Genomic DNA, 242144 nt, shown 5'->3' on the forward strand with positions numbered 1-242144 from the left:
GTTCAATGGTCAGTTTATATTGCCTGTAGGTGCGCATGTGATTGTGAATGATTGTCTGTGGTAGCCCTGCGATGGACCCTCTTTAAGGTTTGTATTCCTTTACAAAAGTGAAAAACATACTCTACAAAAGACACATGACTGAAGTAGCTAAACTTGATCAGATTTCATTAAACATGGCCACATGGAGTCACATATGCAATGATCAGGCCAAGGCTTGCCTGTGTAGCTCAAATTGCTAAAGAAGTTAATGCTGGTTCTGATAGAAAGGCGTCAGAACACACAGTACATCACTGTTTGCTGGATATGGGGCCACAGACCAGCCAGGGTGTCCACGCTGACCCCTCTCACTGCCAAAAGCAGCAACAATGGACACCTGAGCATCAGAACTGAACCAAAGAGCAATGGAAGGAGAAGCCTGATCTGCTGAATCATGTTTTCTTGATGCCTGAGGTGTGTGTGTTGTTTACCTGGGGAGCACATGGTACCAGGATGCACTATGAGAAGGCAAGTCAGCAGAGGCAATGAGATGCTTTGGTCAATGTTCTCCTGAGAAACCTTAGTCCTACCATCCATGTGGATGTTACTTTGACACGTACCACCTAGCTAAGCATTGTTGCACACCATGTACACCCTTTCAACAGTATACTCTGATGGCTGTGGCCTTTTTCAGGATAATGCTCCCTGTCATGGAGGAAACATGGTTCAGGAATGGACAACAATGAGTTTAAGGTGTTGACCTAGTCTCCAAATCCACCAAATCTCAAGCATCTGTGAGATATGCTGGACAAACAATTCCAATCTATGGAACCCCTACCTCACAACTTCACACCTCACAACAGAACATAAAGGATCTGCTACTGACATCTCGGTGTCAGATACCACAGCACACCTTCAGGGGTCTAGAGGAGTCCATACCTCAATGGGTCAGGATTGTTGCATCAGCAAAAGGGGGACCTACACAGTATTAGGAAAGAGATCATAATGTTATGCCTGATCGGTGTACACACAGGTTTTTGGCAAAATTCTCCACCAGGAAATCCAGATTCAGGTATGCTCCCTCGGTTGTTCAATGTGACAACAAAATTCTGATGACTTAGACTGAGGTCATTAACTGAGAAGGACTTTAACCGAGAGGTTTGTGGGTCGAACCCAGAGCCCATTCTCTGTTGTGAAGGTGACCCTGTTAAAAGTACGGGAACTTGGATGTAACATGATTTAGCTCACAGATATATATCACATCTTACTTCACTGTCTGACTAAAAAGTAAAAAAAGAAAAAAAAAAGAAAAAAAGTCATCTGTAATCTGAGAACGAATCGAACTAGGATATGCAGGCGTAATCAAACAAATTAAGAAATTGTGGGAAGTGGGGTATGTGTGCATACATGATATTACAATCCTTGAACAGCATGATCCCATAAGTCTGTTCAAGTATATATATCCTACAAAAAATGGCCAATATTTCACATTCAAATATTTCTTTGTAACCGTATAAGAAACACAGGCTTTTTTTGGTTGGTGGTTCCATGGTGTAATGGTTAGCACTATGGACTGAATCCAGTGATCTGAGTGAACCTCACATCAACATGTGTAATCAAATGCACATGTGAAGAAAATGTTTCTGATTATTGAGCCTGCTTAGCCATCTTGGTAGTATGAAGGCCCATCCACACAGGTTTTATCACAGAGTTCAGGTTCCTGGGAACAACTGACAGAGACTGAGCACAAAGACACGAACAAGCAGGACTCTGTTATTTTAAAATATGATCACATTTAGCAATGCACGCAGTCTGATATGAAATGTGCTTTGCAGTATAATAACACTTTATTCTCTCAGGGGCAAGATGATGTGTCCTCTGCTTTTTCAGTTCATGGTCTCTCAGCAAAGAAAAAGTGAAGAAACCAGGGTCTCTGTGGCTGTTCAGTTAACACATTTGACTGTTACCTGAAAGATAGGTTATGCAGTATTAGTGTGTCCAAGTGGAAGTTAGGTTCCTCTTACTTTGACAACCAAAGTGCTGATTAGTGAAATTAGATAAAAAGAAAAAAATTCATCCTCAGTAGCCTACTTCAGTGCACCTAAGTTAAGTGTTCGTTTTTTTTGTTTTGTTGTTTTTTTTACTTGACATTTTTAATCAGCCAATATGTTTCTAAGATCATTTTATTTAATAAAATTTGTCATTTTCTGTTTGTGTAGGGTAATTTCCACTGACGGTTAAACTCCAATTGCTGTATTCAGAGTCCAGAGTGCAATCTGGCAAACTACTTCGAGGAGAGGATGAGAGTATCAGCTGGACTACACTGAAAAAGAACCAGAGAGTGTGCTGAGAAGCATGACTCCACACACCAAGGAGGACAATTGTCTTTCTTTGTGGAAGACTGTTAAAGCCCTTGACTCTTTCTCACAGACATTGTGCTATGTATTTGAAGATAGTGTTTTTATCACCAGTCTGACACACAGATAATTGTTTTTGGTGTTTAGGTTTGTGTTTATTGGTGGTGGCGTGTGCATCAAGACCGTCAAAGTCCTTGTCTCCATCGCACAGAGAATAGACAAAATGATAATCAGGACCAGCAAAACATCACAATAAAGAATGAAAGGGAAGTGAGAAGACACAAAGGCAACTTTGAAACAACATTGATCAAACAACTGAAAAAGTAAGAAGAAGTAGAAGTTGAAATGAGATGAGAAGTAAACATCTGGATGTGAAATAATACTCTGATGCATTTCTCTACAAAGGAATCAAGCTGAAGAAGAAGAAAAAGGCAAAAGAGAAGAGCTGGAGGCAACCAACTGCTTCCTTAACCAACCTCCACCTCCTAACACAGCCCCTCATCCATTTATACTTTACCATTACATATTTTAAAATCAGGATTCTGCTAGAACCTAAAAACAAGAGAAGTGGGTGGAACCAGAAAAAATGCTTATATGCTTTTGGCATATAAGTGTGTAAGCATGTTAACCAACCTGCCAGAGGAACTGATGTTCTAAAGGAAAGATAAAATACTAATTGTTTTTCATCCGTATCAAAAGGTCCTTTTTCCATTTGTGGCTAGTCTAACATCCAGACATTGACATAACATTTTTGCAAGAAAAGGATTCTAGACTCTCACATACCGGAAAATCTCAACAGAGCAATTGTGTCTTATCTAAAAATATTTCCAGGTGGTTCCAGGCAGGATCTAGAGCGCAGCAGAGCAGGTTTGGCTTATATGTGGTTCAGCCCGGAACAAAGATCAGTCAGCAGATCACAGATGGATGCTCAGTATTCACCACAGAGCTGCTAGCTATTCTTTGGGCATAATGGTGGAGAGGATGTAAGACTAGTCCTTATTTGTTTTTGACTCAGCAGCTGCTCTGCTTGAAAGGAGGTTGACTTGATATAATTAAAACGATTTTGTTTGTTTTGTTTAAATTAGGGACAGTGGTTATAGACATAAAGCTGAAAGGATCAGGATCAGAATCATCTTTATTGGTCAAGTATGTGTGCACATACGAGGAATATGACTCAATGATACAAGACAAGCACTTAATTAAGTGTAATTATGGTCAACGACTGTGGAACAGCTAACTGAAGAGCTTCAGGGCTGCAGAGACTGTTGATACTTTTAAAAAGAGGCTCAAGACTCATCTTTGTAGTCATTCTTTTACATGATGAAATATAGCTTGATTTGAATCTTGGTGTCATGTCTTTGTTATTTAAATCATCTTGGTTCATAATGATAACCACTATTTATTGTGGACACAGTTTTAAAGTTTATGTATGATCTTAAGACCATTTCATTTCAATTTTATTTATATAGCGTCGATACAAATTGTACAACTGGCAGAACCCAGCTCATATGGAGGGACCCATCTGTCTAAGGCAGAGAGAAAAGAAGAGCAAGAGAAACAAGATAAACAAACTTCTGTCATAGATGCATAAATCGAGCTGAAGGAAACACGTAGAATCTAGTAATACAAGATATAGCTGATGATCTTATGTGACAGTTTGACAGTAGCAGAGGATTCATGGGCAGGCTGGAGACCATGTCTAAGACCTGTGATGTTTGTACACACCCACAACCTGCGGAGGGCAGTGATGCGCCCAGTAGCGTCAAAATTGCCAAGAATCCCGGAAGAAGAAGAAGACAAGGAGGAAGGAGAAGCAGGAAGTGGTGCTGGGGAGGCGGTCCCTGTCTTCTCTCTAATACTTCTAATACTCTATGCTGAGTCCATGTAAACATTAAAATGTCACAGTCTCCAGACGCCCGCAGCCTAGTGTCTGCCTCTTCCCAGTTGAACCTGATGGAGGTGGACTCGGTAAGATACTCTGTACATATTCTACTGTCATGGCGAAGAAAGGCGTGAAAGAAAATTGAATTCTGTGCTTACACAGCAGTCTGTTGTTTTTCGGGAACACCATCAAATGCAGACTATCAGTAGCCTTCTTCACTGATACCCTCCGTGGACGTAGGAAGAACACATTTAAATTATCATTAACCTGATTAGTGTAAGGTATAAGGTGACCAGATTTCTGAATTGAAATCCGGGGACATTTCCAGCTCGGACATTAGAAAGGATTACATTTTATTGAGATGAAATGTAACAGGGACAATTACGATTTCATTTATTTTTGACTTATATTTATGTTTAAACAGATTTAAACTGTTTGTAATGTCAATAGCAGCGCGATCTGGTACCGTAATAACAGTTGTTTTCGTCTACGCGCAACAGTTTTTTCTCATTCATAAAACGCTACAATTGGGAACATTTTCGGGGACACCTTTAGCCGCGGGTCGGGTCATCCAAAACGGAGATTGTACCCAGAAATCCGGGACGTCTGGTCTCTGTAATCTAGTGGCCGTTTCAAATGGTGTTCAGCAGCGGGTGCCGTACAATAAAATTTACCATAAAATGTCCTTGAAATATTACTTCGGAGTAATGCTATTGAACAGTTAAAAGTCATACAGCGGCGAGAAAGTGTAAAGGGCAGCAAGTAAGGAAGTAGTGAAGACTAGCAGGAGAAGGATACACAAGCGAAGCCAAACACAATACATTTCTATGTATTATTTTAGAATTTACACTCTTACACTACACACTTTTACACTAATATTTGCAGCAGGCATTCAGGCATACTAAACGTGGGACGAGTCCTCCATCTCACCACTGGGTGGCGCTATGGTCTGAATCACGTAACAAGTTCTTCTAAATCCTAGAATTAAAGAATGAATAATCATCAAAAGCGGAAGCATATGCCTATAAGTATTTCGTGTGCTGTGCCTTGACAAACTTCAGGATCTTACACTCTCTCCATTCTCCTTTTTTAACATCAGCTAATATAAGAGATTGGCGAAATACTAGTGTTTGTGATAACGTGAAAAATATTAATGAACAAAGCAACTTTAAAAATTTATAAATGTTATGTTTATTTGTTTGTTTTTGTAGCATCCTAATGTGCATACTGTTAGAAACAGTTGCCAGTCTTTCACAAATGATGACATAGGACATAGTCTATAACTAAAGGTGCTTTCACACCCATATTTCGTTCCATTCACATATCAGTTAAGATCCAATATGTTGGAATATTGCATTTAACTATCGTTTAGCTGAGGGAACACATGGAATCAAATGGACGCAAGGAACACCCCCTTGCCACTGTCATGGTGTGAGCTTGGTCTGTAACAATATGCGGTACAATGTGTGGTGCTACGTGTAAAGTAACATCCACATAAATGCCAGGGCCCAGAGTTCCCAGAGGAATGAGATAATCAATACTTATTCACAGGCTTGTTGTTTTAGGGTTATAGCTAATCGGTGCATGTAAAGATGGACAAAATTAGGTCCTTCTAAGAATATGGAAGTTCTCTAAAACATAAACACAGACTTCGGTGAGGAAATCAATGTTTCCCTGAGTGATTTTGACCACTTGGAAGTGTATCCATCCATACCTTAGCCTTTAGTTTTGAAATTGGTGAATAGATTGATTTGGCATGGTTATCTCTTATTTTGTATATTCTGTTGCCTGTTGCTTTTTATATGCCAGCAATTTTGTTTTAACTTCATGCCTAATGGCCAGTGCTGTTTAGATTACTGCCTTCATCACACTATTTTGTCTTGCCATGTATTCCCCACCCCCTTTTTTATTCCTTTCTCCCGCCCTTCCACAGACACCTGTCGTAGAAAATGTCTACACATTCAAACTGTAATAGGATCTTAATTGATTTAAGTAGGTCTCTCTACTTGGGCAGGATTTTAAAAAATCTATTTTCCATCATGATTTTGATCTTGGTTTGAAAGACATATTTATTCATAAAATGTTCAGATCAATTTTTTTTTTCAGATCAATTTTCTGTATCTTGTTGTTATGAATCTAGCTTTTTTGTGGCCCATGATTCTTGTAGTAGTATGCAACCAAGATCATGTCAGAAAAGAACAGTTGAGTTATTCAGAGTCACTTAATGTGAAGACAGGTTTGTGTTGTTTTACACGAACGTGATGAGAATTCTATTCTGAGTCCAGCCACAAACCCAGTAATAAAAAGTAACACCCAGTTTCTGAGTTTTTTAAAAAAATTATTCTGAGTTATTATATTTTAATTAATGAGTTAAGTTGTCTTTGTTAGGTTGTTTTTTTACATCCCCCTGCTTCCAAAGCTGCCTTACAGCAGCAATGTAGCAAACTGTAGTCTGTTGAAAGCAAGACGTAGGAAGGGATCAGTTAATCAGATCAGTTGATCAGTTAATATAATTAATAATAATAATTAATAATAAATCAATACAATTCTGGGCCTTTCTCACTTAGAAAATAGAAACACTATACAAGCGAAGTGTGGCTTTTGATGTTAATTTGTGGTAAACCACATGAAAGATCAGCTGCAAGGTAGACTGAGATTAGATATGCACACAACAAAGAAAGCACAGAGAAACAAATGATGGATCATGACCTTCTGCTTCTTTCTTTCTTTATTTATTTCTTTACTTTTTGCTTCTGTTCCCAGATCGACGATAAGGAATTTGACATTCCCCAAGTGGATACACCTCCCACACTGGAGAGCATCCTTAATGAGGTTAAATACATGCAACACATGAGTATTGTGACAAGTTTTAATGTTCTTTTATTCAACTCTTCTGACATCCTGTCGGTGTATCTCTGTCTCCAGTTTACAGAAATCCTATTTTAGTTGATAAAACACAAACCATTTTGTTGTTATCCATACTGTGTACACTATTCAAAAGCATAGCAATACGTATGCTTTTCCCATGACAATGACAATGAGTCCGAATAGTGGGCCTTATGTATGAATCATGTGGACTCAGAGATTTGATTGGAAGCTGTCCATATGTACGATTTAATAACTTGTGGAATATCAATCAGTGATGTGCACATTCCTTTTCTTCTTAGATCACTTAAACCAGTCATTTTTGTATTTGTGTAGCTTGTATTTTGTGCTGATATATTAATTTAGTTTGCTCCCCAAAGAATTTTCATGTAATCTTTTAAATTGATGATACTTATTAGATACAGTATTCATTATAGTCATAGCATGGTACAGTGTTGTGGTGGTAGCACTGAGGTCTCACAGCAAGAAGGTCTGGGTTTGAATCCACCAGCCGATTCAGGCCTTTCTGGGTGGAGTTTGCATGTTCTGTCTGTGTCTGTGTGGGTTCTCTCTGGGTATACCGGCTTCCTCCCACCATCCAAAGACATTCTCAAGTTAACTGGTGATTCCAAAATGTCCGTCGGTGTGAGTGTGAATGATTATTTGTCTCTGTGGTAGTCCTGCGATAGACTGGAGACCTGTCCAGGGTGTACCCCGCCTCTCACCCAATGACAACTGGGATAGACCCCAGCAACCCCCCTAGAGGATAAACGGCTACAGAAAATGAATGAATTAATTTAATACTGTTCACAGAATCACAAATCGAGCCTGGATGTAAGACTAAATTTAACAGGATTTATTTCAATTTCAAGGCAACTTGCTTGAAGCATACACAGTGGACAGTGACTGAACCACGTGGTCATGACAAATAAATGAGAGCAAGATAACAAGACTAGACCTGACTAACAAAGTTGTCCAAGTTCAACGCAACAAACTAAATGGCAAAAGAAGAAGTTACCTAAGGAGGTGTAGAGGGACACCCAGTCTCATCTATAGTCCACACCTTCCACCACATCTAATAAGACAAGATAGGGATCACATATCGAAGCGACAGTCATGTCAAGCCAAATCAAAGTTTATTTCGAAAGTACTTTTAAAAACAACCTTGGTTGACCAAAGGACAAGAGGTACAAAAAGTCAAGCAATGAAATGGCAGAGAAAGCAGCGAGTAGATCCTGTGGCTGGGTCCCTCCTCTTGTAGACCTGGATCGTAATAGGACCGATCTGGGGCCAAACCATCCTATCAGCAGGCACCACCAGCCTTCCCAGGTGGAAACCTCCTACGCTGCCCCCTCCTGTCATGTAGTACTGTCATTCCACCTTTCTTCTACTGTTTCAGCCTAGACTCAACATTATGACAGCCCAGAAGGGTGGTGTACCACTTGACTGTTATTGTAAAATGAATATGTTTTCACTAGTATATCTAGAAGTGAATGTATTTTACCAAAAAATGGAACATAACAGCCAGGAGTAAAGCATTAGTGCTTTGAGGTATACATGTGAGTACATTTCCTCACAAACATTAAGTGGTCTGTTTGATATAAATATAATGATGGACACCCAATGTGATACAAGAGCCAATAATACAAGCTAGACACTGACACGTCTTTATTGTGTTGATTTGTGCGTTGCAGTTGGAGGATGAGGAGGAGCCATTTGTGTTGGAGGACACTTCCGTGCTAAACACAGACAACATAGACACTCACTCCTGTGACACCTCCTCTCTAGCCAGCTCTGATAGTGGAGACCCTGCATATCTCAAAAGGTTCTTGTTTTTGTATGTACACGTTGACAAAATAGTTTCATTTGTCTTTGTTTGGCTGAGTTTGACGTGTGTCTGTGTGTGGACACGTTGCAGAAAGAAGAGGACAGTGGATCTGAATGCAACGGTTCATGGATCCGTCCTTCGACACAGCCTGCTGAAGGGTATCTCTGCACAGATCGTCTCTGCTGCTGTAAGACTATTACCATTCGCACTGTACATGCCTTTCTTTTCTGCTCAGAGAGATAATGCATTCCCCTGCCCTCTGCCCCAATCTTAACCATCACAACTCAATGCTTAACGCATCCTAATCCTCTTAAAATTCATCCATGCACCAATCAGCCATAAGAGGTGAAGTGAATAATGCTGCCTTTGTGTCCCACCAATGAGTTCAAGGTGTTGACATGGTCTCCATATTACCCAGATCTCAATCCACTTGAGCTTATGTGGGAACAAGTCAGATCCATGGAAGCCTGACTTTTGAACTTGCAGACCTTAAAAGGATCTGCTGTTTATAGCTTGTTGCACACGTTCTTCTTGTTCTCCAGGTGAGCAAGAACAAGAAAAGAGTTAGTAAAAAGAGGTAATTTATAGATGCACTTTCCTTATTATTTTCAGATGTCGACCAGTCATTTTGATGATCATGTCTGCCAGACAGACTAGGACTTAGACTTTAATGATCCATGAGGGAAATTACTTTGTCACAGTAGCTTTGTTGCATATAGAAGTAAACACTCATAAAAACCACAAGAAGGATACAATAAGATAAAGTAAAACAAAAATAAGTATAAACTAGCAAAATAAAATAGTGTAATCATAAAATTTACAGAATTAGCATTCAGAACAAAAGTAGTTGGCAAAACAGTGTCCAAGGAGATGTGGTTGTGTCACAGAGTGGCTGCTAACATTTCTGCTTTTCCACAAAAAACAAACCCACTTCCAATTTCTTCCCAATCTCAGAATAGTTGCTGGACACCACACGAGAAAAAAGTCCCGCCCTGTTGGTGTGTTGAGTCAAATGACGTCATTTTGTTCTCCCAGCCCTAGCTGCGAAAACAAATTTCTCGCTTCTGGCAGAGTATGTGACATCCACAGCACACCTTAATTGTCTTGCTTGCTTGTCTTTTGGCTTTTATATTGCACATTTCTACCCATTGGTACTCAAAGCACTTTTAGAGTCAGAGATGCATCCACCCATTCACTCACACAAGCACACACACATTCACACACCACTGCCATGCACTGGGAGCAACTGAGGGTTCAGTGTCTTGCTCAAGGACACTTCGTCATGTGGCATCCTTCGCTTGATGGACAACTTGCCCTACCTACTGAGCCACAGTCGTACACCTAGTACTAGGTATACTCGTGGATTCCTTTAATCAACCTTCTCAGTCTATTTTGGCAGGAGACCTCTACTGTATTAGACATAATGTTATGGCTGTATGTGTAAACACAGACATACACCACCATGTTGTTATTTCTTAAGACATATATTTGACCTTATTCATTTTGGAGGCTAACGGTAACTGTAATTACTGCTGGCCTAACACAAGCCATAACCAAATTGCAAGTGCAGGTTTCCTTAAGTTTTCTGTGTAAACCATAGACTGTAAAATTGGGCAGTGCATCTCCACTTCCTCTCATTGGTCAAACTGATGCTAGTATTCCACTAGTATACCATTTTTTGAGTTTGGGGCAAGGCTCTGAGCAGTCTTATCGTAGTCTCATTCCCATACTTCCTCTAGACTCACTGGTGTTTGATTCGACTTAGTTTAATAGTTCCTACTCTTACGATCCATGGGACCACTTCACAAAACGAAACGAAACACTTGAACAACTAATGACAGAAGCCATCATTGATAAAAATGTATTTGACTTTTACTTTAGTTTTTATTTCATCCCAAGTCACATCCGTGGAGGTGGAGCTTATGACCTATATTGCAGCCAGCCACCAGGGGGAGCTCTACCTGCTTTGGCTTCACTTTTGAGGAGCTGCTATAGCTTCCATTTTTCTACAGTCTATGGTTTAAACAGATTTGTCTCAATAATATGTCTAATTAAAAAAATGCAGAAATGCACCTAAAGGTAGGAGTAGTATATACTCATAAAAACACATTTGTCTTCTCACAGGACAAAGTGGATGCTGGACTGCCAACTGCTATAGTGAGTATTCATCTATTCATCTAACATTTCAATGTTAGAAAGTGCTGGTAATAGTTTAAAGGATTTGTTAACATGGTCTTTTAATTGCTAACTCTTTATGCTTCCTTGATTCATTTTATTGCTTTCACATTTTAAACTGTACTAGTACCTTTACAGAACATATGGGGAATACATTTATAAATAAATTAAATCAAATGCATTTAAGGCAAAGATCCTGCTTTTGCCACTTATAGTGGCTAGTATCAAGACAGAAGATAAATGGGAGAGAAAAATGTCAACATTTGGTAGCAGCTATACAGGTATAATCTGTAACTGTTAAAGGCTTGTAACCTGACATTTTGCATTCATTTAAACGGTTATGACTATTGAAATGGACTACAAACAATACTATAAGCCAGTTAGGAGGTAGAAATGCAACAGAAAGCAACTGGCACGCTGTTTCAGGAAAAGCCACAGCATAAGTAAAAATAGGAGAATGTGAAGATGTATACACTTTAGGAAGTTATCAATAATATATTTTATTGGCAGCAGAAAGTGTCTTGTCTTTTTTCTTGTGTGTTCTACCTTATCCTGACTTATTTTAATGATTTCTAAGCTATATTTATTTGCATTTAGACTGTGTCAGGTGTAATTGCTGTGGGAACGTCTCATGGCCTGGCTCTGATCTTTGGTGAGTTTAAACTTGATCACCTTCACTATGTGCTTGCAGTAATGCGATGAATCTTTTAAACCTTTTACAGTGCAAACAACACAGTTCAGACAGAGCTTTTATTCATTGTAACCATACATATATCCTATCATCGTAAACATTATGACTCTGTGGAACATGGTAACTTTTTGTCCCTCTTGTAAAGGTGTTGCACAAAAATACATGTGGGCAGCCAACACAAGATCATTGTGCATTATAATGATATTAACTATAATGCCGTTTTGGTTAGAGAAGGAATATAATTATTTTATCAGGATTAACTCGCATAGTCACATTCATCTATCACTATAATCCATTAATAACAATGCCAACAACATAAACTAAGCACATGAAGGATGACTTTATCCTCAGAGATGTTTGACTGTATCCTTTTAAAATTGGGTTTGATGCATAATGCAGTCTCCAGCAGTTCATTTGATTCATCAAATAGAAGCAGTGGAATGGAAAGTAGCAACAGAGCATTATTCGTCCAAACAGGTGCTTCTGAAGAAGAGTGGAGCACCTGTACCCAAGAGACAAATGTCAAGCCAAATCCAAATTGCTTCAGGGTGTAAAAATCACGCCAACCATGAGGTGTGGTATAATGCTCTACACTCTAACATCAATCTCATAGGTTCATAGAGAGAAGCTTGGAGAGATTCATGTGAAGTTGGTTGTGTCGTAAGACTCCATTACTATGTCGAACAATAGTGGGCTTAAAGGGCAGCCTTGCCTGTGAAATGATGGAAATGAAAACTCGATACACTTGGTCCTTACCAAGGCCTGTGGCAATGCAATTTTGTTAATATGTTAATTTGTTATTAATTTACTAAAGCTACGCTTCTCTGAAGATAAAAAAAACAGATGGGAAGATGTTTTCCAGCTGTCGGACCAGTAGTTTTGGCTGTAATTTAAGGTCTACATCTGATGAGCTTGTGTGGTGATATGCCCTGCATAGTAAGGAGTTCTGGCTCTTTAAAGAGAAAGGTAATGCCTGGGAGACTGTCTGAGGTAGTGAGGCAGAATTAAACAGTTAATTAAATCTGTTCACGGTGGGTAGTGGTGGATATTATCAAAAGGTTTTATAGAATATATGATGAACAAATTAAAGGCATCGAAATATACTCTATATAAATGAACACATTTCCCAGAAGCTCACCCAAAACATGTCCAACACCAGTTAGAGAAAGTTGGACACACTTGTCTGTGAAGAGCAAGCGGCCATCTTCCATATTCCCAAACTTTTTCATATATGTTTTTATAAATATTTTTGAAATATATCATTTATTTCCTTGTGTCTACTTTTTATGAGGCCCCTGTACTGAGGACAACCTTTGCTAGAAGCTTTTTGTTTTTGTGTTTTCATTCCTCCATACCGTTCTCATGAACAAAATGTCTGACGTTCACCCAGACTCAAGGATGAATAGATCAGATCAGAGCCATCGTCTAAGATCTAATTCTAATTTGTTAATCCAAGTTTGTGATTAAAATTTATTAATAATAGACTGAGGGGTTTCAAATATGCTTAATATTTCATAAGCCTATTATATATGTTAGGCTTCAAGCAAATGATGAACTTAAATCTTCATTAGCTATACAGTTGAGTTTTGTGCAAATAAAACATTATTATGATGGACACATACAAATCTTTATTTCAAACTAGGCATCAAATGTTGAAAATCACCAAAGACTGCCCATATAATAAGTGTGTCACCAATACTAATTGATCTGACCATCTTCAGCTAATGGCAAATTTAATGAGTTGATTTAGCATCACAGATTTGTTTTTCAGTTGGCCTAATAACTATTACATAATAGTGTAACCTTTCTCGGTTTGATTTAATACATGCCAGTATCACTGACATCCACCCTTAGGACTGCTTCACCTGAGTCTGACATGGAGGCACTGACAATAACATAGTCACCCTCATAAGAAATGCAGGAGCCATCAGCCTTTCCTCTTACAAAGTTAATTTCATTTCCATTATACATAATATCATAAAGATTATAGTCGCAGTTGTTTCCTCTGTCAAAGATCCCCACTGCAAACCAGTTGGAGTAAAGGTTTCGGTCGTAGGGCACAGAGAACATGACAGCCATGATGTGGCTGTAGTCATTCAAATCTGGATTAAAAAGGTCATAGGTGAAGACGCCAACAGAGCCAGTGGCCGCTCCGGTGGTCTTGTTGAAAAAGGCACTGGCAGTTGTACAGGGACCCACCATGGGTGGTAAAGGCACTTCACAGCAGCCACTCTCAGTGAATACCCTGGAGAATGCAGAGACACAGTGTATCAGATGGGTATCACAGTAGCATTGTTTCCATGAATTCTACATCAGGGATGTGTCCTTCTACAAGCACGTGTATTGAGATGAGATTTAAGTCTATTGACACATCCCAGGAATGGACACAACAAACTAAATGTCAAGCATAGTTACAGATGGCATTCTGTAAAATAAGTGGAATGCAGGTGGAAATAATACCTGTAAATTTGTAAATGAGTGACTTAAAGTTGAAAAAAAGATTCTCTTGACTGTAATAGAGCAGGCTGGTTGTTCCATTGTTTATGGTGGCATAATGTGACTAAAGTCTATATACACTGCCTGGCCAAAATAAAAGCCACCACCTGGATATAACTGAGCAAATAAGTACGAGCCTCCTATTGGATAATTACTGTATGGGTGATTATCTTTTAGCTGGCAACAAGTTATTTAACCCCAACCGATGCAATGAGTAGCTTCTCTTTTCTTCATTAACCATGTGGAAAGTCACATCCTGTGGTGTTGGAGAAGATGTTAGTCTGTTTGAGAAAGTTCAAATCATTGGCTGCATCAAGCAGATGAAACATCTAAGGAGATTGAAGCTGAAACTACTAAAATTGGGTTAAGAACTGTCTCTCAGGAAGGAATGTGGTCGGACAAAAAAACGTCGATCACTTAAACATTTGGTGAAATCAAATGGAAGAGAAACAACAGTAGAGCTCAGGGCTATGTTTAATAGTGAAACTGAACAGCTGTGTAGCCTTAAGAAAACACGAATCAGTGAGGCTAACTGGAAAAAAAAGGTTTCAGTTTGCTACCACAGGAGCTAGCAAGAGACTGGACTCTGGAGCAATGGAAGAAGGTCATGTGATCTGGAGTCCAGATTTACCCTGTTCCAGAGAGATGGGGCATCAGGGTAAGAAGAGAGGCAGATGAAGTGATGCATCCATCATGCCTAGTGCATAATGCCTACTCTACAAACCTTAATTATGAACTAGCGATGAAGCTTGTTTGGATGTCTATCTCGATGATGGAGAATGTTGTTTAGGTCTTTGTTGTTATTTATTATATAAAGTACAGGAAGTACTTCAGTTAATTCAGTTAGCGCATTGATTGATAGCACCTGCAAGTTACCTTTATGTTGTTATTTCTATCTACTTTGTGCTTATCCAGGAAAAGCGATCCTCAGTCTAAGAATAGTGGGTGATTAATGTTATACAGATTCTAAAGTCCTTTGTGGAAAAAATTGACACTTGGCCAGAAGATGCTTTGTTTAATTGTGTTTGGTTAAGTTACACTTTAACACGTTACCTTGGGTTGGCCAAAGTGTAACAACCGGAGGTGTTGTTAATCTCAACAGAGCAGTTGCGATGAGGCATTGTGGTGAGGTGTGGAGTGAAGTCTGCAGAAGAAACGCAGAAGATTTTGTAATGCAACAGCATTAGATCAGTCATTTCAGGGCAGTATGTCAGGTTTAGTGAGCTATGCTTTGTGTCATCTGTGGCCTTGTAAATTTAATCCTTACAACCTATGTGTCATTATAAAGACAAATAGACGTCTATTTGGCTGTGGTGCCCTGAGCAAGCACCTAACCCCCAATATGCTCCCCAGGCGCACCCACCAGAGGGGCTGCAGCCCACTGCTCCAACTGTACACATTACTGTGTGTGAACAAATGGACGGGTCAAACAGCAGGACAGAATTTCCCCTCGGGGATCAATATAGTATATCAAAATCAAAAAATAAATAAATAAAAATATGACAAATACAGTTGTTAAAGCATCATATGCTAATAAAGCCTATAAAAATAAACCCTAAATAAAAAATAAAGCCTATATAAAAATAATGCTTGGTGTACAGATATTAAGATTTGTTGTTGTTGTTTTTTTTGTTTAAATTTAGTTTAGAATCTCTCAGATTGGTTTTGGTTTTATTGCTTTAACATATTTAGTTACATTTTTAGTGTTCACTGGCTATAATTTACTCATTCGCTTATGTGTCTGCGTAGTTTCTCTGTGTGACCAAAAGATAAGGAACTCAAGGTCACATGAAGCGCAGTGCCCCATATTACTGCCATAATGAGACTGATCCGTAGTACAAAACAGTCCACTCTGCAGCTTGGAGTTTTGACAGTTACATTATTCCTAGAGTTGGCCGTCTGACAAAAGAGAGCTAACAAGAACGGTGTTGGGAAAAGAAATGACCTTCCCAACATTGAGCAAGAAAGTACGAATATCATAATCAGTAGGCATATCAAAATAAATAAATCAAATAAAAGCATAGATGGCTAAAAGCAAAGGATCTTTTTCTACCTATGATACAACGTTAAGAGTTTCACTTCACAATGTACCGTGATCCTGTATGCTAGAACAATAGAAATGCTTTGTGGTTATCTCTCTTCATATGTAAGAATGTCATTTTAATTATATATTATACTGGGTATTTGGAATGGTTTGTCTTGTTATTAACATCAGTGCCTTTGTCTTTTTTAAATTTTGTCTTTATGAATAACCGTAAAAAGTAATCCAATAAATTCAATAAATATTTTCTTGAACACAGCTGTCCAGAATATAAACAACCTCTAAATAAAAAGTATAAAGGACCGAAGAATCAGACTTAACACACTGAACATTTCAGGAACAAGACTCGACAAAAAAATCTAAGGTTGGATAAATGTCATAAATCAGAACACTAACAGCATTAACCCCTCACATTAGTAAAATTAGTTTCAAGCTTTAATTTGTCAAATTTCATGTCAGCATATTGCTACTTACCTTTTGACGATCTGTACAATCAAAAAGGCAAAAGTAGTTGTTTGAGTTGCCAGATTGTGGCTCCAGGTTTCATACAGAATGTGGCGGGGAAGTGACAAACACTACCTTTTATTGACTCAGGTAATCAGGACCTCTGAGTAACAGTTGGCTCGCTCCTTATCTCCAGTATCAGCTACCTGCACCTCGCTGTTCCTGGGTGTGACTGCACCCTTATCCCTGTGACACGACACGATTGAATCAGACTAATTACATCAACATATGCTTTTGTTACAGCCTTTCTTTGGAAATGACTTCCAAGTATTTGTATAGGGCAGGACATCACGAGGACACATTATTTTTGTTTGTCTGAAACGCAGACCACAGATTTGGGACCAAAATTATTAGGGTAAGGTACACAAACAAATGCATTCTAATTTAAATAAACACTTAAATGTTACTATTATTTAACAGTCCAATGACTACAACGGGGTTGCTAAAATAACAGTTTAATAGTACTACAAACCACAGTCCTCAAAATGAAAACACAGTTGAAACAACAACTGTTATTTTGAATAAATGCTGAATGTCAAATGTATTGTACATACAAAGAAGTTTCCATTCTCTGGAGAGAATCGGGTAATAAAAGGGGTCAAAGGGTATTATAAGCCCACCTTATCCTGTTCTGTCGTTTACATTCACAGTAATACCTTCAGTCCTTCAGGGTATTGTGTACCTCACAGATGAACTAACTGATCTTTTTGCTTCCGCTACCAGCTTACTATACATACACAGTTGTGATTTTAAAGCAAGATTTTAATGACTGTACCTTTACATGGAAACCTCATTATTCTTCCAATTGTAACATGCTTGTTGTGGAACATATTCATTGCCTGATTGTACAAGTATCATCACTGTGCCATTGGCTCTAGTTTTCCAACTCTCATGGGTACACGTAAGATTGAAGATTAATTGTATTCATTTGTATTTAATTGTGGAGGCTATGTAAACTTTTCTTGTTTGGCATTAGGTGAAAGTGTAAGCTAACTAAAAGAGAGCGTTGATTTATTTTGTGATCCTAATTTTATGGGCGAAATGCTGATATATGGTAAGAGCTATTGCCCCTATAGATACAAGATAAATTGGTTTATACAAATGATTTTAAAACTGTGATGTTATTTGGGTTTTGACTAATCAGGATTTCAATTTCGCCGTGGCTGACCTATGTCTCTTTACATTGCTGAAATAATGATGCCGAGGCAGGAAAAGGTATGACCATCCTTGTCAGATCAAAATGAATGTTATTCATTTTATGTACCATAACTGGCAATAAGATGTCACCATTCATGTACATTCTGGTTTGGATGACCTACTTTGATGCATGCTTTGAGTTATTTTTTTCATTCCATTACCATCTGCTTATCCAAGGTCGGGTGCCGATAGCAACAGACTAAGCCAGGGATTTCAGATACTTTTTTCCCGGCAAAGCATTCTTCCTGGGGACTTCTAGGCTAATCAAGATATATTTCCCTGGTGATACACCTGGGGTCTCCTTCCAGCTGACTCTCATTACAGCTGCTTCACACTAACTGACCCGTTGTGTTCTTAAAGTCACTACCTGAGGTCACGAGTAACACATCATCTGCAAAGTTCAGAGGTTCTGAGGTCCTCATACTGGACACACTTATCACATCAACTGTGCATTGAGATCCTGTTCATCAAACCGAAAATGCGAACCCCCACCTTGATCTGCCACTCAACAAGTACTGTCCCTGACATCCATGTGACATCGAACAGGTTGGTTAGGCAGAATAGTGTAACAATATCCAGAGCCTTCAGCATCTCAAGACAAATCTTGACCACCTCTTGATGGTGCCTTGCTTCTTAGCCATCTCAGCACCCTCTGGCAGGGATATAGACAAGACTTTGCCCAAGTCCTCAGACACAATAACATGAACCACAAATCACGCCTCTGTCCACAGCATGCCAACATCCCAAGTTTGGATCAGCAGTTCCTCTCCATGTTTTTCCTTCCTGAGTTTCTATATAGTTTTCCGAAACCTGCTTGAGGCCAACTGAATGTACTTCTCCATGGCCTCCCCATCCTTTTTCCACGCCCAAGTTTTGGTCTCTGACTACTGAAGCTGCAGCCCGTGTGGTAACACGTTACGTGCCTGCTGCTTTCAGAAACCCCTGGAACAACCAAGCCCCAGGGGTTTTGTTCTGGGATCACACTCAAACCACTTAAGCATGTTTAGGTGACGATCCTTCGAGGGAATGCTTTGTGTTTTGATTTGGTTATTTGCAGTTGTATTGCTTTACCAGCTCGTTTAGTGTCAGTGTTTATTTACTGTATATTGATGTGCTGTTGGTTTCCACCGTCGGGACCAGTGTGTAGGATTTAGCAACATTTAGTGATGAGTTTGACGGCTGACACCAACGAATATCCCTCACTCCTCCCTCTAAGCATGTTGGAGAACCTACAATTGCTTCCATTTTAACATAAAAACATAATTGAAGGCTGTCTAGAGTCTAGAGCTAGAGTTCCAACTCTGTTCTGGAATACTGTAAACTGGAAACTTAATATGGCGGATTCAATTGAAGACAAGCCAACACAAATAAATTTTCATTTACACATCATTATAAACAAATTAAATGATAAAAATGAGTATTATACTTTTGTTTAAGATCTCCATAAATTCTACACACTGGTCCTTTGAAGCTGAGGACTTGGATTATACACAACTTTTTAAAATTGTACTGCTGTTTCTGGAGTTAATAAAATCCTCATCTCTCTTTAGATACCAGTCAAGCCCTGCGACTATGTTTGGGTAACAAGACATCAGAATTTGGAGCTGTCTCCGCCCTTAGCATCAACCATGATTGCTCACGACTTCTCTGCGGTTTTGCTAAGGGACAGGTGAATATTGTTTTATGTATGTTTTTTATTGCGATGTGTTTCATACAAATGAAAATGTTGTTTTGTAGCAACTCATCACCTATGCAGTGAATAAAGTCTACACACCCCAATATGAAAATAATGTATTGATTTTCAATAAATGAACTTATTTTTGTGGACAAATGAGTTCTAGTTATTCTACTAGTAAAATGTATTATTAATAAATTGTTTATGTTGATTATATAGTTTAGCTTACACATTAATATACAGTAAATGATGTGTTTACCTCTTGCACTTGAGATCCTTAACAATCTTTTTAACTGTATCTGTTTGTATGCATTGTTAGATTACAATGTGGGATCTCGCCCACGGGAAGCTTCTAAGGACTATCACTGATGCCCACCCTCCAGGAACTGCAATACTGCATGTGAAGGTACATAGACACCATGATGGGGGGGTGAAGAATGAGTCCCTTGTCCATATGTTTGTGTAATTATTCCTACACCTGTGCCTGTGATTAATCCAACACAGCACACACACACACACACACACACACACACACACACACACACACACACACACACACACACACACACATGACGCAGATTAATTTAGACTAAGATTAATTAATCCCACTAGACACACAGACATACGCATACGTGGGACTCCTGGTTAACAATTACATGATTTTCTACGTGTTGAGGTCATTGTCCATGTCTCTTACCAGCCGTACACAAATGCATCTGCTCAACCACCTGCTTTCTCTAGAGCAGCATTATCATATTTCTTAACTGCTGCACTTAACCTGCATAAAACAAATTGAGTGTGTCTCACACACTCACAAATAGGCTTATTGTAATGTGAGCCGGATCCTTGATAATTTGATGATGTTTGTCCTTTGTCCTTTCCCCCTCTGTAGTTCACAGATGACCCCACTCTTGCAGTGTGCAATGATAGTGGAGGATCAGTTTTTGAACTGGCTTTCAGGTAAATTATTCTCATTTAATTAAGATAAGTAAGTAAGATTGTTGTTTTTCTTTTAACTTGTGGTGCTGGGTTAAGGTTGACAAGACATTTTGTTGGACTCTTTCTGTTTGGGTGTTTGATTCATCAATGATACTCAGCTATACTCTCCATTTGTTACTCATACTTAGTTGCTCTCAACCTAGAGGAGGGCCATGACAAATGTCAATCTTGTCTTGGCATCAAATACTTAAGAAAGGCCCAGATGATTTTAAGCCCTATGACAGTTTTGCAAAGAGGTTTTGAGTTCCCATTCATATTCAATTCATATACACTTTTCTCTGTACTACAGATTGCAGATTACTCCAGATTATTGATGAAAGTGATTTTATGTAGAGCATTTCTTTGTTTCTGAAGACCTCATTCTCAACCCTGTTTCATTGTTGGAGAGCCAAAATGTTAACATATGTTATTCCTTAAGTTGTGGGATAAACTGACTGCAGCAACAGCGGCCGTTCTTCTTTCATCAAACCCTTTGCTGAACCAGATCAACAGGTTAGACCTCAACCCCCAGAGTCACCAAAGTCGAATAGTCTCAAACCAGCGAGTGCCTTTAATCTCTAGAGTCATGGACAATTAAGGCTAATATGTGTCACAGTGTTTTCATTGGTTCACTCACCCTCCCACTGGAAGATAATCGCACTGAGGCTCTGACACCCAGCAAGAGGCTCCAACTCTGGAGATGTGTGCAGTACACTTAGTCATGAGACATTTTCCTCTCTCAAATAGAAAATATGTCTGTATACAGCCAGACAACACTGCAACAATTTTTTGCTTGAACTTTTGTGCCACACCAAACCCAAAAGGTCCCTGAAGCAAGCCTGGAGTGTACTGCAAGGAACCTACTCAGAGTGGACTGGGACACCATAGTGGGCTGTTGTGTCACATCACTCTGTTACTTTACTAAGTTGGTGGCTAGTCAGCTATGCTATTTTTCTGTCTACATCAAAGTGCTCATGTTGGAGTTTGAGCTGGAACTAATAAATGTTGCAAAACAGTTACTTTTACTGAAATTATTACCACACACAAATGAGAGACATCTGAGTAGGTGATATATAGAGGACTGAAGGAGGGAGAATTTTCTGTGCTTGTCCAAACAACAATAAATGTGAGCGAGGTATTAAATGTTGGAACATACAACACAAAGTGCTTAGTCAGTGATGGGGCGATGGGGCAGGACACGCTGGCCCAGCCCCGGTCAGACTGTATTAAGTATGTCATTACTTCTGTTCCACCACTTGATACCCTCTCATATTCATTCAAGGATACATGGATAGATGTCTCCCTCCAAGTCAGGGTCTTTTTCTTTTTTTATGTCCTTGAGGCCCAGGCTTGTTACTCACATGTTGTCATCAGGAGATATGCTGGAGACCATACTTAATGCTCCACAACCAGTTAGGATGCTGCATGAAAACTGTTTCCTGTCAGTTAGGAAAGTGTACTCTGTTCATGCATTGCACAAATATGTGCAAGTTTTCTTTCTATTCCTGTATGGGTCCTCCTGGTGCTCTGAGTTTCTCCCACAGTCCAAACAAATTGACTGTAGGTGTACATGTGAGTGTGATAGACTGGTGACATGCCACTGCGGGTGTGCCCTGCCTCTCCCCCAATAACAGCTGGGGTAGGTTGCAGCCTCCTGCAACCATCTAGAGGACGAGCGGTTACAGATAATATATGAATGGATTTAACATGTAAAAGTCCCTTGTAACAATGCCCTTACAAGCATAATTGTGACCCCTCACACGGATTTGCACCTTCTTTGTTTTTCTCTCTCTTCTGTGACCTGCTCATATTGTTTATTTTTATTTCATCTTCCTTCTTTTTTCTCCAGGAGGGTCATGGGTATGCGGTCCTGTGACTCTCGATGTCTCTTCAGTGGTTCTAAAGGGGAGGTCTGTTGTATTGAACCTTTGCGTGCTCCTCCAGACTTCAAAGACCATCCCGTAACACACTACTGTCTGCTGGCCATGGCCTCTCTCACTAAGGTATTCACAGTGCGTCCTCCACCCTCAGTTTGCCTGCACGCTGTGTATGATTTTTATGAAGTTTTTGCCTTTTGGTTTCCTTTCAACAGATTCTGGTCATTGGACTAAAGCCAACCCTGAAAGTCTGGATGACTTTTCCTTACAGCAAGGTCTGAATCTCTGTTTTTGTCTATGCTGTTGTCAGTGAATACATGATGGCCTGTATTTACATCTGTTAATTCAGATGTGTGCATCTGATTCTGTGCTGAGGTTGTAAGTTAGTTACTTAGTATTTTTTTGTACTTTAGTTGTCCCCACTGATGGGTAAAACACTCTATACTAGTTACACACCTCTTAAGGCTATGGAAAACACAGCATAACATTTATGTACCACAATATTACATTACTGAAACCACAGAGTAAGAGAGATGACTACTAATAACTACATGTCAGTGATTAAATCAACAGTGTGTGTAATAAGGAGTGGTCTTATCTGCATTTCATGTAGGGCAGGTGTGCAGGAAGTATTCAGATCCCCGTTTCTATGACACTGAATAAGAATATATTAAACGTCCTGCATTTAAAGCATTACTGAAGAAGAGGAATTACTCCTTTATTGTTGGGGAAATTCGTTCTGTGTGTTTGACCCATCCATTCATTAAGGCTCATCAACTGAAATAAGGACATGCATTTATAATCAGGAAAATGTACATAAAAATTAAAGCACCCAATGCAAAAAAAAAAGTCCCATGTTAAACTATTGTATAATCAAAGTCATTATTAATTAAATTTGAAAAAAATGATTTTAGTTTTCCTGACCTTAAAAATTTTCTTTACAAAGCTGCAACTAATTATTTTCCTTTGTCAATTAAGTATTTTTTCCATTCATTCATTGATTGACACCTTCACAGTGCTTGTTTTGTCTAGTGTTTTGTAAAGTTGGAGCAATGAATTGTTTTGGTGTTACATTTGGCCAATAAGACTCGTTTGTGCCCATAACAACAAAAGTGCTATACAGCTGCAGAGACTAAGCTGTTCCTTTCATATTATGTATTCTCTCTCATTAGTCTGATCCGTCCAGTGTTCCTCAGCTTGCCTGGCAGTTTGTTCCTGTTCAGAAGACAGTCAATCCAGTCCTGGCTTTTTGCAAAGGAGATACAGTCCACTTCCTTCTGGTATCTGCCCAACCTCTGCTTAACTTCAAAATGGGATAACTACTGTTTCAAATAATAATTGTTGTTGATCTAATATTTAAATATTAAGATACTCAAAGTAAATGATGCGTGTTTTAATGTGAAGCCTTCTCAGTGTGTGCTTGCTGGATCATGTTTTCTTACTGAATGATAATGCGGGAACATTACTCTTTGCTCAGGTAAAGAAGGAGGACACAGGAACCATTCATGTCATCAAGCAGCGACAACTCCACCTCAGCTGTGACATTATTAGCCTCAGTGTAAGTACCTAATTTAAGGAAGTGGGACGGTTGTAGCAGTTTATTAATTTATCCCTCGATATCTGACACACCCCATGACTCATGAGTACTGCCCCATTGTATATGTATATATCTGTGATTATCTGGAGGTTCTTTGGTTAATTATTATCGAGTAATTTACACCGATCAGTCGCAGCATTAAAACAGGTGAAGTAAATAACATTATCCATATTGTGACGATACAATGTTCTGCATTAAAACTTTTGGACCTGGCATTCACATGGATGTTATTTAGACATGTAGCACCACCTAGACCAGACCAGACACCCCCACCCCATAGCAATGACACTCCTTGATGGCAGCAGACATCCCCAGCAGGATACATAGGTCCCAAAGGCCCTCGCTAACAACATTCTGTCGCCACCACAGGACACCCTCCTGCTCAGGCATGTCACCATAATGTTAAGCCTGATTGATGATATATACACTTTATGTAATTGTAGCACAAGTGGAACATGAATAAATAAAGCACAGAAGGGGTTGGATACATTCTCTTATAAATTCTATATAAATATACGTGTATTATAAATACTCAAAGTCTCTGTCCAGCCCGACCCACTGGGTGTCCTTAGGTCCTTAGATCATTAAATTATTTTTACAGCTGTCCACTTTGCTGTGTTATCTACACATGTACTGCTTAAAAAGTACAATACCATTTGCTTACTCTGACAATAGTTGAAAAAACAAAACAAAACAAAACAAAACAAACAAGTAGCTATTTATAGACCAGCTTGCAGTAAAGAGAGTCAGTGATTAAATGTGCACCTGGATAGAGTAGTGGTTTAACCAGCTCCCTCTCTAATTTTCCAGTTAATAATGGGTCAGGTTTTATGGCTGAAGCTAAGGCCATATGTTTCTACTTAATTATGCATGCTAAAAGCTGGATGGACAGTGCTACCCAAGGTACAACATTTGTTTGCTGGATTATGCATAGATGAAGATGGATATCTTTTTCGTGATGGGAAATGCATGACCTGTTCTCCTGTTGCCTCCATGTCTCCGCAGTGGATTAACAGCCATACACTGGTCCTTGTAGACAGCCATGAAAAGCTGCAGGTCGTGGACAGACCCTCTCAGGAGGTTTTGGAGACTCTGGACTTGGAGCAGGTGCAACTGGTCTATAACAGCCGGCATTTCAAATCGCTGGCCACTGGAGGAAATGTCTCCCAGGCGTTGGTGAGAGATTAGTTGGGGACAGGATCAGAGGTTAAACTTCATGCCGTTTCAGTCAAGAACGAGGTCAAGTGTAAGATACAGTAAAAGTGTATGGTGATGTTGAGTTATTGGTCACTGTGTACTGGTCGACATTCAGAACTAATGTGAAAAGCTCATAGCAGAGAAGCAGCTGTTTCTATAGTTTTGTTGTCACATACATCCACAAGTAGAATGAAGGGATTTCAGTGAATTTCAGTAGAACAGGCACAAGTTTATCTTTACACATTCTCATTACTATGAATCCACATTTGCTCTACTACTCTTCCAAACATTTAAACTGGCTGAATTCTCTGTCTCAAGTGTTACTTGGTTATCTGATTAAGTAAAGCTGCACATTTTCCACATTCCTCTTAATTCCTCATAATCATCACGAAATGTGCTGCTTTGCAGCTATTTGAAAATAGAGAATTCTTCCCAGTTAGATTAGAATGGCTTGAAACATAACTAAATAAAATCCTCCATCTGCAACAAAATGAATTCTAAAGCTCAGCTGAAGGTAATGTCAGGCTTTGTTCGAGTGAATTTACAAACAATAATGTGCTGTCGATTTTGACTGGTGTGTTTCTAACAGTGTGTCTATTTTCCAGGCTTTAGTGGGAGAAAAGGCTTGTTACCAATCGGTCTCAAGCTATGCAGGGCAGATTGTCTATTTGGGTACCAAGGTACTGTATTGTATACATTAATTCTTATGTTGTCCATGTCTGCAAGTACATTTTGTGGAGTGATCTCACCCCAACAAATTGTCTTAAAATGAACTGTTGAAAGTTCAGAAGATTCAGAAGAAGGCAAAAGCAGGTTGACACCAAAAACTGTTCCACTTCTACTGTATGTGGTATGTTCAAGAGATTTAATATGATCTGAGTGTAAACATGTTGCCTTTAGCAGCATGTTTACATATGTGAAAGTCCTTTATTCCTTAGGATTTCAAGAAAGAAAATACAGCAAAACCAAAACATTATGGAATATATGTCTGGTTCCCATTTGCAGTTGTCAAAAGCCTGGCATCTAACTCAACTTTCTATAGAGTACAGTAGGACTGACTGAAAATAACTGAGCCCATCTGCTCAGTTATCAGTTTTCAATCAATACAGAACGTCTTTATGATGCTGCATGCAGGTCATTTCATTAATAATTTATATAGCATCTTGTTTTGTTTTTGGTATTTTAATTATACTGACCCTTAAGCCCTGTGAATTAACTTTACAATCTGGATTTCTTTGTCACACATTTAATAGTATATTATTTTGTCTTGCAGTCAGCTCACATCATGACTCTAAGGAACTGGAGAGAGGTTAGTTTGATATTGCTGCACTTCTTCTGTAATGTCATTTGACATAAAGCACTACACAAAGAGTAGTTTACAACAGTCATGGCATTAGTGGGCCTTCAGACAGACAAAGATCTAAAACACATGATCATATGATGTACAGTGTTGAAAAAGATAGTTAATAATATCAGTCTTGTGGAGCTTGTGGAGTCAGATCTGAATCCTACTGCTAGAGGAGTGGTCCAAACTCTCTCTCTATATACAACTTTTTAACTCACTAGTCCATAACCATAGCACCACAGTAGCTACACATAAATGGACTGTGTTTTCAGCATCACCATTTATTCCTAATTTTGACTGTTTTTATATACTATATTATGTGTCTTAATTTCTGCTGTGAAATACAATAAGTGGATGCTTCAAGCTTGATCCCTGTTAGTTATTGTAAACCTGTGTGTGTGTCCAGCGCATAGACTGTTTACTGAAGCAGGAGCATTTCATTGAGGCTCTCTCTTTGGCCTGGTCCTTCCATGAGGGAACAGCTAAAGCTGTGGTTGGTGAGTATACTACACATCACACATCCAGCAACCTGTAAATCAGCCTTCCCATCCCAGTTACAACATACACCTTTCTAGTATGTTTAGTGTACATGGGAAGGTGCAATATGATTTGCACAGTCCACTTAAATGTTTTTACTACAATCCCCCAGGCTGCATCCTGCTGGGGATGGCTGCTGCCATCAAGGAGTGTCATTCCAATGGGTTGGGGGGTATATGGTCTGGTCTAGGTGGTGCTACATGTCTAAATAACATCCACACGAACCAAGGTCCAAAAGTTTCCCAGCAGAACACTGAATTGTCACAAGATGCTCAGTGTTATTTACTCAGTGGTTTTAATGTTTTGGGTGATCAGTGTAGTCTCTAAAGGAAAGTATTGCCAGTACATGCTTTTTTAAAGCAACTGCGCAACTTATTTACTCCACGCATATTTAGACAGCTTTTAATTACACTAAAACTTTTTCAGATTGTATTGTGAAAAAATATTAATACTCCCACTTGACAGAATGCTGTTGGGCAAAGTATTGGAAAAGACTGCATGTTTAAGAATTCATCTTCTGATTTGCATGTACTCAGAGGGGCCATTTTGCGTTTAATGTTTAACTTGGCTGTTGTAGAGTTTCACAGTTGCTATGAAAGTACATTATTTATTGTTTATGGTTGATTAAATATAGTTTAATGTACAAATCAGCTGGACAGACAGTATAACGTTAACATGTGGTGTTTGTTAAAGGCTTGTTTGGTGATCCACTGAAAAGGAAGGCAGTGGTCAGTGACAAGGTACAAGATCAAATCCTTGCTTTCCATATTAAATCTATCTACCCTGGACAAAGGGCTTTAACAGTGTGGTGCTTGATTTTGAACTTACTGTGAAACTCTGTGTGGACAGATGGTGGAGATACTTTTCCACTTCGGAGAGCACGCATTGAAGAAGTGTCCAGAACACGGCAAGATCCAAGTGATGGAACAGCATTTCCAGGTAAATTACCATGTCCACAACATGTCAGGTTACATGCTTTAGTCTGGCACATAGCAGCAGACACTTTAATGACAGGTTAATGGATTTGAAAATAGGTTTTGAACCGTATCTATCTGGTTATATTAAGACATAATTTTGACCTTAAAATAACACAAGTAAAAAGAAAGATAAAAATGTTAAATAAAAGTACTATATAATAAAATAAAATAGAAAATTGTGTAAGCAAAATATGTACATAATTATCTTTATGAACAAATTTACAAATATAATAGGAAAAACCGTGTCCAATGTGATCCACTGCAACAGCCCAAACAACCCCGTCCACCAGGGAGTGTGTCTTACACTGAAACACTGTGGTCCACGAAGTGTGCATGCAGCCAGATCTCCACAAAACACCAAACACTGCTCGCAGCACACTCCCTCTGGGTCCCAGCGCGCACAGTTTGTCCATCATCTGCCAAAGACCTCTTGTTTGTCATGAGCATAGATGGTACCGCCGGCCTGAACCTCCTTCTCCGGTGTTTAACTTACGCTCCAGCACGGCATCTCTGAAGTTCAATGGGAAACTCAGGCCTCGCTCTGGACAGCACAGGGGGCACAGACATCACTAGCAGTTGCTTTCTTGGATCCACCAACAGACTGTCAATCTACTGAACGACAGCCAAACATGAAAAGTCCAGAAAAAAGCACCACAAAAAAACAAAAATGGCCAAAACCCATGGCAATTTGTTTTCAGCACAGAAAAACAAAAAATAACTACTAACACACAATGAATAACCTAAAAATGTTAACATCTCAGATTCTGCACAATATTCTGCTGTTCTCTCAGTTGTGTAATTTACACATCAGTTGCAAATAGTGTGATTTGAGTCCTTCTGGTGTAGTGTGTAGTCTCAGACAATACTCGGTAGCTTTGCCAGTCGATTTACGCTGATGTGTGTCTGGAAACATTCTCAGTTATCCAGGTATAGTATATTCCCATACCTAGATCGTATTGGTATATTCTAACTAAGTTCAATCAAACTGGACTTGTTTGAGTTTTCTTCAAGATGTTTCACTGCTATATAAGTGACGTAGTTGGTTGGAGCTTTGTTTTAGATAAACTCACTGGCATCACTGCTGGGAACATTTTTAAGAGCAGTTTAAGAAGTGGGCAGTGCCAAATTTCGCTAAGGTTTCAGTACAAAGGCTCAGGGTTAATCAGAGCCAGGTACCATCACCATGGCAGCCTTGATTGGAGCTGACCTCTGGTCACTGTGCTATGTACACACACTTCAATCATGCTGCTTCTGATAACACACAAAACAGGCAGCTTTGAAGTGACTCCACACACACAGTGTGCTTTCAAAAGAAAACGTTTCCATTAGCTCCATAGAAGCTTGGGCCAGGAACTCTGAAATATGCTGGCTTTTCAAAATGTATCACATTTAATGGAAAGAGCAGCCTTTTATTGTCAAATACTTTTAAGGATAAAAGTTGTAATTAAAATCTGTAAGTTCTAAACAACAAATCACTTATCCTTCTCTAATCTCTTACCTTTTGTGCCTTCTTATTTTGCTGAATTTCAGTCCTTACTTTACACCATTTAACATATTAGATGTTATTAAACATAAAGTGTGTCTCCTGATATGCCTCTCTCCTTTCAAATTCTTAAGGTGATAGAGTTTAGTCACTCAAGTTTTATATCTTAGCTTCCAGGATTTAGTTCATGGATACCAACTTTTATCTCTGTCCTTCATTTGAGCAGTGTGATTCATTTGGATTTCCAGCAAATTCTGTTTAGATTGGAGCTTTTTGTCCATGTCTTAGTACTGACATCAGCCTCCAAATCAGACAAGGGTACACTTTAAATTGTAGAATTGAGACATTGCAGTAGAACGATTATATAGGTGTATTGCACAGTTCTGCCTGGGTTCCCGTATGCCCTGGAGATCCTGGAATCTTTTAGTGACAGCTAGTGTTCTATTCATTGTCCTGATGATCACTGAGCCGCGCCCATGAGGGACAGTGCACACTATGTATATGTGTATGTATATGTACTATGTGTATCTTGTATTCCAGGTTTGACATGTTTCTAAAATATTGTGAAATAAGAATTGATTTGGTTCCTGGATTATGTTTTTTGAAGTGTCATTTAAGCATTTGTAATAGACCAGATTTAGGTGAGCGTGACCCCTGCCATCAGTTGACTTGAGCATTTGAATTGAATATCCCTCACACTCCACTCTCTCTATCTTTCTCTGATTTGTTCAGGATGTGGTTCCAGTCCTGGTAGATTACTGCCTGCTGCTTCAGAGGGCGTAAGTAAACGTGTAACTAAGCATTCAAGTGATATGAAGAAAATGTTATGGAAACTTATCACGTTTCAATTGCATCCATATCTCCTGAAACTTATCACATTAAATAGTCAAAGGGAGTTTTTGAGAACACAATGGTGACGTCACTAAAACTACTAGGAAATGGATAATATGTGAAAATATTCACATATCTACACTGCTACATTTTCAGTTCAGCAGCATCATCCATGTCCAAACAATTTGCTGCATTTCCATTCCCCCTAGAAATATGCAAAACCTAAATATCGCAATAAGACTCTGGTAATGGAAACATCTACATTTTGAAAAAAATCTCTCAAATATCACTAAAACTCTTTTACATTCTTGTGAGGTGGTTTTTCAGGCATATCGATGTAACAGTTTATTGCAAAAAGTGCAATGGAAGCAGTTTTTCAACAATTCCCGGTCACTGGCGCCACTGGAGATGACACAGGGGGTCATGTGACCAGTTCATCTGAAGTCCAATTTCTGTGAAAGTGGAATCTTGTGTGACGAGAATTTAAGACAATTATGGGATATCGACAAGACTTTATGAGAGTCGCAGCTCATTCACAAAACACCTTTCAGTGGAAACACGTACAATTGTACTTAATTGAACTTTCACAAATATCACTTTTATTTTGCAAAAGACTGTAGTGGAAAACTCAGCTTTTGAGACTACTTTATCTGGTCTTGTTTTGTCATCATCTACATCAATACAGAGAACTGGTCTGCACATGGGTCACAGAAAAGAAAGAGAAAAAATGTAGGCGTGTTTGAAATCTAAATCTCTTCATTAAATGAATTCAATAACATTTAAGAAACACTATTGTTTAAAACCCATCAGAGAGACAGACATTAACATTTCCTGAGAACTCTTAAAGGTTATAGACAATTGATTGTAAGTAAGAATGTTGCTCAGCAACCGCATAAATATGAAAAAGAACCAAACCAGAACAAAAATTCAAGGAGCCTTGTCTGAGAGTTGACCCCACTGCCAAGCAAAGCCATGGAAGTTTCTCAGTAAGAGGTGATTCTTCTTCAGAGGAGGAACTGAATATGCTGACACAATCAAGTTGACACATGGGGTTTGATAGTTGATTTCCTTCCAAGAAAAGCAGTAACTCAAACATCATTATTTTTGAAGTACCACTTTGATTGACCACTTTTGACCCTTAACTTTCCATACATCCCCCGGCCCATCCAACAGCTTTGGTTGAGGTTGAAATAGCTCAGTAGGTATTTCATGACTGATTGCGGTGATCTGCTGAGGTAACACCATTGGTTTATGAATGTTGGTTTTCAGTGAAATATCCACATGATGAACATAAAATGAATTTTGTATGTCTTGTGTGCATGCATGTACAGAGACCTGCTGTTTGACCAGATTTATGCCCGACTGTGTGAAAACACGGTTGCTAAGGGTGTCTTCCTGGAGTCTCTGGAGTCGTACATTATTGCTGACCGTCTTGGTCACCTCTCCGCTCCCATTATGAAGGACCTTCTGGCCCATTACCATGGCAGCGGTATGATGCACAGCTTGGAGAGATGCATTGTCCATCTAGATGTCACAAGCTTGGATATACAGCAGGTTTGTATATGTGTATAGAAAAAATCCATATGTAATTTACATGTAATCTGTTTAGATTTGCAAATTTAAAAAAGCAAACTGGAAAAGTACCTCCTGTTTGTATTTGTATGATGTGTGTGTCTGTGTGTATACAGGTGGTCCAATTGTGTTGGGAGAACCAGCTCTTTGATGCAATGATCTACGTTTTCAACAGTGGCATGAATGATTTCATTACTCCAATGGAGGTACATTCTCCACTTAAATGTTATTTCATCAGCATGTCAGACATGACAGACATATGTGCAAATTGCTAACCATCGACCTTTGTGGGCTACCTTATGAGTTATTTCACTGATGAAATGGTATTGAAGATCAGTAATACAGTATATGACAGCATAGTGGAATAATGGCAGGTTCGGTGGTGGTGGTGGTAAACCAATAATGTGACAATGACTGAAGGAAAAAATCTGTTCCGACAGCCCTGCATCGTCTGCTCTCTGGCAGACAATGCAGGAACATGCACGACCACAGTTGCGACGTTAACGTCCTTGGTGATGTGATTGGACAACTGAGTTGTTTTGCTGTTGTGTGAAGAGAAAATAGAGAACTGGAGTCTGAACACAACCTTGTGGGGCCCCGGTGTATATATACATGTACATACATATGCCTATGTACACGTATATATATGTACACTCACATATATCCATGTACACATGTGCATACACCTATATGCAAATAACCCTATACTTACATATATACACTCGTCTGCTGCAACGTTAAAACCGCCTGTCTAAAACCACCTGTATTATTATTTGCCTCCCAGAAAGTTTGGGTACATTGGGAAATGGTCACATGCCTTCTGAGTGTGTCCTGTTGTGTGTGGGGCCAGGACACTGGTAAGGGAGTTTTTTGGACATGAGGGTTGAGGCGAGGGCCCTCAGTGGACCAGGATTGTTCCAGAACATTCCACAGATACTTGATTATTTTGGTCTTTTGAGAGTGTGGAAGCCATTTCAACAGCTTTGTCGATTTTTCATTCATTCTTTCATTCATTCATTCATTCATTCATTTTTCTGGGTTGTTCTGAAGCATTTTTTTGTTGTTCCACTGATTGAAAGCAAAAGTGTCTCTGGCATCAGCCTCTGCTCTTATTAGAGTTAACAATCTGGCCCAGGATATAGATGGAGTAGCTTGTTAGCTCCATAGAAACATTGGGTGTTACTGGGTCCATCCCAACCACAATTATGATCACACAGCAGGTCAGGCTTTCATATCACATGAAGATGTTGGCTAGCCCTTGTAGCCACACTTCCATTTCTAAGCTAGAAGAAAAGATGAGCTCGGTGTCAGATTTTTGATTGTGAGAATACTTTATTCACTTAGAATTCATGTTCTTTTTTTACAATCTAAGAACAAATTAGTCTTAATGTTTAAATGTATATTCCTAGTCAACAAATAAATTCTTTATGAGGAACTGTACAAAGGATCCTGAGCCATAATTCACATTTTTGTGTGTGCGTTCTTTGTGTTTATATTTCAGAAACTCTTTGCAGTAATTGGCCCAACACTGAAGGGTGGGAGGAGCCTATCAGGTAAGGTTGGATACCAGAGCCCCATGAAGTGAATGAAATACCTACTTTAAGCATCTTAATAGCATGTTTCAAAATAACTATATCTTATCCTCTTCTGCTTGGCCAGATGAGGATGTGGTCATGGGAAACAAACTTCTGGTGTACATAAGGTAAGAAATCAGCTGACTTTTTAGTGTATTGGACCATACAGCTGTCGTACATTATAAAGTTTGGTTTCCACCTATAGATACATGCTACTACATTTTTATTCCTTAAAGATGAAACAAATATGTAATGGCATTTGTGTTTACAGCTGCTGTCTCGCAGGGAGAGCATATCCACGTGGAGACATCCCTGAAGATCTTGTGGTGCAAGTCAAGCACCAGGTATGTAGATAACAAACCCTGTGGAAGAGGATGTCTATATGCCCACTTATGCTATTGCACTATATATAAAGAAGTATATATCATTTTTACTGCACAAAACAGTTTGACTTTGTAATAAATGGTTAAAGGTGCAAAAGAATGGAGTAATGTGGTGAAACCAAATGCAGTGGAGCATATTCATATTCATGTGACTCACGATGTCTCAACGACAAATGGTGTAACCCCAGCAATGTCTCCTAGCAATTATCTGCTGTTCATTTGTTGTCTGTGTTCAGTTGATGTGCAACAACGTGTTGATCAAGATAGAGACACTCTGGTGTCATCTGAAGAAATGTAGCTGGTGAAGGTAAACACATACTAGTAAGCTAATGTTGCGTGTATTTTTGTGTGTCAGGTGTTTGAGTTCCTGATCCGTCTCCATTCAGCTGAATCATCAGAGGAGGAGGAAGTTTTCCCTTATATTCATACACTGCTGCACTTTGACACTCGGGAATTTCTCAATGTCCTTGCCATGGTGAGATGTCTTCACATTGTTTCTTCATATCATGTTATTGTTACGTAAAGAATCCTTAATACGGATCTAGGGAGAAAGCTTTAAAAACACCGATGCTAGTTGTATAACACACATCCTGACCATACCACCAAAAGCCAATCATATGCCATCTGGGAAGCATCAAGCCATTCATACTGTCTCACTATATATAAGAACACAGTGGAGTTCCACAGTTTCAGCTGTGTAGTGGCAGAAACACTTACATATGGGCTTCAAACACTGTATATTTTCTTATTGCAACAATTGAATGAATAAGCAAGTAGTTTGGATGAGCTAGAGACCTTGGTCACAGTACTCCTTCCTCCCTCAAATAGCCTCAAGTCTGCACTTTCCATCTACGTGGAACTTGAACACATTTGGTTAATTTTGTTCCAAAAACATATGGACATCTTTAAACCCAATTATATGCAGCTTTTATGACCCAGTGACTACTGAAATGACAGCTCAGTCATTTAGACAGGGGGCTCGGCTTTCATGTTGTTCTTTTTTCATTTTGGTTCTTTCTAGACATTTGAAGACTTTAAGAATGACAAGCAGGCCCTAGAGTACCAGCAGAGGATAGTGGACATCTTACTTCAGGTAAAATCATTTGATGCTGTTTCATCATAATTATTGTAATGTTTCATTTGTCTCTGTCATCTATTTGTTTGGGACGGTACATATGAATTTACAAACAAATCATATAAATTCATAATGAAAAAAACAAAGCCAAAACTGCAAATTGTAATGACAGCATTGAGTATGATGAGAGGCTTGTTGAGCTCAGCCTTCTCTCAAAATAAATGACTTCAAAACTAAACATTTTTCTTCTTTACTGATCTCAATCACGATGATTCAGGTATCTTGCGTAGTTTTAGTGTTCTAGATTTTTAATTCACACAAAATCCCAGTACTTTTAAAACCCAGCGCACTTCTGATAGCATTCTGTTAATATCATAAAGCTAATATCATAGATGACTATTGTATTTCTTATTTTGTCTCCATCTGTTTCATTGCTTTGAACATTAGTATGTGTTTATTTTTTATTTAGGTGATGGTGGACAACCCAGACTTTACTCCTTCCCAGGTGGGCGGGCTCTTCACCTTTTTAGCTCGCCAGTTGGCCAAGCCGGACAACACACTGTTTGTTAACAGAAAGCTCTTTGATCAGGTACCCTGTACCCCAAACGTTTTATTAAAGGTATTATCCTGATGTATTCACTCATGACACCTAGAATCACCACTTTAGGAAAGACAGGACAGTGTATAAGTGTATAGGCACACAAACGTTTTTTTTGCAAACCCACTTAAAAGTCTCACTAAACGAAGAGATGTAATATAATAACGAGTCCAGCAGGGGGTTTTCTGACCTTTAATTTTCCTCAACAAAAAGTAGCTACAAAAACAAGCATAACAACTAAAACTGATTGTTGAAAAAAAAAATGAAAAAAGAAAGTGAGATCAACCTACAATAGACCGTGTGATCTAGTTTTCTCCCAAAATTACGATTGATGGATTACAGATTGATAAATTGGCAGAATGTTAAGAGGGAGGGGAATGGAGACAGGGAGGAGAGAAATGACTTAAAATCATCAAACACACGTATAACTTTTCCTCAAGTTTTATTAAAGCAAGCTTCAAGCAAATAGATACAGAAGAGATTTGATCTTTTAACCCTTTTACTATGCAAATAATTTATTTCTGTCTTCCCCATTGTTAAATTGGTCTTAATTGTTACTGTCTCTTCAGGTTCTGGAGTTCCTGTGTTGCCCAGATGATGACTCCCGGCACACTGAAAGACAACAGGTGGCAGTATAGATTGAAAAGGAGGGATCTTAACCATCTCATAGTAGTGTAGTCATCTGGAATATCACTGGACTAATAATTTTTCATGTATTTGTTATTTTCTATAGCAGCTAACTCTCGTTATTTTTCCCCCTGAAATAAAAGTAACAAGATATTTTCTGCAGCCAGTGAGTTGATCTAATTAAAAATAATTAAAAAATAATAGTCGCAGCAGAATATGGGTGGAATCCCTTGCTCCCTTCTGTTCTCAGCTACTTTAGTTAATCCACGGAAGCAGCTGCTTTGTAGCTCTGTTATATGCCAGTGTTAGACTTCACTTTCATTTGTACAATATGATGACTTTCAGCAATTTCAAAATTTTCTATCAAATGTTTCATGTTTATGATCTGATCTGGTTTGGTCTAAGTATTTAACAAGGAAATGCATTTTTGCATGCATTTATTTTAAGTTTATGTGCTGAAGCAGAACCTAAAAGAAAAAAAAAAAGATTAATTATATCATGTCTGCGGCCTTTATTGTTCCTTGTTTGTAGGTTCTCCTGGAGCTGTTGCAGGCCGGAGCAGCAGTCCAGTTTAATGAGGAAAGACTGTTGACTTTGGCAGAGAAGGCCAAGTTGTGAGTAGCAAACATAATACTACTGGAACCAGAGGCATTTTAATTTAACTGTACTAAGTTACTTGTGTTAGACAGAACTTAAAAGTATCTAGTTTGTGCTCAGTCACTGTGTGCTGCTCCTTAGTTTCTCATGCCATTGTGGATTATGAAACTTTTGTTAGCACAACTACCTGTTGTAGTAGTAAATGATAGAAGCCTTCAGCTGCATTATATTGGCTCAGAGACATAATCATCCTTGTCTTTCCCTACAGCTACCAGATCTGTGAATTTCTTTATGAGAAGAAACATCTGTATGACAGAATCATTGACTGCTACCTTAAAGACCCCCTCAGAAAGGTATCATGCATTCTAGGTTTATTGGAGCAAGTGGTTGATATCTTATCATTTTCATATGAGCATTTGCAAGAAAGATGAATTATGTCTTGTTTATTTAAATCATGTACGTGTGTTTTTGTTCATTCAGTGGGAGATCTTCAGCTACATTCATAATCTGCTCTCCATGCCTGGCTACAGCCCTGACGAGAAACAAACAGTCAAGAACAAAGCACTGCAGCTTATTCAGGTCAGTACATATGCAGACACTCTTATTTTGCTTATCATGGCCAGGTCACGATTGTGGGAGCTGATTCTTCTCCTGAGCTTTGTCCTGAGTCAGATATACAGTACAGTTGAGTGTTTTTAAGATCCGGATCTGATGGTCACCATTGTCTGGACACTGAGCCACCCTTAGAATGTCTGAATAATCTAGCATTCATTTGTCTTCTCTGTGGTATCCAATAGGTCTGCTATAGTATTTAGGGCAGAACTCTGGGGTGGCTATTCTGAAACGTAGATTTTCTCCCTGTCCTCCTGCACTCTCTTGTGTTGCTTTTAAATACAGCCTGTTCCAATATAATTAATAGCTCATGAACATGAAACATATCCTTCTGGATATGTTTCCTACTTTATTACATCTGTGGAAAAAGGAGCCCTTACCTTTGCCCACACAGTGAAATGCTGGAGCACAGGGGTCATGTTAATTTCTATGCTGAGTAGGACATTGAACACCGCTGCCTCAGGTATTTCTCTTCATCGTGCTGTAGTATTTTCTTGTAATTTAGCACCCAGTCACTACAACACCGTTAAATCAAATCACTGTTCTCTGAGTCTGGAGTAATTTATTTGTAAACTGGATTCGCCTCATTCATGCTAGTTGGTTTGTATATCCCACCACAGGCAGCGGTTTAGTGCGTACTATGTTGCTGACACTTTCTGGGAACAGTTCTTACCCACAACCCCAAGTGGGAACTGAACATTCATTCATTCATTTCATCCTCTTATCTGAGGTTGGGTTGTGGTGGCAACAGGCTAAGTAAGGAACTCCAGACATTCCTCTCCCCAGCAACACATTCCAGCTCTTCGTGGGAGATACTGAGGCGTTCCCAGGCCAGATGGGTTATATAATCCAGTGAGTTCTGGGTCAAACCCAGGTTTCCTCCCAGCTGGCTGTGTCTGGTAAACCTCCAAAAGGAGGCACCCAGGAGGCATCCTCACCAAATGCCTGAACTAAATCAGCCGGCCCTTTTTGATCTCAGAGCCCAGCCAACCTTTGGAGGAACCTCATTTCAGCTCCTTGTAACTGCGTTGCATCAGCTCTCTAATTATAAAGGCACAAAAATGTATGTCCTTTGATTAGGACAAAGGTTGCACATCATTTGCTCTAGTGAGAGGATGACTGGCTTTCCCAGACTAATTCACAATTGTTTCTTTAGATGGTCATAGGTGTTAACAAAGTACAATAAATGTGGATTTGGTCCTAATGTATTACCTTTATTTTACTCTACTATGTTTGTTTGTGTGAATATAGTACGCATACTGTAAACACCCCTTTTCATGATACGGATACTGATATAATTCAGCCTCCGATAGCGGGTGATTTTCATCATGTACATCAGCACCCCACTATCTCCTGTAGATTTACAACAGCTCCACATTGTCCAGGGTGCCACTACATGTAGCTTAGCTCTCTCTGTCTCTGCCTCTCCCTGGCATTTTGTGAGACTCACTTGTTGTGCTCTCAAAGATGTAACACCATACACTAACCCCAGAGGGTCCTCCATTGCAGGCCTGATGCCTCGACTGCACCACACACTACAGCCAGTTTAAATGGTTCATGTAGTTAAGCATCAGGGAAAACTTGACATTGAGTTATACATGTTAGGATTCATTCACTGTAGTATTTCAGAGTGTGATATGTAATTATTTGCTCATACCAACCACCAAGTACTTTCACAAGCGAATGAGGGGAGTACTCCACAATGACATTTTTGAACTTTTTGGCATAATGAGGAAGAATGGAGCAGAGCTGGTTTGTCATGTTCAGCAGGTCAAAGTTGACGATTTTTTTTGATCATTTCTTTTATTCCTTCTTTGTGTATATTTGGATAACGATTTTTTTTTTTAATAATGCAAGGGAACAGTTGGAAGAAACATTCACTGGTCAGTGCCTTGATTGTGTTTGGATTAACATCTACCCTCCAACATGTTTACAGGAGCTTGTGACCCTTGACCCCAGCAAATCAGCCGACCTTGTGGTGTTTCATTTTACAGAAGAGGTGCAGCAAATCATTTCTGAGCTTCAGGTAAGGTTGACATAAACATGATGATGTTGTTGCTAAAACAATTGAACCGATCAGGAAAAAGTAAAGAAATGTGTTACTGCAAAAAAAAATATAATTTACACCTGGTGAAAAGGACAAGGTTTTAAGTGTATTATATTATAACCTGAGCAGTAGCCACTTAAGGCTTCTTCTTTGGTTAATTTATGTTTCTCTGTAAGGCTGCCTTACATACACAAACTCATTGGTGTGGCCCTGCTAATCTCTTGTGGGAAAGTTTGCACTCTTTTGAGTTCTTTAATTAATCACATAAATTTAAATGGAATTTTCTATGTCAGAGGCATTCTTACCGGACCATGACAGAGAGTATACTAATAGACATTATACGTTATAAAAAACTAAATTTAATGACAGTATGACCAAAATATGAAAAGGACAATGAACTAGAATACACAAGAATCCAATCTCTCTCTGTCTCTGTCTAGGATGACCAGCTACGTTTCAAATTCCTCAGCTGTCTCTTGGAGCCCCGGTACTGTCTGCGTCCTACTACCTCCCCCCTGTATTTCCTGGACATTGCTGTTGCCTCTTTCTTATTTCTCCTGTCCTACTCTGTTATTCAGGGAAGGCTTTCAAATGGAGTTCATCCTGCCTTTAGAACGTGACCTCCATGAGCTTTTTCTGGACTTACTGTGCCGCTTTGACCGCAGCCAGCTCCTGAGCTTCCTCCAAACCTCCCACCACTACAGACTGGAGGAGGCCATACAAGTAATATCTGTTATACTCTATACTATTACATGGGTTGGATATGTACTGCTTTTTCCTTATATTGGGAATGTCATCAACATCATCTACTATTGATCTTTTGGGTGGACTGAGTTTATTAATTATTTTTAAAAAAAATTGGCAAAAAAGGCAAATTAGGATACATCATCCACTCAGGAACAGGATGCTACTGCCTTGCAATCTCAGCTGATGTTACGTATCCTATCCTGGCATAGGTGTATTTGGAAGTATTTGATCTGGGATTGTCATCTAGCACAATTTGGGGCAAACTTCCTTTGTGTCAACCTATATCCAAGTAAACAGGCTTTCTCTGTTATTATTTACTATCTTTACCATTGTTGGAATGGAATATGGTGAAAAGCAACGTGAACTCGTGCTGATGATATCTATTTAATGATCAGTAACTGTCTCATTTTGTTACCACCATTGGAGAAAATATTGAAACTTATTCTTCTCTGTCAGGGTTTCAAAATAAATCCTTACTCAATAAAGTCCATTACATTGAGAGGATTATGCAGTCATCATTAGGTCTTCCTTAACTTCTTCTATCATCACCTGTTCACGACTCCATTGTTGAAAAGGCTTGCCGAGAGTTTCTTCTTTGTCAAGTCAGATCTCATGTGAGACTGTTTAACGTTTCTTGTTTTGTTTTTATCTAGATAATGAAGCAGTACCACTGTAACGAGGCCACAGCGTATCTGCTTGAGAAGAAGGGTGACGTGCAAGGGGCGTTTGCTGTCTTGTTGGAGGTAGTTAAAAAACACCAAGAGAGTTACAAGTGAATAGATTTATTGATGAACTAATTATTCATCATTTATCTTTTATCTTTTTTTTTTTATTACACAAGGGTTCAAGGGGTCAACATTAGAAGTGTCATATATATATACTTAAATCATTCATTTGTGAAGTAGAACTAGGAAATCTTAAAAAAAAAATAGATGCTTGAAATACATATATGCAGTAAGTAAATATTGTTCCTACCACAAATGTTTTATATCACTGTCACTGTCCCAATTTTTATGCCCTTTGAAGACACTGAGGGAAAAGCTGAGTCTCTTCACTGCTGAGAGTGACCGAGGAGCTGAAGGACAAGCTGGGACACAAGATGATGATGAGATAGACAACGAATCAACACTGATGAGAGTGAAGGAATCACTCAATGACATCATTGCCTTCTGCCAACGAAGCTGTCAGAACCTTGATAGGCAACAGAGAGAGGTAAGTTCAACGTGGTTGTGTGTGTGTGCGTGTGTGTGTGTGTGTGTGTGCGTGCGTGCGTGTGTGTGTGTGTGTGTGTGTGTGCGTGCGTGCGTGTGTGTGTTTAGTGGAGGGAGAGTTTCATCACAACTCTCTTATTGCTTCCTTGTGTCACAGGTTTTATGGTTTCCACTTTTGGACACCATGATGGCCTCTCAGAAACAAGTGATAGGTCTTAATGCCAAACATACGTCTGAAGGTAAACACGCACAGTTGTTTGAATCATTGCACATGACATAATTTGTTGTTTTTGCTTAATCCTCCATCTTTTTTATGTTGATCTCTGCTGGACTCCTTCACAAACTGTGGTTGTTTACATTTCTGGAGCAAAAGCCTCTCTGCCCACTTATTTTGAAAGTGCTCGTTCTATTCAAATCAGTAGCTTTTAGCTCTTGCGCAGTCTCTCTCCCATCCGATTGAGAGCCTCATTGTCGTTTGTGCTGTGATTCTCAATGACAGGCATCCAGTTGCAAATTCTTAATGCTAAAGTGCCGGAACCTGCAGCTCAAACTGTATTTCAAAGATTGGTTGGGGGTCTATACACCCCCATTAAATTAGCAGGTCTTTATGATGTAAACGAGGATGAATGTCATTGCTTTTTCACCTTTAACGTGAAGAACATGCAACCGATTACATTTTAAATCTGTACCAATTCCCTAAGGATCAGGAGGTACACATTTATAACTGGGTATGTGGCTTTGTTCCGAATCAAGACTGCCCTTTCACAGATGTGCAAATAAATGTGTGAACATTTTTATTCAGGTTGACATATTTAATAAAAAATTTAAGGAAAAGCAATTTCTTAAAAGAAAGTCTGTCAATCACATAAGTGTTGAAATGCTCACAGTTTTTTTTCTGACAAGTCTGGCGACATTCTAAATTCTACATATTAATTAATGATGTTTGTGAATGTTGTAGTGCTAAAGGAGCAGACAATGAAGGTTCTCAACTGTATGAGCAGCTTCATTTCTCTACCTGCCATCATTCAACAAATATTGCAGGTATGTATGTTTGGTTTTCTCCACTCTTATAGAAACAAGGATGTACATTTCAGACAGAAGGACTACTAACTGTCTGAATTAATAAATATTATTTCAGCTTATTCTTTACATGGTATGTTGTCTCACAACATGTGGTCCTATTTGCACTCTTGGTTCTGTCAGGACCCAGTCTATGGGAAAGGAAAGCTGGCAGAGGTTCAGTGCCTCATCCTGGGTATGCTGGACACTTTCAACTATGAACAGGTAAAGCCCTGTGAGTCTGTGTGTACATATTTTACTCATGTGCACATGTTTTCATGTTTATAAAGAACTATCTCTGGAGACAAAAGTCAGAGTCACTGATGTTGAAATTGCCAAAGCAATTACTATCATTACTTTTTTTTTTTTAATTTATTATTATCCCAAAAACCCATAAAAGGACGGGTCCACCAATTTAGGAGGCCTCCATGAAATCAGGCAGACCTTATTATAACAGTGTGAATGGTGAGATACACCAATCAGGCATAACATTTTGACCACAGACCGGTGAAGTGAGTAACATTGATTGTCTCTTCATCATGGCACCTGAGTTTGACAATCCAAATTGTGATGGCTATGGCTACAACTGGGTCAGAGTATCTCCAAAACTACAGCTCTTGTGGGGCGTTCCCAGTCTACAGTGGTCAGTATCTATCCATCTGCTAAGTGCTCCAGGGAAAGAACAGTGGTGAAATGGCAACAGGGTCATGGTCAGCCAAGGCTCATTGATGGACATGGGATACTGTGTGGTCTGATCCATCAGACAAGCTACTGTAGCTCACATTGCTGAAGAAGTTAATGCTGGTTCTGATAGAAAGGCGTCAGAACATACAGTGCATCACTGTTTGCTGGATATGGGGCCACAGACCAGCCAGGGTGTCCACGCTGACCCCTCTCACTGCCAAAAGCAGCAACAATGGACACCTGAGCATCAGAACTGGACCAAAGAGCAATGGAAGGAGAAGCCTGATCTGCTGAATCATGTTTTCTTGATGCCCGAGGTGTGTGTGTTGTTAACCTGGGGAACACATGGTACCAGGATGCACTAGGAGAAGAAGACAAGTCAGCAGAGGCAGTGAAATGCTTTGGTCAATGTTCTCCTTAGAAACCTTGGTCCTACCATCCATGTGGATGTTACTTTGATACGTACCATCTAGCTAAGCATTGTTGCACACCATGTATACGGTTTCATGGAAACAGTATTCTCTGATGGCTGTGGCCTCTTTCAGGATAATGCTCCCTGTCATGAAGGAAACATGGTTCAGGAATGGTTTGAGGAGCACAACAATGAGCTTAAGGTGTTGACCTGGTCTCCAAATTCACCACATCTCAATCCAGTCAAGCATCTGTGAGATGTGCTGGACAAACAAGTCTGATCTATGGAGGCCCCATCTCACAACTTACAGGGCTGAATCTGCTCCACACCTTCGGGTGTCTAGAGGAGTCCATGCCTCAGTGGGTCAGGGCTTTTTTAGCAGCAAAAGGGGACCGACACAATATTAGGAAGGAGGTCATAATGTTAAGCCTGATCGGTGTACCAAACTACAATTTTATTTTTATTTTTTTATTACCTTGTATATTAGTTACTTAATTGCTTTGTATGCATTACTCTAATACAGAAACAAGTAATGATCAATAGATTCCTTTTTTGGGTAACTTAAATGCCAGTAAGAACAAAAACAGATCTATGTATTTATCAGTGAAAAACACAGTGTTCATCTGTCTTCTTTTGCAATATGTTTGTAAGTGACTGTTAAAAATCAATCTCTTTTAGACTTTACTTGAAACAACTACAAGTCTGTTGAACCATGACCTCCACTGGTCCCTGGCTCACCTGCGTGCTGCTGTCACAAGGGGACTCCACCCACGACAAGACTGCTGTAACATCTGCCTCCAGCACTACAAGGGGAAACAGGATTCAGCTGAAGAGATCATTGTGTTTAGGTAACAAACACTGGAGATGTACTACTGACTTCTGAGCCACATTAAAATTAAGAAACAATCTAATCTAATAATGTTAGAAAAGCTGATGCATTGTTAATTCAGTTCCTCATGTTGGACAAATAATTTTGTGTAATATTTTTCAAAGGATTTTGTTTTAGTTCAGACGTTTTAGTTAGTTTAGTTTTTTTCAGTTTGTTTTTCCATATAAATCATTTAGAATTTGCTTAGTATCTAGGATCTGGTGTAATACTTCAATATCAGTACCCTCCATATGTTTACCCTCAAAATATTTTAGTTTTTAAATAAAATGTTATATAAAGTTTACGATAAACTGGTATAGTTCACAATATCAGATTTAAAATAATGTTTTTCAAAACCAAATCAAAAAAACAAACCACAACAGGATCAGGTATTGAATTCATTTGTCTTTGGGTTTGAACCAACTGTTAGGTTAAATGTTTGAGCTCTGCACTGGTTTCATTATTTTTAATCTTTAAGGCTGTTTTGTGTTAAGTCTGTCAATGCAACCTGTTTTCATTCCCAGGCTGTTAACATCACTGTTTTATCAAACCCTTCTCACAGTTCTCATAGATATACCTCTTAGGACTGTGTTTATACTTCCGTTCAATATTTTATATTTTAGCCAGTAGCATTGATTTTAGTTTCCACTACCTGCTTCACTTTGAACAATGGCGACTGAAACATTTGCCAATATTTTGCCATGGACGAGTCAACAAATGTTTGTATCTCTGAACCTCCTCAGTTAACCTTTCTTCAGTGTTTTCCATTTTTATCTATCCAAAACAATTAATTTGAAAATTGCAGAGATGGAGAAGGAGCCGGAAACTTGCTAAGTCAAAACCATCAATAAGTCTGACTAATTCATATGTTAATATGTTTATTATATCTTTATTATATCTATCTAAAAATGTCAAAACAGCATGTATAGTTTTCACTGATCTGTGACCAGTACATTCTTTAACTCACCACTTGTTGCTATGCAGCTACATTTAGCTTAAGCATGACAGTAGTGTCCTGCCAGGAGATTAGTTTTCTTAAATGAACCTTAAATGTCTCAAGGTGAATTTAGACTTTTGCTCCTGTATGTCAGTATTTGCTCCTATCTATTATTCACCGATTTACTCAGTGTCTTTGCCCTTCGTGTATTCTTTCTCAGATACATGTATGTAAAAGATATTTGTGTTATTACGTACCTAGTAAGTGTTCCAGTGATGATGTGTGTGTCTTGCAGCTGTGGCCACCTTTACCATTTACAGTGCCTGCAGCAAAAGGACTGTGGGCTGGGCTCTGCTACAGAGGCTAATCAGCGATGGAGGTGCTACAAGTGTTCTTCTAGCCATGGAGGAAGGGGGAGGCCTTTCTCAGAAGCGAAAAGAGGTCGTGTCATGTCACTGGCACAGGTATGGTATGAACACTCACAAAAAAGCTACATCACTGGGACATCTTGGGACTATTTGTGTTGTTATTGATGATGTATAAATCACATTGAATTGAATTATTCTTAAAATAGTGAAGTAAAGCCAGCAACATTTCCATTTGTTATGCATGACAGCAGTTATAAGCCGAACATTTGTCTCCATTCTGACACAACCATCCCCTCCTCTCTGTGCTTCAGACTCATGTTACATCGGCACATCATGACATGGGAGCAGTGGCTCACAGGAAGAAGGTAAGGTTTTAGTGTTATTATTGCAGATGGGATGCTCTCTGTTTAGAGACTATTTGTTTGTTTGCAGAAAGAAAACTGATAATTGATAATAATTCATTGCATCACATATAAAGTCTGTGGGTATGCTAATATATCTATGCTATATCAAATCAAAGCTTAAACTTCATGGTTGGACTACATCATGTGTGGTTCTTTGTTGTGACCCAGGTGTTTGTTGAAACAACGTTGGACCTTCAGCAGGAACAGTCCTGGGATCAGATACGGTGTTTATACCGAGGACCATCAAGGGTATTATACTAAATATATCACCTTTCAATCTAAAAAAAGGTTTCAGTCTCGTCTAATCCTCTGTAGAATTTAAGACATAGTGTGTGTGTTAATAATACTTTGTACAATATGTTTTGACCTATTGGCCTTGCCTATTGGGAGATACTTACCAGTTGTCTTGCAAGCACAATTTGACCTTTCAGACTCACTCAAGTTCTTCCACTTGTCCATTTTCCCTTATTCTAACATTGATGCTTTGAGCACAAATCGTTCCCTTGCTGTCATATATATCACACTGACACATAACTAGTGATCAGTGTTATTGTTTTCATCTGTTAGTGGTCATAATGTGAGTTTATGTGCAGTGTTGATTAAGGTGTTTGTGCCCCTCAGAATTTACTACATTTCTGCATAAAAATGACTCAAAACTAGTTTTCAGTATCTGGTGTGACCCCGTTGTGCATCAGTAACAGTAGCTGAACGTCTTCAGTAACTTCTGATCAGTGTCTACAGCAGCTTGGAGAAATTTTAGTCCATTCCCCAGAACACAACCAGTTCAGTTCTGAGATGTTGGTGGGTTTCCTCAGATGAGCTGCTTGTTTCAGATCCTCCCACAACATTTCTATTGGATTAAGGTCCAAACTTAACTGTTCTTTTGTAGAACGACTTGTGTTCTTTGGTTCGTTGTTGTACTGCATGACCCAGTCAGATGTCCTGACATTTTCTTTTAGAATTTGGTGGTATCATTCAGAATTCATTGGTCCATCAACAAGTCCAAACAAAGACATTACTGTCAAATCTGAAGATGTTTTGAGTTGTTTTTATTCATAAATGTAGAAACGTTGGAGGAGAGAAATCTGTTGAAGCAGGACTGTGTATATTTTATGATAATATAATATTATCTAATGAATGATAGACTTTCAACAGTTAGCAGTGGGTTGTCAGCCGTACACATACTGTTTGTATGTTGCACACCATACATCATTACTAGACAGCCTATAAAAACAGGTTTCTTACTTTCTGTTCCTCTACATAATTCTCGTTAGTTATTTCAGTGTTTGTGACCTTCTTTAATTGTTCTGTTTTCATCTCTCTCTCTGTTTCAGTTGTCCATGCTTTCAGAACTGTCCCACTCCCGTTCCAGTGAGAAGACAGGGTTTCTAATATCCGTCCAACCAGAAAAAGAAAGTTTCCAGCTCAAACTATCTCCTCCACCCCTATTGGAAGAATAGCACAGTAACTGGCCGAGGATATTATTTCCCATCACTTGTTCAGACTAAGGTCATGTGCGATAAAGACACAAGATGTTTTCTTCCCCTAATTAACCATCTTCAAGCATTGTGTGAAATGTTGATGTACCCTGTGATGTTTATGTACAGCAAATGTTAAATATAGATACTACATACAGTAATTCTACTTTTAGTGCATCAGTTGATCATGGACTACAGCTGGCTGAACCATCATAACAAAGCTACGAGCGAACTGCAACAAATGTTAGAACATGTCCTTTGTAGAGGGAACTCACACTGGATGTTTGTTTATACACATGAACTGTCTCTCTGTTGTCTTTTAAATAATTAGATTTTTTTTTTTATCCCTCACTGCCTTACTGTCATTTTTAAAAGTCTATCTTTTTGGATTGGGGCATCAAGGTAAGAAGAGAGGCAGATGAAGTGATGCCCCCATCATGCCTAGTGTCTACTGTACCAGCCTGTGGGAGCAGTGGTATGATCTGGCGTTGCTGCAGTTGCTCAGGTCTAGATTCAGCAACATTATGTCCAAAGAATGAGGTCAGCTGACTACCTGAATGTACTGAATGACCAGGTTATTCCATCATTTTTTTCATTTCTTGATGGAGTGGGTATATTCCAGGATGACAATGCCAGAACTCACTGGGCTCAATAATGAAGTGGTTCAGGGATCATCAGAGATCATTTGGACACATGGATTGTCCACCACAGAGTGTGGACCTGAACCCCATTGAGAATCTTTGAGATGAGCAGTAGAAGACTTTGTGCAGTGGTCAGACTCTCCAATCATCAATATCATCATCTTGTGACATTGCAGAATCAAAGCTAAATATTAGAGAGCGAGACCTGTTTTTTTCTTTTGGTAGTGTATAATGATCAATTCATGAGTGACTAGCTGAAGTCATTGATGGATTTATCTGTAGTCACTGCAGGACTCTGTTAACAAACTGATTGGGTTGGGTCGACAGCATTAAGCATCTGGGCAGCTGCCATATCCAGATTATATCCACAGGCTTGTTTTTGCTGGTGTTTGCTATAATAAACAAAATGAAAACAGTTTGTGAGGATAACTTTAAGGATACACTCATTGAATAGAGCATGCATGTGTAGTGTCCAGTAAAGACTGAATGCAACTATTGAGAAAAATCTGTTCGAAGATAACAGATACTCGTTTGTGGGATTCTAAGGTGCTTGTAGCATCTTCCTAAAATGAAAAGCATTGAAGCATTGAATGGAGGATGTTCATACTCAGGCTCATGACTACAGCTGCTGGAAGGGAGAGGGATCGCGTCCCTTAGTAAACTTTCCCCTCAGCAGGGGGCGCCAGCACACCACCAGGCACTGATGACATTTCTCAGAGGACATCTACTGCATCCGGCCTCTTTTTCTCCTCCACTCTCATTTTCTTGGTTGTGTTGCACTGCTCAAACCTCTCTGTGTCTTTTCCTTTTTTCGTTCTCTAGTGTGTGTGAGAAGATGCATCATGGGGGACAGATAATGATGTGAGACTTTGCGTGTATATAATTTTGGAGAGAAAACACTACTTAAATGTGATTGAAGAGTCCTGTGAACAAATTAAAACTTTTCTTCCGTAAAACATCTGCCAACAGTTAAAGCTGTGTATCAACCTCTCCTTTAATCTCCATTTGATTCAAGTCCAAAACAAATGTTATTAATTTGAACCCATACTAACTGTTTAACTGCTACGCCCTCATGGTTATTGACCACACGAAATTTATTCCTAAAATTAAATGTTTGACAGAAGCTTGGTTAGATTTCCCCTGATTTTATTTCATAGGTGACCTAATAGAACAGAATAATTAAACACCATAAATCATGTTTTTCAAAAGATTCCCACTCATTATTTTAATTCTTTTTAAAGCACACTGTCACAATTTCTGTAAAGACCTTTGTAAATAAATCCCCTTATTTGTTACAAAGCCTGGTCTGTATGTTTCCTTTGATACATAGACTGCTGAAGTACCCCCAGTGTCACTACATCTACAAAAAAATAAAATGTTTTCAGATCCAATTCTTGCGTGGCCTGACTGATCCTCAGCAACACATCTCTGGGAGCTATCACAGTACTTTCATGGGTTGCCTGTGGTGTTGTTGACTGGTTCATCAGGTTAGGATATGACAGGCATACACAACACCAGTTATCACCATTTTATTACTGTATCACAAACAAAACGTTAAAAAAAGAGAGTGAGAATGTGATGGCAACTACTCAGTGAGTAAACCAGGATGTTCTTTGGTAACAGGGTTTGCAGTCAATCTGTAGAAAATGAAATTTGGCATTAAAAAAACATACAGCCAAATCGTAGAGGGGGAAATCTAAGAAGATGAGGAGGTTCTAGTAACAAGACAGCAAAGAGGAGCAAAGGTATGGTGGGGGTGGGGGTTGGATACTGACAAGAACAGAAATAGAATGACATGAGGTGTCCATGTTACAAATAATGCTTGACAGCATATCTGCCTCTTGTTTGTCATTTTATGGAGATTTTACTGAAAAAGTCTGTAAATCTGTCAGCATGACTGTTCCATGGTCAGTCCTTAGAAGTCTTTGTCCCAGCCAGACAGCTCGTCAGGAGGCTCCTCTGTTTCCGGTGGGAATATGTCAAAGTGACTGTGATCCAATGGCCCGTTCAGCTGCAGAAATAACAAGAAGAACATTAGTCATGGCTCATATTTAAAATCAAATGTTTGGGTACGCCTAGATAAACCACATATTGCATTTATTTATACACGATAAATAAATGATATAAATATTATAGCTTATATACTGACAATAGCGACAGTAATTGTCAAGATACTTCAGCACTAAGTCATCAGTAGCAAGAAATGCTCCCATGTTAACAAGAACACACCTTGAGCCCATCTGCTTGAGGTCGGCCATGAATGAATGCCAGGTCCACAAGTTTCCAACGTGTATCTGTTAAGGTAATTGGTGGGTTGTAGTGTGGTAGTACGTCTGTGTCTTAAAGCCATGGCTAAGCTTCTCAAACAACAGTTAAAAACTTTCGTAGTTTCTTTTCACTATGATGTGGACAGGGGCCCAGGAGATGCAGTTTGGACTGGAGGATTGTGGTCATGTCAGCAGTCACTTGCAGCCACAGTTGGATTGTTCTTGCCAGTCTATTTATTCAAGGGCCAACCTGGATGTGTACAGTTCTCTGGTTGTCCCAAAAACTATTTTTTCTATTGGACTTTCATTCAAAGTGACCCAAATTACTATATAAATATAATTTGACTGTACACATCTAAAGACTGACAGTTTGTCAGCTTGGTCAAAGTTGTTGATCAGCATGGCAATATTTTTTTTTACAAAGGCTCACAAAGCACATAACCACAATCCAATAAGCTTGTAAATTCCATTAAACAGAGATGTTTTGTGGGGCAGTCTTTGTGTTTAGAAACAATAATTCTCTCACCTGTCTCTTAAGAGGAGACAGCAGCTTTCGACATCTCAAACCCTCCCAGTTGAAGCCCTGGAACCACCTATAGACCAAAGAAAAGTTCACAGTTACAATATATGAGTCCAGTTTACTGTTCAACCTCCAAAGACATCACTGTTGCGTGAAGAGTTTCAGAACAACTACAGGAACACCAAATGAGCCCTACTTCCCCTACAACCTCTGAGCAAATACTAATGTAACATCAGCATGTTGCTCTCTGGTTGCTCAACCTATCAACAACAGCCAATCATCAATGGCTACCAGGATTTGGAGTATTGGTGCTATTTGATGCTGAACAGCATACACCAATCAGCCACAGTATTCAAACCACTGAGGAGAAATCAATAACACTGACCATCTTATGACATACATGCAATACAATGGGTGATGCAGTCTGACACAGACACATACACAGAAACGATTTAGGAACAACTCAAAAAACATGAAGAACAGCGCAAGGTGTTGACCTGGCCTCCACCATGAACACCACCACCACCTACACATTGACAGTAGATAATAATGTATAAATATAAAAAACAACAAAACATATTCAGTCCTATCTAGCATGTTAACAGCATGCTTAGCTGTCCTCCTCAGTCAATACGTGCTACAATGAGATGTGGATTATAAACTTACTTGTGTTTCTTGATGTCAATGATGCCATTCTTTTTGTTTCCCAGTCTCTCCACTGGGTTTATCCTAAGAGGAAAACACCACCATGACTCACATGATTCATTTTGTCTATATGGCAAAAATGACAATGAATTTGACAAATGTGAATGTGACCGTTCTCTCTAGATCTTGTTCTTGATCTTGTACTACATGGTACTACGTTGCCTGCTACACACTACCACCTAAAGAATGATACACTGATGATCTGTGTGTATGACTGTATGCATGATCTCATATGATGTGCAGTATATGACTGTACCCACATCTGATATGCTGGGATGTGATTCACCATACTTGCAGAGTTTCCTGATGATGTCGTCTGGACGCTTGCCTATTTTCTTGGGAAAATCCACCTTCTCAATGCCATGGAGGACCATGGTGTAAATCTTTATAGGGTCTGAGCCAGCAAAAGGTGGGCTGTAAGGAGAATAAATGGGTTCTGCTGGGTAGCATTAGACAAGGATTTTTCTTGGGTATCCTCTTTGGGCCATTTACGCCTGCCTCCACAATTTAGACTAAACTTGACTAACTCTGTTCTGTTCACCTCGCTATCAGAAAGAAAGTGGAAAGTATAATTATATACTTTCTTTCTGATAGCGAGGTGAACAGAACAGCTTTAAAGACAGTTTTATACTTCTAGGTCCTAAAATGCTGCAATGCAGAGACTGCTGACTATGTGGGTGCACATCTGGAGAAAAAAGCATTATAAAGACAAAGTAAACAGCATAATCTGGATTGGTTTACCTTTATTACATCTGGAAATAAGAGCCTATGCTCGGTCTACATTTTGAACCATGGACTTTGCAGTTTTAAGGGGCTGGTTTCTTCTATTAATCAGTGGAGTTAACAGTTTAATAGTAAAAAACTGAATTATTAAAATCTTTGTCTTTCACTTACTGTACATGGATACATACATAATTCAACCATGCCCCTGTTGACCAACTGATGTGCTCAGCTCATATGCTTACTTTCTCTGGGTTCTGTAATCTGCCTCCACTGAACTCCCATGATGGTGTTTTCACTTCTCACAGTAGACTTACTTGCCAGTAAGAAGTTCAAATATGAGTATTCCCAAGGACCAACAATCAGCTCCAAAATCATGGCCTTTGTTCATGATGACCTCCGGGGCCACGTACTCTGGAGTCCCACAAAAGGTCCAGGTCTTTTTGCCTCGGCCAATCTTTTTAGCAAAGCCAAAGTCTGCCTAGGAAAATACACACGATGTACACATGGAATGCACGGTACTCTTTAAAAAGATGTCAAACAAGGATTTTGAAGATTAGTGTCTCACCAGTTTGACATAACCTTCTGCATCCAGTAGAAGATTTTCAGGTTTCAGGTCTCTGTAGACAATGCCTATACTGTGGAGATAATCAAAGGCCTCCAAGACACATCCGGTACAGAACCTGGCAGTGGATTCATCAAAATAACTCCTGGTAGGTTACAAAATGATCCCTCAATTAATGTTAATTAAGACAGTGTATCCTCTAAATGAACATAGTGCAGACAGATGGAAAGAGTCAGGAAAGTAATTTTCTTTTTGATATTCAATCTGGGCTTATTAGATGCGTTGCTCCCTGTCCCTGGAAAAAAAATAATAATTTAGCAAGTGCCTCATGGCTTTCTGTCACATTTGAGGTATATAATCTTCTGATGATGTAAATCGTGAGAGGTGACCAATCTACGTCTCCTTAATACATGAAACAAACTGAACTGAGCTATTTCTATCATGTCATGGTTTCCCTTTAACTGAAAGGTCTTTTAACAGGTGCCACGGGGCCCTCTGTCCCTAAACGCTGGCCTGACCCTAAGACTTTGTGTGTGTTGCAGCACACTACATGCGGGCCCGCGGATGTTCTTCTTCTCTGCCGCCATCCAAGCTTTGAGCTTGGCTCACAAAAGTGGACCTGTCCAGCCTGCCTTATAGGGTCTAGGGTCTATGCATACTTAGGGTCTATGCAGTCCCTATAAAAACTGTGGAATCCCTTGAAAGGAAGATCAGTGGCTTCCTTTGGAAGTGACTGAGCCTCACCAGGGATGTCCTATATGGGGCCACAAACACCCTGCAGCTACCCTTCAGTGGGTTCACCAAAGAATTCAAGGTAGCACGCATGAGAGAAGTGCTACAGTTTAGATATTCCAGGGATTGCAAGGTGTCATCACCTGGGATATAAGTGGGGACAAGAAGGAAATGGAAGGTAGAGAAGGCAGTGGAGGACATTCTATGTCCATAGTCCATAGAAGTTAGTTGTAGGGACTTGGCAGGATGCTCACTTTGCAAAGTACTTCATCATTTGGGCATTACAGGGGCAACCAAGAAGAGGGTCATCCACACCATCACTGAAGCTGCAGAGAAAGCCACGTGGTGGCTGTGGATCAAGAGGTGTGATCTGTGGGTTGTTACTGAGACGCAAGCCCTGATCAAACCCAGCAGGGGGAGGGTGTCTGTTGCAAGAACTAAAACACCTGTGACCCCAGCAAACAACACTGATGATGTGTGCCAGTGCATCCAGATGTGTCTTAGAGACAACTATATTATATGCTGTGTCAGTGTACTGCAGCAACTAGAAACTCATGGGATTATTTGTCATAATTCAAAACTGTATAAGGGTTTTGAAGCTGAAATTAGAGTTTATACTGTCAGTATGCCAGTCATGCAACATGGGCAATCGGGATTGATCAATGTCTTAAGCGTCAATTGGTCTGCCTCCATATAAAAAAGTATTTTTTATAGTCATCTCCAAAAGAACAATGCAAAAATAGAGTGAATGTTCATGTGTCAAAATTTTAAATTTACACACTTATGAGCAGCAGTTGTCAAATCACCATTTACCAGTTTCAAACATGAAAAACAACACATGATGATCAATCCCATAGAAAATGGAAACCTCAGAGGCCAGTGGAACATTGCTCTTAGTCTGTAGCTCTTTAAGTATCACTTTCTCGATGCTTTCTTTTTTTGCTTTAAAAGGAATTTAGCAAAATAACCTACACTCACATGTCCCGCAGTACAGTCCACAGCTCTCCACCAAGACAAACCTCCAGCAGCAGGTAGACAAACTTATTGTCCCGAAATGTTCGGAATAACCTGAAATACATGCACAGCCAACTCAGCCAGTACTCCGCATACCGAAGTAGTAAGAAAAAACATATATATTGTAACACAGTATCTAGAATATACATAAAACTGTAAAAATGTGGTATTAGTGAAGCACAGGGGGCATTGAAGATCACATTTTGGGTGAACTTTTCTTTTTGAATGACAGTCAACAGATTGCGTACACAGGGCCCTTGTTCTTTAAAGTCAAAGTCAAGATAAATCTTAGTGTAGTGGCAGGACCTGGATCAGCAGCATTCTGAACAGGGTCCTTAGCAACTCCATTCAGAAACCAACATACTTACCAGCCTAGTTTTATTTTTAACTCAAGGAATGCCTTGAGAGATGCATTGGCTTACGTTCCTCTGCTGAACATCTAAAAGATGTTGTTTTTTTTTTTTTTTATGATATTTTAAATCCAACCAAATATCTCTTCGCATTCTTGAGGTATGATATGGTGTGAGGCTCACACCTGATGATAAACGCTGAGTTTGTTTGCTGGAGGATGTTTTTCTCTGAATAGATGTGCTCCTGTTGTCTGGTGTCCACAATGTGCTTCTTCTTAATGCATTTCAAGGCAAACGTGGCATCCCCATCCTTCAACTTTACCTGAGAAACAGCAGAAAGAAGTGTTGAATATATAACAGGTCAACACTGGCAACCAGCAGTGGTACTTTCCATGAGAAGTGTTTGAGAAGTGATGTCTGATATGATACAGCTGACCCTCTGCTCACTTAGCAACCAGACAATGTGCGTTTCTTTGCACAAGCCTGTGTTTGCTTAAGGCCAGTTCTGCCCAGCCTTCTCCAAGTCACCTACTGGTGTTTTTAGTGAAATAACTGGGGGATAACTGGACAACCTACTCTACTTACTGAGCCACAGCTGCTTAGTAGGTAGGGAGCTACTATAATCACTTGTCAGTAGCAGCTAATTGTACACGGTGTATAGCAAGCTACTATAATAGCGTGTACGTTGCTGTATTTTCAGAACCCACCCTACAGCACATTGTATTTTAATGGCTGGGACCTGAGGGTTGAGTGGGATCACGGAAGGCCAGTCGTGACAGCAGACGAGACTGATTGTTTACATAGATCTAAAATCTCAGGGGTTCAGAGGAGGGTCAAGAGAAACAATTCCTAGACCTAAATGGTACTTTGTTGGAGTAATAACTGACCACAGACTGTATAAAAATGGAAGATGGAACAGTTCCACAAAAGTGAAACCAAAGCAAGTAGAGCCCCCCCCCGGTATCTGGCTGTAGTATAGGTCATAAATTCCACCTCCTCCACGATAGTAGATGGGACTTGGGCCAAACTAAAACACTAAAATACTGTAGAATTAGGGCTATCGTGCATTGATTCATCTTATTAAAAATATTAACTCAATTAACCCATCTGCAGTGCAAAATGACTCTTGAGCATCTCTGGCAACGCATTTCAGACAGTTTGTCCAAGTAGAGTTATGGTCACACATGCAAAAACAGGCAGTTGATCCAGTGGCGACAGACCCATTGTTCCATCTTGTTATTTTTTGTTCTCAAATTTCCCATGGAGAGGTCTAACGTGCCGTTTTCGTGCGTCTTCCGCCTTTATCAGTTGGTTGTGCTGCCTCTCCCTACCAGATTCTGCTGATGAGTTAATTGCGTTCAAATTTTTAATCAGATTAATCATGAGGATGGATTAATCCATGTTAAACGTGTTAATTTTGACAGCCTTACGTATAATTTTTTTCCGAAAGTGGTTTCTGTCCATTTAGGTCGCTAATGCTGATGCATATTGTCCATTATTTAGATGAAACAGGACGTGACATCACGATGACTGCAAGTTGCCATGCCAACCACTCCGTAATAGTAAGAAACAATAAAGCACAGTTATAACAATAACTGTGATACAGCTATTATAAATGTAATAGGTTCACACTGCTTCAGGTTTTAAACCACAAATGACCCTTGTGTATAGACTAGTCTGGTTCTCTGAAGGGTTTGAGACAGTGAGGAATATTGTATAGCCTGTGAAAGCTGTACAGTGTAGTCTGTGGCTCATTTATTTATTGCCAGATTTACTGGGGTTAATAACGGAGTGGAGTATCCCACTTTTTGGAGTTTGAGCCTTTTCTACGGACTTCAAGTCTACTAATGTATCTAATTATTCTGAACGTCTATGTCAAAGTGCTTCATTAGGGATCAAGTACATCGTTACTGCAATATCCCCATTTAAACCATTTGCAACTGATCAATTAGTGTGTCCATACTACATCTTTATTTGCTTTCATCTGAAGGATCCTATGCTATAGCTATGAGGATTTGTGGGTCATATTAATGGACTTTTTCCACCCGTGCCTCACCTTATCACATCTTGAATCAAATTATAATTATATAACTAATATAACTATTTGTCAAAATCATAGAAACACGTGGTATTGGTATAACACCATAGAATCAAATAGTACGATGAACCACAGCCTCCAAAATGAGAACATAGTTATCTCAGTTATTGTAATGCTTGATACCATAACCTTCATAAACTTAGATTTGTGCCGGGCTGTTATATTATTATGCATTTATTTTCATTGAATTAGTCTAGTGTGTGTAATCTTTGGTATAATAAAATGTATCTCCATTATTTCCAATAATCACTCACCAGCTCCACACGTCCAAATCCTCCCATGCCCAGTGTAGCTATGACCTCGAGGTCCTGGAAAGGCTTGTGTGCAGGCACGAGAGCAATCCTCTCTCTCAGCCTCTTCAGCTCCTGGGCCTCTGCAGAGTCAGTCTGAGGTGAATGGGGCCTGAGAGGTGATTAACACAAGGCATCTGTTATGTTCTGACCCTTGTTTCTAGGCCTGCACTAACTCATCATTCTGCTCACTCACAGGGCATTTCTCCTCTCATCACTCCTGGAGAGTTCTTCCACATATTCCTTCAGGTAAGCCTGAAGTTCCTCATAGGTCCCCACCATTTGGTTGAAATTGCTGGAGAGAAGGGAAAGAGGGGAAAGAAATGACCAATTTCAACTGTTTTTATCAATTTTATTGAAAGTCTCGCTAACCATAATAGTCTCATGGTCAAATTTGTATGTCATTCAAAAAGTTCTTTAACTGAATGAAGTGCAATGTCAAATGATATAAATGTGTTCATGCCATGATGTATCCAGACACAGTGCAGTCATATGCATTAACTGAAAGTGTTAATGGTTGCTAAGATTTATTTATTATATAGTTAACAGCTACAATGACAACTCCAACTATTTAAATGGCACTCATTATTAATGAGTGATTTACTTTTTTCTTTTGAGGAGATCATTTGTAATAGGTGTTTTTTTGTTTGTTTGTTTTTTTGTTGTTTTTTTAGTGGAAGGATGAAGCAAAACTCTACTGACCCTTACGGTCTTTAATGTCACCAAGGAGGATAATTATGATCAGATTACTAACTAGGACCTCTCACTATAACTCTGAAATCTGAGTTCACTTATCTTGAGATGGATGCCAGAACAGCTGATGAGAGTTTCGTTAATGTTTACTCTGAGTTAAGAGTGCGTGTCACGAATAACAAAAGACCTTATCATTAGAGGGGGACAAGCAGTATCCACCATGGCAACAGGTCTGTGAATGGCATGGAGTATTGATTATGAGTTAAATTCTTGTTCATTGTATGTTAACAGCAGATGAAGCTGTTTGATTTGTGTTGAGAATGAGAAACCTGTCAAAAAAGATGCTAGGTAGTTTTGATGTGATAATTGTGGAATCCACACAATACATTTGTTTAGTTGTAACCTGATAGGAATATAGCACAGGTAGCAAAGATAAATTAAAAAAATAAAAATAAAACAATAATATATATATATCAAACAGACATTGGACTTACAGACTAATATGTTTAACTTCTGGAAATGAATACAATTTTAGATAACTATTTTAGAAATAAATCTTGGTAAAACATTCCCTCTAAAACATATTCAGATACTTACTCTCTGTCCACCACCAGGCAGTGTGTGTCATTCTCGCTGCAGACTATGTTGGCTGAGCGAACATCCTCACTGTAGAAACAAATATATTAAACAACAGAAATAAAATCACACCCACAGTACACTGCTATTACTGTTCTGTCTACTGTATTATGATACCTGTAAATTATTTTTTTTACTATATTTTTTACTGTATTTTATTATTTTTCAATGTATGTGTAGGTGCTGTCAGTGAAACATAATTAATGATTAATTCTACTGCGTGTAACACCTGGTGTATAGCTTAAAATCAAATAAAAAAAAGACTGTTTGATTGGCCTGGAGCATAATCATTTCCCATCACTCCAGTGGAGTGACTCCAGGCCAAGTTTCTACCAAAATTTTTAGTTTTGCTTCTACCTGATCAGAGCTTTCTCTCCAAAGTAGTTGCCAACTCCCAAGGTCTTGATCTTCTGAGGTTCAGCAAAGTCTTCTGTGCTCTGAGTGACTATGACCTACACATAGACAACATTATAATGAAGTACAGCATGTATTGTTCACTTTAATTATGGAATTTAAAAAATCGCCTTTTCAATTGGTCATTTTAGACTAGTTGTCTTGAATAATAGTGCCCCTATTTAAGACTAGTTTGAAACTAGTAGGCATGTGAACCTTTCAAGTTTGAGTATAGATGAGATTAAGGCTCAGTGTATGTGTGTTCTTGCATCAGTTCTGCTTTGTGTACACCACACATTTGGGCAGAATACCATAATAATAATAATATACAACAGCTGGTGCATGGTAGATGAGGTTCTCTAACAGCAGCTTTAATTAACCCCAAGCCCTAGTCTAGTATATTCTTTTTAATGTCAGGTTTTATCCCAAGGGTTCTAGGAGCTTGAGGCAGCTTGTATTTTTTTTTTTTATTTTGGATAAAATAAAATTGAACTGAATTGAGAATTAATTTCTGAATGCTGGGTTTTGTACTGCTTCTAAGTGTTAACATTCACTGTATAGGGCAAAAATATATGAACAAGTGTATGTGACATGGTATCAGCTGCTGCCCAAATATAAGAACTATAGCTGCTAGCTTTGCTAGCTCCAGTTTATTCCTTCTCACTCTGAATCAATAAGTCATTTATTTCAGAGGGAGGCTTCTGGCTGTTAAGAGGGTATGTTATTCTAGACTGGACAAATATCTCACCTCTCCCTTTGAGATAATAAAGAAAGTGTTCCCTTCTTCACCCTCTCGAATAATATACTCCCCCTTTTCAAAATACTCCTGGAAAGACAAATACTTGGTTAGTCACGTATGCATTTGTATATATAGTTTCATAAAGCATCTGGTTAGAAGAAGCTATTCTACTGTTATCTCTGTGACCAAGACAAACACGCAGGATTGGCAGCAGGTGCACAACATCCAACTTATGACAGCAAACCTGTGCTACGGTTCATACAGAAAACATACATAACTGGGATTATATATTGGATTAACAGGATTAACAGCAAAAAAAAGAGAAGTGGGAAATACTCACCACCTCAAGACAATCAACGATCTTGGACAGTTTTTCCTCTGGCAGTTCTTGGAGCAGAGACACACTTGTAAAGAAGCAAAGACAAATGCACCACAAATATTGATACATTTGGTCCTTTACAAGCATTTATGACTCTGGAACTGGTAAAATATGTACTAATTTGTTGCAGTTATTTATCAAGAATGATAAAACTTGGGGTAAATACTGTATACTGTACATGCATATACAGTTATATATATTTGTACAAAAACAATTCAAAAATTGTGATGTGTTACAGTGGTACAGTGAATAAAGGCTTAATGTGCCGACTCTGATACTGGAAAATGGGTTTAGGAATTACAACCTTTTTCTATACACAGATATACTGTATACTTGGATATTCCATTATTACTCTTCAGCAGGTCTAAAGTTGTGACAAAGTGCGGCATTTGGATCTGGAAACATGTGTTCAATGGACCTTACAGTGCAAGTGAACTGAGACATTGTTAAACTGCAAAACAGATTGCAGGAAGTTGAGTAGTGGTCACAATAACAATATGGTGATTTTTTTGGTGGATGTACACTTTAAACCCTATTTATTATATTGTAGTATATTGTGTATGCTCAAATAATGTTTGATAAAGAGCAAGAATAAATATAGGCCAGTGTCTAAACATCTATAGACATAACTGCATTTAAGGACATATTGTATATATTTACATAATGATGCTGCCACTAGCATTGTTTTCTTATATGTGATGTTGCCTTATACAGAACAGTATTGTTAAAGAAACATTCTTAAACATATTTTCTCATGAGTATTTTTGTACCTGCGCAGAAAACTGAAGTACTCCTTGTGTCTAGCCTGTGTGGTCTGCATCATGATAGTCTGGAAGGTGTGGCGGTCCAATGCCCAGATATGAGACTGGGACACAGCTGGATGAGAGTGGAATAATAAATCACTCATTACTTTGTCATTGTGAAGGACCCATAAGGGTCCTGAGTAAATGAGCATTTAATGATGCTCTGTAAAACATCCATCTGTCCATTTGGTTCTGCTTATCCGTAGGGAAGCCACTCTGAGGTTTCCATACTGGACTCCCTCCTCATGCCTGCACCTTGAGATTCTGTCCCTGCAAACCAACAAGCAAACACAGCCCTAGTGGAGTCCAGTACATACCTGAAACATGCTTGGCTTGATACGGACACAGCTCTCACTTTGATTTTATAAGAACCAGATAAGAAGATGACTCATAACAACAGCCCCCTGACATTGTACCCCTCACAAAATTCCCAAGGGAACACAGTCATAGGCGCTCTCCAAGTTCACAGAACACATGTAGACTGGATTGTCAAAGTCCCATGATCCCCTAAACAGCACTATGTGGGTAAAGAGTTACTTCATTGTTCCACAGCCAGGACGGAATCCACATTGCTCCCTGTCCCTGTCATCTGCTGTTCTGAAGGTACTGTCTCAGGCTTTTAAATAGGCTGCTGGGAGGCATCATAACTACCATGTCTACCTCCACCACTTCCTCACAGTCCTCAGACTGTACTTTATTTTTTGAGGACATGGTGGCAGAGTTCAGGAGATCATCGTAGTGGTGGCTGGTGGTGAAATTTGGTGGGCAGGCTAACAAATGCATAATACTGAATAGTTACCACAGCAGCAAAAGAAACAGGTACTTTTTTATTCCACTACATCAGTGGTTCTCAACCGATCTGGCTTCAGGACCCACCATCACCCCTTAATGACATGACCCACATGTAAGAAAATTTTCAGCTTCTCAAAATGATTGAGGGCAATGACTGAATTATCCCTCAGTTTGTGTTTTCACGCAAAATACATGTAATAAATAATACTGAGAAACATAAAAATATATGAACGGGTGTATGTGACGTGGAGCCAGCTGCTGAGAATTCTCACCTACTGGATGTACAGTATGACAACCAACAGTCGACTGTGGGGGGAAAAAATCACGTTCTGTCCTGACCAGGACTTCAACCCCAACCTCCCCAATACAACTGAAGCCAGCGTCACTAATGACTGTACCATCTGATCTAACTTTCTAGATAAATGTTACAAATCCACGATTCATTTTTGGGTCCATGCCTCATCTCCTCTAGAAGGCAGTCAGGGAGAACAGCTACACTTGCACTTAGCCAGTCCATTCTTTCAAACCAAGACACACAAATCTTGCGATTTTATCGTTTATCCCTTTGAGTTATTTTGAACATCGTTTGGCCGATGTAAATGGTCTTGCTTTTATATAGTGCTTTTCTACCTATTGGTACTCGAAGCGCTTTTTCACAGACACACACACTGGGAGCAACTGGGGGTTCAGTGTCTTGCTCAAGGACGCTTCAGCATATGGCACATTCTGGGGATCAAACTGCTAACACTTCGGTTTGTGGACAACCCGCTCTACCTACTGAGCCACAGCTGCCGCCGATGTGGCATGGAGTATCTTAACTTCCGATTTTTCCTCCAAAGACATTGAGGAAAATGGATTAGAGATCAAGTAATCCACCTCGTTCATGCTAACGCTGCCATAGCTGAACTTCTTCTCCCTCCTCCCACTCTGACACCAGCAGCACTTTTGATCAATGACCAGCAGCCTGAGGGCTGACTGGATTTAGCCCAAATGATCAGTGAATGAAGAGGACGTGACATGACACTTGTCAAACACTTAAAAGGATTAAATGAATGGAAGTGGACCAAGGGGCGCTGGGGCTGTGATAAATCAGACCATTTAGAGATATGTTTTTTTTTTTTACTTTTTGCTACCCTTGGTTTCACCAAAACTTAAAACAATCTGTTCTAAGTTATTTAAAAAATGATTTAGAATAAAATCTCTTATTTTTTTGTGTTAGCTTGGTAGAGCCCTGGTAGCCCATCGCAGTCTATCGTGGGGCTAACATGTAGACAAACAACCAAGGCCCGAGCTGGACTCAAACCAGTACTTTTGCGCTTTCCGCTGTGCTGCCTAAAATCTATTGTCGTCTTCGCAAATATGTCACAAGCTTGAAGGTATCACCACAATCATGCAGTATATGAATGGGCAGTTTTAGTGTGTGAACATTCCTCTGCTAATGTGTCATACAATCAGCAGGCACACTGTAAGACCAGTAACAGTCTACTAAAGAAAATGGGTTGTAAGTTAAGATGATAAACTTTTAGAAAACAGAAAAATAGTTAAGGGTGGGTGGGATCAGACAGAGAGTGCAACATACACCAATCAGCCACAACATTAAAACCACTGACAGGAGGAGTAAATGACATTGACCATCTGGTGACAACGTTCTGTTGGGAAACTTTTGGACCTGGGATTCATGTAGATGTTACTTAGACATGAACTACCCACCTAGACCAGACCAGACATCCCCATCCCATAGCGATGACACTCCTTGATGGCAGAAGCCATCTCCAGCAGGATGCAGCCTGACACAGACACACACAAGAAATTGGGCAACCTAAATTCACTATATCCCAAACTGACCAACCGGTCTGTGGGATGCACTTGAAAAAGCCTGATCCACAGAGGTCCGTCCCCTTTTCCTTTCTTTGAGACCATGACAACTCAACTGTAAGAACTACGTACAGTAGTACACAGTACCAGGTTAAATGAAACATTTAAACCAGGCTTGGATTTTCTGGAAGATCCATCTCTGACAGGTGACTATGTTGCAGTCTCAACCCCATGCCACCACATAGATTCATGTCTGCATCATACACACCCAGGAATATCTTCCATGTTCCACTTCTATACAGGATATGCTCAGGTGGTGGCTCTGGCCTGAAAATAACCTCTAGCATCTAGTCGGATTGCTAGATCACGAGAGCACTAAACTCACTATGGAGGAAACTGTGGAGGTCTAGAGGCTGCGACCTTGGTCTAAACGTCCCATACATCGGAGCAGTTGTGCCCTTATCTACACCCTCAGCTCCAGCAGCATCAGCACACAGCCCAGTGGAGACGTTAATATGAGCGCTCTGTATCCTCAGTCCAGGAGGTGGGCTGAGATTAGGCATTTGGACCTGGTATACACTGCTCTTGAGGTGTAAATGTGTCAAGCCACTTCTTTAGCTTTGGGGTAAGGGAGTAAGTATTTCTTCTTCTCTACACATATTCCCTGGCTCTACACATGTTCTATAAATTAGTAAGTGTGAAGTGTGAGTGTAATTGATTTATTTTCCTTGTTGCCATATGTACACATGATTATGTCTAAAAGTGATGTAATCAAAAGGTGAGAAATACAGTATTAAGAACCATGATTGGTCTAGTGTTGTTCTGAGGGAAATGCTGCTGTCACTCACCTTTAACTGTGGCTGTTCTCTTGCAGTTGTACAGTATGGCCAGTTCTCCAAATGCTGTTCCAGGGCACATCTCCCCCAGCAACTTTCCATTCTGAATGACCTGCAGTAGGCCCTCTGAGAGGGAAAAAAAAAAAAAAAAAAAATTAATTGTACATTTTTTTTGTTTATCGTGCAATCTATGGAAGAACATAGGCATCACAAGAGACGTAAGACTCTTCTAATTTGCTATATGTTGGCCTTTAATCTTTCTATCCATTCGTACATTCACAGCCCTGATGTCCTTCTGCTCAGTCAGGTTCTCCAGCAGATCCTGTTCATTGGTACATGCTGATTTTTTACCTCAGCTGGAGCATTTCTCTGTAAATTTCTGGTGATTCCATGTCAAGCTCCTTTTGGATGTTGGGACTTACACAACTACCTTGAGATATAACAGTATACCAGTCTTATATCACTGACCTATTTTCTTTTTAGTTTAAATACCAAAAGTGCAAGTCTTCCGGTCCTTGAAAGACACAAACATACTCACACAGAGGCTGGCTAGTGCTTCTGGAAAGGTTAAAAGGTTTTGGGTTTTGTTTCAAGTGATGTTTTTATTTTAGTTCAGTAATTCTACAGTAGTTACAGTGTATGAACAGAAGTCTTGTGTATGTATGATTAAGTGTAATGTATCTAAGTGATGGAATTTAAAAAAAAAAAAAAAAAAAAGATGCAGTCAGATGAATTGCTGGTGTTGACTTCCACAGTAATAAAAGACTCTCTCCACTGTGGTAAGCTTTACATTTCTAAATAATATTTTCCATTCCATAGCAATTGGTATAATAATCCTCTTGGTTTACTGGTCATGGTTTTCTTTTTTTGTAATAGTCAAAGGCCTTGAGGTCCCATCAGAGCTATACACATTTTGACATTCTGAGCTGACCTGCCAGTACATAAAGGTAATTTCCATCCTCCCCCTCCTGGATGACCAGCTGTCCCTCGGTGTAAACCTTCTCATACATACACTCCACCATTTCCCTCATGTGCTGAGGCTCCAGCTTCTTTAGAAAGTCATTGTTCATGATGGCATTGTTGATAAACTTCCTGGTACTTGGACAAAGAGAAGCAAAAGCAAACGTGTTAAGACATTTTATTCAGCTTGTTGATATATTTTTTTCTTTCTTTTTATTTACTTATGGTACTTTTGTACTAATTTATGTGTGAAATATAGAACACCATCTGACCCAAAAATTAATGTGTGTTGTATCAAAAAAAAAAAAAAAATCCACATTTCACCAGTTTGTCCTCATGTTTGTATCATGTTTGCATCATGCTATACAGTATGTGCACCCACCCACTTTAACTAGACCGGATGGGTTCACCTCATTTCAGATGTGTTATCCTCAAGGTTTCATCATGTTAATGGAGAATTTTTCCTTACCACAATTGCCTTAGTGCTGCTCATTTGTCTGTCAATGTCATAGTTTCAATAAATTTAAATCCATGCAATTATGCATACAAGTGGAAAAAGTAAGTTATACATTTGATAAAATAATTTCGATTACAGTCCAGCATGTTTGTCTAATATTCAGAATATGTCAAGAATTTACTTTTCAAGCCATAAACCAGCTGTCAACCCCATGGTGATTACATCCATCCTTCCATTTTTGTAAATGGAAAGTACATACTCATCCAGTAACCCCCTTCGTATATCCTACTACGTGTGTATGGCAGTGTCTTCATCTATAGAAAGAAGAACCTATGAACGCTGCAATTTACAAACAAGAATATTTCTATTTTAGTACTAAAGCATTGTATGCATATAGCTTGGTAATTCCAATAGAACCTTGTAAATATGGCTGCTGGGTTCAAGTCACTGCATTTTCAATTAATTCAGCAGATTCCCTTAAGCGGGTTTGTGTGCGACCATGATTAACACATCACAGAGATGAAGCACTTGTCTATTCAGTGAAAAGGAGCATGATTGGGTCGAAGAGTACTGGGTAAGCATAGGTTGTGTAATTGAAGCCCATAATGACCCAGTCCCTCCATTTAGATCCTGTGGTCTTTTGTTTCTCCCCATATCTTTCTATTATCCTGCCATGCTAATAAAGCCTTTCAGATGTGGGGGGTAATACAAAAAGCTTGCCAGAGCTCTCACCTCCTCCTGCCAATAATATTCTGTTTGTGTTGATCACAGCTGATCAGAGACTTTGAATGACAATAGAATAGTCAGTCTTGAGGTACTAAAGAACTGGTTGATTTCTTCTGATGTAATAGTTGTAATAGGCATATCATCCTGATGGTTTAATGTTATTACAAGGTGGATATGTTGAAAGATATTACATAAAGCAATGATATAATCCAAGTTGTCATAGACACTAATATTAAAAAGACAAAAAACATAACATGTCAGAAAGAGATGAAGGGAGGAGTTAAATAGAAAGTACTAACCAGCACCAAGCGTGATGTTGTCTTGTGTTATACACACATATATAATATTAGAAACTGCCTTGACAGGTACATTACCTACAGCATCTTTAAAGTCTGTAGAGTCTGTAGATGTTGTGTGAGTTCACTTACTGTGAATTTTTGCGGCTGGCCTTTGCGATTGAGGTTTCTGATGCTTTGAATCCGCTACAGAAGTTCTCAGAGGTGGGCTCTGCAGACACGCCTTCTTTGGCTTTGAGCCGGCGGTGGACCTCCACAGCTACCCTGTGGAAGCGACTCGGACCCTGGTTGATGGCACTGAAGTGACGGCACCTGTGGCACCGCAGGGCCGGCGGGGAGAGGCCCAGGGCGTTGTTGTAGCCAATGGCATCCTGGAGCTTGTCGATCTGTGAGATCTTGGCCTCCAGTTCCTTCTGCAGATGCTGCAGCTGAACCTCCTGGGCTCTTAACTCATGGTCCCGGCGTGCTAGCTCTGCCTCTAAGTGGATTATCTGCAATCTGATGGACAGAAAACCTGACTATTGCACTCAAACTCATTTAGTACGCTTAATACATTTAATACTACATTTTCCGGCGATCTGAGCATCTACCAGCTTATTCAACACTGCCAGGGTATTTGTGAAATCCTCTGGCTTCCCAAGATGGAAAATTGTCCTGGAAAAGTTCCTTAGGCTCTTTGTAGCTGCAGGTTGGAGGCGGCTGAGTTATCCTCACTCCTCTCAGTGCTGCTATGTGGACATTCACAATGCATTTGTTTTATGTGCAACACATCATCACTGTCATGCCAAACAGGGACTTTCAACAATGGCCCCTTATAATCTTCCGCCTAAATTAGAAACACAATTTGAACGCGTCTTCATTCAGGTGGCACTGTTGTCCAGCTGTGACATATGCAGTTTTGCATACTGTATGTATTTAGTAAACTGCAAGGTAGTATTTAGCATACTACATTGTTTCTCTATCTGACACACACGTGCGCGTACACACACACACACACACACACACACACACACATGCACATACATATATTCATAAGGTGTGATTCTAACCTGACGATATCTGTGTCCAGGGCGGGAGGGTCTGTGTGGATGGAGGCCAGGCAGCTGTTCCCCTCAGCCCGTGGGGCTTTAATCGAACCGTTGCCCATGGCCAGGCACTGGCTGCCCACCATATGAAAGAACCTCTGGTCAAACTCTCAACTAGACTGCCTGAGGGGAGGCTCTAGGGTCAGGCAAGGTGCTTTTCTAAAACCTATTGCAGGAATAAAAAATGAAAGCGCTTTACAAATCTATCAGTTAGGATTCTTGATATATATAAAGGGAACGTGTCAAATAGCTCCTGCCTGTATTGCCTCTCACACAAATACCTGCTACTTTCACAGTGCTCCTATCTACCAAATGTGACACAGTATAGCATGTATAATCAAAATGTTAAAAACACACAACAAAATAAACACTTGCATCTGCACTAGCTATCAGTTAGCTTGAAATTTTTCCAATTAGGCACTCGATGAACAGACACACGGTACATTTTCCATTATTTACTCACAGAATGGCTGAGGAATGAGTCAAAGACAGATCCCAAGGTTCCATAACTATACACAGCTGCTTCATGACGCCTTCAGACTCAGCTATGTCTCATTTAGCTTCTGTTTACAAGCAAAAAGCTGCTTATCTGTGCTGGGAGGGAGGGAGGGATCTCACAACAAATTGATATTCCTATCAATTGCAGGTGTCTGGGAGCCCCTGGTGGCCATACGGGATGTGGACAAAAAATAAAGAGAGAAACTACATAAAAATCTAACCACTTTAGTTCCTATGCCACAACCCTAACTGACCTGCAGTGTGGAGTGTGTATTTAGTTTTATTGTTTCGTTTGTTTGTATCTGTCCTCACTGTTAAAAAGTCTTCCTTATATTGACTTTGAGTTGTTCACTGTGGCTTTCCTGTTTGTGTTCTCCTTTCCCCTGCTACACCATGACATTCAAGACCTTCATTACCCTCAGAGCACATGGAACAGATTTTAGTATTCAGTTCATTCTGTTGTTTGACCCTTCTGTACAAAGATGGGTTACAGTGTTGAATGCATTTCTATACTGTGTAAAGAAACCCTTCACATAAAGAGCAACCTAAATTCCAGTTTGAAGTTGAATTGAGGTTAGATGTGAACAAACCCACGCAATTTATTTTTTTTGTGTTGTTGTTTTTTAATAGTTATTCCGGGTCAGTGATGATTTACAAATTACTTCAACATGTAGTTAGCACAGAAATGTAATAGATTTCTTTTGAATTTGCAGAAATAAAATCCAAAATAGGTTTCACAATGTAGGAAAAATATTCCACAAGTGTAAATAGTGCTTCATACAGGCTTAAATGACAGCATGCAAATTATGTATAATGCCCACGCATCCATTCTCAGAAGTACAGAATTTCAAACCAAACAAATGATACATCAAGAAGTCTACTTGACAAAAAAAAGTTAATTGGACTTGCACACATTATTTTTTATACCTCATCTTATCAAGATTACTTTCCAAACTTAACTTCAAACAGTGTGACCTCAAGAAACGGTTGCTGAACTTGTGTTCAGTAACATGTGACTACGTTCACTTCACTCTGTGAAGCATGAGTACACCGCCCACGTCAAAGAAATGAACGCATTCAGTCTAAATTCAGTGTTGCCAGATGCAGCTGATGGTTTCCAGCCCACAAGCTGTTCAAAAAACACCATAAAGCAGACAAAACTGCCAGAATATGATACTGATATTATGTTTAGTACTTTAAGCCAGATTGCTCGTACTAATGTATCCTGTATCATAAAAAAAAAAGTAATCAATCATACAGCAACCAACCACCACAGCCACTACTCCCACGCACACACACACACACACACACACACACACACATGCACACACACGCACACAGTGTTTTGGGAAGAGTAAACACTTCGGTTTTATTTCAAATCAGCATTAAAAAAATAATTAGAAAAACTGCCAAAAAGATCCCAGACCTGCCCAGATTCTACTTTTACCGGCAAAATAAACTTCAAAACAGCTCAACTGGGCGTGAAACCACCTAATCTGGCAACACTGTCCGAGTTACTCTGCCTCAACACGTCGCAGTGATTCACCTGTGGGATGTCCATTTGTGAAATGTTCATTTATAATGAAATTACTGGCTTATGCCCATGCTAAAAATATAGAAACTATACAGTGTATATAGTGTTGTGTAGTGTATTTTTATTTCTAGCCATGTCCTCAGTGTCACCATGGAGGACTTATCTTATCTTATCTTATCTTATCTTATCTTATCTTATCTTATCTTATCTTATCTTATCTTATCTTATCTTATCTTATCTTGTCTTGTCTTGTCTTGTGTACATGTATTTTATCACAACCATTTTTAATCACTTTAACAATATTTAGGAAAGATCCTGTTTTGTCTGTCAGTTGGCCATGGTGAGTGATTCAGAGTGTTGATGACACATGAGCCTCAGTTATTGAGAAGCAACCAGTCAAAAGCATGGATCAAAGCTGGCGAGGTTACCTGAGCCAACTGACTACAAGGAGAAGATGTCACTTACTACCAGTCAGGGTGTCAAGAGTAAATAGCACGTCCTAACAGAAATAAAGGAAAAGAATATCACAGGTATGTCACTAGATTTCAGCTCTGTTCCACCAGCCTTTTTATCCGCATGAAGTTGCTGACAACAAAAAAATATATATTCCTGTATATTTACATTAACCTCCCATTCTTTTCCATAACCTAAATTCATGCAGTAACATGTGTGATTCGTCCTTTACATACAAAGTACTTTGTAACTACTACTCAAATGTACAGAAAAGTTCTGACAAAACAAACCCAGTAAATAAAGTTTCGTAGTTTTGTGCAAAAATGGAAATTTAAAGCCTAAAGCAGAAAACTTCCAGATGCTATGCAATATGTGTCTGATGCAGGTTTGTTTTAGTGGTTTACTGTAACTATTTTGAAATTCAGAAAAGTTGTCTAAGTCTATGAGAAGAATAAGCAAAGGTGCTTCAAAATAAAATATCTAGATTATATGTTGAGCAAGAAGGTGACTATTGGAATAAAAGACAAATTATGTCATGAAGGTTCAAACCTACAATATATACAGTATGGAGCTTGCCTTTTATTCCTGTGCCTACGTGGGGTTTTTCTGGGCGCTCTGTTAATTTGAAATTCTGTGGATGTGTGTTGGTCTCTCTGCGTTAGCCCTGCGATGGACTGATGACCTGCTCAGGCTGTACAACCCCTCTCATCTGACGACAGCTGGGACAGGTTTCAGCCCCTCTGATCTTCTAGAGGACAAGGTCTATAGTTAATGGATGGATTGTTGGATGGAATTGAAATCCAACAAAATCTAGTGTTATCAGTTGTGAATGATGACTGAGAGCTCAAGGAAACTGCAACTTGAGAAACCGAACCAGTTACCGGACAATATGTGAGAAGAATTATAAAGAATTTATCATTTTCAAACTGAAGTCAACTCAAAAACTCAAGTTTCAACAAACAAATAATAAAGTACAAGGAATGCTTTTCTAAATCTGATTTTCAATCAAACCTGGAAAGTTACATATATATTTTTTCATATAAAACACTGGCTAAGGTGATTAGTTAAATCTGTATGTACAGAGAGATTACATATTTTGACAGCGGTGTTTTTTGTCTATAAATGAATTAAATTTCGGAGATATGAGAAATAAATAATATGAAAAATGCCAACATCTGACTCAAAAAAAATAAAAACACCTTTTTAGATACACTATATCCTACTGCATATAACAAAGACAGTATACGTAGAGAATGCAAGTGTGAAAATGGTAAAGTCTTGTTAACAAGAAGGCCCAAAATATTCACAAATTGCAAATGCATCAAGAAACAGTTCATCTTCAAGTCATCTGTGTATAATCAGCATACTGAGTACTGCTTTTGATGCTTATTCAATACTTAACAATTGTTTCATGAAAGAACTCTATTTAGAGTACTTTTCCACATACAATTATGTGTCTTATTTTGTACAATAATTACAAATACAGCACTGAACCTTGGTGTCCTAACACACCTCAATAAAAAAAGTGAAAAATATCAAATACGCATATTATGTTTTGCTGTATTCTCTATACAGCACAATCATTCAAACATAATGTCATAGCTGCAGGTAAAGGATTTTGAAAAGGCAGTGAGTTAGATAATATCAATAAGGAATCATCAAGAGGGTCTCCCTTTGTTCTTTTGGTTTGTCATGGAAACACATGGCGTCTCTCTGCTCTGTGAGCTGCTCTGAAAACTTTGTTGTCACAGTTATAATAATGTTTCACACTGAACACAAGAAATAGCTAGTGTCCATGCCCCATTTTCACTAGGAGTAAAATAGACTAGGTTGTTGTGTCCAGAAAGGCTTCGGTGACTGCGTGCAGGGTGGTGCAAGGTCTCTGCTTTCCAGTCTTATTGTAGTTACTGTGCTTACTGTGCACTGCAACCGGAGCCTCCAACACTACTGGCCCTAGGTCCAGCCTTCTGGAAAAATGTTGAAATGCCAACTCCAGGTTTGGGCAAAAACTCAAAGATTCCTTCAAATGTCTTCAAGTTTCCTTTCTGTCACTTCAGGAGACGGTTTCCAGTAGCCCTACTTCTTAGCCAGTTGGAAAGGATGTTGACCCTTCAAACATATGCATTGTTTCAGTTAAATCAATTCAGAAACATGACCAAAACAAATAAGGTGTATTAACATATGCAAAGCATAAAATGATTTGATGTACAGTGCATTGTCCAGAGTTGTTTAAGCTACGTTGATAAGCCATAACATTATGACCGCCTTCCTAATATTGTGTAGGTCTCGTATTTCCACGATTGTTGTGACTCATCACAGAATGGCCGTGGGTCTTCTGAGGGTGTCCTGTGGTGTCTGGTAACAGAATGTTGTCAGTGGGGGCCTTTGGGTCCTATGGGTTGAGGGGAGGGGCCTCTGGGGTGAGGCTCAGAGGGCGGGGGACTCGTCTGTATGTCTATATGTATTAGGGATGAGTGAGTACAGCATTATCTGTATCTGTTAACCATCTGATTCAGCATCTGTACTCAGAGTGGGCGGGACCTAAACTGGAAATGGGCGGGCTTTAATCCGGAAGTGGGTCGGGCTTTGTTAAAATGGGCGGGGCTTGATCACGATAGCAAACGAACTGTTTACAGAACAAGTTTTGCAACAATGAATACATATGCTGTTGCAATTATCAAGTAAAATGTAACTGACGAGTGTAAAAACAAACCTGAAGAAATTTTAAACGGAAAAGACCGCGACCCTGAGAGACAGAGACCTGTTGTGTGACAGAGTCAGCAGAGCGGGACACAGCAACACATGTGTATGTGTGTCGGGGAGGTGCGCGGCGCGGCGCCTATGGCAGAACGCAGACACAGTGAGATAACCAATGAGGATTTTCTTTCAATCCGAGCACAGATATTCAGTGCGTTTACACGCAGAGCTTAATCGACCTATGCTCAAAATTCGACTTGCTGACTACAGTCCTAGTCCCAGTTTACATGCAGCGCAATAAAATCGAATAACTGTCTCCTCTTCCACACTAGGTGGCGATACGTGTCTTTCCAGCATGTTAATACCACGTTAATACGGCCCGATTTCCGGGTTGACCTATTACGCGATATAATAAACTAGAGTCGGTTATGCGGCGGACCGGCATTTCAAACAACAACCCGACGGATAATAGTACATTTTTAATCTTGTACGTAATGTTCGCGCTACTTCTGGTGCAGGTAAGATCCGCGCTATCTTTCAGACGGCTCCGTTTCTCTTCTTCTTCTGCGACCGGCTTTCTTGGACGCTTTTATTCTGGGGTCACACGCCAGCGCAGCGGTTGTGGAGCATGCGCACACACATTATCCGACTGAAAACTGATTCATTCGCATTATCTGCGCGGATCTAACCTTTTGGGCATAGCTCGATTAAGCTCTGCATGTAAACGCACTGAATCCGATAATGAGACGTGTTACTTAAGTCAACTAAGTTCTCCTGTTATAGTCCGATTAAGGCAATAATTCATAATTCGTAATAATTCATAATTTTTTTCACGTGCATGTAAACGCACTGATTGACTCGTAGTACTCGTATAATACTTGTAATCGGCAAATGTGCTCGATCCGTAACGGATACTCGAGTATCCGGCTCAACTCTAATATGTATTCTTTTGCAATCATGCCTTTTTTTCAGGCAATGTGTACAGAGGAATTGTGGGATGCTTTGTATTAGTTGTGACATTATATAAATGAATACAACTTGATTGAATTGAAAGGTGCTGTTGTTAGAACATCATTGTCTGAATAATGTGGACTAGGTATGGATAATAGTGTAATGAGTGACATTTTATTTAGCATGTTGCCATGGAAAAGCCTGCCTGCCATCATTTCAAGTTCTTGGGTATTACATTCATTTAATATTAAAAAACAACTTTTAGTGGCCAGTTTGTATATAGCTGGGCTGGATGAACTGAATGGTATGTCAGAAAGAAAAAGACAACTTAACTCTGGACTGCACTGGAAAGGCTGTTTATAAAAGTGTGTGTTGAGGGTTCTTTATGTTAGATTTAAAAAAATATATACAATTACAAATACAACCATTCCATAAATGAGTCGGTGCACTGATTAATATGTAAATCAAACTGGGTTAGTGTCCTTCAGAGACATTTAGCAAACTGGTGTTAGTGTCCAAAGTGCAGTAAAACCTCTGACCAAAGATTAAATCCCATTCTTCAGCCTGGAACCTACAATTTGGAATGATGAATTTCCTTAATGGTTTTGTGTTTTACTTATTTATTTTGTTTTCTCAATGGCTGGGTTTTGCAGGTCACGTCCACATGACACAAGATGAAACAATACTTAATTACAGTAAGGGACTGTAGTTAACAAAACGTAAATCTTTTTAAGTGTATATTTAATAAGGATTTTCACTTTGAACACAATGAACAAACGCATACATTGTTATGATCAATATGACAGCAAAATAAAGGTCAGCTGGTGACTATGGCATGAGTTAATATGATGTAGTGTACAGCAACACAACATAATATTTTATTGCTGGTGAGGATCCAACAATAATCTCTTGATGGCATCAAATCCAGGCAGAGCAAAACACAACAAAAAGCTTCGTCAAACAGCAGCAGAATATAACGGATCAAGCTCCACTGCAGTCAATCCCTCCATTTCTTCAACATTGTCAATGTTGAATGAAGTTAGCTTGCAGGTAAAACATCCTTGATCTTTTAAAAAAAAGTTACAGTTTCCTTCTGACATGCCTTTAGGGTGAGCAGCAATATGTTCATCCAACAATATGGGTCGTATACAGTGCGTCATATTAAAAGACAGGCAAGCAGTCTACAAACACAACAGTTAATAAACATAATCTTGCAGTTATAAAGCAGGGTCTGGCTGCTCATAAAACATGGCAATACTATTTACAATAAAATTAAACCAGAAGAAATACACAAAGATAAGACATGGAAAAGGTCCTGTCTGGTGGTACAGCTAAGCATGTCAGGCTATTACATGCCTGCACTTTAAAGCTTCAAATGATTAAGAGGTTGTGGTTGATACCCTCCTTCATCAGTAAACTAAATGGCAAACTATGATTGGTTTCTTATTATGATATACCAGAGCTCAGAGACTGGATCTTAAGGTGTCCCTTTAGGGCATGTTGGCAGGATGTGTTCTCCATACAATGTGCTACAAATGTCAATGACACTGTAGCACGACCATTAACGCCAACGTTACAGAATAATCTCAAAATAAATTAATAAGAACCAAACAATACCCAGCTAATCAACAGAAACTAAATAGGCTGCTCACATCTCCACTTCACAGGAACAATATACCTGCTATTTTATTTTATTTTATTTTATTTTATTTTATTTTATTTTATTTTATTTTATTTTATTTTATGTCTGTCTTTGCTGGTCTTGTCCTTTCCACCAGTACATGCCTGGCAAACCAAGAACATAATAGAACAAAGTTACAAACAGTCTGTGAGCCATGCTCCAGTTATGCTTGGTAAGGCCCAAAGAGAAGGCAAGACTAGCTCAGAGAGCCTATCCCTTATTCTTGCTCTAGTGACAGCTAGAGCCCCAAAACCTGACCTAATGACTTTGCATGCTTCTCAGTACAATATGAGCATATGTCCAAAAATACAATGTGCAGAGTCAAGACTGTGTGAACATTAGCTAAATTGAAACTTAACCCTTTATCATAAAGAGGAGAGTTCAACCAAATCTTTCCAAACACATAATCTTTCCAGCCCCACAACTCAGTGCAGCATGGTCTGTTAAAACAGAACAAAATAATGTAATACAATAAGTTATTAAGCATTATCCACTTCACATTATGCACAAATATCATGCATATGTAGTGTAGCCACATGATAAATTTTACTTATCTAATCATATTAAAATAATGCATAGATATAAAACTCCATTACATAAGCATCATATGTATTAAAAATAACAATCTGTACATATTTTTTTGCAATATATTCTACGGAGATTTTTTTTTCTGTGTATAACAGAATAAGAAAAGATTAAAAAAAATAAATATCCTATGTACAATCACACAAGCCAATCCAAAGTTATCGTCACTGCAAGGAGAAAGCAAAAGGCAAAATGTCAAATGTTAGTTCAAACAATGTTCCTGGTGAAGTTAGCATATTCTACGAGCAGCTAAAGCAAAGAGCAACAACACGGCACACTGTTAAACTTACTTTATTCCAACACCCTGGTACAGGTAAACCATCATCTCCCTGTGGAGAAAAACAAAACGTTACAAAGTGTTACTGTACACTGGAGATATTAGACGCTTTTAAGTATTAAACCAACAACCCACAACATAAAAAACTGTATGTCAACTGTGTTTTATAAAGAAACACAGTTGAAATTAGTATTTGCTCTTTGGAGTAACAAAGATTTATTTTGGCCACCCAGTTCTGTTCCAGTTCTTGAAGTAAGGACATAGTGTTATTTCTGCATAATACCCATCAATCTCTGCCAGAATCTGAATTCAAAAGCCATTAAATTATTCTCCAGTTGTGTGCTAGTAGTATTTACATATTCTATTGCTTTAGCAATATTATACTTGGGAAAATTTAACTAAACAACATTCTTTGCTACAAGAACGGGTAATATTAGAACACACTATTATATGCATGATTCTTCTTAATAACCCTTATACTACAAACATTAATTCCAGTCACATTATAATATTTTAAGAGGTGGTAATTATTAAATCGAGCAATGTGTCGACTGCTCTGATAACAGGTTAATACACTTGTACAAACTATATCACACATTTACCAATTTATTTCCATTTCCAAATCTAGGGCTATGGCACAGTGGTACATTTGTTGCCAGTTGCAACAACTAAGATTAATTTTAGACGCTTAGAAGCATACTCACCATATCAAGTCATATACTGCAGATATAGTTGTACATAATTGGTCGCATTTTGCCACCATGCACTGATTTTAAACTTATCCAAGAGATATGTTTTCATATTAGAAACATGATAGGTATTGTTTTTAAAAGAACTGCAGCTGTGGTTAAAATCCACCAGGTAATGTGGTTAGCACCAGGTAATGTCTAACATTAAAGCATTATATTGTATTTTAAGAATAATCATCCACAATTCTAAGTATAGGTACAATAAACAAATGAGACAATGACCAAGAGGATTGGAAGCCTCTATCATTTTACTCTATGGCAGTGAGTTAAACTGGAGAGTAAATTCAGTGACAGATTACTGTGACACCTCAGAAGAATGGTACTGTTGTTCAAGTTGAAGCTTGACAGGTTCTAGGATTAGACAGTCTGTGAAAGGTAAAACATCCAATAGACTATTGGGAAAATCATATTTAACATGTTTATATTTGCAACTAATGGCAAACAATATTTTTAGATTAAGATTATTGATGCCAATTACAGGCACTTTTGTAAAAGAGACTACCAACATTTTCCAAGATGGTCTCATTTATTTAAATCATTGTTGTGAAGTTTTACTTTTATACATTTTCAAATTTACAAAGTCATGGTCGTAAGGGAAATCCTAATCCATTTCCTTACCTGTGAAGAGAGAGTTCAGGAATTATCATACTACTAACCACCTGGAGTGTGTCTTTTGCTTTGAATTTGACGCTTCTTGAAAAGATGCGTTTTAGACCAGTTAGTAAATAAAAGAAAAAAACTTTGTCTCTGCAAACTTAAAACCAGTAAACAACTGTTTCACAACAAGCACTGTGTTTGTTCTACTATCCTTGTGATGACACATTAACTCAATCAATCAGAGAAGTGCCACCATCTCATGATGGTCAAAATGAGGCTTTGTGCATCTCTACAGATAATCAGAAAAATACAAATCAAAAAGAACCATGCTTGCTAATACCAAGACTCTGGTTTCATCCCACTGTTTTCGCAACCTGTGGTATTCTGAATGGCAAAAGAATTGTGCTTCATGCAAGAGATGGTGCAGGAAACCAGGAATATCAAAGAAAGGGTGTAGTATACGTAATAATGTTAATGTTTAAAACGTAAGATTAACGGAGGCTATGTCTTGGGAATTATAGAGCTGAATCATGCATCTGTGGTACACACAAAAAGGTTCTAAAAGTGATGATAACAGATTAGTTAAAGGAGTGTCTGTAGTCAGAGAGGATAGTGTGTTTATGTAAGTTTGAGCAAATTTTACAAGTTCTGTCCTAGCACTAAGAAGGTGGTGAAACCCTTAAAATAAGGTGAGCGAAATGTCCATGCAAACATGCTTGTTTTTGTATACAGTGCAAATTCTGTGACCACAGTGAGGGGTGAAGTTAGAGCTAGCTAAAGGCATGCTGGGAAAAGTGAAGGGAAAGAAAGAACACCATACCACAGGGCAAGGGGCATCCAGCCCGTCCAGGCCTGGCAAGCCCGGTTCACCTTTCTCCCCTTTAAAGCCTCGGAAACCCTGTTTGTGAAATCAACCTTTTAAAAACCAGTTTTGCAGCTTATGTGCAGCGGAGGAGTGTTTGTACTCCACTGCTTGACGGCCGGAGGATCTCCACGTCTGTCCACTGGCTGACTCGTTGCAGGTTTCCTAAACATGCAGGCAACCTGGGACTGACAGGAACTGGACTCACTGCGATGAATGTAATGATTGGTTCTTTCTTTGGTAATAATAAGATCAGCGTTTGATGTGGAATTCTTCTACCAAGGTCAGATACCAACATGAAGACCCGTCAAAGTTTCCAGACCAGGTTTGGGGAGTTTTGTTGTCTAACTCTGGGCTGAGTCCAATTTAGTTTTGGGTCTTTCTTCCCTTGGGCCAAAGGGAGCAAGCGGAGGTGATGCAGAAAGTAAAACATCTGTAACTGTGATATTCATCAGCAGTAGCTGTCTGGTTCTTGTCTGTCTCATCCCTGGAAGAGATTCCTCAGGCAGAGTTGTGGTCTGTAGTTCTTAAACTATAATCAATCTGTTTTCATCTGTATGCTGCAACCTTTGATTTGCTTTAGTTCATCTTTTTGGATAGATCATCAAATCTATAATCAAATTTATGATGTAATCAATCTATTCAGTCATGTACCCAGTCATCCCCAAACCTCTGACAAACTATGATAACCACCTGACCACACTCATCCTGAGGTGCATTAGGACCACTAAATACCAGAGGCAAAAGGAAGCTGACTACTGAATACAAATCGTCAGAGAAACTGGAGCTCTATGGGAACATGTTGTATTCTAACATAGTGGTCCTTCCCTTTGCCTCCTGGTTACACATTTAACTACTGACATACCAATGGACAGGGGGCATCTAATCCAGGTGCTCCTTGGTCTCCCTTATCCCCTTTGGCCCCCCTGTTGCCTTTCTTGCCCCTCTCTCCCTGCAAACAACAGCGTATTAAAAAAAGACAAACTTTAATCCTCCTCACTAAGCGACACACGGAGCAAGAGTTGTAGTTGTTTTGTTTTTTCGGAATATTTCATCTGTCAGGTGTTCTTACTTATGTAATCTAGACAATATGAGAGTTATTTTAATGCACTAATTCATCTGATGTGCCTTTTGCTATTGAAAAAACAATTTTGCAATGTAAAATTAGTGGGAAGGTAGAGTAAGCGGAGGGAGTTAGAAAACAGACATTAAAGCCAGTGCACTTAGTGGGTCGGTTACAAAACCAATGCCCAATACCCAATACCGAAAAGTAGGTAGTACTGAAAGAGGAATCTAGCTGTTAAATGTGCTTTGACGCTTTTGCTTTTACTACTTGTCCAAAAACATATTTGACCTAAATGAATCGACGTTACAAACAATAAAAAATACTGCAGTTGTCAGGTTCAAGAACTGAATTTATAGTGAGCCTCGACCTTGAACGTACCCTCGTAGACATTTAAAAACCAAAGAGGATAGATACGTTGAGAAAGTGTTGGATTAAATAGTAATTTAAGAGAAAACCCAGTGATTTTCCATATTAAAGAAGATTCACTGGTATTATAAGTGGGAATGTCAAAGTGGTATAAAAACATGTATGAAGTTTGATATTCTGAGATGTCACTGAGATAAATTTGGTTTTGTGTGACTACAATTAAGGAAGAGGAGAAAACTGATCTGGGTCTATTGTGACAGAAAGAAGTAAGCTTACCAGACAGGCTTCATTAGCCATGACCAACATAACACAGCCCAGTGACTGAAATATGACGCTAAAAGTGCATTTTGTTTTAGTTTTTCTTACTATTGCTAGATCACATGTTTGCCAGAACACTTGCCCTAGTTCTAAGGCTGTAAGTGACCAGATACAGATATCATGATAGATAGATACATGATTTATAGGGTAGAACAATAATTAACCGTCTCACTACAACATCCTCCCAGTGTTGTCTTCGCATCACTTGAGTGACAAGAATTTCAGAATTTTGAATTTGCTCAGGTTTAAGGCTCACATGGCTCAAATGCAGAACCCAGCTGTGTTAGTTGTAGTAGAAGCTCACATTCTGAGATGAGATAGCTTCATGCAATTACTGTGACATGAATCGTCACTTATGGTGTTCTTTGCGGGTCTGTTGAGTTGGGCCTGTTGTTTTTAATTTATGAAGCCCACTAAGTTTTAGTAGTCTGCTACAAATAAGATAAATTAATTATTAGCACTTGCTGTAAAGCACTGGTGCATACTGAAAGGTTCAGACTGAGATTCCTGTCTAACGAGATAAACTTAACAAATCTTACAAATCATTAGCTCTGAAACATGCAAAATCACCAGCGTGCTGGCAGCTATAAAAAAAGAAAAGAAAAAAACAATACATTCTGACTGTGATAGTAGAGTGCTGCTGGCCAGTTTAGGGAATAGGTTAGGGGCTCAAGGTTTGGGAAGAGGGTACGGGGTACTTAATGAAGAGGTAGAGTTAAGAAGGAGTAGGAGGTGTAAGAGGAGGAAGATTAAACCAGGACTACATTAGAATGCAGGAGGAGCAGGAGGCCAAGGTTTGTGAGAGGGAGAGAGGACAACCCCGGCAATAAAAAGAGCCACAGGCCACAGAGCAAGGTGGAGGGAAGAAAAAGGGGATAAGAAGACCTGCGGAAACAAAGGAAGACAGGACAAAGAGTAAAAAGACAATCTCACAGCTTTGTCTTCAACACATTCAAGTGGGCAGTCATATTCAGGCGTGTTTATCACAAATCAAATTTTCCAGTTTCTTTGTGCACACCGTGAAATGATGACCAGTTGAATGTGCTAAGAGAGCTCATGAAATGTGAAGACTTAAAAGATGGGAGTGGAAATATTAAAAGTGTCACAGGTTAATGGGAAGGAAACAGAAACATTCTCTTATGGGAAGGGTATGTGGACATTACAAAGATATTCTGTGATTTGCTGAACCCTGAAAATGAAACAGAGTTATAGCAGTACACACATTACAGAGTTACTTGTGAGTATTAGAAATAATATCAGTCTCATCAATTTTGTCCTGAACAGCACATGGTTAGCAAAGCTAAATATGCTTTCAGCTGTCTGAACACACTCACGTGTGAATGATGTGTCTAAACTGAATTAACACGTTTTGTTATGTAAAAGATAATATATATAAAAAAGCCTCAAGGTAAGAAAAGCTATCACGAAGGTCACTTATGATTAACATTTCCCCTTTGTTTAAATGCATGGGGTATTATCAAGAATTATTCATTCCTTTTCATCTGAAGCTCATCAGTGACCATCAGGTTCAAACCAAAGCTAAACCAAACAAGTAATTTGCCTAAGAATGGTAAAATACATCTTGACGTTAATTATTCATAATGATTTTAAAAAAATAAAAAAATCAAAGCAAACATTCTGAGTCATTTGGCTTTGATATTTGGTTCTGTTACTCAAATTTCCTTAATAGCGTCTTTGAAGTTATCACAATTCTGCTCAGTGAATGTACTAAAGCTCCAAAAGGCGGTTGCAACAATTAAGGCATGGTTGTTCTGGATGCAAATACTTAAGTGGCCTGTTATAATAACAAGTGTCTAGTTCAGCTGTTAAATTGTCATAGGTAAAAGCTCAGAAGTTACTTAGTCTACATGAGCACAGATTAAGTCTAGTGTGCATTCATTAGCCAGAATCATGGTTCAACTTCTGCTATTTTTATGAGAACCCTACAGTTTGTGTCTTACCCGATTTCCTTTGAGTCCTTGTGGTCCAACTAAACCCTGCAAAGAGAAATGACAACAACTTCAGGGACTGTGTGTATTTGACTCTTTCCAGGGACTATGCATATTTGCATATTCATGAGCAGAAACTTGGAGCTTTCAACACAAGCTGTGTTTGGGACACAAGTGTTTTGGGATGATGGAAAAGTATCCATCGATACATCTTACAGAAAGAAAGAAAATGTGGAGTATCCTCTGTGCTCATGTTTACACAAATTTGCCCAAATCTTACAGGACTATATTTCATCCATCTGTTGAAGATCAGCTCCTTTTAAGAGAAGGAAGCATCGAACGACACGTGTTTAAATTGACTAGAAACACTTCTGAACAGAATACTATCATTTGGCCTTGAAAATAGCTTGTAATCCTAGAAGTTCACTTACTTTTGCACCTGTCACATATTCAATACCAATGAAACAAATACAGGAGCATAATATTTCTGTTTCCTTTTTTTGATTGGGTTCTCTATGTCTACTGTCTCTGATACTTTTATGCACTGTATGTTGATTCAGTTACACCAGATAATAAATATGTTAACTTTAGAGGTTTACCACTCATTTGTCTTGGAGAATAAAGGAATCAGTGGATTTTGACAAAATCAGCATTGTTCTGAGTATTTCATCATGTCAGACTTTCATTGTCTGGTGATATTGTCCCTATTTTTGATTATTTACTTATTTTGTATACATGTGCTGCTTTCACTGATCTAAGGATGATGATAAATATGTAAAATAAAATATCAGACTTACAGGGATGCCTTGTGGCCCAATTGGTCCCAGTAATCCAGCATCTCCCTTTTCACCCTGTAGTGATAAGAGAAAATTAAATAAAAAAAAGTAAATGAGTCCTCTTATAGACATTTAATTTACAATAAAGACAGAAAATAATAATAATAAAAGAAACAGAGATACTCACTCTCTCTCCCTTTGGTCCAGCCGGCCCTGGCAAACCAGCTGGTCCTATTAGACCCTTTAAAACAGAAACGGTCAAATTAACATCTAATAGCAAAACTGAGAATAAACTGGGAGTAGAGAAAATATCAATGAATGCCTCAAATCAGTAAATCAACAAGCTTTCTGTTGGACGTGAACAGGACAGGTTGACAGGATAATGTGGACCAAATGGACCAATTTTTCACTAATCTAACAAACATGCCAAGCTTGTTGAACCACTGTCCACATGGTTAAAAAGGAGGAAAATTTGAGAAAGTCAACAGCTGCAGTTATCTGTCTGAGCAGCAATCAGGATTGGAGAGGAGGACCTGGTATCTCAGGCATATCCAGTATGTGCAGTGAGGTATGGAATGCAGCTGTCCAGCTCTACTGTACCGTATGACATGTGAACATACAGCACAGGCATTTCTGCATGCTCCTTTTGGATAATTCTTAGCAATGGGAGCTTTACAGCCTGCTGCCGGTAAAGAATCAAGAGCAGGAACATACTGAAGCAGGATGGAGAACTGAGGATTGACAGTGTGCGTCTAATATAGCGATAAAAATGTAAACGACAAGGCAACAGTCTGCTTTAAGGGTGTAGCTGTTGGTGTGGATAAGAATCTAGAAAAGTCTAGAGGAACAACCACAATGATTTTTCATAACAGCCACTGTAGCTAGCTCGTATGTAATAGATGATCATTGAGTAGGCTGAATTAATTTACACACTAAACTAGTGCATTCACTGATTAAATAAAATAGTCACGTTCACTGCCTTGGTGCTGTGGGGTTTTAATTCCTTATTCATCCTAAGAACCTGACTACAAAGCAGCTTTGGTGAGGGAGAGTGTGATGTGTTTGTCTCTACTTTTACCCATACTCCGTAAGTACTCCATTACCCAAAGCTTACTCAGTTAGTGTTCAATTCCACTGAATCTATGCTGAACATCAAACTCTTCTGAATCAGTGCCATTGTAGACATACTGTAAAAAAGGGCCACATCGAGATCTACTACATCTAATCGCAAATCAGGTTGTGTCATCAGTCAGTCATACTTAAACGGAATGTGTGGGCTGTGGAGTGTCATAAAGTCTATAATACCAAGTTTGCTTTGATTTTTCTTTTCATCTGCTCAAATAATTTTTCAATATGTGTATCCTCAGAACCCCAACCTTAACAGTTCTATCCACGCATAGCTTCTTTTGGAAGGAAAAGAGACAGTACAAGCATGGCAAGCAAAAAAGCAAGAGGACATGACAGGCATACATAGCAGACATCAAGCAAGCAGTAGCGGGGTGGGAGTTGGGGATGGAAGGGGGACAGAAGGAGGAGCCTGAGGGGACCGGAACAGGACTTGCACCACTCACCACTGGACCCGGTCTGCCGTCTAACCCATGAGCCCCCTGTATAGCGTTGTACACAGTTAGAGAGCAGAGATGGTGGGATGAAGGTGGGGTGGGGGGGTTGGGATGAGGAGGTGGGGGGTTGGGGTGAGTGAAGCTGTGACTCAAGTGACTTCAACAACACATTCAGATGATGACCAATGAAAGGTAATGGAAGTGGTGGAGGTAAAGTGAGTGACATTAATGGGTCATGGTGGATGATGACAGACAAGGTGTTGTGCACAGTAATATTCTGTACATTGACTGTTCTTACATTCATTGTCATAGAAGGTCACTGTACATCTATTTAGATGTAGATGTAAAGTGCATACTATACCAGCTGCAAGGGTGAATGAATTGAACAACACAATGTAATACTACTACTACTACTACCACCACTACTGCTACTACTGGTAGTATGTGACACCTAATAACCAGTTGTTATCTGTGCAGATCTGTCACTGTACTTTCATAAATACTTTCATAGTTAACAGTTGTCAAATACTACTTTGACACTTTAACATATTGGTCTTGATATTATTTTCCACAATTCATCTCTCTCTTCTGTTACTGGCAGCAAGCCTGCCATTAAACATAATATGCTGTTTTTTTTTTGTTGTTGTTGTTGTTTTGTTTTGTTTTTTTGCCCACTTTTGCAATTTTTATTCTTATGTTATCTTATTCTCTTGCTCTTATTTTATGTACCAGTCTTCACCCTCCTAATTGCCCTTTGGGGATAAATAACGTTTTTTCTGATTCTGATTCAGCTGCTGTTATTCAAAAAGGAAAAAAAATGTAAATTTGTTTACAGCTACATTCACGAGGAGATGACGGCATATTACTACTTATACTCTAGTGGTGCAGCAGGATGTTAGGTGGGACTGATGAGCTAAAATACATTGTTGTGTGTGTCATACGTTGTATGATTGTATGTTGCAATCATGCCATTGTGGTGCCATGATGTTGACAGGATGTGTCCACAGACAGAGACATACACAAATACTTTCACAAACACCTTCACAGAACATCTCACTACAGAAGGTGAGGTTATTAAGATATGCTGTCGCCTTAAACTGAATTGAGCTTTCATTCTCATTTCCTGGCCTTTTTCAGCTGACAAACTAGTTAACTTACTCCACGATAATGATTGTGAGTTTAGGTTGAAAGCAATACAGAGAACAAATGCTCTTAAAACAAATGCTCAATAGAACGTTGCAGGGAACACATAAAAACCTGTACCTGTGTGGTATTAGAATAATATTTTCTATATTTTACAGTTTTGATGTCCCTGGAAAAATCTACTTGATTTTCTATACTATCACAGTACATCTGTAATTATTTGCTTTTGTCATTTTTTTTCTGCTTTACTTCACACATACAGCATGAGCCATAGTTTAAAATACACTGGAGTTAAAGTCCAAATTATGAAGCACCTCAGTGTCAACACATTGATATAGACTTGTGTATATGGTCATAGAAGATGAAATGTTTTAAGTTAAGAGTGACTGAATATGATGAACATAAAACATATCAATCATTTAAATAGTAATAGTACAGTATAATGCTGATGAGTCTGTACTGAACATACTGTAAATGGGAGTAAATAAACAAAAAGCCCAGTGTACTTACAGGGAGTCCAAGATGTCCTCTGTCTCCCTTATCTCCCTTCTGACCTGTCGCTCCCTTTTCTCCTCTGACACCCATTCCCGGCTCTCCCTGAGAGACAGGACAAGATCGGATCTCACACTTACATTTCATGCATAGAATTGCTATTATGTAGCCAATGTTTACTTGGAGGTAGATTTAATGAAATTAGGAGATGATGGATCACACTCTACTTTATCAAAATAATATTTCACCTTAGGCCCTGAAGGTCCTTGAGATCCCTGGATGGAATAAAAACAAAGGAATTATTATTTTTATTATTATTGTTGATGATGATGTTGGATTCATTAATTGACTAAATAAAATCTTATGAAACATTTCTAAAGGAAGAAGAGAGAGAACTCCATTTGAACTCCCAAGTGAGCAAATGGCTTCTAAGAGGTGAGTCAGTGACACTGGGATGGACTAAACATGTGACCAATTAGTTTGCGCTTAGTTTTCCTATAAATTGAGTCACCTTACAACATTGTCAACATTGCCAGCACTGCCCTCTTTGAGAAATTAGCACTCTTACATTTACATTTACAGCTCCTTTAGTCTACTGTGTACCAAGTTAAACATGGCATATCTAACTCACTGCTGGGCCAACTGGTCCGGGAGGTCCTGGGGGCCCTGGGGGTCCATAGACCTAAAAGCACAAGCAATAGTTCTTAGTTTAGAAAATGCTGCTCCCAACAATTGTAAACAAGAAATACACTCATTAAACCTGTGGATTTATTATGGACCCTTACCATTTCTGACCTTCCTCCATCCCCCGGTTCACCTTTAGAACCCTGTGATGATGACATATGGAAAAGACACAGAGACAAAGCTGATTTGTGTATTTCTTTGTCAAACAAACTATGTGGATGAAAGACAACACTTGGGGTCATTGCTAAATATATTTCGCTTTTCCCCCATTTGCCTGGTCAGACACTGCATCCTGAGAGATGCAGTTAGGGGCACCATTGCATACCATTGCGCCAGGTAATCCAATGGGGCCAGGTGACCCTGTAGCCCCCTTTTCACCCGTAGGGCCATCTAAACCCTACAGAACAAGGAAGTGGAGATAAACATCATGGTAATAGAAGAATTATTAAGTCTACGGACTGATTAGTTGATTTTTACTAAATCAAAGCATTGAATAATTAGCAAGGTTACGTCTATCAACAACAATGTATGTCCTTCAACTACTGTTGAAGTAATACACTCAGTTCAATTCAGTTTTATTTCTACAACATCAATGACAATCAAAATAGCTTAGATACTTTATAGAGAGAAATGTATTAATATGTTAGTCTTGTGGCTTCTGGCTATATGGTTTACAATGTCTCATTTATTGAATGATCTGCAGAAAATATATATAGCACCACCACTAGAGACTTTTTGTCTGGTGGAAAATTGTTTTGGAAATCGCTTCACCCTGAATGGAAAAAAAAGTACTTAGCCGATCCCTTCTTGAATAATTTAACATTATTATTTTGCACTACTTTCAAAAATATATACTCCCCTGTGACAATTTGCTGTAAACCATTCTCTATATTTATTTTGGTAAACTTTTACGCATAGTATTTTCATTTTACACCATATTTGTTAGAGAATAGTATATCAAATTATCACAAAGACATCAGACCACCACAAAGATGCACACAAATCATAAGGTGAGGATTATAAAATGATTAAAAAGAGACTAAATAATTCAATATATATTTTTTATATTTATGGAAATGATATGGTCAGGGATGCAATGTTGTTCAATCTACTCAAACAAACAAACAAAAAAAAGACATGTGCAAGAGGCAGTGTCTTCTCTAACCAGTCACTACTCATTTCCTACAAGTATTTACTAAAGACTTTCAAAGAAGCACAGAGCTAATAATAGAGATGGGGGTAAATTTGGGATCCATGCCAGAGTGAATTAAAAGTTGTACTCAGTGTCATTCCAAGTCTTTCCCAAGTAGTAAGTCTCTAATTAGATAATAAGAGGGCTGCTGGAGAAACCAGGCCTTCCCTCTGGGTAATGACAGATGTGTGTTTTGGCCTCTGGCCTGTTCAGATGTGGTCTGTTGTGTAGTTAACATGGTTACTCACAGGTGATCCAGATGGACCCATGTCTCCCTTGTCTCCCTTAGGTCCCGGGGAACCCATGACACCAGCCAGTCCTCTAGGCCCCTCAGGACCAACTGGACCTGCTGGACCGAGCTCTCCTGGTTTCCCTCTGGGCCCCTGAAAAAACACAAAGCCAATGTGAATCTACATAAAACAGACACATCTCTATACCAAATCTCACATGTGGAACTTCATTTGTCACTCACACTTTTAATAGACCTCTGTCACAATAAACTGTATATTCATAAAAGAGTTCAGCTGTCTGGCCAATAATTTGGACTGCTGATTAAATATTACCTTCTCTCCATCCAGACCTGGAGGACCTGGTAGACCAACTTCACCCTGAGTACACATTGAGTACACATAAAGGTTGGATTACCAACTAGGTAAAGCAAGCAAGTCCCCGAAGGACACCCAACTTCATGTTTTTCAATGTATGTCAATCAGCACATGGTAGTTTGAATGATTGTAGCCTATATGGTACTAGGTGACTAGGTAACTGATCTGTGATTTGAGCGACTGGGGCTCAATTCGTAGAGTGGGTTGTCCATGAACCAGAGGGTTAGTGGTTTAATCTACGATGGACCACAGTGTGTATTATATGTGTGCCTTTGAAGCCAGGAGTCTCTGCAAAATTTTATTATGTTCTATATGATAAAGGAATATGGCTGAATTAAACTAGGGGAAATTATTTAGTATTTGTTACAATTCAAATAAAATGGAGCAAGAACTCCACATGTCAATTAACCAAAATTACCTGAGAGGGTGTGCTTTAACGTCATTTTAGCACAACGGTGATGCGGTCAGGACCGAGGTGTTTAAGCACACCCTCGAGGGTAATATTGTGATTATACAACAATTAACAACAAAATAAAGTGTATAATTAAGTATGTATTCATGTTGATGGACATTTTGCTCTCAAAATTTAAAGGTTTTTGTGAGTGTGCTTCCCGTTTCCATGGAAATAAATGGAGTCTGACTAATAACTGGAACACAATCAGTCACATCAGTAGATTCCAAATAATCCGAACCTTAGTAACAACCTAGCAACAGAAATGATTTTCTAGTCCCAGATGAGCGAACTCTGAGCTGACGTTCATGTTTTAACGCGGTCTCAGACTTTAACCGAACAAATCAATAATGCATAAATGAGCAAAAAATGCTTACTTTTATTGCCCAAGTTATAACAAAGATGCTGTTAACAACAAACCGATCCATTCTGTAGCGTATTTTTCAGCCGTTTCCTGCTCCAGCTCTACCAGTTACAGTGTTGCCATGGAGATGGATACAACGTTGCCACAGACTTGGCAGAGCAATATTTTTAGTGATGAGTCAGCTGTGCTGTGATGCTGATTTGAGCACGTTCTAAATGTCTTATTGACCAATCAGATTGCTTGGTCGGAACTACTTGTTGTATTATTGTCATTGTAATATGTGTCTTACCTTGGTACCAGGCACTCCAGGGATGCCTGGAGGTCCAGGTAATCCAGGCGGACCCTAGGAGGAGAAGAGGATATATCATTCAATAGAATTCACTTTATATGGTGTTGTGAGAAACCCTAGAATCTACTTACCATCAGGGGTATGTTGCGGATGTCCTGTGAAGAAATATATGTTAATAATATTTTACTCTTTTCATTTTATGCATGTAAGAAAAGCACAACACATTAAGAGTGACATACGTTTTCATTGTTCTGGATTTCAGCCTTTCCTGGCTCTCCATTTATCCCTGGAGGACCCTGCAATCATAAAAGACCATTTGAACTTAAAGACAGTGTTATACATCTTCCCTCTTTGCCCTTTATGTCAGTATTTGCTGCATGAAGTTATTCGTCTGCCTGTGAAGACTTACTGTGGGTCCAGCTGGGCCTTCCATACCCTAGAGGTCAAAGGAAAAGGAAAAAGGTTATCCATATCATTTTCAATTTGTGATTTGGAAAGCAAGCTTCTCATTAAATACTATTTTTATTTCCTTTTATAATGCAGTCTTATCGTACCTTGAGGCCTTGGTCGCCTTTGTCACCCTGTAGGCGGAATGTTACACAGTCACTTCAGTGAGCACTGATCATTTTTGCGGAAATGCTGTATCAGACTGGACAATATGTGTCCACTAACAAATCTATTTTCCTTTACCTTGGGTCCCGTTAGGCCTGGCAGTCCCGGTGAACCTGGCTCTCCTTTCATTACCTTGGCTGCTACGCTTGGCTCTCCCTTCTCCCCCTGCCATACACACAGAAAGGAGATTTAACTAATGGCATCCACTTTATTGCTGTAAACCATCCAAACACTAACTGCTTTCTTTGATGAATATTCAAAGCCAGTACAGTATACTCAAACTTGTGCTGAATCTTTTCAAAACTTCTAGGGTCAGTGTGTCAGATATTTCATCATATGTATTTTCATCATGTATGATCATAGATATGTCATACATGTCTAAATGTCATCATTACAGGAACAGAAAAAGGGTTGAGTGGTGCAATAAAACTCAGATCAAGGCACTAGGTTCATTGAGCCTATGTGATAATCGCTAAAGCCCTACACATATTTTACATGGTTTACAATTAACTGAATAAACAGTGATGCACATGCTTTAAGGCAAATATTAATAAGACATCGCCATCAAACAGCAGAAAGAATTTGATTAGGACATAAAAATGGAACACAAAAAGACATCTGCTTCAGTTCTTTTACCTTTGCAAAGTTTTTGTCACCAATTAACTCTGACAGCTGACATGAGGGTGTCTAAGCTGTCATGATGGGATCTATGTATAACATTTTGGGTATGTGCAGTCATATGGAAGAAGGCGGGAATGTTTGTCTCAGCTGTCAGGGATGAGATCAGAATGTAGGCCTTGATCTTTCTTGACTTTTAACTTTTATTTTCTTTTTTTTTTTTACTGATTTATTGACCTTCACCATCAGCACGCATTCAATAATGCATGCGAGATGCATATAAAGAGCAAAGCAATCTCATAAGAAAGGAGTAAAGCTCCGTTAACAGCACAGACAGCAAAAACAAAACACACTTAATCAGACAAATACAAAAAAAAAAAAAAAGAAATATATGAATGAATCTGACAAACACCTGACTTGGGACACACGGAGTTATGAATGGAATGACAATGACTGAGGTAAAACCAGTTAAAATGTTCATTCCATTCCAGTCCAGGCCTACCCTATAGCCCCTCTTGCCAGGGATGCCAGGGGTACCAGGGATGCCAGCCTGACCCTTTGCAGTGGAAGAAAGACAGTCATGACACCACAGATCTCACCGGGGATGTATTAACCGCCTCACACAATGCTCAAAAACACCTTTACCTTTAACCCAGGAGCACCTGGGATACCTGGCTCTCCCTACAGTGACCGAGATGGCATAAAGGCAAAAGGCAGAAAATTAAAACAATTGATAGTCTTTTCCAAGACATTCAAAGAACATGCAGAATATATTAGAATGCAAATATCCTACATTTCATGGACACTAACCACCATGATGTCAGGGCAAGGATATGTTGTTAATTCAGAACTGCAAAACATGTTTTTAAATGTTGAAACTCAAAGCTTGAAACATGTATGGTGTTTTATTCTGGACTTTGTTTTCTGGTATTTCTTATTTCATGTTTCCTATTGAAATACTCTTATACCTTGACTAGAAGCTCCTCCCTTCACTAGTTTCACCTGTGCCTTAGTATCCTAACAGTCCATGTGTGGATATACTGTCCTGTGTTTACCTTTGTTTGTTGTCTTTACTAGATGTGGATCTGGAGTTTGTTACCCTGTTTCTGAACTTATGTGTTTAGATTTCACCTGCTTTACAGTTTATTTAGTTAATTGACTGACTGATTCTGCCTTTTTTTTCTGTTATTGCTTTTTTCCTCTTTTCCTAATACACACAGCTATGACCATGGAAATACAGATTTTTCTGGCAGGTCAATGGACTCCTTACAATCCAGTGTCTGGGTGTTAAAGGTATGATATCAGCTGTGTTTTAGGATGCTTTACTAAAACTGCCCATACTTGTAAATAGGTTGATTGCAAGTGCTGCAACAAAAAAAGTTATATGACATACATGTTTAAAGTCATTTAGAATGAGCTCCTTGAAATGAGCATTTATTTAATACCATTTTTTTGTGTGCTGCAGTTAAGTTCTGTTTCCTAATATTTAAATGTCTCGTGTTTCCAGTTGAAGTTCCAGAAAATGTTTAATTTTAATCTTTATTTGAACTTTTTATCAAACGATACATTCGGAGATTTTTGTTTTCAGTTATTTATATATGTGTCATGTGCCTTTTAAGCCACTAGAGGGACAGCAGTATTAGCAGTTAATGTGGCAACACAAAATGGCCAAGACATGGCCGAGGCATGAGGGCAAAGATCTTTTCTCCGTGTCAAGTTAGCGACTACTACTTGGGAGCAATATGTCTACATTATCATAGGGCATGCTTGCTGGGCATAACATTTCAGTTTCTGTTGTCTTCCACATGTCTATTTGCTTCCACTGACAGAAGAAAGAAGCAAGCTAGCATAAACCAACCAAGTATATCTGCCATTAATTTTCATTATCAATAACACATTCATTATTCTGGCAATTGAAACAACAATCTATCTGGTAACCATACACTATCTGAGTCTGAGTCTGAGTCCTGTTGTTCAACTAGAAAGAAATACAGCCCAAGAAAGAGTCCAGTGGGTTTTGTAACATAACCCTGGTTGGCAATGCACAGTAAACCTCAGGTCTACTAATGAAGCAGGCCATGAACATGAACATGTCAGAGATATTGATTCTAATGTTGTGTGTGCTTACATGCATCTGTTACACTGACATGCCTGATCATGATGTAGGAATATTTTCTGCTTCAGAGGAAAAGCATGAGGACGGGTGAGTTTGAAACAATCAGCCCCACCCCTCACTTTACGGACAGTAAGCCATTTTGTTCATGCTGCAGGACTGCTTGTTTTCATTCTCTTTGTACTGCAACAAAATCCTCCTGCCACACTTCCAGAGAAAGGACATAAAGAATTAGCCACTCGCTGCCAAGAGTTTTGTATGATTCACATGGACACTTTCCCTGCATAGCGTACATGATAAAATACCATGCTTGGAAACAGATGGAAAGGGTTAGGCTTAAGCCAGGGCACTATTTCAGCATGGTAACACAAAGCTCTTGATTAAGAAAGATTAAGACAATTTAAAAGTGCTACATCAATCCTAACTGACAAGAAATATGATGAAGTAAAAGGATAAGAGGTTATAGATAATTATGGAAGCCTCATACTACAGTAAGGTGAGCCGTTTGTTTTGTGCTTTAATGTTTGCAAGATAACAATTAAATTTCTGGGGATCTTAAGAAAACAAAGCTTTGTTTACCTGAAATAACGAGATAAATAACTCAAGATGTCAAGAAGACAGGAAACAGCACAAATAATACAAATGAATGCCACTTAGGACTTATGTAGATATGAATGCGTACTGAAAATTTAGATAAAACATTTTTAATGACACATGGATGTCATTGTTTCCAACGACAGCCATGTATGGTGGCTCATTATTTCTGAAAATGAACCATTTAGTACACATGAGTAGTTGTGAATGTGAATATCCTGATTTTGAACTTCCCGATGGCAAGCTGCTTTTAACACATGTCAGCTGGGACCCCAGAAGTACGGTGGAGTTTTTGTTGCAGATACTGACAGTCAAGACTTGCACAAAAAAATACTACTAGGCCTGGAATATATAAACATCTTCAGCATATCAGTCAGTTCTGGGATTCACTGATAGGCCATTGCTGGCTGAATGTTAAATTGCGTACACTTTTCTTCCATTATGTATTTAGAATTTGTTAGTGAAATACAATACAAATGGCTGTTCATACTTGCAGAACGGGATCCAAAATTTTTTTGTTTGGGTACAACTAGTTTCATCTGAACACAGTCCAAGGTCCATTAGGCCATATCAATGAATATTCAGAAAACAAGAGGTCTAAGAGAGACTCTGCAAGAACAATGTGCTTGTACAAAGCGTACAAAATGTGAGACTTCAGACTGTCTTGTGTAAAGTATCCCAGGAAATATATTTCGGATTCTATTACCAAACCACTACAGCGCTACTCACATAGAATCCAGAGAAGGAGACGAATAGAGTTGTGTGTTTAAAGACAGACACTCATTATGTGAAAAGAAACCTTGGCATGCTGCACAAACAGCTCCTGTTCTCAGTTTTCACTCTACCTTCTGTCCACTCTCTCCTGGGATACCCCTCTTTCCTTCATCTCCCTACAGAATTAATGGAAACATTAGCAGAGAGCAGGGTAGCAAAAGCAGACATGTCCCTTCAACCAGGGGAAAAGGCACAGGGAGAAAGGGAGTTCCCCTTTTTGACAGGGACGTGAGAGGAATAGATTTAACTCTGACATCTGGGGCCTTTTATCATGCGGCTCCCTGGACAGTAGTTTAAAAGTGGTCACCTCGGAAAATAATTAGAGGTATGGTACTGAGGTCTCATCCAGACCAAGCAAGTGACTCAAAATTAACATGCAAACTTTAAAGTTTAAAAACAGATCATGATAAAGTCAGATTTAATATTTTATGACAATTTTGTTCAGTTAAATGCTTAACATTTGCTCCTATATATGTGAAGCAAAGCAAATGTGGTCCACTAGATGGAGCACAAGATCTTCTTTGGTTGTAGTATAAAATTCAGAAGGGCACTAAATCTTCACAGTGACCTTTACATTTCAGCGTGTATGTGACTTTTCAGGTCTGGCTTCAGGCAATGTCATATTAACACATTGTGTAATAAAAAAAAAAAAATACTGTCATTTATGATAAAACCACAGAGGAAAGCCATCAAAAGTAGTTCAGTTTGGCCTTATGGCAATACATGAGCGAAAGTAGAAAGCAGCATCATTATGACTGATGGAACACAGGTTTCTTTGGGTTGACTACATGAAATTACATGGGAGGCTTGGAAACCGAAAAAGTCATGTCATATGCAATTTAAAGCAAGTCAGTCCAAACCTTAAACTTATTTCAAATAAATTGAAATCAGAACAACATTACTAAACAAATTGCATAATAGTTGTCAATTAATAGTTTCACATTTGGTCAGAAGCGCAGTAGAAGGAGTGGAAACTTCTACAGTAATGGTTCTTGTTGCCATGGACTGTACAAAAAGATCGATGAACCCTCTGTGACATCATCCACAGCTCTTACATATGCTGAAGTAAGATTTGTGAAGCTGGAAGCTTTGTGAAGTATGAAACTCGATGGGGTCTGAGTGACTTTTGGAGCCAGCCTCACATGGCCACTAAGGAACTATATTATTGCAACTTGTGTGTTGGCTTCATTTTTCACCACTGCAGGTCACAGCTTGGGCAAAGGCCAACACAGAAGCGGACTGAATGGAAACGAGTGGGTTAGAGGCTTTGTTATATATAAACGGGAGTGGACAGGATTTTGGGAAAGTCTGATGTATTTCCGTACGTTCCCAAAGAGTCAAGCTCTATATGGGTGAATGTACCTTAAAGCCAGATTTCCTGTTTTAATTTGAGGGTATTCATGTTTACATGGAGGGAACAACCTTTACAATGATGGCTGCTGTTTTTGTATATTCTTTCATTAATTCTTCACCAATTAAGAAGATTTACAGTTCATTCATAGTAATAATTTGTGCTCTATCAAGTGAAGGTGATTGTATGGAGGGTAAGGTAAGGGAGTGGAATATTTTGCAATGGCTGTGTCAGTCACCTGATCTCATGACCGAGCAGAAAGACCTACAAAAAACAAACTACTGACAGCTCAAGTACAAGATATTGTACTAGGCAGAAATTATATTTATGACAAGGCTAATATATCCACTAACATATGAGCACCCTGAAATAACGTATACTGTTTGGAAATACTCAAATCAAATTAAAGATGAGAGATTAAGTACAAAATATGAGAATCTTATAAGAGAATCTGATAACTTGTTAACATTTCGCATCGTACGGACCTGCCTGTAGAGGACACAAACAGTACCCATTAAGTAAACTAATAAACTTTAGATGGAAGAACTGGAAGACAAGGATGACGTCACAGTAGAGTGAGGATTATAGCCAGGCTTAGACTCTAGGAAATGAATAGAAGTAATGAAAACACAACGTAGTGTGTGAATGGGTGCTGTGTTCATCTTCTTTGCTTCAGTTCTAAAAGGTCTATCATGTAATAACGAAGCAAACCCTTTCCACGAATAAATGTCTGAACCATAAACGTGGCACCAGATGCTACCTGCACAGTTTTGTGAGGTCAAGGTTGCAGTATTTTCATCAGTTCCAAACAACTCAGTTTACAAGCTTAGTTAATACATTTTAATATGAACGAAATTACTCTGTGTGTTTCCATGGACTGTCTTTCCTTGCTGAGTCTGGTAGTAGGTGTTTCCAGGGACCTAATGTATGCCGCATGCCACTACCAAGTTCTTAAGATGATAATAACAATTTGATTTGACTACATGTCAAAGTACACTGCTGCCTGGCAGCAAGGACCAAGGTGAAAGCATTTTCCGGCATTTCCCATTTTTGTCGTTGCAGACAACAGTATCCTACAAGGCTGGATTAATCAGCTGGAAAGACACAATCCATATATCCAACGACCACTGCCTTAATATGCTCACTGAACTGTCCATTCCTTACATCAACTCACAGCAACAATATCTCAAAAAAAGAAAAAAAAAGAATAGATATAAATATGTGACATCCCACCACACAAAACATATGCATAATGTGCAAGTTACTTCTTCATTCATCTGTGCGTTTTCTTATAGCTGTTTGGAGATGCTGTAGAAAGTTTTATGGCTGCTTCTCAATGTGTCAACATTCAGTTATAGTTACTGAGTTTCAAATAGAAATATTATTGTTTCATATTATGTTTTCCTGAAATGTTCTGCTTAAAACCCCTAAAACTAAACATGAACATGAAACATAAAAATTAAAGAAATACCTTTGGGCCTTCTGGACCTGGAGGGCCGACATCTCCCCGATCACCCTGTGTAGAGATAGAAAGACAAATGTTAATTTCACACTAGTTCAAATAAAGCTGATTAACAGCAAACAGATGGTGAACACAAGCAGAGAGACAAACGATATGTTTAAACAATCTTCCCCTGTGCTGCTATAAAATCCCTTCTGTGTTACACGTCAACCTTCTTTCTTAAATACCAGCTGGATTTGAGAAAGATGTGTATATATACACTATGATAAATTATTTTACTTCTTAAAACAACAAACTGCGTGCTGAAAAAGGCAAAGCAACAAGAACTACATTCAAGGTCCTGAGAACATATGATATGTAAAAGGAACTATTACTGGGGAAATAGATTGTTCACAGTGAAAAATCTGTTTCTCGGTGGACAATGTGGGATGTGTAGTACGGCAGACTGCGTACAAGAACACATTTCTAGCCAATATAACCGCACCCTGCGTTTTGATACATGATGATAAAAATGTGTGAAATGCTGGAGGGAGCTCACCTTTTGTCCTGGTACACCAGGCTCACCCTGGAGAGATACATAACAAAATATAGTGTACTGTATATAAAGCATTATTAACAGTTTAAAATTTTGTTATATTGAGGAAGCATGTGGTAGATGGCTGACTTCAGGGCTTCAAAGTCCTGCTTTCCACTGTGATATTTCTCTGATTGTGATACTGATACTCCTCATCCTAAAAGCTATTACAGCATGAATAACTTCCTGCTGTGACTCTCATTCTGCTTTCCACAGTGAGAGGCGTTTACAGCACTCTGTATGCTCTTGTGACCTCGCAATGTACATTCCTCCTTTTAAATAATCTGTGACAATTAATGCATCACACAAAGATCTGCTTCAAAGGAAACACTGAGATGTGCAGTGTTTTTGTTATGTAGGTGGGGTTGAGCTGAACGTCACAGCAGCTAGCGGTAGCGGGGGAGCGACAGTCTGTATCTTCCCCTCCAATCACGTCGCTCCGTCTCCATCTTTCTCCATCTTTGCTTCGGCCAATCGCTGTAGCCATTGTCCAAAATTGCCGGGGCGGACCAATCGCCGCCCGCCGTCTCCATCTTTGCTCTCGGCCAATCGCCGTAGCCATTGTCCAAAATTGCGAGCCGGACCAATCGCGGTCCGACATTTCCATCTTTCCGACGGCCAATCACGACGGCGCATCTCCAAAATTCAACCGTCCGGCCTTCACGCAGTCGCAGAAGACCTCTACTGTCATTTCAAATTTACCGCCTCGAATGATTGGAAAGACGTACAACCTTCAGCTGCCTGTAACTACAAAAGGTAAATATGTGGCTAATATCATTGTATTCCGTCAGCTGTCTAGCTTGCTCGGTGTTAACTTTTCATTCATCGCAAAACGTAAACACGCTCCTTTTTAATGTTGTATTAAATAAACTAGCGGGTAGCTAGGCAGATATTAATGATATATTAAAGAGAGAAATAACTATTAAAAGAATCGACTGTGACGTCGCATCGCATGTGTAGTTCAAACGTGACCGTTTTGCTCCGACAGCAACGTACGTTACTGTAACTCCCGGTAACGTACAGTAACGCTCCATCACTGTAACGTACTGCTTATCAGTATGCCAGCATGACGTCAGAGTATGAGAGTATGTTCTTATGTACTTTTAGCATAACATTATGAATGAAATCTGTATAGTTTTCACCTCTGTTGTCACAAAAGTCTTGAATATGCACTGTTACCAGTTAATAATAAGCTACAGTAACGTTAGGCAGTAAATCTGTCTGCTGGTAACATTCACTTCTGTTGTAACCACAGTTTTCAACATGCACCGCTGCTACTGGTAGGTTACTAGTTGATAATAAGCTAGTATTCACTTCTGTTGTCATAAATATATAATATGTAGGCTACTGCTGTTAGTTTATAATTAGCTGTTTGTTTGTGTGACTGTATGCAAGTAAGAACCTACGATGTGCACAAATATCTGTGTATTAGTAAGTTACAAAAGTGTGCACATTGGTCATATTTGTGTCATGAGCAAATATTAGCTGTATTGGTATAAATATCATTTTCCTGTTAATAACAGATGGGTCCAAACAAAAAAAACAGGGCCGTGGGAGAGGAGGAGGAGATCAGGCGTTTGGCCTCTGAGGCAGGAAACAGACCAGCACCTCGGCAGAAGACGTGGCATGATCTATGTCTGAAGGTAAACCTGGACAGAGTGATATGTGTATCATATCAAATGTAAAGCTATGACGTATTTAAAGGGAACACCTTCTTATTCGCTGTCAAACATAGAGATTGAGAAATGCCCAATGCAGATGAGGGGACAGATGTCACTGTTTGGAGGTGCACAGAGCTGTAAATGTGTTTTTCATGTAAAGAAGGTATCTAAAGTCTCTTATGACGTGCTGGTGTTCAATTCTGTTGTATTACAATTTTTTTTTATCTTGTCTGTGAACCCGTAGCCTTCCAGTTCGTTCCCTGTCTCAGTGCATCCAGGAACCTCATGTACAGTGGCACAGCAGCCAGGGCCTTCACCTGGTGAGATGCTACAGCCAGGACTCTACCTGCAGGTTCACCACCACCACCACCACCAAAGGATGTCTCCTCAGCTAGTGGTGAACCTTGGCATCAGTAAGTAATGAGGATTTACTTGTGCTGATATTTACATTATTATTATTAGAATTATTATTAATATAACTCCAGTTTCCTCCCACCTCTAAAGACATTCTCGTTAGGCTGATTGGTGACTCTAAATTGACCCTCGGTGTGAGTGTGAGTGTGAATGGTTGTGTGTCTCTGCGTTAGCCCTGTGATAGACTAGAGACCTGTCCACCTGTCCAGGTTGTACCCCACCTCTCGCCCGATGCCAGCTGAGATATGCTCCAGCAACCCCCACGACCCTAGTGCAGGATTAAGTGATACAGAAGATGAGATGAGAGAAGATTATTAATATACTCAACTATAAAAAATGTCCCAGTTAAGGTCATTTTTTTCTTTTTGTCAGTTTACAAAGCCACAGTTTAGTGGCTCTCATGGTGCCATGTTAAAGCCAAACTTAAGTTTGGCTGGGAAGCATTCACTTATGTAAAGTAAAGAGAATGATACATAGATAGACTTTGATTTAATAAATACACTGGTACACTGTTATTGTTCTCATGTAGCAGTAACTATAGTGGGGCTTTCATGCATTCATTCCATGTTTAATTGATTTGGTTTTATTGACTGCTGTGCCAATAATGATAGATTCATTCATTCATTACCATCTACGGTTATCTTATATTGTGAACTGTGCCTTCATTCCCTCAGACCTCTGATGTATCCAGCCCCATCACAAGCCCCACAAAAAGAAAAGTGTCACCAGCTGGACGCACACTGTTTCTCCTGTCTCTCTTCCTCCTTCTCCTGTTCCTGTATCAAGCTTCTTCCATTCTGCCTCCACTGCTACAGCTGTAAGAACATATTCTACTACACAAGAGCTGCTCTTGAGTAGATTGTTATCATATCGATGTATTAAACTTATTATTTTAAGCATTTTCTTTTCTTTTTATTAAGTGTTATCTGCCACCTCCTCCTGTGTCTCCCCAGGAACCCCCTCTGCTCCTCTCACCTTGCCATTGCCTAAAAATGTGGGGATCGTACCTGTTTCAGCCCACAAAGCTGCTAAAGACATTTCAGCAGCCCTGTGGAAAGACCAGCGTCTTTTCAAAGACCTGAAACTGTGGTATGATCCACCAGAGTCCTCCCTCATATACCATCAGGTCCTCACTCCTGAGCGCTTCTTCCACCACGACTTTTCTCATGGAAAAAACATGGTGTGACATTCTTTGTCAATATGTATATAATGTAAATAGTTTTAAAAGAAAAAAGTCTTAATTTGCTGCTGTTCTATTTTGTTTTTTAACTTTAACACACGTGTTTGTGAGTGTGTGTGTGAAATTTGTAATAAATTTGTTACATTTCAGTGACTGTCTTCATTTTTTACTGCAAAAATGCAAACTCACTCATAGAAAACGATAAAATTGTTGCAGTACTTCATTCAGAAATATTAAAATGACTATAAAAGTACATTTAGATACATGTGATAACACTTGGTAGTAGTCTGTGTTAAAGGCCTCATGTTCCAACGGTGGAATCGAACCAGCGACCTTTGGGTCAAGAGCCTCCTATGCTTTTCTGCAGTTAAGTGTCATATTTGGTTAAATTTCTCAAATTAATAGACCAGAATATGTGTGATTTTACTTGTGATGGACAGTAGAGACACTAATAACTACAGGCTCCTTCCATCTTTTCAAAATTTCCTCTCTTTTCCTTCTTTTTCCTTCTTTTTCCTTCTTCCCCCTTCTTCCCCCTCTTCCTTCTTCTTCCCCCGCCTATCCAGACTATTGTTCCCCAGCTTCTGCACAGAGGCTGGGTTGAAAGAGTGGAAAGATCTTGACGTGATCCCTTTTCCATGTGGTTTGTTTTATTCAGGCCTGAGAGTGTTTTTCTGTGATAGCCCTAAAGTCAGCATGGGAGGCCAGTGATGCAAATCAATATTATTCAGGATTGTAAATTTGCTGGACAAGAAAATAACTTTATTTACCTTCAATCCTGGTAAAAGCTGCAAAAAGAATGTAGAAGGCACAGCAAGGTCACGGTCACACTATCAAAAATAAGATGTTTCTAGAAAAATAAAGATGGAGGAAGAACAGTTGCTTACCCTTGGGTCTTTCCCTGGCTTGCCCGGCTCCCCAGGCTTACCCTGTTTGAAAAAAGTGAAAACTCTTAGTACAGACTCTACAAACTTATTTAGAATGACGCTTTTCAATGCCATTTAAAGCTGCAAACTGTACCTTTCATTGACATAATGAGACCACAACAACAGAGTACATATAAAGACTTCCCATTTCCCACACTAAAGTATCTGTTCTAAACTGAACAGCTCCAGTGGTTGCTTGGTGGACTGGCAGTTTCAGTCTCAGGTTGCAACATGGGATTGGTGTCAGTTCTGAAATACAGAGAGCAGCATGGCACGAAAGGATTCCTGAGTGGCTTTAAAGCTAAAAGTATACTTGCATTCTGTCTTTGCATTCTTGGCATCAGACCCCCCCCCCCCCAACCACACACACTCACACAGCTACATGATTCTTCCTTGTGAAACTCACAATCCAACTCACAACTAATTTACACTTTGACTGGTCAGTGGAGTTGAGACACCAGTGAATAGAATGCTACATTTAAATCATATTCAGCATTTAAAATCAATGACCCATTGAATTAACAATTTGGAGACATGGAAAGACATGATGTACCACTGATGAAAATAAAGCTTTTGTTCTGGTAAAGAGGAGGTTAATGCCTGTCCAACTACCTCTGCATACGATGACAAACTAAGAGACACAAATGAGAAGAATGGGAACGTCTAGGCAAACTCAGACTGGGACTCACCGGTGAGCCACTGGCCCCATCTAGACCCGGGCTCCCTGGAAGTCCAGGAGGTCCTGGAGGTCCTGGGGGTCCCTGCGCTCCAGGCTCGCCCTGCTAAGAGACCGTCCATTATAACCTGTCATTCTGGGGCAAGCTCTGCCAGACTGACCATGCCAACACAACCTCACAATACACTGCAACAAATGCAACAAGGGCTGGTGGGCAGGGGAAGAGGAAGGTTAGCTAGGGAGCAAGGCGGGTGGTTTTAAGGCCTGAGCACAAAGATTCATTCTTGACCTTAGGAAATTACATCTGTTCTAAAACACTCTAAACTGAAGTTTATCTCACTGGCTCTTCTGGGCATTTGAACATATCCAATATCCATCAGGGAATGGAACTTGCAGGTGTGACATGATCAAGGGTCCTTGTGACAAGGTCAGTGCATATGAACTATCAACTAGTAATGACCTGATCTCAGTGTGTAACTTTCACTCAAACCTGGTCAATAACTCTGACCCCTTTGTTGTTGCCCTGGCACCTCACCAAGTTCCATTTGCTGAAGCGCTGGCTAGTGAAGTTCCAGAGAAAGCTAAGAAGTGCACCTTCAGTTTAGAACGTTTTCAAATAGATGTGGCTATATTGCTGTGTCTTCTCAGTGGCTACATTTGGTTAAGGAGAAGGCAGTGGGTAACAAATGACACGGGTGTATTTTTTATCTTACATTTTGGATGAGACTTACTGAACGAAGGCTAGAAGTCCTAGATTTCTCACTGATACGGACCTGTGTTGTTAATGGTATGATACAGTATGTTTGTTTCCTTTTTTCCATTTGCTCCCTCCATCTAAAACTGCAATAAATAGTAGTAATAGTTTTCATTTAGTAATGTAATGCTTTATCTAAAACTGTAGATAAAAAAACAAAAAAAAAAAAAAACATAATTGGGATTGCACAGGAGTAGAAAACTCTGCATTTTGTTTTGACTTCTCATTGCATGGACTGAAAAAGACTTTCAGCTTTGAATTTGACAAAACATTCAGAAGCAGTAGCAGCCAAAAGTCAGTTAATTACAGCATGATGGCCAAAAATAGTGGGGGGGTTTGGCAACGGATGACGGCGGCTGGAAGACACAGCAGGCAGAAAGATGGGGGCAATATAGGGGGCAGAGAGATTTGTACCTTCAGGCGTTTTAAGATTAGAGGGCTTATTGAGGGCATGTTGCGCACAGTGATGGGCAACATCTGCCAGGGGGTGTCACAAAGCACAGGTGGCCAGCGGTGAAAAAAGGTCACAGGGCAAAGGTCACCAGGATGCCAAACAGGGTAGAACCAGGAAAATTGTGGTAGAACGGGGGAGGGGAATGGAGGAAAAAGAGAAACAGTACATGATAGTGAAAAGCAAGGAAATGGGAAGTCAAACAAGAGAAAAAAAGAACACAAGGTTGAAAAAAGGAAAGACAAAAAGAGGCATCAGCACAGCAAACTATGGACCTGGAGTGGCAAAACGTATGGTTGATGTATTGTGATGCATCTTGTCTTCAGTATTCAATTTCTAGTATTCTAATACAGAGTTTATTGCAGAATATGAAGCATCCTCTATTTGGGATTCTGTCCATTAATGCCTCCATTAACAGTAAACCAGGCCCCTAGATTGCAGAAACATTGCAGGAGCAGAGGTAGGCGCCAGTCTTGCCACAAAGAGAGTACAGCAGAGTAATTACAGCGCACATCCAGACTTACTGTGGCCATCTGTCCAACACAGGGCTGTACAATACGCCGCTTCTGTTGAGATGACCAGCATGGTCAGATACAAGTTTAAGAGAGGCCAGTACAGGTAAATTCCCACCATTAGCTACAGTATATTCTTCAGGCCCACAGAACCTCCTGAATGCAACTTGCCTACTTTTTTCATATCGTACATATTTCCAAAACAACAGTTCAATGCAAAGATTGCCTTCACCCAGAAAATTGATTACAAAGCAATATCCATCTCATTACAAATCCCATATTACTTAAGCCAGGTTTGAGTTTTTTTTTTTTTTTAATTATGTCAATCCTACTAGATTACTGGAAGGTCAAAAATAGTAACAGTGCTGTTTCTATGGAAATATATACAGTTTGTTATGAGTAAAATATAAGTAGGGGTACAAATCTCGGAAAAGTAGGCAAGTCGGCTGTTTTGTTTTTACTCATTTTCAGCTACCCACCATGACTAGAAACTAGAAACAGGTTTACGTGTACAGAAATCAAGGGCTGCCAATGTCAAAGTGAAATAATTCAATCTGATTTGTGAAAATACCAAATTCATTATATATCTGAATATATTATCTAAACATAAAAAGTCAAAAAGATGAAAAGGATGTGGCGTGAGATTGCAGATGTTTTTTTTTATTTTTATCCGTCTTATTTTTTTAACTACCATTTTAATCTTCTTTCAATATTGTCAAGTCCACTTCTTGCCACAACAGGCAATGTGAAACTGTTCATTTTAAATAAAGGTTTTTGAGAGCATTTTTTTTTTCAGTTCAGTTATTTCATTTTAATATTGGCCTCCCTGCTCTTCTGTAGAATGTATAAATAATCTTAATTTCAATACGAGGAATTGTAGGTACATTATTGTCACCTATTTTAATTGTCTTTTCCAAAAGAGTCACTTAGAAATCGGTGTGCAACCAAATCAGTGAACCTCTTTTGTTACAAAATGTTTTCTCTTTGGGTGGAGAGCAGAGGGCTGAGGAGTGCCTTTGTTCAAAGGCATTGGCTCTCTTTGCGGCACGACTTGATGACACCCCCACTGATCTGTATCAGGGTCTTTGGAGGCACCCACAAACCTTCAACGTCAGTGCCTGACTGGAGCGCATGGCAGCCAGGGTTTTCAGAGGAAGATCCTGCACAAAGAGGCCCTACACACCAGGGAAGTGGTCATTTCAGTGCTGGCAATGATATGATGGCAGAACAGAACAGTCAGGATGTGATTAGCCCAGGTTGGAGAAAAGCCTAGAAACAGCTAGCTAAGCTAGGTTAACCACATCCTGACTCTCCCTCTGTATGAACTGCACAGATATTAGCAACGGGGCCCCTGAATGCTTTCACAACAGGCATTTCTTTTTTTAGCTGCTTCGTCCTGGAAGACATTCTGAAGGGACCTGAGACTCGAGGTTATGCTAAATACATCAAAGTCAAATGATTTCATCTCAGCTCAACTTATATCTGGTTCCTCTTTCTCTAAATGTCTAAATTTTATTTAGCCAAAGCATTTACTATCCAGAGATGTACGCTAACAGTCAAAAGTCTGGATAAACCTTCTCATCGGTAGGAAATGTTTAGCATGAAAAATTAACTTAATTAAGAGGAGATTTGTCGCTCTTATTCTTGGCACCCCTGCACAAAGGCTCTTATCACATCTGGCTGTTTGCCCCAGCAAGTCGCCCTGTTACCCCAGATGAAGTAGGAGTAACGGGACACTCTGCAGCACTCTGCTACCTTCCATGTGTCAAACGTATGAAGTCATTGCTCATTTACCAACTTACCAGCCCTTTTCATTCTGCTATGAAACTGTGAGAGGTCATATGAAACATTTTAAGATGGACAACAATGCAGATTCAGTTTGTGACATATTAATAACAAAGGATTATCACAGATTTGTTCAAATCTTTGTTGAATTTTAGAATAAACATGGATCTCAGTGAAACAGTAATTACTACAATAATGTTTTCTTACCCGATGTGTGTAGTCGCCACATACACCCTGGAGGGAACAGATAAAAATAAGAAATAAGAATACTACAACGAGTAGATGTGTTTTCACATTCATTTGTCCAGTTTCAACAGTTTACTCGCTGTCATTGGGAGTGCAGATCAGTTAAAAATGTTTCATTGGCCAAGTCTGGGAGAGCACCCAAATTATGTCATAGTAATCTCACTAGACTTCCTACTTCTCACATTGGCTTGAGAAGCTAAGAATTTATATCGGAAACATTTGTACTTTATGTTTAAAACTGTCAAATTATTGCCGCCATTTCTCACCTTCTCCCCTTTGGGTCCTGGTTCCCCCTATAAAGCAAAACGACACCGGTGAAGAAGAGAAGTGAGCGGATGTTTAGATGGTCGACAATAACAGTCTCAGGAATTATGTTGCGTGTCTTCAGAGACTTACTGGGAATCCTTTAGGACCACGCTGACCCTGAAAGACACCAGCACCACAGTCTTTAGTTAGTCTGATTTTAGGCACTGACTTGTGGCTTAAAGGAATATTCAGACTGAAAACAACCCTCCATCAAACTTTATGACAAATTGATAATATTGGAGAGATGCTCCCAAGCTTTTGTCAGGAAGAAGACTATCAAACACAAGCCCTTAAAAAGACCAGTAATCAACATCCAGCTTTACTTCCACAGTATCCAACTCCATTTGGACTAGTGGAAAAATGTTGTCAGAAGCTCAGCAGAGTTTGCATAGAGGCCACTCGTCCATCCCTTCCGGCCCGAAAGTTACGGCCTACATACACTGCAGAGGCTACAGAAATTCAAGTGGGTGTGATAAAAGCCAGACCAACAGTAGAATGACACATCCTGCTGCTACAACATTCATGAAAAAAGAACATTTTATCCTGCAAATCTGTACTGAAGGTGAAAGTAAAAACCTGGTAAGTGTTTACAGGATGCTCGGTAAAATTGTTTATTTTTTTTTTCATTTCCTGCTTATACGACACCCACAAATGGTATGTAGGGCAATTTTGCAATTTCATTTTAGTTAAATCTACCAAAATACTTGGTTTCTAAGAGAATCAATGTCTTCAGGTCAATAAGTTGAATGATTTAGTCCTGCATTACCTGCACTGTGATGTGTACTGTATGAAATGTAATGTTATTATGTAGAATATTCATTTTGAGGAAAAAGCTTCTCATCACTGTCAAGCCTGAAAACCAACCAGTCTAAAATACCTTTGTTTCCATTCATTTAATCAGAACTCTACTTACTGGCTCTGACTGAAAACAAGTGTATGTCTAACAGCTGCCCTCTGTTCCAACCCTTTCCCCTGCACTATACAACTTACTACCATCTGTCTACTGTGCTGCATAAATTACACCACCGCTGTGTTTTTCTTACTATAACATTATAGGCAGCTAATGTGGTCTTAACAGCATAATGGGAAAATTAAAGGAATGCTTACCATGTCTCCCTTCAGTCCATTCTGCCCCTGTGTGAACATTAAACCGGTGAGGGCAGGCTGTAAAATAACTTAATAACACATGAAAGATAACCTCCACTTAAGGTCCTGGAAATAACTTCTTTGAAATATACACAGCTTTCTTTTTATCCATCTTTCTATCGTATCTCATTATAACAGAAATTCAACATTTTATTCTTATACTAATGTCCAAAAATATTCATAGTTTATTTATGCTCGTTATCATTACAGGGTGCAGTGAAGGAAAACTCAATTATTCTGTTATTTCAGTCTTTGACAGAAGCTGGAGAGACTCACAGGCTTGCCATCCAACCCTATAGGACCCTGGAATAAAAACAAAAGAGAGGAAGTTGTTGGAGTTCATAAAGAGATCAGCAGTTGAATGACTAAATATGTAAAAGTGATGTCATGCAAATGGTTGCGAAGAGCCCTGAACCTTCACACTCTGTATCATGTAGGCCAAACAAACAAACTATGTAATGGGTGTTAAGTAACAAAAAAATAATAATAACTCTCCGCTAAAGTGTTTAAAATCTCAAGACATGACCATCGATGACGCTGTAACTTTGTTTTGTTATTCTGTAAAGATAATGAGCCTCAGTGACCTGACCTTTGATCTTTGGCTATGGGTACAGTATTTGATCAGGGCTTCTCTGGAGTCGCGTGGCTACTTACAATAATAAGGCTACAACAATGCTTTAAATTCTTTCGCTATTGAAATAGAAATCCATATCTCCAGCTGTTATATGAATCCTAAAAGGATCATCTACATCAAGCAGTGTGCGTCATTACTTACTGGAAAGCCTGGAAATCCTCTTGTACCAGGTTGTCCCTAAAGAGAGACAGAAAGAGAAAAACTAAACTCAAAAATAAGGTCCAAGATGGTAGACAGTTTTGTCCATCTGTCGCTCTGCTGCACTATATTTGGTAAGTGCTGAAATTGATTTTAATGCACAGAGGGAAAACATTAAGTATGGGAAGGAAGAAATCAAGTGCTGAAATGGAACACTGAAAAAAGAAAAAACTCTAATATAATAAAGATGGAGACAAGGCAAATGAGTTTAATCAATTCACTACATATCAATAACAATTAGCATTAATCTCAGGTGCTGGTCTAATAAAATGGTGTAAGACATTTAATGACTCCAGGAAAACAAGAAAAAGAAATCTAAAGATGTAGGAGGAAAGATAGTGAAGGGACAAGTGAAAACAACCAATGAAACATCACTTGGCTTGCTTAAACTGTAATTTCCTAAACTTCTCTGCATCTCTTGAATTAACTTTGTTAAGCTCCATCTATTGTTGTAACTTGTCAAATTACAGTAGCTTTTAAGTGTCTTTGACTGATTCTGCCACTTTTATGACTTGACTCCTACTGTGCAAAGCTTCCCCTGACATCTGCTATTCATTAGAAAAGCGTATTACTATCCAGGAAGAGTGGGCACACACAAGCACAGACTGTAGTAACTAAGAATTAGAAAAACAGATGTGTGCTCCTCTTAAGATGGTGTGACAATTGTTATTTTTAAAAGGAGTATTATGAAATCTATAAAGCCACACTGACTAAAAAGAAAAAAATATTTTTCAATCCAAGAATTGGTTCTGGGTCATATAAAGAGAAAGCTTCAAGGCCTCTGTCTGACTAACACTGAGCCCAGTTAGGTCACAAGTCACTTTCTGGCTTCCTGATAAAAACATGCATGACTAATGATCACATTTAGGGCCAAATCTCAGTTCCTGTCTTCTTGAACAATGCTGCTGTTTCCATACAGTCTGTAATTATATAGCATTATTCTACCATTTGAGGTCCATTCACCCAGTCGTGGATAAAGACAGCTTGGCTGTGCTTATACAAACCTGAGCCAGCACCAAAAGCCTCTGAAAACACATCTCTCTCCAGTTGTCTAGTTTAATCAACAGACCTGAAAAGTCTCTTGGTGTCTACAAAGGTGTTGTGTCAAGCTCACAGCGTCTAAAGTGCTAGTCATTAAAAACGCTTGGCATGTCGTCAATCCACCATAATTCGATATGAGGTTTATGAGGTGTAGGGAGAGATGAACACACTTACAGGAGGTCCTCTTGGTCCAATGATGGACAGGCCTGGTTCGCCTGGTGCTCCCTACGGACAGATACAGAGACAAAACATATCTTAAAGAAGGTGATGAGGTGATGCCTTGCTTCTTCTGTTTCCTCTTGAGCAGGAGTGTCAACCTCATTTTAGTCCGGGGGCCATATACAGCCCAATTGGATCTCAAGGGGGGCAGACCAGTAATGTATTAGCGATAGTCTACAAATAATGACACATTTCCCTTTGTTTTGTGTAAAGAAGTACATTATGAAAATATTCAAGTTTAATGGACTATTATTTTGCAAAACTTTTTTATGAACAACCTGAAATGTCTCAACTAATAACGAGCGCAGTTTCGACACATTGTTGCCATCTGCTGTTATGTCCATAACTCTTATTAACTCACTCTAAAACAGTGTGACAACCAGTGGACAAATTAAGACTAGCAGTTACTTCCACAGCTAAAGCTCAAACAGCTGTCCTGTGATAGACTGGCCATCTCTACAGGGTGTACCCGTCCTCTCGCCCAGCGACATCTGAGCACCCCCCACAAGGCTCTCAAAGAAAAAGCAGTCATGAAATGAATGAATTATAGAGTTACTTTTACTGAAAAACTGACATTAATGTCTGCTATGTAATTTTCTCACTTTGCAAATTGACTCTGCAGACCAGATTGGACCCTCTAGTGGGTCAGTTTGGCCCCCTGCTCAAGGAGATATTTTCAGAGAAATTCAGTGCATTGATGAACCTTAGTGGTAAAAAGCCACAGCAGGAACAAATACATCTACTTGTCTCAGACATACATACAATGTCTCAGTGCACACAGACATGTAAAGCCAGTGCGAAAGTGCTCTGGAGCATTGGAAGATAAATTACTATTTGTATGGTTAGTAGGCAAAAAGCTGTAGCTAGTGAGCTAACTGCTAACATGCTAGCCAGCCATGCCATTCTGTCACAGTGGATTTCACACTAGCTGACATCTGTCAATGAACGATTAAGATAACATGGCTGCTTGCAAAACGGTGAGTGGAAACATCCAATGATTTACCCATCAAAGTCACGAGGAGTGCTACTCAGGATGTGAAACTGTTGTACAATGTTTTCTGAGGCTTCATAGTCTAACAACAATAACTTAAGATCCTACAGGGATCATATTAGACCTTAAGAGTTCTACAGTGTGGCCCGTGCTAACTGCCAGCTACAGGCAGTCGAAGGAAATGCTTTTGCTGTTAGTATTTTCTTAGAGATGCATTATGGGTAATGTAGGAGATTATACAACACAGTAGACAAAAAGTAAACTCTTCCACACGTATCCCTTACAAGTCCTCAAACGTTATGAAAACACATTAGGAACGGATTCATTCAGTCCCATTCTGTGAGGTTATGCCTCAGTATTAAGGGACATAGTTAACAGTTCATCTGTTGTGAATACTCAAAAACATCTCAAAATGTCTTGTTAATGTTCAGATTTCATTTTGTATTACTTTCTTTTCTGTTGTACATTTAAGGGAATATCGATAAAAATGGTTTGGGGAATGTTCATGCACAACACATGAAAAGAAACCTCACAGACACCACAACTTGTGTTTCTGTGCACAGGAATTTATTCATTTAACATTCTTTAACCAGATAAACAGTTGTTAAAATGCTTGTAAACAACAGGCCATTAGTTGGCAAAATACACATTTATGGGGTCATGCTTTGGATAATCACAGAGACACCACGCCTGAGCACGAGTATTCAAATGGTTTAACCTGCATACTGCATACAGACAACTCAGCTCAACTGACTAGTCAGTGTAATTCAGAATGAAGCACTTGATTTGCATGTTTACATGGAATAGGATGATTTTCTGTTTGTCAGAATTTGCCATCCAGTGCACCACATTCATAAACACATCTGGAGAATTTTCTGTTGTGAGATGTGAACTTGCAGTGCAGCGGAAACATGATTTGGTCAAATCGACTCTCCGTTTACTTTGCCAAACCTTATCCACATGTAATTTGTGGTTTAAACAGAACTTTGCTGTCAAATGTCAAGATGGCATACCGCCTACCATAAATCTGATGGTCCCAGTCATCCTCCAAAGACGAAGGTGATTTTAAGTTTTTCAAGTCTACTTTTGGAGTCAGGTATTTGCTTGCACACACTTAGTTTGCCTTAGCAGACATATCACTCTGGTCAGAGGTTTCAGTTACTCCCTTGTTTTTTTTTACAGCTTTAGTAGATCAGACAAGTGAAGCTCTACAGATACACTCATGCATAGATTGGATTACTTTGGTTGTGAGAGGTCAAGGTAACAAGGTGAAGCTTACATCTCAAATAAAACCAAGACCCACATAGAAAACATAAAGCCAAATACTGTAGAAAAACAAGCAGTCAAAAATATGCATATCAAGTTTCCCTTGTTAATGAAAATTTCTCAATCCCACAAAGACCAATGTCCTTCCGTTGCTTTTTTTTTTGTAAAACCAATTAAGCACTTTACAGTATCTCTGCTCTTTCTCTCAGCCTGGGCCAGTGTGCCAGCTGCTGGCCCCACACACCCTCCCACAAAACCACGGAAGCTGTTTGTTTGAAGAGTGCAGTGATCTGGAAAAGGTTTTTACTTATTCTCTTTTTTTAGTGTCTTCCCCACTATTCCATTCCCAGGGATGATGCTTCCCTCTAATGGACAGCAAAGTCTGCTGTGTGTAATTACCGTATTCCTTCATGCTGTCTTTCTGGCAGCCACAGATCCTGAACACATCCTATTACGACATATTCCCTGCCTAGAAATAAGAAGGTAGCCAATAGAATATACTTGATACAGATCTGTTGAGCAATCCAAAAATCAAATACAGTGGAGCAAACTCCATTGTCTGCTTCTCTGCTTACAGCCTTGGTGGTCAATTTTTCTGTTCTCTCACAAGTCAGTCTGAAGTCAATAATGTGTTGTGATGATTACTTTTGCAAATGTGGACAGTCAGTTTTTAAGAGGATTCAAATTCAGCGGACTGTGTTTACGACACGCTGACCCAAACATGTTGTTGATATTATTTCAGCAAAACCCTTTGAATGAATTAATGACTTGAGAGCTTTTTATGAGACTCTGCTGTCCCTGTAGATATAAGGTTACTTATGCAAGATTTACAATATTCTTGTTAAACCAATTTATTTGTGCCATGTACTTCATTTAAAGGCAAAAGACATTCATCGTTCTCATCTCACGTCATGACAACCCGCAACATAACGTTTTGTCTTTACAATAAAACAGAACAAAGTTAATGCTAAGAAGAAATGTGTATCCCACTGTGGACACTGTAAGTGATAAGAACACTTTAATGGTCATAGTATTCAGTTTTGAAGATTCCTTGGCCGTGTTCCCATACGTTCTTGTCTATTAATCCCGGTTTGTGTGGCTTGATTTAGTCCTCTTTTGGATTACTATTTTTTTTTTATTATCTGTTATGCACTTTCTCACCATTGCAGCGCCCTTTTGTTATCTCTGTGACTAATAAATGATAATTTATCCCCTAGTGTGTTTTGTATTTGGGACGTCCCCTGCCTTTTGCCTTTTCTTATAAAATTGCCCAGTTTCAGTGCTCAGAGCACGTACAAAACAAAGAATTCTTAAACTGACAGCAACAAGTCCTCAGAATAGCTTTAGGTTATGGATTTCTTAAATAAAAGAATGATGTTACTTGCACCTTTAGGTTTCACCAGTGTGCAACTTTGAGTTTAATGCAATCCCTACATTTTCATTGAACTTATATTTAACCTTAAGCAAACTTAAGAAGAACTCATATAGATTTACAATACACTGATGTGATCATTATGATTTTATTGTTCCTTTAAAGCTGACACTGGCAGCTTTACTGGATTTTTACCATCTCTTACACACTCTTGTGACTCTCAAAGCCAATTGAGAGGTATTGGAGCCTCCAGTAAAATTTGTCTTTCAGACCTCAAGGCCAGTATCACTGGTTGTTTTTTCTCTCTCAGCTGACAGCTCATATTTATGATACTGTCATTTCAGTGTGACAGAAAGCAATATTTAACCAAGCAAACGCCCAGGAACATGTATTTAGCACAATCTATAAGTCTACAACCATAACATGTACTCTGTTGTGGCCTCTATGTATGCGTCCGCTTTCTTTGGGGAGTCTTAAATTAGAACTTTCAGACACTTATGTGACAAATTGTTACTATTGTATTTCACAGTCTAAAGAGTTGAGGTAATCTAACCCAGGTGGGAAACCATTTACAGAATGTGACCCTTATGGTGTTTAAAAATACAGATCCGAGACCTACCTATAAATCACATGCTACAAGTGCACACAATACAGTACACAGCTCTGCACTTTTGTCCACTAAAACCACACTACTGGTGTAAGATCACCACTGATGACTGAAGCAACAAAGGACACCAGAAGAGTACCAGCATGCTTTTAACTGGTACAGAATAACTACATTTTGTTTTTTCATTTTTTTCCATTTGTTTCTGCTATGTGGCACATGTTCCTAAACTTACCTTCTCCCCTGCGTGTCCCTTTAAGCCCTGGGATCAGTCACAGCAGACACAGTGACATGCAAATAGGTGTGAAGGGAAGGGAGAGACACAAGAGAGAGAGGAACCAGAGTTAGAGATCAGGAGAGGGTTTGGGGCATGCAGCATCCTCAGGACTAGTGAGGGTGATGATGGTGAAAGAGCTAAGCACCAAGATGGAAGTTTTAACACTTGCATTTAACACTTACAACACTGTTTGTTATTGTATTGATCCAAACGTTGAGATCAGCTAAGCCACTCACATAGCTAACGAGAAACACAAAAGAACTAGTCATGGCTTTTAAATCAAGTTTGATTTGTGATTGATTGATTTTTCACGCTAATGGTGGTTAAAAATGTTAAGTTACGTTTCCATTTCAGTAATTACCACGTGGATGCAGAAACACTCAGTTGAATCTTATGCACAATAGAGGCTATCTATCTATAGCACCTGTATTATGTATTATCACCTGTATATGTTCTATACATATCAACTACCAATGCAATAATGTCTCAGTCAATATTATCAAGCATCAGGAGGATGAAGTGTTGTGAAGTGTTTCAAATCAGGGTCAAATGAAAAGATCACTAAAGAAATAACAGCACAGCGTAAATAATCATTGTTCACAATTAAGAATTAAATTGATAACATTCTGTATAGCCACTTTATAAATGTTAAGTCAATTTAAAGTCATCACTAATTTAATTGATCATTTTAAAAATGTGTCAGTTTAAAAGTGAAACGCGGCTTTTGTACCTAGACAAGTGAAAGGCATATTGGACAGCTAATTCTTCACATCAGTTCCCATGTGTGCATCAAGTGCAATGCTAGAGATTAGAGGAGGGACTGTCTAAAGCTAATGCTCAGGTGCAAACGTTACCATGATATGACAAAGACATGCAAAAGAAGAATTATTTTGTCTTTAGACAAATGTCTAATACATTTTGTACGACCAGGTCACCTTCAAAGACTACTGAGACCTGAAGGGTTGTAGTGTGAAGAAGAGCCAAGAGTTAATAGATACCTGAATAGATGTACAGTAAGTGCACCATCAAGACGGAAGCAAAAACAAAAAAACTTATCCTGACATTGCTTACCGATACAGCCATTTCACTTAAAGTCAGACACAAAGAATCAAGTACTGTAGACCTTTGATATACTAGACATTAGATTATGTTGTTTCTAATTCACCGCATACTATTTCAACACTGAAAAACACTGACCTGTATTAAGGTCATATGTGCTGTCACACATATAAGGGGAGCTGTGTATAATGAAACACTTTTAATAATACTGCTGTATTCAAGTATACATAACATTGTATACTGTGAAGAGCATCTGTAGTACTGCCCACAGTTGTAATGGCGCTTGAAAAAAGCACCAGTGCACTTGACACATAAACCCAAGTCACTCACCATTCTCCCAGGAATTCCCATACTTCCTTTGTCACCCTATTGACCAATGCAAATTCAGAAGGGACAGGGGTCAATAAGACAGTCACGCTGATTATTAAAATTTCAAAGTTCAAAGTGTTACACCAAGCTAGTCTTGCCTAATTAAACCGGATATCATTGTTATATCATGTTTAGGAGTTGTTGTTACTTATGAGTAACACAGATTTGTTAGCACTGTTAGAATCCATCATTCAACCTAACAGGTGATACAACTGGCAAAGAACGATGCAAATACAGGATGTACAGACTTTATAAATGTCCTAACGCCATGGTGTCCCCTTAAGTGCGTCAATCATTTGTGTTGTTAGTCAGATTAGTTATTTCATTGTGCCATGTCTCAAAGTGAGACCAGAGAGAAGCATACTGTGGAACTGTGATAGAAAACTACTTTGAGGCAGCCGTGCACAACCTCCTCCAGCCTCCAAGACTACTGATGGAAATTTGAAATAAGGTGGAAAATAATACATTAACATTAATGCATTTGAGGCAAGTGGTTAGTGACCCCTATGCCATAGTTTTATGAACACTTCTCCATGCTGCATCTCCTTTTATGCTGTTTCAGATAAGTATAAAATTTGTGTTATGTCAGAAAAAGACTTTATTTCTCAAGTCTACAACTGCACCACCTGTTGCACTCAGCCTCATTGTCTGAGGAGCAGGTGTCCTGTGATGACAGCTTGTAAAAACCTCCTGGTTCGGGAGGCCATGAAAACAAAGGGAGTAACAGGGTGCTGGGTGGTTAGATGGTAAGGGCAGGTGTAACTGTGGATCAGGTCTCCTCACAAAAAGTCAAAAAGCTCATCTGTGCTTTGAAGTACTATTACAAGTGTTTCCTGGAAATGCTTGTACTTGTTTAGTGACACTTGTGATCAAGTGTCAGTAAGCGAAACAGATATTGGCCTATAATTCTTCATCAGCAGCAAAAAGATCAACTGTCAAGTCAGATAGTGGAATGATTCAAGTTGATGTCTGGGAGAAATGTGAGTGTTCTGGTGTTACTCAGTGAATGTCACTGAATACATCTCCTCATCAGTGTGACCGAACATAGAGTTCCTGTCTATCTCATTTTAATCAAACTGCAAGCTTCCTGTCTTTTGCGTGGGCTGTCTGAACATAGATTCAGCTATTTTGAGTCCTTGTACATCAGACGGTGTTGTATCGCTATCATTAGTTTGTCTTGAAATACTATCAGGACATAGCTGGGCTATTTTAAAGACCTGCCCAAGGTCCTGATTTATACTATATATATATGTATAAGCACGCAAAACTGGGGCCTTTACATAGCACTTTGTGTGATTATTTGCTGTAACCACAACATGCAACCTTTTCTTGTGCAGCAGGGCTGAAAAACCATGAGATAAGTATTTTATAACATTTAATTCTATTCCTGCTTTGCTCTGGTGCCTAAGTCTACTTTACCTTGGAAGTCTACCAAAGACTCTCAAAAAGTTGTGAGGCTCAGAAAAAATGCCCCATAAGGACAATGTTGCCCCCCCTCACCACACATACACACACACACACAGAGAGACACACACACACTCACTCACTACTGGGATGGCTGCTGTTTTCAAGTAATCATTCAACCACATTGGATAGTTTGGCAGCAGAGCAAATGAATTCAGAGAATGTTTTTTTTTCTATCCAACCATCATTTCAATGATGTTACAGTACAAAGTTGTACTATGAAATTACCATATTCTATAGAAAACTCTACACCCTTACTTTCAATTGTTAAAAATTCTCTTTCAAAAGTTCCCATCCTATCACCCTAATGCAGTCAGTATTGGTCATGGTTTAATTTCATGGCTTTAATCAATCAGTCAGTCTCAATAAATCCCAACTTTGCCTTTTGTTTTTCTTTTTCTCTTACCCAAATTGGGATTTTCATGGATTTTGGGTGTAGGGTCAGATAGTAAATGGCCACCTATCATCATGATACGAAGATAAGTTTCGACACACTGAGACATATTGGTGGGTCGGCACAGGGGGCAGCAGAGGGTCAGCAGATAAATAGTAATGGAAATGAAAAAGAAGCAGATTTGATCAGAGCGCTTACATAAGCACTGCAACCAAACGGCCATAGCACAATCCAGTGGACAGCTCGTGGTATTATGAATGGACACTGTTAAAGTTTGGAAGCTTTAAGCACTCTAAGTTTCACTGCAGTACTGAAATCCCTGATGTTTCTGATCTGAAGTAATCAAACAAGATATAAACTAATTTCAGTTCCATGTTAAATGTCTTTAGCTTTGATGCTAAATTGCAGAGAGTTCAAGTTCAATTCAACTTTGGTTGCTTAATCACATCCCTACACAGTTCAGACAGCGTCATAATGAATTTACATCAGCTAATATGTTTTGTAGTTTTTCAGTAGTCTAAATGTGGTGAAAACCCTTCCCAGGTTGTGTAACATGTTGACACAAGTGTCAATTACAGATTCACAAGTCAGTTGCTGCAAAGATACTGTGAGGGAAGCAACTTTTAAATGTTAGTTTGTGATGGTATGAGATTACTCTGAATGAATTTGAAGGCATCAAGCCGAAATGAGCTTCATAACCCCCCTTAGTCTTTTCTTTTGTGGTAGTAAATTTATTTTTGTTAAACATACTGGTGCATGTACCCCTTTCAAAAACAGGCAATACAGACCTTTAAGGCTGATTTCATGTGGTCATTGTGCTGTAACTTTAGAGTTAAATTACCATTTTATTTTTTGAAATGAACCAACTACAAACCAGTGGGCTCACAGAATGCCTGACGCTTTAACACCTCTGAGTTTGGGTGTCTGGTGGGAAGTCACATGGTTTGTAATCCAACTCTGGGGAATCTAATAGCTATTTTTACTGGAAAACAGGGAATGAAGCAAGTTATACTGCAAGCTCCACAGGCCAAAAGTAGGGTACAGCACTTCTGCACCATAAAACAGCTTTTGATCATTGAACGTTGCATAGCCTCACTTTGATCAATGCAGCAATATGCTATAAATAGATGGAATTTCTGATTGGAGACTGGGTTGCTTAAAGTACACTGAATTAAAGCCTAAGATATGGCTATAGCTATCACTGGATGCAAAGACTACTATTTATTTGAATGCAGGCAGAGAGATCAATACTGCAGTGTTCACTATGTACACATGCAAATACTGCAGGTATAGACACACAAGGGCACAAGTTAAAAAGAAAGTTACCGGAAAGCCCGCTCGTCCAGGAGGACCCTGAAAAGGGGGTGAGAGAAAATTGGTACAAAAAAGGAAAGAGTAAATTTTACAGATTAAGTTCACATAATGCAAGATACCGACACAGAACCAGGCCAGAATAAAATAAACTGGAGATACCCAAGGTGGTTACAACCATTTTCAGCATACAGAATGTTCCCTGCTAATGCAGTAACATGCCTTTTAAAAAACAGACATTCAGCAACTCCTTACAAAAAACAGCTTTCAACACAAAGACCCGTGCAAAGGTTGTTTTTCATGCTGAAAGTCTTTGTGTCTACGCACAACTAAAGCTCCTAACTGACTTAACTGACCTCACCCTCCTTGTATAACTTAATGCGGATATGACAACATATCATCATGGGGGCTTCCATCAAAAACAAATCCCAAAGAGTTACAAACACAATGACTTTCACTAATGAGTAGGTTCTAAGAACAAGAAGGAGTGCATTGCCAAAAGTCTAGTGTGTTTTGTTTTTCGTAGAGAGAGCGGAACTCCAGTCAGTGCCCCTTATATGAGCACTAAAGGACACAATGCTAATAAGTCAAAACAGGAACTCTTAACGTTTTCCCTGAACCTGCTGAGGCACTAACACTTCAACAAAGAGATGTTCTTGAATTCTGGTATGTCACCAATATGACCCATGAGGGCTTCCTCTCAGATCTGTAATCCTGGCTAGAAGAACATTCGTCTAAGTTTACAGAACAGCAGTCGTAGTGTGATCAAAGATTCTCAAATCACATTTTGAGATGCTTAGACGCGTTTTAACAAGAACTACACTTCCAAGATTTGCAAGAGTTTTTGTTACGATCATTAAACACAATTTCATTGTAAAAAATTCCACAACATTCAAATATATCGTATATATGAGGAGTGGTCGTCATTGATTTTAGTTTCTAAATCTTTATTTGAGGAAGGCTTACCATATATTAGAAAGGGTCAAGATTCAAGTTTTGCTTGATCTGTTAAATAACATATGAAGTTATGAAACACACATTTTTAGGCCTTTCTAATGCTGTTCGGGTTTTGAGCCCTATGGAGGCCATGAGCTGAAACGCGTTATTTAAAAAAGCTGTTCCATATACTCCAAGTGTTGCTGGAGTCTTAACCTTTTCATATTCCTTTCCTCCTCCAGGCACCTTGGTAGTAATTGACGCTGTGGTTGAAATACAGTCTTTCTAATTTCCCTGTTGTCCAATTAATGCAAACTCAGCACTTCATTCACACACACCTGCTGTCTTGATGAATTCAGTTTAATGTCAGCAAGATTGGAAAAGGAAGAGTCATTTCAGGCACTGAACTATGAAAATGTATGAGTAATGATTAATAATGTGCCAGATTTACTGATTTTTATGTGAAATGTGAAATGAAATGGAATTACTATTGTAAAGCATAATTGTGTTAAAATGAGTCCAGGGTATGACTGTGTTGGTGTAATAATTTACACTATATCATTAAATAGATTTTAAAAGTAAATCTTTTAAAAGTAAAGAAAAAAAAAACAGATGCAATCTGTGAATTGTGTACCACTTTCTAATGCAGTAGGGGCTATATTAAATGTCACAATATATTGCACAAATATATTATGACAGACTTTGTCTTTTCCAATGGCTAATTTGTCTAATTTGTACATGTGATAGAAACTAACTTGCACTTTGTGGGTCATGAAGGGGCAAAGCTAGGTACTGAGCATGTACAAGCTGTACATAGGTGCCTACCCATCAGGCACCGGGTCTCCAGGGTCACACTGCAAGGGGAAGGGGTCGCAAAATGCCGGAAGGAACCCTTCACCTAAATTACGCAGTAACCCTCCACATGTGGCTCCCATTTGGTAATGTGAATGAATAGGAAGGCAGGGAGGGGGTAGTGAAGGAAGGTATGTTTTGGCCTTTGTACATGGGCTGTATAGTCTAATAAGAAGTCATTTGGGATGTAAGGGGGACAAGTTTGTTTTACTCCGTTCTTACTTATACAATTTCAGCCAGACACTGACTACTGTTACCTTGTGACTGAACTTGGACACACAGACCAAAGAGTTTAGCAACAAATCACCGGTGAATGGACTACCAAATTTCATTTAGATAGATAATAGATAATAGATAATTCTCAAATGGAGTTCATTAATAGTGTATCTGCATTTTGAGCTTTTAACTGACAGCTTGAATGAGACCCCTATACTACCCTGTTTAGCATCAGCAGAGTGTGATACTAATCTACATTCAAGTGTAGGTCACATGCACAAGGTCTGTGCAAGGGTCAAGTACTTGACATGAACTGTGAACATCATGATCTGCTTCTTAAGGATGGCAGCAAGCCAGTTTCAATAGAAAAGAGAGATCATTCATATCACCTTGCAGCTTTGTGAGATTTATTTTATTAATGAAATAAACCCTTAAGGAGCACGTTAACCCTGTGATATATGTCCAACCTGCCTGTACTGTGTGTACCTCTTGTGTTGTGTGAGCTGGGCTACACAGTAAAAAAAAAATCTAGTTGTGGATAGATGATAAATACCTATTGTACTGCTGCATGGAGACTTCTCTTCAGAGAATGGATGTGTTCTTGGCAAAACTGTTTTTGGAGTTGAAACAAATTCCAAAATGTGGAAGGGCGATCATACGTTTCCCTAAACGAAATGTCAACTTGAGAACTTGTGCTTGCTGACCTGTTGCAAACTCTCCGTACAGTGTTGACCTTTGGAGGAGTAGTATAATACAAGTGTGTTTCATTACAGTATTGTTGGGCCACAGCACTATTCAGGCCAGTCTCATTAATCAGGATCATGACATATATTAAACTCAACTTCACTTTAAGGCTTTGTAACGGGTCAATGCTTTTAGAGAACTAAGCAGAAAGCTGGAAACATTCACCATTGTGAAATATAAAGTGATCCATTTATATATTCAAAACAATTAATTACTCACAAATTGTTAATGTAAAAAAGAACAGTAGTACAGCACAGTAGAGATGATGTATGGATGAGGCTACCTACAGGAGAAGAGGTGTTCTGCCTCTGTTTGTCCATGCGCATGTACATGGCTAATAACATTAAAAAGCTGACAGTGTGAAAAGATAACACAAGCTCAGCTGTGTAGTACTTCCCAACAACCAAACTATGAATAGTTACAATAATACAGTTGAACAGACAAACCATATCAATACATGAACATGGACAATGTTAAGCTTAGTTATGTTCGCCCAAGTATTTACCAGTCTGTGAGAGGGCATAAGTGACTCCTTGTGTGTTGTTGATCTAGTCTGTGAAAAGACTGGGAAAAGTTGCAATTCTGATGAGGAAGGTAGTCTTTGCTGTGCCATGTTCTAACCACGCAGGTTGAAGAAAACTGTCCTCTGTTTTCCTGGCATAGTTTTCATTTAGATGATGAGTTTAGTTAGATGTTGATCTTGTTGATAATTCAATCAGGCTGACTTTTTGCCGTAGTTGTCGGGAGAATAACTAACGAGGAACCAGCAGTCGCTTGTGTCACTGCTGAGGTAGGTCCAGAATGTCTGGAGGGGGCCACCCATGTTGTAAAGCGAGTCATCAGAGCAGTGGGAGAAGTAATCACGATAAGAGAGATGTGAGTTAAGAGAGCAAACTGTGGGTGAGCTGTGGTTTTCTTTCACCATGTTGAGGCTGTAGCAATAGTGATAGTAGGTACAACTGTAAGAAGTGACTAGAAGAGAGGTGTGAATGTACGTAATGTAAAGATTTACATTTACATAAAGATCATCAAAGCTTTAGGCCACGATCTTTTTCACAAGGACATCACACTGGATATTGCTTTATCTCCATAAAGGCAGATCACCTGTGGTCTGTCTGTCTGTATGAACAGAGTCAGCCCATTTGCAAAATCGCATTTATTAGGACACAGTGGTCAAATTTGTGTCTATATCTTCCATATGACTTTAAGTGAAGTATACTCCCTTTACTCCGTCCAACTTTTGTGATTATCACTGTCACCAATCTGATAAGATTCCAGTGTATACAATTCTAACCACTGTGAACCACCATTTATTCAATACTATTAGACGGTGTGCCCTCTGGAATTTTTTGAGCCCCAGAGAACTAAACAAAACATGTGGTTCCTGAAGGGAAATGGGAGACATACTGTATTATAAAGTCAGTCTACCACTGCATCCACATAAAGCAATATGTCGCTCATATGGAGTCAATATGAGACCAAAGCATTTACTTCATACCAAAATGCAAAAATAATAAAATAAATCACTTCCCCACTTTACCACATGCAGGTCACCCAAGACGGCTGCTACTTACTGGAGGTCCTGCAAGACAGAGAGAGAAAAGACAGACATTTAGTTCCAGAGTTTATTACAACACAGTCTACATTACAGGCAAATACCTCAAAAGTCTAGCTTATAATTGCCTCATAGGGGTTTAAATACTGTGAACAGGTTAAAGATGGGGTGTGGGCTGAGAATTTCCCCTTGACAATAAAGAGTCTTGGAAAAAGATTGTGGTCTGTAATTCAACTGTGATGCACAACCTAAGTGTGCTGCTCTTCTGTGTCAATAAAATACACTTCATGCTGTTTCAACGCCAAGCCGTGACTGACTGATGTGTTTAATGGATTTCATCAACCAAATAGAGGATCCATGGTTTGTAAGACACTTCTCCATCTGATCTTGGCCTAAAGCTTACAAAATGTCCTGGTTTGCTTCACTCTTTTGCTATATGAAATATACAGTGCCTATAAAAAGGATGTTCCCACTTTTATTGCTTTTATAAATCGTGTCATGGTCAATATGATGTGGCCTTTTTGACAATAATTTACAAAAGAATTTACTGTCAAATTAAAAAACTGAGTGCAATGTAATGTTGATTAATTAAGAATATTTACAATATAGAAAAAACAAGATTAGTGTGTCTGACCAATGTCATACTCCAGGCAACTCAGAAAAAAACGTCACCCTGGAGTGCCATCAAATCCAACATTATTAGACAGAAGAAACGACTTATGCCTAGACTAAACCGCCCTTGCACCCGTGCAGCAGGCAGACTAGTGAGAGAAGCCACCATGACTACTGTGAAGGAGTTGAAACAGAGAGAGACTTTACATAACACACATGTTGCATGGGTTCCTCACCAGTCAAAGAGGCAAACAGAAAGTCCCTTCTGAAAAAATCTCGACTTAAGAACACCCACATGCACGTGGGAGACTCCGAGGAGACTCCATCACTAACACATCAACATCATGCTGTGGGGATACTGGCAGCCAGCGCTAGAGGGGTTATATTAATGTAGCAAAATTCAACGGAATCCTAGCGGACAATCTGATTCAGTCTGCAAGAGAACCGTGACTTGGGAGAAGATTTATTTCCGAGCATGACCTGGAGAATATAACGGAAGCTACACAGACATGGGTTAAAGACAACAAGGTGAATGTTCTGGAGTGGCCAAGTCAAAGCCCAGACCTCAATCCAACAGAGAATTTATAGTTGGTCACACCCCATCCCCATGCAGCCTGACAGATCTTGAGCATTTTTGCTCACAAAAATAGAGTAAGATCACAGTGTCCAGATATGCAAACCTGAATGAACCCCAACCACACATAGACACAGACACAGACACAGACACAGACACAGACACAGACACAGACACAGACTAGTGTTATGACGGCAAAGGTGAAATACTGACTTGAAGAGGATGAATACTTATGCGATTACTTATTTAACATTATATAGTTTTAATTAAGTAATATTAATATGTAGAACTCTGTTTTCACTTTTACAGTAAAGAGTTGTGGACATAACAACAACACTGTGACTTTGAAGATGGCAGCAGTGTGCCGAAACTGCACTATTTTAGGTTGTTCACTGTAAAATGATAGCTCATTAAATGTAAATGATTTTATAATGTTCTTCTTTGCACTAAAACAAAGTGAAAATATGAAGTTGTCTTTATTTATAGGTTATTTTGCTATGATGTTACTGCTCCACCGTGAAATCAAACTGGACTGTATGTGGCCTCTAAGCAAAATGAGCTTACACTCTTGTTTTATAAGTTCTGTAGATGTCTGTCATGTTTTGTCATGACGATCATGAAGGTAACCTTAATAATAAGCCAGGAACATGCGTTTGCTCTCTTAGAGCTGGCCAGTTGTGACACATTCAACAAAGGTCTGGATGGAGTCTCAGTTGTAGCACGGCAGTTTCAGAGATTCCTATAGTGTGAATGGTAAATGGTCTTGTATTAATAAAGTGCTTTTGGTACTCAAAGCCCTCTACCCATTCACAAGCACATACACATTCCCAACTGGGGATCTGTCTTGCTCAAGGACACTTCGGCATGTGGCATGTTCCGGGGATCAACCGCTTACCCTATCCAAGACTGTGGAAAGCAAACACGGAAGCAAGATTCCTGTAGCATTCTGGGCCTGCCATCACATTCTCTTGGCTGGACCCACTCACACAAGGGATATACTGTAGAGCACCTTGATCCAAAGGCACTTTGGCAGGCCTGGGAGAAGCAGGTTCAAATATAGCACATGAAGTGGCGCCTGACGAGGGGCCTCTGAGGCAACAGGTTTATGTGCAATGGGCCCAACATGAAACAAACTTTACACACATATACACGCACACACTAAATGGGACTTTGCGCACCCGCATTGATATCATGTATTCCAACACTCTTCCTCTGCCGGGCTTAATGCTGTCTAACTATTGCTAACACCTGTTGTTTATGCTTATGCAGGGGTACTGCTCAGCTATGGCCGGAAATGGAGATCTAATACTGCATGCCAACTAGTAAAGTCACTGGCATTCCACCTTCCCTGCTCATGTTAGAGTCAGTCATTCTTGCATGTATTTAAAGGAAATATTCAACCCAACATGTAAAACACTTAATGGCAAAAAATATATAGCAAAAAGACTATGCCAACAGTGTTGCAACAAAATAACTTTCACCTCATAAAACCTTATAGTGAGTCATAGCAATGTCCTCTTTATTCTCAGTTTACTTGGCCTTTTATCTCACAGAGAGGAAACGGGGGTGGTGAGTGGTTGGCTTGCGTTCTTCATACTATCTGTGTCCTGCTGTATGGATCCAGGAATGACGTGAGGAATTTCAGTTATCCAAATATGCAGATCCAAAAACCCACAGCCTCCCAACTGCGCATGGCATTCTCAGATTCCCTGCTACTCCAGTAAATACGCTTCTCCCCACTCTCGTAAATACACAGCAGTGACTGGGCCACAAAATGAATAAAAGCTGGGGTATCGGAACACAGACAAAGCAAAACCTGTGTCAAATCAGTTTTAGACACTGCTGATAGAGAGGCTAATGCAGACAATACACTTAAAGGAAATTCTGTCCTCACACCTAACAAACAAAATAAATATTAACTGTAAGTACCGAGTGCTTCAAACATGAGTTGCGGTGACAATGTGTTAATGGTTTGGGGAAGATAATGTATATTGTTAAAAGCTCTGTTTGAAGATACCAAGACTAGAAAGGACATTCTGCATAATCCCCAACATATGTTGGCGGTAAATTGTTTTTGGTTGAAGAATTCAATACGTTAACTTGCTGACAGTGTGTGACAGGGTATTCAGTCTCTTTTGTGTTCCACGCATTCTACTTTCTTAGATGCAACCACAATACACCCAAACAATATTGATTAATACTACTTAAACCACTACCACTACTTCAGTGAAATGAAGATAGATCAGAAACCAGAAAGTGTCCGTGATCAACATCTTCAGAATCAGAATCTCTTTATTGGCCAAATGTACAATGTAGACAGGAATTTTAGCTGGTGTAACAGCGCCACATACATTAAATAAAAGTTAACGATAAAAAATGACAACATATAGAATTTCGACAAATAAAAAACTGAAATATGGTGGAACTGTTCAGGTGTCTGGTGGTTCTAGTCCTGATGGACTTGAACCTGTGACCTGACGGGAGTGTTGTGAACAGGCAGTGAGCAGGGTGTGATGGGTTACAAGGCAACATTCTCCATGCAATAAACGGTACTGAAGTACCAATCAGTTTTAATTCACCAGCTTAAATACTACACATACTGCACAGCTGTATTGATGTATTACGTTGGTCACTTGGTAGCAGCAGAACAATCTGAGAAGATAGCATCCAAAACCAAGAGAGACACAGTAAAACTCATTAAGTCATATTTCTATCTCATTTGGTTTAGAGCATGGTACTAGAATCCCCAGGAGGTTTTTTTTTTTTTTAAATGAACTCATTCTGGACTTATACAAGATTGTTAAACCCTGTTAAACATAAATGATGGAGATACCATTACATTTATCATTAAAACCAAGACATTCCCACGTGACGTTTTTACATTGTTGCTTAATTTTTCCTCACCTTTAAGCAGAAAAGAAAACAATATGCATTTCTGATGAATAATTCAGATGAAAACGAGTCTGTGAGAAAACTAGGGAAACCAAGATGTTGGAAAAATGTGAAGAATACAGAGCAACCAGAAAAAAAGTCTTTGGCTTGGATTTGTCCACCTCTGACACCGTAAACCAAAAGGGACCCCTTTGCTGTTAAATAACATCCAAAAGGCCACAAGCCTCAATCATAAAAACTAATATATCAGCAAGCTTGCACCTCCTTTGCTTGAAGGCCCCAACTAAAGGAAGAGCAATGAGTCATAGTAGGTTGGGAAGTCACGCGGAGGACTGTGAGGAAACAGAAGAAGCAGTCGCCATTTATCTGCTCTGGTGTATTAAAATCACCAAGATTCAAAGGAATTTCGGTATTTGGAGTGGAAGTGGTGAGTGGGGTGAGTGGGTGGGATCTGAAGTGAAAGCTTGCAGGGTTGACTCACTTAATGAGCAAAAGCAGTGCCTAAGGAAGATATACTACAGGGACAGAGACCTCATTAAGAGATGAAGACCATAAACAGACTTGAGATAGATAAGAAAACAAAGGTTGTCAGCATTAATGACCTACTCTCTTCTATGATTACTATGGCAGGAGTATTTGAAATGCACCATTTTCTAAATGTATAATACAGTCCTCAAACAAATGTCTGCTATTAAGCACAGAGCAAGGGGTAGCAGTAAGCCAAGCTAGTTTGAGCACTTCAGTTTCATTGATAGCACATTCTGTCTATGTACAGGTCACACAAAATATATATAGGTGAAAAATAGGTGAGCTTTAAATGTGTAGCTTTAAACTTTGGCAAGAGAACCTTTTGCTTCTTAGATAAGTCAGCAATATAAATGTGACCTATGTCTTCATTAAATGTTAATTTCCTTTAGATCTAAACACTGGTTTAACTCATTAACAAGTATTTCGAGGCTTCCAGAGACTGACCTACCAGTTTCAGAACTCACACAATTTCTCAGAGTTTCAGCAGAGTAAGATTACAGCATGATTGATCCTCGTCATAGTCCTGCCCTTGAAACTCATCAGTCTCTCTTAAGCATGTGATAACATTATGTTCAGTCATCTACAGTACAGAACGCAGTTTCTAATAATAGGCTGAGCACACGACAGTAAAAAAAATGGGCAGTATGCAGGCGCCACTCTCTTCCTTTCAGCCTTACATTAGCAGCAGACAGTGGGCGTCACGTCAGGGATACCCCGCCTCTGCCTGACCCTCAAGCACAATACTTAGCCCAGACAAATGACATCCAAGCAAAGGTTAAGACAACAAATTCACCAATGTAAACCTATGGGGCAGTTCTTTAGAACAAACAAAGTCACCATTGAGTTAGATATAAATGTGACATTTCTGAAGAAAGACAAAAAGCAGTGAAACTTAACAGTGAAACCCAGCAGTGTACAAATTATTAACTTTATCTGTCCATTTAGAATGTACTTTTCATTAAGCAAAAACTGAAGCATACGGTATGTGTTTGTGATACAGAGACTTTAATGGACAAACATAATGGACGCATAAGTGTGGTGATGGGGCAAAGGAGTGCCAAAAGGAGAACGCAAGATATTTTATTTTACCACATACAACCACAGTGTTTAGCCAGCTGTCAGTGAATGTCAGAGTTGTAGACAGTTCCTGTGGCTGTGAATATGGTCCAATCAGTGTTAAACTGTGCTACTTGTCTGCGACCTTGGGGCGATTTGTCTCTGGCTGCAAATCGCCCAGATTGTTCCCACAGACTCTTTATTTAGGGTCATTTTGTTCAACCTTCAGACTCTACAATTCAATGTGCATGATTTCAGGGAGAGCTTGCCAGTTAGCTACTGTAGGATATACTCCTGTGAAACACAGCAGCATTGGTCATACTTTTCATGAAGAGCAATCTAGTCAGTAACATTTCTGATTACAGTCATCAATCATTTAGCTAATAGGCAAAGAGAGATAAGCAACATTTTTAAATAAGTGTATTTCTTGTCCTTTCATTCAAACAAGCTGAACATAGATTGTATAAAGATGGAGGATGGAGCGACTCATCAAAAGTGAAGCCAAGGCAAGTAGAGCTCCCCCTGGTGACTGGCTGCAGTATAGGTCATTGGCTCCACCTCATCTATGTTAGTTGAAGGGACTTGGGCCAAACTAAAACACCTAAGTACAAGTCAAATAGCTTTTTTTTTTATTTGAGGATGGAGTCATTTTAGGTAGTTAATATTATGCTAATGCATACTCAAGTGTCCATTCTTCTGATAAGTTTCGACTGCAAGAGTTGGAAAGAATAAATAAATAAGTACAGTGTATAACGAAAAAGGTAGTGAGTCTGGCAGAAGTGTTGGTGGGTCATCAATAATGTGGGCTCCATGTGGCTCCACTCTGGGACTGTACTGCACAGACTCTGGTTCCAAATTCAAGATGGCACGGACCATATCCTCAGGAAACTGACGTGAGTTTGGCCAATGAAAGATCTGTGGTACTGAACTGATAAAGGTCTGCCACTGAGTGATTATGGGTGGTACTGCTGACATTAACATCAGTTAAACATTAAAAAATAATTGTTCAATGTAATGTGCCAATATCTAGTTAGCCTTCTGTTCCCAAATATTTTTAATTATTTCAATCAGACAACACACAGTCAAGGGGGAAAAAAGAAATTTATTTGTTACCACAATTAGTTTAGTGTATTTGGCCCATTGTCAGTGAATGTCACTTGCAGAAAAATGTCCAAATTACTCTGTTGAATTAAGGTTTTTTCCTCTGCAAACTGGAGTATAATAAAAACAAGTAACCAGATATTATTTTTGTCCTGGTCTTTCACGACTCCAACTAATTTGTAGTGTACGTAAGATCTGCAGGAATGTTTGTGACCTAAAATTTTTCAGCTTTTTCATTGCAGGTCCTCTGGCACTGATCATTTTCTGTGGAATATAATCACATCATGATTTCACATGGCAATTTGTCATTTTCATGTCACACTGCAGTCTTAAAACAACCAAAACACTCTGGTTTGGTACTTTGTACTGTCATCTTGCCATTGAGAGTGAGGTGCATGATTTGTCACACTGGTAACGTGAAGTATCCCAGGTGTCAGACCAGCAGGGCTGGAACCTCAGTCTCCCATGCAACTTTATAAGTCAAGCCTTCTGCCAAGTTTAAGAATGAGGTGCTGCGATGTTTTAAATATGCAATTCATTCTTAAATTGAGATACCAGGCAGTAGAAATGGTAGCCGACACATTACACTGTTAAAACAGAAGCTCAGGCAGGGGGGTGGGGGTGGAGGGGCAGAAGGATTGCCAAAATAAAAGTAAGTAAAGTCAATGGTTTTACCATGTGTGCTCTGGGATCTTGGCATCTGTTCAGCTTCTCACTCCACTATAGTGTAAAAACAAAGGGTTTCACTTCTTCATTTCTTTCATTTTTGTCCCCCTCTCTTTCTGCTCTAATCAGAGATTGTAAAAACAAAACCATCCATTAAAGAAGGAGAGTAAAAGAAAGTGAAGGAGAAAATAACTCCAACACATATTTTCCATTTCTGCTCATACCATTTCATACAAATTCTAGATGGTATCACACGTTTCTTTGATGAAAAATAAAAGACTTGGGTCAAAGCTTATAAACTGAAGAACCAGCACCACTTCAAGCTCTGCCCCTGTAGTGTATGAATAGTTGGCCACTAGTTCACTAAAGTCCTTTAATGGTTTCTTGTGCTATTTCTAAGCACTCAACTGAAATATGCTGACTGTAGATCAAATTTGCAGACAACTAGTGAAAATAAACTACTTCACTTATCAGATAAACCAAAATAAAATGAGTGGTACAATTAAGACCAAACAACCACAGACAGAAAAATATTTATAGATATATATTTTTACCATTCCCTTCACAACCTTCCCCTCTCTTGCAGACTAGTTACATCCCATTAAGACATAGCTATGTCAAAATAATTTGAGTAAATTATCAAAATGACCTGATAAATGCTGCCAAATAAGTTTTTCTTTAAGAAAAATCAGTTGTTCTTTAAGAAGCAAAGGACTAATTGCTAGTCCTTTGCTTAATCTGCCAAGAGACTTCAACTATGATGAGGCGTAACATCGCGCCACCATGTCTGTGTGGTTCTCTGAAGAAATGTTTGTCATTTGCAGGGACATCTGAATGTCAGAAGACCAAGCTCAGAATGGGAGCTGTCATCGCAGTTATGAGTCAGCTGGACTGCTGTCCAAAACAAATGAATCAAGGGAGACATGTTGGGTGTAAATAATCACTTCAAAATAGCACGCAGTCTCTCACTGCATTCATCTTCAGGTGAAAAGTGAAACGCATATATTAACTGGCAGCTGAAATCAAACATACTGTACCTTTCCTGTGCAGCTATTAGTTGCAGTTTGGAGGAACCACACAACATATCACAAAAGTATTAACATTGTCACGACACAGTGATACATGGGCAGTGCCACCATGTACGTTTGGAGCTCAGAGTAATCATCTATAAAAAAACAAAATTACCTTCAGAGTGATAAATAATTAGGTCTAGCCGATATGACATCACATAGCCACTATCTTCTTGTAGACTTCACATAATTGTTGTTATTTCACATGATAGACTGCATCACCATAAGAAGCATGGTAAATGAGAATATGAGCCATTCGGGAGAGGGGCATTGTCGTTTGCGGTATGCCTTCAGGTCATCGCTCAGTATATTGTCTCGCTCTCCTCCTCAAACCCCCAGTCAAAATAAATAGTAATGGCTGATGAGGGATAGCACGTCGACAGCAAAGACATACAAAATGAAAAGCTCAATCACACGATGGGATCAGGTTTCGGACGGAGCAGCGCCAAATGAGGAAAACAGGCCTGACCGCAAACACAGCAGTTTACCTCCAGCTTGGCAGAGTTATGACTGACAAGACATTCTCCTATTCCTTCCCCACAACACCAGTGGCCCCTTCGGCACTTTGTTGCTTCCTACCCCCTCTACCATCCACAAAAGAACCTACCCCAAACACGAAATTGAGGTTGAAGAGCTGAGCAGTGATATTCGATACACATTTGACATGCTGTGCAGTTTGGGACACCGCAAACCTTTCACCCACTCTAACCTGAATGCATGGTGATGCTAGATAGTATGCGTGGATACCTTCTCATAGATCACAAATCTACATCACAAAATATACAACCAATCATCCTCCTTGGCACACACGTAGGCCCTGTTCAGACATTACATTAACACCAGTCCTTAGGAATCCATCACAAATAATCAGTTTACAGGTGTGAACATAACCAGGACGCATTTGAGAGGCACACAATTAGTTCTGAGTCACTTTGCCTCATTCATTCAGAACAAAAACACTCCACCACTATTTGAATCAATCCCAAAAAAGGAAAAAGTGACGTCTGTTCATTAGTAAGGAAAGTATTTTACAATATTCTGTTCTTATAGTTAAGTAAATAATCCAGTCATTAAACAGTGTAAAACTAAAATAGTATGTGATTTATTATTGATGCGATCCAGCACTTGTATTAGGAGCCCCAAGGAGTTAAGTGACTATTTCTCCTTGAGTTACAATCTGAGTTTTGTGCAGGTCTAACTGACAGGGCAGACATCAAATGATTATATCCTAATATACAAGAAACAGTACTGTTCTTGGTTCTGAACATCACTAAACAGCTGGTGTTAAGAAATTCTACTGCTGCCCAAAGGGTGGTGTTTATTTACATTGAGAGCAGGAAACTGAGATCAGATCTAGAGAGCTGGCTGGAGACGCATGTGGGACTGCATGTTAATGCCAAGTGTGACCACAGATAAAAAAAAAAAAAAATCTGGCCACTCACGATCAGATAACTCAGGATGGATGTTAATGCAACGTCTGGACAGTGTGTGTGCTCAAATGATGTAATGGGTATATGAACAAGGGATTAGGACCTAAAGGTATAATGTAAAGGTAAATAACCACAAGGCTAACAGATAGGAAGCTAAGAATCCTAAACACTGGGGATCTGTTCAGTTAGTCCAGATGAACTATCTGCTAATATCACTACCTGAAGAACAAAACCTGCAGGCCATTGTTTTTCTGCGTGTCAGATCAGCAGAATAGAAAGTCTACACAAACACACCTCTAACCACACAGTGGGACACTGACACAGTGTTGAAGGCAGGGGAGCATCCATTTAGGCTCACTGGAGAGAAAGTGAGTCACTGCGATAATAAGCCACTTTAGTGGCATCAGGTCTCCTGATTTATGATATCCATGTCATCACACACAAACACAAAAGGTTCAGCTGTGAAAGTTCAAATGAGAAGGCCATCTTTTAGCTCCTTTACAGAGCAGAGGAAGTTAAAAGCATGCAGTTAAGAGTCTGCTTTCACAGGACAGGAGATTGTTTAGTGAGGAATTATTGTATTAGACTGTTACCGATTTGAAATCTGATAGCGATGGCTGATAGCATTTTACATTCACTAGAGCAAAGCACTTCAAATACAACATTACTCCCCCAACTTTTCAGATGAGTACTTGTTGACTTTTGACATAATGGATTTCCATTAGTGGCCACCATTATCATATAAAGTTGTGAGTTGTGAGCAGCCTTTTTTTCATTTAATGCCCCACATTATGTTAACTGCATCCAGCTGTATGCTCCCAGGATTTTAACTGTCCCTGCAAGTTTTTAAATCTTCAGAGGTTGTTTTGTACACTTTCATCTTCATAGTTTACATAGTAGATTTTTATATGTTTACAGTACTTAGTTGACGACGCAGTTTAAAGAGTTCACCTATCTGTACACACAAATCCCCATTGACTAAAACTATTGCCACATCTCATGGCAAGTAATTTTCCTCGTGGATCACTAAAGTCTGTCTAAGTCTAATTTGCATATAAAAATAAACACAAATCTTTGATTATGTGTGATTATTGCTGGAGCATTCCTACCAAGCAAGACAGAAAAAAGCATTAGGTCACGCACCAAATGAAACATACTGTCACTGCTGTTGAAGCCCCACCCACGTCACAGCTGTACCCCTGACCCACAGCCGCTTCCACATTGGTTGCTTGCCCTGTGCTGTACCATGGGAGGAAGGGTCATTTGGGTTCTCGCACTCAGCGTCTGTGATAAATCTTAGTCATTACCTCCCAGTTGAATGTGTGTTGACACAAGGTAAACAGTAACAACTCACACTGAAACACCTCCCCGTGACCCCTCTCCCTCAAACACTCACACAGGGGAAGAATCGATTAGAAAATGCGAACACGGAGAATGACTACACACCATAAAGTGCTCCAACACACTCTCACCTACAAAAGAGAAACATGTTTTCATATATCCATTGGCATACTACTACTGAATGCAAATGTTCAAACCACTCAGGCTGGATATTAAACAGCGTGGTGCACAGTCAACTTTCCCCAAAAAATAAAATAACGCACTGCCAAATAGCTACAAAACATTTCCCTTATAAATCCCATCCAGAGAAGGGAATGGGGGAGGGGATGCCTGCAGCGATATAAATAACATATAAGTAACAGTTAATGTTAGGTTAACAACTCTACTGTTCACCCTCTTAGCCCACCCCAATCCTTTTAGGGTAACTCACCTTTTTTTTGTCACCCCTCCTCATCCCCCCTCTCCCCTCCATTCTACTAGCACGCTCCCATTTCACAGCTGGGGAAGTCATTATGCACAGAGGCATGGTGTCATCCTCTACCTTCACACACACAAACGCTCTCAGACAGCAGCACAGTGGGGTGGGGCTGCAAAGAGGAACAACTTAAATAAGAGGTCTGCTAAATACAGCTGTCCTACATAAGATCACTTCACCTCCAACAAGGAATGAGTGAGGAATCAAACATTTTAAGATGGCATTGTTATTCCAAGACGTTTGAGCTAATTCAGCAATTTATACTTCTCTGAATTTGAGTTAAATTGCAGTCTAACGTATTTCAACTTTTGTTTTAAACTACGTGTCCATTTACATAATAAGTATACTTTTCTATTGCATCACCCATCAAAGATCAGCTGAACCAACAAGACATTCTACCCAAGATTGTTGCAGCAAGATGATTCTTCATCATATTTGCAAGTTTACGGTTCTGCAACTTTGCGAAAAAGTCACAGTCACCTGTGTCCATATATACTGTACATCCTTTATGGTAGCCACAAATTGATGTTCTTGCCCCTGGTTTACAAGCAGTCGTGTCTTTCTTTTTTTCCCAGATAGAAAAACATACAGTTGGATCCAATACTTCAGTTAAGCACATGTGAAAATATTTAACCACCAAAATGTACAGAAATGTGGATCTTTGGAACAAAAACAACCTTATTTGTAAGTGAAATATTGTTCATCTTTTAAAGTAAATCTCTGAGAGATGCTTCAGTCAGTTCACAATACCATAGTCTGATGTGCTGCTCAAATCATTCATAGATGCAAGGCTGTTGATGTAACTGTAGCTGATAAGCTTGAAGGATTTTCATCATCTCCGGAGAAAAGCTTACATTGATTAAGCTTAAATAAAGTTGTAGCTTGATTGTGAAATGTTGACCATGAAATGTTTCCAGGCAAATAAGATTTGCAATAAGAGGAGTCGCTTTGTACTTGTAGCCATGAAAAAAGAGAGATAGATGGATGAAGTGGAGCATGGAGAATCATTCTAGTGGTTGCATTTCCAAGGCCTTTAAACGGTAGATTGACAAGACTATTTGCTGTGTAGGAGCCTGGCTGAACTTCAGTCATCACAAGTTCAAATCTGTTAAGTTGCAAGTGCGTCACATAGCAATGCAACCAGAGCACTTCGATGGAGCCTTGGTCAGATCTCACGGCTACACAGTAAAATTCTCCAGTTAGGCTCAGTTTCACAACTTGGGTCTGCACTAGTTCACTTCTCTGGTAAAGCCATAGAGCTCCGGCTGCATTCTTCAACTCACCTCAGAGACCTGACAAGCTAACGTTTTTACAAGACAACAAGGAGCCAAGAAGTAGCTTGTGTGTGGGAGTACGGCACATTCTTGGGCTACTGGGAAGAATCTGAGGCACTGTGGGCCCATGTCTAAAGACATACAACAATGAAGATTAGTCTGCAAATGGTGGGATGCGATGACTATGGAAGGCTTTTCTCAAGTCAATTCATGCACCAAAGGCAAGTCAACCCGGGTCTCAAAATGGCATGTCAACCCGGGTCGACCCAGGACTTTTGAGGTGAAAGCGTTATTAGTTTTAACCACTGTTTTCTTAGCATCATAAACACACAGAATCTCAGCCCATCTTCCACTACCACTTATCCTTCAGCTGAGCTTAAGCAAAGTAATTGTGCAAATCACAACCAAATCACAAATAGTATCGTGCAAAAGAACAAATAAAGTGGCCACCAGTCAGGGGTATCATGGTTGGGTGTTAAAGGGGCTGTGGTGTCCTCTCGTGTTGCAGATGTTTCTTTCAAAGCTAATATGCTAACCAGCTAGCGCAAGCCCATCCTGTCTTATAATATCACTTACCAGTAATACAACAATGTCTGAAGCCCAAAGACAAGCTACCTTTGATAGAAGGCAGGGCTGGCTGGTTATAGGGTTTGTTTCTAGCCTAGCATGAACTCCCGCCCACTCTGTCACAGCCATGCATCCTTGCCCTCCGCTTACAGCATCCCTTACCCCAGCCACTGGCATCAAACAATGCTGCACCCTGGGAGCCTGGTCCCTGCAGGAAGTTGCTTATCCAGCAGATCGTAATACTGGTTGGTTATTGGTGCTGTTAAAATAAAAGAAACTTATATATGTAACACATACTGTAGTTACATGTTCTTGTCCTTGTTAGTTGGCCCTTACTATGGTTCTACATCGGTATACATAATTTTGCAGCATATGAGAAAAGAAAGACACTTTAAACATGAGAAGGACAAAAGGGAGGGTTTAACCAGTGCTAACCTTAAATTCTAGGCTAGATTCTCTTTTTACAATATCAAGGAACACAGTGTGGACATGTCAGTGTATGCATGGTCATCACCACGTACCAGGTACACTTATTCAGTCACCAGTGTGTCATAATCTGATTATTACTTGTCGTTGTAGGACCAGAGTGGGTGGGTGGCCGGTTAAGGTTCAGGGATCAAAATGACCCCTTGCAAAGTCTCTGGAGCCTATAAAGAATCTCCCTCCCCTGAGCAGGCATTTTCATCCTCACCTCCCACACTGCTCCATCAATAGCCAACCCAAATAGCTCTGAAGAAATTCCAAGTCCTCACAGACCTATACAAGGATAGAGGCCTATTCTTGTATAGGCCCCTATCCTTGTGTAACATTTCCTGACTGTTATAGACCAGTTAAGAGGCTGATGGGGGCAGGAGACCCAAGACGAATGTGACTATGAATTGGAATGTAAATAGAAGAAATATATCAAACTAGAATATCTGAAATCCTATCTAATCCTATCCTATCTACTTTAAAATACAGCTTCAAATTACATTTTAACAGGAACAGATAAATAAAAATACTCTTTCTTTATTAGACTGGCGACCTGTCTAGAGTGTACCCTGCCTCTCACCAGATGACAGCTGACACTGGCTCCAGACCCCCCCATGACCCTAGTAAGGATAAGCGGTACTAGAAGATGAGATGAGAACAGTTGAGGTCACTATTTTGCAGTTTTTCACTTGTTAGTTTAGTCTTGAGGGTTAGTATCTACCTTGTTATTCGACCGCCTCACCATTCAGTGAGTTATTTATGTGGGAAGATGGAATGCACAGGAAACTGCATTTGGATTATATCAAACAAAAAAAATCAAATCATAGTGAAGACATCTTATTGTTTTTTTTTTATCAGAACACATTTACATATACATACATATACATATACATATCAACTCTAGATGTTTGGAAATGTATATATTTTAATATGATTTTATTTGTTAAATGAGTGAGGGAGAGAGATCGTGGACAAGGGCTACATAAAAACACTGAATCACAGCCAGGACAGACTGATATAAATCAAATCGTCTGTCATTAGAATCAAAAATGTATAAAAATGTAAAGATTTCAGAAGACAAATAAATATCAGCAAATAAATAAATAAATAATGATAATTATTGACCATGACAACTTCATGTTGAAGTCTAGTCTAAATGAGATTTAATTCCAATGCCTTGAGCTGGATCAGTTTACACGTGAGAACATAGCCATTACACAGTTACATGGACAGTAAAAGGACCATGAATTTTCAGTATTTCTGACAGTTAAATAAGATTCCTCTTACCCTTGCAAGTTTGCATTTCTGCCAGTCAATCTCAGGTCAAATCCCTGAACAGTGGCTACATGCCTCACAAACTCTGTGGCTTACTGCTTCATATGAAAAATCCATTGAGCATGAGGGGAATAAGCTCAGCCTCGATGTGATTGGACAAATCTGAGCCGTATGTCCAACATGCAACAAGGCAACCCTACCATGGGAGAGGCTTCTCTTACTGTGCACATCTGGGAAAGTTATTTTTGGGACAGAGACGGTATGAAAACAGAGGTTTGATTCACAATGACTGATATGTGCATTGATTTGGCCTTTGAAATATCAGACACAGGGTTTCTCTGTGATGTTCCCAAACAAGATTACCTAAACATCTTGGCACTCTATATTAATACTGTGCCTGTGGTACTGAAATATGTGTGCAAAAAATAGATTGGTGGATGGATGTTTATTCTTCATGTTGAGGTCAGTATGTATGATTAAGGAACTGAACAAGACTAAACCATGCTGCATCTAAGGTTTTATGTACAGGACCAGTTTCCATTGCCAATGCATGAGTGAGACTTTTTTTTTTTTAAGTAAGGTTGAGAGTAAGGTTGTGGGGATAAACTGGCTTGCACTGTGCATTATTTTTGTACAGGTGATTTGTTTTGTCTGTTTTCTCCAAAAATTGCAACCTCAGGTTCTCTAAACATACCAATAAGTGTTAAAGTTACATACATATATAGCACAAGCCAAAATTACTTGCGCCTATTCCGTTCTCTCAAGTAGACATATGATCACATTTAAAATGATGCAGAATAATAAAAGCTCCAAAATGTAGGAGTAGGCTTATTTTTACACTGTTTACCAGGTTGAATTTTTCTTCTTTTTCTTCAGATTGAAATACCCTCTTATTTTGGGTGGACAATGGAAACCTCAAATGGAAGCTCAAGTCTCTTTTCAAGCCAAACATGTGAAATGGTACCAGCTAACCACCTTGAAATTCAGAGTGGAGTAGCCTCTCTGTTGGAATCCAATAACAGAAAAATAGAGCCCTATATCTACTTATATCTAAGACAAGTTTGATGAAAAAACGCTGCCTTAGAAGATGCCTTCTAAATTTCAGACTTTCGACATCACGTTACAGGTTATGTTACTCTAGTTCCATTGGCAGACAAACTCAACTGACTGCTCGAAACTGACAATATCCTACATCAACATTTCTTTTATAAATGCTGATCTTTTTTTAAACCCAATCAAATGCCACACACCAGAGATCCAACACGCTGCCAGAATACTTTAAACCCTGTGTAGGGAGACAGGTTAGGTTCGTGCTGACAGGAGAAGAAGAAATATTTTGCGCAAAATTACTTTACTATCTGACAGAGAGGACGGACATCTATCAATGTCACTATGGGAAATAAACTTTCCTCATAAGCCAGCTGTTGAGGAAGTCCTGGACCCTAGGTTGTAGGAAGCTGTTTTTACAGCCAGACATAATATTATTCAAGGTTTCTTAGGCAGCTCAGTAGTGGAGCAGTTAGCACTGTTAACTCACAGCAAGAAGGTTCTGGAACTGAACTTGTTGCGGAGCTTGCATGTGTGGAGCTAGCTCCCTCTGTGCCTGGATGGCTTGTCCCTGCCTGGGTACTCTGGCTTCACAACCTCCTCCCAATGACCAAGAACGTTCTAGAGTAATTTGTGTTTCTAAATTGGCCGTAGGTGTAGATATGAGTGTGAAGTGTTGTTTGTCTCTCTGTGCTAACCCTGTGATAAACTGGCGACCTGTCTGGGGTGTAACCTTCCTCTTTCCCAATAGGCTCCATCCACCCATGACCCCTACAGGATAAGCGGTAATAGATAATAGATGGGTTTCAGGCTCTCAACAAATCAGACAGTGATCCAAAGCAGATGCCCTGTATCTCAACAATATTCAGCATTTTCATTTGCCTCATCTATCATCGACTCTACACTATACAGAAGCGCATCTGCAGGCTATTAAATTACTCAAAACAATAAAAAGAAATGGCTGACTGAGCAAATCATAGAAAAATGGAGTCATCAATATCAAACTATAGGGCATCAATTATGATATTTTATAGTTGTAATAATAAAATGCCATAACTCAAAAGAATTGGAAACAAATTGATAAGTGAAATCTGGAAGGGTTGACCTGAAACTGAAGAATCACAACCAATAGATAATGGACAGTAAACACAGTTTTAGTGAGAGTTCATTCTCAGGGAAGAGTGGTTTAATACAAAATAACTATTATTTTTACAGCCTTCTAATGAGCTTTGCCCAGGTCACAACTGTCTTCAGTTCACTAGTGGCAGAGTACCTGAAAGCTAAAAAACAACCAGACAAACAAAATCAATAAGTGAATGAGTGAGGACTAATTTGTATAATATTGATATATTCCTTTATTTATTGGTCTGTCAACTCATGCCATTACATTATGCTCTCTTCATGTGTGTATTTGCGTGTAAAATGTAGAGAACTATTCTCCTTCTCACATCAGGCAATCAAACCTGCATGTGGTCTTTGCAATGTCACATGTGAAGATGGTATTTAACCAGGTGTTATGCTTCTCTTTGCTCGCAAACCAAATGGCTTGAACCCAATCAGCATGTGCAAAAGTCTTAAGAATGAAGAAGAATGAAGTAGTATTTACTTTTAATAAATATTTATAACAGCTTCTCTTGGAAAATCCGAGAATCTACATGCTACTGACTGATTGTAAGCCATTTATATCTCTGCCCAGCTGTGCCCTGGATTCATTTACTTAAATGACAAATTTACTAAATCTTCACTCCACGACTGTTTGCTATATTTTTAGACTTTCTATCAAACATTTCGTGAGAATTGCTTAAAGATGTTGATTCCCCTTTTGGTCAGTTGCTCAACACCATATGTTGAAGAGGCCAATGTGTGTGTGTGTGAGTGTGTGTTCCCTTCAGCCTACTCTTTCAAGTTACCCTAATTACAACTGAACTCTGAAGTTGATACATGACCTTTGCCAAATGAGCTACTGCAATTTTAACTACCATTCCCTTTACCCTCCTGAAGGAAAAAAAATCTGATTCTCAAAGCCATTCCTAAAAATGCCTGTAAATCATGCTGTTGTTGGCAGGTAGCCCAGGTCTGTTAACATAGAAGTGTGCGCCCTCTGGGTTTACTAAATCGCTCTGATACCCACAGGATGTCTGGAGCAAAGCAAAACAGGCTTCACAGACTGTATGCCAAACTGGAAGCTTGCTCCAGGGCGTTCTAAAATCTCTCTCTCCCTCCCTCTCTCCCACACAAAATCAAGGTAGTAACTTAGCCTTCTCAATATCTGGAAACAAACAGTAGAAAAGAGGAAGTGATTTTCAAATATTAATGTTGATCATTCAGATTGGACTAAACTGAAGAAAGTCTCTTATCTGAGTACATATATACAATTACATATCGTAGACATGATTTTCTTGAGAGAATGTTTGACAGGGGGTCAGTTTGAGATGGGTCATTTTTGATCAAGTCAAACTCTGAAACAATCACCTCTCTTGCTTTTACCTAGTCTTTACATGGGTTTTTAGCAGTATCCAAAGCGTTCAGGTGGCTGGTTTTGCAGATGATTTGTAATAACCATTGTTTTCTTCTGTTCATTATTAGTGCTAGAGCAGATCACTGCACAATCAAAAGAACCATTTTGCCCTCTGCTCAATATTGTGATATTGTTTACATCACTTGACTCAGCATTTGAGTATGCTCAACCTGAACGGAACTGAAATGAGCAGTTCTAAAACAACTCTTTTTCACATGTCTCCACCTTGACAGCAAATGCTGTGTGATTGTTAAGTGACAGATTTTTAATGTTATGCTTTCTGTTGTTTTCTAATTTCTCATCACAAGCAGCATAACCAAATAAGTCTGTACACACAAAAATAAACTCCATTATTATTATCCATTGTTGGGGTTGGAGTCAGACACTCAAGATTAGCCACCGCAGACAGATGGGCATATCACATATTTTAAAATCTTGAAGCGTGTTTTTTACTTTAATGTGAAAGATCTTGACATCTTGAATTCCATGGTAAGAGTTGTTCCCTTTGACAAATAGTTGCAATGCACAACAACAACAGCCTGTACACCCACACAGGCACAGAGAGAACATATAAACTCCACTTCGAAAGGCCCCAGTCAGCCTGGAGTCAAACCCAGAACCTTCTTGCGGTGAGGCATCAATGCACAAAATTAATTTAGAGATTCAGTACAGGATGTAAAGAATCTGGTGCTAACGTCTTGATGCCAGACACAACAGGACACCCTCATATGTAACTTCAGGCTTGGACCCTGTTAGACAGGGTGATCATGGGCCACGTTCAGACCTTCCATTGACATCCGTCCAGGGGAATCCAATCACAAGACACAAGCTTAAAGTACAGGTGTGAACACATCCAAGACACATTCTAACATCTGTGATCACATTTGGATTTTGGTCTGGGTCGCATTTGTCCATGTTCCATCCAGTAAGAGCTCACAATGAGCCCTGAGTCACATCAAAGGCTGCCAGCAGAGGTGCTCTCGCATCAGTTTTGCCGCATTCATTCAGAAAAAAACACACCAGACATTAGCATATGTAAATGAAAGGTGTGAACACAGGTACTAAAATCTGGTCACTTGCTCAGGACAGACTTCAATGCAAGGTCTGAACAGGACCTAAAGATTTGGCATTGCATAAGTAAGATGTGTTTTTGAAGAAATGCTGTCTATTAAAAGTTTTAGATTAAGTTGACCTCTGTATGCATAGTTAATCAAGGTTCATTTAGTGTTACACAATGGCTGCAGCAGGCCGTTGTTAACAGGGTGAACTCACAAAAGTGATACTGTATTCACACAAGGACTAATTAACACCACAAAAAGGCCTGAAATATGTGAACATGAGCCATGTGTGAGTGAAGTGTGAATGCAGCACCCTTCACATTCTTTACATTCTCAGTTTGCAGATTTGTTCTCAAGTGTAGTTTATACTCCTGCAACCAACCTACACAGAGCCTAGACCAGGGAGTTATGCTGTGGAAAGCATTTCTATCTGTCTATCTACATTCTGTGCGACTTTCTGTGCATGTCCAGCAGCTGAGACACAACAAGCAAGGAAATTCATTCACAGTCGATACAATCCTATCTCTAGGTTATGGCATAGGGTATGCTGTACCTACGCCGTCAAAGTGGCACAGGACTATAAATTACATTTAGGTGCCAGTGACAAACTGTAGAATTAACAATAATATAAAAATAATTGTCCACAGATATGTGTCTAAAACTTGCTCTTACATATAAATAATATAATATCTCTGACTTTATTGTCATGGGTATGTAACAAAAAGTTGTTCTGTCTTTTCAACATTCACGGTCAACTTGTTAGTATTACACCAGTCCATTAGTTGCTTCTCAAACTGTACACTGCGACATTGTCATCCCTTGTTAGGCCCACCAATGTTGCGTGATCCGCATACCTCACAATGTGGTTGGTAGTAAAAATGTACTGCAGTCATGAGTCATCAGGGTGAACAGCAATGGACTTAAAACACAACCTGGGGTGGGGGCAGTGCTCAGAGGGATGGTGTTGGAAATGTTTCCCACTCGTACCGACTGGGGCCTGTCAGCGAGGAAGTCAGGTAGCCCATTACATATGGGGTGCTAAAGGCCAGTTACATATGGGGGGCAGTTTGCTTACCGCATGCTGGGGAATGATTGTATTAAAGTTGGAACGGAAGTCAACTGACAGCATTCGCATGTGAGTGGCACATGAATGATCTCCTCCACGTGTGCTGGGCTCAGGTGTAACGCAGAGAAAATAGCGTCCTCTTTTTGGCCAGTAAGTAAACTAGAATGGATCAACTGTGGTGTGAGTCTTCAGATGACAGGGTCCTTTATCAGGCTGAGAGGCAGCAGCACAGTAAGATCCTGTTCAGACCTTACATTAACATCTGCCCTGAGCAAATGGCCAGCTTATAGTACCTGTGTTCACAGCTGGCATTGACATACATCTCCACATAAGTCTCCAGCCAGCATTCCAGATCTGATCTGATCAGTTTTACATTCTATATGCAAATAAACACAGAGATTATGTGGGCTGCAGTACAATATTCTTACACTCAGTCGTCTTTAATGGATCACTACCTGAGGTACCACTACCTGCGTCCAGGTAATTATTTATTAATGTCCACACTGAAATTTGATTTTTTCGAGACCTACACAAAAACCTGATTAAAACTCAAACCCTGGAAGCTTTTATATATGTCGTGATCTCCAGTAGTAAAGGGAAATAAAGACACGGGTGACAGAGGGAAAACACTTAATACTAAACCACATGTTGATATGTTTTTTACTGACACAAACACATACAGAGAACTAACATTCAAGAATTTCATTTATGAATGAATGTGTAGATTAATTTACTATTTAGTAAATTGACTACTATAAGCACAGAATATTTTAATATGCCCTCATAACTAATGAACAGACATTGCTTACAATGGTTTTTCATTTACAGGTGATGACTTATAATTATATTGTTGTATATTGTTATTTTTTTTTATAATCAATAAAAGCACTGATACAATTTAAGTCAAGATAATAGAAATGGACTGGTTTCTACATAGAACTTTTCTACCGACTGGTACTCAAAACACTTTACAATCACATCCACCCATTCGCTCACACAAGCACACACACACGTTCACAGACCAGTGCCACGCACTGGGAGCAACTGGGGTTTCAGTCTTGACCTGCAGTAACGCTCCCGCTGAAGGACAGGGTGGGAACAGTTTTTCATCAGGGGTGACAGCTTTGCTTCCATCATCCGATAACCCTCCACCTCCACAGGCTCTGGAGGGCAGCCCAGATGATCATCGTTTTTATCAGTTTTACTCTATGTTTGTCTAATAGATACTGATGCAAAGTACCAAAATAGGACACATTTCACACTATCTGTATAATGATACCCTACTGTATATAATTATTATAATTATTTATAATTTTATAGGTTAATCTGCCAACCTGTAAATACTAATGAGATTTAAAACCAGATGAATTCTACATTTTTGAACAATTTTTTGAATATTTGAATGTAATAATACATTTTTACTAGGGCTGGGCAATTTTATCGATCCCACTATATATTGATATTTTGTTTTCCCAGAAAGTATCGATTACTCAGCCGCGAGTATCGATACATTAAGTCCCATTCAAATCTCCCGTGTTCCGCCTGGCACTCCACTTGCGATAATGATATATTTAATAATAATAATATAATTGTCTCACCACCACTTTGATCAATTTTGTCCAGCATTTCAAAGCTGTAGACTCTCTGTCCAGTCACAGTCATATATTGTGTAAGTGATGCTTTCAGTTTTCAGTTCAATTAATTCAATCCAAGTCAATGGATGTCACCAAAATCACACTGTCCCTTTAAAATATTTCAGAAAATGAAGTAAGCCTATCAAATCAAATCGTATCAATGGCTTAATATCGCGTACCGCATCGTATCGTATTGTATCATATCATATCGTGAGATTAGTGTATAGCTACAGTCCTACTATAGTTACAACAGTCATGTAGTGTAGTGGATTATTTTCTTCCCCCTGTGTTTATATAGGAATTGATGATAAAAAAGCAGAACTTTGTAACCTCAAACAAGATATTTTAGGGCACCATGAGTTGCATGGCTTTGTTAGGGATATGATTAATCTAAAACCAATTTCTTGTTGAAGCTTTTTTATTTTAGTTGCAGCATCTACTGTCAGTCACATCACACTTAAAGCTTCTTAATTATTTTTGTTCTACTGGTCTTATATTCACTTCCTTCCTCCTCTCCTGTATATATAACTGTCAGTATCCTGCCTTTTCCCCGTCCCTCTGACTGCCACGATCCTCTAAGTATGGCCACACACTGGCAGGTGCGGTGTAAACTTATCACTGGCGAAGAAAGGGGATCTGCTGTGCTCTCTTCCTGTCAGCACAGATGTCAAGGTGAACTTGGGGGACTCTTTAAATAACCGGCTCCACGACCCTGGGACGATCCCAACAACCGCCATCCCCTCCCCTTCATCCCCTCTGCTTCAACCCCACCGTCAGCTGCACAAATTACCTCTTGTACATTGTGGGGTTCAGGAAATGCTATATTACACAAGATAAAACAGCAGTAAGGCCTCTGGTTTAGGTGACTGTTATGAGACAACCACCTAGTTCAAAGAGGAGTTTGGTCCAAATACATAGCAAATACTTGTGTATTCCTATTCAGCATGAATGGTTTCTCCACTGGATCAATCTGTTGACACAACACTAAAGTGGAAAAGGAGGGGGTCTCCTTCTACTTGTCCACTTCCTTCAACCACAGTTTGTATCTAGCTGTCAGTGACTGTTAGAGGAATCCATTTGTCTACAAAATGGTCCAATCAGCAGAAAGCTGGGCCCATTTCAGCATTGCTGCAAAGCTGAGAAAAGCATTTATTTTATTTTTTTTGTTTTTTCCCCTCACTAGGATAGCCAGTTAGTTGACAATGAAGACATTACTGCAGAGCACAATGAGTCATTAACGTCAAAAAATATAATTGTCTACTCACTCTTACTTATTCTTTTTGCCTACATTGCTCATTGTTCTTAACACTTTGAATAGGAGCTGCTGTAACAAAAAGTAATTTCCCCCTGGGACCAATAAAGCAATTCTGATTCAGAAAAGGAGGCCATACTTTAGAGGGAGAGGAAACAGTTAACCCCATTTCAGTGATCATTATTATGTTTTGAAAGAGAGATGACTGGAATTTCAAAATAAGCTTAATGTTGTTTAATGAGTGATTTTGAATCCTTCAACCACGTTATTGAAATAATTCAGCTTTTTATCCTTTAATAGTAGTGTTTTCTTGCTTTGACATGTGAAAGTCCTATAAGTATATAGAAATTAGATAAAGGGAAAACAGGTTAAACAGAGTAACCATTTTAAAGAGATGAGTTTTGAGTTTTGAGTCTTGGTTTGAAGGTTGTCAGAGAGTCTATGTTTTGGATGTCAGTGTTCCAAAGACGTGTAGATGAACGACTGAATGAAACTCAAGGTAGACAGTCAGGCAGGTGGTGCAATAAGTTGAGTTGTGAGTACAACTGGAGAAATTCAGACAGATATGATGAGGCTTGGTTGTGAAGGGCCTAGAGGGTATGTAGCAGGATCTTGTACTCAATACATGTTGTTAATGGAAGCCAGTGGAGCAGCTGAAAAACTGTTGTGATGAGGTCTATGGAGGGAGTTGAGGTGACGACATGAGCTGCGGTGATTTGGACTAGTTGAAGTTCACAAAGACATCTGGAGGGTAATAGATTATCACTGTAGAACATTTGTTTATTCACTGACAATGAACCCTAATGCTGCTGTCCACAAATACTGTAGCCTAGTTTGAAGCTTATGGAGAAATCATCCAACTAGTGGTTAGGGGTGGTACTGCAGTCTGAGTCAGATTAGTTTCTTTAGTTCAATGTCGAAAGTGCAACTGCCTCACTTTGAGAAGTCACCACAGGTCATGTCAAAAGATCAACATACATCCATTCACAATGTCATACTAGTTTACTAGAAGCATGAGGAGAGACACTGGAGTGTTCTAGTGGTTTAGGAGTTAGGAGTTTAGCAGAAGATCCTTGATGCATGTCAGTGTCCAGTCTTCATCATTTTTATTTCTGTGGTGATAGATCAGTGTCTTGAATATGTTTTCAGTTAACACCTCAAGGAATCAGTTATGGACTTATCTGTTTTATAAGAACATGGAGTTCACTTTCTATACTGCGACTCACCCATCACACACACGGGTATACACAGACAGATTGGCTTGCAGCTCTCTTTGATCTCAGGCTGTGGGCAGCAGTGGTCAGAATACTCTGGGAATATTCTGAGTGCCCAGAGATCCAGTTGCTCCTCGTTACACCACCACTCTGACCGCCATGTAGGCACCAGAGACCTTCAGTCAAGGGTTTGTATTTTCAGCAGTACTGTCTACACAGGTCGCCTTTCCGTCCTAACCACTGGGCTATTGACATCATATAGAGCTCCTCTAGTGTCAACAGGAAATGGTTGATTATTATTTTCCCTCCATCTGTCAAAAGTTACGTTTGGGTCATTTGGGTAATGTAATTTCTTAGACATTATACAGAAAGCAAATTCAGGGAGCTGAACTGGAATTTTCCATGTCAAATTTCACTCATCAGATTTAAAGATTCGGGGTTAACATGAGAACTTGACAGTCTGTGACAGTTATAAAGTTATGAAATTCAAGGCTACCTATACCATGCCATATTTCCTGTTTCCCTGTGTAGAGTGATGCAGCCATGTGGAGGATCGACATTATAACAACTCACAGATTGAGCAGGTATTGTTGTTTATGTAGCACGTCAATGACTGGGACATCCGTGTCTACTGTCTAAAAACATGTTTAGCTTGTAATTTGCATGACTTAAACAATATCCTGCAAATATCTTGGTGCCACAAAACTTCAGAGAGCTAGCAACGTTCCTGCTTCACATGGTCAGATATCTTTTGCCAGTCAACAGCATTTTATGGGTTATAATGTAATGGGTTATGGGTGTATGTGTAACTTCCAGGTCAGGGCGATGCACAAAGGACTTCTCAGCCTTTTCACTGTTTGCCCATTATGGATGGTAATATTAATTAATTGGAAAATGATCATTTACCGTCCAGTTAACACAGTTAACACATTCTCTGGTGTGGTTGAAAGAAACTAAAGGAAACATGTAATATTCCATTTCTTTCATGTTTGATTTGTTTATGCCAACTACTTCAGAGAGCTGTGTGTCAATTATGATGTCAAGCAGCAGAAAAGGGGTATTTACATGGCATTCATTCAGCCTTGCCAAAACTGGAATGACTCCAGACGCAACCTTCAGATTTTCATAAGTTGTGTATTCTTCTTACAACTGCAATCGGTATTGCTATTACCAGCATGATAGTCAGTTAACTTAGCCACCATCTGAGTTGCTTGACTATCAAGTTAATTTAACAAGTGCTACATTACAAACACTTAACACAATAATGAGATTGGACTCCTCTGACACAAAATGGTGAAAAAAAAGCTGCAAAAAGACCACATTCTGTCCTATGGTTAGGCAGAAAACCATATATATGATCTGATAAATACCATCATGTGTACTGATTAATAGACATTAACATCATACAGTCATTGTAAATTCTAACAGATGTCAGTCTCTGGTGGACAGAATACCTACAACAACAGTTTTAAGTGTTTTCAATATTTTTCCATCTCTTCAAGGCCAAATATTAGTAACTTGTGCCTAGAGGCACATTATATGGATTAAATTGTTGTCACGCTGTACATCTATACACAACTTAGACTGTTTGGGCATGTGTGTTGGTGTAGTTTCAATGAGGTGAAAACCAAAGTATGGCAATAATGCCATGCTGCCAAGTTTTGTCAGTTAATGGGTGGGGACGGGTGGAGCAGTCCGATAACATTACTCAACTGTCCTTAATGTTCTACCTAACTGCCAATGATTACAGCATCATTTAGATCAGTCTCATAAATCAGTCCCATAAAACATCTTAAAGTATCAGTTTGGAAATCTGAATTAATAATCACAAAGTTAAGTACACCTATGTGTATTAAAGGTTAGTGACCAGTCAGAGGAAAGGAGTTCATTGGTGTGTGCTGCTGTGATTTTTGTTTCTGTTGGTGAGCCAGGTTGGGGAAAGGTTCTGATCAAGACTACATTATTTTCAATGGCATGTTCTTATCATTCAAGTCTAAAGAGACTCCTTTGTTCTCCATGCAAAGTAAGAAGCTCTGTGCTGTTCAGTTGCTCTCATTGCTTGTAAACTGAGCAGGCAGACTTTGTGTCGTAGCTAATGGTTAAATATAGAAACAACCACTTGGAATTACCACACCTAACTGGAAGCCAGCCGGCTGCTAGTTTTCATCCCCTTCTCCTGGGGCGTTTCAAGATTTCACTGTGATCACGCCGATTCATTCAATTACAGGGTGTCACTGAGAGATGCTGCTTTCTTCACACACTGATGACAGTCAGGAGCCGGTAACAGTAGGCTTCTGTCTTCAGTTTTTGTTTCTCCAGTTTTAGGATAGGAGTTGGAGTAGTTTCTGAAAATTCTACCTGATGAGTTGCTATTGATTGTGTCAACTAAATAAAAAACGCTACAAAATGTAGGACATATGTCTTTTGTGGGAACTTATGAAACCTGTGAACTCAGTTTCACTCAGTTTAACATCAAGAAACTGAAGAGCACTTGTACCATCGCACCAGAAGGGAAGCGACTCTGTAACTGAAATAGTTTGTTCGTAACTTTGATTCTGTTATGGTGTCAAACTTTTTTTTAAAAAAAAAAAATGCACCTTTGTCCTTGCCACAGGCTGGTTCTCTTTGATGGTCTTCAAAATGTTTCCCTTAGTTGATTCCATCAAAGCTAACTTTGCATGAACCCTGTAGTGAAATTAGATGTGGAATGGGACATTTGACTGTGGCTTGGCAACAAAGACTCTCTTCAGACCTGGTTATTTGAGTCATCAGTTGCAAGTGGTCAGCTTAAAGTACAGTTGTAGACACACACAGGACACATTGAGGACACATTTGAGAGATCCGATCTCTGACCACATTTGGAGGTGGTCTGGGACGCATCTGACCACATTCCTTCGTTAGTGTGAACACGCAGTGTGTCATGGGTCGCATTAAAGACCACCTACTCAACAGGGGTGCTCTTGTGTCAGCGCCGTTTTGCCTCATTCATTCAGGAAAAAACACATACACACAACCAATATTAGAAATGACTGCCATATGAATGAAAGGCTATGAAAATCTCACAACACAAAAGTTTAACTTATAAAAAAAAAGGAAAGATCCTTGAGGTCAGGTAGAACAGTTTACAGCATGACTACTAAAGAAAGTATTTGACTTGTACTGTAGTGTTTTAGTTTGAACTAAGTCCCATCAATTAACATGGAGGGAGAGGGACTCATGACCTATACTGCCGCCAACCACCAGGGAGAGCTCTACGTGCTTTTACTTCACTTTTGAGCTGTGATGGCTTCCACTATTTTTTACAGTCTGTGATTTGTCCTGGTGCATTCTACTAGGCAACCAGATAAGTCATGTGCTGTATTGACTTTTTCAATATACTTTACACAGTGACTGGTGAAACTTTTTCTTTTTCATAACTGAAATCACAGCAAAAGAAGAGAGAGAAAACATCTGAGTAGATAGTTTGTTGGAGCCTGACCAAGGTATAAGGTTCTGTTCTTGTCTGGCTACTGAGAAGCGTGAACGTCAAAATGTACATCGGACCAATCACAGCTGCTGTGCATCACGGCAGAGCTGGGGAGAAACATGTCAGGCCATGGAATACGATCCGGAGCTACACTTTACTTACACTATACCCACAACAAACCTATAGATCTGCAGCAGAACCGTAAATCTAGCTTAAGATGGAGAGGGACATGCGAAAGAACAATGTGCATCTCACTGATAGCTGAAATTCACAGTAAAAAAAAACGTACAATGGTCCAGTTCATCTGTGGAGATGGGCCTAGCACATTGTACTCACAAGAGTAATTTCTGGAATGTGGATATAATATTGAGAGATTGGGAAGATCGACGTGGCATTTGTTTTTTGTTTTTTTTTTTACTTTACACAGAATCTGTGTTTATATAATGAGTATTGGTTTCACCTATCCCTAAAATGTGTTGATTAAGTTGGATTTACAATCACTGAGTATGTTTATTAAGGGACTGGATGGCTTTGTAAAAAAAAAAAAAAAAAAAAAAAAAAAAATGTTACTCTGGTGCAAGTTTTTATGGACCTGTATCGCCTCCCAGAGGGCAGGAGGTCAAACAGGTGGTGCCTGGAACGGGAAGAGTCCTTCACAGAGTTTTTTGCTCTTGAGAGGCAGCGACTGTCTGTGATGTCATGGAGTGTTGACTGCAGTGTAATTATCATTCTAGCAGTGATGAATAAAACCAAGAAACCAGGTGCCAAGCAAAACACATTTTGAAAACCTTAAGTGATTCCTCATAGAATGGATGATCACAAGTCATGTGAACCATCGCTTATTGCTGAGGAAGAAATCAGGTGGACAGGGGTGGAAGGTGTTATACTGGTATCTCCCCTTTGTCTCTATTTTTGTTCTGTTTTCAAGTCAGTTCTCAGACTCTACTGCCAAGTTGCTCATTTATTTGGGTAAACAAATATATACATGACCTGGGGCTTGTTTTGCTCCGAAATAATAGTTTGTGGGTTGTGTCATTTGGCTTTCTATTGTGTGTGCTGAAATGTTTGGTTTGGATGAGGCTGATAAATTCTGCAGTGTATTTTGCAGTGTAGCTGCACAATCACAAATCATTATTGTGTACACACTGCATCCTTTGTCCTGAAATACCACAATGACCTAATAACCACTGATCTAATTGGGGAATAGAGAAACACGGTCATCAAGCTCTGTTTATGTGATGATGGAGTACATGTCTTCTGATAGTTACTGAACAAATTGCAGAAAGTTTGTTTAAAAGTACAATAGGTATATTTACAGTCAAGTGCTCAAAATGACCAAATATGCACTGTATGTACACATGCAATAGGTATTTCTCAATTTGGCCTGAAGGATATATCACACAAAGCTGTAATATACACTCACTTGTCAGTTAATTAAGTACACCAGTGAAAATGAATGCATTCTAATATTAGCTCAGTTTATGTTAAAGCAGCTGCTGTTAAATTGTACTGAATTAAACAGAAAAGAGATACAGCCTAGGCCACATACTAAAATGGCATTGTTAAAATAATAAGAGCACTTCAGAGTTTAATTCAACAAATCCTAGTAACTAACAAACCTGACCAATCTGGTGTTGTCTGTTGATGAAAATAAAAGCTCTGTGATATAGGCTCCTCCTAAAAAAGGGAAGCTTTATTCTTGCTGACATGGCTGTTGAGATTTGACACTGAATGAAATGACACATACAACATGGCGTTTTACACCTACAATCAACCATACAATTAGAGATTTTTCATGAATTGAGATTTTAATAAGCCATCCCGTGCCCTGTTCATAACATAGCATAACAAGCTGGCCATGAAGGAAGGGTGCTGGGGGAGGGGGTTCTAACACTATCTAACTATCAACATGCAGCTGAGACAGAACATGAATCCTGATGACCGGGAGATCCAGTCAGTGAGATGAGCACTGACAACTAAAACAGTATGTCTCATAGTAAAGAGTGTGACTGATATGTGATGGAATATGATACATGTGAGCATCGAACCACTCCAGTTGAACCGTCCCAGTTAAACCCTAATACAGCGGTGGGGTGATTAGGCATACACAACATACCCAGACTGTTGATATGAAGCCATGTCAGCCATAAACAACATGTCTGCTGTTTCATCTCCTGCACATACACATATTTTTAGGCCTATCACTCTGTTTCATGGTCATGATAAACATCTGACAGACAACAGACTGTGTGGCACCTTTGAGGCCTGAAGTGTCTCACATTCTGATGGTCTACTTTTAGCAACTTACAAAGTTCATTTTTCAAAGGCTGCTCACAAACATGTCAGGCTCAGAATAATACTCTGTCCTTCAAGTGAAACACAGACACCCATGAGGCAATCACTAGCCCAGTTTCTATGCCATGCTATCTACACAGAAGTAATTTACTCATCTAAACCTACCTTGTAAAAGATTATTGGGCTACTGCAATCTTATTGTGCAGACACCATAGATCATTCCATTTGATTCCAATATTATTGCATTGTATTATTAGTGCACCCCTTTTTATGAATTTTATAAGGAACCACAACAGTAGTGGGAGCAAATAACCATATGAAAGTTTGAATCATCTAACTCCTTTTCCTGATCTCACTGACTATCCATGGCCTTAAATAAAATGTATTTGTCTGGGATTAAACAACACAAACTCCATATTTGTTGTGTTTCCATCTAGGCGTCAAAGTTCTGCCCTCTTAGTCACCTGCCCTTGTAAATAATCAAAACAATGGAAGCAATGTGGATATAGTCTGTGGACATGCGGTTAGTGCTGACTGGCAGGCACCAGGTGGGCATTGAGAGGGAGCTCTATAGTCATCTGTACATGAATACATCCACAACTGACTGCAGCACAAGAACCAGACAAGACTGGCCGAACTGACAGAAGCTAATGTATAGGTTAACCAAGAGGCAAACACTTACCATGGAGCTTAACAAGAATTCAGTTCAACTAATACACGGAGTCAATGATCAACTGCATTAAGAGTGGTCAGAGTTGAATCCTCAGTTATTATGTTATCATTAATAGTCGATCAATGTGATCAACAGCTCCTAGCAGGGACTGGTTAACTGCAAATTAAGACCACAATTTACATGCAATTAACGGGTGAATATGCAATGCAAAGAAATAGGACAAAGAACAAAACAAAACAACCACAAAAGAAGAGTATAAAAAAGTGCTTTTTGGGGCTTTGTCAGATTTTGACAAATAACTTGACAACACAAATGCCTACTTCTCCCACACTCCCATCCCATCAGTTGTACGGTACAAAAGCTGTAAAATGCCAGTCCATCTGGCAGCTCAGAGTTGAAAGGCTTCCACACCTGCAATGGCTGGAGAATCTCCTCTGCAGCTGCGAGAAAACCACCTCCTTAGCATGCATTCAAGGGATGTCCCACAGACACTTAGTGCCATGTTAAAATGCTAACATCCTATTGACAAGACCAATTAGCACTAATGTGTAGCTACAGGCACCTCCACCTCCTTTTTTCACAGAGCCTCTCACACAGCACAGACAAACAAAAAAATCTATTTTAAGACCACAACCTGGAGTTTCCCACCCAGAATCTAAGCTAAATGCTTATATCTAATAAACAACTACAATTTCAAAGTTGTTAAGTAGCAATAAAATAATAACTTTCACGATTGTTTTCTGTGTGACAACTCGCCTGACTAAGGTGTAGAAGAAAAGAAAGTAAAAATGCAATTTGCAGACAGTGAGCACAGAAACTACTTTAACTTGAATAAAACTGTTTCCATGAGCATGGACCTCTGAGGCTTCCCTGTGAATAAATGGCAAACCTAACAAAAGTTTCCCACTATTTATAGTGTTATGTCTTAATTCACTGAGATAAATGGAGCTACCAAAACATTAGAAACTATCTAATTTAGTTACATAAGGATCTCAATGTAAGTAGAACATAACAGGAGGGACAGGATTCGTTTAGTCAAGCTAATGAAAAAACAGGAAATTAAATACATTCTTGTATTTAAGTATGCCGAAAGTGGCAGCTAGTGCCCCTCCTAGCTTGAGACCAATGATTTTTTATCACAGTCCAGAACAGCAATCGGAGAGCTGAGGGCCATGGGGATGTTAGTTATCTAGAGATAATCTAGATCAAAACAATCTATCTATCTAGATGTCTTGGTGATGCCAGACCACTTTGAATAATTATTTATTATAACACCGAAAGCTTCCAGCTGAGTTGCAAATACACCTTAGATGCAAGTGAAGGGTGCGCTGACAGATGAATGAAGTACAACATATAGTAGTACCATTGTGGTGTAATGAAGAGGCCATATGGTAGTAATCAACTGAAAAGCAGTCCTCTTATTTTCCGCACAGCTATAATCAGTGTCACTGTCATCAGTATTACATCCATAAAGTAGAAAAATTAAACTTTGGGAACATTTTACTTCAGTAAAAATTAAGTGAGAAACACGTGGGCGGATGAATGGCTGGAGGGTGAGGAACTTACCTGGGGGGCACAGGCAGCTGTGAGGAGCTTCCCTTTGCTCCCGCGTCTTTGGGAGGCGTGCTGCGAGCTTCTGCACAAGAGAGGGAACAAAAGAGTGTTAGAATGCAAGAAGTCCAGCTGAAACTTCATGATCATCATCAGCAACTTCCTGGCTGATGAAGATTCTCTGATGACAGCTCTACACTACATGACTCAGGGATTCAGATAACCTGTGTACACAGATGTGTTGTGGTTGCGATTAAAATCACAGCAACTACGAGGAAGAAGCATTGTTTTCAGGCAGTAAGTTGAGTCTATTTCGAAAAGTAAAAAAAAAAAAATGTTGGATCCAATTCCACAGACAGATTCACACACTGTTAAACAATCCAAAAAGTGCTTTGTTTGATGAGTATGCTGAGGCTTTAAGAAGCATAAAGGCCCAAGAGAAACCAAATGTGTATAAAACTGTAAGGACGCCTAAAATAAATAGGCCTGTCTGGCTCTTTTCCTTAGGTATGGGGTCAGCTAGGAAACACTCACAAAATCTAATACTGCCTCAAAATTACCAAGGACTTCCAAAGTTAAGTGGTCTAGTCATTCAAAGCCCTCATGCGGAATCAATTGTAGGACTGCACTCACAGGCACAAAATTCCCTTAACCCACTTCATATAATTCATAAATACTTCCAGGAATTTATTTGGTTGATGCTGGCAGACCCTCCTCACAACTGGAGAAGTCTTTAGCAGGATTAATCCAGAGAATAGTACAGCCTTGCTCCACCTCAAGAACCAGAACTGAAAGACACATTTTCCACACTAGATAATGAAGATAATGGATTACTGTAGCAGTCAGCTCTAACAATAAAAAGAGCTGCGACTGTAACCACATCAAAGCTTAAGGAGTCTGCCAGAGGGAGAGATATTTAATGACCACACTTCAAGGACTGTCATTAGCCTTCAACTCATGTTGTCACGTATGCATTATTCTACAGTCTAATAAACGGTCCACCTAAATTACATACACACTAATTTGCCTCAATTGTAATAATAATAATAATGAATAACAATCTCATAGACTAAGGTTAAAAACAACACAAAACACTGTGTTAATCCTCACCTTTAACAAAATTAAAGTGTCTTCTTTATTCTGTAACCCCCAGGTATTTTCCATAGATTCTCACTCCATTTTCATGCATTTTGCTCAGTCACTTCAAGTCAATGCACGTTATGCCATGGTTTGTTATTCTAAGATAACCTGGGCTCCTCGTAAATGCCAGAAATATAATAAGTGTTTGGAAATAGTTTGTGTGTTCGCTGCATCCAGGAGTTTAAATGTAGTGAGGTTGCCTCAAGGCAACCACTTCCCTATTAATAGTCCCCTTTAAAAAGTTAAAATATGCATCACATGTTCACAGAGTGTGGGTTTTGAGTTTCAAATCAAATTATGGTTGCTTTTATAATGCGTGTAGAGTGCTGAATTGAACTTCTCTCAGTGTCTGTACCCGCTCCCCGTATCCCATTCCAGAAGAAAAATTCTGCTCTGCATCTACTCTGCTCAGTGGATGGCAGAAAGGAGCTGCATGAGGGCGTGAGGCAGAGATAACAGTGTTTCTTTCTGTTGCTTCATTTTTATTTTCTATCTTTTTGAGTAATCATTTTAAACAGCATTTTAAAATGAAATTGAAATTACATTTACATAGTCTTATAGGTTTTATAAATCAACCAGATATTTTTTGTCTGACAACAGAAGCAGAAAAAGGACTAACAAACAACCATTCACACTCACATGCATACCCTCTGCCACTTCACCAACTAACAGTCCAAATACATGTGTATCTATATGGGAGAATACTCACGCGAGCACAGGGAAAGGCTAACTATCCACAGAAATGCCTGCAGCAAGTTTAAACTCATTACCTCCTTGTAAGGAGACATCAGTGCCAAGTACTGCATCACCATGCCACTAGACTGAAATGTGAATGGACAAATGAACTTCATCATAAATAAAATGTTCTTTTTCAGTGCTTTGTTTAGAAAACCTTTGCAGGCAATTCAGTGTGGAACCGTGGACATCAAAGAGTGTGTGTCCTCTTTTCCACTTACCTTCCAATCAACATTGTGTCATTTGTTTTATTCTGAGCACCCATTATATCCTTAATCACTTCAGAATTCTGTCTTCTCATCATCAATATAAGCTTGACATCCACTGTCATTGGAAGCCATGCGGGACAATGTCTCCACCAGGCTCTGTGCTCCGTAAAGTGTCGATTCGGATTGTTACTCTCACCATATAAATAAAACTGAATTGAACTCAGTTGAAATTTCACTGTGCTTTACAGGTTTTTAGTGTATGCTTTGAATCTTGTGCTGTTCCAAGCTTTCACCTGTTTGTCTGGTACAGGTTGATCTTAAGTCTTGTTCAAACTGAGTGACTTAATCACGAATGGGCTTCTCTGAGTATGTTCACCCCTTGTGACCAAGCGACCACTTGTGATCTGATCACAGTTCCACACTGTATACACAAACTAGGTCTGCAAGGACTTGTCGCCGTCAGTGACGTCCATTTGCATAGACTACACCAACACGTCACAACTGTTACTAAAAAACTTTCACCTAAACATCAAATGTGAGAAAAAATAGGAAACAAAAATGCAGATGCTTAAGAGGAATTTGTCATTGCAAATACTATTATCCTGCAGAGGGAAGTAATACAACCAGTGACTCAAAACTGCCAAAAGAAAAAAAAAAAGAAGTGGTTGCAACCTTATTATAACCGAAACTGTTACCAACTGTAGCTGAGCCTCAAAGTATTTGGACTATTAAAATTAACTTGTAATAGTTTACGCCTGGTTGGTGGCCGTGGGAGCTTTAATTATGCCCTTAACAGTTGTGTTTGAGAAGAGACACAAGAGCTAATGGCTAGCATGGCTGAATCAGTGTATCATTCGTTCTTTCAATTTTCAATCAAAAAATGAAAAAGTGACGGATTATTTTGATTTTTGTTTTTTAATTTAACACAAAAAAATGAAAAAATGCCTAGTTTTCATATTTCAATTCAAACTCATATCAAAAATACAAAACGGAAAAATGGGGCCACAGAACAGAATTTGATTGGCTGGGTTTACGACCCGCGTCAATCCGGGATTTTATCAGCTCGGCTTGACGCAGCTTCGATGTGAACAGGAATGTGCGTCGACCTTGGTTTTTCGCTCTGATGTTGATGTATCTGCCTGTTATATTCTGAGTTTAGCACTCGTGTGACAGACTGTATCAATGTATGAAGCTTCAGCTCGAAAAACAACTTTTGGTCTACTCCCATAAAGACTGATCTCTGAGATTTTTTGTTCATTATTTTTCAGTCAAACAAATACAATGTGTTGTTACACGATCCCTCACGTAAGCCCATAGGTGAATTAGTAATACTTATGTTCTGGAAGTTGCACAGATCAGGGAATGCATGTGCAACTGTGTTTATATACAGTCGGTATTGCCATATTACACACTTTTCTGAGATTGTGGCAGCGCTCTGCATCTGAGGAGAAGAGGAGATTCGGCAGCAGATATCAGACGCTGTGCAGGACACAATGATTTATTCTAATATCAGCAGCCTTTTGAAAGAGCAGGAGTTTGACCGGTCCATTCATGCCGCCAAATTATTTATCAATGTACACAATGATGTATGAGGAAGGAAAAAACAGGCACACAGCTCTCACAGCATAGGGTCCGACCTGCGACCAAAGGTGAGTTGACCCCGGTCTGAATGTCAACTCTCAATTTTTACTGTGAAACCGGAATATGTCTATGGGGTAATGTAGTAAGCTACCACACACGCTGAAATTTCTTGCATGTTGCAGCAGATGGGTATCTTGCAATGCTCAGAAATGAGCGTCAGAAGATTCTGTGCTCGGCATGATCTGAGGAGAAAAAGACGTAGGGCCTATTTCAGTCGCAGAGCTGGAGAGCGCTTTGGTTCGATCTATATATAAGTCTTCCAATTAAATATTAAAATCAAATTCGGTCCTGTGGCTCTGCTTTTCCATTTTGTATTTTTGATCTGAGTCTAAAATTGAAAGATGAAAAACCGTTTTTTTGGGCTAGATTAAAAAAAGGAAAAACAAAATAATCCATCACTTTTTAATGTTTTGATTTTTGATTGCCAATTGAAAATAGAAAGAACGAATGATACACACATTTAACCAGATTATTTCTGCATGTGAAACTAAACAACATATATTTCAATCAATGTTATACTCTTAATGCAAGGTCTGAACAGGCCATGAGTGGGTGGAAGCAACCAATGTTTAGCTATGGTTAGCATAACAGCATGTAGCTTCTGGGTGCTAAACCTCCGTCCAGCTGGGGTCTTTATGTAAACGGTCTTGTATGTGATATAGTGCTCTTCCACCTACTGGTACTCAAAGTGCTACACAGTCACAGTGACACACACCCATTCACTTACACTAGCACTGGGAGCAGCTGGGGCTTCAGTGCCTTGCTCAAGGACACTTGGGCATGTGGCATGTCAGTGGCATGTACATGTTTTTCCTGTGTCTGCTGTGTTTCCTCAGTATAAACAGTGACCCTCTACAAGATAATACAAATGTATCTCCAGTTACATTCAGCACAAGTCATTGAAGTTAAATCATACTCAATGCACAATGTAGGCTTATTAATGACATAACAGAGTAACAATATTGATCATAATTGCATTCATCAGATCTGAATTTTTGTTGAATAGTATCATTTGATAAAACCTCAAGTTTGAAATGGTTTTCAGATAACATGTTCAAATATGTCATAATTATATTTAAATAACATTCGTTACTGTTACACTCACACACTAACAGTTGAAAAAGTAATTGTTAGGTGCAGCCCTACAAATAACATATATTTGGATATGTGTAAACCGGTGTAAAATATGTGTTGGGCAAGCAGCTGCTGTTTCGTTACTGCCATTTCAGAACCACAAACAGTTCTGCTTGCTGTGTGTGAGAATGGTAATGTGATTGAAAATGTGTGTCATGGGTGGTGGAGTCTCTCTTGCTCACTGAAAGCACACATGTAAAGTTATAATTCATCCGTTTATTACATGAAGCAGCAGTGTAGGAAAAAAAATGTATGGTAATTTAACTCCACATGGCTCCAACATGTAAACGTCAACATGAACACGTGGCTAATTCACCATATGCCCAAATTTATGACAGAATTTCTGAATTTTCTCCTTAGTGGTTTATGTGTTTCTCTCTGTTGTTGAGGACATTTTTAGTTAACTATACCAAACTACATTTAAGTCTGAAATTGCCATGAGATAAATGTAAACTCCTTCACACATTGGTTAAAGTTCTATTTCAATTTTAATTCACGTTTATTTATATAACCTCAGATTCCAAAGTCTGAAATCCCTCATGTGTGATGGCAAAATAAAATATATGACCCTGTGCCCTACTATGCCATCCTCCCTAAAGGTCAACATTTTAAGATATTACATTTGCTCATCGTAAATCCTCACTGCATTGTATATCTTTACAATGTCTATCAGCATGCCTGTTTAGTCTCAACCTTGGTTATAACATATCAATCAGTCAAAGGTGAAAGTGCTGTGTACGTTTTAGCCATCACAAACTGTACTCTGACAAAGAGCAGAGGTGGTGTGGGCACTTCTGCTCGAGTGTCTGATTAGTACATGGGTCATTTATACGCCCAGACACACACGCATGCACACACACACACACACACACACACACACACACACTGATGTGTATATGCATGTAGTATTTGTGTTTAGGTTGAACATGTATATGTGCATTGACCTCTCATTGTATTGGGTGACAGCTCTGTGGGGAGTACAGTGAGGAAAGCAAGGGAGAGGGAGACTATATTTTTCACATTTCTACACCTTACAATGTGGCCTGGATTTCCCGCCCTGCCTCTGCACTCACTGCATGCACCAGGCTCATACCAGCTGTGCAGAGATCTCTATGGGGGCCATTCTAAGTGTACGGTCATATAACAAGAGAGGAAATCACAAGACCTCACAATGCTTATTATTAGAGATGTAACACCTCGTCAGTGTCAGCGATGACTGTTTGGGCTGCAACTACACATCTCCATAATCAGTGCCTAGTGTCTAGTACCTGAGAGTGGTTGTTGCATCCCTATCTGATGTGTTTAAGACTCCGTAGAGCAGATACTAAAGAAAGACTTCCGTCTCCAGGACATTTGTAAGTTGCAAGGAGTTTGTTTCTGCACAACCCAAACTTCAATTTCACTATACGTCAGTGTCAGCACCATGTTGCAGATAAATCACACAGGTGCATTTCCAGTTACATTCAGCATAGCTACTGAACTGAAATCACACCCATAACACAATCTATAATAATTCATGACAGGAGGAAACGGCGCATTTGTTGGGGGCTATTTTCAGAGGGAAATAAATCTATATTCTGTGTCATGAGTTCTGTTTCCTGTGGCGATACGCCTCTTGCAAGCCAGGCTCATTGTCTATATGTGCTACAGTGTAGACAATGAGCTACTTCATCACACTTCATGTGATTAAGGGTCTAAAACACGTTTACCTGTGGGACATGAAAGTGTATTTTACTAGCTGCAGCAGGACAGTGTGAGCAGAGTGGCTCAAAACAGACTGTAGTATGTGTGTATGTTCATGGCGACGAAGGAACATGTCAACCCACTGCACCAGTGAGTTTGACAATGCCCACTGATGTGTTTATAGTTTATCATGTATTGCTAAAGTATACCCATAAACCTCTATACAGTGAATCGTACACATGAGTGTACACAATGAGTGCAAGTGAAATTTTACAAAAGTATTCCTTAATACATGAATGGATTCTGCTGTGATTTGCTTGGATTAATATTAAAGAGGCCACATTTTCCATAACTGAGGAAGCTGGTCCTCAGTGAAGGCGACAGGGTGGTAGATTCTGGATGGTGATGGGTGAAAGTACAACAAACGCCTCTCTCCCCCTCTCTAGGAATGGTTACATCTGTGCTTGTGTCCCATTAATAATAACTATTTATACTCCCAGAGCTAAACAAAGAGGCAATCTGCAACACAGGCCCCTCTGAAGAGGGATCCTTGCCACCGGGCCCCTTGGAATAGCTCCAGACCAGGCACTCAAACAAGACACATCACCAGCATATATGATTGGATATAACTGTCCTTCATCTTCCAATCCCACTCTTCTTTGTTTGTGAAGTCTTACAGTGTACATTAGGAAGGAAGTCAACATATAAATCTGCTTCTCTTTACTTCACTTCTCTTCCCAGTTGCTTCTTCAGTTCTAAATAACTAGTGGGAAGTTTAGGATTTTTATTTGGAACATCTGCAGGTGGTGCCTACCCAAAACTCATAGTCTATTAATGGCCTGTAACTAGTTTCAGATTAACCTGGGTTGTATTGCCTTTTTGGTTCACTCACAAAACATTTGCAGCCATAAACACACTGAACCTTTGGCTCTCCTCAGTGACAGTTTCTGTCAGGATATATTTTACCTAGTGTAGTATAAAGCCTGGAGAAGAGAGAACTAAAGCTCACTGATCAACATGTTAATAAGTGCAGTTGTGATTTTAGGGGGAAAGGGTTTCTTTGTAGACAACACTGCGCTCAGAGGCTGTGTGAAGCTTCCTGGAGTCTTGTTCAGGTCTGCTACCACTGCAACCCTACAAAGACCAAACCCTGAGCTCACCAACTATATCTGGAGACCAGGGACAAAGACGGTGCACAATATTACTGTGCAGATGGACGTGATGGTTGTTTGTTAATAAATCGTTGGAACTTATCACCTATGTTACGTACATTTCGAATTCAAGAGACTTGGACCTCTGCCTTCAGTAATTCATTAATCCTAATGCCTTCACCCTTAACACGACCTGACATCAGTTCTGAAACTGGTTTCAATCTCCTCCTCTCACAAGAACGCTTTTAATAAATGACCAGCAAGTTCCCACTATACCAATGTCCAAACATACAGATTGTACTTCTAGGTTTTAAAATTTCTACTCCTCTATCAACCCACTCTTTTTTCTCCTGATAAGTGCATTATACTTGCCCTAGTGAAAGGGATCAAGTTGGAGGGGGGAAGATAAAAGTGGGGCCAACGCAAATGGAGGCAGAGAAAACAGGGCCTCTGTGGGACTTCAATCGCGAGCAGCAGCTTGTTTGTTGTTGTTAGTGTAGCTGTGGACAATTGAAGGGCAGCACAGTGGGTGACTTTAGGAGCAACAGATGTGAAAGGGCAGGGACAGCTCCTCACACATTATCCCAGTAAAGATGCACACATGATATGGGCAACACATGTTCAACTTAATTGGTAGGTCTAATGGTCTAATTCAGAGATGAACATATGCAGCAGTTAAATTTTTTCCACAACTTGTTTTTCCTTTGGAATGACTTTATTGATAGTTCATGGTGCATTCACTGAGAATCAGTTGTTACTAGAAACCAAAATATTTTTGCAGCATGTCTAAAAATATTGGCTTGGTGTAAAAATTAAACCTCTTCAACCTGAATTTAGCTACTGATAATGCATTTGAGACATTGCAGTTTATCACATAACCTAGTATTTGGAAAGAGATGTAACAGGAACGTGGGTTAATTGTGGGTGTTTAAGGGATTGTAGTCTTCTACTTATGTTAAATTCAAGTGTATTTAGAATGCGTTAATTCCAGTCAAAACTGTCTCCAGACGATTTACAAACCCAAGAGCCTGAACCCCTGAGAGCAAGCACTAAGGCGGCGTTTCCACTTGTGGTACTTATTAAAAGGAAAGTTCACCTATCAGTCACGGTGCAGCTTTCGAAGCATGACAAAACGTTTGACTTTAGTTTATGAGTGAACCACTTACCTCCTCAAGAATCTGGTCCAGTCGACCCAGGATAACGGGCTCCACCTGCTCCAGAGACAACATCCACCCAGAGAGCTGCGCGTCCCGCTGCTGCTCCAGACTCACTATCCTGGAGTGCAACTCCGAGGTCCGCACAAAAACCACAATGCAACCTCCGAGACACAGCACGGCCACGGCAATGCATATCGTAAGGCCGGATAAATCTTTCCAGTTTCTCCACGGTGGCTGTTTTGAAGGTTGCTCTTGCTGCTCCCCACACGTCCTCCTCTCCTCTCCTGGTTTACCGATGACTCCCCGTTGCAGACCCTCTTCCATTTCAGACGTCTAACTTTAGTTTTATCCACACGGAGGGCTATGTTTCAGCTGCGCAAAAGTAAAATAGAGGACTCTTTCTTCTTTAAACTATCTTCAAACTACGATCCTGCACTCGATGAGTCACTAAACCAAAGTTGTACATGCTTTAGTTAGTCACCAAGCAGTGATGTCTGTGCTTCTCTTATTCCTCTGCGCTCCGCTCCGTCTGTGCCATTCGCTGCTTCTCCTCTGAGCGATCACACGTTTTGCTGCAGGTCAGTCGTCAGTACGCGTCTCTGAAACCCGAGTCAAGCTCCCTCTGCACGGCTCTGAATGCCGCGGGCCCTTTGCTCACACTGGACGCTCCTCCTCTGAGAGGCTTTAGGTTAAATGCCGGGGCGGGATTCGTGGCAGTGTTGCTGCCCCCTTTGATCTGTGCACTTGGTGACGGATATTTTTAGGGTCCGCAATACTGACGGCCTGCTGACAGCAGCCTAATGCTCTGCTCCGGACCACTGTGCTTTCTAAAGGCCGGTTCCGACAGGATGATCTGGTAGATTCTGTGAAGCTGTTACGCAGAAAGAATTTAACACCAACATCAAACTCCACGGACAAGCTCTAGGCCTAGAGGTAGACGTCTTATTTTTGTCTAGGTTTCATAGGGTGGGGGCTGTCTGGTCTGGTCTAGGTTGGTGCTACAAGTAACATCCACATGAATACCAGATCCAAAAATTTCCCAGCTGTACATTGTATTGTCACAAGATGGTCAATGTTATTCACTTCTACTGTCAGTGGTCATAATGTAATGGCTGACTAGTGAATATTTTGTTTTTATATATTATTATTTATAGACAGCAACCTGTCCCTCAACTCAGAGAAAACCAAACAAATGGTGTTGGATGTAAGGAGAAATAGACCTACTCAACCCACTCAAGGATAAACCAATCCAAAAATCAAAGCGGAAAAACACCAGAAATAAAACAAGCTCGCAGCTCTCATCAGGCGAGATGCAGAGTGCACCCTGGACAGGTCACCAGCCTATCACAGGACTAACACAGAGACAAACAATCATTCACACTCACACCTAGGGTCAAATTAGAGTAGGCACAGGGAAAACATGCAAACTCCACCCAAAAAGGCCTGAACTGGATTATAATAACAATAAAAATCAAACAGGCTCACAGGAAAGACTCAAAACACAGAACCATGACATGATGAGGTGGAGCACCTCTCCCCCTTTTAAATTCCTTGGGAGACAACCATCTCCCAGGACTGCTACTGGATAGAGAACACCAGGGCAGCAGTGAAGAAGACCAAGCAGATTATACAGTTCTCAAGACTGCTCTGGTGACGTTGTATTGCTCCACCATTGAGAGTGTGCTGGCATGCTATACTGGCTACTCTGTGGTAGACAAGAACGCACTTCAGAGGATAATAAGGACTGCTGAGAAAACCATCAGATGTCCTTTGGCTTCTCTGGAGGACATTGCCAGCTCCAGCTGTCTCAGCAGAGCCAGGAACTTTTTAAAGGACACCATCTGATTACCCTCCTGCTCTCTGGGAGGAGATAGAGAAGGACCAACAGACTCGAAAACAGCTGTTACCCCTGGACCATTCTGAACTACCAATGGTTCCAATTCATAATGATGTGCAGTATGTGGTATTTTACAAAACACAGTAGTTATTATTATTAAACCACATGCTGTATTGTCCCTATGTATTGCCCTCGTGTTTGTATGGTTGTGGATATTGGTGACTGTGGGTGTCTTTTTTATGTTTTTTGTCTTTGCACTATTCAGATGTCAGTTTTGACTAATTCATATGTTACTGTACACTTCCAGCCCACAAACGAAAACTACAGTAAATTCAAAACACTCTAAAATAACACCTGTATAAAGAAATGTCATGTTTCCATATGCCATAAAACTTTCCTGAGTTAGGATTAGGAGTAACATAATCCTCGTCTGGATTCCATTCACATTTGTGAACTGTATTGGAGTTGACTAACATTAAAGTTTTTGAACCAAGTATAGTGGACTAAATGTAAGTGCAGGCCACAAGCGCTGTCAGTGCCTAAACATAACATACTACAAACACCACACCACATACAATGATAAATAACATCACTGCAAGTGAAAACTCTAGGCGCAGGACAAGATCAGATATTAATGTTACTCAGTCAAATGATGATGTAAAATGAAGATCATGTAATGTTTCTGCATTATTGATTAAAAACAAACAAACACATAATTTGGTTTCAGTTCATTCATTGTCATATTTTAATGATGTAAATACATATACAACTCATCAAGTGGTCCAAACTATTTTATAGTACTATTTTATAGGTTTATGGATAAACCTATTACATATGGGGAATGTCAGGATCTGCAGTTACCTGTTTTGCCCTGAATTGACAAATTGTCTATCGAGCATCTTAATACCACGTCTGGTAAACTCTCACATGTTTGGAACATCGAGTTTATAACACAGGACTTCCAAACCTTTAGTCTACCAGTTGATACAACCCCAATGATATCACTGTTGTTCAGACTTTACCACAAGCTGTAAAGACAAACTCCATGGTAACTTTTATGTGTGAGAAGTTAGGTTCATACAAAATGCATGCATTCTTTCTAATGGCCAGAAGGGGCAGCACCACTGAATAAAAATAAATAAGTGCTGTCAAACGATTAACTATTTTAATCAGATTAATCACAGGGTTGCTGCGGATTAATCACGATTAAATATCATTAATTCTTAATCTATATTAATCATGTTTCATTTTGCATGAGCAAACAGACTCAAGACAGAACAGGATATATCTGCACTTAACGTGTTGATTAAACAGTTTAAACAAAACAACTTGAAATGACTGAACTGCTTTTTGTCTTTTTTTTTAAACCAACATTTGTCCACATTAATGTGACCTCGTTGCTACTAACTTGTTCACATTGTCCAATGAGAGGAGAGCTGACCGCTTCTTATTTCCAATGTTGCTTCAACTGAGAACAGTCTCTCCCAGTGAACAGTGGTTGCAGGAGTGGACACATATTTGCAGCATTGGCAGCTTGTCTTTATCTCGGCTTGTCTCCAGCTGTTAGCCGCGTTAGCCCAAGTGCTAGGAGAATCCCTGACTAACATATGCTTGGCTTGGTTAATGTGCTATTTGAAGCTGGAAATAAAATCTCCTTCCTGCAGAGTGTGATAATACTTTATGTGGCTCTACTGTTCCCTGTTGTTGTTTTTTTGTTTGTTTGTTTGTTTGTTTTGTACTCAGATGTCCCATGGAGAGGACCAACGTGCTGTTTAGTGTCTTCCATCTTTATGGGTTGGTTCTGCTGCCTGTCACTTCCGGATCAACTGCACATTTGCACATGCCTGATGGTAGCTCTACAAACTGCCTGAAATGGACAAACTGCATGAGAATCATTCTGAGCTGCAGATGGATTAACTTTGTTAAAGTTTTTAATCAGATTAATTGTGACGACGGATTAATCCAAGTTAATCCGTTAATTTTCACAGCCCTAAAATAAATAAATAAATAAAATAATACATCTATTGAATACCATATGAACAAATGATTCTGTTCATTATTGTTCACTTGATTTATTCTGTCAGTAGGAATTTTGTTTCCAGTGGTTCTATGGATTCAATTGCTTGTCCCAAATCTTAGTGCAGCAGGATGTTCATTCAGCAAATTATGGTACAATTTAGAGTAAAACAGATCAAGTCTCTTCTGAATGGACGTTCATGTTCTTAGCTATCAGGCAGATCCAATATTCCCTCCCCTCCAGCACCACATTTTTATTTTAACGTGGCCACTTTTGGCTCCATAAAAGACACAAAGGTCAAGTCCAAAATGCCAAACTTGAAGCTTTAAAACTGTTGCCCAAAAAGCAATGCCACTGGGGTTGTATACTTTTTAATACAGATTTGACAAAGCTTCTTCAACCATTTTCACATTTCTGCTGAGTAAAATCAGTGGAGAGTGCCTCAAAATGTCTGACTTATGGGAGTTAAGGAGTTAACTACTGGGTTAAGGTTCACACAATACAGGGAGAATTTAGTTTCTCTGCAGCAAGTGAGTACAGTTAAGATTTTTTCCCCGCACAGGTCAGTTCATTTGAACCCTGTCAAACCCCCCTGTTAGCTGACAGCGAAACTAATTACTAAGTGTAGCGTTTTCGTTTTCTTCTTTATTTATTTATTTTACACATGTGTACATTACCAGGTTATTTTTTATGGATTTATTAATTTTTTTTAATTTTTCTCGAACTGGATTTGTAGGCACTGGTGTTACTCTGTAGTTTAACTGCAAATGTGTTATTGATGTACTACATTAACACTACTCTATTAAAAATGCTTACATAATAATTAGTCATATCACCCAGTGCAATGTTAAAGTTGTCTTTCATAGGGACAATTCAAAAGAGGATAATATTAATTACCCCTATACTGGAATCTTAACAATAAATAAATATCAAAATGAGTCAGTCTTTTGAACTGACTTTTTAAAAGGGACCGGTTCATGAGACCCAGCCCCTTCAAAAATCTGTAGATTCCATCTCTAATTTACATGCTCTTCTGTTTTGGCCGTTGGGTTCCAGATAGTGTGAAATATGATCACAACACACAAATAGCCAACTATGTGAACGATGTCGTAAACATGGTGCTGTGTAAGCAGATGAAGTCATTTTATTATCGTTACATCATCTGACAAAATGAATCAGAATACAATGGCAGCACCTGGACCAGGAGATTATTTGTAGATTATATTTATAGAAGTGAGAGTCACAAGTGGTGGTCAGAGATTATTCAGCCACAAAATTAACCACTGCATAAACATGTATTGTGCATGTAGCAAATTATAGCAAACAAAATTCTGACCTATGTCGGAAATCTTGCCGATGAACAGTAATGATGTTTACATGTTAGACTGGTTCTGTTCATTATAAAAACTGCTTCTGAGACAAAGGTGAATTCCTTCTCCTCCTTGTTGCAGGTCTGCTGAGGCTATGGGCAGGTCAGGAGGAGAAGACAAACTAATCAGTTTACCTACAGTTAGATAAATAACAGTGTTTAAGTGAGCTTTGCTGGCCTTTGAAGTCTTTGTCTCCCAGCCCATTAAAAAAAATCTGGCTCCACAAGGCTGCTGTGCAGGACTGGACCTTTGATATAAAAGCATACCTGCTGCAGTCAGTGTGTGCTGCCTGACAAATCTCATTCAGTTAGAAAGTCTTCTCATTAACATCTTGAAAAGAAGTATTTTGACATTTTTGTGTAACTTCTGTACTATTTAACTTTAAACATTCTCTATAGTCTCTCTAGCCATCTATAAGTAAGCTCCCTCATCATCAGAAAATAAAATGTTACATGGCACAGACAACCAGTCACACTTACATGAAATAACAGGTTGATCATTTCTGGTCTGGAGTATTGATGCTGAACCAAAATAATATGTGCAACTCTTCTGGTTTAATGTTTCAGCTTCCTCATGTTACTTATCCCCTCAAATTGCAGGTGCTCGGCCATTATTAATTCCACAGTTTAGTGTTGTGCTGCAGTTCGGCCAGTCATACCACAATGATTGGCATCAAATACTGCTTTAATGATTTCATTCATAAAAAAAAAAACACATGGGTGGTTTTTTGACATTGTTGGGCCACCACAGAAGGTTTTCAACACAGTAATAAAGAATTTTCAGTCTTGTGTCTTTGCACTGTAATTGTAGTCAGATCAAGAGATGTCCTCTTGACTGTCAGCCACATCATGACACTGCACAGATTTATGAGGACAACTTGATGGACTAAAGTCACTAGGTAATGACTGCGTGCACTGCAAGTCCTTGTAATTACAACATGGCTTGGTGTGGCCAGCTGGCTTTGAGATTTTCCAAGCTGAAAAACACACTTTGAAAATGATCCTCAAAATTAAAGGTACATTTATTGCAATCATGGGATTCTTTCAAATTAAAAAGTTGTTACTACAGCTGCGCTAGAGATCAGAGATGTAAAATGACTTTAGAATGAGTTTACCACTTGTTGTCATGCAGCTGCAGTCTCATCCATTCAACTGATCTTCATCAATCTATGTTTTAGACAATAGCAACCTACTGTTTTTACTAATAATGACTGTCATGGCTTCAATGGTGAAATGTGAACTGAATATAACAACTATGTTAGAGCACAGAATACAACGTTGTACTTCAGATACATGTATAATTCAAAATCAATTCTGCTAGATGTGGATGAGTGTAAAAAAGCTCTGGTCAGTGAATTTATTCAGTCTAGAATGATTGTGATTGTGTTACACATTCTCACCTAATCCATATTACTTAGCTATCTCTTAGAATACATTCTGTGACATACTCCCAAATGTACAATGTGCTATCACTGGATTGCTGTAATAGTGAAGAAAGTGCAGATTTATAGAAGTTTATAAGTTTTCTGTTGTGGTTTGTTCTATTATAGTCATGTCTGTTATTGGACCAATGACTGCACCTCATGAAACTGTTTGTTAAGCATGCAGACAGCATATTTTGAGACTGTGACAAGTCTGCATACAGACAAGAATCTGAACAGCTGCTCCACTGGTGTGACTAGAACAACCTGGAGCAGAACACTATGGAGATGCCAGTGGACTTCATCAGGAGCTAGTAGGACCTCCCCCATCACCATCGTGTAGTGTTCATTCAATTTGAATCCTCTTTCCTTAAACACTGGGTGCACAAACAAGAAAATACAAGATAGACATAATACCATTATTAAGTTTAATCGCTAAAATATATTCAAATTTATTGAATTATCATTAAATTGTCATTTGCTGTTTGCATAGCTGCAATGTTATCCCACAATTACCTGAGACAGAAGTTAGCAAAAGCAGTTACAAAGCAGCAGAAGTTAAGAACATTGTTGTGACTTTTGTGTTTTCACAGCAGTGGAGACAGCAGGCTTGGGGAGTAACGGCGTTACGTAATCAGGATACAAAAAAAAACGGTAATTGTAATGCGTTACAGTACAGGGAAAACATGTAATCAGATTAAATATGCGAAAAGCAGGAGACACAAGAGCGCAAGTGCAATGTCACACGCAATGCGACACTTTACAACACAAACTATGATGAGCACTCACAACATCCATGGCCGTGGGTTCGTGGGTTATGCCAGTGGGTCTGTGATCATGCCATGATGTGCCCATGGATCAGCTGCCTGGAACCGTTGAAGAAAAGAAGGCCACGGCTAATAAAACTGTATTCGCCGGGTGGAAACTCCGACACCATGTTGAGTTTTCATGTTCATCAAATAATGGCAACCACACCATGTTTTCATGAAGAGACTTGACTCCAAAGTTAAAGAAACATTAACAGGTAAGTTATGAAAACAAACGGTATGTGTTTTGTATGACACGTGTGTTTTACAGTACTGCTTTTCTTCATTTGTCCTGCTCTACGTACTATAAATTATAACCAGGTGTGTAGGTTTAGAGGGGAAACAAATAGGGAATACTGGTTTCATGATATACCGTGGAAAAGGTCCCAATGGTTAGTATTGCTGTTTCAAAACTGTGTTATCGTTAACACTGCCTGATTACAACACTTAGAATAATTCACAGCCATACAACTCATTTCTGGAGATGCAGGAGCACACTCACTCAGACGCCGGAGCGCATGCGCAGTTTTTTTCTGACAACATGGTTGAAGGCATCTGGCTCAGGTAACACTTCTAATTGGATGAGTGAGTACAGCATTATCTGTATCTGTTAACCGTACGAATTATCGGTATCGGTACTCGGAATGGGCGGGGCCTAACCCATAAGTGGGCGGGTTTAACCCGGAAGTGGGTCGGGTTTTGTTGAAATGGGCGGGGCTTTAACCGGTATCAGAAATTGTGGTCTTGATCACGATAGCAAACGAACTATTTACAGAACAAGTTTTGCAACAATGAAGAAACTCTAAACGTTAACGGAAAAGACCACGACCCCGAGAGACAGAGACCTGTTGTGTGTCAGAGTGAGCAGAGCGGGACACACACATGTGTGTCGGGGAGGATCACAGAACGCAGACACAGTCAGATAACCAAGGAGGCTTTTCATTCAATCCGAGCACAGATATTGACTCGTGTTACTCGTATAATACTCGTACTCGGCAAAAGTACTCGATCCGTACCAGACACTCGTTTCAGCCGAGTATCCGGCTCAACTCTAATCAATACCTTACAGGCGTCTTTCAGGTTTTACATCTAACCATAATAATTATTATTAAAATAATCAGTTTCATTCATATCATTACATATATTGTTGTTACAACCTGCTTTTTCAGAGGAAACATAGAAGTCACTTACTCCTTTGGTTTTAATGTTGTTTTTCCTTTTAAAAAAAATCAAAGGACACATGATTTGTTAGGATTAGGGTAATTTGTAACTTGTAAAGTGTTAGAAATAGTTATAATGAACTAAGGAGTCTTTTTTATTCTTTCTAATATTGTCCTTCTTTTGGTTTTAGCACATTAATTAGACATGTAATGGATGATGCTGTCCCTTGTGCTGGATGGATTAGGTGGTTTTCCTGCTGCAAATGTCCAACTGCTGTAATCTGTCTTAAACTTTTATAAATAAGGAAGGGGAGTTTTAAGGTCAGAGTAATGTTCACAGGCCTGAAGGCAAAATGCCTCTAATCACCTGATGACCTTAGCCCTTCTAAAGTGGGCACATGTGTCCACAGCGGGAATTAGAAGAAACTAGAAGACTGTTTGTCTTTGTTTGGACCACCATGAACACTGCACAATAAACCATGGAAACTTTGACTGGTGTGTCAGTCCCCCTCTTTAATATGTCATGGTTCAGATAATAATAGCAGATCATAATTGTGATTGGTTTCAAGTGTGATTTTTGATACTGTAGATTTGATTGGAATCAATGCTCCTTTGGATAGTTTAGGACACATACAGGCTGACACAGGTATATGAACCCAAACCCAGTATTTACATTATTCATTTATGAGAATGACAGTATAAGTAATAACAGTGTGATGCTGAAGATTAATATTGTGAGATTTTTTTCAGCGAGATTGGTCATATCTAATAATTGTAGACTAAAGAAGTTAAATAAAATCTAAGCTATATTTCTGAAATAACTCAGAAGCAAAAAATCATAAGCAAGGATGAGTGAGTGCTCAGTACATTACAATTCTCTCTCTCTCTACCTGTGGACTAAGGGCAGAATCTCTTACTTAAGGAGTGGTTTTTATTCAGAGCTTTACTTTTTGTCCATTATTTTACAAACATACTATATTTCCCCTATTAATAGGCTAAATTGGGACATGATTCCAAATTTAATTTGAACGCCTAGAGCACCATGCTTTTTTACCTGTATGTGCAGTTCACCGCTTGTCTGTCTGTTCATGCAAACTGTGCCTTGAATTGGCACTCTTGTCTGGTTCCCTGACTCTGATCCACATCCCACTTTCATCCACTTGTCCTGCGTCTGGGTGTCATCCACACCTGTGAGCAGCATGCACTTGTGTCACTCTGTTTAGTACAGATAAGATAAGATAAGATAAGATAAGATAAGATAAGATAAGATAAGATAAGATAAGATAAGATAAGATAAGATAAGATAAGATAAGATAAGATAAGATAAGATAGGAGTGCAAAGTCTTGGATGCCTAAAATAGTTGTTTGTGTCTAGTTTGTGTCTTTGCTGGAGCCTTTGCGTTTTTGAAAGACAGACCTACCCATATTTACACACACACACAGAAATTCCCTCATGTTTTATATTTCATTCATTTATTAAGTGAGTGCAGGTAGAGAAGCTATGTCCTGTTTTGTTTTATTGGAAAGAGAGGGAAAGCTCTCTTTAACTTCAGATATAAGTTTTAGTTTTTTGGTTTTATTTAATTTGAGTGTCATCCATCTCCCCTCTATTGTTGTCTTATTCTTCAACTGGCTTATGAAAATCTGAATGGTACGGTGTGGAGCTGTAATTCAAGATTATTTTTTTCGTCATTTTTCACTGTCGACTTGCTCACACAGAGAACAACGAAATATTGTTTCTCACCTGTGGTTTAACTGTCAGAGGGGGTGAGTGAGGGTGTATGTTTAGGGAGGAGAGGCAGTCTGTTGATCATCCTGACCGCCTGAGGAAAGAAGCTGTTCAGCTTCTTGGATGTTCTACAGCTGATGCTCGCGTATCTTCTCCCTGAGGGCAGTAGGGAGAAGATGTGATGCGAGTCTTTAATGATGGACATGGCTTAATAGATGCTCTGCTTGTATAATTCCGACAAGCAGGGAGGTGCAGCACTGATGATCTTACTGGTTGTCTCCTCAGTTCTGTTCAGCTGCTTTTTTCCTTTTTGCTGCAACCGCCAAGACCACAAGGTGAAACTGTAGGTGAGGATGTTTTCCACAGTACCTCTGTAGAATGCTGTGAGGTGAGGCGGGTAGGCCAGTTTTCTTGAGTGTGCAAAGGGAGTGGAGCCACTGTTGGGCTTTTTTGATTACTGTTGGAGAATGAGGTCATATTTCACATTGCTGGCCCTCTCCACAGCAGTGCCATCAATCATTAGGGGTGCATGCTGTTGTTTGTAAGCCCCCCTGAAGTCTATCACAAGTTCCTTGGTCTTCTCCACATTGAGAGAAAGGTTGTGATGTCTGCACCATGCTGTGCCATCAGCAAACTTGACGATGTGGTTGGAGCTGTATCTGGCTGCAGTCATGCTTACTGTGATGGATTTTGATATACGATTGCCCACTCTTACTCTCTCAGTGTTTCCACCAGCTGCTGGGGAATGATTGTGTTGACGGCACTTCTAAAACCAATGAATAGAAGCCTATAGTATGCGTTTTTCTGATCAAGGTGAGACAGCGAGAGGTAGACCAGCTATGGAAATTGCGTCGTCCATAGCTCTGTTGGCTCTGTAGGCATACTGTATGGGATCTAGATCTGGGGGAAGATACTTTATAATGTGTTGCATCACCTGGTAGCACCAAGTAGCAACATAGCCTTGTATAAATTGAGATGTTAATACCAACTTTTGGTAGCATGGAGGATGAAGTCCATTTTAGTCATCTGCTACCCCATCACAGTCACTGGGTCAATGTTATTTCTGTGAGTATATTGTACAATAAAGGATGCTTTTAGTGAAGAACAAGTTAAAGGACGTTGCAGAGTTCATAGGTTTAACAGTGGTGATCACATAAAATTCTTTAAGGGTCTCGTGCCTTACCTGGTGTTTTCATGTGAAGGATGACAAGGATGTTATTTACGCCCAATACCCATGAAATAGTCTTTTAAATGTTCACTTGTTTTTTTTTTAGCCTTGTCAGGAGAACTGAAATGAATACTGTGGTTTCTTAAATGCTTGTTCTTATTTGTTATGTATTTAAGTTGAAAGTGTACAAACCAGTACAGTAAAAGGAGTCAACAGTGTGTGAGCGCTTCTGTATTTGACTCTGCTGTTGTGTTTTCAACAGAAAATAAATGCGTTGCGCCAGAGTAAGCTTTATGTCATTACTGCCTTGTAACTCAAGCACCGAGAAGAACACAAGAAGAACAAGTCCTCCTTTGATTCAGTAATTTGCATTTAATCGATTTCAGTGGAGCAAAATGAAATGAACAATATTTTACAGGACACAATACTCTTTAAAGAAAGCTTAAAGTGTTTTTTTGCTTCCTTGCCACAATATCTAGCAGCTGTGGCTTTAAATCTCAAAATTACAACCCTCTCTGTCTGTGCCGTGTCATTATACAGTGGAGTCACGGGCTGCTCTGGCTCAAAGCCTCACACCGGCCTGCAGGGAGTCGAACAAGGCCATGTTGAGGTTCTTTTGCCAGTTTGGGGTTATTCTCCACCACCTCTTTCTTTTGGGGATCTCATGCTCCATCATTAGTCTGCTCTTCACACATACTAGCCAGCATTTCTATTTCTAAGCATGGTACTTTGTTTCTTTAAAAATAAAAAAATAAAAATAAAAAAAGCATCTTCTGTCCCCTCATTATTTATTTGAGGCCAGTCATTATATTAATATTAATTCTTGAAGCAGTCATTCTTGCACACTTTCAGCCTCCCTATGACAAGCTGAAAACACAGAAGCACCCGTAACCATCTCCAACAACACAGCTAAACACACTACTCCTAAGTGGTCTGAGGCCTCATCGCAGGCCCCCTGTGGTTTGTGTGTTTTTGTCACTCTTCTATAATTAGTTGATTGCTCCACCCTTTATGTTATTTTCTTTTCACATATGAAAGTATTGCTGACATCCTCATCAAATAAATTATAGGCTCTCATGTGCACTTTTGGTCAGGTCATTCAGCTTTGCTGTAAGCTGGACACTTGCCTCTTTTGCTCCCACATGCTGCAGAAAAAAGGAACCTGGCAAATCAGTGGCACTCACATAAATTCAGAAGCTGAAGCATCAAAAAGGATATAAAGTGACCTTTTACCATAGGTTTTTCTTATCTTACTACTAATAAACAGAATTGGAATAATACAACTTATTAATATAAAGAAGAAAAAGTAATTCTGTTGCTCTGTTTTGTCTTGTGTTGTTTTCATGACAAAAGTGAATCTGCAAAAATCACATGGAATTAGAAATTCTCAGCTCCATAAGTGGTCCTGAATCTGATACAGGTGTGATTTATAGTTTGAATAGTCACATCGGAGTTCATTTCCCTCGTAGATCATTTAAGTCTGTCTAAGTGTAGGAGTTATAAGGTGAACATGGAAGACAGCTATGATGGAAGTAGTCAGTGGAGGGACAGTGAGGTGTTTAGACTTCTGCATCAATTTGATGCAGGAAGCTAAGTTGATAGCACAGAGCAGACCCTAGGCCATAGCTGACGTGTACCTCTGCAGAAATGTAACTACACACCATGTTGATGCAGACTCCAAGAGCTGTAAGAGCTCGGTAGTAGTATATATCTGCTTCAGTATTTTCAGCTGCTTCTCTGTCTCCGCAATTTTCAAATTGATTGTTTTGGATTAATAAACACAGAACACATTGAGGAAAGGTTAACTGATTGGTTTCGGAGATACAAACATTTGTATGACTTGTCTACGACAAAAGTTTCCATTGAAATTGCAGAAAGTGAAGCAGGAAGTGGAAAGTGAATCAGCATAGGCTGCATGCGTAGGTTACAGCGTCTATGCCCGCAGTACTCTGAAAAAGCCTTTAGCTTCATGTGTACAGTAGTTGGGGGTTGGTCCTTTTGTACAAACTTAGAGGGTCACGTTGGTCATATTTGAGTCACGTTTGAAAGCATGTTCAAACAAACGGTCTATCAAGGCCACTAAAGAAAGAGGTCGTTAGCCCCAAATGTCTGCTCTAGCGATGCGATCAAAGACACAAGCTGATGCAGAACATGGAAGTGGAACTAGTTTAGCTGACATCCATGAATATCTCTGACTTTAAGGTTTCATCTGATCAAGTCAGACTGATTAGGATGATTGCAATATTACTGGGTCGACAAAGTGACAAGTCATCCAAATCCTATGTAAATATTGCTATATAAATGCAGAGTTCCGGTTGCTCAGACATGGGTTAAGCCTGGTCTTTGACTTGGTCTTTTGACTGAAAAGGCTGAATCTAATCTAATAACCTATAACACACTTATGACAGAGTGTCTAAGGATCTTAAAACAATGTAAAGGTAGCTTCAAATGAATGTTTATCCATAGTCTAATCATTGACATTTTAGCATTATACCAAGATTGTTTTGTAACCCAGTCTTGTTCGGCTGGATGCTTTGTCAGTTTGTACTGAGAATATATTACTGTATTCCAACCCCAATGTTTCTCTTGCTTACTCGCAGCAGCTTGATGAGTTTTCTAGTGAGCCACGCCATTTCCTTTATTCCTTAAGTATGTTAGCACATCTATCACAATCCTGCTGTCAGCGTACCCTCCAATCAGCCAACGTCCCAGGAGGTAGACACAGACACAGAGCAGCAGGATGAGTACTTGAATGCCACTGATTTCTTTAGTGTCTACATATGTGGAAACACGGCGGAAACAACTCATTGCAGACATGTTCAAGGTTAGCATTGCAACTGTCAGCAGCAAATGACAATGCAATACCAGGGGGAAACTGCCTTTTCATTCTGTTGTCCACATTCCTGGAGTCATTTTGGATTGCACAGAGATTTCTCTTGATTGTATCTCACCCAGCAGCGTCCTCTATTTACTGTAGCAAGGAGAGAACATTATGGTTGATAAAGGCTTTCTCATACAAATCTTAAACGGTATAATCTCCATGCTGGAAAAAACAAGAGCCATTAAAGACTGGGAGGATAAAAAGAGAAGATGAAAACAGTGTATGGCTATCCATTTTTATCATGTGAAAATACATATATAAGAAGGGAAGACGGAAAACCCTGATCCAGGGAACCAGGAAAAACGTGTAAGGTACTTTTGTGTATTTATAGAAAATCTACAGTGCTTAACTGTAGCTCCACGGCCACTTTCCTGAATCTGTCCCACAACATAAGAACAATTTCCACTCTTTGTGAGGGAGGAACCCTGGTACCAATATTTGTACCCCCAGAAGTACACCAATCTGATGGAGAGCTGGCTCTGATGGAGATCCAGCAATCGTACAGATTGCATGCCACCCGTATGGATGACATATGGTGCTGCTGACCTGTTGTTTGTTCACGAACAAAGCCACCATGTTGCCACTGACAGTCATGACAGTGGGTCTGGTGCCCATCACTGTAGCTCTCACATCTTTATGAATGTCCGTGCAGAAATAGCAGATGGTAGAAACACAGTGTTGTGGTGTTTCATGGCCAGAGCAGCACACTGGTGTGAGCAGTCAGTGAGGCAAGCATAAACCTGGTCCCGTGGGGAAAACACTGCTGTCGGCTTGAGTCTGCAAAAGACGTTGCTATAGGGAGCAGGATAAAAGCTAGGCCATGCCCTAGCTGCGGAATGGCAGGAAAACCCTGTTCTATAAATCATGTGCTTATTAGATGCCTTTGATATCATCCTCCTCCCAGCAACCCACCACTACCACTGTCACTGTACCAGGGCACTTTGAGGCTGGTAAAGTTAATGATATGTAAGGGATGACAAATTAGAACCATCAAGCCTGAGGTTTCACTGTAGAAAGTTGGGGGTTGTTAAAGACATATGTGAAGCAAAGACCTCTTTAATGAAGGAAGAAAAACAAGTTAAGGCAGGCAGAGGGAGAAACATATGGACATTGCCTGGTCCCTAGCTTGTTTCATAGACAAAAACGGTGAAACTGGAGTGGCAAATGTATCATTTATTTCAAGACACGCACCGTATATCCTTTGTTGATAACTAATTATGATTATTAATTAGGTCACAGTGTTACGGACACTTTTCAGTCCCTATTCTGAGTACCTAAACATTATCAATGGACACTGAAATAGTTCATATAGAGGTTATATTATAGAGATTTTCTCACATCAGAAAAGGACTTTGAGGATTTTCTCACCAAAAACCTAAGACTGCTTGACTGCTGTTTAATCCATGATTACCTATTACAAAACAAACAATATAAATATGGTCTAATGTTTCCAGCCTGTGCTGATGACGTTTGGTTGGATTTGATCTTGCCAAGGTAATCAAGATTTATGAATGAAACCCACAAAGGAAAAAGAAACGAAAACAACCCTATCCACCTATCATATATCATTACCATCATTAATAATAAGTCACAGAAGAGGAAAACCATGAATGGGATTTCCAAATAATCCAAGGCACCATTTAATCAGGATAACCACGAGGAGTGATGGAGTTCATTGAGGAGAGGTTACAGGATTAAAAAAATGCTGCTTCAGCATTGGGGGTTTACAACAACTTTTGTTTGATTATGCCAACTGGCTGAAGACAACGCGCTTTGTCCGTGGTCATTGGACTAGTTTACTAGACAAAATCTGTTCTGTATCATATAAATGTTTTTTTTTTTTTTTTTTTGAAAATCAAAATTTTTATTTAATTATTGAATCATTTTGTTTATTATTCAAGGTTGTTCCTTGTCTAAACTGTCTCTGTCCTGGAGATGAAGATAATCCTACATGCAAATTTGGCATGAGGATTTATAATACCCTTATTCATGGGTATTATAGAGGTCACCTCATCTAAATAAGTCTGATCCAAGAATTTTGAATAACAAATTATTGTAAGGTAAGGTAGGATATACACAGGTGTGGTGAGTCTGGAAACATAAAAGTATTTTATTTCCAGTCCTACTGAAAATGCCAGGCTAGCTGTTAACCCCTTTTGTTCCTGTCTCTGTGCCAAGCTAAGCTGGCACACACAAGACATGTGCTTGCTTGTATAGAACAATCCTGCTTCCACTTGTTCATCGACCATTAAACACAATGTTGAAGCTGAAACCATTTGCATTCACATAGAAGCAAGAACACAGGAACCATTTTTCTTAATGATCTTGCTGAATTAAACTAAATTAAAGGCACACAAACAAGACATTAGTATTAGCCAAACTCAAAAGATAGATAGATAGCAGTTATATTTATATCTTAGTACTAATCTAATAATTCAAATTAGTTTTACATTTTAGAATGAACTAAAATTTTGTCAAAGTTTTGTCAAAATCTGCCACAAAAATCACAATTTATTTTGCACAATTAGCCATCTCACATAATTTCTTAGCATTTCTAACGCTAAAGTATATACATTTGAGTAGAAATAAATGTTAATTGTCTGCAGAGAATCCACTGCAGTCCTGTCGGTTTGGACATTCCAAATGTGGAGTGAGACTCTGCTGCGGCGTTCTGGGAATGTCAGCTCAACAGAAAACTTGATATGAGGCCAGAAACTATTAGGCCGGGTAGCAGCCGCACCCAAGAGTACTGCCCACTGTACCAGCTGCCTTCTGACGGTGCCAGGGGAGCTGGTGGAAATCCCTGACTGCGGGATATAAATGAAACCAGGCGAAGGCCTCGTCTCCTCTGACTTGCTCAATATACTGCTCAGTAGTCTTACGAAATGACAGAGATACAACCTGCAGAGGCCCCTTTCAAAATGAGGCTTCAACTCTAGAAACCAAATATTCATTCATTTTGGATAGAAAATAGACTATGCAGCAAAACTTGATGGGGCAGTGATGGGTAACACGTGAGACTAACCAGATCATTTACATTTTGGTTGCAGAATCATCAACTGACCATTAAATAAACTTAGAGGCCCTGATGTCAGATCCGTAGTCTGAACATTTGGCTGAAAATATGTACATGCTTGGTTGGATTTTGTTTCCAGGGGAGTTCCTGAGTTTTCCTGATCCAGGAGTTGGTTATTTTGTTAATTCAACGTCAGTCTCTTGTGTAATGTGCATCATTTTCACTGATCAGGCATAACATTATCAGGCATCAGCATAACATTATGACCTAATATTATGTAGGTCTCGCTTTTGCCTCCAAAAGAGTTGTGAGTCATCAGAGAATGGACAAGGAGCCTTCTGAGGGTGTCCTGTGGTGTGTCTGGTAACACCATGTTGTTAGTGGGGGTCTTTGGGTCGTATGGGTTGGTGGAGAGAATGAATGAATGCCAGGTCCAAAGGTTTTCTAGCAGTCATGTTATTCACTTCTCCTCTCAGTGGTTTTAATGTTGTGGCTGATTGTTGTATATCTCTTGTTTGTATCTAGATTACATCCTACATGTATGGTTGGTCCAGATATAGATCTGTCCCTCCTCCCGCTCTCTTCTCCTTCCCTCTCAACCCTGTCAACGTGAAGTTGATGTGTCCCTCCATATGAGCTGGGTTAATGATAAACCTTATAAAATATATAGTTACTATTACCCTCAACACACATAAATATAGTGCACAGCTTTTCTACTTGAAGCAAGTAGCAAGTGCTTTGTTAATTCATTTTCTTTTCTACGTATACAGTCCCCGTACACATTTCATTATCTAGGACATTTACCATGTTACAGTTTAAAATTCAAGCTCAAGTGAGATAATAATTATCACAATCACTCAGTCAGGTCAGTCAATCAGTCACAACTTTCTTGTATTGCTAATAAAGCGCATTTAGTATAGTCTTAGTATAGTCTTAGTATATCTTAATATCAACAGTTGCTGTGTTATTCACTTATCACAGAAAACCAAAGTCCTAACCTAATGGGATGTGTGACGGTATCTCCTCCATTGCAGAGGTGTAAATGATCTGTGGATCTCATGATTTGTGGATCCAGATTCTTCCATCGCCTCTTGTCTACCCAGAACACATCTGTAATGTTTGGACGTCATAAGTGGAGAGGTCATTCCTAAGATAGGTCCTCATAAGAAAAAGAGAAAACACGACTACCAACTCAGAGCTCCAGAGGAGTTTTCGAGCATGACAATTGATGTTCCACTTCAGCCATCAGTCAAGACCTGTGAGGTCTGCGCAGGAAGCTGTCTGCTCATGCTCCTAACAGTGTGACGGCTGCCTCCCGAGGGCCTGCTGCTGGGGTGTCCCTCTGGAGATGAAAAGAGGAAGTGCTTTGATGCTCTTTCCATTTCACCACCACCTCGTCCTCCTCTCTCTGCTCTTCCATCTGCTGACATGGCTCTAGTGCAACAGCCTGCTACTCAAAATGGATTATCACTGCAGCACAGCTTAGGACTCACATACTTTGTCTGTGACAGCTGCCTTCAACTTAGGCATATTACTTCTCAAACCTAGAATCTATCAAAAATGCATTCCATAATTGCTACATTTGCATAATATATCACGCCGTGATATTGAAAATATCACATTTTCAATAATGACAATAGATGATAGATAGCATTTTGATGTGGCCATCATCAGTCAAAGTTTATATTTCACAACCTTTTACTCTGCCAGCAGCCTGCTCCAGTGACTCAGACAAGTACTGATATGCTGCAATGTACACAAGGTTTAATATAGTGGTCTGATACATCTCTGCAAAGCCCACATGCAGCTAGCAAAACATCTTTGATTCAAATCAGTCCAGTGAGCTCCTCGAGAGTGGAAGTATCGGTGTCTTCACCATAGGGAATGGAAATGTAATCACCTTATGGTTGTCTTTTTCTATTAGGCATGTCCCACTGTCTAAGAAGTGTATTTAATTTTCTTTTTTCCATGAATGGTCCCCACAGCCGCAACACTGTTTAACATGGGCACTATCCCTTTACTCTGGGCTCATGACACTAGCCCTGTGTGAAAAGTCACACTGCTGTATGGGTTGGGTTGGTGAGTGAATCATGGGGCATTTGTTGGGGCGTTATTCTTGTGAACATAATAAGTTCTGTTTTTTTTTCACATTCCTGCCTTTTGTATTTTTGCAGAGTGGTTACAATAATTATCTGTATCTGGTCCTTAAATTCACCCCTGCTGTGTCTAGTTGAAGAGAAAAGCTGAAGGCAAAACAAAATACAGAAGATTTAAAGTGGAACTAAGCTCACAGCTAACCTTAATTAACAGATGAGTTCATTAACATTTTTCCTTCCTGAGCTCACCAGGCTCTTTCAACCTTCCATGCCAGTAAATTCTTTAGCTATTAAAAACACAGACACACACAACTCTAAATAATAGCCTGGGGGTAACAGTCAGCTGAGAAAACATGAAAGTGCCTCTTGTAATCACTTCAATTGAAAGGATAACCATCTAGCCCGACAGTGACCAGTGGGATGCCAACATAATGCTCTCTGCTCTGCCTCACCTTCACCATCCACAGTCACTTCGTAGCCCCTACGTCCTCCATCACTGCTTTTTATAACTACTCTGAACTTCTTGCTCACTTCTCGCTTAATCCTTTCTCTCTGTCTTTCTCTCTCTCTGTCCAAGCCTCGCCAAGACAATGGAGGAAAACAGATTTTTATGTTATGTTATGTTGAGCTGTTAAAGTCATTACTATAATACAAGACATTGTAATTAGGGATGTCTGATATTGACTTTTTGCCGATATCCGATAGTCGAATTCTTAATTTCCAATTCCAATATCAACCGATATGGTATACCATATATATGCAGGCGTTTTTTTGTTTTGTTCTTTTCTCCCAGACAAATTTTAGGTAGCAAGCAACCTGTTAGCCACACTAGCTACACTGTTGTTGTTTTGGCTCCCAGTGTGGTTTGATAAGGTCATCAATCGCGTGCCGGTAGGACCCCACAAGCAGCAGAAGCGTGTAGCAGCGCAACCCGGGCAGTATGTTATCTGTTTTTTTTATTATCAGAAAAAAACTAAAACAATATGAACAGATATTACAAAAAATAGGCTAATATTAGCCGATATTATCGGTTGGCCGATATTATCGGACATCCCCAATTGTAATAAAAATAAATTCACAGCATTCCTGGGCGGCTGTGGCTCACTAGGTAGAGAACCGAAGGGTTAGTGGTTCGATCCCTGGAATGTGCCACATGCCGAAGTGTCCTTAAGCAAGACAGTCAGTGCGTTTACATGCAAAGCTTAATCGAGCTATGCTCTAAATTCGACTTTCTCACAAGAGTCCTTGTCCCAGTTTACATGCGGCGCAAGAAAATCGAATGACTGTTCTCCTCTTCCACACTAGGTGGCGACACGTGTCTTTTCAGCAGGATAATACCAGGTTATTATGGACCGATTTCCGGTTGATATAATAAACAAGAGTCGTTCATGCGGCGGACTGGCATTTCAAACAACAATCAGACGGATAAAATTTCATACGTAATGTTTGCGCTACTTCTGGTGCAGGTAAGATCCGCAGTATTCCTCAGAAAGTTCTTCTAGCGGCTCCGTTCTTCTTCTTCTGCGGCTTTCTTGGATGATTTTGTTCCGGGGTCACACGCCAGCACAGTGGTTGTGGAGCATGCGCACACGCATTATCCGATGAAAACTGATTCCAATCGCATTATCTGTGTGTCTCAATCGGATAATGAGATATCCGATTTTAATCTGAGTAACGTGTTTACGTATACTTAAGTTCTCCTGTCATAGTCTGATTAAGCAATAATTCGTTTTTTTTTTTTTTTTCACGTGCAATGACTGAACCTCCAGTTGCTCTCAGTGGTACTGGTGTGTGAATGTGTGTGTGCTTGTGTGAGCGAATGGGTGGATGTGTCTGTGACCATTAGGTTGAAAAGCGCTATATAAAACAAGACCATTTACTGTTTACTTTCCATCTCTTTCTATGTGATACGTGAGCAGACAGAAAAAACTCAAGCAATTTACTAGAAACAATGTAAATTGTAGAAATCCTGCATCTCATATGGCAGCAGTGTTTGTGTCTAAATATGTGTCTAAATATTTCTGTATATTCATACAGTTTCTGACTCACACTAGAGATCAGAATCATGTAAAGAAATGATGGTGCAAATCTCACAGCTACCGGTAAGCTTTGAAAATGCAGGGATTTCTCTCCAGTTTTACACACCATAGCACAGCACTGTCCCTCGGTTTATGCTAGCTGCGTCTCGAGCGTGAACATGAGACAAAGTAGCTGGTCTGACAGCAGTTTTACACAGTCCCAGTGCCAGCAGTGACCCCAGCAATTGAGGGCTTTGTGGGTGTTTCTATGGCATAAATCACAAGTTTAACCCCTGGAAGCTGTGAGTCCTGCCCTCCTCAGCTGTCCCTGTTTATATTTAGTGCTGCAGGCACAAATATGGAGCTGTGGTGTAGGTTTACTGTGAAACTCAACCAACTGTGCTGTTTTATGGTTAGGCCTTTACTTTTTCCCCTTAGCGGTCTCTTTCAGATATGTGTTACCAGTGACTGCCTCCCTCTAGGCTCATGTCATGGGAGCTAATGCAGGGAATTTAAACCCATTATCACACATTGTGTAATCACCATCTATCATCTCATAATAACAATTGTAACATTTATGCATTGTTCATAACCCATGTTTCTGCCTAAAAAAAGTAAGGCCGGTTATCATGCTTACCTAGCCTTATGTATGTAAACTGGAATATTTAAATCTGGTATACAGGTTTATCACGACTGAAAGATCACAGTTTGTGCAGATAATATGGGAGAGCCACATTTAAACAACCTCTGGTCCCAGGTGGCTGTGTCCTGGATCTAGAGCACTCTGTAACTGTTTTATTGACTTGTCACTTAAGACCACTACCCTGCAGAAGAGACGAAGAGAAAAAGAGGTATTACCATCAGCAAAGAGAATGAAAATCTGTATATTTGTAATAGCATTTCTACACATTTATTACATTACATTTAGTTACAATCAGTGCTAACAGATTAGATAAAATTATATTTTGATCGAGAAAGACTATAGTGAATACTACATTAGACGGAAAGTGACAAAAACACAAAAATCAAGCATGAATGTTTACGCTCGATTTTATTATCATTAAGCCGCAGTGTTTATGTTTGGACTTCGTGTTCACGTTTGTTCATTCATTGCAAAATGTGCAGAATGATAGAGAACAATAGCCCACAAGAGGACATTCTTTTGATTTTGTCTTCCACACACTTTGAGCTCTACACTGTAGGCCATTGGAGTTTTATTTTTTTTTGGGGGGGGGGGCTTCAATAAGATGGTTGTTTCCTTGACCTGTATTCTTTGACTTATCAAGACAATTTGTCCTCTATTTCCAGGAAGATATTTTTAACATAGCTATCAGGAATACACGGAAACTGTTCCTGTGACAAGAGATGCCATAGTTTAATCATCAACATATAGCTTATTCTGTTTTATTTTATTTTATTTTATTTTATTATTTAATCAATCAAACCCAGAACACAACACAAGGTAAAAGGAGTGGCAGGCAGTCTGTATGGAATAAAAAACTAAAACACGCTAAAGTTTAAATTTTGGTTACATCTTAGCCACTGCATGTTTCATCAGTAGAGGAGAAGACACTTTCACTATTCAGCATTTGCTAATAGTAAGTTGAATGGAAGTCATGACAGTTGTTTTTCCAAACCTGCAGGCAAACCATGAATAAACACATAAACTTCTTTTACCTTTTAGGAATTGAAATGGAGGTACAGCTGTGGCCCAGCAAATAGAGCAGGATGTCCATGTACCAGAGGATTGGCCAAACCAATGTGTAGAGAAACACTGTTTTACCAAAAGTTCAGTTAAGCTATTTGTGCTCAGTAATCAGTTTTCCATTCTAAATCACACTTTATACTTGCATAGCACTACACAAGGCTTTTGCATTTAGCTCAACATTCAAAATCAGCATCAGAGTAAGGTGTTAACTGCAAGCATCCTACAAATATGCTCCTAGTTGATAGAAAATGGAGGTTGACGGTGAAATTCTAAGGTAAAGGAGTGAGAGGAAGATGCGTTCGGCGAATCATTTGTCGTGTTGGATATGGTGGGAGTGTGAAATGAGTGTGACATATGAAAATATAGCATCTTTGAAAGAAAATATTTGTGAGTGGACAAAAGTCCCAGCTCTGAAGCATACACCTTCTAATAACATATTCATATAATGCCCTGCACAAATTTGTCTGTTATTGATTTGTGGAAAGATCTAACGATGGCATTTATGAGTTACTTTGATGCAAAAAATAAATAAATAAAAAACTTTTGGAAAGAGCTAGCAATGTTTTCGAATGCAGTGTATTGCATTTTGTGTTCATGGAAAATTAAAACTCAATGTATGTTGGTTAATTGCATCTATGAGAGAATGTAGAAAACGCTATGAAAGCATCTCATTACAGCTGAACACTAACTGTTGATTCAGGTGCTGTTTTCTTAATAGTCATTGCAGGAGTTTGTGGGCGGTAATTTTGCCTGATTTTGATCAATTCATTTGTCTTGAATAACAACTTGAGTGCATCTCAGACAAATCTCTTTAAAGTAAAGTTATACATCAAATGGAATGTAAATCAGTGATGAATACTTTCAAATATGGAGGGCTCATCATTGATTTGTTTCTGCAAATTTTATAGAAATGATTTAACTTTTCCGGTGAAGTCCTGGGAAATGGACCACGACTTGCAGTGTATAGAGAGGACATTTTCTTCCACCATCTGGCCTTCAGCAGATCACCCTAAATAATTTCCTTATGAGAAATGGCAGCAGTTCTGAAGGAATGAATTTGATGGCCACTAGCTCAAACCTCCACAGTATAGCAGGTCATTGGTGGACTGAGTCAGGACACTATGTCTGTTTAAATGGAATGTAAATATTTATTCAAGCAACCTGAAATAATTCTGATTAGGGATTTAAATTTAACTGGAACATAAATATAATAATCTTATAAGATATAAATAGTTTATATGCCCCAAGCAATAAGCATCATTTTTCAGCTTTGACGTACGCAAAGTGGTTCTGCCCACTGAGTTGGATCTGCAGAGATGACCACCCAAATTTTCACTGCCACTGCCACTGCTGAGACGTTTTTCTTTTTGGCTACTATTCCAATTGTTGTCATACTGTGTCCACATAAACATAGCTTAGAGAACGTTTAAATAGTTAAAAGAACATGTAAAACCCATTAATTGTAGCATTGGGAATTTTGGTTGTTAAATGTGTCTTATCCGTTTGATCAGAAATACTAAATATTCACTATTTAACACATAATAATTTGGTCCACATTCATCAGCTGCGTGGTACTTCTCCACAAATGCTGTGTGGTTGTTATGGAAATGATTTTCAGCATTATGACTTTTTGTTAATCACTACTGATCAAGCATTCAGGTCTCGGAGAAAGTAAGTTAATCTCTTCCTTCAAGACTTTGCCTTTTTTAGATATATCCTTGGTTAGCTCACAGAAACTCAAGATGAGCCTTGTGCCAGATAAAATGCAGTGTCTTCATCCTTTTTTGTTGTTGTTTTGTTAAAGCTACAGTGAGCTGCTAGAGGTGGGCTGAAGAGACCCTGCTCTACCACTTTAATACTTTTTATCGTGTGTTTAATTCAGAAGTCTTTCAGCATTAATGGCATTCTCACAAATTTCCAAGTTACCCATGCCATGGGCACTAACACACCCCCATACCATCACAGTTGGTAGCTTTTGGACTTTGCACTGAGAACAGTATGGATGCTCCTTTTCCTCTTTAGCCAGGAGGACTGCTGTTCTCCTTTTTCTAAGTGTTGTTACTGTGTGAATTTCACTTTGCATGGTAGAGTTTGAACTTTAACTTGTTGATGTAGTGTAATTGGTGTAGGACTGTAGATCCTGAAATTACTTGGAAATGAACACTGAGAAATGTTGCTCTTAAACTGTTGGACTATTTATTCACAAAGTAGTCTTTCAGGGGGCTCCTTTTATAAGCGCTCATGACATTCACCTGTTTCCAGGTCAGCTGTTCACCTGTGAATGTTCCAAACAGGTGTTTTTTGAGCCTTCCTCAACTTTCCTAGTCTTTTGCTTTGCCCCTGTCCCAGATTCCTTGAAAGGCGCTGTAGGCTTCAGATAAAAAACAAGTGGATATTTGCAAGTTCAGTTTGAACATTACATATCTTTTCTTTGTAGTTTAATCAACTGGACATAAGTTGAAAAGGAAGTCTGTTTTACACCACTTACCAACTTCATTGGAATTGGGGTTTGTACGTGTTTTCTGTGTTTTTCTTCACAGGTGTACTAACAAGTTAAAATTAAATTAAAAAAAAACACAGATAAAAAAGATGGATGAGCACCATTTCTGAGCTCTGAACTATTAGTTCAGTTCCCAACACTGTCATCCCACTCAGTGAGCAGATATAAAGCACCAGCAGAGAAGGATGCCGCCTGAGAGGAAACCCACACCTACTACAAGGCCTTGACCTGACCATGTAAAATAATCAGCTTATTGTCCCCAAACAGAAAAGCAGATGAATCCTTTCGTCATAAGCCTTGAGTCTTCCAGTTGTCGCAGAATCAGTTGACAGACACTAATAACGTGGCTAAAAAAAATACATGAAAAACTGCAACTGACGCACCGAAAGACAATATAATCCTTGGTATTACAAAAGCAGTGCACAAACACAGGATTTCCTCAGTGTTGATTATGGGGATATCCTGCAGATATAGATACCATAAGCACTTTGAGGTCACACTGCCATGTATTTAAGTCCACTATGACCCAACCAGAGGTGGAGGTCAGCATCTGTAAGCTACAGTATAATTCATTTTCAAATAAAAACTACTTGTGTATCTTACCATCAGAGTCAGAGAATCTTAGGTTTTAGTTTTCTTAGTTCGTATTAGTGATATTTCCAATTTATCATTCATCACTATTCTCTTCAGCTATTGAAAAGCAGTATCTAATGGTTACAGAGGCTACTTAAAGTCACTGGTGAATCTGTGGGGCCTGTTGAGATTACATTACTTACATTGTGTGCATGTATTTTGCATTTCATTGGGTGTGACGTTATTCATTTGTTCATTTTCTCATGTCAGCAAAGATGCAACCAAATTCATATATTTATTTCAAGCTCAGGAGTACCAACCTTCGTGAACACAAATAGAATTTTTGGCAGAAACTACAGATAAGAGTCAATAGTAAATCTACCCGGGTGGGAAACATTTGTGGTGATGTATTATTTTCAAGGTTAAGTTCCAATTGCTTCCTATCTATCTGGTGGTTTTAAACACATGGGGAAAGTATTAGCCTTTAATGTACTCTCTAATGACTCTATAGGCCTGTGTTCCTACTTTGGCAATTCTCTTGTGTTCAAGTTCAAGACTTCTCTGCTTCCTGAGTAATCATAAGTGGGTTCGCTTGTCTAAAATTGAAAACGACCTTTGAACTGAGATTCTTATTCACACTGGCAGTCCTTAGACCTGATCGTGGCAATCACAGGTCATTTAATGCTTAATTGTTGTGTAACTTTACCAAACCAATGCTTTTTTCTGTCATTCTTTTTTAATTTTTTGTCATGTCAGCATTGACTCATGAGGGTTGCCTTGGAAAACTTTCTGAGAAATCTTCCTCTGGCTGGGACAGATGGATTCCATCCCACAGATGTGTGCGGCTCTCACATCTAGTGACATGACTGAGTTTATTAGAAAACCTAAAACAAGACATCCCAGGGTTTGATAGGAATGCGTAATTTCAGTCTTTCATTTGAATTCTAACTTATTGGAAAGCCTTACTCTTAGCCACTCAAACCCAAAACTAATTATAGTGGGTTATAGTGGGCAACTTTAACATTCATGTGGCTACAGCATGGTGCTTGTTATACAGTGAATGCTACTTGATGTCACCCAGAGCCTATCTAGATCTTAACTATTCAGATACAGGGAATTAATAAATGAGTTACTATTTTTGGCCATCAAAGGTGGTGTTAAACAACAGCTTGACAAACAATACAATAGGAAAATACTGATTTGCTTTTTTCCATTGGCTTGCAGCTTTAAATGAGTACAAACCTCTATATTGTATAACCAGGTTCCCACCATGCTGGACACATTAGTGATGAGTTTGACTTGGTGGAACACAGGACCATTTAACGTCACCTGTTCATAGTTCATGAGCTTGCTAGGTTAGAAACATGCACATAAAAAGTGTTCAGTTCACCTCTGCACTTAAAGACTGTCTGATTCTGTCTCACTGTAGTCAAGGGGGAACTGACAAAGACCTCCTTGCATGAACCTGCCACAGGTCGTCACCTGTCAGATAGAACTAAGTGGAAATGTATGTGCTCTTGACCTGAGGGCCACCTTTTCCCTCAAGGACTTCTTAAGCCTAACAAATTGTTTCCTCGTCATGGTCATGGCTGACATGATCATCGGTGACACACACAGTATCCATCAGTCATGGGTAAAATCAGATACGTGCCATTTTATGCTTTTCAACCTCAAGAGAGCATGAGCAAGGCAGAATACTAACTCGTATAAACTGAGACACAGCATGAACAGGAACAGTACTACTGTCTCAACATACAATATGACCTGGAAAACAAGCTTAATTATATACTATATAAAAGATTACTTTATTATTTAAGGTTATTTTATATTAAATGCACATGGTGCTTGCTACCCACTCATTCTGTGTTTTCTTAAAACTGTGGTACCAAAACAGCCCAAATGGGAGAGGGGAGGGGAGAAGCTGGACCTCGCTTATTTTTCCTTAACAAATGATTTGAACTGACTCTCGGTCATCTTCAATGTGTTGTTTAATTTCATTGAGCCACAACTCTTTCAGCGATGGTCTTTCTTTTGAGAGTCCGACCATCTACACATGTTGAGCAGTAGAAGGATGTCTTGTGTGTTGGCCTATGTTTGATGGAAACATACTCAGCTTTTGTGTTGTGTCAATGTATCAGTGTTCTATAGGACTAAATGCTTGTGAACTGTTTGGACAATGACGGCTTCGAGTATTGTGATAATTTCTCATATGCCCAGACCACATTCATGGGAGTACAATAAAGCTACGCAACATTGTTAGTGTGGGTAGTTGTGAGAGGTGCCAAAAGCTCTCACATTTCCCAGAGATCTATGCTTTGTCAGCCTTGAGTCAGTCAGTCAGTGGATGTGTTAGGCAGTGTAAGTAACATCCCGAGTAATGTACCATGCTCATGACATGCTCAAGGTTGGTGGTATTCTGCAGTGGTTTAATGTTTCTTATGGCCTCTATGATTTCGGTGTCTGGACTTACACCAAGCTTGTCAATGATGCGGCCCCAGTATGGAATCTGAGCTCGTCTCAGCTGCATTTTTCTTACTGAACTTCAACATGGAGTCTTTGAGTATTTCTTGTATTCTCTTGAGACACTGATTATGTACTTTTCCTACATCTTGTTTTACAACCAGTACAAAAGAAATGTGAATGGGACATGATGGTTGGGAGTTATGTTATAAGTTGTCAGGTCCAGAGAGAGAGAAAGAGAGAGAAAGATTGATCTCTGAAAGGAAATTAGGTGATCATAGCAGTCCGGTACTTGAATACAATAAAATATAATAGAATAAAATACTGAGGTAGAAAAATAAAAGCAAAAATAAAAACACAGAATAGGACAAAGATGCTTAAAAAACACAAGATACATAGGTAGATAAGGTGCAGTGGCAAGAAGGCGGCAGTAGTACTGATGATACGATGATAATGTTATTGTAACTAAACAGTATATATAGTAGTATAGTATATATAGTATATAATATAATAATAATAGTATATAATATTACCAGTATATAGTACTAATAATGGCACCAACAGTATGTAAGATAATAATAATAATGATAATATACACAGAAATATGTCATATGTGCAAGGTGAGCATACGTACTTAACTGCAATATGTAATATGTATAAATATGGATACACACACACACACACACATATATGCATATAAGTACTTGACTATACAAAATATACATACAATACATAATATACTGTGAGTATAAGAATATGTAAATGTAAATAGAATGTGCAAAAAGACAGAATATTGTATAAATGTGATACATACTATCAAAACAATTAATATTAACACATATCACATATGATATGGAGCAGAGTGTTGCACAGGGTAAACAGTACAAAGGTGACAGGTGGTGACAGGTAGATTTTGTGCAGTTCTGTGATGGTGACTCTGACAGAGGTAGATGAGTTGTACAGTCAAAATACAGTTGAAATGTATAGTCATGGAAACAATTATTAGACCACCCTTGTTTTCTTCAGTTTCTCGTTCATTTTAATGCTTGGTACAACTAAAGATATGTTTGTTTGGTCAAATATAACGGTAACAACAAAAATAGCCCAGCAGAGTTTAATTTATATCATTTTCCATGGTTTTCTTGATAATAACCCAAATCGCCTAAGTTCAAATCAATAGCTATGGGATTGTACTGCCAAAAACAGTGCTTTTAGGGTGAGGGCTACGGTTAGGGTTAGGGGGTTAGGGTTTCCATGTTTTCTTTTCTGTCTTTTAGTCACATGATACACACAAGAGTTAGTACTTGATTGCATAACCATTGTTTCTGATGACTGCAGCCATGTGTCTTGGAATGCTCTCCACCAGCTTCTGACATGGGCTGTCAGAGCCACAGTGAATGGAGGGTGAACATGTCTAAATTTTAAACTGACACAAAAAGACATAATCCAGACAGTTGTGAAAAGCATGAGAATAACCTTCGAGGCTATTCCTAATATGGTCCTGGTGGTAGTCCCTGAACAGATACTGCAGAGTCACTATAAAATCAGAGAACTTGGTAACACTTTCTATGAAGGTTGTAATTATAATGCCCTATGAATGCACTCATAATGTTTTATAAGGTGTCTATAAAGCAATTATAATGGTCATTATTACCATCTATACATATTCACAAGTCATCATAACCAACTTCATGATGCATTATGACAACTGGTTACGAATGATTATAATTTTAATCTGAATAGTGCATTATAAATATGTCAATATCTGCCTAGTCACTTGTTAATGTTATGATGCATCATAACTACTTTGCTTTGCTAAATGTGCATAGTGATGCATAATGAGTTTTGACTTCGCCTATAGTGCTTTATATCTGTAGTTATAAGTATATGTAATAAAGTTATAATAATGTATACATCTCCCTACAGCACAGTTATAAACAGCTATGCAATATCATAAGTGCTATTTGTCAGCGCTAAGTAAAGTGACAAGAATATGACACTATTGTTAACAGACATAAGTTACTATGAGTAATTAAAAGGTGCAATGAACTAAGTCCTGAGTCTGGCATCTTTACTCCATATGCACAATGTCAATATCATAGGTGTTATTTGTCAGCTTTAGGTAAATTAGTGCAAATGAGGTGTTGTGGATATAAGACTATTATAAACAAATATGAGGCACAATGAAATGAGAGCCTGGACAGTAAAGACAAAAGGAATGCATTTAGTTCACTTTATTTTCATTTAAACCAACACACATAATCAGAATGATTATCAATGTTCTGAGCACATTACACACAAACACATGAAACAGGCCACAAAAGTGGCACAGCGTGGTCCTAGAGATGTGGCTCTTAAAAGTGCCTTTGGGTTGGTGAGGTGATTCAGGGTCAGAGGTCAGGAGATGGTTTGACAGCAACTACAAGAAGAACAGAGGCAAATCTTTAGTGCTCTAGCTGGGTTTGTTTTTATGCAGAAAGGTTTGATTGAAAACACATAAGCAGATCACGTTTTTTTGTTTAAAGCAGCCTAATGAGACATTGTGTTACCGCATATCGTGCAGGCACCGCAGATTACCCGTAGATGGCTTAAGCTAGCTACACAAAGGTTACCAGACACGGCTAGTTTTAATTCACAAATTAGACCGTTTTCATATTCTTGCGTTTAATGATTGAAACCATTCGAAATCATTGCTTTAATATGTAAACGATGTGCTTCATGTAAGCAAAGTAAGACATTAGCTCACAAAACATTAGCAGGACAGAGAGACGACCTACCTGTCCTGGAGAGGACTCAGCGGAGAAAGGAAAGAAAAGCCGCTTTACGACTAGTACATACAGTCAATGCTTTACGACAGTGGGAGGAGCTGGGGACGGAGGTGGGTGGGTGGGGTCTGAGGTCAGGGGTCATGGACTAAAGACTGACATTTCTACAACAATAATAATAATATAAATAATAACGATATTAAAATAATATCTGACGGCATTCAATAAACGCGGACATTTCTAGCGATCCTGTATAAGAGACCGATATAACAAATAACCATTATTTTTTTTTTCGAATCTCAAAGTGCCGAATCCTGCAGCAAAATTGACGTTACATTAAAAACCGAAATAAGACCATTACAAATCTAGTCTAAATGAAATAAAATCAAACCTCTTCATTACGCAGTGTCACATTGACAGTCGTCCTCATAGCACGAAATAACTTCCAATTGAAATACATCAGTTTGAAATTCGTTTCGAGCGGCATGAAAATTTGAGAAAAATCGGCAGGCACCAAACAATAGATTAATTTTCTTGACAGTTTCACATCCACCGTGATTTCACCGTTTTTATTTATATTATTATTATTGTAGAAATGTCATTCTTTAGTCCATGACCCCTGACCTCAGACCCCACCCACCCACCTCCGTCCCCAGCTCCTCCCACTGTCGTAAAGCATTGACTGTATGTACTAATCGTAAAGCGGCTTTTCTTTCCTTTCTTCGCTGAGTCCTCTCCAGGACAGGTAGGTCGTCTCTCTGTCCTGCTAATGTTTTGTGAGCTAATGTCTTACTTTGCTTACATGAAGCACATCGTTTATATATTAATGCAATGGTTTTGAATGGTTTCAATCATTAAACGCAAGATAATGAAAACGATCTAATTTGTGAGTTAAAACTAGCCGTGTCCGGTAACTTTCGTGTAGCTAGCTTAAGCCACCTGCGGGTAATCTGCGGTGCCTGCACGATATGCGGTAACATATTGTCTCATTAGGCTGCTTTAAACAAAAAAACGTGATCTGCTTGTGTGTTTTCAATCAAACCTTTCTGCATAAATAAGCAAACCCAGCTAGAGCACTTAAGATTTGCCTCTGTTCTTCTTGTAGTTGCTGTCAAACCATCTCCTGACCTCTGACCCTGAATCACCTCACCAACCCAAAGGCACTTTTAAGAGCCACATCTCTAGGACCACGCTGTGCCACTTTTGTGGCCTGTTTCATGTGTTTGTGTAATGTGCTCAGAACATTGATAATCATTCTGATTATGTGTGTTGGTTTAAATGAAATTAAAGTGAACTAAATGCATTCCTTTTGTCTTTACTGTCCAGGCTCTCATTTCATTGTGCCTCATATTTGTTTATAATAGTCTTATATCCACAACACCTCATTTGCACTAATTTACCTAAAGCTGACAAATAACACCTATGATATTAACATTGTCCATATGGGGTAAAGATGCCAGACTCAGTACTTAGTTCATTGCACCTTTTAATTACTCATAGTAACTTATATCTGTTAATAATAGTGTCATATTCTTGTCACTTTACTTAGCGCTGACAATTGGCACTTATGAAATTGCATAGCTGTTTATGACTGTGTGCTGTTTTGAGATGTATACATTATTATAACTTTATTACATATACTTATAACTACAGATATAAAGCACTATAGGCGAAGTCAAAACTCATTGTGCATCACTATGCACATTTAGCAATGCAAAGTAGTTATGATGCATCATAACATTAACAAGTGACTAGGCAGATATTGACATATTTATAATGCACTATTCAGATTAAAATTATAATCATTCGTAACCAGTTGTCATAATGCATCATGAAGTTGGTTATGACGACTTGTGAATATGTATAGATGGTAATAATGACCATTATAATTGCTTTATAGACACCTTATAAAACATTATGAGTGCATTCATAGGGCATTATAAGTACAACCTTCATAGAAAGTGTTACCGAGAAGTTTTATGAGCCACCATGAACACTGTTGTTTGCTGTGAGTGTGTGTGCATGGTAACATAATAGAACGCATGGAACATAAAGAACTCTACAGTTTGTCACTCATTATTTATTTATTTGTCTCTGACATTAGGTATAAATGTTCAGGTTATAGATGTTGAAGCATCCATACACCGGCTTAAGTTTTTTTATCATTGCACCTGTGAAAAGGAAAAATCTCACTGCACAGACTTTGTACCACTTTGTACTTGTGCTTTAGTCCTGTCTTGCAATCATTTAAAATAGTGGTTGTCTCTTGTTTATTTATTTATTTATTTTTTGTCTGAATCAATGGGACAAAACTGTGCTGTTCAAGATGTGTGATCATACCGCTAAAACAATGCGGTCAAAAGTGCCCAGAACACCACAGTCATCTATCCAGTACTTGCCTCAGTACGCTTTTCATGAGCCAAAGTATGTTATGAAATTTTTGCAACGCACACAACTGGTTGTTTTGGAATTTTCCATTATTCATGCATGTGTAGAGAAAGCTTTCTTTTCCTTTCATTTCATTTACCAATTCCGAGTACATGTACATGTGGCAGATTTAGAGCTAGGAATCACAGTTTCAGTTGCCTTCGGTCCAGAAAATGAGAGGAAGCTGAGAGAGTATGTGGCTAATGCTAAGCTTACCGTAGGAAGTGGCCCTCTTTTATGGCAGAATTCAGACCCTTCAGATTAAATTCCCTGCTACTGAGCAGCTGTCTCTCTTTTGTTCAAGTGGATTGTTTTTCAAGGGTTGCGGTATGTCAGTGACTGTCTTTCCTCCTCTTAGGTCCTAATGGACTTTGCAGGTTGAAGAATTTGAGGGAGATGATCAGTGGTGGGAGAGAGTGAGGAAAGGAAATGAAAGGGAGAATGGTCATTGATGTTGCAACTGTGGGAATATCATCAGGTTCCTGAAGGATGAAGTTCTTTGGAGTTTTCTCTCCATTTTTGTAATTTTTATGTCCTTGCTTCTCCTCATGGTGCAGGTTAACTTCCTCACTGTTAAAGCTGGATGTCTCCTGTTCAATAATTGCTAATAATGTTCTTCAATAGCATTCGGTCATGATTGTTCACATAATGTGATGTTTTTATGGCTATGACTGTCAGAGCAGTAGATCAATACACCTCTTTTGGATCTGACAGTGTATCTTCTCACAGCAGAAAAGACTTCATAACTGGTGTTAACATGCATCCTGAGTGACCCTCTGGGCAGCCCTGAGTAAGCGTGTCCACATCACACTTAGGCATGCACCTTCAGTCACTACCTGTGCTCCAAAAACCACAGGGGAAGCAATTCTTTTTTTAACAGTGACTCACGTCCATTAAGGTATAAGTAAGGGAAGTCCATGAACCAGCATGGCCCTGAGCTATAAAAACCATTCCTCGGGAAACCTGTGGGTAGTGTTATGGCAGGTTATTCCACACTCTAGGAAATAATATTTCCTGCTGAAAGAAGACACGAATACCTGCAGTGTACAGGAAACTATATGCTCCTGTGAAAAAGCCACTCAACAAAACCAAGCAAAGAGAAGGAAATGAGAATAAGTTGTGATCCCCATATTGTCACTTCATTATCACATGCTTTTACTTCCTAAAAAACATCAAACTGAGCATTGAGTTCTTTCCTCTTGAAAGTGAAATGTAATAAATCTTAACTTTTTTTGTATTTCGTACTTTCTGAATCTGATTTCATAATATCCACCAAAGTTCATTGATGTGAGCAACAGACGACTCATTTACACTTCATTGAGATAACAGAGGTGTCTTTTGACCATTTTGCATTCTTTTTTTCATGGTTGTGCTTTATGCAAGTTTCTCCTAGAAACTTCAGAATGTTGTTTGAGTTTATTTGCCTCCATCAACGGGTCACTGAGATTCTGGGCCTGTCTGACTTCCACATGACCCTCTCTGCTCCACTCTTTCGTCACTTTGTTTATACCAAGATATATTCTTTCCTGTATCCTGTTACTATTCTGAAACAATGCAGTTTGTCCACAGGGATCAGTTTCATCTTACTCCTTGAGATGATACAACAAATGTTTGGCTGTGTGAGGGGGTGGAGGTTAAGGTGGTGAGCAGCAGGAATGGTTTATATCACCTACTACTACATCTACAACCACTGGGAAGAGGGGAAAACTGGGTTTAATTCCAGGCTGCATAAAGCTGTCAAGATGCATTGGATACTGATAAACAACCCTGGGTGATGAGTGCGGCTGATGACTTGATCCATCTTGACCACTATCTGCCTAAACTCCTTGCAGAGTGGATGCCTGAGAGATATTCATGTTTGAAAAACTATGTAACGGTCTCTATTCATCCCGTCATAAAGTAGTTTTACTTATGTGAAGAAATTACTTTTCCCATTGCAGTTGTCTGTCACTCACAGTGCCAGGTAGGCCATTCCTTTGCTACACAATTACTGAAAGCCACACAGCAAAGTGTTCAGTCCCTTCAGTGCTTATGTCAGATTTATAGACTAATGTTGTTCAGGTGTCACCCAATGATGAACAAATGCTAAAACTTTCCTTTACTGGTTCATAAGACTCTTGAAAGAATCCTTGTCTTGCTCTTAGTAAAGGTCAAAGACGCTTACAGCCAGATCTCATATGGGTGCATCCTCCCCCCTCTGTCTGACCCCTTTAAATCCAACTTCCTGTTCTTGTATGAGACATCAGACACAAATATCCCCGGAGACTTATCCAGAGCACTTGAAGAATTTGGACTTTTAATATTTTTCTGATAATTGCCAGATGATGAAGCCACGCAGGGGTCCCTACCAGTCTGATGGACTGACAAACTCATAAAGCCATGCACCTGTGGAAGGGGAAGGACTGTTTCCTTTTCCATGGAAGCATTAGTATCTCCAGTCACCTCACCAGATCACCTTTAATCCTGTGTCTGATTGTTGTCTTTTAGAATGTCAGAAGAAAGACAGAAGCTGAGGGGTTTTAATTTTCACCATTCAACACTTTAACAGAGTGAGAACATTAACACAAAGACAGGTGTTTAGGAACTTAAATTAACAACTTTCATATTCTCAAATTATGTGGAGGGAGAACATGACACTCACCATGTCTCATTAGCAAATGGTAAATGGTCTTGCTTTTATATAGTGCTTTTCTACCTATTGGTGCTCAAAACACTTTTACAGTAAGAAACACATCTACCCATTCACTTGCACAAGCACACACACATTCACACCACACACTGGGAGCAACTGTTGTGTGTAATTAGTCAGTTATGTTTATTTTAGATGTGATTTGTATTTATTGAGCCTTATTTATTATCACGCCAAGGCCTGACTCCTGTGTTCCGCTCTTCAATGTTTCATGAGGAGAATGACAAAGTATTTCTGATTCAGATTCTGAAAACTAGGGCCAACTGTCAGCTACCCACTATAGAAAAGCCTGACTCACTGAGTGAGAAAACAGCTTAAATAAGTAAAAAATCAAAAATACAAAGGTTGGCACCACCCGACTGCCCTGGTGTTTCTAGACAAGAGGAAACTGGATATAAGAAAGTGTTTTGACGTAGCTAAGCCTCTCAGTCTGTCTTCCCTAGTTCCCCCTATCTGTGCGTTTGAATATAATGCAGTTTAATGGAACGGCATGATTGTGTTAGCAGAGGCTGTGCTGTGCTGTACTAGTACTTTATAAACAAAAGAGCAATGTCTTTTTTCCATCTGTGACGGCCATCTGTCTTAAGTTTTAGATTTTATTTTTAAAGAATTATCCTTACACTGAGACTCGTCACATATGGGTCACAGGAAATAACTCCATAAATAAATCTTTCATTTACGTTACTCCAGGCTTGTGTTTATGTGAGCGGTGGTTGTGTCCATGTGATTCCCATTCGAGCACGCACCTGTTTTTAAATACACTCTGGACTAATCCATTCCTCGTACACCAATGTTAGTGGACTGCTGGCTAATAGTGGGTTTAGTTGTTGGCAATGACTCACAGAGAGCACAGTGTTTGATGAGGACCAGCTCTGTTAGAATAAGCAAGGCGCACCCAATCAGTGACTCTGAGGTAAACACCAGCACTCACACTGTGTCATATGATTGGCATCAGCTGTTCAGTGGTGCAGCAGGCTTACACAACTTGGTGTAAGCTGTATCATGTCTCTTATAATTATAGGGACCTCCTATAGAGAATACTCTTTCCTGTAGTGTTCAGCAGTGATATGTTTGCTGCTGTAATTAAGGCATTGGACATTTTAGATCAAATAAGATCCATGTAGCACTTGTAATTACCATTTGTTTATTTGCGTTTGCGACAATTGATAAGAATATTTCAACAATGAGCGCTTAGGATTGCCTAGGAAGTTTTAAATTGACTGCTCCAGCTTTCAGGGATTGAAACTCCAGACACTATAGACTTTGATGTGAAAGTGAAAACAGCTCTTGAGTGTGCAGGCATCAACAGTTATAGTGGACACCTATGGTGGTCTGTTGCCAGACAGAAGGCACAAAGATGACCTACACAATATTAGGAAGGCGGTCATAATGTTATGCCATGGTGGAAGTAGTGCAATGCATGAGCTCCCAAAAATATGTGATATTTCCCCAATTTTCTAGAGAAATTCATTAAGGACATTGACACTGGTCTTAATACACCCTAAGATCTATGGTTGTTTGCGTCCTCTTCAGTAGAACCAAAGAACCAGTGTGGAGCACCACATGGAGAAACAAAGAGACACCAACACCTTTCAAAGTCTTTTAGTCTTTCATGAAGAGGGACTCACAAATGCAACAGTGCAAAACAAGTGTTGGAGGACAGGTTGTGGAAGGGGATTTCGATGTCCGAAGCTGATGAACGTGCAATACATGTGAACACAACCAAAGAAGGAACAGCTATACCACTGCAAGAAACTGGGAGAAAATTCCTGGTATACTGTGTATATGTTTGTATGGACACATTCACTGACTACCGGAGGAAAATCGATACAGGAGGTCATACTGGCTGTGTGTATATAAATTTGTATGTGAATATAGGCATAAACATGTAATCATGTATGACAGTGTGCACCTACAGTACAGTACGTATATAAGAAGGAAACTTTGTAAACCTTATGTAAATTACTGGGATGCAGGAGCTCCCTCTAACAAGCAGCAAAATAATCAACAAGCAGACTTCTGTCTCAAGACAGCAACTGGAAAATCACTCTAAACTCTCTCACTACACTCACCAAAGAGGAACTATCTCTTACATAAATGGACTAAAAATGACCTAATGGGAAAATCCATAAAAGAAGCAGGGACAGCCTGGAAGGAACTCCTTATACTCATACTTTCCCTTGAACAGTGTAAATATTCTAAACTGAATCATTGACCTCGTCAGTCTACGTTGTTTCATTTATTTTCATCTGCTTGTTTGTGGTATTTTTGACCTTCAGCAACAGGGAAACTAACAAAAAAAATAAAAAATAAAAGAAATGCTTGATTTGAACTTATATATTGTCATGACCAGGCTGGTAAGCCATGACAAAAACAATGGGGAGACGCAGGTTAACTGTAAAGGTGAACAGCTTTATTTATATAATATAGACAGCAACTAAAAATAATCAAAATGAGGTTTGAGTAGGAGTATCAGCGTGTCTGTTGATGGATGAATGCAAGTGTGTTGTAAGGAGCAAAAATAAAATCACAAGGCTGAAGGCAACAAAGCAAAGGGCGACGGTGGAGGAGTTGAGGTCGAGAGGCAGGACACGACTAGGAACAAGAGCAAGAGCGAGGGCTGTGACTGCCAAGGCTCAGGGAGACTGGACAGGTGCTCCCTGTTACCCAGATTGAGACCTGCCCACTAAATTACCTGCAGAAAAAACAAACAAGCTCAAAGATAAGGAGACAAAACAAAACAGGCCCTATAGCAGCAGGAGGCGGTCACACTATTTTCTGAAAAAGCTAATCTGGTACTAATTTAAGGAAAATGGAGAGAAAGATCTCTTGTAGAGCTGAGAATGAGTTTATATTTCTAGATTATGTTTCTTGAGAGAACTGCTCCATTTAAACCCATGAGAGAAAATATAAATTAAATATTAATGTTGAGTGGACACATAGCAGTTAAAACGTTCACAAAATAAAGTTATCAAGTGCTGGCAGTGTACGAGATGTGAATTTTTTTAAAGCACTACAGGTGTGCATAATGCATGAAAGGCTAAGAAGCTAAGAAGCTGTGCGTGACTTTGCAAAGTATGAACCTCTGTTATAAAAGCAGTAACCGCAGCCTCCTGGGCAGCACTGTTAAATCACAGCTGTATTTCACACCTATAGTCAACTCTAATGTTACAATGTTTATGCGTTAACACATCTGCCATGTGAAGAGAAAGCACCTTTCCTCCCACATGGTCGACAGATGGTGGAGTTGGCCACAGGCTGCAGTTTTAGAATATATAACTATTTTGTATAAAAGTTTTTCTGGGTGGGTGCTTTGAGCTCTCAGCCTTCATTGTATGGACTTAAAGGAAATGACAGCAGCGTGTGGGACTCTGCTGCTACGTTTTGCAACAGCAGGATTATATATTCTTTAACCAGGAGAAAATGTTGACACGTAAGCAGCTGGTGGTGCTCAGTCTCCAGTCTCCATTATTAATCCATTGTAGTGCAATCAGTGTGCATCAATATAATGTAATTGTTACAAACCTGTGTGAAACCTGAAATGGGACAGAACAGAACACGGGACACCAGTGGACACTGAAGCTAGCGAGTCAAGTGATTTAAACCAATTGTCTGGGGTGTTGTTGGAAGCACTGAGAATAGATAATTAATTTGTGGTACAGTTTTCATTTTCACTATAACAATGGCCAATGAGTGAGCGTGGGAGGTTCATTGGAAATAATCTTCTTTTCTTTTCTTTTCTTTTTTTAAAGTAGTTAAGGGAGTAGTTGAGGTTGAAGAGCTATGTCAGTCTGGGGGAAATATTGATACTTTTGTACTTTTGATATTTAGTAGTCCCAGTGTGGAGTGTTAGGAAGGATTCTTGAGCTTGATAATGTATTTATAATGTTGAAGATTTCTTGTGTGAGTGTAAAGGTTTTCGGTCAACCAGGTCATGGTCTGTCCAAAAAAGATGAAACTAGGGCAACTGGACGAGTAGAGTTTCTTAAAGATGTTTCATCACTCATCCAAGTAGCTTCTTCAGATCTAAGAGGGTGCTGGAGAGTTACAATTTAAATCTATAATCTATGTCAAATTGGAAAATTGTCCTTAGAACAGGGGAGGTTGACTGAGAAACCTTCAATCTACAATAAATTCATGACATCTGTCCCCTAGGCCCTAGAGCCTAATTCAGAACTTGCATTGAGATCTGATTATGAAAGTACAGTCATGATCCTTTAGAGGCGGTAGCTGTTACAAAATTTACTGTGCCCCAGATGATGCCGGGGTTTATTTAAATACAAAGCATGAAGCTGAGGTCAGATCTAGAAATGCATTAATGCCAGGTCTGAACACACGTACCTACAGCTGGTCATTTGCAATCACATTTGCAAGGTCTGAACAGGCTCTCTGTCTGACAATGAGTCATTAGAGTGTCATCACTGAAGAAAGAGGACAGGATCAAAGTGTTTCTTCCAACTGCAGGTAAGACTTAAAATTCCAACTTCCCAGTGGTTCTTTAGAACTGAAGCAGCTTGGATGAGTTGTGAAATGACTTCAAGAAACTCTGTAAGTCCATTTGCCCTTGTTTCTATATTTCTCATAGTGAGCTCTAGTGGTGCTGTAACTGGACTAATGAATCACCTGAATAAAGCTGGATTTTATGTTATGAGCTTGCTTGTATTTCTTTAATTGTACTGTTTTGGTGAAACTGTTCTGTGGTCTTTTCCCTAGATGAAGTTGAAGCTTTGTGACATGACCCCATTTGTGGTTATTGTAGCCCTTCAGGTCGAAACGTTGGTCATGCCTGCAAGTATTTCATGAAAATAAGCTTTACTTTCTATGTTGGAGCTACGAGTGTGCAACTCCAGCTCGTTTTGTTTTATCATTTAGTTCCAGCTGCCAGCACTTCACTAATGCTGGTGTGTGCTCACCTACTGTTTTTTTTGATCTAGGTTGATTAGCATTGTGGGTACTTTGTATTCTGGTGGCCAGTGGTTTGATTATTATTGCCCTAACCCTAACCCACCTGGAGGTGACATGGCAGCTGTGCTTATATGCATTGGTAATGCAGAGGTACTCTAGCATTAAAGGGGACATGAAACAAACGGAACATACACCTAACATACCATACTAACATAGTAAAAGTGTACATATTTTAAACAAAATGTAGAAATAAAACATCATAAAAAATCAGCCATTTTAAAGAAAAACTGCTTTTAAAATGTATTTAGTCATTTCTGTCAGTGGTTACTCTACTACTATTGAACAGTGGTGATAAGACTTTTTTTTTAAATGTTCCTACCTGTATTCCCTCCATTAAAGTTGCAATAAAGTTGGATAAAGTTACATTCATCTACATCAACAAGACAGAAAAATAAAGAGAAGTAAGTTTATTATTCAGTGAAATTAAATGAGGTGTTAATGGTCTGAACCAGCTGGATCAAAGCAAATGATACCAAAAAGGGCAGAGCAGTAGTTCCATGAATTAGCTGCTGTGTTGTGAGAGCAACATCAGCAACCTCTTTCACATTTAAAGAGCCTAACAGATGACTGCGTTATACATCAGCTTCAAAGTCCACATTGCTGATGACTGGAGTCTGCCCAGTCCATGCTTCCGGACCTCCTGTTTCTCTGACAAGCACCCTGGAGAAAATTATTGTCGGGTGAAAGAAGCACTGTCCGTCTGGGGCCTGGAAGAGTCAATTCTGGTATGCAAGATAACTGCAAGTGGCTGAAATACTGCAGTTTGGAGTGGAATGTTATGGAAGGAAACCCCTTTTTCCTCTCAAAAGACTTGGATTTTCTGCTCCTGACTTCGACCTGGCAGGGGAGAATGAAATACGCCTACTTAATCGGACTATGTCTGCTGGTCTGGACTTTTATTAGTACTCCCAGGACCACAGGCTGGGTGGAGGCCTCACCAGGCTTTCATAGTCTCTATGAAACATTTTGGCCTTTTCGTTCAACTGCAGATGGCCAAAATTGGTCAGATCAGAGAAGTTTCAGATTTCTATATTCATATGGATGATGGTTGTTGTAGCTTTGCTGCTGATTTTCTCAATCTCATCATATGCACAGTCTTCATTACAGTTGAATTTAATTACAAAGGGGGGTTTAAACCCATCTCTGGTGCCATTTGGCGAGAGGCAGGGTACACCCCCAACAGGTCTCCAGTCTATCACAAGACTAACACAGAGACAGACCACCATTCATAGCCAATTCAGAATATGAATGCAAATCATATGGGAGGATCCATCTGCTTGAGACCTGCCAGACAAAGACAGAAAAGGCTGTAATGGGTGTACAGTCACTCTAGATCAGTGGTCTGCAACCTTTACTATCAAATTTTCATCTATTTGATTTTGCCCCCTTGTCCACTAAAGAAAAATAGTCTGGAACCACAAAACATAACACAGCTTATAAACATTTAAAAGTTTTAATCTTTTTTTTTTTTTTTTTTTAAATTTTTACCTGTAATAACAATGGAATACAACCAACAAAAAGTGCAGTGTTCATGTGTAGGCCTACTTTGAAATCAATTAAACACTGAACTATGCAGGCCTATTTGAGTCCTTCCCATTTTGGGTAAAATTAAAATAGAAACTAGCACACTTTAATGTAAATAAAACATAAATCCCCAGCTTAGCTGCTTTAAAAAAAGTAAACATAAAATTAGGAACATTTGTGACAAGTTCATTTCAGTGTGCTCTCATCCTTTTCAGGTTTCTTTCTTGGCCAGCAATTAACCAAAAGCACCTGAATATGAAAAAAACTACATCAGCTTCAGGTCTGAAATAATTTGTTTATTTATTTTTTTTTTTTTTGAAAAATAGTTTATTAAATGCTAGTGTTCTCACCTATTTTATGTGACTTGTGTTTCTGAAGCTTGCTGTAGATCTTCCCTATGTTGGGGCTGTAAGATGTGACTTTCATTTTCAGGCAGGACTGTAGGCTCTCATTTGTGAGGTGGGAGTGATATTTGGACTTTATGATGTTCATGTTCGAGAAAACTTGCTCGCATAAGTATGTTGAGCCAAAGATGGATAGGACTCCAAACGCATACTTTTTCATGTTTGCATACGTGTCAGGAATGGCACTCCATGTTTCAAAAACAAGTTTGTCTGGTTTTGGGAGGTTGTCAGTTTCACTCCATTTGTGTTCTTTAGTGAGAGTGGTCTTCTGACGGGCTACTTCTTCCAGATCCGCTCTCAGGTTTTTGAACTTGGACATACATAAGTCTTTATCTGCTATGTCGGCCAGTTCAATTTCGAGATTGGTCTGACTTACTCCTGAGAATGCAGATATGTTAAACTGGGATGTGTCGATGTCCAGCGGTGTGACAGAGAAGGACAGGCTGTTCCTTTCTGAACTCGCTGAATCTATTTCTAAATGCAGCCTGCATTACCGTAATTGTGCGGTGTAAATAATAACAATTTATGTGATTATTCTTTTCTTTGAACTATCTACTTCTTTGAACTATCCCACTTTACTCATCACAGGCAATTGAATATGCTGGAGCTGAATTTAAGTCATCAATTTGCTTACTTGTGATGTTTGTTGCCGTCTTAATGGTCCTGTCCTTGACCGTCTTAGAGGCATTTCTCTAATTAGTTTTTGAATTCAGTGAATAGATGCTCTGATATTTTAATGAACGATTCTTTCATGTACTGTCTGTCTGTGAAAGGTTTACAATTTCCTGAGCTGCCACAAAACTAGTAGCTGTAGATGTGTTTGGAGAGGTGATCCACTTCTTGAAAGTAAGTTTGCTCTGCTCAACTTTTAACAGCAGTTCCGAAATTGTGCTCTTTCGTTCATCTTCAGTTGGGTACTTCTCAGCAAATGCTGAGTGCTTGTTTTGAAAATGTCTTTTAACATTAGAATTTTTTGTTGTTCGCTAATTTCCCATCACATATCATGCACACAGGTAAACCTGCATCGTTGGTGGTGAACATTAATCTGTCCATGCAGAATTAACTCTCTATTTTCTTAGGAGACTTTTTTGGGGGGATTTTTTTCATGGTTAGCTTACCGCGGGGGGTCGCACACTCAAGAAGCCGCCTGTATGTAGGCTAAAGGCGAGGGCTACAGACGTGGATGTGACGCATATTTTAGTTGAGAAATTATAAAAACGTTTTTAAAATTCAGTGTTACAGTATCACCTTGAACTCCGAGATAACTGTAAAACACAATAAACAACTAAAAATATATATAAATAAAAAATATCTGTGTTTATATTTTTTTTGTCAAGGCCAACGGGAGCCACTACAAGGAGGCTGAAGAGCCCCGTGGGACTCCAGAGCCGCGGGTTGCCGACCTCTGCTCTAGACTAATAACATTGTTTAAATATTGATTCCATTCATTCTGAGGACCTGCATGTTACTGGCCAAAACTGTGCTTTGTTCAACCTGTGTTTTAATTGTGACTTGGCCCAGTCAAAGTGTGACGTATGTCTCTTAAATTCCCTTTAAGCTGAAAAATTCTCTGCAGCTTAACATAACATTATGACCTTCTGAGGGTGTTCTGTGGTGTCTGGTAACAGGATGATGTTAGTGGGGGCCTTTGGGTCCTATGGGTTGAGGGGAGGGGCCTCTGTGGATCATCCCACAGATACTTGATCAGTTTGGGATCTAGTGAATTTGGAGGCCAGGTTGCAACCCTGCTGGGGATGGCTGCTGCCATCAAGGAGTGTCATTGTTATGGGGTGGGGGTGTCTGGTCTGGTCTAGGTGGCTGCTGCAGTAATATCCACATGAGTGAAGGCCAGGTCCAAAAGTTTCCCAGCCTAACATTGTATTGTCATGATATGGTCCATGTTAATTACTTCGCCTGTTAGTGGTTTTAATGTTGTGGCTTTTCAAATTAGGTATGTGGCAACTTTCTCTTCTCTTTCAGGACAAACATTACCCCCTTCTCTCAGCTTTGGATTTTGTAACTCTGTATAAAATCTTCCTCCACCCCCACATTTTTCTTTCCTTAATAAATTGCACTCAGTCCTGTTGGTCCATGTCCGTCCTTTATTATAAATTGCTCCCTTGATCCCACTGTTCAGCCTTTTCTGTGGCCCATATTGTACAGGTCAATTTCTACATTTTATCTCAAAAGCAAGTTACTGGCTGACAGCTCATTATGGCCCTAACAGTAGATTCATTTCTGACATTCAGAAACTGCGTTCAGTTTATAGATAGGCAGAAGGTGAGAATCTCTGGAGTACTCCTGGAATGATTTCCCTCAGATTTTTACTAGATCACTTTCTTGTGGTGTTTCACGGTTTTATGTCTCAGCTCCTGTTCTGCTTTCTGTGCAAATGTTTCCTTCAATGGTTTCTAGGTGGCTGTTATAGAGGTTTGGTAGTCAATTTGGTAATCAATGTAGTTGGTGATTGAACAAATTTGTATGTTAAATGGAGCTTCATGCTTATGTGAGATGCTATGAACTTTAGGCTGTTAAAAACAAACAGACCAGAAAGCAAGTTCCTTGTTATGGGATACTGTCCCAACAACTGCTGACATGTTTATAGTAGTAGTAACATAGACATAGAATGGAATTTCAATTTGTTTATGGAATACAGTTTATTTGACCTGTCCATGTGTTTAACATTATTCAAACAAATAACCATTTATTAACTAATTCAAAAATGTAAACCTATGACAAAAGCAGTAGTGGTGATAAAAACATGAGTGGCGCAGAGCTGGTTAATATTGTCTCTGTGCTATTAAAAAGCTCCATGAGAAAGCCTCTGTGCCCTGAATCTGATATCCAAACCAGACACAATAAATCATGACTTCAGCATTCTCGACAAACATGAACCTGTGGAGTGTCCGTTTTCTGTCTCTCTGCTTTGCTGCAACCCTACACTTATCAGTGACCGATTTACATTTTAAAGCAAAAATCCAATTAATTGATGTGTTTGGTCTTAACAAAACATTGGTTGCTTTATTGCCCTTTCACAAGAACATTTTGAAGTTCACTTAAATGGCTTGCTCTTAAATAATGAACTTGTAGTATATCAGCTTTGATGTTAGCCAGAATCGGACCTGTCTCCTGGATCAAGATGCATCTGCATCTGCATCTGCATCTGCATACAAGACACTTTCTAGACACTTTATTTAAACAAACACTGAGACACTTTGGATCCGGACTGAGCCACTTTAAAATGTACATATATCTCATGTCTTTGATTGTAGATTGGACTGTATATTTTCAGAATATTTTCTTGTAACTTACTACCTCATTCTTACACCATTTTAAAGATTTTTTTTTATTTTTATCTTATTTTATTTTTTCTCCTTGACTCGTACCATATTACCTCTTATGTCTATGTCTGGTCACATTTATGTTCTCTGTTATCTTGAGACTCTTGGACAAAACAATTTGCCCAAGGGGATCAATAAAGTGATCTTGAATCTTGGATCTTGAATGTGAACACATCAGCAGGTAAGTGGAGGCAGTCCTCAGCTACTCTAAATCCATGTTCTTATCCATGTTCCCCAAAATGAAGAGAAAACTTCCTCTCAAGTGATGAATATGGAACCATTCTCAGTCTCAAAGCAGCCTCAGAGGGAGAAAAAATACACGCACACGCAAACTTTGTTTCTAGTCACGCCGACAATGTAGTATTCATTAAAAAGGTCATCCTGTCACCGTGTTTCTAAAACCTTAAAATCTAAAAGCATTTGTTCTTAGAAGAACTTCCTTGTGTATCAAAATGTAACAAATCATTTTGGTGGGGGGGCATGGTTCAGTAGGTAGAGCAGGTTCTCCACAGACCAGAGGACTAGCAGATGAATCCCTGGTACATTTACCACATGCTCAGGTGTCCTTGTGCGAGACTGAACCCTGAGTTGCTCTCACTGCATAGCACTGGTGTATGAATGTGTGTGTGAAAGAATTCATATGCACTACCAGTTAAAAGTTTAGACACACTTTCTCATTCAGTTCAATGAGAATGTGTGTCCAAACTTTTGACTGATAGTATATGTGTCACTCAGTGCGTTTACATGCATGTAAAAAAAACGAATTATTGCTTTAATCGGACTACAACAGGAGAACTGAAGTGCATGTAAAAACGTTACTCCGATTAAAAGTTCTCATTATCCGATTGAGACACCCAGATAATGTGATTGGAATCGGAGTTTTCAATCGGATAATGCGTGTGTACATGCTGCGCAACCACTGCGTTGGCGTGTGACCCCAGAACAAAAACGTCCAAGAAAGCCAGTCGTAGAAGAAGAAGAGGAATGGAGCCGCTAAAAGGACCGTCTGAGGCTTACCTGCACCAGAAGTAGCGCGAACATTACGTACGAGATTAATAAATGTACTATTATCCGTCTGGTTGTTGTTTGGAATGCCCGTCTGCCGCATAAACGACTCTAGTTTATTATATCGCGTAATAGGTCAACCCGGTCGCCACCTAGTGTGGAAGAGAAGAACAGTTATTCAATTTTCTTGCGCTGCATGTAAACTGGGACAAGGACTGGGGCAAGGGACTTTGAGCATAGCTCGATTAAGCTCTGCATGTAAACGCACGGACTGTACTCCGAGTACCAATAGGTAGAAAAGCAATACATAAATAGAAGACCAACAAGTTATCCTAAGATGTTGGAGCAAGACTGCTCAAAGATACTGTATACTGTATTTCTGTTTTAAAAAGAGAAAGGTCAGTTTCAAAGTTGAAACTTTTGAAAGACATTATTACACTATCGGGGGATAACAGGGTGGTTTACAGATCTGCAGCACGCCCAGTCTGTGATTGAGATGTCTTGGGCTTTTGGGAGTTAAGGAATGCAAAAGAAAAAATGTTATACTTAAATACGACAGTGGAAAAGAAAGAATACAACTAAGTGTTTTCATTCTTAGATTTAAAACCTTCCTCACTTCTCTTGAATGATATGACAAGGTTTATTTCTAAGATTGATTATGGTATGGGAAGTTCCTAGCTCAAGTTGCTGCAGAAGCATGAGGCGAGTCTGCAAAAAAAAAAAAGTCATTATTTTCTACAGTCTTCTCAAAATCAGTGTCACGAATTAGTCATCTGCAAGTGTTCATCCATAAACTCTTTTAACATCTGTGACCACTGTGCTGTTTACTTAGTATCAGGATTTCCAGTCCTCATGTGTCTGGTGGAGTGATTTCAGAATAAAGCGAATCACACAAATTGAGGCAAATAAAGTTAAATGTGATCCAGATTAACAGGTCAAAGTGGCAGTTACAGTTACATTCATTAGGATTTAAAAGGACACACAAGGAAACATTCCAAAAGCATGGACACAAAGTACTGAAATACTAAACAAAGTAAAAACGATGGCATAAGGAACACAGTTGAGGATCTCAGATGGGGAACACAAGTACACTGGGGAGGTTCACAAGGACAAACCAGAGAAGATGCAGGACTATGTAAATTCAAGTCAATTGTATGTATATAGCGCCAACAACGATCCAGATTGTCTCAAGTTGATTCACAAAACATGATCTATAACCTCCAGAAGAAGCATGATTGCGACAGTGGCAAGGAAAAACAGGAAGAAACCTTGAGCACAACCGAGCTCATATGGAAGGACCCATGTGGTAGAGAAAAGGAATTGATATGGAAACAAGACATGTTTGAAACTGATGAGAGCACAGCAGACAATCACAAAGGAGGGAAAACACACAGAAGGAGAAAGTGTCAACTAAGAAAAGCATGTAAAAATAAAGAATGATGTAAAATTCACATCAGTCAATAGGGCTAAATGCAGTACAAGAGACAAAAGTAAAATGAAAGTGGCGGAAACACAATCAAAAACCCAAGAAACTGATTTACTGAAATGGTATGGATCAAAATAGTGGAAAAAAACACAAGTCAGTATTAACTTAAATGGCCTTTCTGGTTTCATTTGTTCTTTGAACAAGCAGTTATTAAGGTTTGTTGGCATGTTTAATGTTGGACCTCAGGAGGAAACTGAACCACTGTACCGTCTTATGTAGAGTACAGTTTCTGCAGAAATCAGTTTTGCCAGGACTATCTCAGTAAGTAAACATATGGACAGGGGGATCATCAGGAACCTCTCACTCCATGATAGTTGAGTTTGTTACCATAGCTCAAAACTGGTCAAAACATAATCTGACATGAGGGAGAATGAGATTGACTGTGAAGATCTCTATGTAACACACACTGAACCGCCACACTAGTGTTAGAGAGACTGGGCTATCCTTCAAGTAGATCACTGCTCATATTTAATTCTCCATTCACCAACTGCAGTTTTGACAGGAACAAATACACAAATAATAAAAATCATATCTGCCATTTTAGAGAGGAGCCTCTAGTTTCTGCAGATTAGTTTTAATCTATCTGCCCAACGAAAACCAGTTCAGCCTCAACTCACTATGACTAATAATCTATTAATATAATGCTCTGTTGGATAATGCTGGGCTCAATAGCAGTCCCAATAGCTGTCAAACATCAGATACCTAGAAAGAGGGATTAAATCTATGACCTGAACAAAGTCAATAGCTTTACCGTACAGGAATCCAGACAAGTCTCAGAATGGTCTCCCTTATTGTGAATGTCAGTCTGTAATAAATAGATTTTGGGTTCTGTTGATTGTAAAACAAAAATAAAACATCACATTTTTATTTTCTATTAAGTTAAGTATATGTATTCCATATATATCCATATATCAGCATATGCTGTATTATTAGATTCTATGTGTTTCCTTCAGCCCAATATATGTATCTAAGACAGAAGTTTGTTTATCTTGTTTCTCCTGCTCTTCTTTTCTCTCTATCTTCTCTCTTTCTACCTGGTTGGCCTTAGAAAGATGGGTGCCTCCATATAAGCTGGGTTCTGCTCAAAGTTTCTTCCTGTTAAAGGGAGTTTTTCCTTTTCCTTTCCTTTTTGTAAATTTGTATTATTATTGGCACTATATAAATAAAATTGAATTGAACTGAATTGAATTATACCGTATTTCCTTATGTTACCAGGTTGTAATGTTATCTTAAAGTGTCTAAAGGAGGTAACTAAAAACATCAATTTGTGTGACACTAGCTGAAGGATGTAATTATTTGGAACAAGTTGGGATGGTTATATTAATGTCAATAGTAAAAGTTATTCATGTTTAGTTGCTGTATTTACCTTATTTTAACAAGCTTTTAGCCACAGTGTGCCACTAGTGGCAAAGAACATCAAGTTGGGGTGTGACCTCAAAAGAGCTGGGTAGAAGCATGGAGCATTAATATCACAGCTCCAAACTACAAACACTACTGCACAAACTTTGACAAAATAACAGTGCAAGATACAACACCCATATCTGACAAATTTTGACTTCACTTGTGTACACTGTGGTGACATACAGACGCGTCATCCTTCCGTATGGGCAGTCTATGGTCAGTACAAAAGGAAGCTGATATCTGACCCTCTTAACTCATAGGCTTTCAGGGCTTCTTCAGTGTGGGAAGGAAGTGCTGATGAGGAAGGGACAGCTGTCTTTATAATGAACACACAGCCATAGTCATAAATCAGTAGTCACTAAGGCCCCCAGTAACCACAAGTGAGGCAGAGGGACTGTTTTTAGAGCAACACCATAAGGTGAACATTTCAAAGGCTGGGGGTTAAGCACAAGAACGGCAGCAAAAGACATGTCATGCCACGTTATGCAAAGTCGAAATAATAGCCCTTCATCACAGCCATGGAGAAAAGGAAACATGATCTGGTTCTAGAACAGGGGGCTTATACTGAACCAAGCAGAAGCCCAGTTCATGTCAGCTTTTTCTCTTCTTTTCTTTTAAATATGCTGCCTAAGCCAAGCACTTCATGAGGTCATGGATTGTCAGGGTGCTGTGTTTTGTCATTGAACATTTGTGCTACATCATAGTTTGCAAATGCCAATATTTTTGTGAATGAATTGACTTTATTTAGAGGTTGTTAAACTATTTCACCTTACACAGACTTTCCAGAGTTTATGGAAATAATGCCTGTTTTTCACAAACAAGTTTTAATAAAGGCAGAAATTTCCACCTGATCTTACATAAGTTCTGAGGGCTCTTTCTCCATCAGCAACCAAAAAGGAAATGTATGACACAGCTGATCCTAGGGGCTGTGGTGTTAATGTAGCCACATCAGTGCATCTTTACAAGTCAAGGACTTGTATCTTAATTTGCTTCAGCTGAAGGAAGGATCAACTCACAGTAGCTTTACGTATGTAGTTATTTTTAACTTTGCTCCACGCACTGGATGTTTCTCTGCTTTGAAGAAATAAATGCTGATAAAATTAACAAGCTAACTTGGTTGACTCGGCTGGATTTAGGTTGATATCACTGGACTCAATTAACCCTTTTTCCACATTTGTAATACCCAATTTTACAATCGTTCTGCCTAGTTTCGGTTCAGCGCTCTAGTGTTTGTATAATGATTCTCTAGAAATGCCTAATCTTTGTTTTTTTGAAAGTCTAGTACAGTCAAATGTAATTCACAAAATTAGAGGGTGAAACAAAACTAAATGTACTGAAGGTGCGAAGTTATGTCTCCCAAACATCCTGATCTAGTAAGGAGCTCACTTGCTGGACAGACTCTGTATTTGCCTGGTATTGTTTTGATATCCAACACACCAGATATGGGCTTTAAAGAGATGCCCACAGAAGCGTTTGGCATGCTGGCAGCCTTTGAAACCCTACACTGTTGTGTGATGTTGTTGGGGCGACTGTCCATCAACCTAACTCACCCATGCACAAGCACCCCAAAAAGGGAATACATGTGATGGGGAGGATCTACCTCACTCGTTCACTCACTCATTCACTCACTCACTATGCACTGCATAAACAAATATGCAGAATCAGAAATGTTCAATTATGTGTCAGATGTGTATAAACTATGTATGTATAGGTAAAGCAGCTAACATGCGCTCACCATGTGAAAACTCCTTTGAGACTATTATTGAAGCAAAAAGTGACTCCTTCGAGGAACCTATGTGCAACGATCAACCGAGAACAATAACCCAGGTCCACAGTCTCCATCGGAAGAAGGGAAGAAAGATATCCTTCCATCAAGTCAGTCAATGTTTTTTACACATGCTAGCTCATTGTTTTGGCGTTTTCTACACAATTTCATGAGTTCAATCCAGCAGCAACAGGTGTCTTTTCCAACGGTGTTTTTCCAACGAGAAAACAGAGAGAGCCTCTGGTCAAAACTCAACAGACACACAGACTAGGTGATAAACGCACAGGAGCATTTAGCAGCCAAGAGCAGTATTGCTTCAAACAGTGCAGGTGGCTGCATAGGTGGGCTTGCGTTGCCAAAGGTTCTGTGAGAAGATGAAATATGGAAAGTCCACACAAGGATGCATTTAAAGGCCAAGCAGATGTTGAAACACTGCACGGCATACTCACATTATAGAATTTTACAACTCTGTTGTTATGATGGTACCTGCAGATGTTTTATCTTTCATCACAAGATAAACAATACAATATTCATGTTACAAAGCAACACCAGGAATGTGCTGTGCTTCACTGGATGAAACAGCAGCTTTCTGGGTGATGTTGATTTGCAGCTAAGGTTGAATCTGGTATAGATTTTCCAGACTAGATGAATGAGAGGGTTGTATATTCCATGCAAAGACTCTGACAGTCTGAATGTGGTCCAAATAGCGTAAATGTGTAAATAGTTAGCTGTATGTTAAGTTGCCCCACACAGTCTACACCTGCAGTATACTGTTACATCTGTGCGACCTTAGTTCTGCTACGTAACACACATTTTTCTTCAGCTGACAATGGCAGACCCAGTTGGACCATCCTTGTGAGCATTCTTGTGAATAAACAACTGTTGTGCCTGTCTGTTGGTAGCTGTGCTTACGCAGCGCACATAAGGTAGAACTGGTAAGATGATCCTTTTCACTGACAAGAAGTAAAAGTCCCCTGAAGATCTTACTCAGTCCAAGAGTTAGCCTCTGAGAATAAGACGGATTATTTTGAAAACAAATGCGTGCATGAGTGAGTAGCACTGAATGGAAGTGAAGAGTTAGTTTTGTTTTTAAATTGATCATTTTGAGAAAGACTTTGGCTACTGGCTCAGGTTTTTTTCAGCCAGAGCGCACAGGACCAGTGGAGGTGCTTAAGGCCACGTTTACACAAACACAATGTTTGGATGAAACTGCCGACCGTTATGATGGATACAGATTTTTCGATGAATGGAACCACATCTTTTTGAATCCAGGTCCCAGGTTGAAAAAGGCAAATACACAGCCTGTGCAGTTTGATACGACATGAACACGATGTTGTCATTGCCCCACCCCTTAACCCTCCGACCCCCACCGTCTTATAACAACAAGACTACGGGCTTGTGACCATGCTGGATCAGATATTGACCCTTGTCGGGTGGCTCTGACAATACTGTTGCTTCACCACTATGATGAGCTACAAAGGATTATGGACTGTAATCCGGACTGTACGGTGGCCCTGAAGGTCAAAACACAACATTTCACAAAGCACACAAAAGCATATCAAGAATATATGTATGCCCTCTTCAGTGATGCTAGTAACTAATCTGACCACTTTTTGTCACTAACGAGTAATGTAACGCGCTACAATTTAAAAATCAATAATCAGGTTAAAGTTACTTATCCAAGTCACTGTGTGTTACTATTTTTACCATTTTCCTGAGTAAAAAGATATATTTTTGATTTCTTTTTGCGGGAGTGACGTCACATATTACTTCTTCAGAATAATCAGTAATCCGTAATCAGATTACTTTTTCAAGGTAACTGTGGCAACACTGCTCCCCAACACTTTGGCTACAGCATGCACTTTGAAATCTGAGCCAATTCCTTACCTACTTATCCTTATCTCTATTTGGAAATACATTAGCATGAGAGGCAGCCAACACAGCATAGGCTCTGAGCTTCTCTCTTCATCTCTGTGCCATGTGAACACCCACAATTTCCTTGCCAGCAATTATATTAAGAATGAGAAACATGATGGGCATGGGCTTTAGAGAAACGCCAGAACAACTCATGATTTCTTGTCCTGAATGCATGCCAAGAGGAGAGACTCATGGAGAGCCACGGTGCAGTCTTCCAATCCACTTCTGCTTCTTTCCCACTGCACCTGGATTATCATGGTATAGAAGGGGTTTCTGGGGCCATAAAAGGAGCAGCAGCTCTACAGAGCATGCATTGATATATAGTATGCTGCTTCTGTCCTGTCTTTGTTGGATTTTTGATTTTCAGCTGTACAGCAAATCATTCACCTTCTTCAGACAACTGATGTAAAGAGACACCCATCTCCAACTGACACCATAAGGCAGACAGTACCTCAAGGTCAAGCTTAAGCAGAACACAATAAGAAAGGTTTCGGGATTCCAAAGGTGCTTATTCCCTTAAAAGGTAATAGGCAGGGTAGAAACTTTTCCCTTTCTTTCAATTTCCAGGAGACACCCCAAAACCAGGATCTGAGGAGCAGGGTCTAGCAACAAATAGACAAGGAAAACATTAGTATTCAGAAATCACAAAATTGTAGGAAATTACTGATGGCTGAATATGTCTACTAGGCGGCTGAAAGCACAATCTGGAATTGAAATGGTGTGGAAGCCTAGCAGTGGCGTTAAATGAATCTTTCACAGCTGGTAAAAACACACCCCACACCTAAGTCCACTCCTGCCATTAGACACGAGAAACAGGGGAAAAGAAATAAAAAAATCTGACTTACAGAAAGCACCTTTGCCACCCTGTAGGGCTTGATGACATGTGCTTCCAGCATGGCTGGGGATAGTTTTGCTCTTACTGGTGCTGCACTTGTGCATGCACAGATGAATAGTTAATTGGTTGGAAAGAAGGGAGACAAATTACGGCAAAGCAACATGACAGGTGTTACAAACGCAACACTGTGTGGAGTCTATATTGGTGACGTGCCAATTGTTAAAGATTCCTGATTACCTTCCTACCAGAAGCTCAACCATTTCCACACGTGTCTGTGAAGGTTCTCAGTCATCCAGGTCATGGTAATCCAAAAGGCGATGAATAAAGGCAGCTGGACTTGTAGAATTTCTTGAAGACGTTTTGCTACCCACCCAAATAGCTTTTTCAGTTCTGATAGACTAGTGGGAAATTGAGGTTTAAATATGAAAACTCTGTGGGTACACCCACCAGAAACTTGCTGGACCAGAAACTCACTATTTCCATAATGGCTGGTACTTAATTGGATGGGCATTTCCACACATCTTCAGTAGAAGTTGGGATCCTCAGAGAGGCACTGGTGGACAGTGTCACCTCTCTGACAACTGCCAGTAGTCTGGGGTAGTCAATATGAATTCTTGTGTGTGCCTGTGCTTTCACATTGTGAAATGTCTTCACTGTTTAAGTATTGTTCCAATTCAAAGTCCGAACAAAGTACACATCAAATACCTGGAAGTCTACTTACCGTTAAATGGATGAGGTAACTTGAGCGGACTTTGTATCTCACATTGCATTTCAAGTATGATGCTATTCCAATTCCAGAATGACCATCCTGTGACCTCTCATCTTCCAAAGTCCAAACTAACAAGTACGCCAGCATGGCCCACTCAGTGACACCTTGTGAATATGTAGTGCAGTGACTGGCATTTTCTCTGCAGATTACAGACTCTGTACCAAATAGGTTGAAGACAAATTTTCAGGTCAGCAGTCTTAAATTCATAATTCAAATCTTGGATTTGAACCCATGACGTAAGTATTCAAACAGTGAGCTGCCAGAAATATAGCACTGTTATGTTAAATGGTCTTGTGTTATATAGCACTTTTTTATCTATTGGTACTCAAAGTATTTTATAGTCTCAGTGACATATTGATGCATTTGCTCACACAAGTACACACCTATTCATGCTCCAGTGCCATTCACTGGGAGCAACTTGGTTCAGTGTCTTACTCAAAGACACTTCAGCATGTGATATGTTTTGGGGATAGGTTATTAAAAAAATGACACCTTAAGTTCTAAAAAAACAAGGCAATGTCAACCATCTAAAAAGATTGCGGATAGCAAGAAAAATTGAGTTATACTTGAGGTTGTTCCCTATCCAATGGTTGAATGGTTGGATTCCAACCGCTATTACAAAGACACCCATGAGTCAAACTGCAATCACTCACCTAAGCACCAAAAATTACAGATGAAATATAGAAATTTTGGTAAACACGCTGTCTTGGATGAGAACCTCAATATCCTTCAAAGTAAACATAAATAAAGTTTATGTTAAAATAAAGTTTGTCATACAGGTGCCAGACTTATATTAATACCACATATACACCATGATCATACATATATGGTTGCATGCATCCTTGTTCAGATGTATGCAGTGGAAAGATACAAACAATTCAAATGAAACATGAAGTTTCCATTTTTTCCATTTGCCTTCTCTCCAGTATGCAGGTCAATGCCAAACACAGCAGTAACTTAATTAGATAACATAAGATAAGTGTTTTTACAGGCTGCCTTCATATTCACTGCTGCTGGGAACATGGAGCACCCTCCACTACAAACATCAGTATTTGTATGAGTGCAATTCTGTATGTCACAGCATGTATGTCTGCATGTCTCTTTTCTTTTTTTTTTTTTTCCAAAGACACACATTTATTGTGGTCAAAGTGCTTTGCCAACCCACAGTGCTGAGCAGTATGATTTATGAGCATGACTACTTTTCCAGATGGATGCTTAACTGCTGCAGGATCTTACCTGCTACAACTCTGGCCACAGCTCAGATTGTTGGAGCTGCTACAAACTCACTACTTCAAAGTGGTTGCATGTGTTGGTGTTCAAAGTGAACATATATCAGTTCACCTTTTCTAGAAGTGACACGTTCCACATTCTACAGCATCTTTTGGATGGCAATAGATTGGATGCATCATAGCACCAGAGAGAGTTCCCTACTTCTAAATCGTTTCATCTTGTGTCACTGGAAAAGGGTCATTAAAAAAAAAAAAAAAGAAATGAAATGAAATTAACATTTGTGTTCGTGCTTTGGAGTCGGCTGTCTTATAATGACAAGACCCTGAAACACTCGTTGTACTTGCGTTTCCTGACAGTTCGCTCCGGAAGATTTTGTTGTATAAAAACATTGACATTTCGATGCCACTGTATTTTTAATTACCGACCCTTAGCTCTATTGCTGTGCTGGCACTACATGTGACGTCACGTCAGTTCTTCACTTGCAGGGATGGAAGTGAACCTTCAAAATACCTAAGACGAAACGACCAAACGTTTGGCTGTACTTCACCTGTAAAGATGAAGACTGGGCAACCTGCAACAACTTGAAGGCGATTTAGTACAATGTAACGTCTTCGATAGCCTGCGAGACCCCATGCCAAGTACATGTGCTGCCACTAGAGTTAGTCAGCCAAGAGCAATGTTGCATATCACCAGAAAACGCTAACATGGCTAGCATCTTTTAGCAAAACTGTAGCTAGGTGTTTTTGATACACTTAAAATTTGAAAATTTGATTGAAAGTACTGTTAAATCGTTTATTTGGCCGTGTTCTCCATGTTGCTGCTGCTTTTGATACACTTCCATTTTTATTATGATAATTCTGTCAATATGAATTTTATATTATTCTGTTCAACTTACACGTCGCAAAATGCCTTAAAAATAAAAAGGCATAGTTTTTGGACAAAGTTTATATGTTTTCCGTTTCCAACGGTATCAGATAAAACCTTAGAGACACATTATGAAGTACTATTGCTGTTTTACTTATAAAACTAGTGGTGCTTTACATAAATGTTTCAGGTCATAATAATATATGATTATAATGATGTATGATAATGATGTACTTCAAACCAAATAATACATATATATGCAATATTACCAGTCAGTTCAGTGAAAGGTTACTTGTGTAAAGAGTGCAGTATGTGTACCTCAATGAGTATTCTTCAGCTACAAGAAATCAGGGTTTCTTGCTACCTTCCTTGGTGTGCTGCTCTTAATCTTTATTAACAGTCTAAATTAAACTAATACATGATTCTAATAAATAAATGCAAATAAATGTGTCTAAAACAGAGTTTAGCCATTCAAATTGGGAGGAAACATGCAGAGTAAATTCAAGAGGAACAATGAGGGACAGGTAAGACAATCAGGGACAGCAACCACATGGAGGAAGTGACGACATCTTAAATCATAGAGAGTTAGTAATTTACAAAATAAAACACAGCTGGATGTAATACTAAAACCTATTCACACTGCATGAAAAACCTGGATGTGGGTTGGTTTTGACAAATGACAAATGACTCGGCAATCAACCCGAGATTTTATCGCATCAGCTTCAATGTGAAGAGGCATCTCGTGTCAACCCACTAATTTACACCATGACGCTGATGTACCTGCTCTGATTTTGAGCTGCGAGGAGCAAAGTTTTAGTCTACTCCCATAAAGACTGATCTCTGAAGGGCAGAGATTTTTTTTCTCAGTCAAACAAATCAAATGTGTTGTTACACGATCGTTAATGGAAGCACATAGGTGAATTAGCCCTACGCCATGTTTGGGAAACCAGAGATTCTGGGCACTGTGCATCACACAGTGATTTATTTCAAATATTTATTTAAAAAGAGGGGTTTGACCGGTCCATTCTTCAGGTCATCGGCAAAGTTATAACAATTCCTCCTGATAAACGACAGGATGAGTAGGAGCAGTATGGCGCACCATGCTGTACATTGTTTACCTCAAAGTGCAGTGTACTTAAATGTGTAATGATAACGTTGTCGACGCAATGAAGTATGAAAGGAAGGAAAATCCCGGGTGTCAGTCTGCTATTTTGGATGTGAAAGCGTGTTTCTGTTTTGCCTCTTCTTGGCCACTGCTTGGTATGGTGGTGATCACAAGCAAACAAAAACATTTACTTAAACCTCAACATGTAGAGAGCAAAGCTTGATATCTTGCCATTGATTCTTAATCCAGAATGAGTGCTGAGAGGATGAATGGGAACATCTCCTTATTAAAGGTTAAGGACATTAACTGTGTTTAGTCTTCTAGTTGTATAAACACACTCAGATTTCATTTAAATATCAATGATGGACACAGTCATCGTGCCTGTCAGTGTCAGTCAGTTAACACTAGGTGACGTAGACTTACTTGATCAACAGCCAGTATCCTAGTGAAAAACCATTTGCTGTGTCATGTTCAAAACATATCAGCACTTGCACTATGCAGAGCTGCTGGGTCTGCTTCATGGATGTGAGGCAAAAGGCCTCCAGAGACCACTGTTTTAATCTCATAGGTTTTTTTAAGTGAAGGCTGTGATCTGTATTTAAAGACAGCATCCTGAGAGAAGTATTTATCTATGTGCTGAAACATGGGTTTGATTAGAGCATGCAAATGCTGTGGTAAATCCATAGATTGTATAATGATGGACAACAGAACAGCTCCTCAAAAGTGAAGCCGATGTAAGTAGAGCCTCTTTTCACTCCTCTTTCAGAAATCTTGGGAGGAGCACCAGGTCGTGGCCGGTTTACGGTTGAATGATGTTCTTTCCACTTCCGGATTATGGACTCAGCAGTGGTCACTGAAACTTTCAAAAGTTCAGAAATCCTTCTGTAACCAATGCCATCAGAATGTTTTGCAACAATAAGGTTGTGAAGGTCTTGAGAGAGTTCTTTGCTTTTACCCATCATGAGATGTTCCTTGCGTGACACCTTGGTAATGACACACCTTTTTATAGGCCATCAGTTTGGACTGAACCAGCTGATATTCATTTGCACTGACAAGGGGCAGGATGGTTTTCTGGTCACCGATAGATTTCAGCTGGTGTCTTGGCTTTCCATTTCTTTTTCCACCTCCCTTTCTGAGTGTGTTCAATAATTTTTCCCTATGTTATTTTACATTATTACACATAACTTCATTTCTGAACTCATTTGTTTCAATTTCTATGTATGGATTACTTGGGTTGTTATCAACACCTGGTCAAAATTTCATGTCAATAGCACCTTTAGAAATATGTTTACTATGAAAAACTGTGATGAGATCAATACTTATTTTACCTGCTGTATATAAATAACTGACTGCGTGGGAAGAATATGCTCTTCTGCCAGTTCATGACAAGCGTTGACGTGTGTTGCATGGGTGCCAATCTGTTGAGTGCAGGTTTGGTTATAACCAGGGTTGCACAAATACTGCTTTCCTTGGAACAAGACGCATGCAATACTCTGCTATGAATAATAATGACCCCGACCATGTGAGGTTGCCATAAGGGATACTATCACATATATTATTTTATAGGTTTTGCAGTTTCAGAGAGAGAAAGAGACTGGAAAATAACAGCAGCACAGCGGAAGATACCTGAGCCATAAACAGATAGACAGTGCATGAGTAGACTGATAGGTTTGTCCAGAATCACAGGGGCCATTCATGTTTTTACTGTCCTCAGCATCAACCAAAGCTAATTTTAGCAAAAACCTTTCAAAGCTGGCTTGGAACCAACTGTCAGGGTCTGTTTGTTTAGCATTTGAAAGCTGCAGCTAGTGAAAGTCCATTCCTAAAGGGTGTTATGAAAACATGCCTTCACGCTAATGTTCAGTAAAAAGGAAATCCTCATGTCTGCAGACAATGAGATTGTACTCCTTGAGCTATTTTCAGTCCTGAGCGTAAACCACAGGTTGTAAAATAACAGTGTAATCCATCATTCTGTGAAGAAGTGAAATAGATCTTGATTTTTCAACTTTCATTTATTCGATGTGAAATATTATTACACTTTTAGCTTCTGGTTTAAACATGTTAGTATTTGAAACTACAGGATTGTAAGAGCTGAACTGTCCTTTTGTTCATTCAGGTTCCAGCACTTACTCCTGAAACTTAATCTGATAGGTGGAGGGAAGTGACGCAGCTTTTTATAAGAATCACATAGTTGAGCATGCAGAGATACTTACAGTAATTAATGATTAAGACAGGTAAATAACAACATTATTCTGGCCTTTTTGTAATGAGAGAGAGGGGAGGACATCTAGCAAACAGCTGCTTTGTATTGTAACTGTCACAAGTTATCTTTGTTTTTTAATCTGCTGCTGTAATAAACTTAATGAATTCCAAGTGTGAACACAGCTTGGAAACAGTCTTCGTATGCATTTAAAAATTAATTCAAAATGAGCCTTAAGATGGATTGGAGCTTATTATATGTCAACAAATATAAAGCGCTGGCAGCAAGAAGGCTCAGCTAAGAAAAACAAAGCAACCCATGCCAGCACAGCATACAGCCCATCATCATTAATTACTCAGTGTCATGGAAAGCGCAGTTTATAGGAAACATGCTTTCAATACCTAATGTGCAATCCAACAGTCCGAAAATCAGGCCCTTGTTCAAAAATCTTTGACACTCAAAGAGTGTTGTACACTTCATTCTTTTTACATGCCAGGCAGTTTCCCTTTCCATGCAGCGCTGAAGTCTACTCAAGTACTGAATTAACACTTTGCAGGAAGTCGTTGGTGTGAAGTGAGCATATCGTTGGTGCGGGATCTGTGGAATGGAAACTCAACAATCCCCCCGCTCCCAAATTGGCATGGCATCATCATGTGAGCTGGATTCCAATTCATGTGACTGAAGAGGATTATCACAGTGTTACTTTGCCATAAACATCACAGAAACAGATAGTTGTTGTATAGCTCTGTGTCAGTGTGATGAGTCAAAGAAGGTCGACAGGAAGAGTCACATGAATGTGAATCCACAGAACAAATGGTGTTATACAGGGTCACATGAACAGGTAACACAAACAATCTAACAAGAGCAGAAGAAAGAAACATGTCATGTTACATACTGTTATACAGTAACTGAAAAACACAGAAAACCCTCCCTGAAATGTAAGCTCACAACACAACTGCACAACAAAATAGATGAACTTCAGGCAACTGTCTTGTGTATCACAGAGGAAGGATTGTAAAATTACATTTTTTGTGGGGCACTTGTTGAAAGGAAAGAGCTTAGAAGCAAGGTCATCTTCTGGTACTGGGATACTGGGGTACTGGAACAAGAACTAGCCAATCAATCATAGAGAGGAGCTGTTGGAAAATGTTGTATGCTACTGTACAAATATATACAATGGAGGTGCAAAGTATAGAAAATTCACAACCCAATATCTAAACCAGGGGTGCCCAATACATCGATCACAATGGACTTGTAGATTGCAAAAATTGTTAGGGTAGATCCCATACGATTCAAAAAAATGTTTTAGATGTTAGTCCATCATCTTTCCTTACTATGGCATTTGACACTTAGTTGAGGTACAATACCATGAGGGAGGCTAGTCTGAGATCTTCCCATGCATGCACGGTCAAACACGCCAGCTGCCGCTAAATTCTAGTGAGCTGAGTATTTAGCCTTCCAGTTTACGCCAATCAGACATAACATCATGAAAGCCTTTTTGTGTGTGTGCCTGTTTCAGGCTGCATCCTGCTGGGGATGGCTGGTGCCATCAGGATCATTGCTATGGGGTGGGGGTGCCTGGTCTGGTCTAGGTAGGTGCTACATGTCTAAGTAACATCCACATGAATGCCAGGTCCAAAAGTTTCCTCACAGAACACTGAATTGTCACAAGATGGTTAATGTTATGTACTTCTCCTATCTGTGGTTTTGGTGATTGGTGTATATCGATTAAAGAAAAATGAGCGATAGGCCAGACCAAGTATTAATGTGGGTAGATCACTTTTAACTTGGTCACTGATATATCTTAAGTGAGCTGGAAACTGGAACCTCTGTGATTATTACCCTAACCTTCTGAAAGTATACTAGAAGATGTGAAAACCTTGTCTGTCCACCATAAATGCTTAGTTCTTGCTCTAGTGGAGCACTTCTCACCAGGTTGGCAAGAAATGTGGGCTGAATGAAGAGCTAGAAAAAGTACTGAAGGTGGGGGCAACAGGGTTACCTATGGTAAATGGAACACTTGGGACAGTGACCCTCAAATTAGGCGAGTGGCTCCACCGGCTTCCAGAAACAACATCTGAAAACTCTTTCAAAAAAACTGGAGTCCCAGGGACAGCTAAAATGCTGCTCAGACCCCTCAAGCTCCCAGGCCTCTGGTGGAGGACCAGAGTTTGTAGGGAAATACGCAGTGTCCCAAACTGATCAAGTTTTTATGGGATACACTGGAACAAGACTGATCCACAGAGCCCCCACCCCTCAACCCATAGGACCGAAGGGCCCCACTAACAATATTCTGTTGCCAGACACCACAGGACACTCTTAGAAGTCCCAAGTCCATTCTCTGATGAGTCTCAACTGCTTTGGAGGCACAAGGGAGACCTACACAATATTAGGGCACTATTGCTGTTTTACTCATAAAACGTGTGGTATATTACACAAGCACAGACTTCCTTCTCTGATGAAGTGCTGATGCATGGCAGAGAGAGCCAGAGAGTTCTAGGTGCAGTGACTTCAGTGATCGTCTTCCCATAGGCAGAGCAGGGCAGTCTGGTCTCTTTAGAGTCTCACAGCACACAGTTCACGGTTGCATTCACAAGATGGATGTTTTGCCCTGATGCCCATTTGTTTGGGTGTCACTGCATTCCACATTCATGCTGCAGAAACAAAAGTGGGAAAGCTACTGGCCAATGCATCACCAGGATCACATACAAAACTCAGAAGTGAGAAAGGGGTGGTAATAATTTTTTTTTTTTTCTTTTGAGTATGTGTTTTATGGTTAGAGTTTCAAAAGATTACTATTACTATTACTATTTTGTTCCATGCTCCCTCCATCGAGAAGACAAGGATCAAATATTAAATGTCAAATATTTCATGAGGTCCCTCCTAATGGCAAACAGACAGTGTAATATTACCTTGTTTCATTCTTCATAAAAACAATGTGGACAGTTAAAACAAACTCAGTGCTGCAACTAATTCCTGGGCTGATATTTTGATATCGTGTTGATCTTGTGTAACTTGCAGAAGGCAGCCTTGAGATAAATTAATCCTTTATGTATCCTACAGTGTGGAAGCCTGAACCTTTAAACACTTCGCTCGGGTGCCCAGACATGTGTTCCCCATGCTAACTCTGCAAAGTTAAAATGCATCATTGTACTGAATTTATTTCATGTCATATGCTTTCTCTGTACTCTGTTTTAAAACATGAGACATGAAATGATTCGACTGATCTGGAAAAATATAGACTGATCTGGAAAAATATCTTTTGCATTTGATTATTATTTTTAAAAACTTATTTTGTTGCAGTTTTCTCGACGCCTAAGGAAGAATGTTTTCCCAGAGACCTGATTGGTCGGTGGTCAGGATGTTATGATACTCAGTTACTTTTCTTAAAAACAGGATGAGTTGTTTTAAGCAAAATTCTAATGTAAAATTAACGATTCAGCTCAAATTTAATTAATTCCCATCTACATCCCTTTGAAAATGTGGCTCATCTGAATCTTTGAAAACCCCCTAAGAGTGACGTAACACAATAAAGCTGCAATTTTATTTTACTTTTAAAATTAGCTTACAACTTTACATTTTGATAGAGGTTATAAATAGATGGTCCAGATGACCCTGTAATTATCTTGTGTTTGCTCTAAATATAATTTAATTTAGGAGGGTAATTGTTTCATTTACTTAATTTATGCCAGTGGAACTTTTTATTTTTATATTTGTAAAATGAAATAACTTCTACTGAGGACGCACATGTCCACATTTTTAGTTGTATATCTAATGGTTCGTGATGTGTGCTTTGCAATGTCCCGTCTTCACAGGAACAGGAAATAGTACAGATGGTATGGGTATGTAATGTGCCGCCAGTTTTAAATGCCAGCACTAAAAATACCAAGCTGGAATGCAGGACTTGGCATTGAGAGAGGGGGGTGAGGGTTGGTGGTCCAGCCTTTGTCGCCACTCTAAGGACCTGTTTTGACACAAGAGGGATGTCAGATTGAAACCTGAAGCGTGCTCCTTGGTCTAGCTTCCCTTTAATCTTCTATTTTGTTCTGGGATAGTTTTCAGGGAATACTTGCAGAGGCTCTCAGAGCAGATGAGAGGGGGATTTGGGCTGGCTATTCCTGGGGTCCTTGGAGAGAGTCTTCCAAAGCCTTTTTTTTTGTCTGCCAGGCAGCATTGCTCATCGTCTGGTGGTTATAAATACTTGAAATAGATATTCAGGCCTGGACTGGACTGCAGACCTGTTTGTTATAACAAAGGACTTCACTTCCGGCTCCACCTATTCCTTGCTGTCTATTCTTGATCTTCCTCTAGTTGGGCTTCAGCCTCTGACTGCTTTCAATACACAGAAGGTTATCTTCTGAAGTTATTGATGTATTTATTTCTTTTGGTTAAAAATGCAGTGGTTAGCACTGATGCCTCCCATCAAGAAGGTCTGGGTTTGAATCCGACTGCGGCCTTATGTGGAGTTTACATGTTCTCACCGTGCAAAGACATGCTCGTCAGGTTGATTAATGATTCTAAATTGACTGTAGGTGTGAGTGTGAATGGCCTCTCACCCAGTGGCAGCTGGTATACGCTCCAGCCCCCCTGCAACCCTCCAGAGGACAAGCAGTTACAGAAGATGAGAATGAGACTCATAAAAATGATTCCATGCTGTTCCAATTCAAACTTACTGGTGATGATTAAAAACAACCCAACAGACTTGAACCTACGTAAGAGGTTTACAACAACAATAATAATAATTGTCCGTGGCCCTAGGGCCGAATCCTATGAGCCAAGGGACATAGTGGATGGATGTCCTCACCAGCTGCATCACTGTGTGGTTTGGCAGCTGTAGCTCTACTCAGAAAACCCTGCAGGACAGACTGAATAGAGCATGTAAGATCATTGGTGACTCACTCTACTCCCTCCTACAGCAAACCATGCCTCCTGCCATCTGGGCTGAGGTTCCAGAGCCTCCAGGCCCACACCACTAGACCCTTGAAGACGTCTAATTGGAACACAAGTGAAGTCCAGACCTAGATTTGTCATGAAGACAAGGCTGAACTCCAGACAGAACAGGAGCAGTGTTTGTAACTCCCTTTGACATGGGTCTAGGAAGCTGGCAGATCTTTTATGTGCATTATTTAGCACACCACAGTTCATTTGAAAATCAGAAAGCTTTTCGGATGGCCTTCAGGTCTTTCCTAAAAGGCAAAGTGAAATGAAAAAGAGCCACAAAAATTAAAACACAACGGAAATCCTATGTGTCATCATGGACACCAAGTAAGACTTTGTGTAAACCCCTTTGCAATGCCCTCAGACTGCCTCCAAGAAAAAAATATATTGTGGAAGCCAAGAGAGTTGTTGTTGAATTCTTGCAAAATCACTGTGTTACAAAGACTCTCTCACACATAGATCCTCCTGTTCTGATTCAAGCCTATTCATTAAAGACGTATCCATTGTTTTTCTTTCAAACCGAATGAGCTATTTATTCATGTTCATTGTTAGCTTATTATGTTGCTGTACATTCAATTGAGCCACCTGACAGTGTGTAACAAATGCGTAAAGTTAGGAAAGCATTAACTCAGCCTCAGTCAGCTACAGTATAAAAATGGTGCTTGCATGTAAATGCATATGAAATGATAACCCACTAACATGGCATAGATAATAATGAAACACAGTCTGGTGTATAAAATTTTAGTGCTTTTTAAATTAATTTTACTAAACAATTTTTGACTTCAGGAATGTTAGAAACATGTTGCTACTTTCACACAATTAAATTGAGTTTTCCACAACTGATTGACACTGGGTTCAAACTAAAACTAAGACTCTTAGTCTTAGTTTCAGTTTGAACTACAACCACTTACCTAAGAAGCACCATCAGTGTCATTTACTGCCCAAGTTTTTGGATAGAGATAAAATGTCTTGATTTTACGCTTAAAGGTCCACTGGTGGTTTAAAGGACATTAAGCAGTTGCTTACTGAGCTAAATTAGATTTTTTTTTTAAAACAAACTCCCCAGACCTCTTGACTGCAGGCTGAAAAATGCTTTGATAACTTTCAGAAGCACTCCAAAATAAGGTTTGATCATTACCTACCATGAGTCATGAACGCATGGGAAAAGTGGGCCAAAAAGAGAGTAAACAGTCAGATAGCTTTTCCAGCTGTCTGTTAACGTTGCCACCTGAGTGCGATTTAGAAGATGACTTTTCAAGGGCTCCTCTGCTGGGAAACAGCTCTGAGCCCATCCCACTCGCTGCTGATGGGTTTGTCACACAGACCTGGGTTAAATCATGCTGGATTGCTCAAATGGGCTCCATCTGAGTTTAATTATGGTGAGCGTCACAAAGCCACAGGAAGTTAGGAAGATCAAACACACTGAATTGGCTTATGGGACTGCTGGACACTTTGACACGTGTAAATACACTAGATATATAGGCACGTAAAAGGAAAAATAAAGGAATTAAATAAGTAAAGCTGATAGGTGAATTTTCATCTGTTTTACAAGTACACATTATTAGCACATGAGGATAGCTGGCCAGTGCTGTGATTATTTCTGCATCAGGGTTAAAGAAATGATTTGGCTTTGTTTGTTTACCAACCATCAAAGCAGAGGGGGTTGATCCGACTCAGTCATTCAATCCAAACATTTACAGCACAATGTTAACCCATAATGAATGGATGGTCATCTATTAAAAGATGAGAAATAATGGATAAAAGATGTTGACATAAAAGAACTCAACACTACTTTTTTTCTGTGAGATGAACAGAATGGCAAAACTAATCACTCATCCTGTGAGGCGGCTTAATAGGCAAATAATATATAAATATATAGTTTTGTTATTCTGACTCAATATGTTAATTTAGCTAGATGGGGTATTGAAACTAGCCTTGCAAAGTACTGGACAAAAGGACATTTTGAGCCGATGATCACATCCATGACAGATTCACTGTACTTCATAGTACCTTTTTTTGCTCTGTTCTACCAGATCCTTTAAGTCTAAAAAGATCTCAATGTACTCTGGTACTGGTTGTGATCAAATCTTATCTCTCGGGTTTCTCTTAGCAACAGTGTTATCAAAGGAGGGGCAAAATGGCCTTAACACTCAGAAATACTGCACCTGTAAATTGAGTCATAGCAGTAATAGCAGTAATTTCACAACTGCTAAGAACTTTGAGTGAACAAATCCACCAGCCAGATAATAACTGAACACCAAAGCTGAACATTACCAGAATGTGCTTCAACCACAGCAGGAAATAACAAGAGTCAGGGTATCATTACTCATTTGTCACCTCCCCCACTTTAATCTGAGCTAATTGGTCCCCAAGTTCCACCAATTACCAAACACCACAAATTGGACTTGACTAGTGCTTCATCTCATTCACCTCGACCTGCAGTTAGTCACACCACAAAAAGTACAAAAGAACTGAAATAAACACCGCGACCCCTAAACCTGGCATGATGTTTGTCCATAAACATCCAGGGGAGGAAAGGCAGGGTTTCCCTCTTATGTCAGATGTGTGTAGGTGATGAGATAGTCAGGGCAGAAGGATAGTAGGAAGTCCCACCCAGCTGGCCAAAAGGGTCACTTTCCCAGGGTGAGACAAACCAGAGTGCGCATGAAACGTACAGGAAATTGAATTAAGATTCCTCAGTGCTTTAACAAAGGACTCCAGCAATAACAGCAATAAATTTCAGCTGCGTATACAAAAGAACTGACATTTATTTACTCGAAAGAAATTTTCACTGCACATTGAAATTATTCGCCCCTGAATATCGAAGCATTTATGTTTACTGCATTCAACAATATCGCCTATATTTATTTAGAATGAACACACTGACTATTATTGTATTATTGTCAAATTCGTGTACGTGTACGTACATCAGAATATACTCAAATATCATAATATAATCAATATTATAAAAGATACATAAAATTTAACTTTTTTTTACCTTTTCAACAGTTGTTGCTTTGGTCATAAGAACATTTTAAAGGATTCATTTTCAATGACAAATGAAAACAAACAACTGCTGCTCTCCACATCCTCTACGTACACGGACACGGAACAGTCATGCCCCCAATAATAATTCACCATGGATGCTTATCTTTCTCATCCACATTTATACTGTTATTTTCACACTGTGGTTGAAGGGATAGGATGGAAAGTGAGATGTAAAAAGAGGAGATGGTCTTCGGATGTTCGGCTGGAGGAAGCTTTGGCTCTTTTTACCCCAGGTTCCTGTAATGAGACGAGGAAGAGGAAGAAAATCATAATTCACCACGTACTGTAACGCATGTGTCTGTTGCTTGGATATTAGCCTAAACTAACATAAGGAAAGGCTTAATCTTCATTCTAAATGATTAGCACGATGCCCTGGAGGGTCATAGGAAAACATGGAGTCATCCTCTGAGCCTGCCAGTATATAAGCATGCAGAGACATACTGTGGCATACTTCTTCTGTTCTACCCGCAGTGGACAGTCATTCTTAAAAGTGCTTTCATGATCATCAGTTTTCAAGAGGCTGCTTCATCACGACAAGAATTATAAATGCAACAACAGGGAATATGGAAGATTGTTATTTGATAGAGAACAGTAACACAGCTGAGGTGAATATCTCCTATATCCTAATCATGTTGGGATTCCCCTTTGAAAAGGTCACTATTCTGATCTATTTTGCCATTAGTCATGGCATTTCACTACCAAAGTGTTTGGACACATGACCATCACAGTCACATGGGACAGACCACACCTACCATGCTCATAAAGGTCTGGCTCATGGAGCTACTCAGGGACTTCCAGCTCTGCTCCAAGTTGTCAAAGGACATTGACGTCAGGGATCTGGTTCCTCATATATTTGTTGTTTGTTGAATTTTGTCCCTGAAGTGAATCTCTGTACTCTTGTGCCATGTTAAATGTATCTGATGCTAGAAGAATAAGTCAGACTTAAGTATGGCATAATGGCTAGCTTCTGTCCATCCTCACCCACTGTATAATACTTATTGCTACATCAAATTTTCAATCCTATGAAACAGCCACACACACACAACCCCTTTCAACACAAGGCAGAGGATCTGGTTGTATCCAGGTGTTTTCTCCATCCACAGTGGATGCTGACTAAGAGTGTCCATGCCCTTTTAGATGAGAGGCTCTGGGGCCTCCTTCCTCCCAGAAGAACCCCTTAGAAGGGTTCAGACAGTGAGGCTGTGGAAGCCATCCGCTGGGCCCCTGAGCAGGGGTATGCTGGAGAGCACAGCATCTGCTACAGTAGTAAGTCTTCCAATGTCTATGAACAACACAGACCACGACAATCACATCCTGTGGGTCAAAGAGGATCCAGTATTCTGCAGAATCCCTCTCACTATGTGAACCTGCACCATGGGCTGTGAACCTCAGGCTACAAGTGCATAAGTGTCTGCTCACCTCAAGAACAGATATGTGGAGACATTTCACAGATGTGTTACATCTTAGGAAGTATTGCCACCCCAGAAAGATTCAAGAATAACTCAACTCATCATAATTCCTCTGTATTTTTATTTCCGTACACTTTGCATACAGTATTTATCACCTCGGTCTGAGGTGAGCAACATAACGACAATCAAGACAACATTTGATGTCTTAATCAGAAGGAAGAGTAGGGCAGATTGATTGATTTCTGATTCCCAGAAACTCTGAAATAAAGAGGAATAGTGACTAATTTACGGACACACATCTGGTTCTGTCATTGCCTTGGGAAGGCCAAACAGACATTTTTGAGAATGATTATCTTTTTCTTGAGCTACAACATAGAGATCCAAGGGGCGGTTAAAATATTGGTGTGCTGCTTTTCTGTATTTATAATCTCACTATTGGTTGTTTCCAATTTTTTGAACTTATTGACCTTTGAACTCAGCTTGCTTTACCATGAGCTTGGTCTAATTTGTACTAGTCATTACGATTGATTTATTTGTGTACTGTGGACAACTACAGATATATTGTAATTTACCCTGTTTCTGAGAAACCTTTTGTGACTTCAATTTTGACAGGGCACAACAAAAGCTATATTCATAAATGCTATATAAGATGACAGTACACAGGAATCTTTGCCCACGGTTTTCAGTACTGTTTGCCTCTTGTATTTGCCCTGATCATAACTCTTTGCCAATATTCCATTAAATATCACAGTGATGCACAAAAACCTTCAATACGTGGATACGCCATAATTAATATAAATGTTTTCTCTCTACCGTGACAAATCAAGATATCTGTTGCTACCATTAAATTGCAGCTACAGGCCTCTATTTAATACTGGTTGTGCACGTTGGGTGTACGTTTGGAGTGAAGCCAGTCCTATTGTAAGGTTAATGTAAAAGATTAAGAAAATAAGGTAAGTGAGAGTGGGAACAGGTGGCAAGCAAGTTTATTAGGGCCATTATGATATACAAGACAAGTAATGCAAACTGATGTTATGAACGTGAAATCCATGAACCTCACGGGCCTCCCAAAAACACCAAACCTGAATTCAAGATGATATTCAAGTAGACCAGACCAGGACATGGACAGCTTAAATATGAAGCTGCAGTTATGTGATGCAGTCAAGTCAACATGGACCACAGTATATTTGGCTGTTCCAGTATTAACATGGCATTCATTAAAGTGTATAACAACATTAAATATTTTCCAACAAATGCTGTTTTACTCTACTCTAATCCTGTTGTTAATGATTACAGAAAGTGACAACCTGATACTATTCAAGCTATTAAATCATTATTATCTGGTCCTTATCAACCCAGTGAACTCTGTAAGAGACTTGCCTGTTTTTGTCCATGAGTCAGCAGAGGCATTTTTAGGTAGCTATGTACTGACCTCTGCTGGTGATAATTAAATCATGCCAGGCCTCGGACAAGTTCATTCTATCCTGCATCTAGACAGTGTGTGTCTAATTTGACTGGCTGGATTCATAGGCTCAACCTGGTGAGTGTCTCCTACTGATTATTTCATGCAGTTTTGTAGGACTCTGGCACCTGTCTGACAGCACTGTATCCGTCCTCTCATTGTTTTGTAATAGCAGTGTACATGAATAGGGTTAAGTAAAGTTTTGTAGAAGTTTGTTCATTTAAAGACCCAATTTTCTTTTAATGAAGCTAAGGAGAAAGATCAGTAAGTAAGGTCCTGTTGCTGTGATTTCTCTTGAGTTCAACTGGACTCTTTCAGCACTTTAAATTAAGTGCTGTTCTGTCACTCTACCACGGCTGTCTGTATCAGCAATCTGTTCCACCACCTCCATCACCACCTAGACCCAAGATGGTCCCTTTCCAGTCGACTACCTTGGTCATGGACTATGCTCTATGACACTCAAGTTAAAAAATTTTAATCTTGTTACTTAGTTCAGTAATATTTGATTTTTACATCCAAATGATCTATCTCTGTGGAATTTTCATACAACATAACAAAGCAATTCTTTGCATATGCTATGACCAAAATGTTATTATAATAATAGTATTTTGGGGTCATTTCTTCTCACAATAAACAATGTGCTTGAGGAGAGTGACATTTAGATTCAGACACAGTTAGGACGTATGGGGTCAGTCAATCTAAGGCTCTACCTGGATACCAATCAGTGTTGTGTTGAAAACTAGGTGTATACATTAATTTTTATCAAGCATAAACATTCAAGCTTACCTCCAACACTCACAGTTTTGCTGAAGCTGTCATCCCCAAATCCCCATGGCACCATAACAAAACTGGGCAGCATCTTCAGCAGCTGACTGCTTAACCAGCACTGTGTGAAGGAGTGTTACCATAGGTCGTTCTTTCCTGCTGCTATGAAACTGTACAACCAAGCCTGCTCCACATATGTAGAACTACTGTTGTATTTCATTTGTTATTTTTATTTAATATTTACTTTTCATTCTCTGTGTTGTGTCATGTATATTGTCACTTCTAGTGGAATGCTGTTTCTCCTAGTCCCACTGTGTTACACATATCCTGAGAATGATATCACTGCTCTGTGTACTCCACTACAACATAGCATGACACAGAAAAGATTTTCAAAACAGAGGATATACAGAATCTAAGTGGAACTTTTAACACAGTATATAAAAACTGTACAGTTATTGATACATACAACTACATAGGATAGTAAGTACAAAAACTGCCCATATGATAGATGAATACTGATACTGATAGGTACAGCTGTAAAGGCTAGCTGTAGCTACACAATTTAAACAGATTGAACATCCTTATTGACATATACATGAAATGAGCATTGTTTTTGATGGAATAGAGGGATTTCAAGGCGCATCATCAGCGTGTCATGAATCAGTTCCCGTGTTGGAGGCACTCAGTAAGATAAACAAAGCACAAGGACTGAAGTAGATTGTGGAAAATGGTGAATACTGCTGTGTTTTTGGCTGTACCAGTCAGACAGACTATGAAAACATTTGGAATTTTATAGACTGCCAAAAGCGATTAGAAACATAGAGAGAGAACAATGCCAAAATCAGAGGAAAGGAGATGCTTGTACCAGAAGCTACAGGCAAAACGTCTGAATTAGTTTGGCCCATTTCTTGTCAGTTAATTGAAATGTTGATAGCGTCTTTCTAGTGTACTGATAATAATATAATTCAAATCAAGCTACCACTTGTGGCATTATTGACTTATATCTGATTCTGATCACATTTAATAGTCTGCCACAATAGCAACACAATTTCTCATTGTATTCCAGGTAAAAGGATGACCCACACATGATGCAATCTGTTGGAATGACAGGTCAGCAGCATAGATCACCTGAACTAACAAGTAGCTTGAGAGCTACTTTGGCATTGTTCTCCCTGATTTGTAAAAATTTTTGGCAGTCTATAAAATCCCAAATGTTTTTTGCGGTCTGCCCGATTGGTACAGCTGAAAACACAGCATAATTCACCTTTTTTCACGATCTACTTCAGTCCGTTCACTTTGATCACCTTGCAGAGTGCCTCCTACATGGGGACTTCTGGATTTATGACGTGCTCATATTATGCCATAAAACTCTCATAAAATAACTGAATAAAATAAATTTACCATAGCAATATGAAGAGAAAAGCAAACTGCACAGTATACTATTATTAACGGAATTACACATATAACATAACTTTAATGCAAGGAAGTATTGTTTTGTTAATGCATACTTGTTCAAATTAATTTATTATTTTAGTTGGTTAACACCTATAAGGGCAAAATACTGTCTAAAAGGTCTTCTAACTAATGAATAAACTGATGTTTCTGTGTTTTTGACCCAAGCGTAAGAGTCAAGTTAATCAGGCAGCAAGTTGAGTAGGGCCTGGATTACCATTAACTATGGTATGTTACCCACAGGACTCTGTGGGTTTTGTTTTGGGGTGATAATAATTTAGTAATGGTTCTTGTATATTTATTTTTCAGAAGAATCAGCACATAACAGTAGTTCAGAAGGGATCTGACCAATTTAGGAATAAAGCTGTGCTATTAAAATACGAAGAAGAAGCCACAGATGTCTTAGAGAAGAAAGACATGACCCAGACGTAACTCAGATAAAGACAATAGTATATCATAGTGAAAACCCTGACAACACAACACAGAAGTGTCGGTAATGAAGCTGCAGAAAAAGACAGATGGTGCCAGAGTTTACACCAAAACACATTACTGTCTGTATTGTCCTATAAAGTGCCATAAAATGGCTAGGCACATAGCATTCAAACACAGCAATGAACCTGCAGGAGCAAAATCTCTTAAGTTTTCCTTTTGAAATCAAAAGACAGAAATTTGCATGGAACTTCAGTCAAAAAGATCATGTTTAAAATAATGAAGTCTTGAAATCTCAAAGTGCCACACACGCGTTGTAGGGGAGGAGAAAAGCATTTTGAGGCTTGGAGAACATTTGTATGCCGAGCATGGACATGACAAAACCAAGCATGGCAATTATGGAAAGCTGAAAAATTCAAACAAATTCAGGATTTCTACATACCTTCCAACTTTAACTTGTGGTTGAAGCAGTAAAGGGTGTGGTGAGCCTTGATGAAGACAAAAGCCTCAACAAATCTACATCACAGACTCTTAAACTAGGTCATAATCTCAAGAGGATTGTAGATATTCTTGAGAATGACGCACAGCTGGCTGAGCCTGTCACCAAGGAATTTTCTTGAGAATCTGAAGAGGACACAAAAAGTGGGATGTATGTGTGTCATCACATGCCCTCCAAATGCTAAAAGGGCAAAATGGCCTCTTTTAGTATTCTCCTCAGCTCCTTCCATTTACTATGGATGTTAAAAAAATATGCAAAGATTAAAGAGTAATCCAAACAGAAAAAAGAAAAAGCTGTCTAGTGTAACTCTTCATGTAGTGATCCTATTCAATCGCAGAAGGGAGGGTGAGGTGTCACACTAACACCATAAAAGGCTCCTAGTTACCCATCACTGGGCTTGTGGTGTGGCAGATGACAATCTTTTTTTCATCTCAAGACCAGAAGCAGATTCTCACTTAAGAGGATCAGGTGCCACACATCCTGAAACTCTGTACTCAGCCAAGTTGGAAAAGCAGGTATCTACACCGTCCATGGTCCTAAACCGTAAAGATAATGAGATGGACACACTAGTAAGTTGAATTGTCATCTTTCTTAGGCTGTTTCAACATAAATGGAACATTAGCACAATAATGATATGGGATTTGGAGCAGGACTGTTATATTA

General features: G+C 39.3%; 4 protein-coding genes across 30 annotated transcripts; 1 reads left to right on the top strand and 3 right to left on the bottom strand.

Moving 5' to 3' along the window:
* Window positions 1–4146: 4146 nt before the first annotated feature.
* Window positions 4147–48113, top strand: vps8 (VPS8 subunit of CORVET complex). Of its 3 annotated transcripts, none has more exons than XM_047602921.1 (46): window positions 4147–4301; window positions 6979–7047; window positions 8775–8905; window positions 8999–9095; window positions 11033–11065; window positions 11681–11735; window positions 18025–18030; window positions 19563–19681; window positions 20007–20093; window positions 20580–20647; window positions 22515–22668; window positions 22758–22817; window positions 23715–23822; window positions 24020–24100; window positions 25145–25315; window positions 25942–26016; window positions 26610–26645; window positions 27088–27178; window positions 27912–27958; window positions 28068–28157; window positions 30411–30457; window positions 31841–32063; window positions 32198–32287; window positions 33583–33634; window positions 33741–33783; window positions 33927–33999; window positions 34394–34513; window positions 35060–35131; window positions 35583–35702; window positions 36281–36337; window positions 36870–36952; window positions 37204–37288; window positions 37416–37514; window positions 39484–39573; window positions 40035–40081; window positions 40173–40317; window positions 40995–41084; window positions 41368–41553; window positions 41710–41791; window positions 42511–42593; window positions 42756–42836; window positions 44386–44555; window positions 45808–45976; window positions 46192–46245; window positions 46453–46533; window positions 47619–48113. In XM_047602921.1, exons 1-46 carry the CDS (start codon window positions 4230–4232, stop codon window positions 47742–47744), a joined length of 4218 nt encoding a protein of 1405 aa, XP_047458877.1. In that variant the 5' UTR covers window positions 4147–4229; the 3' UTR covers window positions 47745–48113. The 3 variants fall into 3 exon arrangements, with proteins under 3 accessions (XP_047458877.1, XP_047458879.1, XP_047458878.1); XM_047602923.1 differs by having other exon boundaries at window positions 25145–25246; XM_047602922.1 differs by lacking the exon at window positions 18025–18030.
* Window positions 13383–16953, bottom strand: LOC125018730 (DELTA-stichotoxin-Hmg2b-like). Its single transcript, XM_047602925.1, has 3 exons — window positions 16786–16953; window positions 15324–15414; window positions 13383–14019 (listed from the first exon to the last, which is right to left on the bottom strand). The coding sequence occupies exons 2-3, from the start codon at window positions 15389–15391 to the stop codon at window positions 13593–13595; spliced, it is 495 nt and encodes a 164-aa protein (XP_047458881.1). The 5' UTR covers window positions 15392–15414; window positions 16786–16953; the 3' UTR covers window positions 13383–13592.
* Window positions 48114–49917: 1804 nt separating the features above from the next.
* On the bottom strand, window positions 49918–68872 carry LOC125018728 (cGMP-dependent protein kinase 2). Its single transcript, XM_047602924.1, has 20 exons — window positions 68738–68872; window positions 68239–68440; window positions 67322–67687; window positions 65682–65848; window positions 64763–64876; window positions 61275–61380; window positions 60466–60529; window positions 60135–60212; window positions 59351–59445; window positions 58955–59023; window positions 57861–57959; window positions 57629–57776; window positions 55462–55598; window positions 54891–54980; window positions 53184–53325; window positions 52933–53096; window positions 52187–52309; window positions 51857–51919; window positions 51197–51263; window positions 49918–50414 (listed from the first exon to the last, which is right to left on the bottom strand). Exons 2-20 carry the CDS (start codon window positions 68358–68360, stop codon window positions 50319–50321), a joined length of 2310 nt encoding a protein of 769 aa, XP_047458880.1. The 5' UTR covers window positions 68361–68440; window positions 68738–68872; the 3' UTR covers window positions 49918–50318.
* Window positions 68873–71651: 2779 nt separating this feature from the next.
* col13a1 (collagen, type XIII, alpha 1) lies at window positions 71652–166701 on the bottom strand. Of its 25 annotated transcripts, none has more exons than XM_047602962.1 (43): window positions 166038–166701; window positions 157194–157263; window positions 124092–124099; window positions 119785–119811; window positions 116562–116597; window positions 115131–115157; window positions 110618–110668; window positions 109346–109381; window positions 108847–108873; window positions 108532–108558; window positions 107515–107541; window positions 107385–107411; window positions 107080–107106; window positions 106191–106262; window positions 104539–104601; window positions 103384–103476; window positions 102656–102697; window positions 102539–102556; window positions 98478–98504; window positions 97949–97993; window positions 95198–95242; window positions 92291–92326; window positions 92148–92201; window positions 91106–91192; window positions 90970–90996; window positions 90825–90851; window positions 90655–90711; window positions 90547–90570; window positions 90416–90469; window positions 89270–89314; window positions 88955–89089; window positions 87840–87911; window positions 87616–87657; window positions 87462–87512; window positions 87079–87105; window positions 86849–86935; window positions 85205–85240; window positions 83821–83874; window positions 83655–83708; window positions 82870–82905; window positions 79117–79194; window positions 76964–77002; window positions 71652–72868 (listed from the first exon to the last, which is right to left on the bottom strand). In XM_047602962.1, exons 1-43 carry the CDS (start codon window positions 166350–166352, stop codon window positions 72836–72838), a joined length of 2265 nt encoding a protein of 754 aa, XP_047458918.1. In that variant the 5' UTR covers window positions 166353–166701; the 3' UTR covers window positions 71652–72835. The 25 variants fall into 25 exon arrangements, with proteins under 25 accessions (XP_047458918.1, XP_047458917.1, XP_047458916.1 ...); XM_047602961.1 differs by lacking the exon at window positions 79117–79194 and adding an exon at window positions 80024–80110 and having other exon boundaries at window positions 103384–103473; window positions 166038–166700; XM_047602960.1 differs by lacking the exon at window positions 79117–79194 and adding an exon at window positions 80024–80110 and having other exon boundaries at window positions 166038–166700.
* Window positions 166702–242144: the final 75443 nt, after the last annotated feature.

This window comes from Mugil cephalus, chromosome 13, assembly GCF_022458985.1.
Source record: "Mugil cephalus isolate CIBA_MC_2020 chromosome 13, CIBA_Mcephalus_1.1, whole genome shotgun sequence".
In the NCBI taxonomy this organism is placed as follows: Eukaryota; Metazoa; Chordata; class Actinopteri; order Mugiliformes; family Mugilidae; genus Mugil; species Mugil cephalus.

What these genes read in the sequence shown, in the direction of transcription:
- vps8 (XM_047602921.1), top strand. Translation starts at nt 4,230, where the DNA reads ATGTCACAGTCTCCAGACGCCCGCAGCCTAGTGTCTGCCTCTTCCCAG. An exon ending in ACCTGATGGAGGTGGACTCG is followed by an intron (nt 4,302 to 6,978) that starts GTAAGATACTCT and finishes TTCTGTTCCCAG; the next exon opens with ATCGACGATAAGGAATTTGA. An exon ending in GACCCTGCATATCTCAAAAG is followed by an intron (nt 8,906 to 8,998) that starts GTTCTTGTTTTT and finishes GACACGTTGCAG; the next exon opens with AAAGAAGAGGACAGTGGATC.
- LOC125018730 (XM_047602925.1), bottom strand. Translation starts at nt 15,391, where the DNA reads ATGCCTCATCGCAACTGCTCTGTTGAGATTAACAACACCTCCGGTTGT. An exon ending in TACACTTTGGCCAACCCAAG is followed by an intron (nt 14,020 to 15,323) that starts GTAACGTGTTAA and finishes TGCATTCTCCAG; the next exon opens with GGTATTCACTGAGAGTGGCT.
- LOC125018728 (XM_047602924.1), bottom strand. Translation starts at nt 68,360, where the DNA reads ATGGTGGGCAGCCAGTGCCTGGCCATGGGCAACGGTTCGATTAAAGCC. An exon ending in CAGAAGGTTATGTCAAACTG is followed by an intron (nt 53,097 to 53,183) that starts GTGAGACACTAA and finishes GTATTTTCCTAG; the next exon opens with GCAGACTTTGGCTTTGCTAA. An exon ending in TGTCTCCTCTTAAGAGACAG is followed by an intron (nt 50,415 to 51,196) that starts GTGAGAGAATTA and finishes TTATTTCTGCAG; the next exon opens with CTGAACGGGCCATTGGATCA.
- col13a1 (XM_047602960.1), bottom strand. Translation starts at nt 166,352, where the DNA reads ATGGAAGAGGGTCTGCAACGGGGAGTCATCGGTAAACCAGGAGAGGAG. An exon ending in ATGGACTGAAGGGAGACATG is followed by an intron (nt 107,542 to 108,531) that starts GTAAGCATTCCT and finishes GGTGTCTTTCAG; the next exon opens with GGTCAGCGTGGTCCTAAAGG. An exon ending in ACGGCAGACCGGGTCCAGTG is followed by an intron (nt 83,875 to 85,204) that starts GTGAGTGGTGCA and finishes TCTGTTTTAAAG; the next exon opens with GGTCTAATAGGACCAGCTGG.